Genomic DNA, 277820 nt, shown 5'->3' on the forward strand with positions numbered 1-277820 from the left:
AATTATAGAAAATAAAATGCCCCTCCCCACAACATATAAAGATATCCCTCAAGTACCAAGAAAAACAACTATAGAAAGCACGAAAACTAAAAAAGAACCTGGATTTTGGATGTAGAGAAGGAGGAAATAGAAGCCTCTACTTTGACACCAAAAATGGGAGCTCAAACGAACTTAGAATGTGATGAAACTAGACCATTGTCTCTGTCTTTGAGTTAGCTTTTCGAGGCTTCTTTTGGATCGAAAAAAGACCTCTGTATGCTCAAGTTATGGCCAAAAAAAATGTAGCTCCAAAAGACTATCTCATTGGAAAAATAGAGTCACTGCAAAAAAATTGATGGTCATTCGACTGTCAATAGCTTATCACTGAAAAAAGAATCTGACTGCCAGATGTCAAGATGATGTCAATCTGAGTAGTGGTGGCCGGGTGGTAGGTGGTTCTGCTCCGCGATGGTGGCAACTGAACAGGGCAATGCCACTAGTGTCATGGGCATTGTATGAGGGCTGAGGCTGCTAGGGCAGTAAAGGTTGTGGTTGGAGAGGTCGCAAAGAGCTGTGGGTGGAAAAATTGTGGCGCTTGTGAAGAATTCATAAAATTTACACTTTTTTGGAATTTTTTTTTTTTGTTAAAAACATATATACATTTTTACAAAATTTTCACAAAAAATGTATAAATACAAAACTTTTTTTTTTTATGAAAAAATTTGCCTTGAAAAAATGCACTTCCTCCTGATTGAAGAAAAAAATCACAAAAAAACTAGGGTTTGTGTCTCCGAATCACAACTTCAAAAATATTTCAAACCAAGAAGCAACAAGGAGGCTCTGATACCATGTAGAAGTTGATGAAAGCCAACTTCACAGTGCGCCAAGATCACCTACATGCAAGTAGCTTGCTAAGGAGAACCTGAAGAAGAAGGAACATGAGCTTGGAGCAATTCAACAAAGCAAGAAAAGATATTTCACTATAAGAAAATGAAATTGTTATTTGAATGATGTGAATTTACAATGAGAGAGACTGAATATAAAGGCCTCAAGGAAGCTTGAAGAACAAGCTGGAAAGTGCTAGAAGATAAGGTTGACAACTAAGCATACATCCACAAAAGGTGGAATATCCTCGATCAAGGTGAGAGGATAAGTATGACTAGATAGGAACAAACTCCTGTGTCATCACCAACTCATCAACAACTCCTAGATGCAACTAATAAATAAATGCATTAACCTAAGTAAACTTAAGTAAAATAATAAATAATTATTTACTCTAACACTCTTATGATTAGACCACCTTGACTAGAATGTAACCAATAATACATTAATTCTTAGTAACATGAAACATTAAGTAATCACAATAATATCTTTGAAAAATATATAAAAATATATTCATTATATATTTAATATGTTAATAGCATCAAACATTTTAAATTCTTCAATCTAGTTACTAGTAATAATATTTTTTTATCCAATTCTATATATATTTATAAATAATAACATTTAGTCCAAAATATTCCTAATATGATATGACATTATATATTCCTACCACATTATGTTCAATAATAATCAAAATGTTGAGGGGTGTCATCCTTTTAGGTCAGGGGCCACATGTAATGGGGTGACATTGGCCTAAACATCTTAGCCACATATATATCACATACTAATTGTGGTGAGAAAGTGTCAAAGGAAAATAAACAAAGACTAAGGATTAAAAAGAGGAACTGATTATGATGATGGGAAAACCATAAAAACCAATGATTAGAAAGGGATCAAAAGCGCTTTGAAAACAAGAGATGCAATGCGTCAAAGTTATGCCTATATCTAGAAAGGGAGGAAAATAAAGATATATAGATGGAAATGGAAAGAAAGAGCAAGAGGAGATATGGTGAGAGAGTTTAAATGATTATTGATATTATTTGATATTGATTGGCATTAGATCTATATATAAATAATATGCATTTGAGATATATAAAATGACTTCTAAGTTGACAAAATCTATTTCTCAATGTCATCAAATGATATGAATGATGATTTTATGATATGATGTAAATGAGTTAATGAAAAAAAAAAATCTATTTTTAAGAGCAATAAGCATTGATTATCTCAAAATTTTATCCATTTTGAACCTTAAAAACAAGAGTCAAGAATCACAATGAATAGAAAATTAATGATTCTTTATTATTAAAAATCTAGTTTATAATCTTATGAAATTTTTAAAAAATTCAAAAATCACATGTATGAAAATAATAATGCCAATTAATTATAGTTGTAAGTGAGATCCCTAAGTTTTGAGGAAATTGATTTAGTTTATTTATAGCATATGTGATTATGACTAGTGCTAGACACACAAATGAGCAGACTTGTGATGTCTATATCAATGTGAAAAAAATCAAGTGTTGTGGGATATTTTTCTACTGCAATGATGAATCTTAAGAGTGGATGGGATGATATGGTTGATGAAAAGATTGGCATAAAAAAAAAAAAAACCTAAAATTTTTAAGATCTATAAATAGTAGATTTATTCAATTACCAAATTTGTTAAAGATTTAATATGTTTTGATGCCTCTATTGAGTTATAGCTTTTTCAGTTTTAATCAATTGTCTACATTGTAATGGGTGCAAGCCATTGATAATATACATACTATTAAATCAGTTGAGCATTAAATAGATTATCATATGTTTTGATGCCTATATGGAGTTATAGCTTTTTCAATTTTGATCAATTGTCTGCATTGTAATGGGTGCAAGCCGTTGATAATATACATACTATAAAATCATTTGAGCCATAAATAGATGATCATTCTTGACCATGATTCTATTGTGCATGTGATTTTCTCAGCTCGCCTTATGCAAGCATACAATAAGCTCAAGTAAAATGGGGAATCTTTTGAGATTGTTTTCCTGTCTAGTGACAGAGATTAGGAAGCTTTAAAATACTATTATGCAAGCATGCCATGATAAGCTATTTCATGAAGAGACAAAATAAATAAACATCCTTATGGGCATCTCTATTAGCAATAGTTGTCTGTTGATATTGGCATATACAACCATATGTGACGTAGATTTTGATAGCCAAGCAATTTTTGCTTCTCTATCATATGGAAGCCAAGAAACATTGAGATTCATACTTATCCAAGCCTTTGATGACACCTAGATTCTAGTTATTATGTGTGGCATCCTATAGGATATCATTACGTGGCGGGTAATATGCACTTGGATTTGTCTCATCCCTCTAGGACATAGATCTGAGCACTCATGACAACTAGAAAGGAGAAACTTGGCATTTTGGATTCAATTGCATGATTTGAAGTGGAAATTAAGAGAAGAGATTAGGACATAGAGTTATTTGACATTGATTAAATTTTTTTTTTTTAAAGAATTGAAGAATTTGTAGTTAGTTATGAATGGTGGTGCTAGGTTTAGCTCTATAAAATATGTAATAATTTATAGGCCTTTAGCATTTGGAGAAAGATAAATAAGGGACACATTTTTTCCATCAAATTATTGGAGGTCAATATTGGAGACAAATGCAAATTTCTAGTTTTTTTCTTGCTTGAGGTATTAGAATTAGAGAAAAATTTAATCTTTTTTTTTTACAATTCTATTTGCTATTGATTAGTGGAATATTCTTTTTAAAGGTAATTTTATGCTATTGTAGTCTCTTATGATTTTTTCTTATGTTTTTCCTTTCTCTATATGCATCGCTACTACTAGACAATAGTCATGTTGTTATGCAATTTTCATTAATATCACTTGTTTAAAGCTCCACATAGTAGAGATCTAAGATGGTAAATGTTTTTCGTTTGGCAATTTTTTTAGCACATACAATGCCTCATACAATACCAATTTCTTACAATTCTCATGCATGTAGGATAGGCACAAATTTAGAGTATCGTTGTGGAATAAATTTTTCACTACTATGACATGCTTCCTATTTTTAAAGTAAAACTAATAACTAAAATTACATAAGAACAAGTAGATGTATCTTGGGCAGAGAAAATAATAAAAAGATGACAAAATATAAGATGGTAGGGGCATAATTTTGACAAAATTCTTTATTCTAAATTTTAGAATGGTTGGTAAATATTTATCTTCTATCAAGATATTTGGAACATATTTGATGATGGATATAATTTATATATACATACTTTAGAATGTTTGGGGATCCTTTCTTGATTATCACAAAAATTTATAGAAAACTTTTATAGAATTCTTATTATAGGTATAGACTAGAGAATGGTTGACAATTATTTCTAGTTTATCTAAAGATGTAGGGGATTTTTTTATGGAGATCTTTTTGCAAATGCGTATTGTACAATGAAATTTTTTGTGAATATCTTTTAACATATATAAACTATTGAATTCCTAAGAAATTTAAAAACTTTTGCATATTATAGACTAAGAATGGCTTGACGAATTTGTTCCTTGAAATTGATGTTCCATTTTTATGGCTAGGTGTCAAACTTTTCTAGCATTGCACAAAATAGAGGATAACTTTACATCATCAATAATGAAATGCTACACTCTCTTATTTCTCTAGTAAAAGCCCTAGGCAAATATTTTTTTGATTTCTCATTTGAGGAAGAGAACACATATAAAAATGAAGAAGCTGGGAACACTATTGGCTATGGATAAATGCTAGAATACTTCCTAGATGTTAAATTATAATGAACAGATTATTACTATAACATTATCTTGCCTCCTAAAAGGAAAACAAATGGTCTAATTGGCCCAAACAACCTTATGAGATGACGTATACTCTTTGTTTCTCTCTCCAATCATCATTTTTTGTTGTTGTTATATCTTATGTGTAGGATATTTTGATGGGTTCTTGTTGTTTTGGTTAATTTGTAGGGAGGTTACAGATGAATATTCTAGAGAGATTAGTAAACTATGGGAAGTGTTGATGCAAGCGTTGAGTGGGATTGGGACTGGAGGATCAAATTTAATAAACAGGGTAGTGGCTGGAGATGAGAAAGAAATCCACCTTTGACTGAATTATAATTATTATCCACCATGCCTAAAGCAGTACTCAAGCCCCACTACTTAAATTGGGGATTCCATAATTTTTGCTTCATTTTGCTTTGTCATGGTGTGCCTCCTACTTTGTTTAGCTTTTTATTTCTAGAATCACCAAAAGCTTCCATGCTTCTAGAATGATTCTGATATATTATAAATCAAACTATTTTGTCCTACATTATATAAAATTTACAAATTTATTTGTAATAAAAAATATTTTTCTTTCTTACTATTTTCACTCTTAAACAATGGAAGTAAAGATAAATAGATTTTTAAAATTTTAAAAAATGCATTAATGTATAAACATAAGATATATATGTGTGCATTAAAAAAAACCTTTGAACATTATTGGTTGAACTAATTATTTAAAGGCATCTAACCGATGCATGTAGAAATTAAGAAAATATGCATAACCAATAAAGGATAAAAAAGACTTTAAAAAAGAGAGGATACAGAAGTTTACAAGGAATATGGGATTAGAACTAAAACCCCAATATTTCGAAAAGAAGATTCTACCCGAGTGAACAAAGGAGTATGGGGGATATAATATATCAAAACTAATAAAAGTAAGGGAATGTAATAATAGAAACCAATGATTAAGAAGCGGTCTCAAATACCTAACAAGTGCCACATAATGGCTTACTACTTGCCTTAAATAGTTTTTAAAAAAAAATCGGTAAGAGGCCGAAGCAAAGATTCATTATTATTATGTGATGTTATCAATTATTATTAATATTAAGCTTGGGTAGAGCTGAACCCAAGACCTCTCAGATAAGAGGCTCGCAATTTACCATTGTGTTGTACGCTCTTGCCTAACCTTGCCTTAAATAATTTTAATTTTAGTTTTATATGTAAATTTAATTATAACTTAATTATATATTTAATAAAGTATCATATGTATTATTTTTTAATTGTTACAATATTTTATAATACATTTTGTAAAATTATATTGATAAATAAATTATATTAAAAACTAAATTGATTTATGATTATTTATACAATATTATAATAATCTTAATTTTATTTTAATGTGTAAAGTTATAGATATAATATTTTTAAAATTTAAGTAAATAATCAAAATTTTAATGTAAATCACATAAACATTGAAAAAGCAAATTAATTATTATAATCTATTAATAATTTAACATATAACTTTATTTCTATATGGTTAATTTTCTTAATTATCATAAATGTTGTTCTATCCGTAAAAATTGGCAAAATTTTTGGGGAGACGGTGGTTCCTCAAAATCCGTGTAAGACCCCAATTATTTTTAAAATTTAAATTTAAGAAATATATATATATATATATATATTGAAGCCTAGATTAATTATTGTTATTTATTTTTATTAATTATTTTTATGTGTCAAGGGACTTCGAACCCAAGACCTCCCACATGAGAGGCTCACAAGTTACCATTGTGTTGTAGGCTCTTGCCTATAAATTTAAGAAATATTCATCTATCATATACAAAATATTAATCGTATTTTAGAATTAAAAAATAATTTTATTTGATTGGTAGAAATGGGTACTATTAATCACTAGTTATGAAATAGTGATTACAATAGTACTATGCCTATGGCAAGTACAAATAAGTGGAGAATACATTGGGGATATAGACTCAATAAGATGGATATGAGTATTACCATTATAAGGGTAAAAATAATGATCGGTAAATGATGATAGACAAGTCAATACCTATCGTCAAGAAATATATGTGGATCTTAGATGTTCTTGATAGTTAGGCTACTATCAACTTGTTAAAGCCATGAGGTACAAAGAGATAAATTATTCTAAGGGGAATTATGATGTATAGAAAACATCTACACTAGCACTTGCATTCAAAGGAGGTACAAGGGGTACATCGATGAGTCTTTGAAAGCATAGTTAAAGTATTATATAATAGAAGTCAATCTATAAAAATGTAGGTCTACTAACATTTATCATTGTAGAAACTAGTTTCCTACACAGTAGCATCAAATAATGCCCCTATTTTTTGTAGGTCCTTAAAAACACAACATTTAAATGCATGGGAAAACAATAAAAATTGTTGTATTTGTAACTATAAATCTTTAAGCTATTTACTCTAAACCTCTAGAAAGTAATTTTCTATAATTCATAAGTGATAATAGTTGACACGAATTGAAAAAAAAGGAACAATTTAAAGTGTAGTACTTAAAAAATTAGATATAAAAGTAATTCACATACCTCAACTTACTGTAAAAGCAATGTAGGCGACCTTCTTTCCCTTTAATAAAGATTAAAAAGTAATCCAATAAAAAAACTGCATAATTATCAAAATGAATGCATAACTAATGTGTAATCTAACTTCTTGTCTCAACCCAACTCTATTTGCTTAGTAAAATTTTGCTTCATTCCTATTTATAATATTTTCTTGCTTTATTGACATATTTTATGTTGGGCCATAGAGGCCATACATAATACTTATGTACATATCAAAACAATCATTTGGATTGACATATTTTATCTCTAAAGACAAAGGCATTAACATCTTGATCCTACTTTTCTAACTTCAAAATAAGCTAGTTTTTAAAAGATAAATGTCACTTGGTCCATATTTTCCTAGAGGATTTAGTAAAAGGTTGGGAACTTGTCATCTCTTAAATGGAGTGCAATGTTAGATCATAGTTACAAAATAAAAATTTGATATATTTGATAATGAATTTTTTTTTTCCATTGTTTTGTTAAATAGATGAAATAATTATGCCACAGTTAATATGTATCTATTTTTCTAACACCCTTTATCTACATTTATTATTTAAAATAGCTTTTTGTGATTTCAATAGACCATTTTTGCATTTGAAATATTGACTTATCAATACTATTAGAATTGTATAAAAATGATATCTTTCAATAATTTTATATGCAATTTTATTTTCTAACATTTATAACTTTTCTTAAGAGCTAGATATCGTTTGTATTCTAAGAGGCAACATATTGCATACAAGAGTTTAGGAAAAAAATGTATGATTGAAATCCTTGACCAATTTATAGTAGCATTGGTATTTCTTCAACACCTTTACTCTTTCACCCTCTCGATTTCCTTAAAGTGTGACAATATTGCTACTAAGGACAATTCATATTTGTGAGAATTTGATAGAATGTTTCACTTGTGCTATTATAAATCTCTCCAATTTCAAACTGAAAAGAATAATTCACATTTGTTGCCTTTAATGCAAATTAAAGTCTCCATGAAAAACAACTTCAATGCTTCAACAAAGGCCTTACTTTCGTCAACTAATATGCGTATAAGTTACTCTAAATCACACTTATTTTGAATGAACATTGTCAATACATTCATATCATAATACATTGCAAGAGATTCTTACAATCATATGTAGACTCTCTGTTAAAAAGTTAATACAATTTATGGACAACAAAAGATGCCCCCATCAATATGGTATACCATTGATGTTTTAGGTTTATGTGTATACTATGAATTACTTTCAAGTTTATCCATTATCAATACATACCATTAACAATCCATGTGTATCCAGAGATTAAGAAAAAGGAAGAAATGTTTTTAATGTGCTTTTTGAATCTCATCTTCAAAAATATTATTTGTATATGTTTTTCTCAATATGTAAATTTAATAAAAGATTTTTTCTTAGTCGAGATGATAAATTTTTACTTTGTATCCTTTCTTGATAAATTTCCATCAATCACATTATATTTTATTTCATCCAAGTTTCCTTATACTATTCAACTCTTCTCCCATCCTACTTGCAAGTGCCCATTTTCTATAGATGAATCTCCTCCAATATTGAAGACTCATCTTAAATTTATTCATGATAACATGCTTCTAATTATTTTGCTTATAAATATTGTTTTATAGATGTTTCTTTGATCTTCTCCAACTTATCCTACAAATGTGTAGACTCTCTTAATATACAATCAAGTTTAAAGAAAACCTTAGTCAATTTCTTTTATTTAAAGAAATATTCTACTTTAGGCCATAGATTAGATGTTGATAGTGTCAAATAATCAATAAGTTATTCATTATCAGCTATTGACACCTCATTCTCTTTGAGCATGTTTTACAAGCTACCCTCTTCTCTTCATTCAACTTTGACAAAATGATATCTACAAATACAACCAACACCAAAAATAAAACAAAAAATTAATATATTACGCATGATTATATACTATAAATGTATGCATTATTGCACTGCGAATACAACTTTAAATTTCCCATCATTTTGTTTCCCAAATCACATAAAAAGATTTGTGTATGTATATTAAAATATTTTTAATAGATTAGAATGAAGTTAAGAAGATATTAGATAATATACACCTTTGTTATATATCGTAGTTCCTGAGGGGTGGACTTAGCAATTGGTTGCTTCTCCTTTACCAAAAGGAGTTAATAAATTCCAATAAAAATATAGAGCCTTTTAGCTACTAGTATTTTTAGTCCTTGTCGCCCTACATGGGGACTAATGTTTTCACCAAACTTTAGCAGTATTTCACGTCTTAGTTTTCAGGTAAACTTGAAATTAATCCCACACAAATATACATCATTAACAATTTTTTGTTGAAAATTACTTTGCCTCCCAAATTAATAACATTGTCTCTGGTGGGGAGAAATATGTTTAACTAATGAACCCATCTCATATAATTTGCATTGTTAAATTCATTGTTTCCATTTTATCCCTAAATAACTAGTATCTTCAACAACTCAACTGTGCTAAACATGGTGATTGACAGGTTCTAGATGATACACAAAAGATGCTCTTACAAAGAAGGTTCACAATCAAGGTCAACGACACATACAAAATTAAAATCCATTGGCTCTGATACCCCCAATAAGCCAAAAATTTAATAAAATTCCAATTCAAACATTGTGGGAGAAAATAAACAACCTAATGTCAATAAATTTCCATTTTCAAAGATCTTAAAACATACAATCCCAACTAGACATCAAATACAACAAAAAATATGGGGAAAACATAGATACATCCCACTACATGAGTACAAACCATAAACATCTCATAAAGTGGAGCAAAATTATTAATAATGAGAGACCCTACCACAAGAGTTGACAGAACCCAAAACAAGGAGATAGAAACCAATATGGTACCCGAGTGAATAAAAATCTCAAAAAATCGTAGCTATCCTGCCACAATTCCAATGAGCTGCTACCCACAAAAATTGGAAGCCTAGATAATTCCCAATGAGCAAAAGAGTGGATTTCTCCAAAGAGGATGGAGAAAATTCCTAAAACCCCAAATAGAGAAATAAGTAAAAATGAAATACACTTTGAAATTATAAAGCCCTTTTTGAAAATGATGATTTCCCAAGATAAAATAAAATAAATAAAATTAATCACTTGAACCTAGAGCTTACAAGATTGATTAATTAAATTCCCAAAATTGAATAATTCCTAAGGCACACTTTTCCATTGATAAATAATTATCACTAAATAAATCAATCAACATTTAATTAAACATTTTTTATAACAACTATGAGACAATGAATGCACAAACACGCTTATAGATCTAATACAATATGCATATGAAATTCAGATTTACCAACACATACTAGGGGGATAAATATAATAATCACACAGACATCATCCATGCATAATTTTCTCAATTACAAAAGGCTGACGAAACTATCTCCCATCTCATTGCCAAGGATATAAACACACTCAAATCCTACAACTTAGGCAAGATGTGTATGGTACATGTTCACTAAAACACCCAAACATCTATAGAAGCCTCATAAGGTCTAGCATCACAAATTAGTTACACAACTAGCCACAACTCAATGGTTCTCACAACAAGGTATATGACATAAACAACTTTCTGATGCAACCACATGTATTAGATCATCCCAAAGGTAAAAACCTCTCATGGGTCCAACATGATTATATAATACAAACACATTTAAAACCATTGAAGCATAAGTGAACTCAACTAGTCACGTAGGAGCAATAATAAAACATTGAGAGCTAAAATACAACATCACCCAATATCTCATTCATCTACACAAAATTACAAAAAATCGAAGCCATATCCATCAATATGTTATGTAGAAAGAAAATAGGAGAGACACCGCATGATATGTTACCAATGTTTCATTAAGAACAATAGTTTGATTTATGAAAACATGTTAAAATAGTATGTAAATATTGGATTATAGAAATGGCAATGCTATAATTTATAGACTTGAACTATTGTGATTGTTAATAGTTGACTAAAAACAACATAAACTATATGCTTCTTAATAATGCATACAATGAAAACATAAGTACGAGCAATAGTTTGATTTATGAAAACATGAACTAAATAGTATCCTAAGATACCAACTTGAATAAGCACCCTAATATTAGGAATGTGCAAACAATGCCTTAACTTTAAAATGTGCATAGGTTTTTTAGTCAAATTGAGAGAATTTGCAATCAAAATGACATTGTAAATTCCCTCTTGTAAAATCATAGGAATGTGGAAATGAATGCATTGATTTGTGGTTGTTCATTTTGAATTTGAAAATAGAAAGGGAAAGAATTAGTCATTTCATTCAACACTTGCTTTCCATTTATTTCTCATTTCTAAGATGACTTGGTCATTTTGTTTTAATTTTAATTTTTTTTCTTTATTTATTTGTTTATTAGTGAGCCTTACATGAACTACTCTATGTGCAAGTACTAGTAGCAATTGGAGTAAATGCATGAAGATGTGATAGGATGTGAGGAGAATGTGCATATACGAGCACATAATGTTTATAAATATTTTTATTATAACACATAAGGTACCAATAGTTGTAAGGATGCATGAGAGAATGCACATGTGAGAGCACAATTTTTTTATAATTTATTTATTTATTTTAACATATAATGCACTAATAGATGTGCATATCTGTGCCTAAATACAATATATCATGAGTTTTGGGCCACTTGTTTGTGGTGTTATTTTTAATCATTAAAGTAATTTTTTAATAAAAAATAAAGCATATTTGGTTACTTGTATTATTTAACTATGCGTAATATAGTGAACTAACTATTATTCGCGTATGAGCAATTATGTATTGAGTAATTTGTTTAGTAATTGTTGACTAATCAATTGGATTTTTTTGGGAGGTTACGAGTGCATGGAGTGTACAATTATTATAATGCGTCTGACCATTGATGCTCTTTTCCCATTATCACATTTTGTTCCTACTAAGCCATCTAACTTCTCCTAATACCTCACTTATTAAATACTTAATCACATTTTAAAAAATATTCCTTATTTTGGTGTAATAAGAGCTCAAGTCCCACTCAAATGTTGAATTTTAAATATATGATTTGAAAAAAAATCATTATTAATATATTTAAGAAGTTTTAGATTCTATCAAATTATAATAATTTTTTAAGGAGATGCAAGTTCAAACTTTAATTTATTTTAGGTTCTACCAAATTATTATTTAGTTAATAATATTTTTTAATTATTATAATATGAAAATAGATAAGCCATCACACAAGTTATCCTAATCCTCTATAATGTGACCTACATAGGTTGAGGATATTGAAGACACAAAACCTAACCAAACTAAAACAATACAATAAACTATAGAATTGAATCCTAAAACAATATCATAAAATAAAACAGTAAACCAAAATAAAACAATACAATAAACTATAGTCGAATCCTAAAATAATATTATATAACAAAACAGTAAACCAAAACAAAACAATACAATAAACTATATTATAAAACAAAATAGAAAACCAAAACAAAACAATACAATAAACCATAGAGTTGAAACCTACGGCAATATAATAGAACAATAAAACAAAACAGAAAGAGACAAAAAGAAACGGCAAAAATGAAAGTGCGTCAAAATTACACATGCTCACGTAAAAAGCAGAAACTCGGATCATTGTCACACCGTCCTGGTTGAGCTTTTGCAGTGGCCTCTGAACGGATAATTCTGGACAAGCCCTTTTGAGTTTCCTCTGCAGCGAAAATATTATGTGCGTTGGTGTTATAAGCGGGAATTGCAGATGCAGCAGACGAGGACTCGTGTGGGCAAATATGAATTGGGACGTACTCTTGGAGAGGGGGCGTTCAGCAAGGTCAGATTTGCCAGGAATATGGAGACCGGTCAAGGTGTTGCCATTAAGGTGCTCGATAAATACAAGGTGCTTCAGAACAAGATGATTGATCAGGTAGGTAGAATTTACAATTATTTGTTTGGGGGGGTTCTTCTCTTTTCTTGCCTTGGGACTGTTTGTTGCTAGATCGATGCATATTTCTTTGTTCAAAATTCATTTACCTGTGACTTGAACGAGGTTTTTTACTAATTACAATATTTTATAATGCGGGGTTCATTTTGTTCATGGAGTCTATGAGTTGGATGTAATGTTTCAAAATTATGCCATGTTAAATGCGGGATACAGCACGCCCAGTATACTGAATGCGGTATTGTTGTCACTTGTTAACACGTTGTTTCTTTTTCCGGTGGGTTGAGGTCATCCTGTTTGACCCGTGCATATTGGATGAATAATACAGAATCCAGATAACCTAGTGCTTTGAATCTTATGTTAAGATACTTATGAAAACATATTTGAAAACTTTTAAAACAATTATTGAAACACTTTGATCTCGAGGAGATGAATCTAAAAAAAATTATATAGTGAGAGTTCTATAAAGATCCTCATCCAAGCAGTTAAACAAAAAAGTTAAAAAGAAGCAAGTTTTCCAATGCCATCTTCAAAACCAGAATGAAAGCCTTCAATTTGTAAGATTCATTATAGACAGCTTACAGTCCCTTCAAAAAAACACTGATATCCCCCATGGCTCACCATGTCTTGAATTCTAGTTACAACACTTCTTGCACCACTTTCCCTACAACAATCAAACCACCCAAACCATTCTAAGATTGTTGGAGGACATGCAACACTTAGCTTTATACTTTTGGCGATGACAACACCACAGCCAAATATTTTTGAAAATCAAATGACATGGATGCCCTAGAATGAGTAGTACTTGCATGTCTATAGATCAATGAGCTCCACACAATAAAAAATACAAAATCTTGAAAATGGCGAATGGAATTCAAGTGTTGATTAGAATTTGGGCCCCTATGGATAGGGTTCCTAGATTTAATAGAATTGTTCCTATGGGGACATAAACCACGACAACCCAATAAAACATTAGAGCTCCCTCCGTAACATTTGAAAACCATCCCAAAGCAATCCTCTACTCTAGGCCCAAGAGCGGATATACTATCCCTCTTAGTCTCATGCAGCCTCTTGCACTCTCATATGAGGTGGTGTACCTAGTGAGGTACCTTATTGGTGCAAGAGCACCTAAGTAAGGCTAATTGTTCACCTAGGGTTCCTGGTTGAGTTTTGGCTTGTAGTGGCCTTAGCCAAGCCACTAGGATAATAAGGGGGCTTATGAGTCCTGGAGTGTGGTTTAGCCATTAGGAGGTCAAGTTGGGTCCTTAGGACCATGCAAGATCACTTATTTGTCTAAGTCTTGGAGTGTGGTTTAGCCATTAGGAGGTCAAGTTGGGTCCTTAGGACCATGCAAGATCACTTATTTGTCTAAGTTGCTAGCTAAAGTGCAAGTGTTGTCATTCTTGCTAATAGGAACATTTGTGCATCTGGAGGGCTAGATTGGACAAGGAAGAGATGGAATGGCAGTTTCATGTCCTAGATGACATATTCAAACATTTTTCAAAGTTTTAGGGGGCTTTGACCAAGCTTGGTCAATGTGGACAAAAAGTTGTCAAGTTGCATGACAACTTTGCAAAAATTGCAAAAGTTGTCATGACAACTTTAATTGCAAAAAGTGCAATTTCGAGTAAGAGGTAACCACCTCAAAGCGGTTGGAATATGGAGAATGAGTCCATATAAGGTCTCCTTCGACCTTGAACAAGGGTTGGATGGTGTTGTGAAGGAATTTTGTTGAATGGGCAATTATGTTTCAGGGTTAATTTTGTCACAGTACGGATTTTTGGCTTCTTGAGGGTATTTGATGGATTGAATTCTATACTGTACCTTGTTCATGAGTTGTTAGATGTGATTTACTAGTTCTGTGTGTGAGTAGATAGTTTGTGGGATCCATTTCATTCTCTTTTTGTAAATATTTTGGTTTTTGCTTAGTTGCTGTCCTGAACCAGGCAGTTTGGGAAAATGGAGTCTTAACTCACCTTTCCACTGTGGCAATGGTATGGTCTCTTGGAATGTGTGAGAAAACTCCTTGTACTATAAGCATACAAGAGCTTGGGCCCTGGAAAGCAAGTTTGGCCAAGTTATGGTGATGCACTAGGCAAGCCAAGAGAGCATGGTTAGGGATCACAGTGAGTGAAACAGCAGATGAGGGGATTGAATGCCATAGTTGCTTCAACCCAAGTGGATGGGGAGAAGGATATGAGAGTGGAGAAGGCCTGTGCAAAAGGAGACCTCCTGAAGACCTGTTTTAATGGGATTTTGAACAAACCCTTGTGTTTTCAGTCAGCAAATTAGCAAACCCTTGATTTTAGGCTTAAAATCAGCGTTCCACTGTACGGACAGGTTGGAGAAATGAGACCAAGTGAATCCTAAAGGTCTCCCAAAAGGGTATCTAAATATGAAGTTAGTTTTCCACCTCATGAAGCTTTTTCCTGAGTTAATCACCAAAAGGTGGGTTAGGAGGTCGAATTCCTTGTAGCCCTTTTAGGCCTAAATTAGAGCAGTTTCCTGGAATCGATATAGATTTCAATGGATTTTTGATGGGTGAGTATTGTAATGGTCTCAAAACCCTAGAGACAATCCTCTCCCTTCATGTTGGGTAGATTGTGGCCATATGCGGGGATTTGGTATAGGTGAGCCATTAGAGCACCTAAGGAGCATTGCTAGAATGAAGCTAGGTTCTACATTGGTGTGGACAAGTTGAAAAGGGAAAGGATTGGAGTTGTGATCCTTCCAAGTTAGGGGTTAGTACAAGAACCCTGTTAGGCTAGAGAAGAGGTCTAGAGAGAACCCGAGGAGATGTTAGGGTTGAGGAGCAAGATTTGTTCTTGTTACCAAAATTTTACACATGCTAAAAATTTTACTCCAAGTAACATGCAGAAGGAAAGCATATTTTTTCTATTCATTTATATTCCATCATTTTTGCAATCATAAATGAAATCATGAGCAAAAGAGATCCAATGTTCATTGTATAGATTATCAACTGATATGTACAATTTTCATTTTTACAAAGTATTAAATGAATTAATATGCTGAATAGAGAAAAGCTCACACAAGCCGTGAGTATAACTAGTTAAGTTTCTTTCATCAAGAAATACATGAACAGATATATATGATGAAAGAAAATAAAGAGTAGAGGTAACCAGTCATTGCCTGTTGCTTTGACTGGTTATGAATTCTATCCCTGCTGCACTCGTCTAGCTCCAAGCTCCATGATCTCTAGCCTCTGCAAAAAACATAAAAGCAATTGATGTTAGATCCCGAAGGATCTAAGCAATGACTACCTATCTCTACGACTACATATTCTATCTGTCAATGCATTTCGTCATGAAAGAAAATAAGCAGCGATATTGGCATTTAGTGCTGAAAGAAATAAAATCATTTGTGAGTGTCACGAGTCCATGCTCGAACCTCATAAGATATGCAACAGGTTAGAAAAGATGAACAAACTAACAAATCTGTATTATGAAGCTTTGGATTCCCGAAAGGTAGGAATTAAGACTCTATATGGTGCAACGACCCTGAAGGATTCTCCAAAACCCAAGCAATAAATCCATTTGGAAGCATCTGCAGTCTATCAAGTTATTTATGAACATGTGCAACAAGCAAATGGGAATCCAAGTTCCAAGTTTTAATTCAACAAAAGAAATATGAAGGGGGGAGTATCAATTAGGAAAATGCAGAAAATCTTTAAAAGGATGGACAGTTACAGCTTCAAATTAGAAGGCAAAAGTGCGGTAAATAACAAGGATACCGAGGAATGCTGTTTGCATCTTGTTTTCAGCAAAAATGACAAGTACCTCAAGTATAAGTTGTATTTACAGCAAGTCATTTATGTTTGTATTGAGCATTGAAAACATCTATTCAGAATTTTCCCTCCACAATGGAAATATGCAAATTGGCAATCAACAAGAAATACCTTATGTAACATGACAGCAGGATAACGGAAATCAAATAAAGTATCTCTCAAGCAATATCAATAATGATGCCTTATCTATGGATCTTCCTTCTGGTAAGGATGGAATTAGTAGACTAAAGTGGGCTACCCGGTTTGCTGTTCTGAGTATAATATTTACTGTCACAGTATATACAATCATTGGGCTTTTGGTGCTGCTCATTATAGAGATCAAACAAGTGATAAAATTCTTCAGAACAAATAGATGGAAGTTAGAGTCAGGCAAAGAGCTGCTGATGTCTGTGTCATATCATTTTCTGGGTCTTATTGTTATTAATCATTTTCTGCTCCTACTTAACAGAGACTGGTCTGTGGTTTGAGGTATCATCACTCATAATGAAGTGTGCTAGATCTGGGATGAATCAGTCACGAATCTTGGCCCAGTGAGAAGGATTCAAAATGATAAAGGCAAGTGGAGTTATGCATGTTATAACCCATATTAAAACAGCAAATTGAATTTTGATAAAAGCTTACAGCTGAAAAATGTGAGGAAAACACGACCCAGAAAGAACAAATAGCATGTTTTTGCTTAAAAGGAACCAGGCTGTTACAAATTTTGCCATCAAATAAACACACAGTTAAAAGTTGTTATTTTATACAAGTGACTCCATGAAACAAACACCCACAGTTTATACTGGAGAAGCCATAAAAATTCGAAGCTTCAATTCAACAATAATGGATGGCAGCCTGCAAGTTCTTTGTCACCAGTGTCAACAAAAATTTGGATTAAATGTAATAGCATCATTTACTGTATTAATGGGACCTGAATCAGAGCAAGTGACCTTCACTGGTAGCAGTGGGTGTAGCAATGGTTGAGCAAATCGCATCATGGAAGGTTGAAGAAACTGAATTTGAAGCAAGAAAATATGTGAATAGTGTTGAAACACAAAGGGAAAGCAAAGAATTTTAAAGCTATTCATTAACTTTAACAGCCTGGTAAGGTAAATCGTCTCATCAAGGAGATGCCAAATGAAGCCGTTTTTGCTAAAATAACAAAACCAGTAGAGGAAAGCCAGTCACGGCACCATGGAAGACCAACCAAAAAAAGTCGCAAAAAGTGCAGCCAATAGAGCCACGATAACTCCAGCAAGCAAGGAAAACCCACATGCTCTAGAATTTCACAATATGCAGTTGTAGGTATGGAAATCTCCCAATTCGAAGATCAAGTACCACAATAGAAAAAACTCCAGGCAGTCACGACACAAGCAAAAGCACAAGAAGGGGATGGAAAAAACGCAACAAAAACTCGTAGGTAACAGCAGCAGGCATACCTCCAGCATTCCTCCCAACGGCGAACTTGAAGACTCACATTCGTGGCGCAAGGGAAAACCAGTGAATTCATGGCGGCGTGCAGGAGGATTGAAACCCTCGACTTTTCCAGATGCTTCATCTGCAATGCAATGTGTAAATGTGAAAATGACAAAGATGATTAGGGTATTCAAATAAGTATTCTGCCCTTTTTCATTTTTAGAAACAAATTTGGAGTCTGCATATATCTCATGGGATTTTAATCCCTTTTCATATTTTGTATTAAGTGTGAGGGGGGGGTGGGCTTATGTTTTCCCTTAGGAGTTTTGTTATGATAATAGTGTTTTTTAATTTTTGCATAGCTTTTATTGTAAGAAATAATATTTAAATGATAATTTAATCATTTAATATTATTTTCTCATTCCAAATGCAAAATAACAATGACATTATTTTATTATTTTCTTTTGCATAAATATTCTATTGTAAAGGAAATATTTAAATGAGATAATTATAAATCATTTAAAGTATTTTCCTATTTTTTAAATGCAAAAGGAGGTGAGTCATCGAACTTCAGTGAGTCATCCTTTTCCCTTGTCATGGTATTAATTCAGAAAGTCAATTAGAAATGTCTAGAAGGATTACAGCTGAGGAGTTATTGCATTCTAGAGACTTTTGAGAGTTTGCTTGGAGATATAACTGCATTTATGAGGGGCAGTTGTTGGTATTATCAAACCATGACTTTTGGACAAATTGTACACCTTTTTGAAGTCTTTTCAGGGACTCAAGTTTGGCCTTTGGGGCTGAATCTGACCCAGCATTTATGGCTTTCAAAATGCAGTTGGGTGAAGGGGGCATAAGTATGAGTTTTCTAACTCATTTTGGGAGTTCTGATTTTATGCATAGAGTTTCTGTGACTATTTTTGAGACCTGGACTGTATTTGCAAAAGTCTGTAATTCATTTTGGAGATACAATACAAGTGATAGCAAGGGTGATTATGCTAATTTGGGTGGTCATTATTAAGCCTTCTTTCTTTCTGCAAATTCTGTGTGCATTTTCGAATGATTTGATAGGATAACTTGTGAATGTTTTCATTATTCCTTGTCCTTCTGTCTCATTCCAGCACCTTTGTGTAGAAAAGTAAGTTTTTTTGCAGGTTATAATATGTGTTTTTATGTGAAATTAATCAAAGTGAGGTATTAGTTTATCCTCCTTTTTGTAGTTTCAGTGCTGAAACCTTATTATAAATCATTTGTGCAAGCCTTTACAGGAAGTCGTGCTTTATGTGTATTTCTCAGAGCTATATAATCCTCTCCGTCAAGTGTATTCGGGTCTTCATAATCACTTTGGTGTATCACCTCCTTTTGTTAGTCTAAGCTTTAGGTTTTAGGTTTATTTTCTGCAATTTCTTCCCTTTTCCCTCAAGTTTTTCTTTAAGTTTTAGAGGCTATCACTGAAAGATTCAATAGGAGCCGGCCTAGAATCCGGAGGTTTCGTTTCATCATCCAGTCTCACATAGTGAAATGAATCCCATGTTAAGTAAGGGTTACTGAACATTTTCCAGTTTAGTAAAGGGTGCAAATCCTGAAACTTAACAGTTCTTACATCAGGGAGTGGTATTAGAGCCCCAAAAGATTTGGGATTGTGGATAGATGTCTCAGATTGCAGAAGAGTTAGTAAGGGAAATAAATATGGTGACTAATGCAGAGTTAGCCAAGGAGATGGGTGAGCAAAAGGAGAAAATAGAATCCTTGAAGAAGCCCTAGAAGAAATGAAGACTAAGCTAGAAGAAGTTGTTGAAGCAACCAAGAATAAAGATGAAGAAGAATCCTCCATTGAATGAAGAGCCATTCTTGAAGGCCATTAAAGCACTAAGAGGAAAAGCCCTAGAAGGAATCCCATTGTTTAATGGAAGGATGGACACATATACAGTGATGGAACGGATTGAGGGGATGGAGAACCATTTTGAATGTGAAGGTTTCATAGAGGCACAAAAGTTGAAGGTGCCAAATCAAGACTCAAGGGATCAGCGTTGACATGGTGGAAGCACTTGTAGGATGAAAGGGTCAACATGGGCAAGAAGCCTATAGCTAACTGGAATGCTATGGTGACTAGAGTGAAGGAAAACTATCTGCCAGAAGATTATGAGGTACAGTTACATAGAAAGAGGCAAGGTCTAAAGTAGAAGGACTTGGATGTGGCCTCTTATACAAGGGAATTTCAAAAACTATGCCTAAGGTCAAAGATTCAAGAAGAGGAATTTGTTAAGGTAGCAAGATACTTGAGTGGGTTTAAATGGAGCATCTAAGAGGAACTAAGCCTATGGACCCCTACAACTGTTCAGAAGTGTCATCAATTGGCACTTAAGGCAGAAGAGAAGAACAAGAAGAAGGGTGATTCAAACTTCAGAGGTAGAGGCAGAGGAAGAGGCCAAAGTGGGCATAGAGGTGGATACCAGGGCAGAGGCAATGACTAGAGGAATCAAGTTGAGTCTAAGCTAGTAGAGCAGGGTAATAAATCTACCCCAAGGGGAGGTTATTGAAGAGGAAGAGGCAATCAAGGAGGCTTAAATAGAGGAAGAGGTACAGGTAGGAGCAACTCATATTTTGCAAGCATGAAGTGGTACACCTATGGTCAATTGGGCCACCTTGCATATAGATGTCTTGATAAGCCTACTTCTTCGAGTGGAGACAAGAGGGTTGCCTACGCTCAAGAGGACTCCATGAGTTTTAAGGTATCTAAGGTAGATCATTTTGAGTCAGAGAGAGGAGAGAACTTAATGTTCAAGAGAGTGTTGATGAAACAACCAGCTAAGGATGAACCCACGCATAGGAGAGCCTTGTTTAGAATTAGGTGCAAGATTTTGGGCAAGGTGTGCAAGGTGATTGTAGATTTAGGCTCCACAGACAATATCATATCAAAGGAAAAAGTGGAGAAGCTCAAGTTAAAGAAGGTACCTCATGTTAACCCATACAAGGTTACATGGTTGAACAAAGGGCAAAGTGTGTTGGTGAATGAGCAAACTTTGGTTGAGTTTTCAATTGCAAGCTACAAGGACAAATTACTTTGTGACACATTCCCTATGGATGCATGCCATCTACTACTGGGTAGACCATGGCAATATGATAGAGGTGCTATCTATGATGGAAAAGAGAATTCTCTCTCTTTCAAGAAGGATGGAAGAACCTTCAAGATTTAGTCTTTGTTGGAGGAAGATGAATCACAATCTAAAACTCCTGGTGTGTTGTTGAGTAGTGGGAAGGAGTTCATCAAGGCTTTTAAACATGAAGATAGTGAAGGGTATGCCATTCTCCTCAAGCCTAAGGATGAAGAGAAACCTAAACAAGAGCCCTTACCCACTGAGATCCAAGAGATGCTTGAGAAATATAAGGACATAGCGAGTGATGGAACACCTGCAATTTTACCTCCAAGGAGAGTGATAAGTCATCAGATTGACTTTGTACCTGGTGCTTCATTGTCTAATAAGGCAACCTACAAGCTTACCCCAGATCCGAACAAAGAGGTAGCTAGGCAAGTGCAAGAACTCCTAGATTAGGGTCCGATAAAGAAGAGCATTAGTCCTTGTGCAGTACCAGTAGTTTTGGCATCCAAGAAAGGAGGAAAATGGAGGCTTTGTACAGACTCAAGGACCATCAATAGGATCACTATAAGGTATAGGTTTCCCATACCTAGAATTAAAGAATTGATGGATTGTCTTGGAGGAGCTCAATACTTTATAAAGTTAGAACCCAAAAGTGGTTACCATCAGATAAGGATAAAGGAAGGTGATGAGTGGAAGACAACGTCTAAAACCATAGATGGATTGTATGAGTGGCTTGTTATGCCATTTGGGCTCTCAAATGCTCCTAACACATTCATGAAGCTCATGAATGAAGTGTTGAAGGATTACACTGGAAGGTTTGTGGTGGTGTATCTTGATGATATACTCATCTTTAGTAAAACAAGAAAAGAACACCTAGAACATGTGGATATGGTATTAAGGAAGTTGCATGATAAGAAATTGGCAATCAATTTGGAAAAGTGTGATTTTATGAAGCAAGAGCTTGTATACCTAGGATTTGTTATATCCAAAGGGTCTTTTGAAGATCGACCAAAACAAGGTGGCAACTATCCTAAACTGGCCACCACCTACTACAACAACAAAGGTAAGAAGCTTCCATGATTTAGCTCAGTTTTATAGGAAATTCATTAGGAATTTCAGTGGTATTTGTACACCATTGTTGGATACCATTAATGGGGGAGTGAGAACTAAGTTTATGTGGACTCTTGAAGTAAGAAGCACATTTGAAAAGTTGAAAAAACAAGTAGCCACAAAAACTATCCTTAAACTACCGAGTTTTGAGAAATAGTTTACCCTAGAATGTGATGCAAGTGGGACAGTAGTAGGAGGTTTGTTGAGTCAAGAAGGTAGGCCATTAGCCTTCTTCAATGAGCAACTAAATGAAGCTAAGAAGTACTCTTCTTATGATTTGGAGTTATATGCTTTAGTTCAGCCTCTTAGGAAATGGAGGCATTACCTGCTACCCAAGGAATTTGTGGTGTTTACTGACAACCAAGCCCTTAGCCACATCAACACCCAAGAAAAGTTAAGCAATAGGCATTTGAAGTGGATGGAATATCTTCAAGCATTCACATTCACTATCAAGCATAAGAAAGGGCAGATGAATAAGGTTGCATATGCACTAAGTAGGAGGATGCTAACCATTCAAGAACTTCAACTCCATAGCATTGGTATAGAGAGTTTCAAGGATCTCTACATAGATAATGAAGACTTTGTAGGAGCCTACAAGGTATGCTCTGAGTTTCAAAATCATTTTCACAGCTCTTTTGCTGATTATACCTTGCAGAGTGGACTATTGTTTAAGGGGAACCAATTATGTGTTCCTAAGGGTTCTATGAGAGAGAACCTTATCCAAGAGAAGCATAATGGAAGCCTAAGTGGACATTTTGGCATCAACAAGATCTTAGAGTTGGTCCAAAGGTTCTACTGTTGGCCAAAGTTGTCAAGAGATGTGACAAGATATGTTGAACAGTGTGTGGTGTGCATGAAGGAAAAAGGAGGAGCTAGTAATGCAGGTTTGTACCAACCTTTACTAGTCCCTAATAAGCCATGGGAGTGTGTTAGCATGGACTTCATTGTGGGGTTACCCAAGACAAAACATGGTTGTGATAGTATCTATGTTGTGGTGGATAGATTCAACAAGATGGGCCATTTCATACCTTGTAAGATTACCCATGATGCTAGCCATACAGCATATTTGTTTTTTAAGGAGATTGTGAGGATCCATGGACTACCCCTAAGCATAGTGTCAGACAGGGATGTCAAATTTATGAGTCATTTTTGGAAACCTTGTGGAGTAGGTTGAGAACTAACCTATCTTTTGGATCAGCTTACCATCCTCAGATTGATGGTCAAACTGAGGTGGTTAACAGGACATTAGGTAGCTTGTTAGGGCGCCTAACTAAGGAATATGGGCAAATGTGGGATCTGATTATTCCTCAAGCAAAATATGCATATAATGACAGTGTAAACAGGACAACTGGTAGGAGCCCATTTGAGATTGTTTATGGGATGCATCCAAGGGGTGTGTGTGAACTTAGGGATCTTGGAGCTATGGAATATAGGAGTGGACAGGCTAAACACTTCACTCAAACCATGAAGGAGATCCAAGAACAGGCGAAGAAGAGTATACAAGAATCCACTCAAAAATTGAAGGCTTAAGTGGATGAGAAGAGGAAAGATGTTCAATTTGCAGTAGGGGACTATGTCATGGTACATTTGAATAAGTCTAGGTTATAGAAAGGAGTACCTACCAAACTACAAATGAAGAGAGTGGGACCCTGCAAGATTTTGGCTAAGTATGGAGCTAATGTCTATAAGGTGGCTCTGCCTAATGATCTGAACATCTCACTAGTCTTCAATGTTGCAGACCTAACCAAGTATAAAGGGCCTTTAACTAAAATAGATGTGAACATATAGGAGGTCAGCAAGGATGTAGCATCTTATGTTCTACCTCCTAAGACACAACTAGAGGTAGAGATAGTACTAGATTCAAGAGTCAAGAAGACCACTAGACACAACATGTACATGGAACACCTCATCAAGTGGAAGGACAAGCCAGAGTCAGAGGCAACATGCGTTGCAGCTACAAATTTCAAGAAGGTGGGAATAGCTGATGACATATTGTCCATAGGGGTGACATGATTTGCTCTTGTGGGGAGCATGGTGCAGGAGCACCTAGGTAAGGCTAATTGTTAACCTAGGGTTCCTAGTTGAATATTGGCTTGTAGTGGCCTTAGCCAAGCCACTAGGATAATAAGGGGGCTTATTACTCTTGGAGTGTGGTTTAGCCATTAGGAGGTCAAGTTGGGTCCTTAGGACCACGCAAGATCACTTATTTGTCCAAGTTGCTAGGTAAAGTGCAAGTGTTGTCATTCTTGCTACTAGGGACATTTGTGCATCTGGAGGGCTAGATTGGACAAGGAAGAGATGAAATGGTAGTTTCATGTCCTAGATGATATAGTCAAACATTTTTCAAAGTTTTAGGGGGCTTTGACCAAGCTTGTCCATGTGGACAAAAAGTTGTCAAGTTGCATGACAACTTTGCAAAAATTGCAAAAGTTGTCATGACAACTTTTATTGCAAAAAGTGCAATTTCGAGTAAGAGGTTGCATAACTACCTCAAAGTGGTTGGAATATGGAGAATGAGTCCATATAAGGCCTCCTTCAACCTTGAACAAGGGTTGAATGGCGTTGTGAAGGAATTTTGTTGAATGGGCAAGTATGTTTCAGGGTTAATTTTGTCACAGTACGGATTTTTGGCTTCTTGAGGGCATTTGATGGATTGAATTCCGTACTGTACCTTGTTTATGAGTTGTTAGATGTGATTTACTAGTACTGTGTGTGAGTAGATAGTTTGTGGGATCCATTTCATTCTGTTTTTGTAAATATTTTGGTTTTTAGTTAGTTGCTGTCTTGAACCAGGCAGATTGGGAAAATGGAGTCTTAACTCACCTTTCCACTGTGGCAAAGGTAGGGTCTCTTGGAATGTGTGAGAAGGCTCCTTGTACTATAAGCATACAAGAGCTTGGGCCCTGGAAAGCAAGTTTGGCCAAGTTATGGTGATGCCCTAGGCAAGCCAAGAGAGCATGCATAGGGATCATAGTGATTGAAACAGCAGATGAGGGGATTGAATGCCATAGTTGCTTCAATCCAAGTGGATGGGGAGAAGGATATGAGAGTGGAGAAGCTCTGTGCAAAGGGAGACCCCCTGGAGACCTGTTTTGATGAGATTTTGAACAAACCCTTGTTGTTTTCAGTCAGCAAATTAGCAAACCCTTGATTTTAGGCTTAAAATCAGTATTCTACCGTATGAACAAGTTGGAGAAATGAGACCAGGTGAATCCTAAAGGTCTCCCAAAAGGGTATCTAAATATGAAGTTAGTTTTCCACCTCATGAAGCTTTTTCCTGAGTTAATCGCCAAAAGGCGGGTTAGGAGGCCGAATTCCTTGTAGCCCTTTTAGGCCTAAATTAGAGCAGTTTCTTGGAATCGATATAGCTTTCAATGGATTTTTGATGGGTGAGTATTGTAATGGTCTCAAAACCCTAGGGACAATCCTCTTCCTTCATGTTGAGTAGGTTGTCGCCATATGTGGGGATTTGGTATAGGTGAGCCATTAGAGCACCTAAGGAGCATTGCTAGAATGAAGCTAGGTTCTACATTGGTGTGGACAAGTTGAAAAGGGAAAGGATTGGAGTTGTGATCCTTCCAAGTTAGGGGTTAGTACAAGAACCCTGTTAGGCTAGAGAAGAGGCCTAGAGAGAACCCGAGGAGAAGCTAGGGTTGAGGAGCAAGACTTGTTCTTACATCACTTATAGCCGTTCTCCCTCAACATGGCCCACACAATTATTCTCCTATGATTGAGATTTCCTTGAATCCATCCCAACAATTGCTTAATGTAGAGGTTAATGTAGGAATTGCGATAGGGTGCCCAAAGAAATCCTCGACCGTAGGCCGAAGGGTAGTTATGCCATCCCTCTTGGCCTCATGTGGCATTTCACCATCTCATATGAATTGGCATACCTAGTGAGGTATCCACAACCATTTTCCTTTCTTGTTTTCCCTTCCTCACCTTGCCATGATTGATTGTTTCTATTTGGAAACTCATTATTACAGTTTACTTATGTCTAACATATATAATGTTTTTAACTAAGAAAAAAATAGGTTTTGAAGGGACCCAAAACCCTATTTTTAAAGAGATTACATCTGATAAAGCATTAAAGACCCCCAAAGAAAAACAAACCAAAACATTGAAAGATGGACCAAAACAAAACCAACCTATGACCAAGAAACAACAAAAAGGCAGCAAGGGGCCAGTAGACCAACTAACACAATAGTAGCACAAGATAAAACATAGAGAATCCAACAACTTGTTCATAGACTTTAAGGTCCCAACGACCTCTTCTTCCAGTTGACTCATCTTCTAGGCCACATTCTTCAGCTCCAAAATGCCCTTCGGACTGAACTGAGCCCTCTTCTTTACACTGGCTCTAATTCTTCTTCTTGGGCCAGCAACTATACCGACACTATCCTCAAGATCCTTCTCAACATAAACAATGACTTTAGATTGAAGATAGTCCTCCAACTTAGCCACTAGGGTTTTCATTCTATTAGCCAAATTCTTCAGGACCTTATGAGAGTTATGCATTATCTTCTTTAGAGTAGAATTAGTCTTGTCAGCCCTCTGGTTGAGATCCTTTAGTGTCCCCTCATACATCAACTTAATCTTCTCATCAACTTCCATAAAATCTAGAAGCCTTTTCTTTTTCTCTAAACTCCGCGTAGCACCAATATTAAGAGGGGAGGGGGAGTTTAAGATTTTCTTTTGCAACTCCTCAACCTTAGTAGAAAGAGCCCAAAACTTCAAATTTATGCCCTTAATTTCATGGAAAACCGATTTGATGAGACAAAAAGGATAGAGAGCACCAACTTTCATACTCTGCAGGACCCCAATAGTCATTTCTTCTTCTTTATCCTCAAAGTCACTAGGCATAAGACAAACAAAGGAGGGTCTGAAATTCACATTCTGCCCACCTTTGGACTCTTTCGAAGCTATGTGAGAAATTTTGTACATCATGATCAAACCCACCCTCTTAGTGCTCCAATAGAGGAGCCTTACCTTTACTAACATCGCTAGAACTTGGCTTGGATGCAAAGTGACTCGAACCTTCCTTACGCTTTCTCTAAGCTTTGTCTTTTTCCAGAGGAGGGGAAGAAGGAGCTCTTTGAGCTCTGTCTTTTTCCACAGGAGGGAAGGAAAGAGCGACATCTTGGGAGCTAGTATCTTGGCCAACCTACAAACTCTCCTCTTCATCATCTTCACTCTCCATCCCTTTATCTTCCCATTCAGCCCTACGCTTGGTTAACCCGACCTTAGTCGGAGACACAAAAACCGGGAACCGTCTTTTTAGGAGAAGGAAGGTCCTTCTTAGAATCATTTATAGTCTCCATCCCATGCTCTTCTCAATCGGCCTTAGCCTTCGAAGAACCCTCTTTAGAGGACCAAGTATATTTTATCTTCTTAATAGGAGGATTGGAGTTCACCTCCTCCTCATCCGCAGAATCCACTCTAGCCCCTTCATGAGACTTCCCACTCTCGACAACATCCTTCTGCTGTTTGGTACCAGAATAGGGAATGGTCACTTGAATATATTCACAGATAAGGAGGCCCTTGTGCAAAACCTGCCTCTTAGGGTTACGCTTGTGAAACTTAACACAAAGTTAAGAGCTGGCATGAAGTAAAAAGGGAAAGAAATAAAAGCCTTATGACAAAAATACACATGAATCCTGGTGTATCTTCCATCTAAAGTAAAATACTTCATGATGGGCTTAAGCATTTCCCTTCATATTTTTTTAATTTGCTCAAGTTCATGAAAGAAGGTTTACCTTTCTCCAGAAACTCACTCTCCTGGTCTGTCTTGGGAAATCTGATAATCGCATTGTCGGAGGTCTTCCTGTCCTTGTAAAATTTCATCCCTTTTGTCGAAAGACCAGTAACCTGGCCACCAACTCCTTATCAATCTCAGTATCTCTGCTCGTCAAAGTCACATGCCATTGGTCCAATATATATAATGTTATGTGCCAAATATATTATCCTATTTGATATGTAATGAATCGTGCATTCGATCAGGCCATAAGCAAGGCATACATATTTAAACATATAAGCTAGCATCCAACGATAAACAAGAATGCCACTGCCTGCAAGTCAGTAACAAATTCTGATCTGATCTGATTGCTGCTACGAGATTGTTGATGCTTTTTGATGTCTTATCTTGATTGATTATTTGATTGTTGTTGAATGATTGATTGATTGAATGAATTTCTTTGATTTGATAATTTGAGGTCTTGGTGAGTTATGATTAAGTAATTATTGATTAGATGATTGCACAGTTACAATCTAATGAGTGCTAATTACATATAATGGTGGGTGATGATTGAACAATGTTTATTTGATAGAGTGATGCTTAATTGCTGAGTTGTATGTTTTCTTGATCCCAAGAAGTAGTGATGATTGATCTGGATTTGATGATTTTTTGCTTGATCTTGTTTGTTTGATTTCTTGAGGGATAAAAGATTGACAGATGAAGGATGATGATTAATAAATCCTCTTTCAATGTTTTGAATGCAATCTCCTTAATTGGTGGAAGGGTGACCACCTTTCATAAGATCGAGTCAACACTTTTCATTGTTGCCTTTGTGAAAATTATATTATTCTATAAATTGATCTCCCTGCAATGTTCTTGTCAAATGAAACCTTCTCCTCTTTATATCTTCCAATGTGGGGGAGGATCACACCTCTTCATCATTGCTGCCCTTTGCAATGGTTACGACCTTTATAATTATCACCCTTTGGAAGAGTCACAAGCCTTCACAATTGCCACCGTTAGCAAGAGTCACAACCTTTTATCTTTTCTGCCTTTTGGAAGAGTCACAATTCTTCATCATTTCTGCCATTTGAAAGAGTCACAACCTTTCATAATTGTCACTTTTTGAAAGAGTGACAACCCTTCATAACATTTTCCTTTAGGAGGAGTCACTTTATTTTCTTCTCATCCCCGTTTTCTCTTCCATTAATTCTCTTTTGATTCACACCTTCCCTTTTCTCTTCCTTTCCCTTTCACCACTTTGAAATGAAATTCTCTTCTCCCTTTTATATCTCATGTTTCAGGGAGTCGCAACTTTTCATTTCATACCTTTTGACAATTCATTGAACTTAACTAAATTTTAATAAGGCTTTATTTTAATTTTATTCTTTTATATTTTAAATTTATTATTATTTATTATGAAATCTTATTTCGAATAGAGGACATTACAAGTTCAGATGAGAAGCGCACATAATTTCATACCTAAAGGGATACAAACCTTTTCTCATTTAGTTGTCCCATTCCAATAGAAGAGAGTTGTGATCAAATCCTACTCTAAGGAGAGCCTTGAGATTGAGATGAGGAAGAACATTCCAGTAATTAGAAATTAAAAATCTGTCCAACTTAACTTGAATAAGGCTATTTCACAGTCTCATGTTAGACCGGTTGAAAGAGGTATCCTGCAGCTTCACATCCATGAGACCAGTAGTAGACAGGAATTCAACAAAACTCACCATACTATCAAAGTAATCATAAAGACTTTCAAGCTTTTCCAAAAGAAAAAGTGGTGTATTCAAGTCCCCTACAGTCATCCGGTTACAATCAAGCTAACCGTAAATCATATTGTTGCTGCTATCCCACAACAATTTTCTCACAAACTTAGAGTTAGGAGCATAGACATTGGTCAACCTTTTGTTATCATTAGAAATAAAATTAAGAAAGGACATTATCAAGCCGTTTCTGCAAAAACTCACCCGAATCCTGTAGAAGTGTAAGATTTCTTACCCAATCTGACCTTGAATTCCATCCATAATGAAAGATAAATTGTTATGTTTTAGACCTCATCTGCTAACGAACAGTTTGAGTTTGTATATTTCTGTTCATTGTTATATTTGCTCTGATGTATTGACACCTAAATAACAGAGAAATAATGACAGCGATAACATCTGAAGGTAGCTGTCTTATAGTTATGATGACAAATACAGTTGTGAATCCACTGCAAGAACCCCTGAATGTTCTTTACCAAAACTTCTCTATTCTCCTTATGCAATTCATCACACAATTGATATGAAGGTGTAGTTTGTAGTTTCAGTTTCAAGAGATTTGTTAGTTTGACTCACTTTGCTTGTTCAGAATCAAAGATAATAGAATATCATTGGTTCACCATACTCAACAGATATCAAAGAGCTGCACTGCTGCACAGGAAACATCAACTGAACAGAAATGTGCTTATCATCATAAATATTTCATTGAACAATGACAATGAAACCTCTTCAGACAATGCAAATGCCAATACAAACAGTCCTGACCTTTGTTGCAGAGTAACCAGATACCAGGATGTGAAATTTGCACCAGATTCCTTATCTGTATATAAATCACTGCCTTAGTATGTAACAGCAACTGTGATATTGGGGGCACTTTGATTTCCCTTCTTGTATTATTTTTGGGAATGTGATGAAGACTTGTGGCAGCAGGACCAGAATAGTTGCCAAGTATGAGGAGAGGGGTGCAATCAAGATTGGAGTCCTAACTCGGTGTTTATGAAAGGAAGATTATTCAGTGACCTCCATGTGAAGCGCAGACATTCCCGTGAATCCTCCTCTTGTGGTGAGAACTCAAGTCCAATGCAACCTATGCTGTAACTCTTGGTCACTGTCTTACCAAAAGTGGCTCTTCAGTGTAGTGTGTGCTTGCATGATAATTACCAAGGCCCAGCAACACATATAATTTAGTAAATGCGAGTGAATAATGAACCTGACGATGTCTGGTAAAATGAGTCTTTTACCTCATAGAACCTCTTCTGAAAGTTTTTACATCTTAAGGACATCTGTAGTGGCACTTGCCATGTGTACTTATATAGCATTGTGTGTGAATTTCACTTGGCTGATTTGATCAAGAAACAAGAAGTAGCACTAGAGGAGGCGGCACATAGAGTGTACCCAACTTGGGACATAAACTGTAGAATTCACCCAGGATTGTCTTGGCCAGGGCTTTGGTGTGAATAGGCACATACTTTGGTGACAGTAAGCACAATGTGAATAGTACATGCTGTATTTTTACACAGGTTTTGCACGTGCAAGAGAATGGACCCACCTTTAAAAAATTATTTAACAGATACAAATTTCACATAATCTATAAAATATTGAATATTATTGTGGATGTTCTTTCCCTGTTTTTCCTAATTATATTTACAACACTTTGTTGTACAGTTATTCTAATTAGCTTAATTTAGAAATTCCTAAAAAACAATGCAAGTATTAATCATATTGATTACTAATTTACTCATTAGGTATAATAGGAAAAAAGAACCATAAGACTAAGAGTATTCTATCCATTGAAAGTTTAAAAAAAGAAAAACCTTCAATATCATTTGAAAAGAAACTTACTAGCTTCTGTAAGAATGGTGCGAAAGTTTTAAGCCAAAGCCTTGAGCCTCCACATACAGATGATTGAAAGGTGAAGGAAGAATTCAAGCTAGCTATACAGAAAATGCATCACCAAGAAGAGGCCAGCAAGTTCAAAGCACAATGTCTTCTGTTTTCTATGACAAGGGACAACTCCTGGGAACCATTCGTAGAAGGGGCTTCAGATAAAATGATCTTATGTAGAGTCCTAGAATATCTTAGTACCTACTCCCAGAATATCAGATTATTAGACAAGTAAAAAATATACTGAGACTAGGTCAAGTGAGATTTTCAGGACTCATAAGATGCCCCTTCTAAACTTTTATCTCAAAAACATGATTGTTTGTTCTGCCAAAGACTGGTGTGTACGCAAAGTGGTACTCATGGTAACCTAATGGCACATGGTCTAAACTAACCCAAAACCCCAATATGACCTCTACAAATCTATCATGATTTAAAGATTCCTGTCATTGAAGAATTTTAATTTCAATAATGGGGTTCGTAAGGCTGAGGGATTAAACACAAAACTGTGTTTATTAGCTTCCCAGGTTCAATCTTGGCAAGTGCTGAAGTTCTCTGCAAAGAAATATCATTAGTCACTGTGACTAGGTGGGATTTAACTCCACATTATGAATAAAAGAATCTGAATAAACTCACTTTTGTGTATTCATCCCTATAGGTGTATGGTTATGTTGCAAGACACATCCGTCCCAAACCAAATGGGCCAAGGACGAATTCCCCTTAAGAGCACATAGAACGCTACCCAATGACTGAAGAAGTATCCAGGTTGTCCAAGCTATGCTTTGGATGTGCCCAAGTGTACCTAAGTATACCACATACCTGGGAATACAAACTTGGTACCCAACCTGAAACAACCGTATCAGTGGCAAAAACTGAAGAAGACAAAGTGACATTTCTAAACTGGAAAAATCCTTAAACGTGAGAAGAAATTCCAAAAAAGCACCTTTCAAATGCAAGACACATGCCCATATTTATCATTCTCAATTTCCAAATTGTCATTGCTCAGGGTTGCTATTTTTGTCATTCTGAAGGACTGTGAAGGTGTGTTTGGTAATTGGTATGGAATCAAATAGTGTGCACTATAGAGTTCTATCTTTCAAGGCTGTCATAGGATTCGTTTTCATATTTGAGTTGAACAAAGAAATAATTTGAAACAAGTTTGCCAACCAAATAAAATTCAAATCTGAATTTTGAATATTTTTAAAGATATATTATATTAATTTTGTAATATTAATATTTAAATAAGTTAAACAATGTTAAATAGTGTGCTCTATGAGGTTTGAAAATTTTATGCGACTTTCGGCAGGTTTCTACAAAATTGCGTGCTATTCAAGGGGTCCCCCTTGGGTGCTCCCCAGGTCATGAGTGTTTTTTTGAGGTATATGCTCCTAGAGAAGTTTCTGACATGACAAGTATTGTTCTGGGAAACTGGTATTAAACGTTGTTCCTGTAAAACTGGCTTTGGAAGTTGTTTCTGTGTTGGTGGGCCAATCTTCATGGGGTGATAAAGTGGCTGGATCTAGGTCTCCATGAGATATAGGGTGTGCTGTTCCCTCAATTATGCATTTTGAGGATGGTATAACAGTTAAGCTAGCCAACCCTTTGATGTATAAAGCCACATCAACTATGGATAACACTTTTGGTCTGTAAGATTTTAAGATATATATTAATTTAAGTGTCGTAAATATATTTAGAAAAAATGGGCAAAGAATATCTGCAATAATATTCAGTCTTTTATAGATTAAAGAAATTCATATTTCTTTGATATTTTTTGAGAGGGTTGGTTCATTTTTTTGCTGTTTGATTAGCATAGCAAGTTGAAGCACACATGCAAAACATGTGTGAAAATACGGCATATGTCTATTCACATTGTGCTTATTGGCACCAAAGCCCTGGCCAAGACAATCCTGGGTGAATTCTATAGTCTATGCCCTAAGTTGGGCACACTCTATGTGCCTCCTTCTCTAGTGCCCACTTCTTGTTTCTTGATGAAATCAACCAAATGAAAGTCACATACAGTACCCTACTCATCAAAGGTACATAGTTATAACATTTTGGTAGGTAGATATTGAAGCAACTTATTAAAAAAAATTCCTTCAATGACAAAACGTGTTTTATTACTCATTTTAATCAAATGATTTACTTATAATGTATGATAGTTAAATATCATTTCACTAAAAAATGGCTACTGCTTTTTCACTCTCAGGATTTACAAATGAGTTACAGCCTTTTTACTTATTTACTCCAATATGTCAATATTTTATAATTTATTTTTCCTCTTAAATGTTTTTACTCAGAATAATAATTTTCACTTCTTTTAGTTTTTATTTTTCCTTTTCTAGGTAAAAGGTTTGATAACACTCGTTGTCTTGATAAGGATTTCTGCAGTGATTTTTTTTCAATATTGAGTATTCTTGTTTGTTGAACTTTCCTCGGTAATATTATCCTGTAGAGTGCCTTGTATATCTGTCACAACATTCTACTTGATTGCCTGGTTCTCGTAGTAGGCTCGTTTGTGGAGTGGTGCCTTGCAGAATGACACATGCATTGCCAAAGGCCTTGGAAGCAACTCATTATGAAGGTTATTATATCAAAGAGGTGTCTTTGGATTGAGGGAAATTCAGATAGGCATGTTTCTAAGTCAAAGTCTAAGCACATGCTGCTGCTAGGGAAGTAAAAGACTTATTCTTGATCATGACAGTTGTCAGCAATTTTCACTGCCTTTCTGTTGCAAAAGACCTATCTCCTTCCATAGATATTGTGTATTCCTTACAGGTTAGAATTGCTTCAATCAAATCATTCAGCTTAAAAAACAAAATGTATGGCTGATAGGATACTTTGAATAATGTTAAAGCACTCGTTTGCCCTTTGCATACACTGTCCAGTTGGTAAATTCTTGTTGGGTCCACACTCCACAAGAATATTTGTTCTGATAGACACTGATGATCTCATCTTAAATTAAGATATGAAACAAGCCATTGGTAGGAAAGTGTGTGTGTTTGATTCAGCAAACATGAATTTTAGGTACATTTTCCATCAATGCTATTTTTTGAATTATATTTTTATACATATATTGATTTTTTTGGTTGGATATTTTGGACAGATAAAGCGAGAAATATCTACCATGCAGTTGATCAAGCATCCTAATGTTGTTCAGTTGCATGAGGTAAGCTTCATTTATGATTTCAATGGTCATCAATGCAATGGTGATCACTCCTAAGAATCACAGACATAGCAAAGAACATGGTTATCAATTATCCATATTATAACTGAGAATGTAGGGTAAATGTATTACAATTAGATGCATTGAAGATTTAGTAGCTGTTGGAAAGATTGAGAAGGGGAAAATTTAGTATTTCCTGACCACAGTTGTTATGTGCACTTCTTTTCATGAGGATGTTCTTTAACATATGTTTTTTCGAACCATAAAATAGAGGCAAATAAATATTTGGAACTTAAGTAGTAAAGTTATTGGAAATTGAATAAAACACTCCACTTTATTATTTTACCGAACTTTGCGATAACTGTGCATGAATATGTAGCGTGCACAATTATATTTAATTTTGTATAGATGGTGGACCAATTAATTTTTTGTTTAAATAAATCGGTTAACATCATTTTCTTGTTATATTTCACCAGTTATTTCTTTCCTAGGTCTAGCATTGATTTACAGAATAGACAACAGGTTTCAAATTATAATACTTTCATGGACTAGTTGGGATCTGACACTCCGCCACAACCTATGCATTCAACTTTACAGCCGAATGCTATAGGCTATATCTTATATTACTGTTTATAGGCTTGAACCGCAGTATGAATTAAATGGTGCAGTGTAATGTCCCCAATAGGATATCTTTGAAATATTGAGAAAATAGCTTTAGTCCATCATACAAAAATCTTCTATGTAAGGGAGGGTATGGATAATATCACCTTCTAATGTTATTTGGAATAATAGATGATGATGCCTCCAATATGATTCTTGATGGAATTTCTATGTATGACTTAATATAGAAAATTGTAATGGACAGGTTGGTGTTGTTTTCCAAATTAGACTTAATTATATATTTGTGCAATCATTTGAATGCCAGGTTAGATTGCCATCTAATTGCTCCTTATAATTTGAAGTATTCTACCTTGGAAAGAATATTCGGTGTTAATGTATATGCTTAGTTATGAGATGTCCGGGTAGGATCAATTCCAATGATAAGCTTCAATATTACTACATGGAGATTCAATCTTCTATGGTATCTTATGAAGTTTTAATTGGTCTAGTATTAGTGTCATAGTTTCTAATCAGAGATTCTCGGATAGTAATCTTAGTATGAAATATTCATGTGTGTCAATGCCTTTGGTAATCTACTATCTGTCCTTCCAAACACGAAATACTCCCCCTGATTCCCTTCTCTATGTATCACTGAATCTACAGGTATGGTTTCGTGTTCCTTGATAGTGATATGTATACTTTAATGTTGCTTCTTACTAGATATGAATGGTTATGATATGCTGGTGACCTCCTATTCTTGAATATGGATGGCGACTAGATGATTAAGGGTCACTGATGGTCAATGGAAGAATATTAGCTTGATCTTTCTGCAGACATGCTTCCGTATACTGTGAACATTTTCTGGTTCCTGTTGTGTGTGGTTTTGTTGAGACTTTCCCTTCTATTAATCCATTCTTATATCCTTGAGACTCTAGGTCGTGTGATTTTCCCGTAGCGTTATGCAGGACCTGAGTTTGAGAATCTCCAAACTTAGGTTGATGACTTCCTTTCCTCCACTAGCCGTCTTTTCTTTCTCTGTTCGCCGGAGTATGATTGAGATCTCCTTTTGTCTGATCCTGTTCGGTGCTTCCCCTAATGAATTTCTCCTTCAATATTTATAATTGTTAAATGTGAACGTTGTGGCCATTTGATGTAGGTCATTCCTTCATTCGAATGAAAATGTTTATTATATATTATAATATAATAACATATTGTAATATGTTTTTAATAGTTATTGATATTTATTTATTTAAGTCTTTATTGTATTATAATATAATAATATATTAAGTATTTATTTAGTGATAAAGAAAATTGTTCTATTTACTTAACAATTCATTTTAGTAATAAAAATATTCTTTATTTAGAGAATTACATATGTCTATTCTGGGGTTATTTTTATGTTTTATAATTGAAGATTATTTTAATTATTTTGATAATTGTAATGTTTATTACAATAATATTTATTTGTTATAATATTATAATGAAACTTATTTAATATATTATTAGGCAGATAAATGTTTAATATAATATAATATTAATAACAGATTATATTGTATTATTTATTAATTAAATATTATATTGATCATTGTGTCATTGTTCTAATTAATTTGACCTCTGAGATTGGGGATATCACATGCAGATCTTATGTCCACAGTTGTGACAAACATGGTGTATCTGAATTTTATTTTGTCAAGTCGTCATTGAAACTTGGTGGTATCTCTCACTTCCTCACAGAGTCTAATGCATGTGGATTCAGTCAATCAGTGATTAACTATTCGTTTGTATTCTATGCTAAGGCGTTCAAATTAAATCGCAATTTATTATATGTTGAACACCGGCCTTGAATTGATGCACAAAGCTGCAGTACTTGTCCTTGACTCATGTTCATTGTAGCAGGTATAATTTGATTGCTTGCCCTAGACAACATACCCATACTCCAATAACTTGGGAATATTACCTGTGCATGAACCCTCATTTGGTACCCTGATTTGTTTTGCTTAAGAAACTACTATTGGTTCGATCATCAAGATTCTCCTGTCTGGCTGCCAGACTTAGAGGTCTACAGGGAGGATGCTTGCAAGCAGTAATAATCATAGTTGTGAGTGTTTTGTTTGATGATCTCGAAACTGGTTATCCCTGAATAGGATTCTTAGAGTATTTAACAGATACCTTAAGATTAAGACCCTTATCAATTTAATTTGCACTTATTCCTAGCATAGTGAGCAAATATCTGCAATAGAAAATGCCTGAAAACTCTTAAAATTGCCCATGTCTGCAAACTTTTCAATTTGCATCCTTTTTTTAATTTGACCTTGAATAACAACATAGGTTTGACACAAACATTTACAGATTGTGTATTGTATCTAGACTAAAAGTAGTTAGTTTCTTTCTAAAAATCAGCCTGGGATAATCTCCAATTAGCCTGCAATATTTTCTCATAAATGGCATTTACAGCTAGTTACAGTCAAGGACCAACTTGTAGTAATTAGGTACAAAATCTAATCTGCATCAAGTCCCTATGTTAAAAGGTTTTCTGTATGTTATCTACATATCAGGCTCCAAGAGGTAAATTAACTCAGCACACAATTTTGCAAAAGAGGCGCCTGCAGTATATCTTCAAGTGGATTTTCAATTTAGTATACAATTGGCTTCATAATTTATGAAAATTGGCTAGCATGTAATCTAATAGAAAACATGTAATGTCCTTTTCGAGTAACTTAAGTAAAATCTTTTCTTCCCAATCCTGATGGTAGCTTTTCTTCCCAATCCTCTTCTTCGACTGTGCAGGTTTTATAAATCACTCTGACTAAGATCTTATTTGTAACTTCTACTTGTCCATTGGCTCTCGGATAGTACGGGCTCGACAAGGAATGGTATATCTTGAACTTTGTAGTCGGTAGTTGGATGACGTGGTTGACAAAGTGTCTCCAATGGTCGCTTGTCAATTGTAGCAGAATTCCATACCTCGTGATAATTTGCTCGCAAATAAATTTCGCCATGCATACGACAGAGTTGTTTGGTAAGGCCTGCTCTTCTACCCACTTGGTAAGGTACTTTGTTGCTACCACGATGTACTTGCATCTTTTAGTTTTACTTACCTTGAGGGGTTCGACAAAGTCCAACCCCCATCTTTCAAATAACTCTTTTGCGTGTGAAGGATTCAGAGGCATGAAGTCCCTCTTCAGTGGTTTTCCATCTCTCTAACATGTATCGCACGCAACGACCCACTCCCTAGCGTCATTGTGCACAATTGGCCACTATAAACTTGCCATAATTATCTTCCGCGCAGTTGTATCTGGTCCCATGTGTCCTCCTGCTGGTCCTTCATGTGCTTCCTTCAACATCTTTGGAATTTCCTCTTCTAGAATACACTTGTCTTAAAATCTGGTTGGGTCCCCTTTTGTATAGTATCCCGTTGATTAATTGAAACGTCCGACTCCTTAGCACCAATTTCCTTCTCTCATTCGGTAGCATCTCCCTAGCAAATTGTCCTGTCGAAGGATATTCCTCGATACACGTGTACTAGGATGGTAGTACGAGAGTTTGAAATAGATGTGTGTTAGGAAAATCGTTGTTGACCCCTTCCGGTGGCTCTCCTGATTTTATCCTTGATTAGTGATCCGTGCTTACATGTCTCCTCCCTGACCGTACCACAATCTAGAATTTAAACTCCTGCAACAGTAATAACCATTTGCTTATCCTTCCTTGAATGATTGGTTTGTTTATGAGATACAGTAGTGCTTGATGGTCTACATAAAATACAAATGGCATCACCAATAGATAATGTCTAAATTTTTGTACTTGATACACCATTCCGAGTGCCTCTTGCTCCATTGTACTGTAATTTTTCTCTGCTTTAGATAATAGTCTACTCGCAAAGTATACTGTCTGATCCAGTCCGTGATCACTTGTCTGTGCCAATGTTGCTCCAATTGCATAGTTCGATGCATCAATATGAACATGAAACTCCTTATTCCAGTTCGGATAACCTAGGATAGGTGCCGTAGCTAGTCTTGTTTTCAGTCCTTCGAAGGCTTCATTCTGCTCTACCTCCTTTTTGTACGGTTCTTTGCAAGTTAGTTTGTCTAGTGGGTCCGAACGACATCCTATCGTAGGCATATATTCCATCTTCAACAATGAATGTTGTTTTAAGCCTATTTTCTTCGACGATGGATATCTGGTTGTATCCAAAGAATCCATCCATAAATGACTAGATTTTGTGCCCTGCAACTTCTTTTAGAATGCGATTGGTGAATAGTATCGGGAATGGATCTTTAATCGTTACTGCATTTAGGCATCAAATGTCCACGCATATTCTTATTTGAGTGGTGTCCTTCTTCAGAGATATCACAATTGGTGATACCCACTCACTCGTCTGCAACCTAAAAATAATTCCTGCTTCTAGCATTCGGTCAATCTCATCAGTGCCCAATGTAGCATAATTTTTGTTCATACGGTAGGGCTGCTTCCGTACAAGTTTTGCACCTTCTATTAGTGGTATTCGGTGGACACATAACTCCAGTAGCACCCCTTTCAAGTCCTTATACGTCCACGCAAATACATCCTTATATTTCCATGAATATTTTGAATGTTGCGGATTTCATAACTGGATTCCAATCATCTACAAATATATTTTTTCGGATTGGCTTCATCTCCTAAGTTCATTGTTTTTACTGTAGGCTCTTCATACTTAATTCGTTTGTCTTTACTAAAATTATGCATAGGCGTTTCATCGATCTGTGCTTCTCCCTCCTTCACTTCTCTATACTTCTTCGGAAATTCGCTCTCTTCTTTTCCATCTTCGACCCCTAACATGTTATAGCTTGGAAAGAGCTCGTAGTCCTCCATCTACCAATGTAGTAGGCCGTTCACCGAGTCCAAGTCATCATCGTTACACCCTCCCTCGAATCTCAATATCCCTTCTTCATCAGGTTCCATTATTTTCTTCCCCTCATCTTCCCCTCCGCCTTCGCCTTTAGAATCCAATGACGTTGCCTCCTTACCTACCATCTGTGTGTGTAAGTCGATTACAAATCTCTGGCCTTCGCCTTCCATGGGCAGGGTATTTCATTTCCAATCATGTTTCACCTTCGCCTGTACCAGGCAGCCTCTTCCGAGGATGGCGTCATACCCTTTTCTTTTTAACAGAATGACCACGAAATCCAATAAGAATGGTTGTGTTTCGATGGTTATAGGTTGCGCCATCAGGGTCCCTAAAGGCTTGGCAGTGAGTAGTTGAAATGTAGGTGGCCACAATGTAGGTTGCCCCAACTTTTTCCATATATCCTCCAGTAGTATGTTTACTTTTGACCCTTCCTCTACAATTGTGTCCGTGAGTACGGTTCCTAGGATACCCATCTCTACCACTGCAGGATTTTTTTCCGCAGTGAGTGCTAGTAGCATTGGGTCTGTTGCAGTCGTTTCGCTACCATCCTTTCCTAGCTCTTCTGTTGCTTTTAGGAGTGGTGTCATGTTCAGTATCGCCGTTCGTAATTGAGGCATTGTAAGAAGGTCATTTAGTTTCATTAGAACTTCCATTTGCATTACCTGCCTTATAATATTTAGTTTTGCTAGGTTCCTCTTTGAGGTGCCGATAGTGTCTTTGGTTTGTGATTTTTCGGCTTCCATTTGTTTTTCCAATTTTGTTCGTGCTTGCTACAATCTCTTCTTTTCTTCCTTTGCATCTGTGTACATTGCCTTCTTTGCTTGCTTGCAAGTAATGACTATTGTCTCCTCATGAAATGTTTCGATGCTTAACAAGTTCACCTCTTTCTTAGGGCATTGCGAATCCTCGTGGTCTCCCGAACCACACCATCTGCACAACAACTGTGGTGTTTCCTTCGTGGTACAACCTCAGGTGAAGTGCCCCTAGAGGTTGCTTGGATGACATTGTATCATCGACCGTCCACTCGAGTCGTACTGTATTCGACTTCAGCCTCCATTGTTATTATTATTATTATTGCCCTTTCTGTGTCGATTATTGTTATGGTACCCTCCTGAGGTTGCGCCATTGTTCGTGTTCGTTCTTGCTCCTACAGTAGATACTTCCCATGTCAGTAACATTTGTTGATGTCCCTTTCTCTTCATATTGAACGGGCATTCCTTTGTGGAATGTCCTACAATTTGGCAGATATTGCAAAATTGTTTCTTCGGACAGAAGCCCTTTGTGTTACCCTCCTCTTTACAATCTGTACACCATAATTCCCCCTTCATCGAGTTAGGATTCTTTTTTAGATTTTTGAACTCCATCATCCATAACATAGCCTTCTGCAATGCTCGAACTTTCTTACTTGATTCTTTGTCGCTTCTGTTGCTTTCGGAAGATGAATCGGTTGAGTTTGACGATTTGTGTTTCTTTTTTTGGCTCGTTTTCTGCTCACTCTCCAGATCCATCACCCGATTATTACGCATCTATGTACAATGTTATAGGTACAATTTTCATCTTTTTCTTCAGTGCTGGCCATAGCCCTTCAACAAACCATTTTTTCTTTAATCTGTATGCCAGTTGGCTTTCCATTTTCCCCACTAGCTCCTTTAGCCTTCTTGCATACACACAGATTGTTTTGTTTTTCCCCTATTTCACACTGTATATTTCTACTATTATTTCATTATCATCCCTTAGTAGTTGGAACTTTGCTATGAATTCCTTCTCGACTTTTGTCCATGTAATTAATTTCTGCGGATTGGCATCTGAAAACCAATCAATCAGTACACCCCGTAGAGTTGCTGGAAACTGTCAGACCTAGTCATCCTAGTTCGTTACACTGTTCGCCGTCCAGATTGTTTCGCATGTTTTACAGTGTATGATTGGATCAACTGTCCCATCGCCATTAGACTTCGGCAATTTTTCCTTCAATCCTACCATTGCTACGTTTTTTTGAGTCAGTGGTACTTGCTGTGTATCTGCGTTATTCTGGGCACCCGCGTTGTTTTTCACAACTGCGTTGCTTCAGACAACTGCCCTACTTTGGACAACTGTGTTACTCGGTGTGAAAGGATCTTCCTCAAGTGAAGTTGTTCGATTCTCTACCTATAATCGTTCGTCAGGTGTATCGGGAACGAAGAGTTCACTCCATGCTTGTGCTCCTTGAGCACTTCGAGCCATGCGAGTTACTTCCCTTCTTTTTGGATTCCCTACCCTCGACGTATACAAGTTAAGGAACTCCTCCCTTGTCTCTTCCAACAAATTCAATCGCTATTGAGTTTCTTCAAGCAATTCCTCGAAAGTCCTCGTTTTACTAGTTGAATGCACTCCCTCTGTCTGTGCTCCTCGACCCCCTCGGTGTTCGTCGATAAGCTACTGAACTTTTGTCTGCGCTCCACTTGTTGTGCTAAAATCAATACTTCTCGTGCTGTGTGTATCTCATCCTTATCTTTTATCTTATTCCTATCTTTATTAAGCAGATTCAACATTAATCTTCATAACATCTCCTTTATACCAGGTTTGACTGGCAACGACACCAAATGTTTATCATACAGGGTAAAAAGATACTTATCGCATTCAGTAGATTAAGATGTAACATAGAACATATACTTTATTCATATACGCAATATGCACTCCAAGTACTATGCTTACAATAATAATGATTATGATGTCTTAATAGTCCCTACAGACAATTTACATATACTTTCCTGAAGGGGTGACTCAATCGTCATGCGCCCCTTCGGATACAATTCTACCTGTTGGCTACAATATAGAACTTACCGACAACACCTATAAACTTACAAAATTGAATCATAGCTTTAACAACAATTTATATGGATTTATATCCAATCTCTACAACATTGATAAACTTCACTAAATTACATCAATAGCACCAAATAACATAGACTGTGATGCCTTTTGAATTGATGAATGCTCCTTATTTCGAGGGAAAAACGGATTTTTTTTGTGGTTGTAAAGAATTTCTTTTATATATTGATGGTATTCTTATTTTAAGAATTTGCCTTAGGGCAAAATTCACCCAAGAATAAAGAACTCAAACACAAGCACAACTGTAGACCAGAAACGAGTATGATCAGAATAACAATGTATTCAATTCAATATGCATGAAAGTACACTAGGAGTGCCTGTATATAAAGGCCTCTGAGATGCGTGTAGAATGTCTAAAAATCAGCATCATGATAAGTCATACAACTAGGCACATGTCCACCAGATATGGGTTATCCTCCATTAAGCACGAAAGTAAGTGCGATGATGAAAGGATAAGCCTACAAGGGTGTAACACGCACGTTTATGTTGTAGACAATATGTGCTAAAAAGATAGTGCGAATTACTGTGTTGTCTACATGACAACTCAGTGAATGATACAAAATCTAGTGTTGTAGACACCATGTGCTGAATTAGAGTTGCGTACTTCTGTGTTGTCAACATGACAACTCATAAAGGTGCGCAAACTCTTAAGTGTCTCACAAAATAAATAATAAAATAATGCAATATAATAAAATAATGCATTAACCTAAGTAAACTTAAGTAAAATGTAAATAGTAAATACGTATTTACACCAACACCCCCCTTAAGTGCAACTTAGGGGAATGCCCTTAAGCTTACGATACCATGTAAGAATTTGGTATAGCTCTGATACCATGTAAGAATTTGGTATATCTCTGATACCATGTAAGAATTTGCCTTAGGGCAAGTTTCAACCAAGATCGTAGAACTCAAACACAAGCACAACTGTAGAGCAGAAAGGAGTATAATCAATATATCAGAGTATGTCCTCATACATTGCACTGTATTGTATATGATGAGTGTACACACTAGGAGAGCTTGTATATAAAGGCCTCTCAGGAAGCATCTAGAATGTCTCTAGAAAGAACTAGGAGATAAGATAAGCATGACAACTAAGCAAACGTTTTATCCATCATTCTAGATGATATGATAAGAATGACGAGGTGTATCTCAAGTGGAGATATTGTAGACACCATGTGCTTAATTAGTGTGCTAACTCCTGTGTTGTAGACACCATGTGCATAAAAGAGGTGCGAACTTCTGTGTTGTCAACATGACAACTCACAAGAGTGCGCATACTTCTAGGTGACTAATAAATAAATATTAAAATAATGCATTAACCTAAGTAAACATAAGTAAGTGTAAATAGTGAAAAATTATTTACACCAACACCCCCCCTTAAATGCAACTTAGGGGAATGCACTTAAGTTCCCAAGAACTAGGATGAAATGCATAATGGGTCCCGGCTACTAGGCCATGTTAGGTACCCATGTATAATGAAATGTAATCTCTCATAAATCGGAGAAAGAGGGAAAACCTCATGGGAAAAACCCTCCCCCAAAAAGAGAAATGAAAAAACAAGATGCATGGATGGATGGAGTAATCAAGACCCCCCCATTACGACATACATCAAGTATATACAGGAGAGAAATGGGAGAAGGACAAAACCCCCTAAGAGGAAAAAGTGGCCCCCATAAAGGAGAAGAAGAGACAAGGTAGTCCCCCCCGCCTCCCCTAGATGTAAGGTGCCGACTAGTGAGAAATGTTCCAATGTAGAAGTTGATCCATGACCGTTGAATGATTTTCCTCCCCTTTGGAAGAAAAAATGACAGGGGTATAGATGAGATGCTTCTCCTATGCGTGGAAAGAATCTCAATGATGTAAGGTATCTCTAAAACTTGTTCAAGTGTCCTTGTGTCGATACTAATGGTGGCTCCTTCCAAAATTGCTGAGAAGAAGTGCAGATCTAGCAAGGAGTGATGTAGAACCTGTTTCAAGAAACCAACAATCTCCTCAAATGATAGAGAGACCTCCTGCAACTGCTGTACATAAGGATCCACAATCACATCAACCTGTAAAGATTGATTATGTAGAGAATGGACATGAGGGTTAGAGTGGGCCCACGCAACAACTATAGAAGGATCGTCCTCAACAAAGAGAAGCAGTAGATCATCAAAGAAGTCTCCCAAATCTGCTATGTGTGACTCCACGAACAAACTTGAAATGTCTGCCAAGAAGTCATCACCTGAGGCTGGAACTGGAAGACAAAGTGTACCCTGCTGTGCTGAAGTACATGAATTTGTCACTGTGGCAATAGATGAAGAATTCACCTCAAAGAGAAGACGAATATCATTGAGGATGTCTCCCACATCTTCAATGTGAGACTCCACGAACAAACCTGCAATGTCTGGAAGGAAGTTGTCGCATGAAGGTAAAGTAGGAACACATGAAGGTTCCTGCTGCACTGAATTTGAAGCATCTGTGGCTGGAACATGATTAGTAGGAGCAACAGGAGCATTTGAAGGTGTGATCTCATCTGGAGAGGATGCAACTGCAACCGGAGGTAAAAGATCTTTTAGGAATGGAGGAATGTGTGGATCTCCATACGTCTCCCAAAGATGGATCCAAATATCATATAAATCTTTAGACTTCAAGTCATCAAGTGAATCCATGACCTCCATATTCATATAGAGAAAGAGTGCACGACAAAGGATGGAACATGTGTCCTCATCGTATAAAAGCCCTCTTGCATATGGTAGTGCATTGTGCTGATTGAGATATTTGATAGCCAATTGACTCCATTCCTGATAGTTGTCTGGTGTCAAGATGATTAAATCCTCCTCTTCCATGATGGACTAATCAATGTAACCCCCAAAGATGCAAGAAAAATGAAAGAACCCCCCCCCCCCCCCCCCCCCATGTATGATTTGGACACCCTATAGCAACTTGCCAATTTAGGGCCTATTTTTGAAAGTAGTATTTCTGTCTACAGAATTTATAATCTGATTACAGATCTAGAAAGTAGACCAAAAAAATGCACTTTAAAAAAAAACGGAACCTGATTTGGAGTCCAGATGAGCTCGTACTAAGCATTTTTAAGTGGCAAAAATTGGGATTTGTGAATTGCAGAAAAATTCAGGAGCAGAGATCTCAAACCACCTGCACCAATGTGTAGATCACAAAATTCTACCCCAAAACAAAAAAATTGTTCACAAAAAGGAGTCCGTATGAGGGAGATATCGTTGTTTGAAAATTGCTGCTGCTGTTATTTGTTTTGAATCGCTACCGTCACGCCTCCAAAAATCAAATGGCTTTAGATTTTGCCTCAGATGTTCGATTTGGATGAAACAAAATCCAATTTGGGGGTTTTTTGACCTTCTAAATGTGATGCAAATATCTGATTTGCCCTAACAATCACCAATCTTCACCTGCAAAAAATCTCTCCTATGGCCCAATGGCCAAATTTTTTTCAAAAAATAATGTAGATCCGAAAAAAATAGCAAAGATGCAGATGAAAAAAATGTAGATCTGAAAATTAAATGTACAGATCTGAAATGATCATACCAATTTTGCAAATCAGTCCTTCGGGTACCAGTTTGCAAAAAAAATTGCTTCAATTTTGACTATGCCTAGGGTAGGCGAAATTATAGTCAAATTTCGCCTAATCGACGTGCCAGACGCAATGGCGAGGTCCGCTTTGGCTCTAGACGCTTCCAATGTTTGCGGATTCTCCGGATTCGGGTCGACGTGCTGAAGCAAGAATGGTCTCGAATGGCTATGTGAAGAGAGATTCTCCAAGAGCTTTGATACCATGTAAGAATTTGCCTTAGGACAAAATTCACCCAAGAACAAAGAACTCAAACACAAGCACAATTGTAGACCAGAAAGGAGTATGATCAGAATAACAATGTATTCGATTCAATCTGCATGAAAGTACACTAGGAGTGCCTGTATATAAAGGCCTCTGAGATGCATCTAGAATGTCTAAGAATCAACATCATGATAAGTCATACAACCAGGCACATGTCCACTAGATATGGGTTATCCTCCATTAAGCACGAAAGTAAGTGTGATGATGAGAGGATAAGCCTACAAGGGTGTAACATGCAAATTTATGTTGTAGACAACAGGTGCTAAAAAGGGAGTGCGAATTACTGTGTTGTCTACATGACAACTTATTGAATGATGCAAACTCCAGTGTTGTAGACACCATGTGCTAAATTAGAGTTGTGTACTTTTGTGTTGTCAACATGACAACTCATAAAGGTGAGCAAACTCCTAAGTGTGTCACAAAATAAATAATAAAATAATGCATTAACCTAAGTAAACTTAAGTAAAGTGTAAATAGTGAATATGTATTTACACCAACACTTATTTTTAGTAAAAAATTTGATGAGCACAAATCTCATCTTGAAACATTTTATAGGTTAGCATTAAATTCAGGGATTGTACTGTCCCTATCTAAAATTCAATGGCGTCATTGTAAGTTCTTAACTTCTTAGGTATCATTGTCAATGCTGGTAAACTTGAGGTTCAGCCTCATATGAAAGATAAAATCCTTGAATTCCAGCCTTATAATACTACGGAGCTACAAGGATTCTTACAAATGTTTTGTAAATAATTTCTATCTAGGTGCAGGTTTTGTACAATAACTTCTCATTAAAAGGAAACCACAATGGGGACCAATCCATGATGAAGCAACAAAGAAATTTCTTTAAACAAATGTAGGATCTCCCAGTAATTGAGGATTTATATATTGATGCTTCACATTATGCATGAGGTGAACACCTTTGTTTCATCGAGAATGGGAAGGAATTGTTGAGTAACGGATCGCTTTTTACAAATGTACTAACACTGCCATTGTTATTGGTGTGTTCCAACTGCAAATTTGAAGACTCATAAATATGAGAGGAGACATGTCTCATGAAGAGACATGTCTCTATGGTTAATCATCATTAGTTAATATATTATAAATAACCATATGTATAATATATATAAATATATATAATATAAAAAACTTAATATATAATATACATACAAATATTTGTCTAAATGATCATTTACCATCAACAATGTATCTCATGATTGAATCAATCTGGCTGAAGCTACAAATTTAACGCTCCCTCTTAGCTAGGGAGGATTGTTATAGAACATATTATGCTCTCGAATATATGAAGAGATATCATCTCAGTATGATATTCCTAGAATAACATATTTAAAGATATCAACATATATCTATGCTCTACGGAGTTTTCGGGATAGGGACTTTTTAGGGGACGGGAACATGTTTTCGGTATGGGGACAGGTCAAAGCCAAAATTTAGGGGACGAGAGCTCAGGGGACGAAAATTAAAAACATAGGGGATTTTTTTATATAGAGAGACAAAATTCAAGTATGCATATCATAACAATGATAAACCATTCACTATAGACATTTTAGAAGTTCAATACATGGAAAATTATTAAATGACAAATATTAAGTACTTCCATTATAACAATATCACATACATATATAAAAAAAAACAAAATGCCTAAAGGCTCCAAGTATTATGCATGAAATCAAAATGGAATAAACAGAAGTCCAACTAAAATAGGAATTAGTAAATACTAAATGCAATTTTTCCTCACTGCTGTTGCTGTTGCTCTATGTTTTTCTTCTTCCTCTTAGCAAGTACGTCATATCTTAAAATGAGTAGAAGAGTTAGTGTTTTAATGGACAAATATGGTTTGCATATTTTTATTATATCTTTAAGACAACTACGGGCCCGCACAAAAAATACAAATTTAGTGTTTTGCCTTTACCCAACTAGTTGGAAAAAAGGGGACGACAAGCAGCTGTGGGGACGGCTAGTGGACAACAAAGCCGTCCATGGTACTGCTGGCCATCCCCAAGTTTTTTGCCCAAAAAAATTGCCGTTTCGGGGACATTTTTGAATTTGGCAAAAAGGGGACTACAAAAATCCATCTTCGTGTCCTAGGGATGGATACGAGCCCAAAATCATAGGGGACGCATCCTCGTGGAACAATGACATATATCCATCAACTTAGATGTTGTCTTTCAATATAATCCGAAGTATGTTTCAATAAGAAATATCAGTCATATGACACTCACCATACTTATATTCTTTTGGTATGTGTGCATTGGCATCAAATCATTGATGCCTACCAAAATAATATGTAATATCCTAGTATGATATGAGTAATCTAATTTTCGACACTCCGGGACAACAACTTAATGAAGTCGATCAAATAATTAGTAATCAACATCTCATGAACTCTATCATGACAAGTATCATGATCTCTGACACTCCGGGACAGCAACTTAATGTAATCTAATCGTGAGACATTCGTTATCATGACTACTGGCACTCTGGGACAACAACTTAATGTAGTCTGTCATGATAACAGGTCCAACTATTGATAATATCGCCACCTTTCAATAGCTACCCTCCAAATATTTATATCAATGAAAGATCATCACCTTTCATGACATAATCCACATATGTGAAATAGTAACCACGATGAACCAACTTAGAGGATGAAACAAAGGTTTTCACCTCAACTTCTCTCTCACAAAGGAGAATGCATTACAAAGAAATCCACTTAGAACTTCTCCCTTAGAGAGAAGATATTATTTACAATGGATTGCACCTCAAAATTCTCCCTCTGAACAATGATCCTTGGGAAGTTAGGTCCTATAGTTACTCCCTTAGAGGCTATCTTCACCCAAGAATGCTTGTTGGACTCCCTTTGAATTTGATATCGATCTTCCGACTTTTTGTTGATAAGTCATTATATCTCCATGATGTACATAGGGGTAGGTCCGTCACAATCATGCAGTCATACACGTGTATTTTAGACTTTGTCTAAGTATCAACCTTTTGAGCTCCTTGTATAAGGTTGTCTCTGATGAAGTATTGAACTCCCTCTTGATATGAAAGGATACTCATAATCTCAATCATCAAAGGTATTTGCTTCGTGAGTTTCACTTTATCTAGCCAGATCATCAGATGACTAATGAATTCTAGATCATAACTTCTTTAGAGCTGCTGCCATAAGATTGAGTTTGCACTATATTTGGTAAAGTACCAACCATCTTTTCTTGCAAGAACATCCTGAGATACAAAGGAAAAGATCAAGGCAAATAACTCTTATAATATGTGTAGAATTACAAATAATAAGCAAGCAAATATAATACTCAAAGATAATGAATATTTATTTGCACATTAACGTTCTTTATACAAGTTGCTCCAATGAAGGTCCATATGCATCAAATAAGAAAATGCCTCCAATGGGGAATGAAACATTGGTTAAGATAATTCTTCACCCCACACAATGTAAAATTCCCACTCCTATTAGATCTCTTCAAATATGGTAACCCTTTTTTTTTTTTAAATAATATATCTTAGAACCTTATTCTATTTGCACTTTGAGAGGAACACAATTGGAACAACCCAATTTTTTCCATGTAAATCCCTATGTTAGCTTCTACTTTTAGGGTCTCCAAGAGTTCACAAGGTTAATATTTTGATTTAAAAACCTTTATCCTCCTACAATTACATTTGTTGTGGAAAATATGTTATAATTCACACTCCACATGAAATGAAGCTCCTTAGGGCACTTCTTGATTATTGATTCGTAGCATTTTATTAATTTGTGATGTCTTCATATTGGAGACTCACAATCTCAATCCTTGGTAGAGTAGGAAACACCCAACTTCAATGATTTTATAATTTACAGTGTAACAAGCACTCAACTTTAACATAAATAGGAACAATTATTGTAATCTCAATCACTCTAGACTTTGTCTTAATTACCACTTGATATTGGATCTTAGGAATCCGAAGTGGGTGTTACTGATAATCATGGGAAAGTAATAATAGTTTTCATATAGTTCACTCGTATATCCAATAGTTTTCATATGATTAACATCCGATCTCAATACTGCGTTCTCTTACAAGTAGTCATCTTGACAATCCAATATCAACTCTAATTCATTTTCAAGTAATATCAAGGCCCTTGTTGCTGCCTGTTTCACTGATTGCTTTTATTGTGACAGAGATTTCAAGCCATCAGTCTATTTAATTTATGTATGGATTAAGAAAAATTTCATTCCTCCTCCGCTATAGTGTATCCATTGGCATAAAGTATTTGGCCATCGTTTATCTTTAGATTATGTGTTGAAAGTATTTATCCATTTCTTAAATTATAAATTATTATCCACATCTTCATTTTGGCATATCTTGGTAGCCTTTGCCACCAATGACTTTACACTGAAATGTATACCATATTATATTTCTTGTTGTCTACATTTTATGAAGGTTCTTTATGGCTCTTTGAGTTGCCACCAACCAAATTATTGAAGATTTGCATCTAGTACCATATATCTGTGCAACTTGGCGTCTTTCTAGAATCTTTGTTGTTATTCTTATGCAACATGTTTGAAAAATCTCTTCCTTATCAATCATTATCGTTGTTCATTATATATCTTAACCATGCTACATCTGGGATTTTCCATATGGATCAAATTGTTGAGCTTGCCACTCATACGAAATATAATACATGTGCTACCCATTGATGTTGGTGGTGTATGGGTTGTTGCATCCATTGATTTACAACTGCTATTACTCCCTTACAAACTAATTACTACACCATACAATTTTGACCTCTAGACCTTCTAAATGGTCGTCACTTACTATCATGTACAATATTTGACTGTCTAAGCCATATGGTTCATTGATGGCTAATTACTCTCATGATCACATTCGTATGGCACTATCGTCTGCAAATCTCATGTATATGAAACCTTTGATGTCTATCCTTATAGTGATTGTGCTTCCTCACATAGCTCTCAATGAACTTGTGCGTGATATCTATAATTGTCAGAGTCGTCCTTTTCTGTCTAGCATATGATTTCTCTTTCCAGTGGTAGATGATACCAATCTCGTACAAATACAACCTTTAGAGTGGAAGCTTCCTCCTCGTCTCCTTCATTTCATCTTTGCTGCTTGCATTTGTTTGGAAATTCTTGTTTGAATGTAAGGAAGAAATTAAAGACGCTTACTTCATAACTATTGATTCGATGTTAAATTACAACTCTTTGATTTGTTTGAACCAAATATCAAAGGGCGGGTAGTTATGGTAGTGATGTTTTACTCTATCACTTAAATCAAACTTTCCTTGTATTCCAATTCTTCCACGATGTCTTCTTCTTGCCGAATATCTTTTTAGACCAATTTACTTCATGGGGAAGGTTCAGTACAATATTCTTGGTTTATCACAGTGTAATGTCGCCTTGGCCCTTGTTGATGTGTGTTCTATGACCCACCAAACAGTAGAACAAAATACTGAAATATCTTATCCTCTCTTGAATAAAATCTTGTGTATGCTAAGATTGCTAGAAGATCATACGATGACTTCAAGGTTCCTTTAATGCCAGGTCTTGACTATGGATAAGATTGGTGTTAATGTAATTTGTTGATGATCACAAGGGGCCTTACGTGTTTATTCAGATTCATTTCAAGCCATACTGGATGTGGGAGCTATCTTAAGGTTTTGCAATGAATTACTTTTTTAGTTTTCACAAAATATGCAAAATTTAAATAGGATAGGGTTCAAGAATTCTATTCTAATCCTAAGGGTAGCAATGATAATAAATAGTACTCTAGTGGACAAATTCCTCAAATTACTGAGCTCCGCTTTGCTAAGTTATACTACAACTATGCGTGAACTGGTGCAATCTTCAAGGGTTATGCTAAAGATTTTCATACCACCGCATACGCCATCATAAAGAACAATGTACACGAATGATAGAAGTTAAGCATATGCATGGAAGGGGTTCAGGCTCACTTTGCACGACGAGTTAGAATCACTAAAATGTCAAAAGTATGAACCAAAGGAATTCATCAATACACCATCATATTCTTCATTGTAATTACCACACATTAACTAGGCTAAACTTAATCTAATTGAAGGAATTTAAGAGAACAAGCAAGCACTAAGACACATCAAGTATTCACCAAGTTTCAATGAAAACTTTATTATCTTAGTAGCTCATAGCAACAATCTCATAAAAATCCCCCTCTTACAAATGAGAAATGAGGCCTTTATATAGCTCCTTGATTACAACAGGTGGCCCAGATGATCACAATAACCGATAGCCAAGATCGTGCCACATCAACCCTAATTAGGGTTAGGGCAAAGAAAAGGAATCTACATTAATGCAACAAGGAATCCACTATTGCAGTGGGTAATAAATGCCCACTATGCATGCTAGTTTAGGAAGGTAGTGGGGTGTAATAAATGACCACTGAGAACACCCACTATGCATTAAATGCATTATCCTTGATTCCCCCACCTGAAGGTGCGAAATCGATCCAACACTATTTCCAATTCCTCTGTACTGATGCTTGGTGTAGATTCTTGCTTGAATTTTAGAACTGCAATTGCTCTTTCTGCTTTTCCCAAGCTTTCATCCCAATCTGGTAGTAATTCCTTAGTAGTGTGCATTGTATTCGAGAAGATGGAGAAGTTTTCAAAATCATCTCTTTCATAGACATATAGTTGAAAGAATTCCTCTAACTTGACTTTAAGATTATCAGTTGTCATTTCTTCTTCCACCAATCTCTGCGATAACAAGGATGCAACTGCGTTGGATATTCCTTGCTTGATGTTGTCAACAATCTTCTTCCATCGAGTGGATTTCTTGGTGAAGCTCTCAAACATTTCCTTAGCTATGATCACTGCACTGTACCATCGAATAAAATCATAGACATCCCCCTCGCTGATAACTTGACCATCGATCAATTCTTGCTTTGGGGTCTCCATCAGATTTTCAATGTCGGCAATCACGTCATCTTGGTAAATATGCTCATCCACCCATGATTCCTCCATGCATTGGATATTGGAGAGTGCAGCTAATTCCCTACTATGTACTTGCACTAATTCTTCTGCATGTTTGAAGGCTTCCTCCTGAATTCTTTTGACCCAAACCTTTGCACCTTGAGCAATCTGCTTGATTCCGTCAATGTCACCTACCACTTCAATGGATACACCTGTTGGAGGGACAAATGATGGACCTTCTTCTCTTATTGGATGAGGCAAGTCATTGATGTACTAACATAAGGCCCTAATTTCTCTTTTTTGTTTTTCATACCCTTCTTCCACTTTCTTTAGCCTATCTTTCAAAGCGTGTGTAGAGTCATCAAATTCTTCTAATATTTGCTCTCGGGAGGCCCGACCAAGATTTATTTCCGTAACATGGTATTCATCTAGAGCAATTTGATTTTTGCCTCTATCGACCGTGGGAGTTGCAATCTACAAGATTCTAGACCTTGATTCTCCTTTGATGAATTTAGTATATCTTCTTGCTTTCCCTTGCTCTTCCAATCGGTTTGCTCGGTCCAAAATTTCTTGTAATTCAATTGTCGGATCAACCTCCTTTTGTTGACTCAATTGAATTCGTTGCCTCAACCATTCCGGAATGTGTATACTTTGGTCCCCTGGAATTACCAATTGCTCTTTCTTTTGGACTGCTCGAATGTTGATCTCCTCTTCAGCTCTTGGACTATCCACTATTACTTTAGGAACTGTGGCTTCAACATTTGGAAGATGTATTGCTATTGCTGGAGCCTCTTCCTCTAGTGGACCATCTCCATCATTAATCATTTCTCGCTCTAAGATTGTAGTGAGACTTTTCTCTGTAGTGATATCTTGATCTCTCCCTCTTTCTTGCATGGATTTTTCATAGGCATTTATACTTAGTCTATCATGAATTGGCCAATCCAAATTTTCTTCTCACTCAAATCTCCTTATGCTTGTCCCTACATCTTGCCTTTCAAATGCTTCTCTCTTGAACACTTGGAGTGCGACTTGGAGAAGAGGGAGCATTTCCATGTTTCTGCTTCTTATTTTGAAGTTCTTGGCTGACTTCCTCAATCCTAGGATGCTTCTCTCGAGATACCTCTTTCCCTTTCTTGGTTCCTACATCCTCAGATAAAGTTCCTCTTTCTTCAACAATCCCTTCAGATATTTGTCTTGATCTTTTATTCATAAGTGGTTTGTGACCAAGCAACCTATATGCGAATCCCTTAGCTGGTGCAACTAATTTTTCAAGCTTACACTCAATCCTTGTAAAATCCAATACTGGCTTTGAAAGAGCTTCCAAATCTTTAACCTCTTTCCTCTTCCAATCATATGGTTGAGCTATCATTTCTGGATTAAATCCCTTTCGTATCACGTTTGGATCCTCCTCCATTTGATCAGGAACCTTGAATATGTTGCATGTTTTGATAATGTTCAACGGTAATCTTGAATGCATCTTCTTTCTAATCTCATTTTCATCTACCACATATGCCCAAAAGTCTTCTAGGTGAACTTTGTGTTGGTACTTTGATCCTCCTATTGATGAGATCTTGTTGTAAGGATCAAAATCATTCCCTTTCAGATAAAGCGGAAGATGGAAGTGTTACTAAAATTTTGCACACTTTTAAAATTTTAGTATATGAAGGCAAAAATGCATAAGTGTTATTCATTGTGTGCCAAGAGAATAAATGTCCTTGTATTCTTTATTTTCAAAAATACAATTGATTATTACGTAGAGTGAAATGAATATGAAAGTGCTGGAAATGAAAAAATCTCACACAAGCCGTGAGTCTAACTGTTGCTTTTTATACATACTAAAAATAAGAAAAAGATAACACAGGAAGGTAGAGTTAGAGGTAACCAGGCATTGCCTTTTTCACCGTTTGACTGGTTATGTGATCTTTGTTGCCGCTCCTGATCCAGCTCTCTATCGGATAGCTCCATGATGTTCGTTCTTCTGCATGGGAAAAATGGGGTTAGATCTTAAAAGATCTAAGCAATGACTGATTATTACCAACTATATACTTGCACATGTCATATTTTTCTTATTTTGAATACACACAAAAAACAGCAGAAATGCTTTCATGCAGAAGCGGAAAAATATAGTGTTAAAGGGACATATTAACTCTGGTATGAAACCTTTCATTATAATCAAGATTAAATGTAGATCACAAAAAGAGTAGTTTTATGAGTGAGAGATGTTTGGATAGAGAAACACACAGAGGGGTTCTGGTTTTCCTTTCAAAACCCTCATTTTTCCTTCATGGCAGCGAGAGCTCCTCTTTTCGCATTTTGCAAAGTATAAAATGAAAAGCATTTCATGTGGTTTAGGGTATTCATAAGATACCTTTAGAACCTTCTATTTCCCATCAATTTTTTTTTTTTGTGGGGATATTTTCATTCTTTTCCAAGTCTTCTATTTCATGCGTGGGCCTTCTTGCATTTTGTGATAACTTTGCTAGGCTTTTGTAAAAAACAACCCAAGTGCCTTCCCTAGTTTCCTTTTAAAAATAAAATAAAAATTTTATTTTTATTTTAAATTAATAATATTTATTATAAACCTTATAAATTATATCTCAATAAATATCAACTGTATTAGTAATGTTAAGTGATTTAACGTATCAGTCAATAACATTATTAACACAATTAATACTTATTAAAATATAAATTATAAATGTTATAATAAATATTATTAAATTAAATATTAAACAAATTATGATTTATTTATCTAATTGATAATGATAAATATTGACTAGATAACTAAATCACAAAGTATTTAATGATAAGAATAAGATATTTATTTTATTTTTAAAAATAATTAGGAGGATCTTGGGATATTTTTGCAAAGTTTTAACATGAGTCATGTGTTGATGAGACTTGGAGGCCAGGGAGTTATTGCATTTTGGGGACTTCTGGGAGTTTGCTTGGAGATATAACTGCATTAATGAGGGGCAGTTATGATGATATTATCAGACCATGCCTTTTGGGGCTATTTTGTACACCTTTTAAGTCTTTTCAACGACTCAGGTTTGGCCTCAAGGGCTGAATCCGACCCAGCATTTATGGCTTTCAAAATGCAGTTGGATGGGGGGTGCATAAGTATGAGTTGAAGGCTCATTTTGTAGGAGGTTCTTCTTCTTCTTTGCCTTGCTGTTTTGTAAGTTTTTTCAGACTTCTTGATAGGAGCAGAGATATTTTTGTAACCCATTATTTAGAGAAATATACAGATTTGCAGCACTTTGGGACAGGGATTTCAGCTGTGCCTTCTCTTTTTCTATGTTTGTGTGTCATATCGATGCCTTTTACAGGATTGTTTCAAGTCTTTTGCAGGTTGAAAGTTGTGTTATTGAGTAGTTTTGAATTGTGAGTAATTTATTCTCCTTTTAAAGATTGTTATTTTAGCCTTCTTATCAGTTATTGATGCAAGGATTCTGATTATTGAGTTGTGCAAAGGAGCTTCCTTGTTACTGTTTTACTATGTGTTGGTTATATGTTAGATCTTGAAGATACTTTTTCTTGGTGCATCACCCTTAGGACTTAGATTTTTATTTTCTGTTATCCTTCTACCCTTTTCCTCCATAAAAAATGATCAGTTTCAGGCAGTATAGAGTGATTTACTAGATAGGAAAACGGCCTAGAATCCAGATATTCACTCCAGCCACAGTTTACCCACAACCTTGGAATGTTTCCGTGTTACTCCAAAGGGTTAAATTTTTTGCAAACTTAACAGGGTGCAATTTTGGTAGATAACAGGAAGAAGTGGAGCTCATTTGATGATCTCTCTGTAGCCTTTTAGTGTAATGTCCCCATCCTTTTAGCCTCTTAGTGGAGTTCTTAGCCTTTACATTCTGTGAAGGCTAAGTGGAGAAATAAGGAGAAATTAATTAAATTAATTTCTTATAAAGTCATTAAATAAATTGAAATTAAAAGGTGACTTTCAATTTAATTAATTTAATTAAAAGTGACTAAAGTTAATTAAATAAATTAAAAGAATCTTTTAGAAGGAAGAATTAAATATTATTTTATTTCTTTTAGAAGGAGGTTCATCTCTTGGAGGAAAAGAATAAATAGGGAGGGCAGCCTCATTGTTGATCATCGAATGTGTTGACATCTACTCTTCTGAATAACCTGTGGAGCCAAGGGTTCTGCAATTGCCACATTGATCATTGGGAATGAACACTCCCATTGATTTGCATAATTGAGGTGGTGAAATATTTTCCGAAGGGTTGCGACCATTGGAGAAGATAAATAAGTCTTTTCATTGTGCCAAATTTTTGGTCTAGGACTAGATTTGTGGAGTAAGGAATAAGTTGGATATTGCTACATTAACTATGCTACAGTACACTGCTACAGTACTGCTGCTACAGTGATTTGCTACTGTAATTTGCTATAGTTATTTGTTGCAAGAAAATTCATAATTTTGGAGTAATTCCTGGTTTTTATCTACTACATTTTGCATTGTTTGAGAGTAGATATTTAGGGCATTGGTAGGGTTTGTAAAATCTGTTGTAATCTGATTTATATCAAAGTTTGTTGCTCTAATCTCTTATTGATGTAGATGCATATTTTCCTATTTATAATCAGTGATACAAAAAAAACTGCATCTTCATTGTTAGATGTTTGGTGTGTTCTTTGCAAGCATATTTATTAAAATTTGGCATTTAGAAAGCAATTAGGATTTAGATATGCAATATATCTCTTGCTTGCAAAGTGTTTGACGAAATGTCAAACAAGTGAATTAGAGAAGACTTTGTGTTTGACGAAGTTATAACCTGTTGGGGTTATTACATTGATATTAGAGCTAAATCCTGCCATCCCGAGGGTTTAGCAATCACATGCAGCCATTTGGGTTTGGCTCTCACAGATTTTACACTAGCAGGTTAGCTTTGTTTGACAGGGAACAAAATTTTGACAGGCAACCAGACATTATGGGTGATAGGCAAGAGCGTTGCCCACCAAGAGACAATAGGAATGAGGATCAAGAAATAAGGGAATTTTTCAGAGCAATGGTTATAGGACAAGAGCAAATGGCTCAGGCTTTGCAGGCACTCACTACCATGGTTGAGCACATGAACCCACAAGACAGACGAAATCAGGAACAAGGGGATAACAAGAGTGTAGTGGAATCATTTAGAGCTCATAGAACTCTTTCTAGAACAACAAATAGGCTCACACGCCCTACCTTTGTTAGAGAGGAACCAGTATAGGAGCTAGCCGAGGAAGCTAAGGATGAGACATTTGCAGATATCCTTATGGCTGCTAATGATGAATGAGAATTATTGACACTGCATGTACAAGAGAGAATGACTTTTGAGAGGTTTGTGAACCAAAGAAGAGAACACTACCGTGTAGTCAGATAGAATAGTAGACCTCATGGCGAGGATAATGAATTAAAGCGTGCTACAGGGAAGCTTTCCTTGACTACATTTGATGGGAGTAGCAAAATGACAGCGTAAGCTTGGATTCACAAGCTTGATACCTTCTTAGCACTAAGACCTATGACAGAAGTGGAGGAAAAAAAATATGCCACAATACATTTAGAGGGAGCTGCACATGATTGGTGGTACTATGGGATGGTTACCTTTCAGCATAACCAAGTGACTTCATATCAAGACTTTGTGGACAGGTTGGTGGAGAGGTTTGATAAGAAAGATCCAAAAGTTGTCTACTTCAGGGAGTTGGCATAGTTGAGACAGACAGGTGGATTGGATTATTTTTGATGCAAGAGCATCCTGGGTGCAAGGGCAATCTTGCATCACCCAGAAATATTTTATTTTTAGTCTTTTCTATTTTAATAAGGACTAGTAGATAGGGTGGTTACTATTTATGAGAACTTACTATTTTGAGTAAGTTTTTCATATGAGTTCGAAATGTTCTCATTTTCTATAGGAAGGTCCATTTTAGAGTTGTAAGCCTACCATAAAAATCTCATTGCTCAAGCATTAGTACCAGAGAAGTTATTGTGGATTTTCGGTGGAAATATTTGTAGATAAATCTTTAGGCTCACCATTGGAGGCCTTAGAGTGCACGGATGTCGTCCGAAAACTCGACTGAAGGGTGCTAGTGTTGTTTCAATGTTTGTAGATTAGGAGCTGGCGTTTCCGAAAAGTGGTTATAATAGTCAATTGGAGCAATGGTTCATGAGTTATGGCCTTCGGAAGTTGGGCTACCTAGAATTTCTAAAATAATTGTCAAAGATGTACTTGGCCTACTCTATATGTTCCATTAGGGTCTGTTGGCCCTAGGTATTAAGTTTGAGCATCTAGAACCTTCTCAGGTGGCATAAAATTGCCTATTTAAGAAAGACCCGAATATTGTCTAGGACAACTCTGGGTGATAGTTCGCAGCTCTTCTTGCAAATTACTGTACTGAAGGCACCCATGTGGGTTAACATATTGTACTTATGAATTTTGTAATTCCGCATTTGCGGTGCAAATAAGAAGTCCATATTTTGTTCTCACATTTTCTGTTGTTTCTATGTTTTTGTTACGAGTTTATAGTATGAAGGGGAGCTCCCTGCATCAAGTGGTATCAGAGCTATAGTTCTTGAGTGTGTGGACAGATCGCCAACTGTGAGGCAGTTCACACCAAGACCATGGTTTGGGATGAGCGTGTAGACAGATTGCCGATTGTGAGGCAGTTTGCACTAGGGTTTCAGCGGAAGTGCGAAAATGCGCCCACGAATAGAGTGTGGCGGAAGAGCTGTAGGTGTTACGCCTGAGGGTTTCCAAGCCCTCCAAAAACAAATGCAAGCATTGGAAGAACAAATGCGTAGAGGAATGAATCTTCTCATAAGAGATGAAAACGAGGATGAGGATGAAGTAGAAGAAAATGACGAAGTAGAGACAGTTCTAAATCCAGAGGAAGAGAGGCTTTTTAGGGCCATCTCCAAGATTGGAAAAAGACCTAAGTTTGAAGTTCCCACATTTTTGGGAAATCTTAACCCTGAGGAGCTGATCGATTGGATCAATGAACTAGAGGAGTACTTTGAGTATGAAGATATTGATGATCCTGATAGGGTCAAGTTTGTGAAGGCAAAAGTAAAGGGACATGCGAAGATCTGGTGGTAGGAGGTTCAGTTGGAGCGAAATAAAAAGGGAAAGGACAAAATCACCATATGGGATCGGATGAAAGATAAACTGAAGTGACAATTCATTCCTATGGATTATGAGCTTGATCTGTTGAAGAAAATGCAAGGGTTGAAGCAAGCGGAAAATTTGTTCAAGAGTATACCAAAGAGTTCTACCGAGTTCTCATTAGAACCGACCATGCAGAAGTTCATAAGGAGAAAGTTACCTGTTATCTTAATGGGTTAAGGCCAAGCATTCAAGAGGAGCTAAACACAAAAATAATTTCTATTGAGTTAGAAATAATTTTTGGTTTGAATGGGCAGTATTGAGGAGGCATACCAGTTTGCCCTAAGAGTTGAGGAGAAATTGATCAAGAAGTTTGACAATAAGAACAGTGGAAGAGGTCGTGGTGGAAGATCTGGTGGATGATCTTGTGGTGGTTGTAATGATGATCAAAAGAACAAGGATGAGGCTGGAAGTAACAGTCAAAACCATAGGGGAAACAATTTCAATAGTTTCCATGATCAGAGCAATAGAGATCAGAGAGAAAGAGGTAGAGGACAAGGATCTGGAAAAGGAGGCTTTCGTGGAAAATATTTTCACTGTAGAGAAGGAGGGCATAGAGCATTTGAATGTACCCAGCGCCAAGGAAGGATAGATTGAAGAACAAAAGGTCAGGCAAGAGTTGCACATGTTGATGAAGATGCCAGATCCTCACATTTTGAAGATGCTGAAAGAGGAGAATTCCTAGTTAACCGAAGAGTCTTGTTGAGTGGTGAGAATGAACCAGAGCAAAGAAGGAGCTTGTTTCGCACAAGGTGCAGATGTGAAGATAAGTGTTGTGATGTGATCATTGATGGTGGAAGTACTGACAATCTGGTGTCGGAAACAATGGTCACCAAGTTGAAGCTGAAAAGGCAGAGACACCCGTGTCCATACCGTATTGTTTGGGTGTAGGATGACCATAAGGTTATGGTCAATGAGCAGTGCTCAGTGAAGTTCAAGATTGGAAGCTACCAGGATGAGGTACTATGCGATATCATACCTATGGACATATGTCATATTTTGTTGGGTAGGCCATGGCAGTTTGACAAGCATGCTGTACATGATGGGCGAGCAAATACCTACACTCTAACTAAGGATGGAGTGAAATATAAGTTGAAGCCGTTGAAGGATAAAGAAGAAAAGGTATGTAGTGCTGCCAAAATATGTTTTGTTAATGGAAAAGAGTTTCTTAAACGTATGAAGCATGAGCAGATGTGTTTTGCTATAATTCCTAAAGATAGTAAAGAAGAAGTAGAGGAGGTACTTGCAGAAGTTGCAAATATGTTGAGAGCGTTCTCTGATATAGTATCAGATAATGTACCTAAAGGATTTCCCCCAATGAGGAAGATCAGTCACTAGATAGATTTGGTTCCAGGAGCCAGTTTGCCAAACAAGGCAGCACACAGAATGACACCAATAGAAAGTGAAGAGTTGAACAGGCAAGTTCATGAGTTGTTGCAGAAGGGGTTGATTCGAGAGAGTCTGAATCCATGTGCTATACCAACAGTATTAGCACCAAAGAAGAATGAAGAATGGAGGATGTGCACAGATTTTCATGCTATCAACAACATCACAATGAAGTACAGATTTCCATTACCAAGGATGGATGATATTATGGACTGTTTGAGTGGAGCTAAGTATTTCACAAAGATAGATCTAAAGATTAGGTATTATCAGATTCGTATCAGAGAAGGTGATGAGTGGAAGACTACTTTCAAGACAAGGGTAGGACTATATGAGTGGTTAGTCATGCCTTTTGGGCTGACCAATGCACCAAGCACTTTTATGAGGCTCATGAATGAGGTATTGAAGGAGTTTTTGGGTAAGTTTGTCACTGTTTACCCAGATGATATATTGATTTTTAGTAAGACATTAGAAGAGCATTTGATTCATATTCACAAGGTGTTTGATAAGTTGAGGGAAGAAAAGTTGTTGATAAACTTGAAGAAGTGCAGTTTTGTAAAGAAGAGTTGGTGTATTTGGGATTTGTAGTCTCAGGAGAAGGTCTGAAAATGGACCTAGAGAAAGTGAAAGCTATCCTTGAATGGCCTACTCCAAGGAGTGCGACAGAGGTAAGATCTTTTCATGGACTGGCTACATTTCATAGAAAGTTTATAAGAAGTTTTAGCAGTATTTTGTGGACCCTTGATTGAAACAATGAGGGGATAAGAAAGAGTTTATGTGGATTGTAGGAGCAGATAAGAGTTTTAATATGTTGAAACAGAAAGTTATTGAGTAACCTGTTTTAGCACTTCTTGATTTTAACAAGGTGTTTCAAGTAGACTGTGATGTTAGTGGTACCGCAATAGGAGCTGTTTTAAACCAGGAAGGTAGATCTGTTGCTTATTTCAGTGAGAAGTTAAATGATGCAAAAATAAAATATTTTGTTTATGATCATGAATTTTATGCTATAGTTCAAGCATTGAAGAAGTGGAGACACTATCTTCTTTCTAAGGAGTTTGTTTTGTATACTGATCATCAAGCTTTGCAATATTTGAATAGTCAAGGAAAATTGAACTGAAGGCATTTAAAGTGGGTTGAGTTTTTGTAGAGTTATACATTTGTTTTGAAACACAGGAGTGGGAAGTTTAACAAAGGTGCAGATGCTCTTAGTAGAAGACAACTTTTGTTGACAGAAATGCAGATAGAGGTGGTTGGGTTCAAGGAACTCAGCACATTGTATCCAGATGACCCTGATTTTGGTGAAGCGTGGAAGGCTTGTACAAAACTTGTTACAGTTGATAGGACAAAGTGGGTGGATTTCATGATCTAGGATAATATGTTGTTCAAAGGAAGCTAGTTGTGCATTCCCAGAAGTTCAATGAGAGAGAATCTTATCAAAGAGAAGCATAGTGGAGGATTGGCTAGACAATTTGGCAGAGAGAAAACCATAGCTTTGGTTGCTGAAAATTATTACTGGCCACAGTTATAGCAAGATGTGATGAAATTTGTACAAAGTTGCAGAGTATGTCAGATGGCAAAAGGAGTGAAGCAAAATATAGGGTTTTATCAACCATTACCTGTATCAGAGAAGCCATGGGAGGATATTAGCATGGATTTTGTTCTTAGATTACTGAGGACATAGCGTAGGCATGATTCTATTTTTGTGGTGGTTGACAAGTTTTCAAAGATGGCACATTTTATTCCTCGCAAGAAAACTAGTGATGTTGGTGGTGAGATTACATGGTCTCCCAAAGAGTATAGTTTCAAATCGAGATACCAAATTTGTTGGGTATTTCTGGCATATATTGTGTAAGAAGTTGAAGACAGATTTGAAGTTCAGTTCATCACATCATCCACAGACTGATGGACAGACAGAAGCTGTGAATAGCAGTTTGAAAAATTTGCTAAGATGCTTGGTTGGAGATAAACCAAAGGGATGAGATATGATTTTACCACAGGCAGAATTTGCATACAATAATTCTATCAATAGGAGTACTGGTAAATCACCATTCTAGATTGTATATGGGAGTAGTCCTAGAAATGCTTCTGAACTGAGGCAGTTGGATAAAGGAGAGATAAGTAGTGCTGAAGTAGATGATTTTGCTGAACATTTGAAGAACATCCATGAGGAGGTGAGGAAGCACATCACAAAGATGAATACATAATATAAGGCTAAGGCAGATGTGAAAAGGAGATATAAGGAATTTCAGATTGGAGATGAAGTCATGGTTCATTTGAGAAAGGAGCGTTTTCTAGTGGGTACATATAATAAGTTGAAGATGAAGAAGTTTGGACCGTATAAGATAGTGAAGAGGCATGATTCTAGAAATGCGTATGAAGTGGAGTTACTTGCTGAATTGAATATTTCATTAGTTTTTAATATTTCAAATTTGATAGAGTATTATGAAGGAGGTAATGGAGATGAAGTTACAGAAGTGTAGTAGAGCATTCCAGTAGCTAGTTCGGCTACAAAGGAGATTGAGGAGATACTGGATAGTCGTGTTGGAAAAAGTACCAGAAATAGAACTTACGAGGAATATCTGGTCAAATGGAAAGGGAGACCAGTTGAGGATTCATCATATCTAGCAAAGAAGGTTAACCGTCTTGGGTTTCCTTTGAACACATGAGATGTGATGGGGTCACTTCTCAAATTACTCCGGGTGTCTGATGTAGGAGCATCCTGGGTGCAAGGGCAATCTTGCATCACCCAAAAATATTTTATTTTCATTCTTTTCTATTTTAATAGGGGCTAGTAGACATGGTGGTTACTATTTATGGGAACTTACTATTTTTAGTAAGTTTGTCATACGAGCTCGGAATGTTCTCATTTTCTATAGGAAGGTTCATTTTAGAGCTGTAAGCCTATCATAAAAATCTCATTGCTCAAGCATTAATATCAGGGAAGTTATTGCGGATTTTCGGTGGAAAAATTTGCAGAAAAATCTTCAGACTCACCATTGGAGGCCTTAGAGTGCCCGGATGAGGTCCAAAAACTCGATTGAAAAGCACTAGCGCCTGTTCGAACTTGTAGATGAGGAGCTGGTGTTTTCAAAAAGTGACTATAATAGTCAATCGGAGCAACGGTTTGTGAGTTATGGCCTTCAGAAGTTGGGCTACCCAAAATTTCTAAAATAATTGTCAAAGATGTATTTGGCCGACTCTGTATGTTCTATTAGGGTTTGTCGGCCATAGGTATTAAGTTTGAGCATCTAGAACCTTCCTTGGTGGCATAAAACTGCCTATTTAAGAAAGGCCCGAACATTGTCTAGGACAACTCTGGGTGATAGTTCGCAGCTTGTCTTGCAAATTATTGTACTAAAGGCACCCATGTGGGTTAGCATATTGTACTTATGAATTTTGTAATTCCGCATGTGTGGTGCAAATAAGAAGTCCATATTTTGTTCTCACATTTTCTGTTGTTTCTATGTTTCTGTTATGAGTTTATGGTATTAAGGGGAGCTCCCTGCATCAATTTCATTAGTGGTTTTCAGAGGTTATCCGTTATGGTGCAAGATATATCAGATAGGAGATTGGTTGTTTTATTCACTGAGGGATTATCCGAACCACTGAAGGGTTGGGTAAAATCCTTTGATCCATTCAATTTGTAAGAAGCGATTAAGAAGGCTCGAAGTATGGAACAACCAGCTCCAGTAAATAAATTTTAGTCAAATGGTGCATCATCTAGCAAAGACAAACCATTCTTCAAGAAACTTGAGAGGAATGAAACGAATGCTGAAAATAAAGATAAATCATTTGCTGCTTTGGATAGAGAGACATTGAATGATTTAACGAAGAAAAAACTCTGTTTTTATTGTAAAGAACCATATGATTGAACCATGACTGTCCTTTGAGGCCAAAGGGGAAAGCAAACAGGGTTATGTGGGCTTATTATGAGGATTCTGATTCTAAAAATTTAGACCAACAATCTGAAAATGAGAAATCAATTGAAGAAAACCAATGCACAGATGATATAGGGGATGAGAAGAACGAGGGTAGACTTAAGAAGGCCCGTCTCACTAGTGTACAACAAGAGGGATCATTCAGGATGAGGGGGGTATTGGCTGGTCAACGAGTTATTACTTTGCTTGATACAGGTGCTACTCATAGTTTTATTGATTCCAAATTGATTGAGAGGCGTAGGATACAGACAGAGTAGTTTGAGGGTCTGGGAGTGAGGGTAGCTGATGGCTACAACCTCAAATGTGACAGGAAGATTATAGGTCTGTCCTTAAAGATCAACAACTTTGATTTCAAAGCAGATTTTTATGTTGTTAACATGGGTGATACAGAGTTAGTTCTTGGCATGACTTGGTTACATGATATAGAGGAGTTCACTCTCAATTTGAGAGATATGGAGACAAGGTTTCAGTCAGAAGGAAAGACCCATATACTTAAGGCCATTCGTGACAGTGGGTTTAGGATGATATCTTGCCAATGCATGAAGAGCTTGTTGAGACATGACCAGGTTGAGTGGGCAGCTTGTTGCACTTTAATGCCATCACAGGGGTATCAAAAATCAGAATATCACCCAGACATACAGGAATTGAGAATTAAGCACTACGAGGTTTTAAGTGAAATGCCGCCAAGTAGACCTCCAGATAGAGGTATTGAGCATATTATTGAGTTAGAGGAGGGTGCTAAACCCATCATGATCACACCCTACAGGCATCCAAAGAGATTGAAGGATGAGATTGAGAAAACCATCAAGGAACTACTTGCTATAGGGCACATTAGACCAAGTAAGTCTAATTTCGCTTCTTCCGTGGTTTTGGTGAAGAAGAAGGATGGTACTCTTAGGATGTGCATAGAGTACAGGGTCCTGAACAGGAAGACTATTAAAAATAGGTATCCCATCCCACGAATTGATGAACTATTAGGTGAGCTACATGGAGCATGTTGCTTCTCCAAAATTGATTTGAGATCAGGTTATCATTAGATTTGAGTCGAAGAGCAGGATATAAAGAAGACGACATTCAGGTGTCATTGTGGCCATTTTGAGTTTGTAGTTATGCCATTTGGGATAACTAATGCTCCAACTATTTTTTAGTCCACAATGAACAGGGTTTTTCAGCATTAGTTGAGGAAATTCGTATTAGTCTTTTTTGATGACATCCTGGTGTATAGTAGGACATGGGATGAGCATGTGCGACACTTAGAAACTGTGTCGAGCATTTTGGGCAAGGAGTCTTTGTATGCAAAAGAATCAAAGGGTGATTTGAGATTATCAGAGTTATTATATCTAGGTCACATTATCAGTCCTCAAAGAGTGCGCATGGATCCTGAAAAAATTCGTGCTATTATTGAGTGGCCTACTCCAGTGAACTTGACACAGTTGAGAGGATTTTTGGGGTTGTGTGGATTCTACAGGAGGTTTGTTAGTGGATATTCCAAGCATGCAGCACCCTTGACGGACTTGATCAGAAAGGGGGCTTTCTTATGGACTCTTGAGGCACAGGAGTGTTTTGATAAATTCAAGGAGTTGATGACTTCTTGTCCAGTGCTATCATTACCAAATTTTAGCAAACTTTTTGAGTTGCACTGTGATGCATCTGGTGAAGGTGTTGAAGTGGTGCTTATGCAGGACAAACACCTGATTGTTTATGAGAGTAGGAAGCTTAGGGGGCCTGAAAGGAGCTTCAACATTTATGATAAGGAAATGTTGGCCATAATGCATGCTTTGGCCAAATTTAGGTAGTATTTAGTAGGTAGCAAATTCAGCATAAAACTGACCACAATAACTTGGAACATTTCTTGGGGCAGCAAGATCTTAACGACAGGCAACAGAAATGGGTAAGTAAATTATAGGTATATGATTTTGATATCACCTATTTCAAGGGGACACATAATGTAGTAGCAGATGCCTTGGCACGAAGACCTCACTTGAGCTTGATGACTGATATATCAGAGGATTGGAGACATTTGATCCTTGCAAAGTATGCAAAGGATACATGGGCATCGGGATTCATAGATGGATCGATCTAGAATAGTGATTTACAAAGGGCACATTTATTTGTTGCTAGGGTTAGAGGTGAAGAGAATGGTGTTGAGAATGAGAATACCTCTGACCCTTGTGAATGAGATCATCATTTACAAAGGGCACATTTATTTGGTGCTAGGGTTAGAGGTGAAGAGGATGGTGTTGAGAGTTTATCATGACTCAACTATGGCAGGACATCTAGGTTTATACAAAACCTACCGGCAAATTCATGAACGTTTTTCTTGGAAAGGGCTCAAAGATGAGGTGTTGCAATGTGTTAGAGAGTGTCCTACTTGCCATTAGAATAAAGAGAAGCACTCTTACCCAGCTGACTTACTTAAGCCACTTTCGATTCCTGACAGGAAGTGGGAGTGTTTATCCATGAACTTTATCACAGGACTACCGAGAGCCCAGGGTAGAGACTGTATATATGTTGTTGTTGATTGGCTTACAAAGTTTGTCCACTTCTTCCCAATCAACACTACATACACTACTACACAGGTGATAGATTTATTCTTTAGAGAGGTATTTAGATTGCATGGTTTACCTCAGAGCATTGTCAACGACAGGGACAACAGGTTTATGAGTCACTTTTGGCAGAAGTTGTTCAAATTGTAGGGGATAGAGCTCACTCTGAGTACTAGCTACCACCCCTTGATAGATGGTCAGACAGAGAGTAAACAAATGGGTGGAGGCAGTGTTATGGGACTTGGACTCGCCTTTGACTCGGAAAGTCAAAATTCGACTCGGACTCGGACTCGGCAACTGGACTTGGCAAGGATTCGGTAAATTGAAAACTCATGAAATTCAAAGATTTTTAAGGATTTTAAGATTGTTTCATGCATCTTTTAGTCAATTAACATCAAATACACAATAATTGAGATAAATAGAAGCTACTTAATACACATACACAATTTTGCATAGATCACATAAGTATAAAAGCGAATTTCTGAAGGAAGAAAACTGAATAACACAATATAAAGTTATAAACTATAAAGTAATAAACATAGTGTCACTCTAGTGTCAAAGACTCAAATGTCTACAATATTCATGGATTACAAAATCCATGGTATCAAATTCAAATGTTCAAAACATATATCAAAATAACAACTAGAGCCATCCTCTATGTCCTCCTACGAGTGCACCTAAGATAAGTCATGGAAGACTCTAAAGCCATCCTCTCTCCCTGTGTCTGAGGCTGAGCCTGAACCTCATCCTCATCATCATTATCCTCCTCACGCACATAATCCTTGTCATCAGCCTGGGATCCATCACTCCTAACCTCAAAGTCCTCTACTCTGTCTCCTCGTGCTCTAGCCTCCTCAACTGCCATCGCTACTGCCTCAGCATTCCAATCCACCTGATCTACCCACTCCACATCTTCATCACTGAAGATAGGATCATCCACCTCTGTGTTCCACTTTGCATGAGGATCAAAATTTTCCAATACAATTGGTGTTGTATTGGTGCCAAGGATCTGTCTATGGCGAAGGCGAAGGTTGTAGTGAACAAAGATAAGATCATTTAATTTTTTCACTGCCAACCTATTGCACTTCTTTGAGTGTATGTGCTAAAAAAGACTCCAATTACGTTCGCATCCTGATGCACTAGATGGTTGGCTCAAGATGCGAATCGCAATCCTCTATAAATTTCGCACCTTTGTGCCAAACATCTCCCACCATGCATCTGAAACAAGAAATTTTTGAATTATATCAATAACTTTGAATTTATCAAATTAAGATGGTAATAGAATTACTATTAGAAATTAGGATGTAGAATCAAAGATTTTTAGTGTTTACTAGGCATCAATGCTGTCCTATTTTTCTTGCACAACTCTCGTGCAAATAAGTCCCCTTGAGCTTTCTTAAATAGCTCAATCTCATGGACTATATTTGTGCTAACTGCTGAATCAGGTGACATTCTTTCTACAACATCGCAGAGGCCGCTCCACACCTCATCATCAGCCTTGAAATGTGGGCTGAATTGTTATGCTGGATTAAGGAAGTAGGCCGCTGCATGTATAGGCATGTGAAGTAGATTGTGCCAACCTCTATCAATGACATTCCATATAGGCCCATACCTATCTCGATTCTTTGCAAAAAAAGAGCGAATGGCCTCCTTCACCCTATCCATGCCCTCATAAATGTAGCCCATTGAGGGCTTTTCTCCATTAGCAGTTTGTAGGAGAACAATAAGCGGCTTTACAAACTGCAATCATTATGAAAGTTGGAAAAGAAATAATCAGCTTTAAGTTTTTTCTTTAAAAAATGAACAATAATTTATAACATAATTTCATAAACAAAATAAAGTTGAAATGAGGACAAAAAGGAAAATTACCGTCACAATATCAGCAACCGGTGTTCAAAAAGAAGGCTTGTCAAAAACATGATCAGCTGCAGCAATCCCTGCAGTGCTCTTTGCATATGATGATGCAAGCCACTCCTCACTAACAAACATGCGTCTTAAACCTCCCTTAGAATCAAGCAAGGATTTCAATGTGAGGAAGTTGGTTGCAAATCTAGTGACCCCTGGATAAGACAACTCCTTTTGCTCATTGTGTTTCCTCATGAGGTTGATGACCCCTGTATGATTATATATGAATTTGCATACACCCGTTCCTTGCTCTATAATTGTTTTGATCCAAGGGAGTTTACCAAGATCCTCTAACATGAGGTTAATGCAGTGAGCAGCACAAGGGGTCCAAAATAAGTGAGGGTGTCTCTCGATAAGAAGCTTTCCTGCAACAACATAATTTGCTGCATTATCAGTTACTATTTGCACCACATTCTCCTCACCCACATCTTTTATCACTTCATCCATTATCCCACAAAAATATTGAGCATTCTTTGTTTTTCCTGAGGCATCAATTGATTTCAAAAAAACCGTGGCACCTGAAGAAAAAGAAACAAATTAGTATAATGATTAATGATGAATGATAATTTATAAATTCATAATTTATAAACTTAATCACTTAAGTACAAGTTCTACTTCTAAATTTTTAATGTCTAAGACTCTAAGTACAATTACAGTTTACCTGATGAGGAGACAAGAAAGTTGAGGAGTGTTCTATTCCTTCTATCAGTCCAACCATCAGTCATGATGGTGCAACCCTTTTTCTTCCACACCTCATGCTGCTCCGTGATTTCAACTTGTACATCAGCCACCCTTTGGTTCAAAATAGGGCCTCCTAGCTCTTCAACACTAGGGGCTTTGAACCCCGGACCACAAACAACAACATCATCGATTCCAATTTGCTAATAAGGGGACCTAAAACAAATAGAATAAAATTTAAAGTTAAACAAATTAGTATATTATAAATAAATTTGAAAACAAAATACAAATTAAAATAAACATATTATTGAAATTTGAAACTTTGAAAGCAAGAGAAGACTTAAATTTAAATTTACATAAATAAGTACCTTGCTGCATTGAATGAAATGTTGTTGTAGATGAAGAAGTCGCCAAGTGCCAATTTTGCATAATCATGTTTATCCTTGTTCCAACCCATGCCCTCAAGCGATGGCTGTGTATCTGGAGCCATGTGTGAAGCAAACATGGAATCAAGTGTCGATCTTTGCTTAAGAATGCGAGGCCCAATGGTCACACTCATAGAAGCAGTGATATTCGTAGGTGGAGTAGGGGATAATGGAGAGCGAAAACTAGAAGACCCCTGTTGGGCTCCGGCTAGTTGTGCCATTTCTTCATGTTGCTTCTTTTTCAATTTTTTTTTCTCCATTATTTCCTCTAAAAGAGTTTGCATGTCTTGCATAACATCTTGGGGTACATCTTTGCATTTTTTAGCATCACGTCTAGGTATATTTGCTAGGTGATACTTCAATCTATTTATTCCTCCCCCATTATATACTACACTACAATGCCAACATGTAACGACTCTCTTTTTGTGCCCCGGGATGGCATGCTTTCAAGCCCTATCCCTTGCTACTGCACTTGGGTCTGCATTAGGGTTAAATAGAGGCTTAGTTCCACTTCCCTCACCTTCAAGTTGAGACATTATGTCAAATTTCAATAGGTTACTGTTCGTTGCTAGCCTACTACAATATGAATGTAAACAAAATGAGAAGTAAAAAATAAGTAAACTAGTAGTAGAGAGTAGAGAGTCCAAACAAATTTAAACAAAATGAGAAGTAAAAATACTAAAAAATATGAATGTAAAAGTTTAAAACATAGTACAAAACAACACAAAGAAATGTAACAGCAACTTGTAGCTTACCTCTTCGAATTTGCACAAACAATGGAAATGCAAGTTTGTAGAAACCTCCTTCTCCCTTAAGCTCCTCTCAATGCTTTAATGCAAGCTAGAAAGATGCACAAACCATTAGCAATTAATATGGGAGAGCAAACCGGTTTGCTAATTTCTCTCTCAAAACCCCAATATTCTTCTTTAACTCTTTCCTCTCTCTTGTGAGCACAAGCAAATGGTGGAATGACCTTTTTAGGTCAATAACATGTTATAAAAACCGAAAAAGTCAAATTAAACAAAGCATTTTTATTTTTTTTGCCCTTTTCTCACTTACCCGCCGGCGAGAGTCCATTCCTCGGGATTCAGTGAGTCTGGCGAGTCCATGGACTTGGTGAGTCCGAGTGGACTCTGCCAGGACTTAGTCGAGTCCGAGTCCAGAGGCAGATTGCCTCGAAAACATGGACTCTGCCTCGGACTCGCAAAGTCCTGGTGTGATTCGACAAGTTCCGTAACGCTGGGTGGAGGGATACCTCAAGAATTACATAGCAGGGCAACAAAAGGCTTGGGTTAAGTGGATATATCTATGTGAGTATTGTTATAATTCCACTTATCACATGTCTATCTAGATGTCACCATTATGGCATTATATGGATATGAGGCACCCAATTTCATGGATTTATTGCTATCAGATAGTAGAGTACCTTGTGCTGGAGACATATTACAGGAGAGCCATGACATTGTAAAGGCTTTTAAGGATAATATCACCAAAGCACATAATCAATAGAAGCAGTATGCTAATCATAAGAGGATTGAGCGAACTTTCGAAGTAGGTGATATGGTATATTTGATGCTGCAGCATTATCGTCAGTCCACTCTCAAGAAGAGTGGTGCCGAAAAACTTAAGCCACGTTATTATGGGCCTTTTAGGGTGATTAGGAGAGTTAGAGAGGTGACTTACGAGTTGGATTTGCCAACAGAGAGCAGAGTCCATAATGTTTTTCATGTGTCATGTCTCAAAAGGGCGTTAGGACACCAGATTGTTCCTTCTATAGTGCTTCCACCCTTGGGTGATGAGGGAAAATTGGTTTTAGTACCAAAGGCTATCATTGAGTTCAGGGAGAGGAATTTGAGGAGACGTACTATCAGGGAGTACATGGTGAAGGGGAAGGACCTGCTAGTAGAGGATGCCACTTGGGAAAGTGAAAATATTTTGCAGCATCTAGAATTGAGATTGCTTGGGGACAAGCAATTTCAAGAGGGGCAGACTGTAATGTCCCCATCCTTTTAGCCTCTTAGTGGAGTTCTTAGCTTTTACATTCTCAGAAGGCTAAGTGGAGAAATAAAGAGAAATTGATTAAATTAATTTTTTATAAAGTCATTAAATAGATTAAAATTAAAAGGTGACTTTATATTTAATTAATTTAATTGAAAGTGACTAAAGTTAAATAAATTAAAAGAATCTTCTAGAAGGAGGAATTAAATGTTATTTTGTTTCTTCTAGAAGGAGGTCCATCTATTGGAGGAAAAGAATAAATAGGGAGGGTAGTCTCATTGTTGATCATCAAATGTGTTGACATCTACTCTTTCGGATAACTTGTGGAGCCAAGGGTTTCTGTAGTTGCTACATTGATCATTGGGAATGAACACTCCCATTGATTTGCATAACTGAGGTGGCGAAATATCTTCCGAAGGGTTGCGACTATTAGAGAAGACAAATCTGTCTTTTTATTGTGCCAAATTTGTGGCTTAGGGCCATATTTGTGGAGTAAGGAATAAGTTGGATATTGTTACAGAAACTTTGCTATAGTATCGCTGCTACATTTTTGTTGCTTCAGTACCACTGCTATAGTAACTTTGCTACAGTACTGCTGCTATAGTGTCGTCGCTACAGTGATTTGCTATAGGAAAATTCATATTTTTGGAGTAATTCTAGGTTTTTATCTACTACATTTTTCATTGTTTGAGAGTAGATATTTAGGGCATTGGTAGGGTTTGTAAAATCTGTTGTAATCTGATTTATATTAGTGTTTGATATCAGAGTTTGTTGCCCTAATGTCTTATTGATGTAGATGCATATTTTCCTATTTGTAATCATAATTTAGATATGCAATATATCACTTGCTTGCAAAGTGTTTGGCGAAATGTCAAACAAGTGAATTAGAGAAGACTTTGTGTTTGACGAAGTTATAATTTGTTGGGGTTATTACATTTAATCATGGGCATACCTTAGTTTTTCCTTCTCCTATGTAAATTGGGAACTGTAATCCCAACTTTTTCTTCCCTCTTTGAATCTTGTCATAGGCTGTAAGTTGTCGAGTAAGCTCTAAGAAGACCATCTTGTCCGTTGGGTACCTGGGAAATTTGTATGGCTCCATGGAGAATCCCTGAACTCGGATGTGTGAGAAGGTGGGAAACTGAATGAACTAGGTGCCATAATCTTCGACCAACTTCATCGCGCTCATTGACAATCTCATATGTAGCCTCTTTTGTAGTGTTCTTACTATGCGCATGACAAATGTATTATTAACTCTCATGTAATCATCCTTTGAATATAAATGCAACTGTGGGTAACATTAATGAACTTTGAGGTGTTGGGTTCCGCTTCCAATCAGTCCTTTGCATCTAGTCCATTATAATTCATTCTTCATGCTAGCATGTATATGACATACGAGCTCATTTAAAATTTCCTTGTATGCTCTAGATTCATCAACTGGTCATTTAGATTGTCACTTATGAGCCCAACCCAATCTATTCTGTCGCCTTCCTCCATCACCTGCTCAACAAAATACCACATCCAAGATTCAAATCTATAAGAATGAGGCATGCCAAATATGCGACTCAACATCATGATCATGTCGCTATATTACCTTTGCAAGTTGAGCCATACTATTTCCTTAGGAATTTTGGAATGATGCACTCTATTCTTTTTCAATCATCTTTTATTGATTATTTCTTCACAGAAATGGACTCCATAGGTGTAGATTCTGAGTGCTTGCTCCTGTGTTTTTGTGACCATCCTTGGGTGAGAAGGAATCCCAAATGTCTCAGAAATGGTTGCCGGAGAAAAGTCTGCTAGAATATTTCATTTAGAATCCTTGATGGTTCTATCCCTAGGACTGTAGTGTTTGGTACATTCCACAATTAACTCTGGATGCCGAAAAGGAGAGAAACCAGCCGCAACAACAATTCCACTTCTCACAATTCTTGTGGCTAGGTGTGTTGGATGATGGTCATTGTATCCAAGCATTTTCCAGTTAAAATCTTTCAAATCAAGGCCATCGAGGCTTGTATCTCCGATTTCTGCCCACTTTGACATAATTTTGAATTCAGGATAGAATCCTCTCATTTCATTCTTTATCAATTGTTCGTGCATTTCTCTTGTTCCCTTGGGTTCTGCCATTCTTCTTTCCTACAACATAGAAAATGTCCACATGTAAGACTATGTAGAGAAAGCATAAAAAGCAAATACAACTTGTCCAAAAGATAAAGATTTGGGATTTTTGCCAAAATTTACACATTCCTCTCGGGATTCACTTTTCAATATTTCGACAAGAAACATGCATTTTTCCACAACTCACTAAAAATGTTCCTTTCTAATAAAATTCAAAATCCTTTGTCGCGAATTCCTAGAAAATTCCTCAATGATTTTAGAAATTTTCCCAAAAATCTTCTTTTTGAACTCTTTAAATTTCACCCCTATTCTTAATTTGCTCTTCAAATTTCTCTGTGAGAAGGAATGAATGAAAGGGTTTCTTATATAAATCATCCTTCAAAAAAGATGCCTTTAAAGCTCTAGGCTAAAATTAGGTAGTTGCTTTACTTAGCCACCAAGATTTCCATCTTTTCTGCCACTTGTCGCTTTTTTCTTTTTGTTTCAAGAAGTTGCCATTATTGATGCTTTTAGTTTCAGGATGAAGCTAGGTCTTCATTATCTCATTTTGATTTTTTTTTGAATTTTTTATTAATTAAATATCAATTAAAATCAATATTTAATTAATTTTGATAATTTAATGAAAAAAATCAAATTTCTATTTACCGTATAGGGTAAAAGGATAATTAACACATGTAGTATAGCACGATATAACGTAGAACAGGTACTTTATTCATATACGCAATATGCTTATTACAATAACTCCAAGGATGATGATTACAATGATGATGATTACAATGGATGATTCAAAGTCCATTCCAAATAGTGTACATATACTTTTCAGAAGGGGTGACTAAATCGTCACGCACCCGTTCGGATACTATTCTACCCATTGACTACACTATAGATTTTACCAACATCATCCATCCTAAAAAGAAAAGTCATCTCCGGACAACAATTACAAAATATCCGAGACAGATTAACAAAACGGAATACATTAATTGACTAACTATAACAAGATAGAGCTGTTTCCGTCACATCACATTGACATTCCTCCCATGCTTGCACCAAACTGGTCTCCAAAACAGGTTGCATCTGTAGCCTCTGCGAACACAATACTGTCTCCTTAGCCAAGCTAACCTTGATAGTCACCCGTGCTGCCTTCTCTGTTTCCAACGCCTGGGTACATTGAGCCAAGTGTCGCTCTGTTGCCTCCAATTGGATGATCAGCTCCTCCCGAGCTCTCTATGCGTTCACCAAGACAACCTCACATTCAACACCTATTCCAAGTGCCTCAAAACATAGCACCCCTCTCGAAAGGCTTGTTTCAGTGCTCTCTCCACCTCTGGCATACAAACACTCCATGCTTGCAGCAGCTCCATGTCTCATCAACTAGTCAAACTTCCGACGACTGATAACTAAATTGATTGGGGGTCTAGGGGGCATCGCCCCCACGGGATCATGGGGCAGAGCCCCAAGCGCGCTCCTTATCGCCTCTGCCGCCAAGACCAAATTAGCACCCTCAAACCCACAAAAAACTCCATGGGACACACTTTTTTTGTGATTTTCTTCCAATCCCATATTCTTTTTGCCAATGGCTTATGTTTTACTATCCTTTTATGTCTTTCCCTTCCCTTCGGTATCATACGTTACTCATTCTGAACTATTTTGATTTGGCATCATTTATTTTTAAATTTAGAACCTCTTGCTTCTTGAAGAGTACAGCTCCTTCCTCTTGAATGTTCTAGTACAGCCTTCGAAGGGTAACTTTATTACTGTACCTTTCTATCCTTCTCTGATCCCTTTTATTATATCACCACTTAACTTGTATGGCAGAGTATGTCACTATCCTTGCTAGGCTGTACGGTCCCCCAACGTTTCCCTTTTGTGCTTCTTAAACCTGTACGTCCGTATGGCCCATATGCCTATGTTTCCTTTGTCCATACAACCTCGTCGCTAGTTTAATTATCTTCATTGTACCGTACGGTTGAGTCATTGTTTTGCTTTGTATAGGGCTGTATGGTCAAGTCGCTTTCCCAATGTCCGTACGGTCTCCTTCATGGCTATATGGTCAAGGTTCTCTTTCATCCAATGTTCGTACGGGTTCTTTCGATATGTGGTCGTATGGTGTTTTCCTCTATTTCCTGCTATCGTATGGTCTTTGCAACTAGTTGCAGTGAATGCTCCCTCCTAGTACTTCTGTACAGGCCATATGGTATGGTTCTAATGGTCTTTGCTTGATATTCAATGCTCTTTGATCCGTATGGCTGTACGGGAAAACTTCCTCTTCTTCTAGTTGTTCCTCTGTATGCCGTATAGTACTTTCTCCTTCTAGCTGTTGTTCTTTTATATCCGTACGACCCTATACTTAACCTTTTTGCGGTATAGAAGGCTGTACGGTATTATTGCAATGTTCTTCCTTTCCTGTCAATTTCGTACAATGCTATTCTTGAGTCAATCCTTTTGGTGGTATGCTACTAAAAGACTCCCAAAGACCGTACGGTGCCTTCTGCCATATTCTTACTTATGCCTACTATGAAATTTTTTAATTCTTTATTATTATTTACACTTATTTTACAAATACACATCAATATTTATTAATTTTTAGATTGTCTCTTAGTTGCTCGTTCACAGAGGTGCGTTATTTCTTTCATGATAGACTATTAGCGTTGACCCATTCACTGCATCGGCTACTTCCTTCCCGTTGAGGGTCCATGATTTTATTGCTCTGTTATTGCCCACTTCACGGATTTTATATGGTCCGACCCACTTTATTTTAAATTTGCCAGGTCTGATCTTGTTGCGCCCATTATACTTCAACTCTAGCTGTCCTGATTGAAATTTGTTCGAGTGCTTGTCGTGCCATGCCTTATGCCTATTCTGTGTAACCTTCGTGGCCCATACCATGAATTCCGTCAGCTGCCACTACTTGCCATCAATAACTGTATTCTTGATTCTAGAACCTTCACTCTGTACAACTGCATTTTTTATTGAGCCCTTTGTCTTTGTTTCCTGTGCAGACCGTACGATGTGTTTTCCTTGCTGTCGACACCTTTCTACTAAATCCGTGGTGCGACGTAACATTTTCTTTCTGCGCGGTCTGTTCATTGTGTATCATATGGTGGAATCTTTCCTTTTGTTGGGTTTGTACGGTATGTTCTTCCCTTCAACTTCAGCGGTAACCGCCTTTCCTTGTTTTGCTTCTCTGTATTCCTTCAGACATTCATTTTCCTCTCCTTTCTCACCTTTGTCAACCCTTCACATATTACAGCTCAGAAAGAGCTCGTAATCCTCCATCTGCCAATGTAGCAGTCTATTCACCGAATCTAGGTCGTCATCAGTTGACCCTCCTCCTAATCTCAACACCCCTTCTTCATCTGGTTCCATTCTCTTTTTTCCTTTGTCATCATTCTTGCCTTCACCTTCTGAGTTTGACGACGCTGCCTCTTCCCCTACCATTTGTGTATGCAAGTCAATTATGAATCTCTTGCCTCCACGCTCCATGGATAGGGTGTTCCGTTTCCAATCATCTTTTACCTTGGCTTGCACCAACCACCCTTGTCCAAGGATGGCATCGTACCCTCCTCTTCAGCAGGATGACCACAAAATCTAGTAAAAATGGTTGCGTCCTGATTGTGACTGGCTGTGCCATCAAAGTTCCCAACGGTTTTATCCCATGCTGATCTACTGTGAGTAATTGGAAAGTAGGTGGCCACAACATGGGTTGTCCTAGCTTTTTCCAAATATCTTCTGGTAGCACGTGCATGCCTGATCCTCCATCTCCAATTGTATCAGTTGATGCAGTGCCCAGAATGCCCATCTCAACTATTGCTAGATGCCTTCCTGTCGTAAGTGCCAGTAGCATCGCGTCTGCTACCGTTGTTCCATTACTATCCCTTCCTATTTCCTTCGTCACTCTCGGGGGCGGTGTCATATTCATAATAGCTGTTCACAACTGTGGCATCATGAGAAGGAGGTCATTTAATTTAATAGGAACTTCTATTTGCATTATCTGCCTTATCATGTTTTGTTCCGCTAAGTTCCTTTTTGAAGTTTCGGCAGTGTCTTTTACTTTTGATTGCCCTGTTTTCATCTACCTTTCCAGCTCTGTTCGTGGTTTTTGTAACCTCTCCTTCTCTTCTTCTACATCAGGGTATTTTGCCTTCTTCGCCTGCTCACATGTGATCACCAGTACCTTTTCATCACATGTTTCAATGCTTAATAGGTTTGCCCCTTGCTGTGGGCATTTTGTATCTTCGTGGTCCCCTGAACCACACCATCCACATAGTAGCTGCGGCGTCTCCTTTGTAGTACAGTCTCTAGCGAAGTGACCCTAGAGATTGCACCCGCGGCACTGTATCATCGGCCGTCCACTTGTGTCGTACTGTATTCGACTTCGGCCTCCATTGTTATTGTTGTTGTTATTACCACCCCTCCCATGTCTATTATTGTTTCGATATCCTCCCGAGGTTGCATCGTTGTTTGTGTTATTTCTGGTGGACACTTCTTACGTTAGTAACACCAGCTGGTGTCCTTTTGATTTCATGTTAAACAAACACTTCTTTAGGGAATGTCCCGCAACCTGGCAGATGTCACAAAACTGTTTCTTTGGGCATGAGCCCTTTGTATGGCTGTCTTCTTTATAGTCTGTGCACCACAGTTCTCCCTTCACTATGTTTGGATTCTTTTTCAAATTCTTAAACTCTTTCATTATTTTGAGCATATCTTTCTGTAATGCTCAAACCTTCTTGTTTGATTCTTCGTCACTATTGCTACTTTCGAATGATGAATTGTCTGAATCCGACGATTTATGCTTCTTTGTTTTACTTGTCTTTTGTTCGCTTTCCAGATCCATCGCACGATTATACGCTTCGGTGTATGATGCGGGTGGTACAATCTTCATCTCTTTTTTCAGAGCCGGCCGTAGCCCCTCCACAAACCATTGTTTCTTCAATCCGTCCGCCAGTTGACTTTCCATCTTTCCAACCAGCTCTTTTAGCCATCTAGCATAGGCCCAGATTGTTTCATTCTTTCCTTACTTGGTGCTATATATCTCCGCTACTATTTCATTATCGTCCCGTAGCTATTGGAACTCTGCTATGAACTCTTTTCTAGCATTCGCCCATGTAGTCAGTTTCTGAGGGTCGGCGTCCAAAAACCAATCAATTGCCACACCTCGTAGGGTTGCTAGGAATTGTCTAACCCAATCGTCCTCGTCTGTCACGCCATTTGCTGCCCATATGGTTTCGCATGTCTTGCAATGTCTGATTGAATTTGTTGTACCATCACCATTAAACTTTGGTAATTTTTCTTTGGAACTTGCCATCGCTACTTTCTTTTGATTCTAAGGTACCTACTGAGCACCCGTGCTGTTCTGCACAACACCTGCGCTGCTTCGAACAACCGTCCTACTTTTGATAACCGCGTTACTTGGTGAGAAAAGATCTTCCTCAAGCAAAGTTGTTCAATTCTCTTCCTATATCCTTTCATCGGGTGTATCGGGAACGAAGAGTTCACTCTACGCTCGTGCTCCCTTGGCACTTCGAGCCATGTGAGTTGCTTCCCTTCTGTTCGGCTGCTCTACCCTCGGCATATACAGGTTAATGAACTCCTCCCTTGTTTCTTCCACCAAATTCAATCACTGTCGAGTCTCCTCTAGCAATTCCTCGATACTGCTTGGCCTACTAGGTGAGTGCACTCCCTCCGTCTGTGCCTCTTCACCCCCTTGTTGTCCGTCGACATTCTGCTGAAGCTTCTATTTGCGCTTTGCCGATTGTGCTAAAATTAAAACTTCTTGTGTTGTACGTATTTCATCCTTGTCTTTTACCTTGTTCCTATCCTTGTTAAGCAAATTCGGCATTAATCTTCAGAACATTCCTTCATTCCAGGTTCGTCTGGCAATGGCGCCAAATGTTTACCGTACAAGGTAAAAGGATAATTAACACATGTATAACACGATATAACGTAGAATAGATACTTTATTCATATACACAATATGCTTATTACAATAACTCCAATGATGATGATTACAATGATGATTCAAAGTCCATTCCGGATGGTATACATATACTTTCTTGAAGGGGTGAGTCAACCGTCACGCGCCCGTTCAGATACTATTCTAGCCGTCGGCTACACTATAGATTTTACTGACAACAATTTCTTTCCAACTTTTCTCCAATATTTATTTTTTGGATTATTATTTAAAACAACCAAATTAAATATCAATAAAATTAATATTTATTTTTCCATGTAAATCCAAAAAAAATCTCTTTCAAAGAAATCATTTTTTACTTTTTTTAATCCAACTTTTCCATTTATGAAGAATTTTCCATTCTTTTGCTTTTTTTATTTTGATTGATTTTGTTTTCAAATTTGGGATTTTTCTCGAATGTCTCAAATATTTCAGCTTTTCATGATTTTTCACACTTTTGGGATTTTTCGTGAGATTTTGGATTTTCATCCTCGCGAATTTTTTGAATTTAAAAACTTTTCCCAAACCTTTATCATTTGGATTCCAAACTTCGTTATTTTTCTTCCCTTTGGAATTTTTAGGACGTCTTGGATTTTCACGATTTGCAAATTTCATGATTTTTTCACACTTTTTCTCAAATTTTTGAACTTTTCGGAAACTTGGGTGATTTTTTGAATTTTAAAATTTTTTCTTTCACCCGACAAGTAAAAAATGATTGGATTAATTATCATGAAAAATCCATGAAGTGCCTTGGTATGTGTGCAAGGGGAAAAAAATTTCTTCGAAAGAGTTTCCTTGATTCCTATGATTTGGACAAAATCCTTCATAACAAGAAAAATGAGCTCCAGAAAATGCGGAGAGCGCAAGTTGAAGTGTGCCGAGGATTTTATCCACGACAAGAAAATTCCTCCACTACTTCAAAACTATGCTCCAAGAACTTGGGAGAGCGGGGTTTCAAGGCAGCCATGGACAAAAATAGTTTTGAATATCCTTGCCATGCATTGAATTGCGCTCTGCCTTTATCGGGAATTGATGCTGTTTAATGCACGAACACTGCATGCGGGTGCGGGAGGCTCCACGGAGGACTGTTTACAAAAGAAAAGGGGGTCCTAGGGATGGGCGATTGGTGACTCTTCGTCACTAACAGCCCTTTACTATAATGCTCCTCTTTAATAGTGTGATACATGGAAAACCCATCAACTCCCATTGCTTGACGTATAGATCCATCTGCTCATTCCAGGAATATCTTCCACATTACTGGCTATTACACAATTTTTGAGATAAAGCATATTAGTTATCATTTTAATGTCGATGATCTGTGGTCTACAACACCAAAACTTCTTTCATTAGGCAAGTATATATATTCCTAACTATTCTTGTCTTTGTTAGCTCACTACGACCCCTCTCAATTTCATGTTTTGAATTTCTCTCTAGTTCATCCCAATGTATCTTTGGCAATATCCTTTTTGAATCTCCCATTACTCTTTCCTAGAGCGATGCTCTTTCATTTGTATAGTGTTGTTTTTATAAATTATTCCCATTCCTTATCATTTGGCTTCCTTAATATATCGTCAGTTTGTTTTTGAAATAAATAATATTCCCTTCTGTAATTTCGAAATGGTTAGTAACAATTTCTAGAAATCAGCTTTGACCGCAGAGTATATAACAAGGGTATAGTTACGCTTGATAAACATGCGGCTACAAGTCCTCCCTTCTCCTTTTGATGTTTCCCTTTTTCCAACGTATTCATGTCTTTAATTACTTCCTCCTTATTCTCTTTCTTAAATCCATCCTCATAGTTTTCAGCTCTTCATCGTTTGGATCAAATGCAATGTGTTTCATTCATGTGAATATCTTTAAACTCCAAAGTGTCATGTAACCTCTTCTTTCCTTCCTATCTAGTTTTCAATTACTGTTCACTGTTGTCACACCATACAACTCTGCCACATAATTGACCGCTTGGAGAATTGATGTGCACAAGTTTTTAAATATGGGATATGACCGTCGAGCGCCTTACCACCTTCGTTTGACCACTTTTGTTGTGTTCTGATTCAGGGTTATAACCTTTTTGGTTGGATGGTGAGGTAGCATAGCATATGCCCTTTATACTACACAATTTGATGACCTTGCGAAGAAAGTCGTGCAAATGATTAATGATTTCTTTTTATCTCGTTCCTTTCTTGGGTAGATATAAAATATATAACTGCTCAACAGTATAGTCTTACCGAACAAAAAAACAATACAGAGTTTAAGGCATACAATGCATATTTATTTGGCAGCCGGTTTGTGACTTTCTGATTTCTAAATTTATTTAAATATTTGAAGCAACTTAACTTCGTACCAGAAAATATTTAATTAATATATCCTTCCCTGCACAAACCAATAATTTTAAATAGAGATAATACCATAGTGCAACATCACCAATCTGTGACCATCATCACTTTCTTTGTGGCCTTGTGAGATTGGTCACACATATCTGAGGTTTGTGATAGCCGTCTTTATGTAGATGATCAATATGATTTCATTGACTTTATAGCATGGGTGCTGGTGGCCAAAGCATGCATCACGCATTTGTAGGTACTTTCCCTTGTATGCTTAGTGTTATTTTTAATCCTTTCAGATTGATCCACATATACTTCCTCCAGAGGTATAATATCTACATTTGTGTTTTTCCCAATTCAATAATCTAATATTTGATATCCTTTCATACATTTCCAGTCTGGCTCTGATACCATGTTGAGTAATAGGGATCACATTCTAAAAATGTACTAACACTGCCATTGTTATTGGTGTGTACCAAATGCAGATTCAAAGACTTATAAATATGAGAGGAGACATGTCTCATGAAGAGACATGTCTCTATGGTTAATCATCATTAGTGAATATATTATAAATAACCACATGTATATAATATAATATATTATATATTTAAGAATATTTATTTAAATGATGTTTTACCATCAACAATGTATCTTATGATCGAATCAATCCGATTGAAGCTACAAACTTAATAGGATTCATTATGCTAGTGTTATTTTCCCAGTGGAATTTTGAAAAATGCATTTCTTCTAATAAAGAAATCTATGGTATCTCAAAAAATGTAAAGAAAATCTTCTTTAAAATTAATGCACTAAAAGAAGTTTATTGTCAGAGAAGACTGCACCAAGTTCTTGACATTCAAAGTATAGGATCATGGTCGAAAGGACGGATGAGGAAATTATGTCAGATGACAGGAATTTGTGAACCGGTTTAATTATGAAGCACAACATATTTCAAGAAAACAAAATGTTGTTTCTGGCTATCTAAGTAGAGAAGTTTGCAGTGTCTTCATGCCAAATCTTGTTAATCCTCCACTTAATCAAGGATTTTTGATTAATATGTACTATCCTCGTCATAAAATAAATGTACTCATTTAATCTTTGTAACGGGCCGATTGATTTATTTTATCTCAGACCCATTTTATTTAGTTTTCGTAGTTTGTGTCGCCGTCGACTAACTTTGTACACCCTTGGAAAGCTTTTTCCGATGGGTATTTAAGCACGGCTTCTAGTCAGTTCGTAGGCATGCTTTGGATTATATTTCTCTATACTACGAATTTTTGTTGGAGTTCGGCATTGTTCGCCATTTCAGAAGTGAAAGACCTTCCCTATTTGGCTTGCACTGTTTCAGTGGAAATCAACCTCACCCTATTCCATCGGTGTTCATTTGGTCTGTATCCGGAAAATTGGAGTGCCCTCATTATTTGCATATACTTATCAATCTGTGAATGTTCATCTAAACTGGTACGGGCATGGTATGGTGTTTACATTATTTGCCATGAATAATAATAGTTGATGTTTTATGGTGTTCGGCTTCCTTTCCCCTCCACCTACAAATCACACTGCTACAGAACTCAACTGTTGTCTCTCACCTCCTAACGTACGGCCCAGTGCAATTCCCTCCATCTTACATTTGCCTTCCAACCCGTACGGATACACCCCATTCAACGTACGGTTTCATATTTTATTTCCATCACACAGTACATACCCCATTGCCGTACTTCCTTGCAAGACCACCGTACTGCACATTCCGTACGGCATACTTCCTGCACATTCTTCATTTCGTACAACATACCACCATACGACATCAGTACTCCAAAGGCATCGTATGGCTCCTTGCACCGTACTGCATCTTTAGCTAACCATATGGCCACACATCATAACTATATGGCTTGTTTCCAATACTGTACGACCCTGTCCTGCAACCGTTTGGGCAAATCTGTTTAGTGTCCTCTCTGCCAATTGCTCCCTCTACTGTACGACTATCACAAAGAGTTTCTGGCTAACATACGGCCATCCTGTAGAGTCATATTCAGACACAAATCTGATAAAACTCGCCATTGTTAGCCAGGGACACTACAGTGGTATCAAAGACTTCAATCTTACCAGCTTGTGGACAGTGAATGAGAGTTTATATTTGGAAGAGAAGAGGGACACATTCCGTTGATCGAATGAGAACCAACCGGCACCGAACTTGTGGCACTTTTGAGGGAACTTGCCTGGAATCAGGCACAGATCACGAATAAGCAGCGACTCATGGAGGAAACCCTCAAGAAGTTGGCGGAGAACAAAATATTTGGTGAACAAAATGGGCACAACGCGGACTCAGTATTGGGTAAACCACACCCTCAGCCAGCACGCTGTCGACCTTCCATGCCGATTTCCCCACCATGAATGGAAGCACACCATGAGGAGAGACTAGCAACTTTCAAAGAGATAAGAGAGGACTGGAAAATTGCAAACCTTGAAGAGGATATTTCCTACAAAGATTACATAGATCTGAGGATGAGATACTCGGGAGGCGGAAACAGAGGAGGATATTTTAACGATGATCTCAGGAGAAAATTGAGTAAGGTGAATCTGTCTCCATTTGACAGATTGGGCTCCATTTCAGCTCAGGTGTGGGTGATGAAAGCTGATACCTACTTCCAGCTGAATCCTTGCCTGAAGAAGAAGCTATCAAATTCGTCCCGTTGCACTTGGAGGGTGTTGCACACGAATGGTGGCACCACGACACCATCACATTAGGGCATGATCAAATAAAGACCTATGCGGAATTCACAGAGAGATTAATAGAACAATTTGATGGAAAAGACCACGAGCTCAATTTAAAAAATTTGGCGCAACTGAGGCAAACTGGATCGGTAGATCAGTGCATTGTAGAATTTCAGAGACTTTCCGTGTTGGTCATGGACATCTTCGAAAAGAGGCAGGTCGTGCTCTTTATGGACGGGCTAGCAGAACCATTGAAGGGTTGGGTGAAGGGATTCAATCCATCAACCTTGTCAAAAGCAATTAGTAAGGCATGAAGCATGCATCGTCGTCGGCATCATCCTTATCCTCTCGGAATCATTCACATTCAAAACCTCCGTCGCTTCCGAGGGACAAACCTCCGCCCAAGAAGCCGTCATTGGATGAGGCATCCCGACAAGAACTTTGAAGGAAGAAGTTGTGTTTCAATTGCAAGGGGCCTTGGGAGCTTGGCCATCGATGCCTCGGGAAGGGGAAGATCCATTACATCGAGGTAATGTTTGATGAAGAGGACGAACAGGAACAAGAGGAAATACCAGTGGAAGATATCCAACCTAGCGGTGACACCAACATGGCCAACTTAAACTGTACAAAGAGGATTGCCGCCTTGGTACAGCGCAGAGGATCCATTGCTTTGGCTGGCAGTCCGAGGTGCACAGTTTTCTGTGTACGGGGTACCCTTCAGGGACAAAGGGTCACGGTGATGTTGGATAGTGGAGCTACGTTGAACTTCATAAACTCATCCTTGGTAAAGCGCAGGAGTCTCCCTACGGATACAATCTAAAAAGGGCAGGGCCTGCCAATATAGCCTATAAAATGGTAGGGGGCCCACCAATATAGCCCTTAGTTGAGCATCACGATGGTGAATCACACGGTTACGGAAGACTTTTTCATAGTGGATCTTGCCGACATGGAAGTCATTCTTGGCATACAGTGGATGGAGACGCTTGATGATTACACTCAGTTTCAAGCGAATGGACTTCACTTTTGTGGTCGACGGAAAGAAAGTTGTCCTTCGAGGGATGGCAAATGAAGGTTTGAAGGAAGTTTCCGCGCATTGGATGGAGGCAGTCTTGCGACACAATGATGTTGAGTGTGGTGCGCATTGTTTAATCTTGGCGGAACCTATGAAGGGGCACCGAACACCTACACAAGATGATGAGCTTCAAGATATTTTAAGTAGGAATGAAAAAGTTTTCATGGATATTCCACCTGGCATACCACCACATCAGGGTTTTGAACACACAATAGAGTTGGAATTAGGGGCAAAACTAGTCATAACCACTCCGTACCGCCACCTCAAGAAATTTAAGGATGAGATCAAATGAACGATTCAGGAGTTGCTTGAGAAGGGATGGATCCGTCCCAGTTCTAGCCCGTTCGTGTCATCCGTGGTGTTGGTCAAGAAGGATGGAACGTTGCGCATGTGTGTGGACTATTGCGCTTTGAACAAAAGGACAATAAAGAACAGGTACCCCATCTAGAGGATAGATGAGCTACTGGATGAACTACATGGCACGGTCTATTTTTCAAAAATAGATCTCCGTTCCGAATATCATCAAATCCGAATGAGGGAAGAAGATGTGGAGAAAACAGCCTTCTGTTGCCACTACGGACACTATGAGTTCTTGGTGATGCCGTTCGATCTGACCAACGCACCTGCCACATTTCAGTCATGCATGAACTGCATCTTCAACAGACAGTTGCATAAGTATCTATTGGTATTCTTTGATGATCTTATTTATAGTAGGACATGGGAGGAGCATTTGAAGCATCTGAATGAAGTCCTAAGTATCATGGAGGAACAGTCCCTGTTCGCCAAATAGTCCAAATGTGAGTTTGGTATGATAGAGATATTGTACTTGGGGCATGTCGTTAGTCAATACGGGGTTCAAGTGCATCAAGAGAAGATTCAGGCTATCCTCGACTGGCCTCCCCCAAAATCACTCACGAATCTGCGAGGGTTCTTTGGATTATGCAATTACTACAGAAGATTTGTCAAAGGTTTTTCTCAGCTCAGCGCGCCTTTAACGGATCTGATGAAGAAAGGGGCTTTTCAGTGGAACGAAGAAGCACAACTCACATTTGATAAACTAAAAGAGGCCATGAGCACTTGCCTGGTTCTGGCACTGCCTGACTTCACCCAACCGTTCATTTGGTACGGATACACCCCATCGCCTATGATAGTAGGAAGCTTACACCAGCAGAACGCCTGTATTCTATTTATGATAAGGAAATGTTGGCCATTGTACATGCACTGACCAAGTTTCGGCAGTATTTGGTTGGTGCCAAGTTTGTTGTCCGTACGGATCACAACAGTCTGAGTTATTTCCTAGAGCAGCGGGACTTGAATGAACGGCAACAAAAATGGGTAAGCAAAGTTCAGTCTTTTGATTTTGACATTGAATATGTAAAAGGGAAAAACAATGTTGTTACAGATGCCTTGTCCCGAAAACCCACCATCTGCTTGCTCGAATAGATCTCAGCTGACTGGAAGGCACAATTGTTGGTAGAATATTCCAAGAATACATTTGCTTGTAAGATGATGGATGGTCACATCCACGATGATCAGTACAGGGTGGTGAATGATATTATCTATTATAAAGATCGGATCTACCTAGTGCCAGAATCCAAACCGAAGCAAAAGATCCTGAAGGAAGTGTGCGACTCCCCTCTGGCTGGACATCTCGGCTTCCTTAAAACCTACAGAAGTATTCAGGAGAGATTTTCATGGAAGGGACTGAAAGGGGACGTGTTGCAGCATGTGAGAGAATGTATTGTTTGCCAACAGAACAAATCCGAACACACTCTTCTTGCCGGATTGTTACAGCCTCTACCGATTCCCGAACATAAGTGGGAAAGTATATCAATGGACTTCATAACAAGTCTTCCTAGGGTGAACGGAAAGGACTGCATCTTCGTGGTGGTTGATAGATTGACAAAGTATGCTCACTTCTTCGCCATCCCCTCGTACCTTCAGGCTGCACAGGTCGCTGAACTGTTTTTCAGAGAAGTCTTTCGCCTATACGGGTTACCTCGAAACATCATCAGCGATCGGGATGGTCGATTCGTCAGTATCTTTTGGACAGAGCTGTTTTGGATGGTAGGGAGAGAATTATCACCGAGCACGAGTTACCACCCGCAGACAGATGGCCAAACTGAAATTGTGAACAAATGGCTCAAAGGCTACCTAGGGAACTACGTCTTAGCTCAACAACGCACGTAGGTAAAATGGATCCATCTCGGGGAGTATTGCTACAACACCACGTATCACATGTCGATCGAGATGACGTTGTTCAAAGCTCTGTACAAGCACGAACCACTCTCCTTCATCGACATAGTTCTAGGTGACAGTCGTGCTCCAAGGGCGAAGGATTGGCTTCAGGAAGGATAGGACATTCTGAGGAGCTTGAAAGAAAACTTGCAGCAGGCACAAAATCGACAGAAGGTGTACGCGGACAGACACCGGATAGAGAGGAGCTTTGAAGTGGGGGATCTGGTCTATCTCTGGCTTCAGCCATACCGATAGTCTTCATTGAAGGGAATAGGAAAGGAAAAACTGAAGCCGCATTTTTATGGTCCCTACCGTGTGATCCGTTGCATTGGTGAGGTAGTGTACAAATTGGAACTTTCGGAGGGTAGCTGCATTCACAATGTCTTCCATGTTTCCTGTCTGAAGAAGGCTATAGGGAAAAACGTCACAGTCACTACCGACCTTTCGCCACTCAATGAGGAAGGAAAGCTCATTCTAGAACCAGCTGAGATTCTCGAAGTGCATGAAAAGGTCCTGCAAAACTGCACCGTGAGGGAGTACTTGGTACATTGGCAACATCTACCACTGGACGACGCAACATGGGAAGGCGAACACATCCTCTAGCACCCGGCACTGCACTTGCTTGAGGACAAGCAAATTTTGGGATGGGAGGGCTGTAATGTCCCCGTCATAAAATAAATGTACTCATTTAATCTTTGTAACGGGCCGATTGATTTATTTTATCTCGGATCCAGTTTATTTAGTTTTCGTAGTTTGTGTCACTGTCGGCTAACTTTGTACACCGTCGGAAAGCTTTTCCCGATGGGTATTTAAGCGCGGCTTGTAGTCAATTCGTAGGCATGCTTTGGATTATATTTCTCTGTACTGCGGATTCTTGTTGGAGTTCGGCATTGTTCGCCATTTCGGAAGTGAAAGACCTTCCCTATTTGGCTTGCACAGTTTCGGTGGGAATCAACCTCACCCTATTCCGTTGGTGTTCATTTGGTTTGTATCCGACAAATTGGAGTGCCCTCATTATTTGCATATACTTATCAATCTGTGAATGTTCATCCAAACTGGTACGGGCATGGTATGGTTTTACATTATTTGCCATGAATAATAATAGTTGATGTTTTATGGTGTTCAACTTCCTTTCCCCTCCACCTGCAAATCACACTGCTACAGAACTCAATTGTTGTGTCTCACCCCATTCAACATACGGTTTCATATTTTATTTTCATCACACAGTACAGACCCCAGTGCCGTACTTCCCTGCAAGACCACCGTACTGCACATTCCATACGGCATACTTCCTGCACATTCTTCATTCCGTACGGCATACCACCGTACAACATCAGTACTCCAAATACACCGTACGGTACCCTGCACCATATTGCAGCTTCAGCTAATTGTACGGCCAAACATCATAACCGTATGGCCTATTTCCAATACCATACGGCCCTGTCCCACAACCGTACGGGCGGATCTGTTTAGTGTCCTCTCTGCCAATTGCTCCCTCTACCGTATGGCTATCACAGAGAGTTTCCAGCTAATGTACGGCCATCCTGTAGAGTCATATTCAGACACAAATCTAATAAAACTCACGATTGTTAGCCGGGGACACTACATAATAAAGAATTTGATATCTGTTTTCTAACACAAAGTCCAAATGCCCAGTGGATCATCCTTCTTAAGGCAACAAAAAAAAAAAAATCAAGATAGTGCACTTTATACAGCAGATACATTATCACATCTAGGATGTATCTCTGATCCTATCATAACCAGTGAAACTTTTGGAGAATTCTCAATCTTGAGAATTGTAACAGGCCATCAATACTTGTTGCTGTTAGATTTGATTAGAAGACCCTTTTTCACATGGTTAGCTGTTCTGTTCTGTTGACATAACATTTATTAGATTTCTTCACTTATGTTGGACCAGAAGTGAATCTTGACCATACACTTGGTAAAGAAATTGTCACTAAAATCATTGTAAGGACAAGGCTAAGCGGAAGTCTTTCTTTTCCCCACAATTGTGATATGACAATAATCTCCAAGGTTGGAATATACGATACAAGTTGTAGATCCTTGCCAAGTCAAAACCATTAACTTGGGAGCAAATATTCGATCATGGAGCATCAACACCACCAGTATCATCTCCAACATTGAGCTTGTCAGCTAGCAATGATGAATACCATGTCTACAGTGATCAAAATTAACTTTATGAAAAGGAAATACTTGTACAAAGGACAAGTAATGTCAGTGATTTATGATCAATAAACGTTCTTTTAGATAACCTGTTTACCCAATATTCTAAGTTAGATTACCTTTCTATTTGTCTCATAAGTCTTTGTGGAAGCATTGTGGTCATTAAGCATCTAGAGTCCTCAAGTGTAGAGTCTTGTAGCGTGTTGAAGTCTAACAATATATGCCATAGAGAGTATGCTTTATCTCTTGTGAGATATCAGAAGTTAGATTGACATATATGTGTATTGATTATGTAAGTTATTTTTTGAAGATTAATAGTAAAAAGTTTTAGCCATTTGACCACCAACCTCTGCTGCTGTTTTTTGTCACTAGATTGTTGTTATATCATTGTGGTATTTTCTAGTTGTGGTATCAAAGGCCACACACGATCTGTTCATTATCTAGCAAATACATCCATTATTAGTCAGGAGCCTTGAGAAAGTCATTTAAGGTGTAAGAGTTCATCTCTGCAGAGTTTCTTTCGAAGTGTTGTCACATTCCAAATTTAGTAAAACTACTATATGCGTCTTTAAATCTATTTGACTTCTCACCTTTATACGAAAATGGCTGAGTTCCAGTGACTTCCTACCCAAGATGGCATTGAACATGTAAATGAGGCAAGCACGGAAGGACTATTTAAAATTCCTCTTGTAAAACCAACAGCTGGAGCTTTGATTTGAAGAAGATATACAAATTATTTATAACTTCAGAAAATACAATAGAGCACTAAGTAATTATCTATAGGCCTGCTTTGTTAGAAGAAGAGTCTATGTATAAAAAGAGTGCTTTAAATCCAAACCCTTCAAAGAATTTTATATCTAGGTCTACTTTGAAACATTTTGTTGTACCTATAATGAAAATTGTGGATTCTATGACCCTCAACAATTTTTTCAAAGTAAAATGTTGTCTATCTTTCCAACAGAATAAATAGAATATATGAGACAACATGAAGACGCGAACTTTGTCCATTTTGGTGCTATCCAAGTGACTATTGGGTCATTAGTTTTTGAAATATTAGACCTTTGTCTTAGCAATCTATGACCAAAGACAAGTAAATTATAATCATGCCTATCAACTATCCAGTCTATCTAGGTTGACAATTTTTTTGCATGTTTTACCTATTACCCTAATCTTGATGTTTGTGCCTGAGATAACTCCAGTACAAAAGTGAAATATGGGTTGTTAAACTGTTGGAGAATTTTTAATTCCTTATATGGACTAAACATGTTTGGTAAATTGAAATATGCTTTTGTCCAACTTCAAATCATCTATAGCATGATAAATACAAATAATCATTCTATTTTAGAAAACTTGCTCTATGCTAGGACATTAATTGGAGGTGTTCAATTACAAAGAGTGCATATCAACTTTATTGATATTCCAACAGGATGGAAGCTCGATTGGATGTAGCGTGTAGCTCCAAGACTTTTAGAGGCTACTAAACTAGTTAATAATGTATCAGAAAACCACATAAGTATATATTGCCAAGATCTCATTCTATCAAGAGAAATAATTATTGTTGCCAGCCTAGGACTTGGTTCGGACTTGGTCAGGCCCAAATTGGGCTCGGAGTTAGTGTCAGCGGCCAAACTTGGCAAGGACTCAAAAAATTAAAAACCCCATGTAATTCAAAGATTTTTAAGGGTTTTAATTTTTTTTCATGCATCATTTAGCCAATTAACATCAAATACAGAATAATTGAGATAAATAGAAGCTACTTTGCATACATATACAACTTTTCATACATATGTAAGTATAAATGCAAATTTTTGAAAGAAATTACATAAAGTTAAACTGAATAACATAATAGAAGCCTCTAGAGCCATCCTCCATCGTCTCTCCCTATGTCTGAGGTTGAACCTCAATGACATGATCATCATAATCATCCTGCTCATCCGCATCTCATAATCCTCATCATCTGAGTAGGATCCATCACTCTCGGCCTCCAGGTCCTACACTCAGTCTCCTTGTGTTTTAGCCTCCTCCATTGCCATCACCACTACCTCTGCCTCTCCATCCACCTGATCAACCCACTCCAAGTCTTCATCACTGAAGACTGGATCATCAACCTATATGTTCCACTCTGCATGTACATGTGTTGGTGCCCAAAATCTGTTTGTGGCGGAAGCGAAGGTTGTAGTTAACAAAAACAAGATTATTCAACTTTTTTGTTAACAATCTATTGCGCTTCTTTGAGTGTATATGCTCGAATATACTCCAATTTCGTTTGCATCCCAAAGCACTAGATGGCTGGTTCAAAATATGAACTGCAATCCTTTGTAGATTTGGCACCTTACTGCCAAACATCTCCCACCATACATCTGAAACAAGAAAATTTTAAACTATTTTTATAAATTTGACTTTATCAATCTAGATTCTAGATTCTAGATTCTCAAGTGGTAATAAAATAGAATTTAGAATTCCAAACCATATATTTTTACTAGGCATAAGTTCTGTCCAGTTTTTCTTGCATAAGTCTCATGAAAATAGGTCTCCTAATGCTTTCTTATACATCTTTATCTCACGGACTATAACTGTTCCAATAGTTGCATCAGGTGACATTCTTTCTATAACATCGTAGAGGCCACTTAACACCTCTTCGTTCGCCTTAAAAATTGGGCTGAATTGGTATGTTGGATTAAGAAAGTGCGCAGCCGCATGTATAGGCCTATGAAGTAGATTGTGCCATCGCTTATCAATGACATCCCATATGGGACCATATTTTTCGTGATTCCTTGCATAAAAATCTCGAATGGCCTTTTTTGCACTATCCATGCCCCCATAAATGTAACCCATTGAGGGCTTCTCTCCATCAACAATCCGTAGGATAACAATAAGAAGCTCTATATACTGCAATCATTGTGAAAAAGAAAACATTAAGCTTTAAGTTTTCCATTTAAAAATGAACAATGTGAATGTCAGTGAACATAAACAAGTGTTTAAACCTTTAACAAAAACAGTGAAATGAAATGAAAATGAGCGCAAAGAGGAAAATTACCTCCACAATCTCCTTGGCGGGTTTCCAAAAGCCACTCTCATAAAAAACCTGATCAACCACCTCAACTGCTGCATTGAGCTTTGCATATGATGAATTTGTCCATTCCTCACATAAAAACATACCTTTCAAATTGACATTTGCATTAAGAAAAGATTTTAACGTGAGAAATTTATTGCGAATCTAGTGACTGCTGGACGAGACAACTCTTTATTCTTTGTGTGTCGCCTCATAAAGTTGAGGACCCAAGCATGATTATATATGAACTTGCAAATATTCCTTGCTTGCTCTACACATTTTTTTTATTCAAACACTTTTACCTATATCCTCCAACATGACGTCAAGGCAATGGGTAGCACAAGGGGTCCAAAACAAGCGGCTTTCCTCTCCATAATAAGTTTACCAACAACAACATAATTTGCTGCGTAATTTGTTACAATTTGCACCACATTCTCCTCACCCACCTCCTTCAACACTTCCTCCATTACCTCACGAAGATACTCAACATTTTTGGTCTTTCTTGTAAGGACCATCCGATCCTTAAAATAAAATATGAAACATTTAGAAAGATAATCCTATCTTATTAGTACAATTTACTAGTTTTTTTATTTTTTACTTATACTAGATTTGCTTAGGAGATTTTCATCCTCATATTGTCCATATAGGACTTAGTATTAATTAGCCAATCCAGGCTCTTCTGTCATGGGTCAACTAGTCGGTCTATTGGGCTAATGTTCTATCTCACTGAGATAGATACTTAAGCATTTTAAGTGGCCATCTTTGGTCACACCTCTACTCATACAGGGTAGGCTAATAAGTAAGTGACCGTGATTCCGTACCTCCATCCATTCGGGATGGGAACCCGATGAACAAGGGGTCCAAAACAAGCGGCTTTCCTCTCCATAATAAGTTTACCAACAACAACATAATTTGCTGCGTAATTTGTCACAATTTGCACCACATTCTCCTCACCCACCTCCTTCAACACTTCCTCCATTACCTCACAAAGATACTCAACATTTTTGGTCTTTCTTGTAAGGACCATCCGATCCTTAAAATAAAATATGAAACATTTAGAAAGATAATCCTATCTTATTAGTACAATTTACTAGTTTTTTTATTTTTTACTTATACTAGATTTGCTTAGGAGATTTTCATCCTCATATTGTCCATATAGGACTTAGTATTAATTAGCCAATCCAGGCTCTTCTGTCATGGGTCAACTAGTCGGTCTATTGGGCTAATGTTCTATCTCACTGAGATAGGTACTTAAGCATTTTAAGTGGCCATCTTTGGTCACACCTCTACTCATACAGGGTAGGCTAATAAGTAAGTGACCGTGATTCCGTACCTCCATCCATTCGGGATGGGAACCCGATGAACACATAAGCGGCCTTCTCGGGTCATACCTCTACCTCTATGGGGTAGGTTAACAATAACAAGTAAGTGACCTAGAATCCATACCTCGATCTTATCGAAATGGGTTATTATAGAGGACAGAAATAAACATTGCTCTGATCAGAGTCTTTCACCCTTCGGGACCAATCCGGGTCCGGGTGGCTTGCAAGAAGTTACACAGTCTGCCCAAAACTGAGCCAAGGTTCTTCACAAGGTTTATCATTACCAATAGGTCCACACCTTTCCTTGGATTTTGGGCCTTTAGCCAGGTGTAAGACCACCGAGAAATTTCCAAGTCCTATACCCCTTCTCGGGTTTCGGGCATTCGGCCAGGTATAGGTACCTCCTGAGGATCTTTAATTATTGTTACCAAGTTTTATTTATTTATTTAAACTTTGGAACAAATTATAATTTAACGAGGGGTAAGTAACCACAACAGCTATGTCCAAAGTATTTGTGCTCAGGAGGTATTCTTCACCTTCTAGGCTACCTACATACCCGTATCCACGGGATCAAGCTATCAATGGAATGCGCACTTGCTACTGATATGTAGTTCTGTTTGTACTAAGTTTGATGTAACTACTGTGGTTCTTCACCGTCATACACCTACTAAGGCGAATCAGGCGGCAATCCTAAACATCCACTATATTATGCACAAAACTAGCTTTTAGAGTTTTAGTTTGCCCATGTATAATGTTCACCTATGCGTATGTACCTTCGTCTCTCACTTGGTTATTTGTTGTATGTCTTCCTAATTAGGGTAGCTAGTTAGCTGCCACACATACTACGTCCCCTTAGGTTGTGGGTGAGCTAGTATGATTATGATAGAAGGGGGTCACTACTGTATATGAGTACATAATCCAGTAAACTTATTCTTTTGAGGCCAATGCAATTTAAAACAACATATATCTAGTATAAAAACTACCCAACAGCTATAATATATAATGCTGAAGATAACGTACTATGCCTATGCTGCAAATAGGTTCTAAGTTTTTGCACAAAAGGATAATGTTTATCTATTTAGTATTACATTTATTTAATAGCTAAACTTTTTTTTTTACCGGGCCACTGGACCACACAGAAAACCCAAGAAAATACCATAATTGCAATTTAAAAAAAATTAAATTACCTCTAAAGAAAACACATTAAATATTTATGAGAATTTTAAGCAATTTATCTCTAAAGAAAACACATTAAATATTTATGAGAATTTTAAGTAATTTATATCTAAAGAAAACACATTAAATATTTAAAATAAAACTTGATAAATAAATCACAAGGAATTACATTTTAAATAAAATTTGATAATAAGGTCACATCATACTTTAACAAATTATTTATTGGAATTGCAACAAATGAGTAGTATAGGGGTCGGGACATTTCTTGAAGCATTAATTGATTTTAAAAGTACTGTGGAACCTTAGAAAAAATAAAGAAATTTAGTACGATCACAATGATCAATCAATTTACTACTAAATTACTAAATTCTAACTTTCTAAGTACAATATTGAATTCCCTGATGAGGAGACAAGAAAATTCAGCGGTGTTCTATTTCTTCTATTAGTCGAACCATCGGTCATGACGGTGCAACCCTTTGCGACCCATACTTCACGCTGCTCTTCAATTTCAACTTTTACATCAGCAACATGATGGGCCAAAATAAACCTTTTAGCTCCCATCATCAGGGGCTTTGAACCTCAGACCAAAAACAATAACAACATCTATGACAATTTGCCAATAAGGAGACCCAAGAGTTAAAACAAATTAAATAAACAATATAAGTATACTTATTATGCAAGCAAGGGAAGACATACAAATGAAAAATTAAAATTATAAGTACCTTGCTGCATTAAATGGGAGGTTGTTGTAGAAGAATAAATCTCCAAGTACCAACTTTACTTGCTCATGGTTCTTCTTATTCTAAGCCATGCTCTCAAGTGATGGTTATCCACTTGGAGTTGTGCATGGAACAAAGATTGAATCCCTAGGCCCAATGCTCACAGTTTGAGATGCAATAGTAGAAGAAGCTGGAAGTGGAGGGTGACCATGTCCATGATAATTTGAAGAGCCCTCTACACTTCTAATTCTAGTTAATTATCCCATTTCTTCTTGGTGCTTTTTTCTAAAACTCTTTCTTCTCTACAAATTCCTCTAAGAGAGCTTGCATATCACGCATAACATCTTGACGTACCTCCTTGCATTTTTTGATATCACGCTTTGGTATATGCGCAAGGTGATATTTCAATCTATTAATGCCTCCCTCATTATATGTTATCATAGAATGCCAACATGTTACAACTCCTTTCTTATGCCTAGGAATAACATGTTTCCAAGCTCTATCCCTTGCTATTGCACTAGGGTCAGCAGCAAAGTATGTTTTTGGCCTAGTTCCACTACCTTTAGGTTGAGACGTGATGTTGTTGTTGCTGCAATATACCATAAAAAAAAATTAAATATTTAGAATATAGAAAATCCAATTTACAAACACTAGGGCTGCTTACTTTTCGAGTTTTTCATCACTATAAAATGGAACAAATCTAGAGTCCAAACACATGCAAATAAAAAAAGATTCATGAATGTAAAAAAAATTGCAAAATAACAAAAAAAAATGTAGCTTACCTCTTCAAATTTGGTCTAGAAATGGAAATGTAACCCAAATTTGAAGAAGCCTCCTCAAAATGCTATTTTTAACTCGTCTCAATGCTTATATGCAAGCTACAAAATGACACAAACAATCAACAATCGATAGATGAGAGCCAACCGATTTGCTAATTTATCTCCCAAAAACCCAATACTCTTCCCTCAACTCTCATTTCTCTATTCTTTGTGTTTACAAGTGATAGAATGACCTTTTTGGATCTTGCTTATCCTTTACATAACAAAAAAAAAAAAAAAAACATTAAATAACTTTTTTTTGGTTGTTTTTCGATTCCAACTATTGACCGAGTTAGGCTAACGGAACTCTGTGAGTGAGCCCTAGGACTCGGTCGAGTTCAAGGCAAGAGGCCATTTGCCTCATTTTGCCTGGCTCGCTTCTGGACTTGCCGAGTTTGGCAAGGACTTGCCAAGTCTTGTAATGCTGGAAATTATAATGTTGGATGGGGTTAGTGTGCGCCCTTTGTACATAGTGTGTCATTGGAGTCATGCCCTTTGCATTTCTTTGGGTTCTTTCAGAGTCGGCTCCCACCGGTATGACATTGAGATGGACTACTAGATTGACAGAGAAGACTGGATCTGCCACCTTCGTACTTTGTTGAAGGTAGAAATAGAGACACACTTCATCTTCTGTTGCCACATGTAGGAGACCAGGGGGAGGTTTTCATCGCTTGTTCAAGGAGTATGTAAATCCTTTCTTCATTTTGAAGATACATTGATCAACAATGTCTTGCACTTTATCTACATGAGGCCATGCGGTTTCGAGATCATACTTTGTAACTTTGGATCAACTTATCACTTCCTTTTTGACTTTGGTATTCCGAACCTGGGTCGTAAAGCGACCACTAGGCCATTGTACTTCTGGTCACACAACTATAATAAAAATAACACCCATAACCAAGGCTTCATAATGGGATCACCTAAGAACCCATGAAAACGGGCGAAGGTGGGCCAATTGAGGAGAAGATGCCACATAATTAAATTCATGCCTTCACAAGGCTCATACTAATCAACATAAACAAATTTATGCCTTCACAAGGCTTATTCTAATCCCAATTTCTTTCATACACATCTCTCTTCTTATCACCCCCAAAATGTCTCAAAACATCAATGGCAAGCATGGGCCCATGCTCCATGCTTCTTTTCCTTCGTGTCCATGAGAAGAGACTTTGAACTACAATGACGACACCAACCCCTTCACCAATGACCACTTCTTCCCTCCCAAGGGTGAGTAATGCCTTTCACACCCAAGAACAAAACACCCTCAAAGTACAAGAAAACAAAATGAATCAACAATCTCCATACCTATCCTTTAACAAGAGAATGCATACAATACATGTTCATGATTCAACAACATACTAATCTACAACAAAATGAAAGAGTTCTTGGCAAGACCCACCAACCTTGCTCAAAGTAATGGAAATGAAAAGTTGAGAAGAGCCCCTTTCCTCTAGCTTCCAATCTCCAAAAATCTTAATGTCTCTAAAAGAGAGTGGGTGAACACGCACTAAGTTGTCTAAAGCCCTCTAAAAAGACCTCTGAACACCCACTAAGTTGTCCAAAGCCCTCTAAAATGACCTCCAAATTCCTACCCACCCACTAGCAATAAATGTGAGTTGACTACTAGTCCTTGGCTTTCCTTCTCCTCTCCTCTCATAAATTCAAGCTTGTGCACATGTGTGGGCAAGGGTAAGGTCATGTGACTTCTCCATTTTCGCAACTTTTGAAAAGTGTCTTATTTAGAAGGTCACTAAAGTTATCTAAGCTTTCTAGTGGTGAAAAATAGGTCCTTAACTCATATTACTACCATATGGGTACTTAAATTCCACTAAAATGACCTCCAAGGACCACTTTTTAGCTCTCAAAAGTGCAACTAAAGTTTGAACTCGAAATTCTACTTGAAGGGACTTTACATGATAGCTCTTAGCAAGTGAGATTAACTTAGGCACTCAATTAGGTTTAGTTTTAGGTTAAGGGTCTCTTGCCAAACTCTAATTGACATGTCATTTTTACATGGACATTAAAAGTGTAAAGTGACACCATAAAAGCACATTACTCATTACAAGTGACATGTCACTAATTACACAATGAATTTAATCTAATGCACTCAATTTACGTTTACAAATTAAAACACATAGCAATGAGGTTCGAATCTCTTCAATAGATTCAACCTTGACTTTACTGTTTGCACATAGGTTTCACTCGTGGTTCTTCGATTTAGTACCATGGTTAATTCCTTAAACACTCAATTTGAATATCAATAGCTCAAGAAAATCATATATATATATATATCAATTTAGCTTGCATAATTAAATTCAACTTTAAATAGTCTTAATTTCATTTAAATAAGCTTTTCATTTCTAAACAATGATCATATATAAGATACTTGTAGAATTGAAACACCATGATATATCCATCAATTCAATTCTTAAACTTTTAACCATGATTCATCTAGTCATGCTAGATCTAACCTCGATTCAATTTATATTACTAAAATGAACTTTCTAAATGTATACATATATAGTGTCACCAAAGCATCATGAGTAAAACCTAATAAGGTAATCATCAAAGAATCCAACTGATACCCTTTACCATTTAAACCTAAAATCTTAGAACCCTTAATTCATTTTCATCTCTATTAGCATATAAGTTTGTTAATTTCATAATACTCGTGGTATACAAACGTACCCTAGGTCAACATATAATATTATGATTAAATCACATTTCCGCACAATTGGTAAACTTATCTCAACCTAGAACTATAATCTTTTGTAACATAATACTCTTATAATATTAAGGCACAATAATTCACTATTTCATTTATCAATTAAGAATCACATAGTTCATCTGTCTTTAAAGTCTATAAGCATCACATTATATTTCTGTCTAAAACTTTAAATAACACCTAAGCAATAACAATCTTATCTCAAATTATAATTAACATATTAATCTCATTAGTTCAATCTACAACATCACAATAATTGCCTAAATAGATCTCATCTACACATATACAATAGCTTTTAACATTATCAAAAGATCACCTGAGTGGATAAATATTAACATATGGATATGGGGACCCTAGCCCTATCCTAATACTCTACTTCCATGAACTATAGAATATACATATACAAATACAGTGGATACAAAGGTGCCTTGACCCTATAACATCTAATTCATGTTTCCACATAGTTGGTCAAACTCAACACAATGCAGTATTTTCACATTTAATCACACAATATTCTCCTATAGTTTTTTTTTTTTTTTTGGATCAGTAAGAGGCCAAAGCTAAGGTTAATTAGTATTATTTGTTGTCTTTAGATTTGAACCCAAGACCTCCCAATTAAGAGGCTCACAATCTACCATTGTGTTGTAGGCTCTTGCCTCAATATTCTCCTATATTTACTTGCACAATAGTTTACCCTAACTTCTAATATTAGGTTATCTTATGAACACTTCACAGTGTGATGATAATTTATCTTCGAGTTTCTAACAATCCTTAGGAGACTATGTATTAAACCATAATACCATAATAACTGTTCGTTTCATCCTCTTATCCCGTTCTTCTATCCATTATATTCTCCTATAAAGAGAATTACTAGAGAAATTCATATTTACATAAGTGCATGCAAGGAGGGGTCTTACAACCTTGATTTCTTTCATTCACTCCTCTGCCTTATTTCCCATTTACATGCATAGAGTGTAACAACCACTTTTCCCAGGTCTTAACTAACAACTAACATATCAAAGAAATATAGTTATTACTTAATATTCATAGGAAGACAATTATATCAGTTATGTTCATGTGAATGAGATTAATAGTTACAATCACTTAAACAAAAATCTCATAACTAACAATTGAAGATACCATCAATGAATTTACCAAAGAATTTAAAATCTACATACCGTAGAATTCAAAACCAAAAACTATTTAGGGATGCTTTTGCAAAACCCAGGTTAGTCCATAAAATACCTCTTAAGGAACAAATAGCTATACTACTTTATCGTATTGACAAATATCAATGTATCATCTAGGGCATCAAATACCACTGTATCTTTTAGGGTGTCAATACCACTGTATCATTTAAGGCATCAAATACCACTGTATCATTTAGGCATCAAATACTTTTGTATCATCTAGGGAATTAAATACCACTGTATCAATTAGGGCGTCAACTACCATTGTATCATTTAGGGCATCAATACCACTATATCATACTTTTTCCTTCTATTACTAACTATGGCAATAACATTTAGTTAGAAGGTGCGCTCATATTCATTATTCAAATAAATAAAGACAGAAATAACAATCCATCAGATAAACCTATCTCTTGTATATAGTTATATTTCATGTTCAGTTGGAAAATCAACCGATCTAATTGGTTACTAATTAAATTGACGAGAAAAGTTGCTTTCAATAAAGGAAAATAACTGAAATGATGATATAAATCAATCCATCTTATCTTCTTACTTGAATAAACATCATAAAAGTAAATTACCTGTTACCTGAGTTGACGGTTCGAATGCGGGTTCGACATTCGCTCAATTTTTTTTAGGTTGGGTTCGGGTTTGTTTTGGGTTCGTTCGTACAAGATTTCTTTTAAAAATATATAAATATATGTGTGTGTAAAAGCATGCTGCAACAAATAAGTTCATGCACCACTATGCTAATATTAAAGCAACTTAACAAATACCCTACCATATATATTAACGATTTAGCTCAAGAGACAACAAAATTTCAAAATACACCACCATATCAATAATTCAATTCAAAAACTCAGGCTATCTGTGAGTTTAATGGTCTAGTAGAGGTATAATGCTTTTGAGGAAAATGCTCAAGAGTGCATTTGAACGTTGGTGGTGACAACAACACTATATTTTAAAAATCACACCATGCCTTTAATGGCATTTGTGTAAACTATAATTTATATTTTATTTATAATTTTTAGGTTGATTTTATTTTAAATATGTTTAACTTATAATATTTTAAATATGTCTAAATATTATTATTTTTAACTAAAAACATAATAAATATTAGCAAAAGTAAAAATAGTAGTAGAATTCAATCCCGAATTTCTTTGTAAAGTTTATTAATAGAGAAATTTATTAAACATAATCTATGTAAACAAAACTAAAAATAGTAGTTGAACTTATATTTTATATCAAAAATTGCAAGCAGTATTTGTATTGCCGTGTATGGTAGCGTAGCTTCCAGGCAGATAAAAACAATGACAACTCTTTTTCTTTGAATTTATTTGGGTTTCATTAAACTTTACTAATCTCTCCCAAGCTTTGCATAGATTTATTGTGACCAGTCAAAGTGGGCTTCAATACTTCGATTGTGCAGTAGTTGTGTGAGCTTGCGTTTTTCTGTAGATGCCCACCATTTTTCTGTGGATGAGCCCATGTTTTGTTGTAGATGGCCGTTGTTTTAACTTGGGATGCCGTGTAAGACAAAAGAAAAACAATATTAAAAAAATAAAATAAAAAACAAAACCAACTTTCATCCAAAGTTCAAAAAAATTCGTTCCAACTTGACGTGTAAATTTAAAAGTCAGCCAAAATTTGCCTCCCATTTGACCAAGGTTCTGCTTGGCGTTTTTCAATGAACTTTCCAGGTAAATACAAAATTTGATACGAATTCGAATCGAATTCACATGTCTAGTGAATCGACTTCTGAATTCCATGCTCGACCAACGAATATGGTAACTTAGCCTGTTACTAATAAATGTTTGAATGCTTAACTTGTCTTTGTCTGATGTGTGTCCTGACATCTTGTCGAGGGAAATATTGTCGGGGGCTTAACCACCCAACCACGGATCTTAAACTTATCCCCAAACTTTCTTAGGGAAAATAATAGGCTAGGCTATGGCTCTATGGGGCATCCCTGCAAGGGTGGGAGGAGACGGGGCCCCTTATAATAGTAGGGTGCTGAGATCCATACCTAGCAGCTTTCATGGGCAACTGATCTAGATTACCCACTTTTTGTATAGGAGCCTAGGGGAATAAGAGACAAACATGGAACACCTTGTCAGCCACTGAGCATCCTAGTACTTAACCCCACCACTTGACAACAGAGTATATGAATGGGATATGCATGAGCTATTTAATGATTCTTTTAAAATGTAATAAATTCATTAAATCACTTTTGATTCTAATTTCATGTTCTTGCAGCTTTTCTCTCACCTATTCACCTCTTTCTTGGCTATCCAGCCGGGTGAGTCCTAGGTGTTAAATCTCAGAGTAATTCAACTCCTTTGCTGAACTTCAGGTGGTGAAAAAGAATAATATAATTTCATTACTGTCATAATACAATTCCTATGACCCTTAAACTTCTTCTCAAGAATTTACAAGAATGTAGATTAAATATGAAGTCCGACTAGAACAAGAAGCGTCTTGGCATAATAAAAATACATTTGATTTAGAATTAATCAAGGAGAAATGGACTCATCGAATATGCTATTCAAAAACATAGTCAAACAATAAGACATCGATTAATTCTTACATCTGCAATTTTGAGTGTATACATAAAGCAATATGAAATGGGAGAGCTGATTACATAACCTGATCACTAAGGTATGAAACTCGGCTTGATTTCCGTACAATTGACTCTTCTGAATTACGTATCCAAATGTAGAGCTTTGATAAGGTAAAAGGCTATGACTCAGAATAGTTCTTAATCCATACGCTGCAAAATAAAAAGATGAATACAAGAGGGGGCAGAGGTAATTGTACAGAAACTCAGATAAAACAATGACTACGACTTGTCCTCCAACATTTGCAGCAATAAAGATGAGAGAATAATAAGAGAACAGCCGTATAAACGCAGAACTCTTGACTTGTATATATAAAAGAAGACACTCGAAGGAAAATATAAAGCCTTCCAAGAAGCCATGACTCTTGAGCAGTTATATAAAGAAGAAGAATCGTCTTCTTGAGTCTCTGATAAAAATGCCAAGTTTACATTCTCGTCTCTTATAAGGAAGTAAATAAATATGGAGGAGAACTTGAAGGTTACTTACTCAAAAGGATAATTTATAAAGTTATTTAAATAAATAAATAAATAAATAAATAAATAAATAAATAAATATATATATATATATATATATATATATATATATATATATATATATATATATATATATATTTGCACATATTTATTATTATGATGGCATCATATTTAATATTTATCCAAGGTTGTACCTACTAAGGTATGCATATCTAAATACGATTGCCACTTGGAAGATTATTTATCTCCATATCTTCTGGTGTACACATATTTAGATATACATATTTTAATAGATATAGGCCTGTATAAATTAATACTATGGTGTCACCTTATTTTTATATCTATGCCAACATACATATACATGTAATATATTGAAGTGATGAGAATGTCAATCATAAACCATTGAAGGTATGTACTTTGATTAAGTTAAAATGTTAAAATGTCTTAAAGATTATCCAATAGCTCATGCGTGTCCACTAATTGTATCTTGTCATACAAGTCGCTAGGTCTTTAACCATGGTGATTCAAGATTCATGCTCATTTGCCTAGTGATGGTGATGCCCTTGTGCTCAATTCTTTTCTGACAATGCTTCCACCCCTTTGACATGCTCCTTACAAGGAAATTCTCCACAGTTAAATCATATTACCATATCAAGTTATTATTCATAAATGATCGTAACGGCTGACCGCCTTTTCAATTCCCATCAATTCATGATAAATAACTAGCTATCTACAATAGCTTTAAAATATCGTCATAGCGGTTAACTAGCATGTCATCTTCATATAAAATTATAACAATTAAGCATCTTACCATTTCACGTGATTATAACAAATTCCAACTGTCAAATGACTTCACAAGAAACCTCAACGACTATATGAACATTTAATTTGGGTCAAAAATTGGGATGTAACATACCATTTCCCTTGTGTTTCATTGTCCTCGATGAACTTGAAATTGTAATGAACGTTATAAAGGAGCATTTAAAAATTGGGCCAAAATTGGGATGTAACGTACCATTGCCCTTTGTGTTTTGTCATCCTCGATGATCTTTGCAATTTTAGGCACTAAAAAATATATTCCAAATACAAAACGTATACATAGCATCATGATATCATTTCTTTTCAAATTTGAATCAAAATCTACGTCATGACCAAAAGTCAAGGTCTATTATTCCTTTACTTGAATTATTCCAGAAAGATGCTTGCATGATATCATAAAATTAAACACACACTCACCCGAGTTTACTTTACTGTACTTGCGGTCATATTAGCATCACTTGAGTTGATCATGTTTTAGGATATTCTCTTTCATATTCCTGTCTCACTCATCGAGACACTCACCATATCGTTAGTTCAACTCTCATATTGATATCTTCATATAAGAGAATTTTCAGTGTTAAATAACTGAGAGCAAGGTAAGTATTCAAAATTTATAATTCCTCAACTAACATGTTCTAGATCATAACTTGATCACATAAATTAAATCTCTCATACATACCATTTGGCATATGGTACTCATTAATGAGTAGATCATCCTTGTAAACTTACACCTGAAAAAAGGTTAATAGATCCATGTTTTTCCATTTATGTAACCTCAGCCTTCAGGCCCATCTGATCAAATAACATTTTATCAGAATAATCATCTCATGATAGAAATATACTTCATCTCTAAAACAATATAAAACAACTTAGTATATCTTGTTATCTCATTACCATAACATTACCATATACATCAATATCACGTGTATTATATGCATGTAATAGGGTGTCAAAAGTTAGAAACATGTTTAACATGGTACCACACTATATGTATCCCAATCTCTTAGCACTTGGATTACTTGCCCACATGCAATTCCTGAGACGGGGTGCAACTTGATGCTTGTATGTTTTCTCTACCATATTCCGATTGTGGCGAAGACTCTGAGTCCACAAATCTCTTACATTTCCATGAAACTCTACCTTTCATGCTGAAATTTCTTAGCTCAACCCATCTTTGGGTCTTGGATTGATCATAAGCATCTGAAACAAATTTACATAGGGTTCTTATTGAGTAGCTCATTTGAGCATGCTCATTAGTTGCCTGTAAATATTTGTAAGTTTATTTGTGTGACCTAGGCTTTCATGCCCATCTTGTCAGTGTAAAGTTTCAAGGAAAAAAATCTTAAGCCAAACAAAAGTTACATCTATAAATAAACATTGATAGTTTTAGTTATGCAAATGTGCTTACACCATACTGGAGCACAGAATGGCCTTCTTATCATTTAATCAACATCAGAAAGGATTATCATTATTAAATTAAAAGAGTTCTCAAAATCATGGTTCACAATTTTAGTTTTCTTTTAGTTTGAGTTTAAAATAGATAACAAAATATTACTACCATTTCTCATGAACAGGAATATATTTGCAAAAAGTATAATGCTGGAAACATGCAACTGAAAAGAAATATCTAGCCATCATCAGGGTTTAGATAACACCACATCAGGGTTATACTAATTGGTTTGTATTGTGCAAGCCTCGACATTTGGACCTAGTTTAATCTTTTCATTCTCTATTGAGAATGGCCCTCCCTACTAGGATAAGACACATTTTCCATTTTGGTCCTGCCATCCTAGTATATTGGTGTTTAGAATGTTCGCTCAGTAATAGGCGAGCATGCCTGATTAATTGGCACCATCGACATCTTGTAATCAAATTAGGCAAATATGCCTCTAAATGACCTTGGCCGAGGATTTAGATGGGCAAATGAACAGCCCGATCACCACTACTTAACTTGCCAATCATGTCATTTTCCTTAGTTCTGATTCATTTTTATGATTTTGCAGTTTATACATCTGTCCATCATCATCATCTTAGCCCTTCCCGACTATTCTAGATGATTCTCCAATGTGTTTTTCTTTCTATTTATCAACTTGATTGTAAAATGTCTAGATACGTAAAACAAATCTTTTTCAACATTACATTCTTAATTTCTCTAAAACAGTGTTGGGTCCAAGGTTCAGTGTCGAACTTAGTGCTCTGATACCATATGTAACAACCACTTTTCTCGGGTCTTAACTAACAACTAACATGTCCAAGAAATACAATTATTACTTCATATTCATAGGAAGACATATCGGTTATGTTCATGTGAATGAGATTAATGGTTACAATCACTTAAACGGAAATCTCATAACTAACAATTGAAGATTCCATTAATGAATTTACCAAAGAACTTAAAATCTATATACTGTAGAATTCAAAACCAAAAACCGTCTAGGGATGCTTCTGCAAAACCCAGGTTAGTCCATAAAATACCTCTTAAGGAGCAAATAGCTATACTACTTTATCGTAATGACAAATACCAATGTATCATCTAGGGCATCAAATACCACTGTATCTTTTAGGGCATCAATATCACTGTATCATTGAGGGCATCAAATACTATTGAATCATTTAGGGTATCAAATACCACTGTATCATTTAGGCATCAAATACTTATGTATCATTTAGGGCATCAAATATCGTTGTATCATTTAGGGCATCAATACCACTATATCATTCTTTTTCCTTCTATTACTAACTATGGCAATAATATTTAGTTAGAGGGTGCACTCATATTCATTATTCAAATAAATGAAGACAGAAATAGCAATCCATTAGATAGACCTATCTCTTGCATATAGTTATATTTCATGTTCAGTTGGAAGATCAACCGATCTAAGTGGTTACCAATTATATTGACGAGAAAAGTTGCTTTCAATAAAGGAAAATAACTGAAACGAAGATATAAATCAATCCATCTTATCTTTTTACTTGAATAAACATCATAAAGGTAAGTTACTTGTTACCAATAAATTTTTGAATGCTTAACTTGTCTTTGTTTGATGCACGTCCTAACATTTTGTGGAGAGGGAAACATTGTAAGGGCCTTAACAACCCATCCACAGATCTTAAACTTATCCCCACACTTTCTCTAACTAGAAAAACCCTCCCTACCCGGAATAGATATGGAACACCTTGTCAGCCACTGAGCATCTTGGTACTTAATCCCATCACTCAACTTGACAACAGAGTATATGAATTGGACATGCACAAGCTATTTAATGATTTTTTTAAAATGTAATAAATTCATTGAATCACTTTTGATTTTGATTTCATGTTCTTGCAGTTTTTCTCTCACCTTTTCACCTCTTTCTTGGCTACCTAGTTGGGTGAGTCCTAGGTGTTAAATCTCAGAATAATTCAACTCTTCTGCTGAACTTCAGGTGGTGAAAACGAATAATATAATTTCATTACTGTCATAATACAATTCCTATGACCCATAAACTTCTTCTCAAGAATTTACAAGAATGTAGATTAAATATGAAGTCCGACTGTATCAAGAAGCATCTTGGCATAATAAAAATACATTTGATTCAGACTTAATCAAGTAGAAATGGACTCATCGAATATGCTATTCGAAAACATAGTCAAACAAAAGACATCGACTAATTCTTACATCTGCAATTTTGAGTGTGTACATAAAGCAATATGAAATGGGAGAGCTGATCACATAACCTGATCACTAAGGTATGAAACTTGGCTTGATTTTTGTTCAGTTGGCTCTTTAGAATTACGTATCCAAATGCAGAGCTTTGATTAGGTAAAAGGTTATGACTCGGAATAGTTCTTAATCCATACGCAGCAAAATAAAAAGATGAATAAAAGAGGGAGCAGAGGTAATAGTGGAGAAACTCAGATAAAACATTGACTACGGTTTGTCTTCCAACATTCGCAGCAATAAAGACAAAAGAATAATAAGAGAACAGCTGTATAAATGCAGAACTTCCGATTTGTATACATAAAAGAAGACATTCGAAGGAAAATATAAAGGCTTCCATGAAGTTGTGACTCTTGAGAATTTATAAAAAGAAGAATCGTCTTCTTGAGTCAGCGATTAAAATGCCAAGTGTACATTGTCGTCTCTTATAAGGAAGTAAATAAATATGGAAGAGAACTCGAAGGTTACTTATTCAAAAGCATAATTTATAAAGTTACATACATACATACATACATATACACATATATATGTATGTATGTATGTATGTATTATTATGATGGCATCATATTTAATATTTATCCAAGGTTGTACCTACTAAGGTATGCATATCTAAATACTTGTGTCACCTAGAAGATTATTTATCTCCATATCTTCTTCAGGTGTATGCATATTTAGATATAAGTATTTTAATAGATATAAGCTTGTATAAATTAATACTAAGGTGTCACCTTATTTTTATATCTATGCGAACGTACATATACATGTATTATATTGAATTGATGAGAATGTCAATCATAAACCATTAAAGATATGTACTTTGATTAAGTTAGAATGTTCAAATGTTTTAAAGATTATCCAATAGCTCATGCATGTCCAGTGATTGTATTTTGTTATACAAGTCGCTAGGTCTTTAACCATGGTGATTCAAGATTCATACCCATATGCCCAGTGATGGTGATGCCCCTGTGCCTAATTCTTTTCTAACAATACTTCCACCCTTTTGACGTGCTCCCTACAAGGAAATTCTTCATAGTTAAATCATATTACCATAACAAGCTGTTATTCATAAATGATAGTAACGGCTAATTGTCTTTTCAATCCCACGAATTCATGAAAAATAACCAACTATTCGTAATAGTTTTAGAATATCATCATAACCGTTAACTAGCATGTCATCTTCATATGAAATTATAACGATTAGCCATCTTACCATTTCACATGATTATAACAAATTCCAACTGTCAACTGACTTCACGAGAAACCTCAACGGCTATATGAAAATTTAAATTGGGTCAAAAATTGGGATGTAACATAGAGGCAATGCCAACTCTTGTGATCACACTCCTTTTTCTGCCATATTTTTTGCTTTAAGTTCCAGCTGGGATTGAGAAGATCCCTCAAACAGTTCTGGAAGCAAAATTTGCAGCAGACAGCCTATGTTCAGCTGAAGGGATAGAAGATGCCAATTTTTACACAAAGTCATCTCAAAACAGCCATAATTAACATAAATGCAGTCAGTGAAGAACACACATATATAGAGGAAAGCATGGTGTCTGTGCCAACTCCTCTCCTAGGTGGGATGCAAACTCCACCTGTCTTTACTTCAGCATCACGACACTTGTCTCACAAACAGTTCTCCACTAGCATCATTCATTATACACGTCTACAAACTAGTCTACCACATATTGGCATGATCAATGCAGACCCAGAATACATGCCAATCCTTATGTGGAGAGACACCAGCAATCATAAGTGGAACTCCCGGCTTTGCACAATTATAACAAATATCCATGCCTCACAAAGTGAATGCCCATAAGGAACTTAATACACACCACCATTTGTAAGGTTCTGATCCTCAAGAAGATAAGGTGATAATTATGGCCTAGGAAGATCAAACATGAAAGCAAGGGACACTTATGTTCATAAGAGAGAGGTAGCAGCCTTGAAAGACACACCATACCCATATACCACCCAAGCAAAAACCTTCTCTAGCTTCAATTCAAGGAGGCTTAAAATTCAAATGATGAATTGATTTGTCCCAGGAATTTGGGAAATGGCTGAAGATAGCTGTATAGGGTCATGATCAACACCAAAGTTTGCGAAATAATGAGGAATTTTGCCTGCAGTGCTGGAAGTTAAATTTTTGATTTTTTTGTGAATCCTATGCTTCATTTACATTATGGTAAAGTCATCAATTAGGCTGTTCTCTTTTTAGAGTGCATTGATCGCTATCGTCAAATCACCTTTTAGTGTTTCACACATAGGTTTGAATATTTGATACATTTGGAGGAGCTGCAGCCACCAACCTTGCAACTAAAGCTTTGTAGCCTGTTCCATTACTAGCATTGATTGCTAAGACTAAAGACCTCAAAGCTCCCTTTTGTATCTCTAAGAACAAAACCACTTCCAGCAATACCTGGGTGACCCTTTAAAGCACCATTAAAATTCAATTTTACAAAGTTTTCAGGTGAGGGGACTCACTTCTTTCTCTTATTTATGGATTGGATTGTTCACCATCTTCTACCAAATTTGTCTTTTCTAGACCAGAGCTTTCCCTTGTTTTAGTCCTATGTTTCACACACAACTTTGGTTTCGTGAATCCTTTAGTACTTTACCTCTCTATTTGGTATCTGAGATTCCTTTTCTTTATTAGAACATAGTAGAAATAAGCTATTTGTGGCTTCTGACAGCAGTACAACACTCACAATCAAGCTGTAATATACCCTCTCCCAAGAGAATTTCATGTATATATCATTATGTTGAGCTATAAATTAATATTAAATAATAATATAATTCATTTATTAATATTCACCATTAGATAAGTTTAAAGTAGAAATTTAAACTTATCTAGTAATCAATACTAATAAAATATAATTATAATTATAATAATAAAATTTATTGATATGATAAATAATATAACATTTTGTTTTCTAAGAAAAATGATGGATCACGAAAAGACATGACTATTTAGAGAAACATATGAAATAGTATATATAGCAAAGTCATACAAAAGGAACAAAATATAGAATAGAACGCAATTTAGAATCAAATCAGAAGTTCAGATGAATACATTGAGCAGAGATTCATATCAAGTAATATCCATATTGATTAATACATACCAGGAAATATATTCTAAACAAATCAAGAGCAAGACTCAGGCCAATCAAGACATCAATACAGATATATACAATCATATATAAGAGCGAAGTAGATTAATTTATTCCAGATGGACATATATATACAACGATTAAATATATTTACTTAGTGCAGAGGATAAAGGGACAGGAGTCGAGCAACATATGCAGTCATTCAGTTACTTCAGAAATGTGTAGATCATATACAGGACAACGATTAAGATTGAAGAACACAAGTGAATTCCAGAGTGTGTACAGTCAATGGGCAAATGATCAAGATGGAAATACTCAGGGATAGCGAATGCTAGTAGTCTCACAAGAAACATAACCGATTTTCGCAGTATAATAGATCAGTCAGGAAGATGTTAAAAGCAATAAAGTGAACTAATTATATAGAGAGAATATGTAGTAAAGTTTGGCAATGAATCTTATAGAGGTACAAAGTTGACGAGGCTATAAAGATCGTCTTTGAATATATATTATTTATTGAAACTGAAATAAATAAGTATAAAGAGAGAATGAGGATAGAAGATGAAAGATTATTGGGCCATGTGGAAAATCCAAAGGTATTACGTGTAGTAGATAATTTGAATAAAACAAAAGACAACATAGGTGGTAAAGCAGAAAACAATGGAAAGAACATAGTTGGAGATACTTAGTTGAAGTCAGATAACAAACGAGAAGTAGATAAGATAAATAATACTAGGACAACAACCAATATTCATGTTGTATAAAAATACATTATCCTGAAGTAGACACCAACATATATAATCAACAATATTTATAAGAAGTGTGAACATGGAGGAAACAATCACAACGAATAAAGGCCACCATAGGACTAATCATCATGTAGGACTCTCCATTAGTATGTAAAAATTAGTTCCAGAATTAAGAAGATAGTATAAAATATAAGTGAGACTAAGAGAAGAGTAAGATTGCAGAGAATCAAATGCAAACTCACAGAAAACATAGAGGTCTAATATATCTATGTTCATATCGAATATTTATGAGATAGCAGAATATAAACTACAATGAGATAAGAACTATATAGTTCTTATAGAGACCAAGTTAATCTTGGTAGGGGGCATCCAACTATGGATGTCAAGTTTCTCATAAGGAGAACTCAGAGACTAGAGGGCATTCTTAATGGAATGTTGGGATTTCAAATGGGAACCCAGAGAGAGATTTTTAGAGAATCTCTTTGTGACAATATATATTGTAGTGGTCAAACATATGCATATGTCAGAGATAGAGACTTGTTAGAGGCTTGGTAGAGGTGGGATCTCTACCAAGTAGTGTTATGAGAGATCGCAAAGAGGCCTAAGGGAGAAGCTCTTTCTATGACAATTACCTAATCGGGACGTAGTTCTCAATAGAGGGTTAGGTGATTAGAGAAAGGATCTCTCCCGAAGGATTAGGATGGGTAGCTTGGGCAGTATTTAGATTAGTATTTACTTAAATCCAATATTGCTAATATTTTTTACATACAATTTTTTTATATTGTACTGACAAATGGTTGCAGGTTACAACATTCGAATCTAATCGGAAAGTGGGGACATTACACTAGCTCACAGTAAAGGATGATTATTACCTTTCTGTTCATTAGCTTCATCAAGTTAGTTAATAGTGAAAGTAGAGACACCAATACTATAAAATTGATAACATACATGTAATGGATAACCCATGATAATACAAATTATTAGTGCATTGTAAGCTTACTAATGAACCATCCAGGTCTCGTGGAGTAATTTTCTTCTCATGTTGTGAATCTTGTGACGCCTATATGATATTCAAGGTTTAAAAAAATGTGATGCTTCAGTGCCATTTAATAAAGAAATCATAATGTCTTCTAGTCCATCAGAGTTCATGGAAAGACCCATTGAAAAAGTAATGCTTAGTCTGAGAATCATGTCTACAGAATATACAAACTTTTGTACTGTTGGCAACTATTTTCACATCTCATTATAATGAATAATGTTGTGGTTCATTGATATTGTGGTTGTCAGGTCATGGCTAGTAAGACAAAGATCTACATTGTGTTAGATTTCGTAACTGGAGGAGAGCTCTTTGATAAAATTGTAAGAATGATGTAAATTTTCTTTTTTTGTATTGCGATTTTGATGCCATCTATGCTTATTTCTTGCTTTACATTTTATTTTTTATAATGGGATCTGGTACGATTTTTTTTTTTTTTTTTTCCGAGTTGTCAGAATGACCTTGGAAAATTGAAAGAGGGTGAAGCAAGGAGGTATTTCCAGCAACTTATTAATGCTGTGGACTACTGTCATAGTAGAGGGGTCTATCACAGAGACTTGAAGGTATTGTCAATCTTTTTGTGATTTATTACCTGTTATTTTCGATTAATAACTCTAACTGATAGGGCCCTCTCTCGGTTGATATTGTTGGGTTGAAAAATTTACATGGTCTAAATAGGTAGTTATTCAATGGAAAAGTTGGATTTTATTCTTTGTATATTTTGCAGCCAGAAAATTTGCTCCTAGATACGTTTGGGAATCTTAAGGTTTCTGATTTTGGATTGAGTGCACTTTCAAGAGATGTAAAGGTAAGCTTGTTATAAATAGAATTAACAAAAAAAAATTCTTTGTAGATTTCATGCATATGAATTTCATAGTATTGTTATGTTTTTTTAAGCCATATATAATACAAAAAAATTGTTGATTAAGGACAATATGACATTTATTAGGTTGAAGTAGACAAACTATTAAGTGATTAATCGTTGTCATTTTAATCCATTTGATCTCAAACAGCTTCTTGCTATTGAAAGAAAGCTCAGTTCCATACAGTGATAATAGATTTCACCATTGGATTTATGCCCTTCTGTACTTAAAACTATTTCCACTTCAAGATTGAGCTGCCTAGGAAATGTGTCTATCCCCATGTGTCCTTTGCATTTGCTACAATCTTTAATTCAAATTTCACTAAAGTTGCCATCTCATTTATTTTATTTCACATAAAGAATTAACAAAATTCTTTGGTTCTATTCCTTTTCATATTTTATAGCATCAAAGCAAGACTGATTGTATCATCATAACATAAGATGCTCCACTATGCTTGGTTGTTTCTCACATTTGGCTAGGATTACATTTCACACAATTTTACACGATGATGATGTTTTCCACTTTTTATAGAAACTCTTCCAATTAAGTTCTCAAAGAGCTTCCTATAGTGGTGGTGTTACAAGGATCTCATATTTCATTTTAATTTTAATTTTTTCAATAGAGGATTCCAAGATTATTTTGTTTAGCCATTCTATTGCTTCAGTGTTGTTTTAAACTTTTATGTTATGCCAAAAATGCCACTAACAGATCTTCATACACAATTATTTTTTCCCAAACAACCATTAAGCTCTTAAATAAGTTGTTAGATGACTTAAAATGTTAGAACTAAATTTTTTATATGCGCAACTGTTCCAAAAGGAATGAGGTATTTGGTATTATGCTATTTTTGGCCTATACAATTCTTGGCTTATCCCTAATTTTTTGATTTGATTTGATTTGATTTGCATGAATTCCAATATTCATTTGATTTTTATCTTGACTTCTAAATATATGGCACATTTTGATGATCTAATGGTGTAATTCATAGAGCGATGGCTTACTTCACACCACATGCGGAACACCAAACTATGTTGCTCCTGAGGTATAGCTTCAATTATTTAAATGTACTGTGGGAGTTCCATATGATTTTTATAAATTTTTTTCATATTGCATTTATATCATAATAAACTATGCCAATTCAAGTCTGCAGGTCATTAGTGGCAAGGGTTATGATGGCAGAACTGCAGATTTGTGGTCATGTGGTGTTATCCTATTTGTTTTATTGGCTGGTTATTTGCCTTTTGACGAGTCAAATATTATTGCCTTGTACAGAAAAGTAAGCAATGAAAGACTGCAAGTTATTATGGTGTTAAGCATTTTCATTGTTCTACAAATATGTCACTCATCAATATACTAGAGTAACGTGAATGATTTGCAGATTAACAAAGCAGAATTTCACATTCCTAAAAAGCTATCTCCAGGGGCAAAACGTCTAATATCAAGAATTTTGGACCCAAATCCTAATACTGTGAGTTGCATCTTTATTATGTTTTTTGATCTTTAATAATGTTTTTCATCTCATTCATACAAGGAGTTCAAAAATTTTGTATTGTTATCAATGTTCCGTTTTGGAATTCATTTTTTGTTTTTGCAACGTACTTTACCTACATCACTTTCTATAGCAAGTAATGTGGGACATCCATACTATTACGATAATAGATAAGCTCCTATTATTAGTTAATGGTTATCTATTTGTAATCTATTGTAAATATTAGAATGCTTCTAATATTAGTTAGTCTGTAGTTATCTGTTAGCTTTCTTTAGCTTTGTTTTAGTTAGAATAAAATGTTTCGATTCTTTACGATCGTTTCTTAAGGAAACATTGTCTTATTCTTTTGTATATATTGACCTTTTGGTCTCTGTTAATAGTAAAGCATGTATTTTACCAATTTCTTCGTAATATGGTATCAAAACCAGTTCTTTGAATTTTTTTGAAATTTTTTATAATTTCTTGTTCGAAATTATTGGAGCAATATTTTTCAAAATTATTTTCTGTGATATCTGCTTCTTACAACCATTTTTCTGCAACTACCGTCTATTTTTTTAGCACCTTTCTGCCATTTTTTGTGGTTTTTTTTTTCAGCAGGGCTGTTTTTGTTCAGAGCCATAATTTTCTATATCGGATCAAATTTTGTTTATAGATTATTGGTGGGTTTTTTGAGATCTCAACTAAGTTGTCATCTGTTTTTTTGGGTGCCTCAATTATTCGTGCCTCAATTTTCAAGCCAGCAAATCCAGAAATCAACAACATATTCTTTTTGGGTTTTTCGAGCTGTCTTTTGGGTACCCCTTCAATTTTTCTAGGTCTTCCATTTTTTTGCCTCAAAATACATGCCTTCATAGATTTTCACACTTTTTAATTGAAAAACGTGCTATGGCACCTCTGACTAATATTTTTCTCGAGAGCAATTCAAAATTCAATAGTCAGAATAATGACACTTGGAAGTAGTGGATAATAGCAATTTTTGAATATCAGAATACTGATCAGATTGCTCTGAGTGTTACACAACGTTCGATTGTCCCTAGTATTGATCAGGATACATGGGATTTGAATAATCAGGAGGTAGTGATGCTTCTCAAATTATCCATAGCTGATGATCAACTCTCTCAGATTCCATCCGATAAGACAATTGTTGAGAAATGGGCACATCTCAAGAATCTTCAGGAGACTTTTGACAAAAGCAGAGCTTTCTTTTTGAAGAACACTCTGTTTTCTATTATCAGGGATGAGCGAACATCGCTCTAGGCTCATTTGAATAGGATTCAGGAAATCCGTGATCAGTTGCTTGTCATTGGTCACAAGATGGAGGAAGAGGACACTGTGGTCATCACTCTTAGGAGTTTACCCAAGTCCTATGAGCATTTTATCGAGACTCTCAACATCACTTCTTCTAGTGTTGATTTGGAATTCATAGATCTCTGCGCACTTTTGCTTCAACAAGATCGATGGAAACAACAGTTTAGTAGCAGTTCCAGCTCCACCTCCATAGAGCAAGCCTTTGCTGCTAAATCCTTTCAGAAGGATAAAGGCAAGTCTCAACAGTCTTCTCGGCAGAAGTCTTCTGCTCTCGCTTCAGAAAGCTCCTGGAAGAACATTCAATGCAACTATTGCCACAAGTTCCTTCACACAAAGGTTGAATGTTGGAAACGCTTAGTTGCCCAATTTAAGTAATCAGGTTCACAGCCCAAAGCGAACAGTGCAGAGCACACTGAGTAGACAAAATTTGCCTTTTACACCTTCATGGCTAAAAGACCAACAAATCATGTAAAGTCGTCTGCCTGGTACACTGATTTAGATACCTGTTGTCATTTCACCCACTGTAGAGGTTGGTTCACTGACTACCAACCTTATTCAGATTCTATTATTTTTGGTGGCAGAGAAGAGTACATTGTTGTCTACAATGACAACATTCAGGTTCAGTCTGCTGGGAGGAATCTCATTTTCCTCGATGTCTACTATGTTCCAGGGATCGAACTAAATCTACTCTTAGTCAGTTAGTTGCTGTGACATTCTCCACAGTTGGATGTTACCTTCAGTTCACATCAGTATACCATCATTGATAGGGCGACTCAATGTATTGTTGCAGTGGGTCTTGAGGATCATGGTCTTTTCCAACTTATTAATTTTGGTGATTCTCGGGACTTAGCTATGGCTGCTCGGCGGTCTTCTATTAGCACACCTCAACATCAGTGGTATGGGCACTTAAATGTACGTTATCTCTCTCAGCTTGCTTGAGAAGAGCTTGTCCTTGGTCTTCGGTTTGCCAGAGATTCAGACTTAGTAGCTTGGAGTTTGTGATGTATGCTAGGCTGGGAAGCAACATCACACCTTTCACTAGTAGCGATTATTGGCGAGCTTCTTAGGTACTTCAACTTGTTCATGCTGACGTTTGTGGCCCTATGGCCACTCCTGTTTTTGGGTCCAGGAATTTTCTGTTGTTCGTTGATGATTTCAGTAAAAAATGTGGGTATATTTTCTTAAAAAGAAACCGGGTGCATTTCCAGTATTTTAAAAGTTTAAACCTTTAGTTAAAAAAGAGCCTGGGAAACCTATTAGTACTCTTAGATCAGACAATGGGGGGGAATTTTGTTCTAATGCATTCTCTAGCTTCTTGAATACTCATGGCATCAAACGCCAGTTAACCACACCCCACACACCACAACAGAATAGTGTAGTTTGTTACATTGCAATTTTTGACCTAATTTAAAATATAGCCGTTGTGGTTCACATGAAGTCAATTGATAGTTAAATTTGTTATAATCCTGCGAAATGGTAAGATGATTGGTCGTTATAATTTCATGTGAAGATAACATGCTAGTTGATTATTTATCATGAATTCATGGAATTGAATAGGGGGTTAGCTATTGTGATTATTTATGATTAAGTAACTTGTTATGGTAATATGATTTAGCTGCGGAGAATTTCCTTGTAGGAAGCACTTCAAAGGGGTGGAAGCATTGTCAGAAAAGAATTGGGCACAGGAGCATCACCATCACTGGGCAAATGGCTATGAATTGTGAATCACTATGGTTGAGGACCAAACCACTTGAACACCAGGATATAATAGATGGAATTGCATGAGCTATTAAATAAACAATTTAAAACATAAAATAAATAAATTAAAATATAATACGTACCGTAAAGGTTTTGATTGATCTTTCTCAATATTATTTTAATATATACCTATGTATGTACACATATAGATAAATATAAAGTGACACCTTAACATTGTTTTTTTTATAATATAATGATGCCACCTCACAAATATATCTACATGTACGTAGATAAATATAAACTATAATAATTTTGATTTTAAACCTTCAAATCTTCTTCCAACCTTTTTTCTTTCTTTTTCTTGTTTGAAACCAATTTAACACTTGGCACATTTATTTGGTGTCCGAGAGCCAATACATTTCCTTTATGTTACAGCTTCTTGGAAGTCGAGGAGTCATGTCACTCTTCTTATATTTTGAAGTCGAAGGAGATGGAAAAGCAACACTCTATTCTTATTTCCTACAACACTCGACTATCTTGTTCATGTATACAACTTCTGTGATCATTTCCGCCTTCTTCCACTTTATCGATTACCTCCTTGTTAGTGCTGATATCCCTGCTATTACCAGTCTATACCATTACATTATTCTTTCCCACAATTTCTTATCCACTCAGTTATTTTGCTGGAAATCGTAAGCACTCTTATGTTGAGACTGCGATAGGTATTTTGCAAGCAAAGGAGAGGCAGGTAGCTAAGCATCCAACAAGGCAACAATTACGAATTAATCCAGGTTATGTGGAATACCCAAAATCCAATATTTCAGATACGGTTTTTTTTGATCAACGGTGTAATAACATCGAATTACATGGTAGTAAGCTACAATATTTATCATGATTATGTCTTGTTTGATATTATAGGATTGATCCTCTTTAAATTAGAATTGTTCATGGCAAGTAAAAGCCAAATAACCATGATATGAATCCATGAATCATTATGCCCTTGGAATTAACACAAAATTTTCTGCAAATCTTTAAGAATACCTTTTTCAAAACGTAGATTGTGATAAGCTGGAATATATATATATATATATATATATATATATATATATATATATATATATATATATATATATATATATATTCATGAATTAGTTGAGAATCAACAGACATAGCCAATTGCTCTGGGATCTAAGCACCTAGGATTCACCAGCTGTATAGCCATGGAAAAGGTGAAGAGGTGAGATGGAGTTTGCAATGACATAGAAATAAAAGTCAGAGATAATACATTAAATCTGGTATAATATCATTTAATAGCTCATGCATGATCATGTTTATTGTCAAGTCGAGTGGTGTGATTAGATACCAGGATGCTTAGTGGATGATAAGATGTTCCATGTCTATTTTGGGTAGGGAGGGCCTTTCTCGTTAGAGATTGTGTAGGGATAAGTTATGGTCGGAGGTTGGGTGGTTAAGCGCCTGACAATGTTTCCCTTCTCCACAAGATGTCGGACATGCATCGGATAAAGATAAGCTATGCATTCAAATGTTTGTCGAAGATAGGTATTTTTACTTTTATGATATATATTCAAATAGAAGGTAAGATTAATTGAGTTGTATCATCATTATAGTTATTTCTTTAAATGAAAGCAACTCTTATCGTCAATATAATTGGCAACCAGTTAGATCAATTGATCTTCTAATTGAACGTGGAATATATTTAGTTGCAAGAGATAGATCTATCTGATGGATTGTTATTTCAGTCTTTCATTTATATGAATAATGAATATGAGCATATCTTCTAATCTTATGTTATTGCCACAGTTAGCAATGGGAAGAAAAGAAATGATACAGCGGTATTTGATGCCCTATGTGATACAGTGATATTTGATGTCCTAAGTGATACAGTGGTATCTAATGCCCTAAATGATATAGTGGTATCTGATGCCCTAAATGATCCAATGGTAATTGATGTCCTAATTGATATAGTGGTATATGATGCCCTAAATGATCCAATGGTAATTGATGTTCTAATTGATAGTGTGGTATGTGATGCCCTAAATGATATAGTGGTATTTGATGGTAATCATCAGTTGATCCTAAGTGATATTTGTGGACTAATCGGGGTGATTGCAAAAGCATCTTTACATTGATTTTCGGTTCGAATTCCATGGTATGTAGATTTTAATTTCTATAGTAAATTCATTGATGGTGTTTTCAGATGTTAGTTATGAGTTTTCCGTTAAGTAATTGTAACTGTTAATCTCATCCACATGAACATAACTGATATAACTGTTTTCCTATGAAAATGAAGTAATAACTGTATTTCTTTGATATGTTAGTTGTTAATTAAGACTCAAGAAAAATGTGATGTTACATAGTTGAATGTCAGAACTGAACAATCACTGAGATGGCTCGATCCATGCTTGAACACAGGCATGTCCCAAAGAAGTTTTGGGCACAAGCAGTTAACACTGTAGTCTATCTTTTGAATTGATCCACCAAAGTGGTGGTCAAAGGTAAAACTCTGGAAGAGGCTTGGTTAGGTCGCAAGCCTAGAATTAGTCACCTGAAGGTTTTTGGCTCCCTTGCTTTTGTTTGGATCCCTGATGCGTCTTGCACCAAGTTGGATGCCAAGAGTCAGAAACTCATGCTTGTTGGATACAATAGTCTTCACAAAGCCTACCACTTGATTGACATTGAGACATCTTGTCTCTTGTAAAGTCGTGATGTAGTCTTCGATGAGCAATGAGGACCATTCATGCCTGTTTCTCCTGTTCTTGATCCAACAGACCAGCCTATGAAGGCTCATGATTTGGGAGTTAGACTTTCATTAGGTCCACCTGATGGGAGGGCTCTACTAGCTTCTGCAACTCTAATTATACTAGTGATCCCTGTACATACACCTCCAACTTCTCCTGCAGGATCACCCAGTTTTGTGAATGCTTCACTTGAGTTTCATCCAGATTCTTTTGATGAGGAACCTGATCATAGAGCATCTCTTGATACTAATGTTGGTCATTCTTCTCTCCGACCTACGTGGTGGGCTAAGCCACTGTTGATCTTTATGATAATGAGCTCATTGATGGGAGAACTACTCGGAAAAAGAGCAAACCTACAGAGTCTATTAACTTTGCTCTCATGGGCAACCTTCACAATGTGTTGAACCTCAAACATATTCCGAGGCTAAAGGAATTCCAAAGTGGGAACATGGCATGACATCTGAACACTAGAGCATGTTGAAGGATAACACCTGGGTCCTTTCTGATCTTCCACCAGGGAAGAAAGCCATTGGTTGTGTTGGTTCCAAAGTAACAAGAATCGGAATCGGATCAAAATCGGCAAGGCCGAATCAAATCATTAATCGGCCATGAATCGGAATCGAATCGGCCATGAATCGAAAAATTTAAAAAACCCTTGAAATTTAGTGAGTAACTTACTTCATAAACCCTTTATCGCTGATTCGATTCACCGATTCACAAAAAATCGTTTGGCTTGAATCGAATCGCCGAATCGCGTGAATCGCATGAATCGTTGTGATTCTTGGAACTATGGACTTGGTTCCCAAAACCGCAAACTGGAAATCCAAGAGTCCGTCACTTCTCTGATAGGATTCCGCAATCAGTTATGTTCAACGAACGAGAATCACCTTGATTCCCTTGCACTACAAGCTTCACTACACCTAGGCAGGTAGACCTTCTCCTCAAACCCTGACTGCTTGGTTTAAGACTTTTCTATAGCGAATTTAATCTTTGGTGAATTCTCTGGCTAGCAAGGTCTTTGAACTCGACTAATGTAGAGTTTGTGTGATGGTTTGAAATGAATTGTATAAGGTTAATAATGGATTTGAGGTCTGTAAGGATGTTATAGATTTTATGACTTCAAATATAAATCCAATACTTCAATGATAAAATACCAGTTCTTTAGCTTATTCGAGCAATAGAGTCAACTACAATGAATATTATAACATACAATTTTATAATGTTCTATGCACATAAACTAGAAACAATCAAGACGCGAAGGATCAAGTATATATATACAAAATTCTAAACTAGTCTAGATTGCGCTTTAACTCCTAAAGTTGGGGAGATAGTATGGACACAGATTTGGAAACAATTAAATATTTCACAATATCTGCGATGATCGAGATAAAAATGCCATAGATGACCACGTCCACTTCTCTGACATAATTTGTTTACATAATAAAAAAATGATTATAAAGGATCAATCAACTGAAGTTTAAATCTTCATGCCTTTAGAAAAAATAAACAAAGGGCCTTTTAGTTATCATTAAAATATAAAATTAGAATTTAATATTACAAAGCCATATTTAAAATTCCTTATCCCTCCATACAAATGAATATAAAATATTTCTTCTTGTCTAATATCAAATATGTCTTGTTACTTTACATTTCTCTCATTACTTATATCTTAAAAATTAAAGAAGTGTGACTTTTCAAACTCAAAAGTCACTTCCTTATAAAAATAAATTACACCCCTTTTTATGATAATTGATCGGGTTTTAATTTTATTATTATTATTTTTTGCTTAACCATCGATTATTTCCTTGCATCATCATGGGTTTCAGCAACGCTATTAACAAACTTTCCTCTTGCCTTTTATTTACCTCCATAAAACTCCAATGACCAATCGATGATTTATCCTAGTTTTCGAAAGCTTTTGTCTTTTGTTGCTTCAATCTGCAGAACATGATCCCATATTCAACTGGTTCCGTCCATTGTGGTCCCATCTGCCTGATCACATTAGTGCTCCTGAACAATGGTCATCATCATTTTTATTGGCAACCCAATATTGTGGATCCTCCACCATTCAAGCAACTTGCAGGACAAACCATGACCTCCACAAAATGATATTCATATTTTCCCGCTTTTATTTTCTGAACAATATTCTGTAAATTTTGTAATCCATAAAAACGTGCAAAGTTTAATACACTTTCTACACCATATTCACGTGATGATGTTTTTTACTCCACGCTTTCGATAATTTGCTTGATGATGATATGCATACTCTAGAGCCAGTGATATGATCGCAGGCTCTGTCCAATTATTAATCGTGTCCAATGAGTATAAGTGCTGCTGTATATGTCTTCGCTTGTCAAACTCTGATGGGGACACAACCCAAGAACAGAATGGACACAATAGAAAAGGGAAATTATATTAACTGAGAAAATAAGCTAGTACAAATAGTACAGAGAAAATAAACTTCAGAACATGCCCTAAGGGCTTACAATAGCATAAATCTGAAGAATATTTCTCCTTTTAGCACCTCCTCTCAAACTCCACTCCGAACTGCTTACAATGCCAGAAATCTCCTTAAATAGTCCCCGGAGGGTTAAGGACTAGGAGTACATTTTAGAAAGTGCTAGTAGGTATCCACCGACGAAATAGAAGGTTCCGGAAGTTGCGTTAGAAGTCGGTGCAAATCTAGAAGAATCCAAAAATGGTAACCGAACTTCCGGGAGGTATAACTTTTGAACCGTAGCTCCGATTGACGAACCGTTTACATTTTTGGAAAGCTCTCGAAGCGCTCTATAGCCCTATGAACGAGCTTTGCTCGTCCCCCATTTTTCGACCCTTTTCGAGGTCATTTAATGCCCCAAACCTGACTTCGAAGCATTCTTAGGAGGTCTCCAAAACCCGAAAAGCTGCAATAACTTTCAAACCGTGGGGCCTATTGACCTGATTCTTTTTCTGGAATGCTCTAAATCATGATTACATTCATCTGGCCGATTCACACCTTCTAGTTTACCGAAATGATGGCCCAAATACATGCTCCTATTTTTTCGGAATTTTCAAACGCACTGATAGTTGAACTATGAGAGTTGGAACCTTTATTTGAGCCAAATGGGTATCCAAAAATGTAAAGACATGAAACAGAAACTAAGTCTAAGTACATTTTTTTTTTTGGGTGACACAAGATTGCCCTTATACCTCTGGATGCTCCTGCATCAGACACCCAGGGTAGATTGAATTTATGAATGGTAGAGGAAATCCCAAATGGGAAACCTCAGCTGCTGAAATCCAAGTTGAGTCCTCGATCGACCGTCCTTTCCATTTGACCAAATACTCTTCATACTGCCTGTTTCTGGTACTCCTACCCACACGATGATCTAGAATGTCTTCTATCTCCTCCTTCTTAGAAGCAGGAATTGGACATGGCTCTAAAACCAGCTCCTCATCTGCACCATCATCATGATCCTCTGTTAAATCTGCAATGTTGAAAATGGGAGAAATGTGAATATCATCTGGCAGCTCCAACTCATATGCATTTGCTGAGTCATGTTTCTTCAAAACTTTGCAGGGGCCAAATTTCTTCATTTTCAGCTTGTTGTAAGTACCAACTGGAAATCTTTCTTTTCGTAAGTGCACCATGACTAGATCCCCTACTTGGAATTCCTTATGTCTTCTCCTTTGATCAGCCCTAGCTTTATACTCTTGATTCATCTTGATAATGTGTGCTTGAACCTCCTCATGTAGACGCTTGATGTGTTCAGCAAATTCTTCAGCTTCAGCACTTGTCCTCTCCCCTTGTTCTATCTTCCTCAATTCTGGTGCAGTCCTTGGGCTATTCCCATATACAATTTGAAATGGTGATTTTCCAGTACTCCTATTTACAGAGTTATTATAAGAAAACTCTGCCTGTGGTAGAATCAAATCCCATCCCTTGGGCTTATCTCCAACTAAACATCTCAGCAAATTGCCCAGACTTCTATTTACCACTTCTGTTTGGCCATCAGTCTGTGGGTGATGCGTGGAACTGAATTTCAAGTCTGTCCTCAACTTCTTCCACAATGTCCTCCAGAAATACCCCACAAATTTAGTATCTCTGTCAGAAACTATACTCTTTGGAAGACCATTTAGTCTTACCACCTCTTTGGAAAACAAGTCTGCAATATGGACAGCATCATGAGTTTTGTGGCATGGAATGAAATGTGCCATTTTGGAGAACCTATCAACCACCACGAATACTGAGTCATTACCCCTTTGTGTCCTTGGCAATCGAACAGGCAATGGCTGATATAGGCCAGTATTTTGACTAAACCCCTTGGCAACTTGACAAACCTGGCAACTTTGTACAAACTTCTTCACATCCTGTGTAATTTGAGGCCAAAAATAATGTTCTCTAAGAATGGCAATGGTCTTATCCCGACCAAAATGTCCTGCCATCCCTCCACTGTGTTTCTTCTTAATCAAATTTTCCCTCATGGAACTCCTTGGAATGCACAATTGACTACCTTTGAACAACATGCCATCCTGAATCAAATAGTCTAACCACTTGGTTCTATCTACAGCAATAGGTTCTTTACAAGCTTTCCATGCTTCAGCAAAATCAGGATCCTCGGGGTACAAATTCTTGAGTTCATCAAACCCAACTACTTCAACTTGCATTGTTGTAAGCAACAACTGTCTCCTACTTAGTGCATCTGCAACCCTGTTAGATTTTCCACTTCTATGCTTCAACACAAATGTATAACTCTGCAAGAATTCTACCCACTTCATATGCCTCTGATTCAATTTACCTTGGCTATTTAGGTACTGTAATGCCTGATGATCAGTATACAAAACAAATTCCTTTGGCAATAAATAATGCCTCCATTTCTTTAAGGCCTGAACTATTGCATAGAACTCTTGATCATAAACAGAATACTTCTTGTTTGCATCATTCAATTTTTCACTAAAATATGCAATAGGCTTACCTTCTTGGCTTAATACAGCCCCAATAGCGCTACCACTAGCATCACAATCCACCTGGAATATTTTTCTAAAATCTGGAAGTGCCAACACAGGCTGTTCAGTCACCTTCTTCTTCAGCAATTCAAAACTTCTCGCAGCTGCTGCAGTTCATTTGAACTCTTTTCTATCCCCTCTTATTGTATCAGTTAGGGGTGCACATATGCCACTGAAATTCTTAATAAACTTCTTGTAAAAACTAACCAGACCATGAAATGATCTTACCTCAGTAGCAGACCTTGGAGTAGGCCATTCCAAGATGGCTTTTACTTTCTCTGGATCCATTTTGAAACCTCCAGGTGATATAACAAATCCCAAATAGACTAACTCCCTTTTTGCAAAGACACACTTCTTTAGATTAATTAACAGTTTCTCTTCCCTTAGCCTTTCAAGGACACTACGAATATGCAGTAAATGTTCTTCCAAAGTCTTGCTGAAAATTAAAATATCATCCAAATAGACAATAACAAATTTTCCCAAGAACTTCTTAAGTACCTCATTCATGAGCTGCATGAAGGTGCTTGGGGCGTTCGTCAATCCAAAGTGCATGACTAACCACTCATAAAGACCTTCCTTGGTCTTGAAGGCTGTTTTCCACTCATCTCCTTCTCGAATCCGTATCTAATGATAGCCACTCTTCAGATCTATCTTTGTGAAGTACTGAGCTCCACTCAAGCAGTCCATAAGATCATCCATCCTTGGTAAAGGAAACCGGTACTTGATGGTTATCCTATTTATAGCTCGAGAATCTGTACACATCCTCCACTCTCCATCCTTCTTTGGTGCAAGTACTGCAGGTACTGCACATGGACTCAGGCTCTCTCGAATCAAGCCCTTCCTCAACAACTCCTGAACCTGTCTATTTAGCTCCTCTGTTTCGGTAGGAGTCATCCTGTGAGCAGCCTTGTTAGGCAAACTAGCTCCTGGAATCAGATCTATCTGATGACTGATTTGCCTTACTGGTGGCAATCCATCTGGAACATTATCAGAGATAATATCTCCAAATTCCCCTAGTAAATCTGAAACTTCAAATGGTATTTCACTACTACCTTCTTTATCTTTCCTAGGAATCAAAGCATAGCACATATGCTGATGTTTCATGCCATCTAAAAACTTCCTTCCATCAACAAGACAAATCCTAGCACTGCTACATACCTTTTCACCTTCCTTTTTCATGGGCTTCAATTTGTGGCAAACTCCATCCTTTGTCAGAGAGTATGTGTTTGCATGTCCATCATGTATTGCATGTCTATCAAACTGCCATGGTCTACCCAACAATAGATGGCAAACATCCATCGAAATAACATCACAGAGAACTTCATCATGGTAACTCCCAATTTTGAATTTTACTTAACATTGTTCGCTTACCAGGACCTTATGATCATCTTTTACCCAAGAAATCCGATAGGGTTGGGGATGTTTCTCCCTCTTGAGCTTTAGCTTAGAGACCATCTCTTCTGATACCAGGTTATCAGTGCTACCACCATCAATGATCACGTCACAACATTTATCCTCACACTTGCATCTGGTACGAAACAAACTCCTTCGTTGTCCTGGTTCATTCTCACCACTTAGTAGGACTCTTTCATTTACCAAGGTCTCTCCTCCTTTTGCATCCTCTGAATGTGATGATTGTCCATCCTCATCCACATGAGCAACCCTAGCTTGGCCCTCAGCTCTCCTATTTGTCCTTCCTTGTCGTTGAAGGCATTCAAAGGCACGATGACCTTCTTCATTGCAATGGAAACAGGTACCACGGAAGCCTCCTCTTCCTTGCCCACGTCCTCTACCTCTTCCTCTTTGATTTCCAAAGTCTTGATCATGGGAGCGGTTGAAACCCTCATTCCTCTGGTTTCTGCTAGTACCCACATCTTCATTTTTCTTTTGTGTTTCATTGCGGCCTTCAGATGATCTACTGCTTCCCCTTCCTCCTTGACCGCGCCCTCTTTGTCTTCCTTCAAACCTTTTATTCAGCTTCTCTTCAACTCGTAGGGCAAACTGGTATGCCTCTTCAACGCTGGTCATTCTTACCAGACTTAATTCCTCTTGGATGCTAGGTCGCAACCCACTGATATAACGAGCAACCTTCTCCTTATTTGCTTCTGCATGCCCCGCTCTAATCAAGAGTCAGTAAAACTCCTCTGTATATTCTTGGACTGATCTTCCTGCTTGCTTTAACCCATGCATCTTCTTAAACAGATCAAGCTCGTAGTCCACAGGAATGAACTGCTTCTTCAATTTGTCCACCATGCGATCCCATCTTGTGATCTTCTCCTTTCCTCTTCTAAGTCTTTCCAGTTGAACCTCTTGCCACCAGATTTTGGCATGGCCTTTGCAAACTTAACCCTATCTGGGTCCCTTATATCCTCATACTCAAAGTATTCTTCCAGTTCATTGATCCAATCGATCAACTCATCTGGTTTCAGATTTCCTGAAAATATACCCACTTCAATTGTAGGTCTTTTCCCAAACTTAGTAATGGCCCTAAAAAGCCTTTCCTCTACAGGATTCAGAACTTCCCCGTCAACTTCCTCTTCTGGTCCCATTACTTCCTCTTCATTGTCATCCTTACTATTGTCACCTGCGGCAACATTTGCTCCTCTACGAAGCTACTCTTGCAATGCTTGTACTTGCCTCTGGAGGTTTCTAACCTCCTCAGGATTAATAGCTCTGGCCCTTCCGCCATGCTCTCTTCGTGGAGGCATCTTCTAACTCGAACCCACAACCACACAGTCCTGGTGCAAACTGCCTCACAGTCAACGCTCTGTCTACACACTCATGAAAACCCGCTCTGATACCACTTGATGGGGACACAACCCAAGAACAGAATGGACACAACAGAAAAGGGAAATTATATTAACTGAGAAAATAAGCTAGTACAAATAGTACAGAGAAAATAAACTTCAGAACATGCCCTAAGGGCTTACAATAGCATAAATCTGGAGAATATTTCTCCTTTTAGCACCTCCTCTCAAACTCCACTTCGAACTGCCTTTTACAATGCCAGAAATCTCCTTAAATAGACCCCGGAGGGTTAAGGACTAGGAGTACATTCTAGAAAGTGCTAGTAGGCATCCACCGACGAAATAGAAGGTTCCGGAAGCTGCGTTAGAAGTCGGTGCAAATCTAGAAGAATCCAGAAACGGTAACCGAACTTCTGAGAAGCATAACTTTTGAACCGTAGCTTCGATTGACGAACCGTTTACATTTTCGGAAAGCTCTCGAAGCGCTCTACAGCTCTATGGACGAGCTTTGCTCGTCCCCCATTTTTCGACCCTTTTCGAAGTCATTTAATGCCCCAAACCTGACTTTGAAGCATTCTTAGGAGGTCTCCAAAACCCGAAAAACTGCAATAACTTTCAAACCGTGGGGCCTATTGACCTGATTCTTTTTCTGGAATGCTCTAAATCATGATTACATTCATCTGGCCGATTCACACATTCTAGTTTACCGAAATGATGGCCCAAATACATGCTCCTATTTTTTCGGAATTTTCAAACGCACTGATAGTTGAACTATGAGAGTTGGAACCTTTATTTGAGCCAAATGGGTATCCAAAAATGTAAAGACATGAAACAGAAACTAAGTCTAAGTACATTTTTTGTTTGGGTGACACAGGATTGCCCTTATACCTCTGGATGCTCCTGCATCAAACTCCAATGCAGGGATGATGGTGTAGGGAGCAGAAAGCCGACACAAAGTAGGATGATGAGATCCTAACCAAATCATCTGTAAAGATGATACTTTTATATCACACATATGTTACAATGCCACACTCAAATACTTTATAATCTTGCTCGCATGTGATTATTATTGCAACTCAGGTCAATGAGACTGATCCTTTGATACTGATACGAATAACTTGTATGAATAGAACCACAAACAATTGGTAAAATTGAGCCAAGAATGACTACGATCAATTTATGGACTGAATCAAATATAATTTCAGACTATATTAGAAATCGCTGATTAGGTGGAAAACTGTTTCTGAACTAGGTTTACATTTTTCTGTCTGAACCACTGAAGTAACTGGATCATTATTCTCTCTTCTTTCAGAAAATGAGTTGTTTTTTATCATATTTCTACTGACATTTAATTGCAAGGAGTCAGAGCATTTCCTCATTTCATAACTGGATCTGATTTCCTATTTATCATTTTCCTTCATAAGAGAATTTCCAACATAATCCATCTTATCTTTTTCACTTATGCGTGTTTCATAATTTGGTTTTTATTATGGATGTTGCTTTTCAGTGGACTCAATCTACTTCTTGCTTCACTATAAGCAATCCTTTACCTTGCCTGGTTTGCAACATTGGTTGAAGGCTGAAAGTTGAAATTATTCTTCGTAGCATAACTGCTAGCTGACCAATAAAAGAAGTTTATGTTCTTCCAAGCATGGTTGCTGGGCTGTGACATTTGATCATTCTTTAAGTAAGCATTGGCATTGGTCCAGAACTTGGTCTTGCTGCTATCCATTCTTGTATGCTGCATGTTGTTGCGTCAAGTTGATATCCAACTATGGTTATGATATACCCCTGTATCTGAAACTTTTGTGTCGAACCTGTAGATGGTCATTGCTCATATGTTTGTTTGCTACTGATTTATATATTCTTGCTGCCATTGATGTCTGAAACTGTGAATCCTCCCATATGTCTTTTAATATCCCTTCATAATCAATGCTTCTTAGTTTCATTTTCTTTTGACTGAATATGATATGTTGCAGTAAATCTTGGTTAATGTATATACTCTGTTCATTACCAATTGGATATGCAATTTGACTGCACATCTCAGACTCCATTGTCTTGTAATTTCAATAAGCTCATCAGGAAATTCTTTTCATTGTAATCTCCAGTGAGTCAAGTCTCATATCAGGATACTTCTTTCCATACTCAACACTTTCTATATTCTCCTGATCATGGCTTTTTCTTATATTGTTTGAATATAAGTAGTGGGTAAGATCTGAAGATTCTTCATTTGCCATGGTATTGGACTCTAAATTTCATCAAAATTTAGAGTTCCATCAGGCTGCAAATGGGTTTACAAAATCAAATACAAATCTGATGGTACTTTGGATAAGTACAAAGCTTGTTTAGTTGCAAAGGGCTTTTCTCGGCATTAGGGTGTTGATTATGAGGAGACCTTTGCCCCTATTGCAAAGATGAGCACAATTAGATTAGTCCTAGCTATAGCAGCACAGTTTGGCTAGAAGGTCCATCAGATGGACGCAAGAGTGCTTTCTTAAATGGTGATCTCCACAGAGAGGTCTACATGACGTAACCTCCTGGTTTCAAGGTTGCCAGTAAAGAACATCAGTTTTTGGCAAAAAACCATAGTTACACAAGATAAGGACTACGAGTCCTTCCTTGGTACAAAGTAGTCAAAAACAAAAGGATATAACTGTGGACGATTCAAAGTCTTAGATCTATGCTGAGGCCTGCTGGAGGAGTGTTGCTGCTTGAAAAGATTGGTACAATGCCTGATTGATCTAGAAGGAGTAGTGCTGAAAGGCCTTTTAACACCTTGTGGCAAGGGGGAGTAAAAGGTGGTAATGAGTTGGTTTGAAGTGTGGATTTGAGATGTAGTTAACTGAAGAGTATGCTGACGAAGTTGGGTGGCCTCTCGAAGATAAAGTGCAAGACACCTTTGATCATCATAGCTGAAGAACTCAGAAAGAGAGAAACAATCCTTGAAAAGACAATAAAACCTCCCTTTGATCTCATAGTAAATAGGGCAATGAAATAAGAAATGGGTCTTAAACTCAACTTTTGCCAAAGTATAGAATCTACAAATCCGATCCTCTCTAACCATATGGTGATCAGTCTAGATCCAAAGACGATGAGAACCAACTCTAAAGGAGCCCAAAGAGAAACAAAGAGAATGACCAATAGAGATAAGTAGGCCGCACAATAATACTATTTTGAATCTCAAGAATATGCTTTGCATAAAATGCCATCTTAGTACGTAATTCCCCAGGAGGATTACTCCAAGTAGTGATAATGTATTTTTTGTAAATATCCTGTCTAACATAGTCGTTCAACTCTTGATGAGAGGGGAGGAGATGAGTAGGAGCGTCCAACGAGAACTGGTAAGGAGGGAGACGATCAATGTCAATCCCAATTGAACCCAACAGAGAGGTGGCAACGGCATACCGACAACGAGATCTAGTGAAAGTGTCGGATCTCCTAATTTGAACGGAAGAATAATATGCAAGATGAGAGTATCTATGACAGTCAACATCAGAGTCCATGAAACCTCGAAGCTGATGAAGAAACCAAATCAAGTCAAAAATGGTCAAAAGTCTAAAGGGATGAGCTCCAAACTCAGCTAAAATAATACTGTGCGGGGTGAGTTTGTGACATCTAATGATGCGCTGTAAAAACAATGTTTGAACACGCTCAATAGAAGCCTAATTAGAAGCAAGAAGAGAAGGCTCCCAAACAACCGAGCCATAAAGAATAGTTAGTTTGACCGATGAGTCTAAGAGGGACAACTTGGACGAAATATCCTGAAAATAATGCCTGAAACACTCTCTCAATCATGGCGAGAGACCCCATACCCTTACAAATCCTGGAATGAATAGCTGGTCTCAAACTGAAGCGAGGTCCCAAAAACTTAACTCCAAGATAAATGTACGAAGAAGTAATCTCAACCTCCTGTCCCTGGAAAAAGAAGTGAAGATGAGAGGTCTTTAGGCACTTAAAAATCATCACTTGAGTCTTAGCCAGATTAACTACAAGTTGATGCTGATCACAGAAAGAGGGCAGACCATCTAGGAGTCTCTATAAACTGTCCGGAGAAGAGGCCAAGAGAACAACATCATCGGCAAAAAGGATAATGGATATCAACACCTAATGCAAATAACAACTGTCACTGGGATGAGAGGAGCTGACAAGAAAATCCTCAAGCTCGTCAATATACAATCCGAACAAATTAGTAGAAAGAGGGCAACCCTGCTTCACACCAATAGTGCTATGAATCGGATCTGAGAAACCCTCCAGAGTCCTGAGCCTACAAGTCACCTTCTCATACAGTCTCATAATAACAGTTAAAATTATATTTGAAATCCCAATCTTACGAAGTCTTTGAAATAAGGCTATCCTAGGAACAAAATCAAAAGCCTTACGAAAATTCACAAAACAACAGTAAACTTTCTTAGAGCGATGCCTAGCCCCCTCAATAATAGCCCGTAGAGTGAAGATATGATCCATAGTCTGATAGTTAGTACGAAAACCAGCCTGTCCTTTAGCTCTGCAACCTCTCTTGTCCAGCTCACTAGATAACATGGTGTTTGGAGCAGTAGCATAAAGTTTGGCAAAGGTATGCTCGATCATGATAGTCCTATAGTTACTTGGGTCTGAAGCAGGTCTAGACTTATGGATAGGATAAATAACATGCCTCAACCATGTCTTAGGAAAACCAATGCAAACAACTCTATTAAAAAGTTTAGGAAGATATGAACCAAGAACCGAAGCACCAAGTTTGAAAATTTTTGCCTGGAAACCATCCTCATCTGTAGCTCTACTATATCTCATGGATCTGATGGGCTCAAGGATACAAGAAGAAGTGAACAGATGATAGTGAGGAGGCAGAATGGAATGAAGGGAAGGCTGACCCAGAATGTCATACAATGAAATGGTATGGGAAGTCAAAGAGCAGTAGTCAAGGATGGAGGATGGGGAGAATGCCGAGGGAAAAGGGTGCACCAAAAACTTTGGGGATTCTAGATAAGCATGGAGCAAAGGGATCTGCACTGAGAAGAAGCAAAAGAGCACTTCTTCTGGTGAAGGAAACGAAGATAAGAAACACACAGGTGGGTGAAGTCAAGGGAGTGAGTCTCAAAGGTAGAACAAACAGATTGATGAAAAGCTTTACAATCATCATCAAACCATTTATTCATAGGACAGGTATTTTGGCTCTTAGCTCTGAGAGGAGGGGGCGGTTAGGAATAGATAAAAGAGCGGACTTGCGCATGGCAGAAGCAAGTAAGTCAAACATGAGCGAGACCTCCCGTGAGTCGGTAAAACTAGCAGGTGTCAAGTTTCTCCTAAGATGATAGGAAAAAAGTTCACCATCACCTTTGGAAAAATGAAATCTAGGAGTGTAGACATTGGTCGATTGGATGAGGGAGGATTGCAGGGAAGGTGCAAGACGGGAAGTAGAGCGGATATCAATGCCAAGGAGAGCATGGTCAAGAAAGGGGAGGTGAGAAATGGTAAAATGATAAATGGAGGAAATGAAAGAAGCAGTGATGACATAGTCCACAACACTCGCACCACCACAGTGAGGTCAATAGGTAAAGAGATGGGAGCTCGGGTAAAAGGATAACCCATTTAGAAGCAATAAACCAGAAGACTCACATAGCTGAAGGAGGTGACGAGTATAGCAAGAAAGAGGACCAGAAGCATCATCTGAAGTACGCTGGAGTCCCATGCTGATCAGATCTAACTCAAAAGTACAGATTGAATCCGAGCCACAGTCATGTATAGGAGGCTGGAGGTCCCTAGTGCGTGCATTGAAGTCTCCAAGGATAATGATATCACCCATGGCAGTAAACTGTGAGATGCTCTCCTGAAGGTTACCAAAATGATCACCACTCTTAGAATCATTAATAGCATAAGGAGAAAGAGGTTGGTGGAAAATAGCAAACCACGAGAAAGATGTCCCTCTGTCGGTGATTATGACGTCCAATACAGACCCACATGAATCTGGCAAAGGCATCAAAGTGAACAACTGAAGTCAACCTGAAAATGTCATCTCTAATCAAACAAGCAACACCACCTGACCTACGAACCCCACCAGAAGTACGAACCTCATCTCTGCAAACTGACAGCCACTGGTAGCTTGGATATCTCGGAAGAGGGTGCATGGGGCTCTCGTGAGTCTCAGTAATGGCCAAAATATCAGCAGACCCCATCGCGTCGTGAAAGAGACCAGGTAATGACCATAAAGATCCATTACCATTCCAACAATTGACAAGAAGAGAAGGGAATTTTCTCTTGTCAGACTGATGCCGAAACTGTCATGCAGTTTCAAAAATAAAAGACATAATTTCAACCAAGAAATTATAATTATTTTCAATTTTTTTTAAAGTATTGGCTCTGTTTGCTTGATATTTAGAGATCTTGAGAGGTCAATATACACAAAAGAATAAAATGATGTTTCCTTAGGAAACGATCGTAAAGAATAGAAACATTCTATTCTAGCTAAAAGAAAGCTAAAGAAAGTTAACAGATAACTATAGACTAACTCATATTAGAAACATTCTAATATTTACAATAGATTACAAATAGATAACCATTAACTAATAATAGAAGCTTATCTATTATCGTAGTAGTGTTTCAAAGATTAGAGCTAAGCTAGCTTTTTATGCTTTTGAATAAAGAATATTTAGGTTCTAGTTTGTAATTCTCCATTTATACAATTGTATCAAAACGAGCAAAGAACCTCCCTTGCGTCAGTAATCTCTCTTTGAGTGCATGCATTTAATATTATTTTATGATACTGTTTAGAACTAAATATGAAATAAAAATGAAGATGAAACCTAAGATAAAAATTTCATTCACATCTACATAACAACTCAGTTTAAGCAAGGAAACCATAAAATGCAAACAAAACAAATCATCAATTTTTCGTTCACATGCGGTTCCGAATACACCAAATGCAGTTTGTGTTTAGAGGATTTGATGTTTGTGAAGGATGGGATTTAGTTGTTCAAAGTGGTAGCATAATGTATTTTAGATGAAGGGTCCCCTCAAATGACTTATGGAGGGCCAAATTTCTAGGTTTTTGATCTAGTGGATTGAAAGTCAAGATTAGTTGAGAGGAGTAATGGGTAGAATTAAGTTGGTTATTTTGATATGAGATGGCAAGTGAAAAGAAGGGATATTGAAATAAATTTTAGTGATTTTTATATGTAAAGGCTTTGTTGGTGATGAGTTAGAACCATTTAGGGATTTAAGGAGGGCAAGTGGGATTTAAATAAATAAACAGGGAGTTTATTCATTATATCATGGGAAATAAGAGCGGATAATTCATAAATAATGACATTCTAAAAAAAGTTTTAGGAAAATGGGAAAAATAATTAGAATAAATTGTTTTAATATTTTGATTAACGGAAAAATGGATATGTAGTAGGGAAATCTAGTTTATGGTTGTTTTTAAGTGCTTACAGTTGCAATAAAATCTAAGAAGCCTAGTTTGCCCCCCTCAGCCCTTGAACCTGGTCTAGTTCGAACTGATCCATGGTCTGATGATGATTCGCCTTTGGATAATTGCTTATAGATGCAATAAAATCTAGGATATTTGGTTTAGTCGCCCAAGTTCTCCTTAGACTTGGTCCCCTCTATACTTGTTTGGTTTGAACTAGTTTGTGGTCAAACAATGGTTCGCTTGCGGGTCAGAATAGTGCTCAAACCAAAGGCGACCAATTCGATCCAAGCGGATTGGAGTTTGGGCTTGAGCAGACCTAGGTGAACTTGGCTAGACCATCGACAAACTTTGGTGGGCCCACTTGGAAAAGTAATGCCCAACCAATCAATTCTTGCAAATTTAATGATTTTTTACATCCAAAATCTTAAAAAGTGAATTCTTAAGGACTTGTGTTGGCTTTATTGTCTCATTTGGTGTGCAAATAAGTTTTTTTCTCTTGAAGTGGAGTAAATAAATAGTTGAGCAAGAGTTTGGTTTTGCATGAAGGATTTGGAAGATTGACTTGTGAATCTTCATCAAGTGTTTGTGCCTCATTCCTACACCTTTGCAAGCTTCTAATAAGTGGAAGAGGTAAGGGCTTGACCCAAAGGCAATAAGTTCGATCCAAGCGAATGGGAGTTTGGACCCAAGTGGACCTAGGTCAACTTGGCTAGACCATCGACGAACCCTAGTGGGTCCACTTGGAAAAGTAATGCCCAGTCAGTCAACTCTTGCAAATTAATAATTTTTTCACATCCACAACCCTAAAAAGTGAATCCTTCAGGACTTGTGTTGGCTTTATTGTCTCATTTGGTGTGCAAATAGATTATTTTCTCTTGAGGTAGAGCAAATAGGTGGTTGAGCAAGAGTTGGTTTTGCATGAAGGAGTTGGAAGATTGTTTTTTGAATCTTCATCAAGTGTTTGTGCCTCATTCCTACACCTTTTCAAGCTTACAATAAGTGGAAGAGGTAAGTTATTTTTTTCATTTAAGTTCTTAATTTTTTTCATTTCTCTTTCATTGCCCATTAATTTTTTTTCTATTCTTTGGTTTTTATTTTGAATATGTATAAAATATCTTTCCAAGAACTACAATGGCATTACTTGTTCCTCTGCAGGAAATAATGAAAAACAAAGAAAGATCCAAATTTTGACTCTCACGGCAATAATGAAAAACAAAGAAAGATCCAAATTTTGATTCTCCTTTGTGGAAGTAGGTTGATATTATAAGACCCCTTCTATGAGGTGGTGCATTCCATTGGAAATGTCAGGGTTGTGATAAAGAAAGAAATAGTTCATATAATTGGTGGTAGTACATTTGTGTGGATTTCTTGGAAGAAGAGTCCGAAAATGCTCTAGGAAAAAGAGAACCTATACCAAATGAAACCATACTAAAATATCTCACGCAGCATGAAGAAGCAGAAGAGAGAGAAGTGCACAGACAAAATATAAATCGAAGGGAATGTAGCCCCCATCTACAAATATTGTCATAGAAGACCACCCCTTTATATTACTTCAATTGAGCGTGAAAGTGAAACTCAAGCATTCATTACACACAAAAAGAAAGGGACCATTGGAAACTTCATTTCAAAATGAGAGTCAATACATTGCTGACATTTGTCAACGACATTGTCAATAAAGCTCCAAGAGGGTATAACGGCCCCGATTATGAGAATATACACCAGCTTGTTCGAAAGAGAGGTCAAGGGGGTTGAGGATGCATTGAAGCTCGTAAGATTTGTGGATTGAGATAGGGGTATTGATTCGATTAATGCCATAACATTGCCTTCTAAAGGGGCAATGTTTTTTAAATCCGTGGATTGTGAGGTGCAAGTAAAAGATGGGCAATTCATTCCTAATATTCTCATCTCTCTCATTGAGACAATTTGACCTAGAAACATGTCATTGTCATAATAGACAACGCAATGAATTGTAGATCTGCTGGTTTGTCGGTTGAAGAGCAATATCAATATATCTTTTGGACACCTTGTGTGGTCCATTTACTCAATCTTAAGCTACAAAAGACTGGAAACAAAATTGGGTGGATCAAAGAGGTGTATTCAAACGCTGAGGATGTTACATGTTTGTTACAAATCACCACATGACTTAAGGAATTTTCATATTATTCTCAAGTTTGGAGCATTGAAGGTATAAGCAAACTTGATTTGAAGTATTAATTTAATAAAAATAAATAAATTAGTTTTTTACATTTTCTGATTTTCATAATTTGATTGTGTAGTGTGTATTCTTTTTTAAAGTTTGTCTCTATATAATTGCATTTTCTCCCCTCTAATTTCTATTACATTTTGCTAAGACCCATTTTGCATCAAACTTAATTGTCTTGAGAGGACTTGTGAACATGAAAGTGGGACTTTGCAATATGCTAATCAACACTAATTGATCTATACGAAGGCAAAGCAACAAGAGTACCATTCCATAGACTCTTTCTTGATGATGATATGCGAGATTTGATTACAAATGAATTCATAGAGTTTGCGAATAAAAGAGGTCTAATTAATGATTCCATGGCCAACAATTCCAGTCACTGGAGCCCCTTGCAATCAAAATTATATTACAAGTTTTATTTAATTTTTCTTAATTTACTTCGTCTTCATGGGTTGCTAGTAATATTGTAACTTCAACAATTTTATTTTAATTGTTTGCTTTGACTTGTCTCATATGTTGCTAGTTCATGTCCAGTAGAAAGAAATTGGAGCACATATTATGTCATCCACTCAGTAAGGCGGAATAGGTTGCAATCAAAATGAGTAGAGAACTTAGAATATGTGCATTCAACTTGCATCTCCTTTCACACAAGCATAATGAATACAAAGAAGGGGTGATGAAGATGTGAGATTTAAATGCAAAGCTTACGGATTTGGATGCTTCCACATTTTAGTTTGCAATTAATGAACTGGAAGAATTTGGCAACGATAATGTTATTGGTGCAGCTGATCCCATTGACCTTGGCACTATGGTGTACCAACGAACTGATTCTTTGAACCCAAACCTGAACTAGCAAATTAAGAATAAAATTATAAATATACACCCTAAAGGACTAGTCTTCCAATATGTACAAGAAGAGACATCATGTCAGCTCTTGCACCTATGTTAAAGACTTGACATTTATTTAAAAATCTCAAAGGTGGTATAAATTGTACTAAAACATTTATACTCCTCTGTAAATTCAAAGTTTAATACAAGTTTGGATGTAGAAGTCATATTTCAGCACAGGAAATCAATTTTGGGTCATTCAAGAGACTCTAGTTTATTCACAAGATGATGCTTTGATGTTTCATACCCTTCAAAATATTTGAAGAAGAAAATTATTCTCTTTAAATAATCTTGTAGACAAGAACTTGCTTTTGACAAATCACAAACCTCATTGACCTAGGCCTCAATTTTACCATATCTACAAATGGGATACGAGTTTGTCTTCATGTAGGTCTTTTAAGGTAGGAAATAGAACATTCTTTAGGTCAAAATTGAGAACCAAAAGTTAAGATTACCAAATTTCATATGCACATAAGTTATTTACCAAGACTTGGAAAAGTTATACAATAATGGAACGAAAAGCCTTAGGAATGGTTTTTTTGGTACAACTTAGGCAATGGCCAATGCTTCCTTTATTTATGTGGGCAGTTAAAAATTGTTAAATTTATGGTAGTATACCAAAATGGTTTCAACAAAATGCTAATCATTTCCGTAACGGAGAGGTTGGGAAATAAATACGTAATAGCAGATTACATTTTATGTAGTAAATTAGGAAAACTACACTTAGGGATGTACGTTGAAGTATTTAGATGCTTGCTTATTCCATTTTATTGAGCCAATAAGGTGACATGAACATATTGGCAGAGACAATAAGAGAAGGGCACTAGCATATGACACCTCAACAATAGAGAATTAGGGCTGAATCTCGTGTAACTTCCACCATCCACGCTCTTGACTAATGAATCACCATCTTCAAGGTTTCCAAATTGTTAATTGGTTCTCCTTCAAGGGTGAGAGGTTGTGTGAATGTCTGATCCTTTTGCTGAATAGGACCAAATACTTGCTTGAGATATCTCCACAATTGTCGTCTTTCTTCTTTATACTTCTTTCCAACCTCTTTACTCTCTCTTTACTCCAAAATTTGAATAGCTTTGTTAGCATCCTCAACTTTTTGTTTCTTTGTTGTAGTCCTTGTATCATGCTCAATATTATCCTAATGTTGAGAGAGGATGTTATCTCTTGTTTCATTCTCCTCATTGAATGACAATTTGAACTTCATGAGTTTCCGAATCATCACTCGTAACTTTTGCTAATTTCCTTGCTAGTTGACTTTCCTTCTCTATCCCAAAACTTTTGTGATGTTTTTAATATCCTCAACTAGGTCTTGATTGACAATCTCTTTCCTTCATAACATCTCTCTCAACCAAGTAGGTGTTATACGCTCCCCTAACTGCATATTTGGTTTTTTATCTTGTCTAGTATGGGTACATCTTAATTTGTCCTTTTATTTGGAGGTGGAATTTTGCTTACCTTAGGTGAATCTTTAACGTTAATCATTTCATCCTCAATTATCTTTGTGAAGGAGAACTTCCCTCTAAGTTGCTTTAACTTAGAGGAGAGTATACTGAGCTTTGACTAATATTGGGTTTTGATTTGGTAATAACTTCTTAACCTACCTCCTCACCCTTCATTGGAACAGTTTCGCTTATTTAGGAGTAGCACTTTCTTTTGATGGAGGATCTTGGCTAGTGGTTCTTCAGTCCTCACTTTTTTGTCCTTTGAATCTTTGCTTTGTGAGGGCTTACCAACATTAATTCTCTACTTGCTGCCTTCACCTTTTTGCTTTTCACTTATCTCTTGAGGTTTTTGTTACTTAATTTTAACACATGTTAAAATTCAGTCCTGAAAATTTTATTTGCTGAAAGCACTTTTCATTTGATATTTGAAAAAATATAAATGTCCTTGTATCATTCAATTCTTGAATATACAATTGATATTTAATAAAAGAATGAAATGCTCAAAGTAAAATATCTCACACAAGCCGTGAGTTTAACTACTGTTTTTATACATATTGACAATAAAAGAAAGGTATGACATATGAGAGAAGAGTTAGGGGTAACCAATCATTGCCTTTTGAGCCTTTGACTGGTTAAGTGTCCTTTGTTGCTGCTTCTGGTCCGGTCCTTGATCTGGTAGCTCCTGGTTATCGCTTTCCTGCATAAGAAAGAAGTGGAGTTAGATCTTTATGATCTAAGCAATGACTGGTTATCTATAGCTACGTACTCACACATGTCATATTTCTCTTATTCTGAATACATACAAAAAACAGTAACAATACTCAAGTGCTCCAATGCAAGTCACCGAAAGGTAGTTTATGAGTGTCACGAGCCCGTGCTCGAACCTCATGAAATGCCATTTCAAGAAGGAAATGAGTTGCTGGAAGAACAGAGCACCAAGGCAAAAAGCAAGGAAATGCTGATGACAATCAGCAATAACAAGAGAGATCTAGCTCAGTAAATTCCAATACTGAGGGAATACAGGAAAATGCATTTGAAGTTGTTTCAGACTTTTCTTCCCATGATTTTACAGAGCAAATTGACATATACAGATTGGAAATATAAGTAAAGATATAGAAATTATTAGTCCAGAATTCTTTTACCATAATAGCATGAGAAGAACTGTAGAACAACATATGCAAATTAAGAGCAAGAAACCAGCAGAGAAGATGCTGCTTTGATAATGCTGTAGTTGCCACCTCTAGGTCAAGATTTTGTATCTCTTGTTCAAGATCATAATCTTAAGCAGCAACTTTTAGATCAGGGATTTGTGGTGCAAAGTTAAAAAGTGAATGAATGCAGATTAGAGATAGAATGAGTAGCTTCATATGCTGATCAGTATCCATATTGACACAGATTCTTGCATATAACAATAACTCTATCTCTGTGCACTTTGCATATATTGGTTGTAACTTTAATGGTTGCTCTTGTTGTATTGATGCTACACTGCTGCAATTTTATTGTATTTATGTTACACTACTGCAATTTTGCATTTGTAGCCTTGCCGAGTCTTTTGGAATAGAACCTATGCAAGAATTTAAAAGCTGCTTCAACTTGAAAAAGCACAAGAAGTAAAAACAGCAAACCTATATCTTGGCGGCTTACAATACAAGATATCATATCACTCATGAGAAGAATATCAAAGCAGTGAATCCAATACAATCTGCTAATTATTAAGCAACATTTAGAACAAGATATTTCTTGAAATCCACAAAGAAACGTCCATGACATCAAAGAAAATGGATATATATTTGTTAATAAACAACCAAAATCAGAGAAATGTTCATTATTTGATCTAAAAGATGATGCAAAGGTTCCAGCAAAACCCCAGTTTTAAGTTTTCAGCAAGATTCAATGGTGGCTTTAAAAAACCCCAAAAGATCTTATTTGGGTTTCTTATAATATGCAATTTCCAGATTTCGACCTACAGGAGAAACCTGTCAAAATCATGCTTCCAGCTTTAGTGAGCAAAATGGCGACCCAATCAGCAGAAGAAAGAAAATAAATGCCCATAAATTCTTTTTGCTTCTACAACAATACTGGTGTGTGCAATCAAAAAATCATGCTTCCAAACTTAGTGTGAAAAAATGGCGGCACAAGCATCAATATATTCAACGTGTTTCCAGTCATGGCGGAACAAGGCAAATATATGGTCAAACATTGCAGCTACAAAAGACAAATATTTTTCTTCATTCAAGAAAAACGTGTCTTTCAAATCAGAACAAAATGTTACCTTCCATGGCGGCTTGAAATGATCAAACAACAAAGAAAAAAATGCAGAATATATAACCTTCAGCAATGGCGACTAAAGAAGAGAAGTTGTTTCTTCATTCAAGAAACTCAAAACCTTGCAAATCCAAATGTTACCTGCAAATAACATGCTTTCTCATGACGGCTGCATGCAACAAAACGTGCCCAACAGGAGGAAAAAGAAAAACGCAGACATCAAGCCGACTGTCAAACCCTAGCTGACTCCTTCCATTTTCTCTAATGCCATATGAAAATGCAAATGAGCAACTTTAGGGTTGCGAATACAATATATTTCCCTTTCTTCCATTTCATAAATTCTGAAGTCCGTGGGCACTCACATGGGTTTTATTTCCCATTTTTTCCAATGTCTTGTATATGGCGGGTTATAAGTGTTTTTAAACACTTACTTCCTTTTAGCAAATCGTATGTAAAATAAAATATATAATAGTGTTCTTATAAACTATTTTATATTTTTATTAAATTTACAAACCTTTACAACATGTGTTCCTTATATTATTCATTGTTTTATTGTGTCTAACCTAACACTTAGGATAAGTGTGATGTGTTTAAAGGAGGAGGAGGAGAAATATTAGCTGAAGACTTAGTACTTCAAATCTTTTGAATCATGAGGAGGGATTATAGGGATTTCAATTTGGGTCGAATTTAGACTTTGACCAAGCATTTTGGAGGTCTTTATGGCCAGTTAGAGCATTTTTGGAGAATTTTGACATGATTCATGAGTTTCATTATGACTTAGTGCAGTTGTTAGGTAGTGAGTCATCTTTTTGATAAGATTTCACTCCCTTTTTGTAGCCTTGTTTCCTGATTTCGACCCCCAAGGGATTTGTATTTAGTATTCTGGAAACTGTCATACCAAGAGATGGATGGATGCAGTTCTGAAAGGAGAGAAGACTATTGTGACATTCCATTGTCCTTTGAATGCTCATTTTTTCTGAGTTGTATCTCTGAAGTTGATGTTCTTTGACCTTTGAAGGCATAATATAGTTAGCTGGATCTACTTTGGGACTCATTTTTTGTGTGCAAGGTTGGTGATTGATGTTTATTTTTTGTGTTTTTCTCAAAGAACCTTTAAATTTATGTCTCATTTTTGCATCTATCTGTGTTAGTAAAATCATTATGCATAGGTCATAAGTTGTGTAGTTTAATGAAATAATATTTGACAATGGTTTATATCTTTTGATATTATTCATTAAAGCCTTCTTCTGAAACACTTTTATGCAGAGATTTTCATCAAAGTTGTATCTCATAGTTGATTGTGTGTCACATCATTGTGTTATTAAAACGCCAAATCCTTCATCATTGTTTTGGTGCATCACCTTTTTAGTTTAAACAATCCTCTTTTCTGTACTTCCTACCCCTTTTCCTCAAAAGTTCATAGTATAGGTAGAGCATCACATAGCATCAAACAGGAACTGGCCTAGAATCTGGAGGTTCAGTCACCTACATAGTTTTCCCACAAACTCGTGATTGTTTCCCATGTTCACCAGAATTTTAAAGTATTTAGGTGCTTAGTTTTAGGGTGCAAATTTTGGTGCTAACAGTTTTTTAGATGATTCCTCCTCGATTTCTATTCCTCTCATTTTCTCATATGTGAGTGGAATTCCTCTCTTTACCAGACTTGCCATTTTTCTATCCCACCATTCATGAGTAAAAAGTGTAACAAGGAGCATCATTGCTTCTAAATTGATCTACTTTGCATCTAACCAGTCAATGGATTCCAACTCATGTTCTTTTGTTTTTCGAAATTTCTTCTAATGATCTTATCATCTTCATCTAATTGACCAGGCACTTGAATGTGTCTCCATCTATACTTTTTAATTGTATCCATAGTCAACTTTGAGATCCTTCTCTCCTTGATTTCCGAATTATTAGTTGCATTTGCCCAATAGTCTTGTAAATGTGGAATTTGTAGGAACCTATTCCCATATGCTCTCTTGATTTTCTTTATTGGATCAAAAGTTCGTCTTGCTTCATAGAACCCTAATGGATAAAATTCCAATTCCTTTTTGCCGCTTCATCTGTTGAAAGAGATGGACAAGTCTCATGTCCAAGACTGAATGGAAATCCATCCTCTTGCTTATGTTCATGCTTTTGAATCTTATCTTAAGTGACCAATTGCCCAACCACTTCCCTTATCACGAATTTGTAAGAAGGATACCTTTAAAGCTTCTTGGGACAGCAATTACTCTCAAATATTAAAATATATGTAAACTTGGAAAATTGTATGTACTAGGAACTAGGCTTCTTGATAATTTTGTTTATCTTCTTTAGACAACCTCTTATGTGGGGTCTCCTATAATGTTTTCACAATACGCGTAGCAAATTTATTAATTGAAGATCTTGAAGTGTTTATTGTTAATTTGTTATGAAGATGTTGGTGTGGATAACCCTCATGTACAAGGAACTGTCCCACTCTAGCCCCAAATTGTCCAAGGCTATTCAATCCAGGATACCCAAATACCATGGCCAATATGTAAACCAAATAAGAATTCATAGAAAAGGCCTTTGTGCTCTTTATCATTTCCATTTGAAGATCAATATTATTGCTAATGATGCTCACTCAAACATAACCTCTCTGGTACACATCTTTCTGATGAACTAAAACATCCAAGGATTGAAAATAGCTCCCTATGGCTCTCCCATTACCCTACTCAACATGATGAGGAGGTCTTCATAATCCTCTTTTAAGTACAACTTGTTTAACTTAAATATCTTTGATAGCTTAGAATGATAGCTCCTTGGTTTAAATAGCCATTCCTCATTGATCTTAATTGTAGAAGTGTCCAGTTGATCATTATAGCATTTGAGAGCTTGCTCTTTTGTCATGTAAACACCCAACTTATAGGAAGGTTTGTTGAATGTATCTTGGATTGCTTGTTAAGTGAGCAATGCCATTATTTGCTTGTCTTGTCCATAATGAATTGACCTAGTTTGTAGATTGTAGTGCATGGTGCATTCAAGTACTAACTTTGTGCATTGCATTGTTGGAGAAAAAGCATCAGCTTGGACTATCCTTTTTTTGCCATTGCCTTGTCATCTTCAAAGGATTACCCTTGAACATTCGACCCCTAACTTGCAACATATTGACTGGCCCAAGGTTGGTATCTCCAATCTTCTTATTCTTCGAGGTGAAGCTAGTGTCACGTGTCATTTCCTTTGCATCATTCTTCTTTTGGATCTGCCTCACCTTCTTCTAGTTTCCAGTTTTAGCTCTTGCCATCCTTGGATCTACATTCAACATCTCCCATTAGACTTTGAATTTCAATATTTTAATTAGGAATTAAAATTTTACAATCAATACATAGACTTGCACAAAAAATTTGACCAAATTAACATCTTTTAGGCTAAATTCAATTTTCTTTAAAGAAAAAATGATTTTACCATTTCAATCTTTCAGTGATTTTCATCAGCAAAGCATATAAAAGGTGTTACTTGCTAGCTGATGTATTAAATTTGTGCGTTTAGTTCTTGATTTCTTGATTTCAATGTGGATTATACTTGAATCTTCAACTTCTAGGATCTCATTTTTTCTTGTTTGTACCCAGATTTGTTCTCTTCAACACACTTCACTTTCAATTGCCCACAAAATAAATGAATTTTGCCTTCCAAGATCCTCTTAAAATCACCCTTCTAGCCATGAAAATTGCTGCCCTTTGTTGAAATTCAGATTGCTTGTGGTGAAAATGAAATGATATGGTAAGAATGAAATCAACATCCCTCCTTATTAACCATGAATGTTACATCCCAAATTTTGACCTAATTTAAATCTATTTATAGCCGTTGAATTGAATGGATTTTCTTTCATAATCATTTGAAAAGAGTGGTTAAATATATCCGTTGTATTCATTATGTTAGCTGTTTAATGATGATGGTTGTTATCCATTGTTTGTTATGTGATGATTAGCAATTGCTTGATTTTGGAATTATGGTTAATAATTAAATTCCTTACCTACATTAAATATTATTACAGATTTATCATGGAACTTGTTATTACCGTAGAAAATGTTGCACGAGTGATTGTAGGAGAAGATGAAGGGGAGAAGCATTGCTAAACAAGATCAACGGAACGGGATACTAGTTTAGTCCAATTATTGGGTTGACAGGTATGACTTTTAATTGTCTTGGTAAGGACCTAGCGACTTGAACATCAAGATACAATCAATGGACACGCATGAGCTATTAAGTAAACATTTAAAATATTAGTTATTTTTAATTAATTAAACATAATGCGTACCTCAAATGGCTTTTGATTGACTTTTTCACCACATCACTATAATGTATATTTATATACGTGCACATAGATATAGAAATAAATGTGACATCATAATGTTATTTTTTTATACAAGATTTTATCAATATGTACATTTAATTACATGTACAAGAAGACAAAATAATCTTCCAAATAAAGCATGTATTTAGATATACTTAATATTAGATACGACCTTGTATAAAATAAATAATATGATGCCACCTCATAAGTACATCTACGTGCAAGTAGATAAATATATTATAATTATCCTTGATTTATAACCTTCAAATCTTTTTCCATATTTATTCAAATTCTTGCTAGAAACCAAAATGCACATTTGGCATATTGGTGTTCAAGAAGCCAAGACCTTTCTTTTTAAGTTATGGCTTCTTGGAAGCCAAAAGGTTTTTCAAATACTTCTTTATATTATGAAACCGTAAGAGACCATGGGCATTATTACACACGATATATCTCTATATTATTCCACCCAATATCCCTCTGCATATTTCCTTGCTGCGATTTGTCCATTTCATCGAATACTTTTGCTGAAGACGTGATTGGTAATCACACCGAGATCTGCGTTGAAGTTATTTCCGTGAAGGAACTGATTATTTGCGTCCAACGAAGGCTCCAATACTTCTGAACTTACAAGTTATGCAGTTGACTTACCATATCCAATCGATTTAGATATATTTTTTTATTAGATACCACTGCAGTGTATTTATAGCAGTAAGTTACAAATTCTTGAAATTCTGTACCGCTGTATCATTTAGGGCATCAATTACCATTGGATCATTTAGGGCATCAAATACCACTGTATCATTTAGGGCTTTAGATACCACTGTATCATTCCTTTCCTTCCGATTTGCTAAACTGTGGCATTAACATAAGATTAGAAGATATGCTCATAATCATTATTCTTATATATGAAAAACTGAAATAACAATCTTATAGATATATTCCATATTCAGTTAGAAGATCAACCGATCTAATTGGCTGCCAATTATATTGACGATAAGAATTGCTTTCATTTAAAGAAATAACTATAATGATGATACAACTCAATTAATCTTACCTTCTACTTGAACATACATCATAAAAGTAAAAATACCTATTTTCGACAATTGTTTGAATTGCTCAACTTATCTTTATCTGATGTGCGATTGACATTTTCTGGAAAGGGGAAACATTGTTAGGGGCTTAACCATCCAACCTCGGACCATAGCTTATCCTCACACAATCTCTAACAAGAAAAGCCCTCCCTACTCGGAATAGATAGGGAATATCTTGTCATCCACTGAGCATCCTAATATCTAATCACACCACTCAACTTGACAGCAGGAGAATACAGTAAACATGACCATACATGAGCTATTAAATGATTCCTTCTAAAAATAATAAACATTGTTATATCACATCTAATTCTGTTTTCTTGTTATTGTAGATCCCTTTCTCTCACCTCTTCACCCTTTTGCTTGGCTATATAGCCGAGTGACTCCCAGGTGTTTGAATCTCAGAACAACCAGTTCTTTTGGTTGATTCTCAACTATTTCATAATTAATATAAGTTTCAGCTTATCACAATCTGTGATTTGATGAAAGTGTTCTTTAAGACTTGCAGAAAAATATCATTTGAATTTTAATCTCCAATGGCATAATAAATCATGATTTCATAACATGGTTACTTGGCATTTATTTGTCATAAACAACTCTAATTTAAGGAAGGTCTAACCTATGATATCAAGCAAGATATTTTGCATCATGATTTAAGCTGTAGCTTACTGCTATGCAATTTGGATTTGATGTAACAAATGAATTAAGGAAATCATATTGCAATGCTTGGTTTTAGGTTAATCACATAACCTAATATACTCTGAAAGAAGAATGGAGTCTTGCTGAAAGTTCAACAACCCGTTTTGAATGCCTGTTTCCGGTATGAATGTTGCTCACGTTTTTTGCAGATCTTCAGAATAACCAGAAATCATTGTTGAAAAAACAATGCAAGATTACTAATTGATAGAGCTATCGGGTGCCAGAATAGACGTGGTTGGTACTATGGAGAAGTTGGGTGCATGAAAATATGGAAGCTGGGTGCCAGGAAAGAATATAAAAATCAGACGCTAAACCAATCTGTCTCACTCATACAGGAGATATCTTGAACGCAGTTCTCAATGTAATTATAGTTCACGATTTCCAATTGATCATTAGTATAACAAGAAATCGTGGAAGGGGATTACTACCATCGTTACTATATAATATATTGCAAGGATATTGGTTGCTAGGAAATCGTGGTCGGGTGAATGAAAGAAGTCAGATACTTGGAAAATAATATCTCCCTGCCTCTTTCTCGACTCATAATATAAACAAGGTTTAAAGAAGACTCTTTGGCTTCCGTAACTTAAAGAATATCTGTCAAATAAGAATGCCAAGTGTTTAATCGGTTACAAACAAGGAAAAGAATAAAAGATGGAGAAAGAGTTGGAAGGTTATAATTGGAATATTATTATAATTTATATTTATAGATGTACATGTAAATATATTAGTGAGATGACATCGTTTTATTATAAGAAAATAATATAATGGTGCCACTTCATTTTTATGTCTATATGTACGTACATATATATATATTATAATAATATAATGAAAGATTATTTTAAATCCTTTTAAGTACATTTTATAATTCAATTAAATTATTTTATGTTTTAAATTATTTATTTAATAGCTCCTGTGGTTTCATCGATCGTATCTTGATATTCAAGTCGCTAGGTCCTCAACCGATTTGCCTAATGATGGTGATGCATGCCAAATTCTTTTTTGACAATGCTTCCACCCCTTCGACGTGCTTCCTATGAGGAAATTCTCTACAGTTAAATCATATTATCATAACAAGTTATAAATTATCATAACGGGTAACCGTGTTCTCAATTCTATGAATTCGTAATAAATAATCAACTAGCATGTTATCTTCACATGAAATTCTAATGACTAACCATCTTACTATTTTGCAAGATTATAACAAATTTAACTGTCAACTGACTTCATGTGAACCTCAATATGTATATTTTAAATTAGGTCAAAAATTGGGATGTAACATACCATTCCCCTTGTGTTTCATCATCCTCGATGAACTTGAAATTGTAACGAACATTATAAAGGAGCATTAAAAATTGGAATATAACGTACCATTTCCCTTTGTGTTTCATTGTCCTCGATGATCTCTGCAATTTTAGACACTAAAAGAATATTACAAATACAAGATGTATTTATAGTATCATGATATCATTTCTTTTCAAAATTGGATCAAAATCTAAATCATGATCAAAACTTTAAGGTCTATTTTTACTTCAATACTTCCAGAGAGATGCTTGCATGATATTATAAAATTAAACACACACACACCTGAGTTCACTTTACCTTACTTGTGGTCACCTCAACATCACTCGAGTTGATCACGTTGTAGGATATTCTATTTCATATTCCTGTCATACTCATGTAGACACTCACCATATTATTAGTTTGATTCCATATTGCTATCTTCAGTTAAGAGAATTTTCAGGGTTCAATAACTAAGAGTAAGATAAGTATTCAAAATTGGAATTCTTCAACTAGCAAGTTCTAGACCATAATTTAAGTCACTTATACATACCATTTGGCATATGACACTTATTAATGAGTAGATCATCCTTGCAAACTTACTGGTCGCTTGAAAAAGGTTGATAGATCCATGTTTTCCATTTATGTAACCTCGACCTTCATGCCCATCTTATCATAGTAACATTTCATTAGAATAATCATCTCGTGATAGAATATACACTTGATCTCCAAAACAATATACAACAGCTCAGTACATAAAGTCAACATCGCATGTGTATTATACATGTATAGCAGTGTGTCAAAAAACATGATATAATATGCAAGATCATCACACATCTAATCAAGATCATAAGCATCTGAAACAAATTCTCATGAGCAGCTCATCATTCACATGTAAATATTTGGAAGTTTATCTTTTCCATTTGTGTGACCTAGGCTTTATACCCATCTTGTCAGTGTAATTGTTTCATGGAAAAACTTAAGCCAAACAAAAGTTTAAATGATTGATAGTTTCAATTATGCAAATGTGTTTATTCCATACTGGAGCACAAAATGTCCTTGTCATTTAATCAACATCAGAAAGGATTATCATTCGAAATCATGGTTCACAATTTTGTTTTCTTTCTCCTTCAGTTCAAGTTCAAAATAAATAACAAAATATTACTACCATTTCATATGAATATGAATATAATTACATAAAGTAAATGTTGGGAACATTAAACTGAAAAGAAATATTTAGCCATCTCCAAGGTTTTAAATAACATCTCATCAAGGTTATAGGAGCTGGTTTGTATTGCGCAAGCCTCGGCATTTGGACCCATTTTAATCTTCTCATTCTCTATTGAGAATAGCCCTCCCACCTGGGATATGGCACACGTACCATTTTGGTCCTGCCACCTGAGCATACTGGTGTTTAGAATGTCCGCGTAGTTAATAGGTGGGTCTTTCCTTATTTACTGGCACCACCGACAATCTTGTGATCAAAACATGGCAAACACGCCTTTAAATTACCTTGGCCAAGGATTTAAATGGGTGGATAAACAGCTCGATCACCACCACTTGACTTGCCAATTATGTCATTCCTTAGTTCTGTTTCATCTTTATGATTTTGCAATTTATACATTTGTCCATTTCATATCATCTCAGCCCTTTCTGGCTATTCTGGATGATTTCGCGATGAGATTTTTCCAGCTTGATCGTAATATCCAGTTATGTAAAATAAATCTTTTTCAACATTACATTCTCAGTTTCTCAAAAAAAAAAGTGTTGGGTCCAAGGTTTTAACGTTGAACCCAGCGCTTTGATACCATGTGTAACATCCGCTTTTCCTGGGTCTTAAATTAACAACTAACATATCCAAGAATTATAGTTATTACTTCATTTTCATAGGAAGAAAATCAAATCAGGTACACTCATGTGAATGAGATTAACGGTTAAAATCAATTAAACAAAATTTCTTAACTAAGAATTGAAAACACCATCAATGAATTTACTATGAAAATTAAAATCTACATACCATGGAATTCGAGACCGAAATCAATCTAGGGATGCTTCTGCAACCACCTAGGTTAGTCCACAAATACCACTATAACAATATCAAATGACGACTACCATTCAATACTACTATATCAAAAATCAAATGACGATTACCAGTAAATACCACTATATCAATTAGGGCATCAATTTGCATTGGATCATTTAGGGTATCAGATACCATTGTATCATTTAGGGATTCAGATACCATTGTATCGTTTGGGGCATCAATTACCATTGGATCATTTAGGGCATTAGATACCATTGTATTATTTAGGGCTTCAGATACCACTGTATCATTCCTTTCCTTTCAATTTGCTAAATTGTGGCATTAACATAAGATTAGAAGATATGCTCATAATTATTATTCTTATATATGAAAAATTGAAATAATAATTCTATAGATATATTCCATATTCAATTAAAAGATCAACCAATCTAACTGGTTGCTAGTTATATTGACGATAAGAATTGCTTTCATTTAAAGAAATAACTATAACGATGATACAACTCAATTAATCTTACCTTCTACTTGAGCATACATCATAAAACCAAAAATACATGTTTCTAACAATTGTTTGAATTGCTCAACTTATCTTTATCTGATGCGCGACTGATGTCTTGTGGAAAGGGGAAACATTGTTAGGGGCTTAACCGCCCAACCTTGGACCATAACTTATCCCCACACAATCTCTAACAAGAAAGGTCCTCCCTACCCAGAATAGATAAGGAACATCTTGTCATCCACTGAGCATCCTGGTATCTAATTACACCACTCGACTTGACAGCAGGAGAATACAATAAAAATGACCATGCATGAGCTATTAAATGATTCTTTCTAAAAATATAAACATTGTTATATCACATCTGATTCTGTTTTCTTGTTATTGCAGATCCCTTTCTCTCACCTCTTCACCCTTTTCCTTGGCTATACAGCCAGGTGAGTCCCAGGTGTTTGAATCTCAGAACAACCAATTCTTTCTGTTGATTCTCAACTGTTTCATAATTAATATAAGTTCTAGCTTATCACAATCTGTGATTTGGTGAAAGTGTTCTTTAAGACTTGCAGAAAAATATCATTTGAATTTTAATCTCCAATGGCATGATAAATCATGATTTCATAACATGGTTACTTGGCATTTATTTGTCATAAACAACTCTAATTTAAGGAAGGTCTAACCTATGATATCAAGCAAGATATTTTGCATCATGGTTTAAGCTGTAGCTTACTACTATGCAATTTGGATTTGATGTAACAAACGAATTAAGGAAATCATATTGCAATTTTTGGTTTTAGGTTAATCACATAACTTGATATATTTTGAAAGAAGAATGGAGTCTTGCTGAAAGTTCAGCAACTTGCGTTGAACGCCTGTTTCTATTATGAATGTTGCGAACATTTTTTGCAGATCTTCAGAATAACCAAAAATTGTGGTTGGAAAAACAATGCAAGATTACTAATTGACAGAGCTATCAGGTGCCAAGATAGACGTGGTTGGTAATATGGAGAAGTTGGGTGCATGAAAATATGGAAGTTGGGTGCCAGGATAGAATATAAAAATCAGACACTAAACCAATCCGTCTCACTCATACTTGAACGCAGTTCTCAATGTAATTATAGTTCACGATTTCCAGCTGATCATTAGTATAACATGAAATCGTGGAAGGGGATTACTGCCATTGTTACTATGTAATATACTGCAGGGATATTAGTTGCTAGGAAACCGTGGTCGGGTGAATGAAAGAAGTTGGATACTTGGAAAATAATATCTCCCTGCCTCTTTCTCGACTCATGATATAAAAAGGTTTAAACAAGACTCTTTGGCTTTCGTAACTTAAAGAATATTTTTGGAATAAGAATGCCAAGTGTTTAATCGGTTACAAACAAGGAAAAGAATAAAAGATGGAAAAAGAGTTGGAAGGTTATAATTTGAATATTATTATAATTTATATTTATATATGTACATGTAAATATATTAGTAAGGTGACATCATTTTATTATAAGAAAATAATATAATGGTGCCACTTCATTTTAATATCTATATTTACGTACATATATATATATATATATATTATAATAATATGGTGAAAGATTATTTTAAATCGTTTGAGGTACGTTTTATAATTCAGTTAAATTATTTTATGTTTTAAATTATTTATTTAATTGCTCATGCGGTTCCATCGATTGTATCTTGATGTTGAAGTCGCTAGATCCTCAACCCATTTGCCCAATGATGGTGATGCTCTTGTGCCTAATTCTTTTCTGACAATGCTTCCACCTCTTCGACTTGCTTCGAACAAGGAAATTCTCCGCATTTAAATGATATTATCATGACAAGATATAAATAATCATAATGGCTAACTGCCTTTTCAATTCCATCAATTCGTGATAAATAATCAACTAGTATGTTATCTTCACATGAAATTATAACGACTAACCATCTTACCATTTTGCAGGATAATAACAAATTTAACTGTCAGCTGAGTTCATGTGAAACTCAACCGCTATATTTTAAATTAGGTCAAAAATTAGGATGTAATATTACAGTTATTTCAGTTTGGTTTTGTTATCTCAGTTAATTGTCAGTAGTTAAAATCATTTAATGTCTCATGAAAAGGAATTCAAGATATTTTATTTCAATAGTTGAGGAAAATTCTTTCTTGATCACCTTTATTTTGGTATGAAAACATTCGTTTGTTAAAATGAAAACACTTGTCTATGACTCTTAAGCTTCACTTGCACCCATCAATCAACCTTTGGTACACTTCGACACTTGGCACCCTCTGACACCCTCTGACACTTGGCACCCTGTGACAACCTTTGTCACTTAGCACCCACTAACACCCTTCGACACACTCAACACTCACTCTTCAACACTCGGCACACTGCACATTGCACATTGCACACTGCACAGTGCACACTGCTCATCACACACCACACACAAAACGCCACATGATTATTGCACTCCGCAAGTCACATGTCGCACACTACATGCCCACACCACACTTCTGCACACAAGCCGCCTTTGACACCCTACACCTTTGAAACCGAGACTTTCGCACTCTTAATTGATATGATTCACCTAAATGTTTCACAGATGCTAAATATATTATTGTTGATGAATAAAGTTTTAACACAAAGCACACCTCAATAACCAAAATGAATGTCTAAGAACAGATAATTTGTAATTTCAGATTATATATCTTAGGTCACATCAAATTAGTCTTCAAGTGAAGACTTAATGTTTCTCTTCTTCAGTTAGTTTACAACTTTCAAAAGCTATTGGGTGTTTCTTTTGCATCAGTACAACTCCCATAAATTTTGAGCACAATGTAAAATATTAGAATGATATTATAGATGGCAAACTAGGGTGAGCAATGTCTCCTGCCAATTTAAGATATCAACAACTCCAAATCTCTGCCTTAGCATATGAGGAGATGAGTCTTTGATGTGAAAGCAAAATACGGAAACTCCTTTGAATTCCACCATGATCGGTTTGGAATGATGGAAACAAAATGTGAATTTTGCCCTTTGAATGAAGAGCAAAATTCATGGTGCTCACTTTTGATTCAAATGGCAAAATTCACATGTTGTTTCCATCATTCGAAACTTGCCATATCAATATGCCATGGCGGAAACCAAATGGGATTTGGTATTTTTCTTTCACATCAAATACTCATCTCCTTATATGCTAAGGCAAAGGTTTGGACTTGTTGATATTTTGAATCTTGACCTTTCTTTATAATCTCTGAATCTCTGATTATTATCTCGACCTAGAGGCGAGTGCTGATTCTACAACAAGAGAAAATTGTTAGCAGACTTACAGTGTTTGATATTATTGAAAGATTCTCTTCAATGGGTACAATGATGTAATAGAGCTAGGAAGTGGGGTTATGAATAATCAGAATTTTACTCCATTTAATTGTATGATTACTGAAGAATTATTGTGCAATACAAATATTATCACATCAACGTGTTGAATAAGCTTACTAATAGAAAGTGATGCATATTTATAGCTGCTTCTATTTTCTATTTGATTTTTAACGAAATGGGTGTAAACCAAAGAACTTATTGAGAACTAGCAGTATGCACAACTCTTTTTGTATATGGTTACCTCCTAATATTAATAGAAGTTTGACACATATTACTAGTGACAAGGGTCTCATTTTATAAATGAGATAATTGAGAAAGGATGCACATGTTGAGATTATGTAGAATGGATCTTGTGCCTACCACCCAGGAGAAGATGAACAAATAGGAGCTGCAAATGAAGTTTAGGTCCAAGTATTTTAGAGATTATATATGAGAAGGTTTGGAAGATAAATTGCTATTTGTTAACCCAAATATTAGCCTAGAAACTAGTTCATGGATACAACGAAACTTATATGGAGAATTCAACAAATGAGAAACAATACAATAGAATTAGTCTTCAATGGTAGCAATGTGAATGCTTAAAGATTAAAATAATTTGTTTATACAAGCTAGGGGAGCTAGTATAAATAGATTATGTGAGAAAGAGGTGACAAATGCAACCAATAGGGAGTGTACATCTAAAGCATCCAAGGGTAACAAAGTGTAACTCCACAGCAGATGGAGAAAACTCATTCCACTCACATTAATACCCATTTTATTAAATTAATCAAGTGTAACTAAAAGCTCCCTCAAATAGAGAAAAAAATTCTCAGAGTAGAGAGAATAGAATGACTAAGTAGCCTCTTGAATATGAAGCCTTCTGTAGCCCCAACAAAGCTCATAGGTGAAAACACTTTCAATAAAGGGTTTGGTGAAAATATTTGCAACTTGGACTTGCAGTATCAACATAGATAAATGGCTTTCTATGGTCCAGCTCTCAAGATAAAAGAGAATAGCCACCCCAAATAGAGAGATAAAATAAGATAAGATAAGATAATAATATTAATGTCCTACAAAAGACCACCAAAGGTCTATGGGACTGGAATATTACAACAAGATAACTGACAACAACAAGAGCACCAAATGGTGTCCGAGAAATCCAAGCAACAAAAGCAAGAAGAAAGACATAGAGAGCAGAAACAAGGAGGACTAGGAGTCCTTTCTAGGCAAAAAGAAGTCAGTCACAAAAGGAGACGATTGTAGATGGATAGAACCTTTGGTCTGCTTCTGTGATCTTGTGGAAGATTGTTTTCGAGGTCTGACAGATTTGGAATGACCACAAGATCTGGTAGAGCAAGACGACCTCTTTACACCACGTAAAGGGAATAAGGGTGTGAAGAAGCAATAATGCGCTGAGTAGATGAATGCCGGTGAGGAAGTAGTGACTGTAAAGTACTATCACGGAGCAAGGTGGTCTCCTGAAGATAGAGTGCAAGACATCTCTGATCATAGTAACTAAAGAAATCTGAAAGAGAAGAACAATCCCGAAACAAGCAGTAAAATCTCCCTCTGATCTCATAATAGATAGAGCAATGGAAAATAAAGTGAATCTCTGTCTTGACCTCCTGTAAAGTACACAACTTACAAATCCGCTCTCCATTGTCAATATGATGGTTGGTCTGAGCCCGAAGATGGTGAGAACCAACTCTGAAGGACCCTAGGGAGATACGCAGGTTATGTGACCACTGCCGAGATAAGTAAGTAGGACAAACAATAATCCCATCACAGATTTCCAAAAAGTGCTCTACATAAATGGTAATCCTCGGATGCAGCGCGCTAGGTAGGTTAGTCCAGGCAGTGATGATATATTGTTTGTAAATATCTAGTCTGACATGCTCATTCAACTCCTACCGAGAGGGGAGGAAGTGATCAGAGGCATTCAATGAGAATTGGTAAGGGGGGAGGTGGTCAATATCAATCCCAATCGACCTCAGCAGAGAAGAAGTCTACACATACCATCAACAAGCTCGAGAACACATATCAAAACTCGTAGTAGCAGAAGAAGAACAATATGCCAAGTAGGAATATTGTTCCCATCCATCAACCGAATCAACAAAACCACGTGGACGATGAAGAAACCAAACCAGATCAAATATGGCTGCAAGACGGAAGGGATGAGCGTTGAACTCAGCAAGAATGATACTATGAGGAGTGAACCTGTGACATCTAATGATGCACCGTAAGAACAAAGTTTGAACCCTTTCAATCGATGCCCAATTAGAGCCAAGAAGAGATGGACCCCAAACTACAGAGCCATAAAGAACTGTTGGCCGAACAAGAGAGTCCAAGAGGGATAACTTGGACGAGGTATCTTGAAAGTGGTGTCTAAAACACTGTTTCTCAAGCATGGCGAGAGAACCCATACTCTTATTAACTTGGATTGAATCGCCGGTCTCATACTGAAGCAAGGCCCAAAAAACTTAACACCTAGATACATGTAAGAGGAAGTGATCTCAATCTTGTAGCCCTGAAAAAAGAAGTGAAGATGAGAAGTCTTTAAGCAGTTAAAGATCATAACCCTTGTCTTACCCAAGTTAACCACAAGTTGTCGCTGATCATGAAAGGAAGCCAAACCATCAAGTAGCCTTTGTAAACTCTTTGGAGAGGAACCAAGAAGAACCACATCATCCGCAAAAAGAAGAATGGAGATCAAAACTTGGTGTAAGTAACAACCATCACCCGAGAGTGATGACTTCGAAAGGAAGTCCTCAAGCTCATCAATATATAAACCGAACAAAGTAGGGGAGAGAGGACAACCCTGCTTGACCCTGATAGTGCTATGAAATGGATCAGAGAAACCCTCAGGGGTCCTGAATCTACCCACCACAGTCTCATAAAGTCTCATAATAGTAGTAAGTAGCATCTCCAAAATCCCAATCACCCAAAGCCTCTCAAAAAGAGCCATCCTAGGAACATAATCAAAAGCCTTGCGAAAGTCCACAACGCAACAGTAAACCTTTGCCAATTTGTGCCTAGCCTCCTCAATAATAGCCCGTAAAATGAAAATATGGTCCATAGTTTGATAGTCAGTCTAGAAACAAGCTTGCCCTCTAGCCCTACAACCTTTCTTGTCAAGCTCACTAGATAACATAGCATTGACAACTGTCACATATAGTTTGGCAAACATGTGCCCAATCATAATAAAACTGTAGTTCCTAGGATCAAAGATAGGACCGGTCTTGTGGATAGGGTAATTCAGATTCTTGGACCAAGAAGTCGGGAATTCGGTACAAATCACTCTATTGAATAGTATAGAGAGATAGGGGACTAGAACCGAGGGACCAAACTTGAAGAGTTCAACTTGCAACCCCTCCTCGTCTGTAGCTTTGCTACATCTCATGGATCTGATAGCCTCATAGATGTATGAGGGGGTGAATAAGTGGCCGTAATGAGATGGAATGTGGTGAATAGAAGGCTGCCCTGGGATATCGTAAAGAGCTGTGATGTGAGTAGCAAGGGAGTGAAAGTCAAGGGTGGAGGGTGGAGGGGAACGACAAGGAAAAAGGGTGTGCCAAAAAAGCTGGGGGGTTGTGGATCAACGTGGAGCAAAGAGATTTGCACTGGAAAGTGGTAAAGGATCGTTTCTTATAGCAAAGAAAACAAAGATAAGACGAGCAATGAAAGGCTTTGCAGTCTATATCAAACCAGTGGTTCATAGGGCATGTATTACAATGTTTACTGTGGAGGGGAATTTAAGGGCAGTGAGGTATGGAAAGGATGGCAGACTTCCAAATAGCTGTCTCAATCAAGTGAAACATGGAGGAGGCCTCACAAGAGTTAGTAAAACACGCAAGATTAAGGAGTTCCAAAAGATGAGAGGAAAAGAGCTGACAATCACCATCGAGGAAACGAAAGCAAATGGGGGAACGAACGATAGAAGAGAGATGAGGTGACTGAAGAGGAGGCTAAGCAAGAGAAGATATGCGAGTACGAATACTAAGAAGAGCATGGTCCACAAGAGGAAGGTGCAAGATGGTGAAGTTGTGGAGGAAGGGATGAAGGAGGGAGAGGTGAGGGCATAATCAACAATGCTAGTACCACCACAATGAGGCCAACAAGTGAAGATCTCCAATCTAGGAAAGTAGGAAGACCGTTTAAGATCACAAATACAGAGGACTCACAAAGTTGCAGAAGATGGTGACCATAATAGGAAATCGGTCCAAAAGCATCATCAAAAGTACGTTGAAGCCCCAAAGTAGTTGGATCAATCTCAGTAGAGCAGATGGAATCAGAGCTACGGTCATAGAGTGGAGTTTGGAGTTGCCTGGTCCTCGCATTGAAATCACCGAGAATAATGATGTCTCCTAAAGCAGCCAATTGAGAAATACTCTCGCTAAGGTCAATAAAAGGGTCCTCGTCCTCAGTACCATGTATAGCATAATGGGATGAAGCTGGTGGGAAATAACAAACAACAATAAAGAACTCTTTCTAACAGTGATTCTTAAGATCAATGTGGACCCACAAAAATTTGACAAATAGATTGGAGTGGACAATAGAAGCATGGCTGAAAATATCATCTCTAACCAAGCATGCCACACCACTAGATCCACGGACCCCACTAGATGCACAAACTTCCTCTCTACAAATAGATAACTGCTGATAACCTATAAACCTCAGAAGAGGATGCGCAGGACTCTCGTGAGTCTCGGTAATAACAAGTGTATCTGCGGACCCCACAACATCACGCATAAGACCGGGTAATGACCATAAAGAGCCATTACCATTCCAACAGTTAACAAGGGAGCAAGTGGGGGTCTCCCTCTTGTCCGACTGCTGGTGGGACCGTCATTTGGTCTTAGTGACCTGCCTCTCTTCCCATCCATCAGGGGGGAATCTTGAATAACTGCTTTGAGATTTCTAATAACTACCCATTTACCTGCTCGTCTAGCCTCTTCCACAACTCCACGAGCCTGTTTTAGTTTTGGAACCTAAGCCTTCATGAGATCTTCATTTAGGAAGATCTTAGAAGGAAGAGAGAACAACTTCCTCTTAGCTCTAAGAGCATGGAGCCTGTCTGTAAGTGTGAGAAATCAGACAAACAGGCCATCGCCATGACCAACCCAACACTTATCCAATGTGATATCAGAGAGACCAAGCTGGTCACAAAGGAAAGAGCATCCAACAGAGACCCAGGACTTAACTTTTTGTTTGGTTTCAGAGATAAGAGAAGAGTGCTTCGCTGCTATAACAATTTGTTCCTCTTTGATGGTATCAAGCCCCTCAAGTTGCGCGATAATGGACTGAATATTGGATTGCAAACTTGTAGTCTTGGAGGTGAAAGTATCAGAAAAGCCTTGAAGCAGAGACGAGTTGGAGCTTGTGGTATTCTTGAGCTCTGAAATAGTATTGGTCAACGTGATGATTTTCTGTTTTAATTGCAAGTTATCCACCCCTAGCTTGGAAATCCTATCACAAAGCCACTGATAGGTCAGAGTGTGCTGACCTTGTGATGAGCAATCCTCGATATTAGACATGTTTGGAACCCAACAAGACAAGAGCTCACTCACCAAGTGTAAGTGTACAGATAGAAACCCGTCAACACAATCCAATATCTAGGAATAAATGGAAGTAATTGCAACAAAGATCCCAGCACGAAGAATCAAACTCGATAGGAAGCACAGAGACCACTAGTAATAAGAAGGAGCGTTGTTGGAAGGAGGAGGTCAATTGCAAACACAACACAAAAATAAACATGACAAAACAATCACCAGTAATCGCAACTGCAACAACAACGACCAATCACGACGTAGCAATCACAGTAGTAAAGAGTAGGAGCAATCCACTCTATTTAAAGTCACATCAGTAATCAGCGCAGGAAATCCTTGGATCCAGAAAGAGGTAAGGTAAGACACATAACACAACACTTGCACAAAAGAAAACCACAACCCGAAATCTATAACCCGCAACCTCTAACCCGTAATGAATAGAACAAACCCATTGACAACTAACAACTTGAATGAGGATGGAAACTCGCAACCCGCAACTAGGAGAATGCAAACTTGAAAACCAGCATGCCGAAACAAATACTTGGATCACGATGAACGAAAGCCATGGAAGACTGCGGGAGAGTTGGTGAGCAACTGTGGAGGGGAGGAAGTTGTGTTGGGAGAGATAATCGTGGGAGTATGCCCAGATGTCTAATGTAATGTCCCCACTAATAAGGTTAGTTAAGGACAAGTAATACCTGCAAGAATAAATGTCAGAATCAGAATAATAATAAAACTAACTATATTGTTCTACCCTCTAAGTTAATCCCAATCTTAAGGACACCTCCAGATAGGGCTTCATAGCCCATAGCTACTTTACCGTCATCCCGAGAGCACACTCCTTAAGATTCTTCTTGGATGGGCATCCTCTATCCAAAGCCAATGACATATGCAAATGTTTGACAACATCGGAATATTTTGGCAACACGAAGAATTCTCAGCCATAGTGATCAATTCAAGGTGTTAATACCTTGCTACCCCCATGCTTTGAGTCTTATAATTCTCCTAATAGATTAATGTATTATTATAGACAAATTTACCTATAGAAATTATGAGAAGTATAGACTATTAAATTCAATTCTAATGATTGATATCTAGGAATGTTGCTATTTCTACACATTTTTGAGAATCCTTTAATTTGGCTTCCTAACCTTCTGGGAGGATCCCCTGTGTTCATGAGGAACGACCTTTGATTATTTGACCTTATTCCCTGAAACTACCTTTCAAGTTGGGCTTCATAATCCTCTCGGAAGACCCTCCAGGTTCCTCAATTAGTTAGCCATTATCCTTCAAAGTCCTACAAGACTATCTTAACGCATGTATTACATTTCTCTTCAATAGGTTCATTAATATAAATAAAGTCATAAAAATAATTAAATAAATATAATCCATAAACATACCTTTCTCACCTTCTTCTTTTCTTAGTCCATGTGGCTCTATCCTTAGTCGGCCCTTCAATGAATTATTCCTTCTAGATTATCTCAATTCTATATTTACTTTCCAAAATTCTTCATTTTCTAATTATAAGGAAATGAAAAAATATATTTTTTCATTTTTTCTTTTCCAAGAGTCACAACCTTTCATAATACAAATTCTTTGAAAAGTCACAACACTTCATAATTATAATCCTTTCGAAAAGTCACAACACTTCATAACTAAAATCCTTTGAAAAAATCCCAATACTTTATAATCAAAATATCTTTTGAAGAGTCATAACTATTCACAATCATGACCCTTTCAAAGGTTCACATTCTTTCAATACCATTGATACCTTTTTAAAAAGTCACTTCTTTATTTTCTTCATATTTCTTTCTTCTTCCATTTTTCCTTTTTGAACTCCTCTCTTCTCTTCCTTTTTTTCCTCCTCTCTAAAATAAACTCTTCTCCCTTTTAGATCTTAATTTTTAGGAGTCATGTCTATTTGTTAAACATCTCTTAACTTTTCATTATATTTCGTTAATTTATATTATTCTATTTTATATTATTTATTTACTTACTTATTTGTGTTTATTTTATTTATTATCAAGTTCTATTTAGAAAGTTAACATACTTTCTACAATATTGTCTCTTATATTTAATTTTATTTCTATTTTTACTCATTGAAATTTTATTTTATTCTTTATTATTTAAAATGAAACACTAAATATTATTTTATTAATAATATAGATTCAATAATTATTATTTCTTTGTTTTATATTTTAGTATTAGTTTTTATATAAATTTATTATTTATTTAGTAATATTATATTATCTAATTATTATTAAAATTTTATCTTAAAATCAGGATATGACAATCTGCCCTTCCTCAAATTGCTTGTCCTTAAGCAATTATATAATTTATTTTGTTGAGTTGAAATATATATTTCTTTTAGTCCAAATTATTAGGTTGCTATCATGGATATGTTTGGATCCTTTTTAATATTTATTAACATTCCCCATTAGTGTTTCAATTAAATACTTTTTCTAGATCCTTTATAACACTACAGGATGGCAAGATCATGCTTTGATACCACAGTAATGTCCCCACTAATAAGGTTAGTTAAGGACAAGTAATACTTGCAAGAATAAACGTTAGAATCACAATAATAATAAAACTAACTATATTATTCTACCCTCTAGTTTAATCCCAATCTTAAGGACGTCTCTAGATCGAGCTTCATAGCTCATAGCTACTTCACCGTCATCTTAGGAGCATACCCGTTAAGATTCTTCTTGGATGGGCATCCTCTATCCAAGACCAACGACATATGCATATGTTTGACAACATCCGAATATTCTGGCAACACGGAGAATTCTCGGCCATGGTGGTCGGTTCAAGGTGTTAATACCTTGCTACCCCCATGCTTTGAGTCTTATAATTCTCCTAATAGATTAATGTATTATTACAGACAAATTTACCTATAGAAATTATGAGAAGTATAGGTTATTAAATTCAATTCTGATGATTGATATCTAGGAATGTTACTATTTCTACACATCTTTGAGGATCCATTAATTTGGCTTCCTAACCCTCTGGGAGGATCCCCTGTGTTCATGGGGAACGACCTTTGATTATTTGGCCTTCTTCCTTGAAACTACCTTTCAAGTCGGGCTTCATAATCCTTTAGGAAGACCTCTAGGTTCCTCAGAACAATCCTCAATTAGTTAGCCATTATCCTTCAAAGACCTACAAGACTATCTTAACACATGTACTACATTTCTCTTCAATAGGTTCATTAATATAAATAAAGTCATAAAAATAATTAAATAAATATAATCCATAAACATACCTTTCTTACCTGCTTCTTTTCTTGTTCCATGTGGCTCTAGCCTTAGTCAGCCCTTCAATGAATTATTCCTTCTAGATTATCTCAACTCTATATTTACTTTCCAAAATTCTTCATTTTCTAATTATAAGGAAAGGAGAAAATATATTTTTTCATTTTTTCTTTTCCAAGAGTCACAACTTTTCATAATACAAATATTTTGAAAAGTCACAACACTTCATAGTTATAATCTTTTTGAAAAGTCACAACACTTCATAATTAAAATCCTTTGAAAAAGTCCCAATAATTTATAATCAAAATATCTTTTGAAGAGTCACAACTATTCATAATTATGACCCTTTCAAAGGTTCACATTCTTGCAATATCATTGATACCTTTTTAGAAAGTCACTTCCTTATTTTCTTCATATTACTTTCCTCTTCCATTTTTCCTTTTTTAACCTTTCCCCACTTCTCTTCCTTTTTTTTCTCCTCTCTAAAATAAACTCTTCTCCCTTTTATATCTTAATTTTTAGGAGTCATGTCTATTTGTTAAACATCTCTTAACTTTTAATTAGATTTAGTTAATTTATATTATTCTATGTTATATTATTTATTTACTTACTTATTTGTGTTTATTTTATTTGTTATTAAGTTCTATTTAGAAAGTTAACATACTTTCTACAATATTATCTCTTTCAGTTAATTTTATTTCTATCTTTACTCCTTGAAATTTTATTTAATTTTTTATTATTTAAAATATCACTCTAAATATTATTTTGTTAATAATATAGATTAAATAATTATTATTTCCTTGTTTTATATTTTAGTATTAGTTTTTATATAACTTTATTATTTATTTAGTAATATTATATTATCTAATTATTATTAAAATTCTATCTTAAAATGAGGATGTGACAGTCCGCCCTTCCCCAAATTGCTTGTCCTCAACCAATTAGATAATTTCTTTTGTTGAGTTGAAATATATATTTCTTTTAGTCCAAATTATTAGGTTGCTATCATAGATATGTTTGGATCTTTTCTAATATTTATTAACTTTCTACATTAGTCTTTCATATAAATTCTTTCTCTAGATCCTCTTTAACACTATAGGGTGGTAAGATCATGCTCTGATACCACTTTAATGTCCCCACTAATAAGGTTAGTTAAGGACAAGTAATACTTGCAAGAATAAACGTTAGAATCACAATAATAATAAAATTAACTATATTATTCTAAGTTAATCCCAATCTTAAGGACGTCTCCAAATCGGGCTTCATAGCTCATAGCTACTTTGTCATCATCCTGGGAGCACACTCCTTCAGATTCTTCTTGGACGGGCATTCTCTATCCAAGGCCAACGACATATGCATATGTTTGACAACATCAAAATATTCTAGCAACATGGAGAATTCTCGACCATGGTGGTCGGTTCAAGGTGTTAATACCTTGCTACCCTCATGCTTCGAGTCTTATAATTCTCCTAATAGATTAATGTATTATTACATACAAATTTACCTATATAAATTATGACAAGTATAGACTATTAAATCCAATTCTAATGATTGATATCTAGGAATGTTACTATTTCTACATATCTTTGAGGATCCCTTAATTTGGCTTCCTAACCCTCTGAGAGGATCCCCTGTGTTCATGAGGAACGACTTTTGATTATTTGACCTTCTTCCCTGAAATTACCTTTCAAGTTGGGCTTCATAATTCTCTGGGAAGACCCTCTAGGTTCCTTAAAATGATCCTCAATTAGTTAGCCATTATCCTTTAAAGACCTACAAGATTATCTTAACATGTGTACTACATTTCTTTTCAAAAGATTTATTAATATAAATAAAGTCATAAAAATAATTAAATAAATATAATCCATAAACATACCTTTCTTACCTTCTTTTCTTGGTCCATGTGGCTCTATCTTTAGTCGGCCCTTCAATGAATTATTCCTTCTAGATTATCTCAACTCTATATTTACTTTCCAAAATTCTTCATTTTCTAATTATAAGGAAAGGAGAAAATATATTTTTTCATTTATTCTTTTCCAAGAGTCACAATCTTTTATAATACAAATCCTTTGAAAAGTCACAACACTTCATAGTTACAATCCTTTCGAAAAGTCACAACACTTCATAACTAAAATTCTTTGAAAAAGTCTCAATACTTTATAATCAAAATATTTTTTGAAGAGTCACAACTATTCATAATTATGACCCTTTCAAAAGTTCACATCCTTTCAATTTCATTGATACTTTTTTAGAAAGTCACTTCCTTATTTTTTTCATATTACTTTCCTCTTCCATTTTTCCTTTTTGAACTCCTTCCCTCTTCTCTTCCTTTTTTTTTTCTCCTTTCTAAAATAAACTCCTTTCCTTTTTGTATCTTAATTTTTAGGAGTCATGTCTATTGTTAAACATCTCTTAACTTTTCATTAAATTTAGTTAATTTATATTATTCTATGTTATATTATTTTTTTACTTACTTATTTGTGTTTATTTTATTAGTCCTGCCTATTTATAGGCGGAGACTATTGTTTTCGCATAAACTTTTTACTATTTCTTTGCATGAGAAATTGTGTCATCGAAAAAATTAAAACTGATTTCCAATGTTAGTGTAGACTCCAGTGAATTACTTTATTATTTCCGATTTTGTTTGAATATTTCTTGTTTTTTTGATTAGCCACGGGTATTTTTCCCAGTGGTTTTTTCATTTTTTCCACTTTACAAATTCTAAAAAAAAATGAATGACAACTATGAGCATATTATTTAATAGTTGTGTTCCATCGTATTTTATGCACGAGCATACGTGGCAGATTTTGATTGGGTGGGAGTTGTGTGTTGTGGGTCCCGCTGGCGGTAGTGGACAGCAGGGCTGTTTTCGAGTTTTCCAACCAGCAGCTCGTCTAACTCACGTAATGTGTGGATTGGAGTTGGGAATATTTTATGTAATTTAATCTTTTTTAAAGTCCGGAGTTTTATTAATTGGGATTATTTTTTAAATGAATGATTTGAGTTTTGTAGACGAATGTAAGGATTGAAATGTGGCATCTCTTTCTTAATTCGTGGTTGGCAATGAGGCAAGAATTTCTCCACAAAGTGCCTCCTTATGGAATACGAATCAAAATAGTAAGAAAGTACTAAAGTCAACAATAATATGAGAGTTATCCAAATTAAATAGAAATAATAATAATAATTTTTATTGGAATGATGAATATATTAATAAAAAAAAAAAAAAAAAAAAGTAGATAGTTTATTATTAATTTAGTTATTTAATTAGAGTCATTGCACCTTTATATGATATCAAAAAAATGGTTATTATATTTTTCACGGGTTTTAATATAAAGTTGTAACTCTCATTTTGTGTTGAGTTTTGGGAAGGTTAGATTAGTTTGATGGGTTTTTGTTGATGTCAATGTGGTTCATTTTTGTCTATAAGTGGAACTTTTTCTTTTGTTGTAGATATATTTAAATTATTTATTATTATTAAATTTAACTAAGTATTATTGACGAAATAGTCAATAAGACCTAAGATTTTCAAAATTCATGTAGTTGATTGACACAAGCTTTAGACAAAACTATGTAGAAGATTTTGAATCTTGTTTTAAGTGACTCTCTAGGACCTTTATCAGATATTCACACTCTAGAAGGAACCAAGTGGCCTCTCCTTGAATTGTAACACGCAATTACCTTCCTCCTGCTTGACTATTATTATATTAGGGCAAAGGAACGTGTTTGACACAAATCATTTCCTACACGCAAAAGAAAAATCTTCCAAGAGAAAACCCAAAACACAGTTTGAGAATAAGAAGGAAGACATAATAAGAAGGAAGACATTATGTTGTTTTCTCTAGTGTCATTAAAACTCTATCCTTGAATTGATGTATTTGTAGTGAAAAACAACAACATAACCGATTTTCTTGCCTTATCAAGCAGAACAAAATGCCCACGGAATATAATTTTTTTATTTTGTAGAATGCTTTAGCAACTTAATTTTATTATTATTTTTTAGATTTCTTTTAATTGACTTTGAAAATATCATTCATTACGAAATGTATTTGAAATTGAAATACAATAAATTTAATAAATATAAATTATTCTAAATAAAATATATTTAGTAAGTACAAAACCAAATAAAATATATTTAGTAAATACAAAACCAATAAAATATTTTTATTTTCTTCTTATAATAATATAGACTAAAAGCATAAGTAATATATTCTAGTGTTATAAGGGGCTATTTCAATGGGGATTCTAAGCGACTCGAGAAGCCTATCATTTTGGTTTGCTTCCATTCAAACATTGTCAATCAAAATATTTCTAATTTGGCCCATTGTGATCAACATGCAGAGCTACAAATACTACAATAATACGATGCCATCTTAGAAGTTGTGACATGTTTCTTATGAATCTTGACATGGATCTAATACCTAGCATTTGCAAAAGGCAGGACTAATAAAACTGTTTCAAAATCTCCATTGATTATCTCGTTAAGGATGCTTAATCTTCAAACAACATTGATCCTTTGACTCATGAAATATATTTCTTAAAGAATTTATATTTAAAGATATATATCATTTATGATTATTTATATGTAAATAATATATTAAGTTATGATCATTACATGAATTAAAAATAATGATAAAATATTGTCTTACAAGCATGTCAAACTATATATTTGATTTATAGGAAATTTATATTATCATTTTTCTTATTATTAGATATTTTTTTAAAGATTCTTATACAAGCTAATTTAAATTTATTTTTAAATCAAAAGCTTTTAATATTATATATTTAAAATTTTATTTGTAAATTTATATTTTACTTATTATTAGATTTTAAAAAAAAAAATCTTATGCAAGCTAAATTTCATGTGTTACTGATGATTTTCCAAATGTTTTTATTAGCCTCAATTTCTATTTTTTTCCTTTCATCATAGTATTATGCTACACTTGCCTATAACTATATTTTACATTGACATTTTCTTGAACTCTATTCTAAAAGACTAATGTTTTAATTATTTTAACTGTGTAGGTTTCCCTTTGCAACTTTTCCAAATCAACACAATGTCAATGATGAATTTGTAACCCCATTTTCTTTTCTTCAAACAAGTACTATAATGCACACAAGGCGGGACTATAGCTCTACAAAGCTCTTGTTTATTATTAAGTTCTATTTAGAAAGTTAACATACTTTCTACAATATTATCTTTTGTATTTAATTTTATTTCTATCTTTACTCATTGAAATTTTATTTTATTTTCTATTATTTAAAATATCACACTAAATATTATTTTATTAATAATATAGATTAAATAATTATTATTTCCTTGTTTTATATTTTAGTATTAGTTTTTATATAACTTTATTATTTATTTAGTAATATTATATTATCTAATTATTATTAAAATTCTATCTTAAAATCAGGATATGACATCTAAGTAGAGAATATGAGAAGAATTCTTAGAGTAGAGAGAGAATGGAAGGACTAAGTAGCCCCTTGAATATGAAGTCTCCCATACCCCCATCGAAGCTTATAGATAAAAATGATTTCTATAAAGAGTTTGGTGAAAATATTTGCACTTTCCTTGGAGGTGGGGCACCGACGTGGATAAATGGCTGTCCATGTACATGCTTTTGAATTTAGAGCACCATGTGTTTGGTTTGTTGATGATAGACTAGGTTGCATGAAATCTTTATAGTACTTTCCCTGGCACAAGATATGATTGATGATTCTTTGAATTCAACTTGGGACTTGTGAGAATATGTTTAAGTCAAATAGCTACCATTGCTTTCAATGATATGTAAATTTTATGCAATTGTTTCATTTAGTTAAATGAATCAATTCAATTATTTATTTATTCCGAAATAAAATTCTGAGCTTTAGTATTAAGTCTACCATATTAATATTGCTGGTAATATGAATGAATTTGAAAAAACATATTAAATTGAAAAGAAAAGGTGTAAGTGAGTTCAAAGAGAAATTGACTGCAAGCAAAAAGAATGACAATTGTAGTTATGGTTATCATATGGAAGAAGAATGGATGTGTAGTTATGCTGTACATATGGAAAAAGAATGGATGAGAAGTCGGCTGATGGAGAGGAAAGTGAACTAGCAAAATGTCTCCCTTGTGTGCATAAAAAAGAGAAGGAAGTTGTGGGAAAAGGGCCTGCTGGATTTGGTTAGAAGAGGATGAAAAATAGTCTCTGGGAAAATTTTTGGCTGGATCACTGTGTACTCAATTTGGAAGCATTAGGGGACTATAAGAGAGAGTGTTGAATTTATGACTAAGCTCTGCTCAGGCTATTTGAGGAGACCTGGCATCTGTGCACCTTAAATTGATGTACTTTAGGACATTTGCATCCTTTTTTGTTATTGTAACTTTATTCAAGACCCCCTATATGGGAGGAATGTATACCACCACTTAGGTGTTGTCATTTTTAATATATGCTCTTCTTGATTGTTGCCTCCTTTGGAAGATTAATTCTACGCCTATAGATATCACTGTTGTGTCTATAAGAGAATGAACCTTGTACACATTTTTAGAGTTGATTAAGAGTTTTCTGTCTGCCATTTCTTTGTTAGAGTATTGAAGTTTCCTAAACCTTGATACTCGTTAGTTTGTTGGAATCGCTTGGAGTCCTTTAACTTAAATGCTTTCCTTGTTATCATTGTTATGCTTGTAAGAAGAAATGATCTCAGAATGTTTTCCACGCTCAGACCATTTAGGTAAAAACTGACCATTTTTGTTTCTTTTCCCTTATTATTATTTTGGTTGATTTACATGACTATGTATTGGTTTTAAGACAAATTTGATATGTTGTCCTAGGTATTGGTCTTGAGGCAAGTCCATTACCTTGTTAGGTATCAAACACGAGGCAAGTTGAATTCAGTGTCTTTGGTGATTGGCTTGAGGCATGTCTGATTCCCTATTATGTATTTGGTTTGAGGCAGGTTCTTGTTTTAGGTACCAAACTAGGGCAACTGTAATACCTAGTTGTATGTATCGGGTCTGGGAAAAGTTTAAAACTGAGTCCTGTGTATTGAGTTGGAAGAAAGTTTGATACCTAGCTTTATATCAATTTTTCAGTACTTAGTTTAAAAATTGAAGGAGAGATTCGATATATACTAATTGATGATAGCGGAAAAAATAAGTAGAAATTGTTATGAGAAGATTAGCAATTTCAATACTCAGAATTCCCATCTGAACTGTCTCCAAAGAATTCTATCATGTGCATGCACTTCTTTTTGACAGGATGACAAGTTAGTCAATTAATACACAAAATAAAGGATGAATTGCAAATGATGCCAAGCTGGTTTAATCAGCAGTGATCAACTAACAAAGGTCATGGAATGAAATGATTGAACATATGTTGTGGTCAGTAATGTGAAAATTTAGTTATACTATTGGCATTGTCAAATAACTCTTAAAATAAAATTGAGAATGGCAATTGAAGTGAATATATCCATTTCAATGATGTTATTGCTAGAGAAAGGGGAAGTATTCTAAAAGAAGATTTGTTCAAGTTGATGCAGAACAAGTCTCGCTCAATGTTGATTAACACTATTCATGAAGAACGAATCTGGATGGAAAATAACTTGTCTACATTCAAGCATGTGGATGTATCATATTGTGCAATTAATGGGTGCATATTTTTAATACATGCATATAACCCATTGTCACTGGAATTGCAAATTCTGCTTGAGTGCTGTAATGATCTAATAACAATAATAAATAGTATAAGAGCAACATTTATCATTTATTTCTGATGTAACATTTCTCCGTTTCAATATTTTGACAACTTGACCAATGATTATTTGAAGAGGAAATGAACTATACTAGTGCAAGCAAAAAAGGAGCAAAATTGCAGTCTTCCAAGCTGGGAAATAATGATTTATAGAGGAAATGAACCATGCTAGTTCAGGCCAAGAGGGGCAAAATAAATTTCTTGCAATCCAAATATTTTTTTCAGAATATTTCATTCCTTAGTGGTATTCTTATTGGCTGCATTGGTTAGTGTACATTCCGATATTGGAATGGTGCCAGTAGTTTAGCAAGGTGAAGACACTTTATATCCTATGATTTGACAACATGAGCTAGAGAAGAATAAAGTTGTACAAGATAAAATAATTTGCAAAGTAATATTTTTTGATTTTCGCATTTTGTATTGGCACCGTAGATTGAAGAATCTGAGTACTCTACATAACTCTGCAAATTTCCGAGTCCCTGAGCTGGTCCAGTAGAGTTGACCTGACTCTTGTGCAGAGTTTTGACAAGTCTACAAGAGTACTCTATCAAGGCTTGATACAAGAATCTTTGAGTCTCAGGCATAAACTCTGGAGTCCTGAGCTAAGGCTCTTCTACCTAGAGCTTGAACATGGCACCCATGCTTTTTAAAATGAAATTTCAATATTTTTTGCTCTTATTTTCCCATTGCACCCAATGAAGCTTCAGCATTATCAAGCAGATGATTTGAGAAGATAAATTTAAGGATTCATAGTTGATCAAATCTGTTGAAATTGTCATCAGATTTGTATAATTCAAGTTTAGTTCACTGAATCGTTAGACAGATTGATGCAAGGGTACTATCTATATATTTATGGTACTTGAACTTGAAAATGACTATTTGTATTTAATATACTAAATATGCCAACTTTGTTGCAAGTGGGAGTTTGAATTATAATAAATTAAGGACGGAAGGCATAGCATGTACGGGGGCCATCTAATGCTCCTGTTCAGTATAATGATAATCTCCTTTAGATGACCGAGAGCAATATTGCACCTTACCCAATCCACATGCCAATATCAATCTATTCGTCCAACTCAACAATTTATCAGTAACTGTGATTGGTCCAGCGTATAATTGATTTTCATCCACAATCAAGGAAGGCATGGGGGTTTACCGATTTTCTTTATTCACTTTTGTTTTTCTCTGTTCAATAGTGGTTCAATACTCATTGATAGCTTCATATATATACAAGAGTCTTTAATTGTTACCTGCTTCGGAATCGGTCACACCCAAATTGGGCTCAGACTTGGTCTCAGTGGCCGGACTTGGCAAATTAAAAAATCATGAAATTCAAAGTCTTTAAAGGATTTTAAGTTTTTTTCATGCATCATTTAGCCAATTAACATCAAATACATAATGATTGAGATAAATAAAAGCTACTTTGTACACATACAAATTTTCATAGATCACATAAGTATAAATGCGAATTGTTGAAAGAAATTACATAAAGTTAAATTGAATAACATAATAGAAATATGAAGTATAGTGTAACTGTCAAATGTCTACAATATCCATGGAATATGCAATCCATGGAATCAAAAGTTCAAAATATATATAAAAAAAAAAGGCTCATAGTAGCCTATGTCTTCCTACTAGTACGCCGAAGATAGGTCATGGAAGCCTTAAGAGCCATCCTCTCTCCCTGTGTATGAGGTTGAACCTCAGTGACATGATCATCCTCGACATCCTCATACTCATCCTCATCCTCATAATCCTCATCATTAGAATCGGATCCATCACTCTTGGCCTTAGGGTCCTGCACTGGGTCTCCTCGTGCACTAGCCTTCTCCACTGCCATCGCCATTGCCCCTGGCTCTCGATTCACTTGATCAACCCACTCCAAGTCTACATCACTAAAGATAGAATCATCAACCTCTATGTTCCACTCTACTTGTATATTTGCCTTCTCTAATACAATGGTAGATGTGTGAGTGCCCAAAATCTATTTGTGGCATAGCGAAGGTTGTAGTGAACAAAAACAAGATCATTTAAATTTTTTGCTGTCAATTTGTTGCATCTCTTCGAATGTATATGCTTGAACATACTCCAATTGTGTTCACATACCGAAGCACTAGATGGTTGGGTCAAAATAGAAACTACAATCCTCTGTAGATTTGACACCTTACTGCCAAACATCTCTCACCATACATCTGAAATGAGAAAATTTTAAATCAGTTCTATAAATTTGACTTTATCAATCTAGATTCTAAAGCGGTAATAAAATAGAATATAGAATTTGAAATCATATATTTTTACTCGGCACTAGTTTTGTCTGGTTTCTCTTGCATAAGTCTCGTGAAAATAGGTCTCCTAATGCTTTGTTATATATCTATATCTCATGGACTATAACTATTCCAACAGTTGCATGAGGTGACATTCTCTCTATAACATCATAGAGGCCACTCAACACCTCTTCATTAGCTTTAAAATTTGGGCTGAATTGGTATGCTGGATTAAGAGAGTGGGCAGCTGCATGTATATGCCTATGAAGTAGATTGTGTCATCACCTATCAATGACATCCCATATGGGACCATATTTTTTGTGATTCCCTGCATAAAAAGCTTGAATGGCCTCTTTGGCACTATCTATGCCCTCATAAATGTAACACATTGAGGGCTTCTCTCCATCAACAATCCGTAGGATAACAATAAGAGGCTCTATGAAATGCAATCATTGTGAAAAACAAAACATTAAGCTTTACCTTTTCCGTTGAACAATGTGAATGTCAATGAACATAAACAAGTGTTTAAAACTTTAACAAAAATAGTGAAATGAAATGGAAATGAGCACAAAAAGAAAAATTACCTCCACAATCTCCTTGGCGTGTTTTCAAAAGCCACTTTCATCAAAAATCCCGATAAACAACCTCCACTGCTGCATTGAGCTTTGCATATGACGAATTTGTCCACTCTTCACATACATACCTTTCAAACCAGTATTTGCATTAAGAAAAGATTTCAACGTGAGAGAATTTGTTGCAAATCTAGTGACCACTGGACAAGACAACTCTTTATTCTTTGTGTGTTGCCTCATAAGGTTGAGGACACAAGCATGATTATATATGAACTTGCAAATATTCCTTGCTCTACACCTTTTTTTATCCAAGGAATTTTAACTAGATCTTCCAACATGAGGTCAAGGCAATGGGTAGCACAAGGGGTCTAATACAAGTGGCAGTGCCTCTCCATAAGAAGTTTACCAACAACAACATAATTTGCTGCATTATCTGTGACAATTTGCACCACATTCTCCTCACCGACCTCCTTCAACACTCCTTCCATTACCTCACAAAGATACTCAACATTTTTGGTTCTCCTCAAGGCATTAATTGATTTCAAAAACACTATGGAACCTAAGAAAAAAAATAAAAATTTAGTACAATCACAATCATCAATAAATTTACTACTAAATTACTAAATTCTAACTTTCTAGGGTGACATCATATGATTGGGTGGTTTGCAACTTTGTACGATTACAATGCATCATATTCATGCGGCATTGCTAGCTTGCGATGTTGCATGAAGTCTGCTGTTGTGTCCTTTTTTTTTTTTTTTTTTGAATATTTGGTCTTGTATGCCTTTAACCTATGTTTTTGTTTCTGTGTGCCGTTGCCTGCAAATCATGTGTGGTTTTGCATATTTCTTTTGCTAGTTTGAGTTGGCTATTCAGCTCTGACGTTGGCTTGCATATGTGACGAGGGCTAGTGGAAGGTAATGATGTGGCCGCGGCAAGTGAGCCGCCGGGTGAACTTGTGTGTGGTAATGATGAAAGTTTGAGGGATGAAAATATTTCAAACAATGATAAATTAGAGATCTTTGGTAATGATGGAAAGGATGGTTTTAGTGAAGGTATCATGGGAAGTGGTGGCTCTGAGAATAAGTGTGAAAAGCCTTCGTATAAGGCAGTCCTTACAAATATTTCAGTGCCAATTTTCCCTAAGACAGCTTGTTTCGAGAGAAAATTTGAATGGATTACAGTTTCAGAGTGTTCAAATGGAATTGGGAGGACCACAACCCATGGAGATAGATGGGATGACGAAGATGGGGGAGGAGCCGTTCATGAACATGAAGATGGTAGGAGCCCTTCTGATGGTTTGAAAACCCTAACCTTGTTTCCCAATGAAGATATGGTTAAAATTGTTAAGAGCAGAGCAGAGTAGGTTAAGAAATATTGCCATATTCTTTGTTTGTTCAGATGCTAATGCTTTGCCTTCGCATAAATTTCTTGATGATTGGTTAAATGTTGTGTGGGATTTTTTTTTGGGTTAACTTTTGTAGAATGATTCAAAAAGGGCTCTTCGTAATTTTTTTAAAATCCCATAATATGCAGGAAAGAATATTAAAAAAGGGTTTTGGGAATGTTGGTCATTCTTTATTTAGAGTATATCGATGGTCATCCAATAGTAATTTTGATGAAGTTATTAAAAAATCCACGCCAAATTGGGTGGAAATTAAGAATCTCCAAGCTGAATTTTGGCCATTTGCTTCTCATATTTTGAAACCCCTTGGGTCGGTTTTGCAGATTGAAGAATCTAGGGTTACTCTTCCGCATTTAAATGTGCATGTTCTTGTGGCCGTGGACCCAGATGTGATTTTTCTTGATATTATCTCCTTAAATTTAGAAGAAGATAAATTCTCTTGGGAAGTTTCTCTGTTAGGCAATTTGTATGCATGTTTTCATTGTAAACTTAATGGTCATATTAAGAAAAACTGCCCGACTCGTAATATGCATTTTGACAAAGCTAAGGTGAATGTTGATAATGCCAAAGAAACAATCCCGAAGAAGGTTAATGTTGTTGAAGTATCGGACAAGGATGGTTTACCATCTACTCCAAAGGAAAATTTGGATAATCGTATGCCTAACTAGTCCATGCCGTCAAAAGGTTCTTCTGAAGTTGACTCTTTGGAATGTGGTGGATTTATCACTTTAGATAATCCTTTATATGATAAAGAATTTGAGGTAATTCGGGCTGTACAAGCCGGTCATATTCTTGGTGAAGTTCATCCCATGGACCCTGCTGTTTTAACCTCGACGGTGGCTGAGGCTAGTATTAGTGAGATCCCTACTAGATTGAATGCTCAGCAGTTTGCTATTTGATCCATTAAAGAGAAGGGGGGGGGGGGGGGGGGGGGGGGCAATTCACTGAGGTTGTTAAAAGTAAAAGGAAAACATATGAGAAAAGGTCGATTTCAGTAGCTCTGGTGGTAAGAATGCCACCCCGAATTGTTTCAATAGGCTTTATAAGGCTCCAAAGACTCCCTCTATTCAACCACCTTCATGATGTTAGCTGGAATGTTAAGAGGTCTGGAAATGACTGATAGGAAATATATTGTTAGGAAGTGGTGTAATAAGTTAAAAGATAAGGATATTGTATGTCTACAAGAAATTAAAGTTGTCGGTTTTCAAGCATCTTGTATTAATAAACTTTTATGGGATAAAGCTGTTGGGTTTCATTCTGAGCATGAGAAAGGCAAAGGTGGAGTGGCCATGTTAATTGGGCCCAATTAGGCTGAATCCATCCTGCAACATGGATGCTCAAGATGTCAAAGGGCACTTTGGGTGGCATTTAAATATGAGGAGGATATAATTGGGGTATGTAACATTTATGCCCCAAATGATTATAGGGATAGAGTTGTGTTATGGGATTGGTGTTCTTCTAACCTGCTGAAAGCATCTTGGATATTTGTAGGAGATTTTAACATGGTGGAAGCTAGATGTGATAAACAAGGATTTCTGAAACATCAATGGAAAGGCAATGAGCAATATTTTTGGTGTAAATTTAGTAGATGTTTTAATTTGATTGATCCATTGGAGAATAATAGGGAGAACTTTAATGACATATGGTTCACTTGGTGGAATAATCAAGGGGGGCAGAATAGAGTATATTGTAGATTGGATAGGATTTATTGTGATTCTTCTTTTTTTCCTTCCAGACTAAAGAGAGTCATTCTCCTATTACTGTGCTTCCTGCTGCAATGTTAGATCATTCTCCTATTTCTGCAAGGATGCTAATAAATAAGGTTGATAATCTTAATAGAATGAGTAACAAAGGCAAATGTTTTAAGTTAAATACATCTTTGCTGAAAGGGCTTGATAATTAAGAGGCTATTAAAATGGTGACCTTTTTATCCAAATTATGTAATCAGTCTGTAAGACCAGTTAAACAATGGTGCCATCTAGTGGAATCTTGGAAATTTTTTTATCAAATTATTGGGAAAAAAATAGCCAAAGATAAAAATGAAGAAGAGAATGATCTTCAATTGAAACTTAATGAAGCTGAATTTGCTCTTCAAAATTGTCGAGATGACCTAGTGCTGCTGAAGAATTTGGCTTTCATCAAGCATCAAATAGGATTTCTTTATAGATATAAGATCCAAGGGCAAAGGATTCGGGCAAGAATGAATTGGCTTAGAGATGGTGATATAGGGTCCAAATATTTTTTGAACATTATTAGGGCTAAACATAAGGCAGAAAAGATTGAGAATATTCAAATTGAGGGTGGTAAAACTAATGATCCAAAGTTTATTAGGGAAACATTTTACAGTTTTTATTCTGAATTGTTCTCTTTGGAATTTGATCAAGATCAACATAAGCAATTGGGAGAATGTTTGAAGATGATCCCTAAGAAGGTCTCTAATAGTGCAGGTGATGAGTAGGAAAATCTCTTTAGAAGAGATTCAAGAGGCTATCAAAGCTATGGCTAATGACAAATCTCCAGGAATGGATTGACTGCCTATTGAGTTCTATAAGGATAATCTAGATTGGATTGGGGAAGAGCTTCTATTATTCTATAATGATGCTTTGATAATGGTTCTCTAGGCAGTAATGTGAATAGAGGAATCATAAAATTGCTTCCTAAAGTTGGTGATAGATCCTTAGTCAAGAATTGGAGATCCATCACCCTGCTTAATTTGTCTTATAAAATTATTAATAAGTTGCTGGCAAGGAGGATTGCAGATATTACTAAGAACATTGTTTCAGTCACCCAAACTGGTTTTATAAAAGGAAGATATATATTAGAGAATCTTATCACCAACTAGGAAGCTATGAATTGGGCTAAGGCTAGAAGTCAGGATGTGGCTATGATCCCCCTTGATTTTGAGAAGGCTTATGACAAGGTAGAGTGGCCTTTTGTTACTGGAATGTTGAAAGCTTTTGGCTTTCCCTATTATTTTTGCAAATGGATTGAAATTCTGTTTAAAGATTCATCCACAGTTATAGAGATAAATGGAGAATTTTCAAAACCTATTATTCTTCAGAGATCTATTAGGCAAGGATGTCCTATTGCACCCTCCTTATTTGTGATAGCTGTTGATGCTTTGTATTACATTCTAAGGGATGCTTCTTTAGGGCATCCTGTTAAGGGCATCACCCTCCCTAATGCAGATGAATTGATCAATGCTCAATTTGCAAATGACACTGCTCTTTTTTTGGAGCTTTTTGAAGATAATTTTTCTATGGCTCTTAACAGACTTGATTTTTTTTGCTCTGTTTCTGGAGTCAAAGTGGCTCCCCATAAGTCATATGTTATGGGATGGAAGGATGTGCCTCCTAACTAGTTGTCAAAGATGGGTTGGAATTGGACTGGACCTAAAACACTTTACTAGGTATTTGGGTATTCCTTTCTCCCTGGATCCTTCATTTGTTGACATGTGGGAGTGGTTGTTTAGCAAGATTAATAGAAAGCATATTAGATGGTAGACTTACTCTCTTTCATTGGCTGGGAGAGTTCAGGTTGTATAGAAGGTCCTTTCTTCTTATCATATCTTTTTTGCTTCGGCTTGGTTGTTTACTAAAGCTCAGTTTGGTATGCTTGAAAAAATTCTCAGAGACTTCCTATGGTCAAATGGCTTGGGGTCCAAGAAGAGACATTGTGTTAAGTGGGAATGGTGCTGTCTACCCAAATAGTTGGGGGATTGGGAATTAAAGATATTAGAAATCAAGGTATTGCTCTTGCAGCCAAGTGGATCTTCAAAGCATTTTGGGGAAATGAACCTTGGAATGTTCTTGTGAGAAACAAAGTTGAAAGGTTTGTTATTAAAAAAGGCAAGCATTGGGCCACTATTCCATTTTGGGATCTTATTATGAGAGACTTTAAGATGAAGGTGTTTGGATCTAAAGTATTCACCTCCCTGTGGTCTACATGGTCACAAGTGAGGGAGCTTATGTCTTGTAGGAATGCCACTGGAGGCCCTCCTAATTACATTGTTACTGACATATCAGTATGGTGGGGACTGTATTTGAATGATAAGCCTCTTGCTCTTACTCAAAGTTGTTCAGCTAAAAAATAGAATGAGAAAGGTATTTCTCTGATCAGTGACTTAATGGTTAATAACAAGATTGGGTCATGGGATGAGATCTCCAAGAGGTTTGACATCCCCAATTCTCAAAGGAAGACATATAATCTTCAGGCCAAAGTTTTATGCAAGGAGCAAGGTGGAAATTTCATGGATAGCAATACTTTTATCAGAAATGTAAAATGGAATGATGGCACTAGTATTGACAACACCTCTATTAAATAGATTTATGATATGTTTAAAGCTGATCAATCTGTGTTACAATGTATAGTTAATTGTTGGGGTCTTGACTGTCCTTTCTCAAACTGGCAATTTTTCTTTGATTATTTTTGGAAGGGTCCATGTGAGCCTAAGGTTATTCATTTTAGATGGTTGTTGTTAATTAAGAAGCTTGTTGTTGGGTCTGTTTTGTCATCCATTAATGTTGAGTCTGTGACCTGCAATTTGTGTAATAGACCCAAGAGCTTTGAACATATTTTCTTTTAGTGTATTTATGCATCTAAAGTCTGGGCCATTTTCTTTGGTTATCCTATTGATTGGAAAAACAACATGGTTTTTCTTGGTGTGAAATTTTGGCTGGTTATGTGAGATCTTTTGACTTATCTCTTAACAGATTTTGTTTTGCTCTTACTGGTGAAGTACTATGGTTTCTTTGGAAGGAAAGGAACAAGGAGATATTTCAAAATGTGAGAAGGTCCCCTACTGAGTTTAACCTTAAACTCATACATTTTTACATCATGTCAAAGGTTTCCTTTTGCTTGGAGATTACAAAGTCCAGATTCATGAAGTTGATGCATGTGGGATGCTGCTGATTTACAAAGATGAAGTTAAAGCTGCACAGTACATTGAGAGATACCAAAGTTTCCTTAAACAAAAATTGAGGAGCTTAGCAATCTTCTAGAGAAATTTCATCTGGATGTTGATATGGAGATAAGTACATGTGTTGGATCCACTTCAGCACATATTAATGATACTGATCAGCCAGAACATGAATATCAAAAATTATAGTTATCTAGTGCATGTATTGTCTATTGAGTAATTTTGCTATATCATATACGGTTCTGGATGTTCATATTAGAAACATTATATACAGTCCTATAGTTGGCTTAACTCGTCCCTCCAATTTTGTATAGTATTGAGGGTTGGTTGTTTTTCAAATTGACAAGTTTTCTTGGATGTTGTTTAAACTTTTTCAATATAAAAAAAATTCTAACTTTCTAAGTACAATATTGAATTACCCGATGAGGAGACAAGAAAATTCAGTAGTGTTCTATTTCTTCTATCAGTCCAACGACCGGTCATGATGGTGCAACCCTTTGCAATCCATACTTTATGCTGCTCCTCAATTTCAACTTTTACATCAGCAACACTATGGGCCAAAGGAAGACCTTTTAGCTCCTCATCATTAGGGGCTTTGAACCTCAGACTAGAAACAGTAATAACATCTTTGACAATTTGCCAATAAGGAGACCTAAGAGTTAAAACAAATTAAATAAACAATATATGTATACTTATTATGCAAGCAAGGGAAGACATACAGATGAAAAATTAAAATTATAGGTACCTTGCTACATTAAATGGAAGGTTGTTGTGGAAGAAGAAATCTCCAAGTGCAAACTTTGCTTGCTCATGCTTCTCCTTATTCCAAGCCATGCTCTCAAGTGATGGTTATGCAACTGGAGTTGTGCATGGAACAAAGATTGAATCAAGTGAGGATCTTTGCTTATGCACCCGAGGCCCAATGCTTGCAGTCTGAGATGCAGTAATAGAAGGTGGAACTGGAGGGTGACCATGTCCATGATAATTTGAAGAGCCCTCTACACTTCTAATTCCAGCTAATTGTGCCATCTCTTCTTGTTGCTTTTTTTTTAATTCTTTATTCTCTATAGATTCCTTTAAGAGAGCTTGCATATCACACACAACATCTTGAGGTACCTCCTTGCATTTTTTGAAATCACGCTTTGGTATGTGTGCAAGGTGATATTTCAATCTATTAATGCCTCCCCCATAATATGTTATCATAGAATGCCAACATGTCACAACTCCTTTCTTATGCCTAGGAATAGTATGTTTCCAAGCCCTATCCCTTGCTACTGCACTAGGGTCAGCATCAAGGTATGTTTTTGGCCTAGTTCCACTATCCTCAGGTTGATATATGATGTTGTTGCTGTTGCAATATACCATAAAAAAAAAGCAATTAGAATATAGAAAATCCAATTTACAAACAATAGGGCTGCTTATTTTTCGAGTTTTTAATCACCATAAAATGGAATAAATCTAGAGTCCAAACACATGTAAATAATAAAAGATTCATGAATGTAAAACAATTTGCAAAATAACATGATTTTCTTTTATCTTACCTCTTCAAATTTGGTCTAGAAATGAAAATGTAACCAAAATTTGAAGAAGCCTCTTCCAAATGCTTCTTTTAACTCCTCTCAATGCTTATATGCAAGCTACAAAGTGGCACAAACAATCAACAACTGATAGATGAGAGCCAACCGATTTGCCTACTTATCTCCCAATACCCCAATACTCTTGCCTCAACTCTTCTTTCTCTATTCTTTGTGTTTGCAAGTGATAGAATGACCTTTTAGGTCTAACTTATGCTTTTAGAATGTTTACATACCAAACAAGACAAAAAAAAATCATTAAAAACAAGTTTTTTTGTCCTTTTCGGACGCTGACTGCCAACCGAGTCAGGGTGACGGGGCTCGGCGAGTCAGCTCTGACTCGGTCAGGACTTATACAAGTTTGAGGCAAGAAGCTATAGGCTTTGTTTTACCCGGCTTGCCTTGGGATTCATCGAGTTTGGCAAGGACTCACCGAGTTTCGTAATGCTGGTGTTTGGAGACCTGACCTGAATGGGCATGTCTGCTACATGGGAAACACATCCATTCAGTGACGTGTCTCCCTCAATTGAGGATGCGTCTAGAGTCGTTGTTTTAATAAAACCTTTATCGTAGTCAACCACCGGCTATCATATCGTTACAAAATTAGATTCCTTTGATTGATATTTATGATTGTTAATGATTTTGAGGTTAAAATAATCACGTGTTTAAATGATAAAGTGTAATATATATATATATATATATATATATATATATATATGTCAAATCATATAATTTCAAATATATAATGTTTCATTTGTGTTCACACTTTATGTTTATCTGACTGAACTATAACATTAACACTCCCTCTTAGTTGGGAAGGATAAACACAAAATAGATATTACTTTAGTGGTAATATTTGAAATGTTAATTTTGTGAATATTGTTGATCAAAAGATATCCACCATTTAGATATCGTCTCATGATATCAAGATTAATGGCCTCCTAAATGTCAAGTCACACGACATTCACCAAGTACTCTTTGAGTAATGGCCTCTTGAATGTCAATTTGCAAGATATTCACCAAATACTATGAGTAATGGCCTCTTGAACATCGTCGCATGATATTCACCAAGTACTCTGATAATGGCCTCTTGAACATCAATTTGCATAACATTCACCAAGCACTCAAAATGTTCATAAAATATGTGCACATGCATTCTGAATAATGCTTACCAATGAACATTCACGGTTTGTATAAGGAACTTAAACCACCATGCAAGATGTTATCTATCATGATATGCTTAGACATCATAAGATATGCATCATAATAGAAATTAAGTTATCGTAAGAGCATCACCTTTCAATAATTTCTGCAAATACAAGTGATAATCATTTGGAAGTTGTCACTTCCTCAGGTTGTACACATGGCCCATATGAAATAACATTTATTAATAAATAATTCAATAGTACAATAATCAAATATTTTGAGACTCTTCTCAGTAATTACAACATACTAAGTTTACCTTGGAAGTGCTCCACCTTCATTTTGCAAGAGGCTTGGTGCAAATGGTAAAGAATCATGAACTCCCTCTTAATCCAAAATTTCACAAAATTTTGAAATATGTTGAAGTTCTTTAGAATGCAACTTTCTCTGAATCCAAGTTTGAATTACTGAGTTCAGCAAAGGAAGCTAGATGTTTGAGTCTGTTTGGACATCTTGCTGCAGTGTGACCATAGTTGTTGCATCTAAAACATTGCATTTCAGAATAATCTTTTTGTTTCTTGAATGGTTGTTTACCATTTTTGCCCCTTTTCCTTTTCAAATTAGTGGTGAGAATCTGAATGTCTTCATTTGTGGATTTCATGTGGATTTCTCTAGATATCAGACTACACTCTTCTTGAATGCAATCAGCTTTTAGTCGATCGAATTTGGGGAGCTTGGAGTGAGCAAATATTGCTTGTCTAAAGTTTTCCCATGAAATGTGGAGTCCATTTAATGTTACCATAGTTAACTCTTTACTATCATAGATGTGACCTATTGTTAAGAGTTGGTTTCTTACTTCTGTTATCCTCATAAAGTATGAGGTGATGGTCTCTCCTTTATTCATATTTATATTAGCAAGTTGATTCTTTAGAGTAAGAAACTCACTAGTGCTGTTAATTTCAAACATGTCTTCTAGAGCATTTAATATGTAGTCTTTTTCCCACTGACTTTTTCCTTGTCTTCCTTAGGTTTAGGGGAATTCACTATAGTTATTAGGTCATGCTTTTTCAAAATTAGCATCAGTCATAATTTCCAAGCTTAGAAATCTGAAGTGCCTTCAAGTCTGTCTTCAAGTCTCATGTCGTTTACCATCTTGAAATAGTGTAATGATTTTTTAACAATAATTAAAAAAAATAAGATTTGATCTTTTCTTCATACCTGCTTTGATACCATGTTGAAATTGTGATCAGATTTGTATAATTCAAGTTTAGTTCACTGAATTATTAGATAGATTGCTGAGGGGTTCAATCTATAAATTTATGGTACATGAACTGAAAATGACTTTGTATTTAATATATTAAATATGCCAACTTTGTTGTAGAGTGGCAATTTGAATTATAATAAATTAAGGACAGAGGGCATGGTATGTACAGGGGCCATCTAATGCTCCTGTTTGGTATAATCTTATTCAGATGACAGAGCAATATTGCACCGTACCCTATCCACATGCCAATATCAATCTATTTGTCCAACTCAACAATTTATCAGTAACTGTGATTGGTCCAATGTATAATTGCTTTTCATCCACGATCAAGGAAGGCACGGAGGTATACTTGATTTGCTCTATTCACTTTTGTTTTCCTCTGTTCAATAGTGGTTCAATACTCATTGATGGCTTCATATATATACAAGAGTCTTTAACGTATTTGGAGACTTGTCCCTAATGGGTGTGTCTCCTACGTGGGTGGCACATCCATTTGGTGACGTGTCTCCCTCCTTTGAGGATGCAACTCTAGTCATTGTTTTAATAAAACCTTAGTCGCAGTCAACTACTTGCTATCACGTCGTTACAAATTAGATTTGTTTGATCGATTTTTATGATGGTCAATGATTTTGACATGAAACAAATTATATGTATAATGGATGTAGTGTAATCTATATATATATATTTCTATAAATGTCAAATCATATAATTTCAAATATAAAATATTTCATTTATATTCACACTTTTTGTTCATCCAACTAAACTATAATGTTAACAAAATCATCAAACAAAAGAAGCAAAGTTGGATACAATGAAGGAAAACAAAGGCACTTTTGAAGAAATGATCTATCCTCCTTTTGATATTGACTTACCATCTAGTTGAAGGCTTGAAGCATTAACTTACACTAAGAGGGGAAATATGGAGTTTTACATTGTATTTGGTTGTTATTTTCATTTTGACACATCATCATATGTAAACTAGCTATAATGCTTTTATACATTTATTATTTATAATTTTTTTGCAATATATTCTTCGACTTTGAAATTATGAAATTCCAAATTTAAAGAGTATTAGAATTTAGGATCATATGATGTGTAATGTTTGTTTTTTTGTTCTCTAAATGCATTGATATCTTTTTTTCCTCTCTAATTATGAGGTTTTTTTCTTCCGAGTTTGTGCTATATACTGAGTCTGAGTTGAAATTTCTAGCTGCCAAGTCGAGTCCTTGTTTTTGAACTATGGTTAGGATGAGACTTTCTTTTAGTATTGGTAGATTATTAGTTTTCATCTTTTGGTAAAGGGATACACAAGTGTCCCTTTTAGAGATGGAGTTAGAGGTGGTTAGGAACACCTCCCTCATAAGGATACTTCCCAGTGCGTGAGGGATAGAACCTTATATTTCTCAAGGAGAGATTTGGCATCTTATACCCATTCTTGAAAGTGACATTTTTTATCCCTACTCTTCTTCCCATACCTTTAGAAACCTTTGGATATGTTCCTCACCCCTAAACAATTGTATCTTCATTTGCAGCCAAGTTACCGGTTCGCATTCGGTTCCAAGTTTGAAGTTTGAGAACCGGTTCGCAAGGTTGTCAAAATTTTGGAAAGGGGTTTGGGTTTGTCAGTACAAAACATGTAAAAATTATTAAAAAAACATGTATATATGCATATTTATGAAGCATGAGTTAAAATTAGAATGTAGCATAGTAGCATAAGCACATTTAAATAACAAAAACACCATAAACTTGTAATCATAGTGATCTTACCATCATATTGTCATAGTGTGCATACCATTATATAGTTCAACATTAAAGATTTAAAACATTAAAAATAAATCGTAGCATCAAGTTCAAGTATCATTGTTTCACATTCATTGTTCAACTAATGGAATAAAGATCTATTAATATTTGAAGTTCTTCAATCTTTATCTTCTTCTTCACATTCATCTTCTTCTACTTCTTGATTTTCTTGTTCTCTGTCATTAGTTAACTCAGCAATAGAGCTAAGGCCAATGGGATCAGCAGCAGCAACAATGCTGTTGGCATCAAATTCTTCAAAAAATGACAATGAGAGGCCACAACATATGACAATGAGAGGCCACCAAACACATTTCATAACAACCTTTTAGGGTTGTGGATGCCAACAACTTGATAAATTTTGCAAAAAAGACACTTTATTGCCATTTGCGGGGCTCATAAAGCATGTGGTTTGAACTTGGTTCAATTTATTTGGCCTGGTTTACCCGGATTCGAACTTGGTTCGAACCAGATCGAACCAGCAGGCAGAAATTGGGACCCTGCCCGAACTGGACCCGAACTTCGAACCAGTTCGAACTTTTGCAGGTCCGGGGGGTCTAGGGACGAACCATGGTAAGTTAGATTTGGAGATAAACATTAAGGATTTCATTTAGTTTCTTATTTCTTGTTTATGCATTTATTTTAGTTTTAAAATTATATTTAACCAGAACTAAAAGTCAATAATGTGAAATTGAAGTCAACCAAAATGGAGAGATTTTTAACAGTCATTAACAATAGCTTTTTACATTCCTACAATTCTTTGTTGACTTTACAATGAACAGCATTTACAATGTTGTTAGCCCTTCTAACCATCAACCTATATACATCAAATTACTGAAAAACAATGATATTTCATAATCATCTACTGTAATGTCCCCTTCTTGGGAAGATTTTAAATTTTGCCCTAGAATCACAAGTGCAATAAAAAATAAAGAACATGATATTGTTAGAATCATATTATTACCAACAAAACATCTTTATCGAGACAGATCTGGTTAAGATACTGCAACCATGTTAGATGATACTTAAATTATAATCCATAAGATCAATCATTTCAATTAGTAATCACACATATGACCACAAATGCATATAATCTAAGTTACCAGATTCTCTCCAGCAACCCTCAATATCTGGTTCAATTCTGTACAAAGTCTGGTCCTTGTCAAATTCTCTACAAATTCTCTTACAGAGCTACGAATCTGCTGCAAATTCTGTCAGAAGAACCCAGGCAGAATTTGCAGCGAATTTTGAAGAATTTTCTGTCTACACCTAGGCTGAATTTGGCCTTGGAACATTTTTCTCAACCCTATTGTGACCACTAAAAAGACCAAAAAAGATGTTTATATGTCATTTATGCATTTGTGTATGAAAATGAAAGCTTGCTTATAAAGGAAATCCAAATTGACAATAGATGACATCTAAATTGATGATTACAGTGGAATGTCTTTAAAAAGATATGATAGGTTTGAACCCAGGGCTTCAGATCTGTATCTCACCTTTTGATAGCCTAGTTAGAAATGCTCTAATCAATACAAAATAAAAATTCAGATAACTGCACTTATCTTTTGACAATTCCTTTCATTCTCAAACTGTCCCCATGATATGGAAATATGCTCCATGCATGTGACCAAGCACGTGCATCAAGTAGTATTAGTGCTAAATGATGCAGTTAATGCCCTATTGAACTGAAACATAGATTTGGTGGTGTATTTTGCTATGTTCCTTTACTATTAGCAGATTCAAGTATGGATTTATTTTTTGTTCAATACATATACATATTTTAAAAAAACATATGTTTTTGTACGGATGAACCCAAAATGAATTTGAACCCAAGCCCAAAAAAATTTATATTAATTTCGAACCCGAATCTCGAACCCTCATCCGTACCGGAATCCGAACCGATAACTTAGCATATAATCATCATAATTCATTTGATATGTCATTCCACATCTATATTCATTACAATAGGTTATGAATGAGGGAGCGTGATAGCTTGGCTTAAAGAAATCCTCACACTAAGCCCAAGAGTGAACACTCATCCTCTTGGGTGCAAGTGATAGGTACATTGGACATCCAACAACATCGGGTGGTGTAGTTAGTGGGATGCTTGTATGTGCCCTTCCAATTCATGTTTCATTATTTGTCTTCTTATAACTGTGAGCATGTCGGGTTCAATTAAAGGCTTTCCTTTTAAAATTGAATCCATTCTATGGAATCCCTCAGAGAATTATATAAGGTGTCAAAAGCATGTCTTTTCCAATCTGGTCGAAGATCATAGAATGAGCACCCAGTTATTTTGTTTCTTGGCTCCATCCAGTGGTTGGCTTACTAGATGGGAGACCTTTTGTTGCTGCACCCTTCTCTTGTATACTCCTTTCCAGTCATGCCCAAGAGGGCATGGAATTAACACCGAGTCATTTAGCCTCTTGGCCCCACCTAGGGATTGGTATACTTGATGGGGGACTTACTGCTGCTACCCACTTGTGTTTTACATTGGAAGGTCAATATCTTTATTGCATTACTGGATAATGTTTTCTCTTTGTATAAGGGTCAAGTATTCTTGATAAGACTGCTTGATGATTCGATCTAATTAATTCTGCTATAACCTTGTTCTTAGATCTGCTAGAAGTCTTCACAAGGTCTTCCTTGATTAACTTATTTTTTCTCCCACTAGTCTCTCTATGTTCCCATTATACATATTACAATCTTTATTTATATCTTCATGAAGGGGGACGGCTTCCTCAAGTGACATATCCAATCACAAATAGCTTTACCCTTTGTATTATTGCATCTTTTCATTCAAAACATGGGCACTCAAGGAGGATCAGCTCCTTTAAATAAACCCAAATTTATTTATTTAAAATTTCCAGAGTAGATTGGCCAGCAAAATGTAAGTTATGGTCGGCCAGCAAATAAAATGTTTTACTTCTTCATGGTCTGCCAACAACATGTTTTGTAGGGATATAATAGTCCACCCTTCCAAAAATCACTTGTCCTCGAGCAATAGCTGAGTGATCATAGATTTTAATTCGTCATCCACCTTTTCCTGCACCACTCGTACACTATCATAAGTTGTAGATTTAAACCAAGGCACATATGTTTTCTCCTTTATTTGAATGAGAGTTATCTTAACCAATGATTGGAAGATTGCAAGGTTTGTAGTTTTAAAACCAGTTTTCTCTCATCAATTGTAATTGTAAGAAAGTATTTTGGTCGGTCCCATGGATATTTCTTCAAGACAAAGCAAGGGGGAACTTCACATATCTCGAGAAGAGGATTAAAAGCACGGCACACATTTGTGCAATGTTCTATGAAGATGTTTCCCTACTTTGTTCATTAGGCAGGCAGAAACGATGCTTCGATGCCAATTGTAATGTCACCTTTTTGAGAGTATCCTGTATCTTGCCCTATAGTCACAAGTGCAATGAAAAATAGAGAATGTAATATAGTTAAAATCTAAGTTACCCTGGTTTGTCCTTTTGCCCTCCAGAACAGGCTAGGGTTCGAACCAGTACCTAGTTTTGGTCTGGCTCTTCAGAAATTCGACCTGGGTTCAATTTTTGCCCTCCCAATTGGAACTGGTCCAAAACCAAATGGAATCCAGGCGAACTGCTCATGCACAGATCAAATTTGCAGCGAACTGCATAGAACTGATCCCTGCGGGTGGGGGAAAAGTGGATTTGTTTGGCATATTTTATAATATTTTGAGTCACCTGTTAGACATATAGTGATCAAAACACGAATTCAATCACCAGTTTATCAGAGGCCTTCAGTGGTTACAGGATTCAGAATAATCATTTCAAAAATTCAAACAATAGGAAAATCTAATATTCATAATGTTGTAGCAGTTTAGTCTGAACATTCATTGTTTTTGCCAGTTGGAAGTGCCCAAGTCAAAGCTTTGGTTGTTTCAATAAGTTGGGAACAGATTTATTCCTTCCAAAGTTCTCTTTTGCCTACTTTTGCAATAAGTTGGGAACAGATTTATTCCTTCCAAAGTTCTCTTTTCAGTTTTCTCTACTTTTGCAAAGTATTAATGAGCCAAAATAATCACCTTCTTGAAATACATGCATTGTAAAAATGTGTGTCTATTTTATTTTACGTTGTGTAAACTGTAAAGGCTCATTGCAACTCATTTTCCTACCTCATTCTGAAACCTAGAAAATAAAATGATTAGATACAAGGCCACACATAAAATATTGTTGACAACCAATCAATTTCAGTTGCATATATTATTGTTGCTGCTTGTAATTCAAATGACACAAGCAAATAAATAGAAGACACTTGTCAGTTCAAGCTCCAAATCAGTACAATGTTGTTGCTATATGATTGTTCAACTCACAAGTAGTTTCTTCAAATAAGTGAAACAAAATATAGTAACATGTACTATCTAACTACTGGAAATCAGAACAGTTTAAAGTCTATGCTTATGGTGTTTTTGTTGTTTAAATGATAAAATCATATGATTTTATGATACTATGTGACATTCTAATTTTAACTTATGCTTCTAGGCTTAGATATCTATCTATCTATCTATATATATATATATATATATATATATATATATATATATATATATATATATATATATATATTTATATGTTTTTGTATGAACAAACCCATACCCCTATCCAAAATTTTGATGAACTTGTGAGCCGGTTCTCGAACTTCAAACATGGAACCAAACTCGAACCGGTAACTTAGGTTAAAATCATATCATTACCATTACCAATAAATATATTTATCAAGATAAATCTGGTTGAAAAATCTTGCAACCATGCTAGATAATACTTAAATGTAGGGTTAGTAATCATACATGAGTATGAATACATATAATCATCATAATTTTTTGGACAGGTCATGTCACATCTATATTCATTACAAAGGTCTTGAATGAGGGAGCATGATAGGCTGGCCTGAAGCAATCCTTACAGTAAGCCCAAGAGGTGACACTCACCTTCTTGGCCCCAAGTTGTAGGCACATTGGATATCCAACATGGGGTGGTCTACTTTGTGGGATGCTTGAATATGCCCTTCCTATTTATGTTCCTTATTCATCCTTCTATGACTATGAGTATGTGGGGTTCAATTAAAGGCTTTCCCTGACAACCAACTCACACTATGGAATCCCTCTGAGAAGCACTAGGAGTTTGTCCTTTCCAATAAAGCCCAAGAGCACGGAATGAATACCTAGTCATTTGACCTCTTGGTCCCACCTAGGGGTTGATATACTTGATGGAGGACTTAGTGCTGCTGCCTACTTATAATGTATTTTCTCCTTTCCAATCAAGCCCAAGAGCATGTAATGAGTAATGAAACACCAAGTCATTCACCTTATGGCCCCACCTAGGGGTTAGTGTACTTAATGTGGGACTTAGTGCTGCTGCCTCCTTGTGTTTTCCTTTGGAAGTCTGATCTCTTCTTGAATTGCCAGTTGATGTTTTCTTTTTGTGTAAAGATTGACGTCTCTTAATAAGATTGCTTGATGGTTTGATTGAACTATGTGCTGGTGATGATTTCTTTGATGCAACCCTTTGGATCTGCTATAAATCCGTCTTAAAGGTCTGTCCCAAATCATCTTGAAGCTCTGTTTTTTCTTTGCCTTATAACTGCTCTTAGTTCTGCTTATATATCTGGTTATAAGTCTGCTATAAACCTGTTCTTAGATTTGCAAGGAGTCTTCACAAAGCCTGCCTTGATTAACTTCATTAACTTCCAAGGAATCTTTCAATGTGCCCCTAATGCATATCACAAACCTTATTTATATTTTCATTAAGGAGGGCGACTTCCTCAAGTGAGATATCCAGTCACAAAGAGCGCCACCCTTTGGATTATATGAATGTTTTTCATTCAAAGAATGGGTGCTCAAGGAGGGAATGCAAATTTATATATTATGAATGCCTAGGTAGGTTAGCCAGAGAAATGTGTGGGTTGGCCAGCAAAGAAAATGTTTCCTCTTTCATGATCGTCCAACAACATGATTTAGAGGGGTACGACTCCTACATTTTTATGAACACAGCCACCTTACCATGCTTTGAGATAAAAATTAAAATAAGCATGTATAGACACCGAGACTTCCCAACCTTACCTTCAAAGAGTTCTTGTTTGTTATGGAGAAGTTTGATCGTAGATAGTAGAACTGTGTTAGTCTAAATGTGTGGTATAATGCAGTGGAGATGGAAGGTGTCTTATACCCTGTTGAAGCCATGGTATTCAGTTTTTAATAAGATGAGGTTTGATTGAGCTTATGGTTATTGCATCTTGTGTGGAGTACATTAGCACGCGTGAGATTGCTGGGGCTCATTTGACAACAAAAACAGTAGCTAGATATTTTGAAAGGTGATATAGATTACCAATACTTGTGAGTGTTGTCTTTTCCATCACAAGCCATAGGAGTGATCTTGCAGCACTGGGCAGACATTATTTCACTATTCCTACACAGGGAATGTCTGGTCAACTAATGATGACTTCCACGAGTATTTGGACCTACGAGTCTTTTGTCTGTTTGGAGTGTCCTTGTGGAAGTGACGTGGTAGTGATCTCATCACATTAAAGTCTTAGTTTGGTGTTCAGTCAGTTGATATTCTAGTTTTTAAAGACAGAATGTGGAGGCCACTTTGATTGTAGGAAACAACTGGTCTAATCTAGTTTGTGACATGGTTAGGAATATGTTGATGCTAAGATGCCTATTGGTGATGTGAATATGTGAAAAGTATATGTAGATTTTGTAAACTGGATGTTTGGAATTGACCAAATCAATAAGGGAGGAGAAAAATGTATCTTATATGGAATTTATTTATTAACATATTAATACAATTGTTAACTCTTCTGTCGCTACATTTTTTCTCAAAGGGGATTCCTTGGCTAAATCTCATGTCATTTGTTTTATGGATTGTGTGTGAATTTCACGTTCTTCTGTAATGTTTTTCTCAGTGAAATGAGACAGTCTAAATCTGTAGTTTGATTATATAATCTAAAGTTCTATGGCAGTCAAGCTAGTGGTATTTCGCACACAACCAACATGCCTAATTTGGATGAAGGCCATTGGCTTTTGGCCAGCAGGATATTACGATGAAATGGGCAACCCTATAGAAGTGGAAGACCTTGATTTGTGGTATAAGGATGCATGCCCTCTATTTCACCAGGCATTTTCAGACACCTTGAATTGAACTGTAGGTTCAACCGAAAGTCTTTTCATTGAGGCATTGTCACTGTCTGACTCCAGCTCAGGCAAGTATGTTGGCTAAACCCCCCTAGAATGCCATCTTGTGCATTATATGCAGTCCATGGGTGTATCCAGCTAATCCTTTTGAGCAGTTCTTGTTCCTCTCAGCTGAGCTAAAATTTGTAGTGAAGTGTCAGCGTTTCTTTGCTCAGTCCAACTTCATATTAGAATCTCATTCCACTTTCACTTTGCATAGTCACGTCTTATTTTAGCTGCATTTATGATTCCTTGGGGAATCACAAGCTCTGTCACCAACATCTGCTTGAGAATCCAATTATAGGCCTCCCAAGAACCAACCAGAACTCCCAATTTTGTCTAAAATATTTTCCTCATTGGAGGTCCTATCATGATTTACCACCCTCCCACTGCCTTTGCATCACAATCTCACTGCTGGGCATTTCTGCAAGCAAGACTTGCAGCTACAGCCTTGTGCTAGAAAAGGGGTTTACTGGCTACTGTAAAGGTCACTGTAATACACACACACACACACACACTACATATTCATATTTAGGAATGAATTTTTATGGATTTTGTACTTGTTTTGATATCATCATTCATGCTACTCACTGTAACCTCTTTATGATATTTTGATATTATGTTGGAATTTTGCTATGTTTAAGTATTTGGTATTATAATTTACTAGCTTAAATACTATTATACATAATTTCATAAATAGCATTTCAAGTACTATTTGTATAGTATATTAAAGCAACCCCCCAACCCCCCTGCTGTCATTCCCCAATTAAAGCCCTTTTTTCCCTGTCTCAGAAACCGGTCCTGATGTCCCCCAGTGCTCATGTTACACTGTATTTAGATTCATTGGTCAGACACTGCTCCACCCCAAAGAGTCTTTGAGAAAATGTTCTGGCATTCCTGGCATTCAATCTCTCAATCCTTGTCAAGAATATGCTAATATAATGGAGTTTATAAAGAAAAAGTGCAAGCCGATTGATTTGTTGAAGGTATAGTCAAGGAAGGATTTGTCATGCTGAAAAATTATTAACCTGTCATCTTCATTAATGCTAATGGACCTTCCTTGTGCCCTGCTGGCCTTCTCCCATTTGCTTTTATCAAATTTCTTTACAAGCATGCCTCATCATCTAGTTCACCATTAATTAATGATACTTGTTTGTGCTTTTTTAATGCAGTTGATTTCGTCTGTTATTTCTCTTAATTCAGGCATTGCTTCCCTATTAAATTGTAAATTGTCTTGGGCATCAGATAAACATTTATTTGTAATGGTCCTATTCAATCTGTTCCTAGATGCCTGATCAACCCACCCAAGTATCTAGTTTATGTTCATTATATGTTCTTTCATATTTTTAACAATGTACTCATTTGAAATACTTTTTGCTCTCTGACAGCGTATAACAATGGCTGAGATTTTAAATGATGCCTGGTTTGTGAAAGGTTACAAGCCACCCAAGTTCCCAAAAGAGGATGTGACAACAGATGACATTCATGATATTTTTAATGATTCAGAAGTAAGACCCGATAGTTCTATATTCTTGTCTTGAAAAAGTGATGATATTATTAGGCAAAGCTTGAAGGCAAAACTAACTTCCATGTTTGGATTCTGAAAAAACAGGAATATCACATTGTTGAGAAGAAAGAAACACAAATTGTATTGAGGAATGCATTTGAGCTCATCACAATGTCACAAGGTCTTGATCTTGGTATTTTGTTTGAGAAGCCCATGGTATGTCCTAGGCAATGTTTTTGGAATTTTATTAAAATGTGGATAATTGTGTTTTTCTTAAATTTGGCATATTCATGTTTTCTTGTAAAGGCCATCTCTTACAAAAACATTACCTGGGGGCTGCTTGCCAAAAATCTCTGCAGGCTTCTGGCTGTGTTGTGTTTGATATCTTTTTGGTTAAGGAGTTTCCTTTGTCCATTATCATTAATGTGGAAAAGTAAACAAGACATTTTTGGTTAATGTTTATTCTAGAGAAAAATTTAAATTGAATTTTCCTAACATCCATAGTTTCAAATTGCACTTCCTTTCAGAAGTGTAAATAATCCAAGCTTTAGAACCACATCTTTGATTGCTCTTCTAGATTTGACAAATGTACAATTTTCTCAAATTAAACAGCCCATGAAAACATCAAATGTTCAAACATTTCAACTATAATTGTTATGCTTTAAACTATTGGATATCTCTAAAAGTTGCACCCTGACTAAGTTAAAAAACTCGGCCACTTTGAGAAAAATGGGATCTTTCCGGATTTGTGGATTAGCCAAGTGGAAAGAACCTCCGGAGAAGGCTAGTTTCGTAAAGTGTCACCTTAAACTGGACTTTACTTCTTCAAAGGGAAAGGGTTAGGAGGAAGCATAAAAATGAAACCTATCATCTAAGGTGATGTACCAAATTGTATCTTTGAGCCTTGATAGATAAACAACATCTTTACCATACAAGGTAAAAGGATACTTATCGCATGTACTACAGTAAGATATAACACAGAATAGATACTTTATTCATATACGAAATGCACTCCAAGTATAATGCTCACAATGATAATGATTATGATGATGGTGTCTCAATAGTCCCTATGGACGATGTACATATACTTTCCTGAAGGGGTGACTCAACTGTCATGCACCCTTACGAATACAAATCTACCCATCATCTACAATATAGAATTTACCGACATCATCCCTCCCAAAAAGTAAAGTCGTCTTTGGACAACAATTACAAAATGTCCGAGACAGATTAACAAAATGGAATACATTAACTGCGACTAACTATAACAGGATAGATCTTTTTCCGTCACATCACATTCACATTCCTTCTGTGCTTGCACCAAGCTGGTTTCTGAAAACACGTTGCATTTGGAGCCTCTGCTAACACAATACTATCTCCCTACCCAATTTGACCTTGATAGCCACTCGTGCCGCCTTCTCTGCTTTCAACTCCTGGCTACGCTGAGCCAAGTGTCACTCTACTGCCTCCAACTAGATGATTAGCTCCTCCCGAGCTATCTATGCATCCACCAAGATAGCCTCACATCCAACACCTTTTTCAAGTGCCCCAAAGTGTAGCACCCCTGTCGAAAGGCTTGCTCTAGTGCCCTGTCCACCTCTGGCATACAAACACTCCATGCTTGCAATAGCTCCAGGTCTCATCAACTAGTCACACTTCTCAAGACTGATAACTGAATTGACCAGAGGTCTAGGGGGCAACGCCCTTGTGGGGTCTTGGGGCAGAGCCCCAGGCACGCTCTTTGTCACGGTACAAGGTGGGGTCGAGGGGCAACGCTTCCGCTGCCAAAACCAAATTAACACCCTCAAACCCACACAGAAGTCCATGAAACACACCATTTTTGTTATTTTCTTCCAATCCCATACTCTTTATGCCAATTGCTTATGTTTTCTTCACTACCTGTTTATGTCTTTCCCTTCAGTACCATACATTATTATTCATTATGAACTATTTTGATTTGTCATTTTTTTTTGTAGAACCTCCTATCACCCTTCTTCTGTGTTCGTACGGTGGTTGTCCCTTGTATCAATTTATGCCATATGGCCGTGCAATGATGTTTTATAACTTCTCTGTGTTTATCGTACAGTGTACGACAATCTCCTTCCCTTCAAGTGAGTTCATACGGTGATCTTCTACTAGCTGATGGCCCTATGGTATTTTAAGTTTGCTCGCCCTTGGGCCGTATGGTATCTATGCGTGACCACCCTTCTGACCATACAGTATTCTATGCTTACTTTCCTTCAGACTGTACGACATCTATACTCTCCTATAGACAGTCTTCCTTGACCGTGTGATATTTTTCTGCCTCTAGCTCGTCCATACAAGCCATATGGTGTAAATCTTGTCATGTCCTTGCTTTTGCCAACCCTCGTACAATATGGTAACTCACCGTACGGTGCTCTTGCCTTATTCTCTTTTATCTTGAATGTCCTTGCCGGCTGTACGACACTTATCTCTCCTCTTTAACTGGCCGTACAATATGTCTCCCTAAGAAAGAAGCCCATACTATGCACAGTTATAATGACTTTATCCTCTATCTTGTTTTTGGTGGCCATACAACGCCCTTCTGACTCTTACTTCTAACGGATGGCCATACAGTATCTGATTTCTCCCTTTTATCAACGCATCTATTCCTAGGTTGTACGGTGTCCTGTATCTTACTCTTTTGTATTGTACGGTGTATTCCTTATAACCCGTACAATGCCCTTCTCACTAATTAAGATCGTACGGTGTCATCTTGTTCCGAATTAGTGGCTGTACTGTGGTTTTATAGCCTTCAACTTATTATGTTGTCATCTCTTATATAATTTCCTCTTTTATATTTACTTATTTGTCTATGGTCGCATTATGAAAATTTTTTATGTGCTTTACTTATACATTATTTACACTTATTTACATATATAGATTATTTATTATTATTTTTATACTCTTTTTGTGTTGTTCGTCCGTGGAGTCACGTTATTTCTTTCATGGTAGACTTTTAGTTTTGAACTTTTCACTCATTCACTGCATGGGGCACTTCCTTCCCATCGAGCGTCCTTAATTTTATTGCTCCATTATCGCCAACTTTGCAGATCTTGTATGGCCCTACCCATTTCACTTTGAATTTCCCTGGTCTAATCTCACTGCACCCATTATACTCCAACACTAGTTGGTCTAGTTGACATTTGTTCAATTTTTAAATGCTTGTCATGCCATGCCTTACACCTATTTTGTGTAACTTCCGTGGCCCATTGTGCCTACAGTTGTCGCTCATCAAGTTTATTTAAATTATGCAATCTCTCCCTTGGACTTTCCATATCTCCAAACTTGTTTTTGATTGCGATCCTTAAACTTGGTACCATGAATTCCGTTAGTTGCCACTCCTTGCCATCAATAACTGTATTCTTGATTCTAGAATCTTAACTCCGTATTGTTGAAGTTTTTATTAAGCCCTTTCTCTTTGTTTCTTGTGCAGATCATACGATGTGTTTTTCTTGCTGCCAACACCTTTCTACTAAATCCGTGGTGTGTTGTAACCTTTTTTTTCCACGCAGTCCGTTCACCATGTACTGTACGGTGGAATCTTTCCTTTTGCTAGGTTCGTATGATATGTTCTTTCTTATACGGTATGTTCTTTCCTTCAACTTTAGCTGTAACCACCTTTCCTTCTTTCACTTCTTTGTATTCCTTTGGACATTCATTTTCCTCTCCTTTATTACCTTTGTCGACCCTTAACATATTATAGCTCAGAAAGAGCTTGTAGTCCTTCATTTGCCAATGGAGTAGGCCGTTTACTGAGTCTAGGTCATCAACATTAGACCCTCCTTCCAATCTCAATATTCCCTCGTCATTAGGTTCCATTCTTTTCTTCCCCTCGTCGTCCCCTCCACCTTTGCCTTTGGAATACGATGACGTTGCATCCTCACCTACCATCTGTGTGTGTAAGTCGATTACAAATCTTTGTCCATGGATAGCGTATTCCGTTTCCAATCATGTTTCACCTTTCCCTGTACTAGCCAGCCCCGTCTGAGAATGACATTGTAGGCTTTTCTTTATAATAGTATGACCACAAAATCCAATAAGAATGGTTGCTTCTTGATGGTTATAGGTTGCGCCATCAGAGTCCCTAAGGGTTTGATTTCATGTTGATCAATAGTGAGTAGTTGAAATGTAGGTGGCCACAACATAGGTTGTTCCAACTTCCTCCATACATCTTCTGGTAATACATTCACTCCTGACCCTCCATCAATGATTGTGTTTGTGAGTATGGTTCTTAGGATACCCATCACTACTACTACTGGATGTCTTCTTGTAGTGAGTGCTAGTAGCATTGAGTCTGTTGCAGTCATTCCGCTACCCTCCTTTCCTGTCTCTTTCGTTGCTTTCGGGAGTGGTGTCATGTTCAGTATCACCGTTCGTAACTGAGGTATTGTAAGGTCATTCAGTTTCATAGGAACTTCCATTTGCATTACCTGCGTTATAATATTTTGTTTTGCCAGGTTCCTCTTCGAGGTGTCAACAATGTCTTTCATTTGTGATTTCTCGACTTCCATTTGTTTTTCCAATTTCTCTTGTGCTTGTTGAAACCTTTTCTTTTCCTCTTTTGCATCTGGATACGCTGCCTTCTTTGCTTGCTCACGAGTGATGGCTAATGTCTCTTCATTACATGTTTTGATGTTGAACAAGTTCACCCCTTGCTTAGGGCATTTTCAAATCCTCGTGGTCTCCTGAACCACACCATCTGCATAACAGCTATGGCATTTCCTTCATGATATAGTCTCTGGCGAAATGTCCCCACAGGTTGCACGCACAACATTGTATCATCAGCCATCCACTCGAGTCGTACTGTATCTAACTTCGGCCTCCATTATTGTTATTATTATTATTGTTACTGCCTCGTCCGCGGTAGTTATTGTTACAGTATCCTTCTGAGGTTGCATCATTGTTCGTGTTCATCCTTGCTCCTGAGGTGGATACTTATTGTGTCAGTAACACTTGCTGATGTCCCTTCATCTTCATATTGAATGGGCATTCCTTAGTGGATTGTCCCGCAATTTGGCAGATATCGCAAAATTGTTTCTTTGGGTAGGAGCCCTTTGTGTGGCCCTCCTTACATTCCATACACCACAATTCCCCTTTCACTGAGTCAGGATTCTTTTTCAGATTTTTGAACTCCATCATCTGTAACATGTCCTTCTGCAGCGCATGAACCTTCTTACTTGATTCTTCGTTGTTGTTGCTACTTTTGGAAGATGAATCATTTGAGTCCGATGATTTGTGTTTCTCCTTTTTGCTTGTTTTCTACTCACTCTCCAAATCCATTGCCCGATTATACACATCTATGTATGACGCTGGAGGTACAATTTTCATCTTTTTCTTTAGTGCCGATCGTAGCCCTTCAACAAACCATCTTTTTTTTAATCCGTCCATTGGTTGGCTTTCCATTTTCCCCATTGGGTCCTTTAGCCTTCTTGCATACACACGGATTGTTTCGTTCTTCCCCTATTTCATACTATATATTTGTACTACTATTTCATTATCATCCCTTAGTAGTTAGAACTCTGCTATGAATTCCTTCTCGACCTCTGTCAATGTAGTTAATTTCTGCGGATTGACATCTGAAAACCGATCAATTGCTGCACCCCGTAGAGTTGCTGAAAATTGTCGGACCGAGTCATCCTGGTCCATTACACCATTTGCCATCCATATTATTTCGCATGTCTTATAGTGTCTGATTGGATCAGTTGTCCCATCACCATTGAACTTCAACAATTTTTCCTTTGATCTTGCCATTGCTACTTTCTTCTGATTCGGTGGTACTTGCTGTGTACTCGCGTTATTTTGAGCACCTGCGTTGTTATGCACAACCACGCTGCTTCAGACAACCGCCCTACTTTGGATAACCACATTATGTGGTGTGAAAGGATCTTCCTCAAGCGAGGGTGTTCAATTCTCTACCTGTATCCATTCATCGGGTGTATTGGGAACGAAGAGTTCACCCCATGTTTGTGCTCCTTCAACACTTCGAGTCGTGCGAGTTACTTCCCTTTCGTTCGGATTCTCTACCCTTGACTTATACAAGTTAAGGAACTCGTCCCTTGTCTTTTCCACCAAATTCAATTGTTGTTGAGTTTCTTCTAGCGATTCCTCGGCACTCCTTGGTCTACTAGGTGAATGCACTCCCTCCGTCTATGCTCCTTCACCCCCTCGGTGTCCAACGGTAAGCTATTGAAGCTTCTGTCTGCGCTCTGCGTGTTGTGCTAAAATTGATACTTCCTGTGCTGTGCATATCTCATCCTTATCTTTTATCTTGTTCCTATCTTTATTAAGCAGATTCAACATTAATCTTCATAACACTTCATTTGTTCTAGGTTCGATTGGCAACAACACCATATGTTTACTGTACAGGGTAAAAGGATACTTATCGCATGTAGTACAGTAAGATATAATGCATAACAGATACTTTATTCATATACACAATGCATTCCAAATAAAATGCTTACAATGATAATGATTATGATGATGGTGTCTCAATAGTCTTTATGGACAATGTATATTTACTTTCTCGAAGGGGTGACTCAACCATCATGCGCCCTTTCGGATACAATTTTACCCGTTGGCTACAATATAGAATTTACCAACAACACAACACATGATAGTGCCAGTTATATAAAAACTCTAACACACAATCCAATAACAGAATTCTTGCATGAACAATTAATAAGGCGGCTAAGCAAGCTCAACCCTTGAGAGGAGGAAGATCCTATCTCACAAGTTAAGACTAATTCTTATGACCATCACAACTCACAACATGGAAAGAATTATGTATCTTCTTGCATAAAGGCACTGACATACAATACAAAACCAAGGACAAAGAAAACATCACAAGAACTTATATTAACAACAAGGACACACAATATCAGGAAAACTAAGATGGCACAAACTTTGTATTAGTACCCAAAAGTGTTACAAATCTGTATATCTCTCAAAATGAGTTACAAGAAGTAAGTTAGAAATGAGGAAAATGATTGAAAATAGTCACTAAGTCCTTCACAATAAATTGCAATAGTCATGGTGATGCTCCTTGGTTAGCGCTATGTTTTATTCCCACCAAGGTAACTTGTTTTGAATCTAAACATTATCAAGATGATTTGTTGCAGATTTTAGATTCACATAGTATCATTTTTATTGATACACCCCCAAGAGTACCTCCGGATAGAGGTTTTGAACATACAATTGAATTGGAAGGAGCAAAACTAGTTATCACTACTTTATATAGACATCCTAAGGCATTCAAAGATGAGATAGAAAAGGCTATTAAGGAGTTGCTAGATATGGGACATATTAGACCCACTTCGAGTCCCTTTACTTCATTGGTAGTGCTGGTCGAAAAGAAAGATGGGACCCTACACAAGTGTATAGATTACCATGCCCTCAATAAAAAGACCATAAAAAATAGGTCTTTGATTCCCCGAATCAATGAATTGTTAGATGAATTACATGGTGTTGTGTATTTCTCTAGAATTGATTTGAGGTCAGGGCTTTTTGATGTTCCTTTCCCAACAATGACCAAGAGTATCTTTCCTGTGTGTTGAAAGGCACCTTCAGAATCAACTTTTGCTACACTTGGAGGCAATTACCAATGTCCGTACGGTGGCAACCAGACAAGACCGTACAGTTGTGAATGTAATCCATATGGTGTAGCAAGGTAGGGGATGGGTTGGAGACTGTATGGTGGTTACTAGGAGGCCGTATAGTATGGGGAGGGAGCAACCGTTCGGTATGGGGAGATGACAAAGCCATACAGTGGTGAAGGGAAGATGTCGTGCAATGATGGAGATGTATGGTAAGGTCTAAGAGGCCGAAAGTGGTGCAGGTCAAGGGTGGGAGCAGAAACAATGCTAGAGATAGACCAAATACCCTCTTGCCAATACACAGAACAAACTCAAATAATAATGTAGTCCGAACACATATATTTCAAAAATTATATGACTTGTAAACAACAATGATGCTTCGATTTGCCAGATTCGAGCCAAGAAATACAAACAAAGATGAAATAGGGTGAGGGCTGATTTCCACCGAAACTGCAAGAGCCAAGTAGGGAAGATCTTTCAATTCTAAAATGATGTACAACAAAGAATTGCAACAGGAATTTGCAATACAAAAAAAAATCCAAATCGCATACCAACGACTACCTACATGTCGTGCTTAAATACCCTTCAGAGGAACTTTCCGAGTGTTTACAAATATAGCCGACCACCAAACCTACGGAAACAATAAAATAAAAAAGGGTTTGAGATATACTAAATCAATTGGCCCATTAACAAGGGTTTGATTAATTAAGTATTTTATGATGGGAACATTACAGGTTTCATCAGATTAAGTTAAGGGAACATAATATTCATAAACCTGCTTTCTATTGTCATTATGGTCACTATGAATTTTTAGTCATGCCTTTTGGACTGAAAAATGCTCCAGCAACATTTCAGTCTTGTGTGAATCATATTTTTAATAAATAACTAAGAATTTTTTTTGTTAGTTTTCTTTGATGATATACTGATTTATTGCAAGACTTGGGAGGATCACTAGAGACATATTTATGAGATTTTGGGTATAATGGAATCACAATCTCTTTATGCAAAAGCCTCTTAATGCAAACTTGGTATGACATAAATTTTATACTTGGATCACATGATCAATGCCAAAGGTATGCAGGTACATGAGGAGAAGATTAGAGCCATTTTGGATTGTCCACCTCTATGAAATCTTTTAGATCTAAGAGGTTTCTTTGGCTTATGCAGTTATTACAAGAGATTTGTTAGAGAGTTCTCACAGCTTTGAGCACCACTGACGGATCTCACCAAAAAGGGAGCATTCAGGTGGACTGAAGAAGCACAACAGGTATTTGATAAACTCAAAGAGGTAATGAGTTCTTGTCTAGTACTGGAACTCCTAGATTTCAATCAGCCTTTTGTTTTAGAATGTGATGCTTCTAGTGAAGGAATAAGAGTTATTTTAATGCAGAATAAACATCCTATAGCTTATAGTGCTGAAAGATTGCATTCAATATATGATAAGGAAATGTTGACAATTATGCATGCATTGGCTAAATTTCGTCAGTATTTAGTGGGTGGTAAATTTGTGGTTAGAACTGATCACGACAGTTTGAAATATTTTTTGGGTAAGAAAGATTTGAATGGCAAATAGTAGAAGTGTATAAGTAAGATCCAAGCTTATGATTTTGAAATTGAATATGTTAAAGGTAAGAACAATGTGATTGCTGATGCATTATCCATGAAGCCTAAAATAAATGCTATATGAGGAGTAACAATTAATTGGAAATCTCTTTTATTTGTGGAATATTCTAAGAAAGCATTTGCGTGTGATTTAGTGGATGGGAAAGTTTAGGATGATAGATACAAGATTGTGAATGAAGTTAGTTACTACGAAGAATTTTAAAAGTACCTGGCGCTAAATTAAAATTGAGAATTATGTAGGCAATTCATGATCTACCTTTGGCAGGACATCTAGGTTATTTCAAAACTTACAGGGAAATCCGTGAACGATTTGCATGGAAAGGGCTCAAGAATGATGTGTTACTCTATGTGAAGGAATGCATTACATGTCTGCAAAAATAAAGCTGAGCATTCATACCCAACAGGATTACTCCAGCCATTACCCATTCTAGAATAAAAGTGGTAGAGTATATCCATGGATTTTATTACTTGATTATCTCGACCACAAAGTAAATACTGTATTTTTCTTGTGGTTGATCGACTAACAAAATTTGCACATTTCTTTGCTATCACTAAAGAATTCACAACAATTCAGATCGCCGAACTTTTTTTCAAGGAGGTTTCTTGCTTACATGGTTTATCAAAGAATATAATCAGTGATAGAGTTAGTAGATTCTCGAGCATCTTTTGGGAGGAATTGTTTAAGTTAACTAGTACAAAGTTGAACTACAACAACAATTACCATTGGCAAACAGATGGAAAAACAAAAATAGTAAATAAATGGATTGAAGGTTATCTTTGCAATTATGTGGCTGGGTATCAAAAGGTTTAGATCCGGTGATTATAATTAGGGGAATATTGTTGCAACACGACGCATCATATGTCTATCGGTATGACTCCATTCAAGGCTTTGTATGGATATGATGCTTTATCTATTTTTTATTTTTCTTTTAATAATAGTAATGTGCCCAAAGCTCAGAACTGGCTTTAAGAAAGCTAGGATATTTTAAAAGCACTCAGGGAAAACTTACATTCTGCACGTAATCAACAAAAAATTTAGGTGAATAGGAAACATATAGAATGCAGTTTTGATGAAGGTGAGTTGGTGTATCTCCGACTACAACCATATCAATAGTCTTCACTCAAACGTAGTGGAGCTGAAAAATTGGAACCCCGTTTGTATGGGCCTTATTAGATTGTCAGAAAAATTGGTGCAATTTCTTATGTATTGGATTTACCAGAGGCAGTCGTATACATAACGTTTTTCATGTCTCTTGCCTTAAGAAGGCTTTAGGTAAACAGGGGACAATCTCAGAAGAATTACCACCTTTGGATTCAGAAGGAAAATAGGAAACCATACCTGAAAAGGTTTTGGATGTATGTGAAAGGCAATTGTGTAATTGGTCCATCAAGGAATATTTGATACAATGGAAGAATTCACTTATGGATGATGCTACATGGGAAGGTGAACAGATGCTACAACATCCAAATTTACAGTTACTTGTGGGCAAGCAACAAGAGGGAGGGGAGATTTGTAATGTACCTCCAAGACTATATGAATGAAGATAAATTAAAGCATATATAATATATTAATTACTTTATATTAGTTTCACTCTTCATATTTTTGAACTAATATAAACTAATTAATAAGGGAAACAAACATTAGTTAAAATAATCAACTTAAAGATAGTTTCAATCATTCCTGGGAATGCTACCCAATTACTCCATAATAAATGTGTCATTTGAATTAGCAAAGAGGTGGCAATAGAAGACAATTGCGAACTGCAGGAAGATTTATGATATAATTCCTTTGATCAGAACTATTCTGACCCTAGTGGAATCGGTAGTGAGCATTGGTGATTTATTTCATGGCAACGAAGGTTACACAGTATTCATGTGGTGTATGACGGTAGATCAAATAAAGACAAAATTTTGTCAGGAACAAAGAGATTGGAAAGATTAGCAAATGAATATTATTAATTGTTCAAAGATTGGGAAGAGATACTCAGGCTGAATAGTTATCATGTAGTTTGTTGAGATTATGTGTGTTGCACACATTGCATAATATTGTTATTGTATTATTTTATTTTATTATGTAATGTTGCACCTAGGAGCACCTAGATGGACATGCAACATGTAATGATTCCCATGTGATATACTTGATGAGTTGTAATGTAACATTGTGATAATATTTGATATAAATATTTTAATATTTGGGGAAAAGAATTAAATGTGGGGTCAATGGGTTAGGTACCACATTGTTTTAGCACATGGTTTATGTAATATCACTTGGTGGTTTTGTGAGACTTGCTACTATATAAGCAGTCACAAGGGTAGTTGTTGATGTGAAAAGACAAAAAAATGGTGAAAATGCAAGAGTTGAGCGGGACAAGGCTTGACAGGTTAGCCAAGGGAGCATTTGTGAAGGTTGGAAATGGCATGAGATGCGTGGATTTATGCTTGTTCACATGGATTGCTTGGTTGTGGTTATAGCTTTGAAGGCTTCTATGGTTGTGTTGCAATGATATTTTGCTGATTAATACATGGTGATGGATGCTTTTGGAAGTTGGGTTTCCCCTTCAATGAGGCTATTTCAGTGTATATCTTGTGTCACATTTTTTGTGGGTATGTTGTCTGTTCTTTTGCATGGGGATTTCAATTACATATTTTATTTCAGATATATTATGGGTTATGTGTAAACGGTTATATTTTTATTGCAAGTTTCCTTAGAAGTGGTATCAGAGCTATGCTTTTATTGTTGTAATTTTTTATATTGAATCTATGAGAGTGCATGAGAGAATAAAATAAATGACAAGATATATGGGTTTCGTAGGTTGTTTATTGTAGATTTGAGGGTTTTGGATTTTCTGTTACGATGGGATGTTTGCATATTTTTTAGGTATGTGAAATTTGGTCAAAAGGGTTTTTTGGATATTTTATTTAAATGAGGGTTTTAGGGAGATCTTGCAGAAATGACCTTTAGGACAAAAACAGACTTCACCATTGGATTTGGGTAGATGTTTGCATAAATTTTGATATATAATATGCCCTAGTTTGGCCATGTTGATAGAAAAATGCAAAGGCTTTTAGTTTCAGCCTATGATGGTCGTCAAAATTATTTTTATTGGAATTTTTGTCACAAAAAATAAATCACAAAGAAAATAGTAAAAAGACTGACTTAGTAAAATAACCATAACTTTCTCTCATGATATCGGATTTTTGACTTCTTATAGTTGTTGGAAAGCTAATAGAGTACTACAAGTTGGTGGAGGTTTTATTTTGTGATTTTGACATTTTGTCAGGTTTTAAGAGTTCGAAAGTTAGATGTTTATTTTGAGCATAGATTTGGGCCTAACTTGGGCATATGGAGTCGGATTTTGGACTTTGAGTAGTCAATAGAAAGCTTCTCTACACATTGGTTCAGATTTGGTGCAAGTTTGACATGATTTATTTGGTGATAGATTGATAACATTGTGAGTTTATGACATTGTATGTTTTGGAGATTTGAGTTTGATGTCATTGTACACTCAACTTATATTTCAGATTGGTCTTATGATAATGAGTATTAGAGTTTGATTTGGATATGTATGATGACTTGTTGGGTCTACAAATTGTGCAGTGTTGTAAGCAGTCTATACTTACAGGTTGCATTTATGGCTTGGTTATGGGTTGTCTTTGCCCATTGATCTTTCATTATTGATGTATATTCAAATTGGTGGCTTCGATTTGATTTGTCTATGCCCTTACTCACATGATTTGCTGATTTGTCTTCATGTAGAAGGGATGAGATGTTACCAGATACTATCATAATGAAGAATTATGGTTGACCATTTTATGTTGATAGGGTGGACACTTTGAGAGTTAGTTTCTCATTTCATGGATGTGATCATGGTGCCATGGATTTTGGCATGATATGATTGGATATACAAGTACATCCATGATGTTCATTTGTTGGGATTCTTGATTTAGTTATGATGCTATGTCGTGTTGGTTGAGAATCATGGTTATTTAGTTTCTTTTGAGGAGCTCATGATGTGCACTTTGAGTTCTTTGATAGTTTGATGCCTTGGTTGATTCTCATAGTAAGAGGATAGCTTTTCATCGTTATGTCATAGATAGCTTGGATATATAGTTTAGTGGGAGCTTGTGATAGTGATAAGGTGACAATGTTGGATTAGTTCCTAGTTGGTTTGTATCTGCTTGGTTTGGAGATCATGGTTTCATTTGGTATTGACACTTTGGTTGTGTGTGTGTAGACTTGGAGGATTTTCATGTAGGAGATGGATTTTATGATTTCATGAGTAACTCTGTACAACAATTGAGTAAGAGTTATTGGCATATATATATATAGTGCTTGCACATGTTGGAGGTTTCTCTTAGATCCTGTTGCTGCAGAAGTGTCTTTGATATTTGTATGGTGCACTTGTTATCTTCATGGTTGTGTGGAGATGGTTCTTCATGGTGTGTGGAGATGATTGCATCTTGATGACTCATGGGGTTCTTGGTAAAAGTGTGGTTTATGCTTTCATTAAACATGTTATCCTTGGTGTGGGGATAATTTCATTATTATGTCAATGTATATTCTCGATACACTTTTAGAGTTTTGACATGTTATGGTATGTTCATATGGAGCATGTTCTCTCTTTTGGTTGAGAATCATGGTTATTTAGTTTCTTTTGAGGAGCTCATGATGTGCACTTTGAGTTCTTTGATAGTTTGATGCCTTGGTTGATTCTCATAGTAAGAGGATAGCTTTTCATCGTTATGTCATAGATAGCTTGGATATATAGTTTAGTGGGAGCTTGTGATAGTGATAAGGTGACAATGTTGGATTAGTTCCTAGTTGGTTTGTATCTGCTTGGTTTGGAGATCATGGTTTCATTTGGTATTGACACTTTGGTTGTGTGTGTGTAGACTTGGAGGATTTTCATGTAGGAGATGGATTTTATGATTTCATGAGTAACTCTATACAACAATTGAGTAAGAGTTTTGACATGTTATGGTATGTTCATATGGAGCATGTTCTCTCTTTTGGTTGAGATGGTTAGATAATGTTGTCATGTTTATGTTTTTGAGGCCATGGTTGAAATTTTGACATTGATTTTGGTTTAGTTTTTTGGTATTGAGTACATTGGTCATTTGTTGGATACTTCATGATATGGCTATGTTGCATTTGGAGTTGACATGGATTGACTGGTTACAGGTGCTCATGGATACTTAGAGATGGTGGTGAAACTGATTTCTCTTGTGATTAGAGAAGTATTTGTTGGGACAGTTGTTTGGTTTCAAGGGAAATCCTATAGGCATTCACCTGATATGGACTTGCGAGTAGATTGTTCTTAGATGAGTCTTGGTTGGAGACTTGGATATCTTGATGAATGTGCTCATTCTCCACTCTTGGTCTACTTGGCGGTTTGCTACTTGAGAGGTATAACCCATTGTTTCTTAAGTGCATTATGTTTATGCTTGTCTTTCATGGATATGGATCTTGAGCTATAGTACATGAGTTAGTTCTGGAGGGCTCATTTGAGAGATGATTTAGCATTGGTTATCTCCTTGTGCATATGTTATTATGTTGGTTGAGTCTGGGAGATGGTTTTATATTGGGTATATTTTTTGGATTATGAATGGTTATTCTTTGGTTTAGGAATGATTTATGAGTTTGATCTTTTTGTGAGAGGCTTACATCATGATTAGTTATGTGGTATGGTTTGGGTGTTGTTGTGGCTTCTTTTTGGGGTTTTACGAAGAAGATTTTATTTGACACAACATCTAAAGATGTATGTAGGACATGATACAGGTTATGATTTGTATGGTTTCTCTTTGGTCTTGGTTATCTTCCTGGATGTTCGTTTCACTTACATTGGATTTAAGGTTGGTTGGAGATTGTGATCATTGGTTTGTGTTTATGTATGTCATGTGAGAGATGACATAGTTATTCCTTTGCCTCTTTCCTTTGTTAATTGTGGAGAAATTGGGAGTCTTGGAGACTTTCTATGAGAGTTTTTGCAGATTATTGGTTTATGTGTTGTGGATGTCCTTGATACTACATGGATTTACTTCTTTGAGATGTTGTGAGTGAATTGGTTATAAATTTGACATTATCTTTTGCAGTGGGAGCTTCTTGGTATATATGTGGCAGGTATTCTTGAGGCGTGTGATTGTAAATTACAGATTGGATATGTCGATGATGTGAGATTCATTTGGTATATCTTTGGAGGTATGGATAGTTGGATGGGTTGGTACTTGTTGTGGGTGCTATTTTAGCTATGGAGTTTTGATAGCTAGAGTTACGTATGATTAGCTTTGGATCAGGTGTTTGTGCTTGACATTTTAGTTGATACAGGATTTTATGATCTTCTAATGCAACGGCAACAGGTTGGGTGGCTTCTATGCATGTTTGGTGGCAGTGACATAAAAGGTGGCGTCATTCATGTTTGAGACGCTGAATTCTTTGATTTTGTTGCGGGTATCAGGATGGAACACTTAGTGTACTTTGATCCATGATGGTGGATGTGATAGGAGGGATTGTTTCCTTGATCATTTATGTGGTTGCGGATTGACCCTATGCAATGTATACAAGTGGGATATTGTTGAGATTATATGTGTTGCACACATTGAATAATATTGTTATATTGTATTATTTTATTTTATTAAGTAATATTGCACCTAGGAGCACCTAGATGGACATGCAACATGTAAAGATTCCCATGGGATATACTTGATGAGTTGTATTGTAACACTGTGATAATATTTGATGTAATTATTTAATTTTGAGAAAAATAATTAAATGTCCAATATTAAATGTGGGGTCAATGGGTTAAGTAGCACATAGTTTTAGCCATAGTTAAGGGACTCAAACTCGCCTTTGACTCAGAAAGTCAAAATCCGACTTGGACTTAGACTCGGCGACTGGACTCGACAATGACTCGAAAAATTGAAAACTCCACGAAATTCAAAGATTTGGTTTTTAGCACTATGGATGGTGACTGGAGGTTTGGTGCACATTATGCACGTAGGAGGCATACTTCACCGCCTAGAGATGGTGAGCTAGATATTCGGTTCGGTTCTATTGGCAATAGTGGTGCTGATAGTCCAGTGGGTTCAACTGGTATGGGATATGGGGACATTGGCACAGGTTTTGAGATTGATCAAGGCTAGAGAGACACTTCGAGACTTGGCAGTGGGACAACACCAGTTGGTAGGTTTGCTGTAGCAACTTTCTAACACTCTGCAACGGATAGCACTCCGCTGGAGATGGAAAAGGGAGAGGGGTCGAGATGTTTTGTTGGTTCCCATAGATCTTGAGTTGATAATAGACCTCGAGACAGTGATAGATACAAAGATGGAGACCAGGTTTGAGTTGAGGATTGAGGTACGTTAGCTGACAGAGTTGATAGATAGACTGACACATCATAGGCCGCATAAGCCCAAGTTTTTTAGACCCAAGGTAGATGCGGTGAGTGTTGAGCTTGAGGCTACTCCTTTTGCCGATAACGTGGTGGCACACTTTGCGGAGTGGGATGCTTTATTGTAGGCAATAAAAAAGCATTTGAATTCTGATAGGTTCTTGACACTGAAGCGTTAGCATTCTAGAGTGAGGCCGACACCAGAGAGACAGAAGCGTCAACGGACTGATGTAAGGGAGGTGGCCAATAAGATGACCCTAGAGCACTTTGATGGTAGTGGTAGAGTCACAACTCAAGCTTTGATCCATAAGCTTGACACCTATTTGGCTTCGTCCTATGTTTGAGGAGGACGCCATTAGGTTTGGAGTATAACATCTAGATGAAGCTGCCCATGATTGGTGGTACAATGGGTTAGTTTCCTTATGACATGATCAAATCACTTCCTATTAGGAGTTTGTGGATCATTTGATCAAGAGATTTGATAGGAAGGATCCTGAGGTGTACTTCTATGAGTTGGCTTAATTGAGGCAGTCTGGTGATTTAGAGGGATATACTAGTCAGTTCTAGAGGCTCTCAGTTATGGTTTATGATATATCAGAGCTCAGGCTTGTGATGCTATTTATGGAGGGATTACTTGAGCTAGTTCATGGATGGGTAAAGCCTTTGGACCCATCTATGTTGGAGGCGATGAGGAAATCGTGAGACTGAGTTAAAGAAAGTTGTTGGGGAAATGGAGAAGCTCAAGCTCGAGCCAGAGGAGTTGTTGAAGTGCTCGGGTTAGTTGTGTTGTGTTTTGTCCTTTTTTGTCTTGGTTGGTTTTGGGGTGTTGGTTGTCATACCTGTTTTTTGTCTGTTACTGTTTTGTTTCTAGGTTTTAAGGTTTCTATCTGATGTACTCAGTTGTAGAGGGTTTCATTTTAAGGTTTCTATTTGATGTACTAAGCAGTAAAGGGTTTTAAGGTCCCTTCAAGACCTGTTTTCCACTTAATCAACAACTTTTGATCTATCGATTAAGCACATTAAACATCGATAAGTAGGAGATTTTCCACAACAAGTCAAATTGTGATATTGCTATTGGGATTTAAATGTGTTGTTTTTGAGTCAAATTCATTGACCCATGTATCATGAGTAGTGATTCACATATGAATCCATCTCTCATGAGAATAAATGGAACACTTAGCACTCATTAGGTCTAGGTGATCCTCACAGAGGTGAATCATCGAGACTTCTAGGGAGTTCACCCATCCTAATACCACTCCATCTCGAACACGGTCATTTATGGAGTTTGCTTTGTGGTTAAACCCACTCTACTTGAGACCCCATTTGCAAAACCTTCACCGAGTGTTGTGCTTTATGAACCATTCATTAGAAACCCTTTAATCTCATCAATTGATAAGTAGGAGATTTTCCAAAGCAAGTCAAATTGTGATATTGCTATCAGGATTTAATTGTGTAGTTTTTGAGTCAAACTCATTGACCTGTGTATCATGAGTAGTGATTCACGCATGAATCACTACTCTGTAATTAAGCACACTCGAGTTGGAGTAGTACTGGGATAGATGACCTCCCGGGAAGTCTCGAAGTGTTGTGCCTTATGAACCATTCATTAGAAACCCTTTAAGATCATCAATTGATAAGTAGGAGACTTTCCAAAGCAAGTCAAATTGTGATATTGCTATCAGGATTTAATTGTGTAGTTTTTGAGTCAAAGTCATTGACCCGTGCATCATGAGTAGCGATTCACTACTCCGTAATGAAGCAGACGTGAGCTGGAGTAGTACTAGGATGGATGACCACCCAAGAAGTCTCGATGCTTCACCTCTGTTAGCATCACCTAGATCCAATGAGTGCTAGATGTTCCATTTATTCTCATGAGAGATGGATTCATGTGCGAATCACTGCTCATGATACATGGGTCAATGAGTTTGACTCAAGAACTACACGGTTAAATCCTGATAGCAATATCAGTAACTTGTTGTGGAAAACCTCCTACTTATCAATTGATGAGCTTAAGGGGCTTTCTAATGAATGGTTCATAAGGCACAATACTTGGTGAAGGTTTTGCAAATGGGGTTGCAAGCAAAGTGGGTTTAACCATGGAGGAAACTTCGTAGTTAAGCGCACCCGAGATGGAGTAGTACTGGAATGGGTGACCTCTCGGGAAGTCCTGGTGCTTCACCTAGATTCAATGAGTGCTAAGTGTTCCTTTTATTCTAATGAGAGATGGATTCATGTGTGAATTAGTACCCATGATACATGGTTTCATGAGTTTGACTCAAAAACTACACAGTTAAATCCTGATAGCAATATCACAATTTGACTTATAGAAAACCTCCTACATATCAAATGATGAGGTTAAGGGGCTTTCTAATGAATGATTCATAAGGCACAACACTTGGTGAAAGTTTTGCAAATGGGGTCTCAGGCAGAGTGGGTTTAACTACGGAGGAAACTCTGTTGTTAAGCACGTCTGAAATGGAGTAGCACTGGGATGGGTGATCCCCCGGGAAGTCCCGATGCCTCACTTCTATGAGCATCACCTAGATCCAATGAGTGCTAACTGTTCCATTTATTCTCATGAGAGATGGATTTGTATGTGAATCACTACTTATGATACATGGGTCAATGAGTTTGACTCAAAAACTACATAGTTAAATCCTAATAGCAATATCACAATTTGATTTGCTGTGGAAAATCTCCCCCTTATTGATGTTTAATGTACTTAATCAATAGATCAAAAGTTTTTGATTAAGTGGAAAATTGGTTTTGAAGGGGCCCTAAAACCCTTTACAACTTAGGACATCAAATAGAAACCTTAAAATGAAATCCGCTACAACTGAGTACATCAAATAGAAACCTTAAAACCCAGAAACAAAACAGTAACAAACAAAAAACTGGTATGACAACCAACACCGTGAAACCAACCAAGACAAAAAAGGATAGAACACAACACAGCTAACCCGAGCACTTCAACAACTCCTTTGCCTCGAGCTCAAGCTTCTCCATTTCCCCAACAACTTTCTTCAACTCTTTGCCTGCATTAGAGGGGGTGGAGTCTTTCTTCTTAGTGTTTTCTCTAGTTCTTCTACTAGGCCCAGCTTAAGAATCTGTGCGGGAGTCTGTCATCGGCGACTTGAAGGATAGCTCTATCCATATTTGTGCTCTCCAACTTGTTCAAAAGGATCTTAATACGATCATTGGAGGCCTTAAGTATCTTATATCTATGATTAGCAATGCTTTTAAGGGTAGAGTCAACGTTGTTAACCATACCTTCTAGCACGAGCACCTTGTCCTCCAAGGCTTTAAGATTCACAAAATGCTTCTCTATCCCAATCACATCTGCATTGTCTTCTTCATTCAAATTTACCTGGCGCACCATCTCGCTAGTAATGGCAGTTGCTTCTTGAATTTCAACTTTGCTCTCCAAAGCCTTGAGCTTGAGATGGACATCCTTAAATTCATGAAAAGGCCATTCAATAACTATATAGAAATCCAACGCTTTGTTGGTAGCAGCTAAAAGAACATCAAGCCCGCACTCCCTATTGGCATCATTGAGAATGAGCATAGAGGGGTCTATCAGCTGGTCCAAAATGACATCGTCTGTCTCCTTAGCATTGACAACCTAGTTTATCTTTTGCCTTAGGACCTTAATCTTTAGGTTCTCCATATCCTAAGGCTTCCAATTCCCAAGGGCCTTGGGATGGGTAGTATTATCATTAGGGTTCTCATTGTGAATTTAATTACTATTACCAACATCTAGAACATTATGGAGTGGGGACAAAGCTTCCCTTACCAAATTCTCATGACCTTTAGTAGAGTAGTGAGGAAGGGAATGCTTCTTCTTTTTGGTCTTTTCCCTAACTCATCCCTATCCGTCTCCATCTCAACATCATGTTCATTGTAGTCCTCAATGGATGAGGCATCCCCTTTTATAACCTTCCTCTTCTTCTTTGCAAACTTTGGTGGGTTTTTTTAGGGGCTTTCCCTTTACTTTTATTCCTAGTACTCTTCCCCTCATCATCTTCAGTTTTCGAGCCCCCGTTGATATCAGTATTCTAGTAATTTTCATCATCAAAAGATTCTCTTATTGTTCCTAAATGGTTTAGGAGCACAAAATGATAGATGCAAATTGTGGAAAATCGGTTGTCCAAAGTAACATAGTACGTTATAGCCCTCAACACAATCCTTCAAATTTTCTTAATTGAGCTTAGGGAGTAGTAAGTCCTACCCATTTTAACCGACACTTATTTCTTCTCATCGCCCTTAGGGAAAATATTAACATGTGCTGAAAATTTGCTGTCCCTAAAGAACTTTTTCGCCATAGCTAGGATGCCCGTGACTTGAGAAATCAACTCTTCATTAACTATAACTTTCTAACCTTGAAACACCAATGAGCCTTCATCCCAAATTTTGTGGAAGAATTTGGCTACCATAGGGTTGCCACCATGAAGCCTTTCCATAAATGGTGTGAGACTCCCCTCCTTCAGAATATCCCAGACCCTCTTACGTTTTTTCACTTCTCACAAGAAATAGGTTCTCTGTGGTGTCTTTGTCCTCCCTTGTTTGAAAAACAACAGCTCCAAATCTTCAAACCTCTCTCAAACACATACCGAAAAGCACCAATACCATAGAGCACCTAGAAGAGAAGTCTAATAAAAGAAGTTATGATGGATATTGTTTATAATTTTACTAGAAGAGAGGTTTAATTATTTGTGTGGGTATAATTGACTCATTCCCCTCTCAGTTATTCGGTATGTCCAACATGTAGTACTTCTACAAGTCATTTCCTTCTGCTGCCTGATAATTTATGGATTGAGACTTTGATGCTTCTAGCTAGGACTTGAAAATTGTGACGTCTCATAAGTAAGACAATTTTCTGTTGATTGAAGATGGGTCCTCGGAGAATGTGGAGAAGCGTTGGCTATCGGCTGGGCTAGGGTTTTTCCCCTAGCCTGTTCTTGGTGTTTGATCTTTACTATTTTTTCTGTTCTGTTTGGATTGCTAGCTATTGGACATAATTTGCGTCGGTGTTTTTGGAAATCTTTTGCAGTCAATTTTGGATTGGGGTTTTATTGTTTGCATGGTAGGGCCTGGGATTTCTTCTCCGTTGGTGAGAACAGATGATTCTTCTCCAACTATGCATGCAATGCGATCTGAATCGTTTTATTCAGGGGAGAGCTCCAAGCTGAAAAAAGTTAATGGTTGTTTTCCGCGTAGCCATGATCGCCCTGTTCTGGTTGTTCCTCCAACGGCTGTAATGGAGGACATTGATTATTGGACCAAGCATGCTTTGATATGCAAATTTCTTGGAATCCGGATTTCCCTATCCGCTCTTGAGGCATGGATCCGCTGCTCATGGCAGGTGGAAGGCGATATGGAGATTATGTTGGCAGGGAATAGTTATTTTTTTGTTGTATTCTCTTGCATGTCTGATCGTGATCGTGTTTTTGAAGGAGGCCCTTATTTCTACAACCATGTGGGGTTATTTGTCAAACCTTGGCATCTCCCTTCAATAGTGCCAGTTTGGGTTCGCTTGCCTCGTCTTCCCTTGGAATTTTGGTGTGAAGACATCCTTCGACAAATTGCTGCTTTGTTGGGGAAGCCGGTTGCGATCGCACATCAATCCCTCGATAAAAAGGTTATTTCTTATGCTAGAATTTGTGTTGAAATTAATTTGAATAACCCATTACCAGATTCTTTGGAAATTTGTCTGGGGGATTCTTCTTGGGTGCAGTAGTTAGATTATGAATCCCTCCCTTTTCGTTGCTGGATTTGTCATGAGTATGGTCACTTACAGCGTCAGTGCCCCCGTAACTCGAGTTTCAAAGGAGTGGATGGTTCTATAGCTGGCAATGCTGGTGGTTTGGCAGATACTACAGGGAAAGGACAATCTCAAATGGCTAATACTACCAAGGGGATGAATCCGCAAGATGCTAAAGGTAAGGGTAAGGCTCAAATGCAGGATAAGGATGGATTTACCCCTGTTCGCCCTCGAGCTAAGGGACGTGGTCAAAAGAGGCCTTTGAAAGAAAGATTATCTGATTCAGGTTTTAACCGCTTTGAGGTGCTGGATAGAATGGTTCTAGAGGAGGGTATTCCTCCTCCTATCTCTTCTGATCCAGTTTGCCCAGATGAGAGATCTGTTCCTAATGATGCTTGTGGGGCATCCCAAGTTGTAGTATATCAGAACTGTGAGGTCCCTGTAGCTCCTGTGACAGAGGCTCTGGTGACTCCTGCAGTGTTGGAGGATAATGATGTTGTTTTGGCTGACTTGGTTAAGGATGTGCTACCATCAGGTAAGGGCAAGGGATCTCCTCTCCCCTTGGGGTTGTTGCCTCGACCCTTTAAGCGGGCTTCTTCTACTCCCCCTCTAAGGAGTGGGCACAAAACAGACCAAGAGAAGATTAAACTCACAGGAGATATATTGATTGAGTCTGGTTCAGTGAAACCTTTGGATTCTCATTTTCCCAATTTTACCCAATGATGATTATTCTCTCTTGGAATGTAAGGGGGTTGAATAGCATCCCTAGACAAAAGGCTATTCATAACTTGGTGATTGATCATAGTCCTGATGTTTTTTTGTACCTAAGAGACTAAGCTCTCTGTGGAGTCTGTGGTCCAACATGCCTCTAGTATTTGGTCTTGTGGCCAATGCCAGTGTGTTGGGGCAACAGGCAGTGCTGGTGGTTTAGCTATATTTTGGGATCCTCAAAAAATTTCTCCTCTTGGCTGGATGTCTTCTCGCTCAGCTCTCTCTATGGTAGCTTCTGCTCTAGACTCAAGAGAGGTAATCATGGTTACTAATGTGTATGCACCTGTTGATGTTGTGGGAAAGGAGGAACTTTGGGAACATATTCAATATGTTAGAAATTGTCATCCTTATCATCCTTGGGTGTTAGCAGGGGACTTCAATTCAGTTTTAAGTCTGGAGGAGAAGCATGGTGGTTTGGCTAGATTGGGGCCTTCTTCTGCTCTTCTTCGGCAACACATATCTCTTTTGCATCTCTCTGATGTTAAGCCTTCTAATGGTCTCTATACCTGGAATAATCGCAGGACTGGTGTTGCTGCTATCTCAGAACGTCTAGATAGATTTCTTGTTTCTTGCTTCTGGGTTAGTGGCACCCTTACTATCTCTTTAGAAATCCTTGATTGGAGGGGTTCAGATCATTGGCCAATCAAATTTTCCGCTATAGGGGCTTATGTTCCGAAGCATCCTCCTTTTAAGTTCCAGTTGATGTGGCTTCGTGACTCCTCTCTTCATGATTTTGTTTTTTATTGGTGGAATGATGGTGCTCCTGCATATGGTACTGCAATGTTCTCATTTTCTAAAAGGCTTCAATATGTTAAAAGGCAGCTCAAGATATGGAATAGGGAATGCTTTGGGAACCTTCACTTTATGAAGAGGCTTGCTCAAGAAGATCTTGATGTCATCACAAGGGAGAATAGAGATCGAGGTTTCTCAGAGGATCTTGGCAAGGCTGAATCCCTTGCTTCTAGAGCTCTAGAAGAATGGGAACTTCGAGAGGAAATTTTTTGGAAGCAAAAGGCTAGAGTTGATTGGCTCCAGGAAGGTGATCGAAACACTGCCTTTTTCCATAAAACAGTGCAATCTCGCCGGAATCAGAGCACTATCTCTTCTTTGGTTAATTCTCAAGGTATCCAACTGAATTCCTTGCCAGCTTTGTTCCAGGAGGCTATTTGGTACTTCTCTACCCTCTTCTCTGAGGACTCTCCTCCTGCTGATAATGAAGAAAATATTATTTTGTCCTGTATTCCTTCCCTTATCACTCAGGAAATGAATGATTATCTCATGCGTCCTATCTCTTTGGAAGAGCTGGAGGAGGTGGTCTTTGGCATGCCTAAGGGGAAGGCTCCTGGCCCTGATGGCTTTCCAGTTGAATTCTTTCAGGAATTTTGGGACATCATTAATCATGATTTGTTGGAGGTGGTTAAAGAATCCTATGCTAGCAAGCAGATGCTTCAAGCTTTGAACTCTACATTCTTGACTCTTATTCCTAAGAGAGAGGGTGCTAATCAATTGGAGTTATTTAGACCAATTGCCTTATGTAATGTGGTTTACAAAGTTATTACTAAGTTGATTGCTAAGAGACTGAAAAGGTGGCTTCCCATTATTATCTCAGAAGAACAAGGTGGTTTTGTTGCTGGCAGACAAATTTTGGATGGGGTGGTTATTGCTACTGAGGCTATTCACTCTATGGCTACTTCAAGGGAGAGAGCCATGTTTGTTAAGATGGATATGGCTAAGGCCTATGATAGAGTTAAATGGAGCTTCCTAAGGAGTATTCTTATTTCTTTTGGATTTAGCTCTGACTGGGTGAGTTGGATTATAAGTTGTGTTACTTTTGCCTCTTTTTCTGTTCTTATTAATGGTCAACCTTCTCAACTATTTGGTGCTTCTAGAGGCCTCCGCCAGGGTGACCCTCTCTCCCCATATCTATTCATCATCATGGCTGAAGGCTTGGGCAGATTCATTAAGCATCAGGTGTCCCAGAATTCTATTCAAGGCTGGCGGTGGGGTAATGGCTTACCTTCTCTTTCCCATCTTCAATTTGTTGATGATTCTGCTCTTGCCAAACTTGCTAGGATCAAGGAAGCTGAAGCCTTTCGACATGCTTTGGACGTTTATTTGGCAGCTTCAGGCCAGAAAGTTAATGAGCACAAATCTTCCATTTACTTTTTTAACACTCCTGATTCTATTCAACACAGGATTGTTGGTATCCTACGGTTTTAGATAGGATCACTTCCTTTGACTTATCTTGGCATTCTTATTGCTGTTTCCAGGCAGCCACGTCTCTTCTGGCAAATTTGATTACCAAGCTTCAGGATAAGGTAAATCATTGGACTCATAGATGGCTTTCTACTGCTGCCCGGGTTACTCTTCTTCAAGCTGTTATCCAAGCTCTTCCTACTTATAGAAGCATGGTTCACGCTGCACCTATTTACTTTCTCAAGGAGTTTGATGCTCTTTCTCGACAATTCCTTTGGAGTGGTAATTTGCGTAGTACTAAATGGAGTTTGGTTAATTGGGCAACTGTTTGTAGGCCTAAAAAAGAGGGTGGTCTTGGTCTTCGATCTGCTCTATTGAGTAGTCAAGCTTTGGCTGCTGAACTTTATTGGCGATGGTGCTCTGGACAACATCAACTTTGGGCTCGTATTATCACTTATAAATATTTTCATGGTGCTGATCCTTGCTCTGTTTCTGCACTTGCTCTTGAAGGTCATGGCTCACTGGTTTGGCATACTTTGAAGATAGGTGCGATGTTGGTGAAGAGGGGTCTGTTCTGGATATGTAAAGGAGGTTCTCAGGCTTTGTTTTGGTCTGATGCTTGGGATGGATTCCCTTCCATTTTATCCATATACCCTCATCTTCAACCTCTTTGTGACTCTTTTCTTGCCGCTGGATGGGATAAAGTGGCTCATTACAAGACTCCTTATCAATTGGGACCTGTTGTTGGTTACAGATGGAAGCATTCTTCTGATTGGCCTCCTGGAGCTACAAACATGGATCGTCAGGAGCTTTCTCAAATTCTGGCCTCTAGAGAGTGTTCTTCTTTGCTTGGTCCAGATGTTTTGGCTTGGGGTGGTACCTTGTTTGGTAAATATCATGTCTCTGCTGGGTATCAGGAGATAACTAGACAATTATTTGGGGATGCTGAGGTCCCTTGGTGGAAGCAAGTTTGGAATAAAGTTTCTTAGTCCAAGTGCAATTTTTTCATGTGGCTAGTGGCTCACAACCATTGTCTTACCTGGGATAATCTTTGTAAACGTGGATTTCAGGGCCCCTCTTATTGTGTTTTGTGTGGTAATGGAGAGGAGTCTGTCTCTCATCTGTTCTTCCATTGCTCCTATTCTACTTAGATATGGCACCTTTGGTGGAGCGCTTGGGGTTGCTCTTGTCGGCATGCTTCCTCTTTGCTTGAGTTCTGGGCCCACTTGGGTAGTGCTCCCTCCAAGTCTTCTTCTCTCCATGCTGCTTGGATTGCTGGCCCATCTTTCATGCTTTGGCATATCTGGTTGGAGAGGAATCGTCGCATATTCCAAGATGTTCGGCTTGGTGTTTTGCATCTTTGGTGGAAAATATCACATTCTCTTCAGGAAACTATTCTTGTGAAGCGTGAGCTTGATGGGGGTATGGATCCGGTTGATCTTGCTATCTGTAATTGCCTCAATTTTCATCTTCAGGATGGGGCTGCAGCTCATAGGTTTCCTTCTATGTCCAGGCAGTTTCACCATCAGAGGAAGGTCGGGTTAACCGGGATGGGCACTGGACTCCTCCTCCCTGTGGAGTTCTGAAAATTAACACTGATGGTTCTTTCCGTGGGAATCCTGGTCCGGTTGGTATTGGCGGAGTGGCTTGTTGTAGTTCTGGGGATGTTAAATTTTTCTTCTCAGTTCATAAGGGTGATTATACTAACAATCTCATGGAAGCTCAGGCTATTTTATATGCTGTGGAACAGTGTTGCTTGCGGGGATGGAGTAAGATTATCTGTGAGTCTGATTCCCAGGTGGTGGTGAACATGCTTTCTTCGCAAGAGCTTGAGGATGTTAGTTGGCAGCTGGCCACTGTTGTTAAGCAGATTCTTTTCTTCTCTTCCTCTTTACAGTTCATTAGGTTCACGTATATTCCTCGTGAATGGAATAGAACTGCTGATTGTTTAGCCAAATGGGCTTCTAGTCATGATCCGGGTTGGAATATTAGGGATAGGAGGCAACTGTCCTTTGAGATGGTGCAAGAATTTGATGATCTTGTTGCTCAGGATCGAGCTCCTTGTTGAGCTCTCCTTGTTATATTCCTTTCTGTCTTAATAAATTTTTACCCCTCTTTTTGAAATGGAAATTTTTTTCTGTTGATTGATTAAAGTTTAATTTTATTTATTTACTCTTTCTTATGGAGGGGTCATGACATGAAGATAAAGGATGTCTACATCCAAATATTTCATCGCTCCATTGAAAACTTAAAAGTTCTTAATGGGTGAATATTATGCAATGCCAAAGCTTATATTGGAGTGCTTTTATCCCACTTATACTTTTGTAGGCTCCAAAATTATTCATTCATTCAGTCATATAGACTTTTTGGTTTGAAGCAAATTAATGATAAAACCATACACTAACAAATACACACCATATTTTAATGTCGGTGCACCAAGTTTTATGTATTTGCATACATACAGAGTTTGGTGAAAGCTTATAGTCAAATGACATGGAAGGGGTTATGTTTGTACATAGAAATATTCAATTTAGGACCTTTACATTTGAATAAAGGGCCTACAAGACTCCCCTATGCCAAACACATTGATTTCTTTTGCGCATAAGAAATGGCCACAAATTTAAAAGATTGGCTACAAGTGCTCAAGTGACTCTTGACTTATTCCATTGCCCTCTAATTCATAGCATTCGACGCATACCAATCATGAAGTTCAGATTCTACCGAATTTCAATTAAAAAATAAAAATAAAACAAAATTTGCCAAAAGTTCATACGGAAAAATCGGCCAATTTTCCATTAAATTAAATATTTAGATACTAATATTTTTTAGGATTTCCTAACCATTTTTTATTTATAGAATGTGTTTTGAAACCCTGTGGTTTTACGTGAAGGAGAAATATGAAGGCTAATGCGGCCTTTATATGGCTGTTTCAAATTTGGCGTGAAGGCTAATGAGAGAAATATGCATCCAAGCAATTGACACGAAAGGCACCTCTGCGTTTTGGAAGGCAGATTGAAGACAATTCTCTCCAAGTGCGTTGCCAACCACTTATTTGCAGTGGTTTTTGATTTGTTTATGTTTTGGTTTTTTATGTTTTTCTAATTCAATAGGTTTCATAACTTTATCGTTTATTAATATTTATTATAAAAATCATAAACAATATTATCAAATTATATTAAAATTTATCTATAATTTTTTCTTTGATAAGCAAGAGGCCAAAGCCATTGATTAAAATAGTAAAAAATACAACCCAACTTTAGAGGCACTGAGAGGATGGAGTTGGGTAGAAGTCCTTCAGTTTTGTTTATCATTTGAAAGATACAAAGGAGAGACACAATATGTGAATCAGAATTTTATTGCCGCATTCTATTGCCCATTCAAATTCCCTTCATCCAGTTCAGTCCTAAAATAACACAGCCAAACCACGAAACAACTCCTAGTCTACTTTGTTAATTTGTTAGTTCGAAATATTATAAAACCACAAATCTAGAATTTGTCATTTTTAAAACGATTTAGCTTTAAAGGAGATAAGAGGACTAAGAACTATCATTAACGAAACAAAGAAGAGGCACACAAAAAAACAGATGAACATAAGAAGTATTTGTTTATAAAAAAGTGAATACAAAGTACATAGCCTAGATGACAAGTAAATCGATAGGCATAAAAGAAGGGGATGGAGGTTCTTCCTCCTCTGAGATCCCTTCATCCTCTGCTGCTAAGGTATCCAAACATCATTACCAAAATAAATTGCCTTTTTAACAAGATTTCACTTGTATTAATGTTAGAATCTGAAAAGATTAATAACCCAGAAAACTAGTGCAAAGAGTAAATATCTAAACTATGAATGCAAATGATACAAAATCAAAATAGCATCATAGAGTTAGTCTCCAAGAGAGTAATGCAAATGCTAGAAGCAAAATAGCATTAAGAGGATGCAAAAAATAAGAGATATATAAATACAAGCCAGGTAGCATGCTTATATAGGCTAGGAAGAGGGAGGAGGTGGCAACACCAACCAATGAGGGGCAACCATCTATCGGGCTAAAGATAGCAAAGTATCTTCCCAAGATAGTTAATGGATGCTCACATGTAGGAAGGTGACACCTCACAACCATTCACCTAATAAGACATGCTTTATTAACCTAAGCGAGATTATTAAAAGTGTAGGAAAAACCTAGCAAAATAGGAAAAATAAAAAAACTACACTAACACCCCCCCATAAGCGAAGCTTAGGGGGATGTAGAAATGGGTCCTGGCAAGTCAAGCCTGATGAGGTACCCATGTATATAAAATTCCCCCAAAAGAGAGAGAAAAGAGACTCCCCAAAGAAAATTAGGACTCCAAGTGAGAGGAAGAGACCCCCCCAAAAGATGTAGCATCCTGCACCTCCAGCAAAGCTTGCAAATTTTGTCCCGTAGATCCACTTACATCGAACAAGTTTTCTTCCCTTAGGAAAAGGGACAAGATCCCAAGTGTGGTTCCTCATCAAGGAACTATACTCTTCCTGCATAGCTGTATCCCACTCAGAAATACCATAAGCCTCATGAAAGGACTGTGGATTTGAGGTAGTAGCAATGAAGATATGTAGAGCATCCTGGAATTGTGAATGAGTCTGCTTGGTGTCTGATGGATCCCCAACCCAATCACCTGCAAACTGCAAGGTCTGTCTAGCCCAAAGTGGACCAGAAGATGGAGAATCTAGAGGAGAATCATCAACCTGTAAATGATGACTAGGAGAGGAAGGAGGTGAGTCCTCTGAATCACTCTCTGCATCAAAAGTGGAGGTAGAAGACTGCTCAAGTGAATCTGACCCATCAAAAGATCTATCATGTATTCCAAGTGACTCCAATGTCAAAGTAGAAGGCAACCCTGTGACCATGCTCTGCTGGTTAAGCTGATGCAAGTAGTGGAAGTTAAGATGGCCAAACCGCTCATGCCATAATCCGCTCACATCATTAAAGTGAGCGAGTGAAACAGTCAAAGGAGGATTAGGAACAAAGTGACCAAACATATAGAGTTGTGACTAATGATCTGCTCTCCCAACTGCAACTGTAGAATCATTGTGCAACTCACATATCTCCACTGAACTAGGAGTGAACTCAATCCGCTTGCCTAAACGTGTGTGAGTGATCTGGTGTATCGATTGGAGATTAGTTGATAATGAGGGTACATAAGGAACATCATGGAATGTACCATCAACAGACCCTCTCCCACACACCTCAACAAGAGTGTTATCACCCATCAAAATAGAAGGCATAGTACACGGCTCCAAGGATGCAAGTTCTTCCTTAGATGAAGCCATTTGGTGTGAAGCACTCGAATCAAGAACCCAAGTGGATGGTGAGGAAGCAACTGCAAAAAGGGCCTTGCCCTTTCCTTTCCCCTTGCTGTTTTCTTTTTCCTTGTTAGACCCTTCATTAGAACTTTGTTTGATAGACTCAGGAACACTGATATTATTCTTCTCAAGAATGTATGTCAAGTGATCAAGTTGTTTCTGCAAACATTTATGTTCATCATGACCAGTTCTTTTACAATAAGCACATTTGACCTTTTCTTTCTTAGGCTTATCGCCCTTGGAAGATGGTGTATCAATAGTTGCTTTTGAAGAAACCGGCATCTGATCCTTCTTCTCCTCACTATTCTTTTGTTTCTTGTCCTTACTATTGTTGCTACTACTTTGTCCTTGTTGTTCTTTTGTGCCTTGGTTGGCAGTCAAGGCATGTGACTTAGAGGACTTAAGAATGCCCATCTGGATTAGCTTGTCCTGTTCTCGAGTGAGATTGATAGCAAAATCATCTAAAGATGGCATGGTGAATTGAGTACCAAGTGCACCCTTAGTAGCATAGAAGGTAGAGACAAACACAGAATATTCTGAACTTAGCTTAGAGAGAATACTAAGAATCAGTTGTTCATCTTTCTTTTCAATTCCACATTGTTTTAACTGCAGCCTTAGTGATTTCAATTTGGTGAAGAAATCTTGGATTGTGTTGAAATTGCCTGGACTCAAACTAATTAATTCATTTTCCAACATATGACCCCTCATTGAATCTTGTGTGCCAAATAGTGTTTCTAACTTTGTCCATACTTCATTTGGTGTATCCAAAGACTCAATGTGAAATAGCAAGTCAGGAGAAACAGACAAACACAATGTTCCAAATGCCTCATCACATTTGTTAAACCACTTAGGCTTATCTTCATCTTTAGCAGGTTCAGTTTCAAGTCCCATAGTTATCCTATTTAATCCAGCTTTCCTTAAGTGAATTATCATGCGTGATTTCCACTCAAAGTAATTGTATGGAGTTAGGATGGGCATATTTGTTTGATCCATGATGAAGGAATGCAAAGAAATGCTAAAAAGAAGAGAACCCAGCCACGACAATGCCCCCCCCTTTTTACTCAATCAAAGAACCTCCCCCAAAGAAATATGATTTGGCACTTTATTTTAGTGCATTTACAACTACCACTAGAAAGAGATACTTAGTGGTCTTAATTTCAATGCATTACAAACCCTCATGAAGAGCATATGCTGAAAGTGAAACTTGGGCACAATAATCAAGAAAACAAATAGAACCACTGTGATCTACTCGAAAAATCATGCACTTTCAAAAAAAGAATCGCCTCGATACGAGGTCGTATGAGAAAGTTATGATCCTCCGAAGTTTTCGAAACGGGAACTGTGCACAATCACGGCTGTGAATCTGCAATTTCTGAAGAATTCATGAATGAAAATAAAAAAACAACTCCACTAGTGGATAGAGCACAAAAAAATAGCCAAGATCATAACAAGAATCATCAAAATCGGAGTCCGTATGAGCAAGAATGAGACATTTGAAAACTGCGTTCAAATCTGCGACTGCCAACGGAGAGGGGTATTGCTGTAGCTTTGCATGCTCGATTCTGCAAAATATATAGCTTGCATGCAAAATCTAAAAGATACCCAGATGGTTTTTCGGGGCTGTGAACAAAACCCAGAAAGCGTTTTTCTTTTTGATGTACAGAAGATGTTGCTGTAGTGTAAATCAAACGCCTTTAACAGTAAAAAACGGCTCCAAAAATCAAAAAACGACCCCAGCAACCAGAATATGACATGCAAATGCTGGATCAACTTCCTAAGTCCATCAATGGCATGCTGGAACCTGCAAAACTGATTGAAAACTCCAAATATGCAAGTTGGTTGTCAGATTTGAGATTGAAACCCCAGAGAAAAATCGTTTTTGTCAAAACTTTTCTGATTCTCAGGATCATCTAAAGATGCAAGAGAAGAGCATACTTCGTTTTTCAAAAAACTACAATAAAGTTTATTTGCCCCCCCCGAATCTCTCAAATAAGGAAACTAAAATCTACTCTTGCACATAGAAAAGCTCTGATACCATGTTAGAATCTGAAAAGATTAATAACCCAGAAAACTAGTGCAAAGAGTAAATATCTAAACTATGAATGCAAATGATACAAAATCAAAATAGCATCATAGAGTTAGTCTCCAAGAGAGTAATGCAAATGCTAGAAGCAAAATAGCATTAAGAGGATGCAAAAAATAAGAGATATATAAATACAAGCCAGGTAGTATGCTTATATAGGCTAGGAAGAGGGAGGAGGTGGCAACACCAACCAATGAGGAGCAACCATCTATCGGGCTAAAGATAGCAAAGTATCTTCCCAAGATAGTTAATGGATGCTCACATGTAGGAAGGTGACACCTCACAACCATTCACCTAATAAGACATGCTTTATTAACCTAAGCGAGATTATTAAAAGTGTAGGAAAAACCTAGCAAAATAGGAAAAATAAAAAAACTACACTAACAATTAATACCATATCTATCAGCATATTTATCCCTTTATAATAATGTCCTATCTTCATTAATATATAAAGATTATCTACCTTAGCTTATTGCAAAATCGATTCCTTGATTAGCTTACTCATCTACCCTCTTGTTCCCATCACAATATCTTTGGTTGATTAAAATTTTGTTAAAATAATTACAAAGTATCAAGGCTTTGGATAATTGGGCATCTAATCTCCAGTTAGTGAGGGATCCTTTCCTAAGGGCATTGATTATTATGGATCAATTACCTTCTATTTCTAGTTTCTTAATTTCCAAATTCCAATTCCTTACATAGATCCAAACCCAATTATTGGTAGCTTCCCCCCTTGCTTTGGATATACATATGATCTCTATCCCTTCATCATTATGAATGCTACATCCTGTACCACCCTTACTAGGATTCCCCCTAGATGCTCCATCGAAATTGAGCTTATACTATCCTCTCTTAAAGGCCTTACAAACACATTCTTGCCTATTTATTGTACTTTGAAGGTCCCCGTTCCCCAAGAAGGGGGAGATTTTTAATCCAATCCACCTTCCACGCATTTTCTCATCCCATTGAGACATGTTTTCCCCTTTGGGGATCGTGGACATCAATTGATTGTTTGTTAATTCAATGATTGAGGCTTCAATTTTATTGACAAGATGATCAACCTCCATCTGCTTGTCTTGAAATATGCATCTATTTCTCTCCTTCCATAATTCCCAAAGAACCATTGAAGGAGAGGAGACTCAAAGGTTCTTGTAAATGCTATCAGGTTTCAGCAAGGACCAAGCTGAAAGAAAACTTATGATGGAGTTGGGGAAGGCCGAACTCCACCCTAACTTAGAACACAACCACCGCCAACAGTGGTTTGAGAAAGGACAATTAAGAAAAAGGTGATCTGCTGATTCCTCTTCTGATTCACGAAGGGGGCATCTGCTAGGACCCTGGTAGCCCATTCTCCTAAACCTATCTGTTGTCAGGGCTCTATTGGGGAGAACAATCTAGGTGAACACTCCTGCCTTGAGAAGGCAGAATTTATCCCAGCAGAGATTAGTAGGAAGAGAACTCTTAGCGAAACCTAGAGAGGATGCTATAAGCTTATAACCCATCCTAGAACTATAAACACCACTCTTGCACCCATCCCAAATAATGGAATCTTTACTTGCCCGAAATGAAATTTTCCTAGAGGATAGCAAATTCTTCAGAAAGTCCTTTATCTATAAAATTTTAATAATATTAGTTCAAAAATATTATATTTGATTAGTTCCGATTACTAGATAAAAAAGGGCATATTAAAATAAAATTATATTATAATTTTATTAAATTTAAATTTAAAAACAATGAGCATATATAACATATGTTTATAAAAATGTTATTTACAAATTGCAATTTAATCTTTAGTTTTTAGTAATAATGTCTATATAATTTTATAATGGTTTCAAATCAATTTTATCAATGTTAATTATTTTGATAATTTATTGGATATATTACTTATATTTAAAAATAAGTAAAATTGTATAAGGCGAATTTAATTCGAATTTTTTTCCAAATTTTTACCCTTGCCGAATTTCATCCGAATTTTATAGTTGCTGAACTCGAATTCGAATTCGAACCTTGTGACTTAGATTACCCTTGAGAAATGCTTCCTTGTGGAGGCTCCCTCTAAGCTGTAATACCATACCATGAAAGTAAATTTGTTCAGAGACAAAATTTAGCCAATTTGATTTCCTTTCCTCACCAACTTCTTATCAATAAAACCATGTGTGCACATGTATCAACTAAGGCTACTCGCTGCTCCTGTATAACACCTCTCACTTTGAAGGTAATAGTCCCTTGTGCACCATAGAAATGACCGCTTCCTCATGTTGTTCTTCCCTTTTAGACACTTTTAATAATTCTTCTTCCCCTTTCTTGTCCAAGTCGGATTGCTGGTCTGATATTTCTGATGTTGTTTTCTCTGCTGAATAGTATTCTGTTGTTGTGCATCCCCTTTTATTGCACATTTATGTCCAGGGGTCCAAGTCTCTTTGTAGGTGAAGCATAAATCTTGCTTCCTTAGGTCATTAAGTGTCTCACTATCAAGTCCAGCAACTGATTTCTTTGGCAGATCAGATTTTTTTGCAAAATGTTTTTGTCTCTGTGCTCGTGCGTAGCTGTAAACCCGTTTTACTGAAAATTACTCTTTTAATTTGATGGCTCCATATCTCTTGCTTTCTTAATGGCTTCTTGTAAATTTGATGGTTTGAATTCCTTTACCCATCCCTTTAATGGTTCAAACTTCAGTTAGCCTATCTATGAAAAGGATAACTAAACTCCTTTGAGAAACATCCATCACCACACAATCAACATCTTCAATTACACATCAATCTAAGATCACACATCTGTTTTTTTTCTCTTCTTCGAATGAACAAACACAGTTCCAAAAGATTTCATCACATTCTTCAATGTATAACTGATCATAAAAATTTATCTGCTTCTATGTGATTGCCACACGATCAACTATCCTACCAACTTGAAAGATCTACCGGAAATGGCATACATGTTACCGGTTAATTATCAAACTTAATGTTCAACTTGTTATTCTTTTTTCTTCCTAAATTCTATTCAATCAATCCAAAACATACCTTCCTATAGAAACATAGTAACCTTCATAAATCCCGAGTGTCATCTCATGAAACAACACAAATTTGATAAACCCTGATAAATGCTGAAAGTCTGCCACATATGCATAGACCCTTCCCCATTATTTTAGCTGTGTTAGCTCTTTTGAATGCAGTTCCAGGTCTCTCTTATCAAATCTTTCAATCGGTTTCAGTGAATTCTGCACAGGATGTAACCTGATCATGTCCCATAGTGATCATGCCATGATGCCACCACTCATGGGCAACACCATCTAGATATATAGAAGCACATTTAATGGACTCCTCTTCTGGCATAGGATTAAGATTGAAGTAAGTATATAATTTTTGCACCCATGCTCTAGCTGTAGTTTTACTTGAACCATCACAATAAGGGAGTGAAGGTTTTCTCACCTTCCTGTGTAATTCATTCTTCCCGTTTCAGGTAAAAGTCATGAATTCCATCCTAAGATCTATGTACTCACACAGAGATAAGTCACACTGACAATCAGGTCCTCCATCATACCAACTCTGTCTCAATTCATCATGTTAGTCTAGCTAACTAGGTTCATTGGCCAAAAGGAGGTGGTTCTCTTGGCAGAAAGACTGGTATAAGAGGTCTTGCTACTGTGGCCCTCTGATATTGGTTTGCTGCTCCTTGTTGATTTCGCCCATTGTTACTGCCATTGTTCTGCCCCATTTGAGCTATCACATTAATTAATTGATCCATGCATTGGTTTGTTTGTGCTTGGCTTCTAACCAAGGCCTATAGAAGTAATATTGTTCAGTTATTTTCTGGTCCTCTATTTTTCCCTTCACATCTTCCAGCCATGTTTAAAATTTTTTTTCCAATTTTTCTGATTGAATTATTGAGCACTGCTCCTCAGTATTTGATGACCAGTCCCCACAAATCATCTTTTAAAAAAAAAATATATCCTGATATCTTCTCTCCCTATTGATATTTGTACAACAATCATTACTCACTGGATGGTAGGACTAATTGCGCTTTGATACCACTGTAATTGGCACCTCTGATTTGTTTCTTGATTTTAATGCTTTTACACAAACCACATGCAAAAACTAAGTAGGAAGGATTCTTAATGTTAGCTTCAGAGACATGCAATTAATGTGAAGTGCTTGGCAAGAAACACTAAGGTGGGGGTAATCCACTCCACCAAAATAGAACTATGAATATGAAACTTAAGAAAACTAAATGCAGATTTGTAGGAAAACGGTGAGCACAATCTTCTAAGTGGGAAAAATTTACTCCACTCAAGAAATTACATAATGATAGGAAATATCAGGAAATGAAGTAATGATGGGAAACACTTCACTGTTTCCCACACAATATCCAAAAACCTATCACTGAAATCATAATTTAATAATCAAAATCAAACTAGGAAAAATGCCCTTCAAAGATAAATATAATGCTTGATAAGTCACCCATGTTTAGTCTTCATTTATTAGAAATAACGTCAACAGCCTCTAATGTCTTGAGATGATGCTAAGGGCCTCTCTACTCACAACATTCAGACCTTTTAAGTTGCCAGCGGTTTCCTGAATCTGTAACTGTAGGTCAGATCCCTGAAGATGGTGTTTGAACACTCCTAAAACACACCCAATCAAATCAAAGCCAACAATAAACAAAAGGCCAACACACTACACTGAAAATCTGCAAACCTACTTCAAAACACTGAAATTTTTTATCTCTGCACTTACTACACAGCCCACATCTTCAAATTCTGAACTACTATCATCGATCAGCTTGAGTGGGTCTTTCACCACTGAAACTAATGTCCAAGCTGAGAGCTTTCATCCTCAAACCAGCAGATCTTCTCCAGAATCATTCCAGCAGCACTTCGTTCTGTTGCCAATACCAAGATGAGAAATGAGAGCCAAAGGTGTCCTTCTAAAGAATGAAAGAGAAGATCAGGGAAGCATAAATTTCAAAATCCCTTTCCCTCGAAAGCTCATGACCCCTTTTAGGTTTTCTATTAAATTTATTTTAATCTCTTGTATCTCCCCATTCTAGTCATCCCTTCTCCTTGCCCTTATCAAATGCTTACTTGAAAATATTTGTTTTTTCCCCTTCTGCATCCATTTTTCCAAGGTATACATTAGCCTTAAGAAAATAAATGGCCCCCTTTTAAAAACAACGTTGTCTATCTAGGACATACTACATAGCCAAAATCTTCAAATTCTGAACTACTATCATCAATCAGCATGAGTGGATCTTTCACCACTGAAATTAATGTCCGAGCTGAGGCTTTTCATTCTCAAATCAGCAGATTTTCCCTAGAATCACTCCAGCAGCACTTTGTTCTGTTGCCAATACCAAGATGAGAACTGAGAGCTAAAGCTGTCCTTTTAAAGACTGAAAGAGAAGATTGGGGCAACATGAATATCAAAATCCCTTCCCCTCCAAAGCTCACGATCTCTTTTAGGTTTTCTTTTAAATTTTTTTTAATTTCTTATATCTCCCCATTCTTGGCATCCCTTCTCCTTGCCCTTATAAAATGCTTACCTTTTAAAAAACATTTGTTTTTTTCCCCTGTGCATCCATTTTTCCAAGGTATACATTAGCCTTAAGAAAATACATGGCCCCCTTTTAAAAACAACATTGTCTATCTAGGACTTACTACACTTGCCAAAATCTTCAATTTCTGAAGTACTATCATCAATCAGCTTGAGTGGATCTTTCACCACCGCAACTAATGTCTGAGCTGAGAGTTTTCATCCTCGAATCAGCAGATCTTCACTAGAATCACTCCAGCAGCACATTGCCAATATCAAAATGAGAAATGAGAACTGAAGTTGTCCTTTAATGAATGAAAGAGAAGATTAGGCAACATGAATTTGAAATTCCCTTTCCCTCCAAAGCTCACCACCCCTTTTTTCTTTTAAAATTTATTTTTAACTTTTATATCTCCTCATTCTAGTCATCCTTTCTCCTTGCCCTTATAAAATGCTTACTTTTCAATACATATTTTCTTTTTTCCCTTGTGCATGCATTTTTCCAAGGTATACATTAGCCTCAAGAAAATACATGGCCCCCTTTTAAAAGCAATGCTGTCTATCTAGGACATGAGATCCTTTTCCGAACGGCTTAAAAAGAAACATTAGAAAAGATTGAAAAACCCATTAATCAGTTCTTCAAAACTTTCGTACTCACCAAATATATTAATAGAAGCTTCGCACTGCTGAATACCAGAGGCCAACTGACTAACTATAAATAAGGCTAACTGACTTACTATAAATGGTAAATACCCAAAATAACTCTGGAAACCTCTACTGGAAGCTATAGAAACCCCTGCACTTACTCAGCTAGGACATACAGTCCCTTAACCCACACCACTTAGCCTATCAGGACTCAGAAATAGACTAATGGACTATCTCTCTGATCAAGGGCAAAGAGGGGACATTACTTCTAATACTTCCATTGTGATTGAGACAAGGAGTTTTGTAGAGGTAGTTCAATATTGGAGAAAGTTATTAATTATAAATTATAGGGCTTAGTTGCTTCACCGTTAAAGGACCATCTATAATAGTGCCGAATAGTCATAACTTAAAATTAGTGTATAATTTCAATTATATATTTGATCACATCAAAATCCAAGGGAGAGGTGTGCAAAGAGCTAGGGTTTTGTAATGATTTTTTATGTTTTTTTACCATTTTCAGGGATTTTTTTTTTCATATAATTTTAATATACTTCGAATGTAAAAAGGTCATTGAAAATTGGGTAAGCGATTTTACAGGGAAAAATCCGCTAGCTCTAGGATTCAGGATTGATTGGGAATAACTGGGATTTTTTTGCAGATTATCGCTTCTATGCTTGTAAACATTACCAGGCCCTAGGTTGGTGTCCAAACCATGAAAATGTATCAACATCTTGTATTCGAAGATAGTACAAGAAGTGTTTTTCGAACACATGAAAATTTTCCTCACTTTAGAATGTCAAAGTCTTAACATATATCGACAGCTTATTTATTTCCCCTGCTAATATTCTTGTAATAATTTGTTTCTATTAGGGCATTCTTAAGCAGGAGAAAAGGTTCATCTCCAAAGAGTCCCCAAATAATATATTATCCAAAATTGAGGAAGCTGTGATACCCCTTGGTTTCAATGTACAGAAGCAGAATCACAAGGTGAGAAATTAGAAACACTCTTGACAATAGCACATTGGGATTTTCTTAAAGGATATATAAATATGATTTTATGTATCAAAATCCAAATAAGATGGGTCCGTGGTTGTTCTTCTGGTTCTTCTAACATTGTCTGCATGCTCTCAGATGAAGCTGCATTGTGTGAAAGCTGGAAGAAAGGGCAACCTGGCAATAGTTACGGAGGTAACATACAACCCTTGTATCTGGAATGTGCCAAAGTCAACCAAACATTGAAACATTTTCTTTGTATGCATATTTGAAGAGTGATTTTGACTTGTACGCTAGGAATATAATTTTATCTAGGTCTTGAAATTGGTTCCTTATCACATGAAGCACCAATTTTGCTCCATAATCTCTCAAAATGTGAGCTGCTCTTTACTCAGGTTGTTGAAATAGCCTCTTCTCTCATAATGGTCAACTTCCAAAAGGCTGCAGGTGATACTCTGGAATTTCAAGAGGTAAAAATGGGTTTTCAGTCATGAACTAAAAGTTAGACATTTTTTCTGTCCATTGATTAACAGTATTTGTGGTATTGTTGGTTGGATTTTGTAGTGTATTGGAAGTATCCAATGTTTCATCTTGACAGCCTTTGAGTTTGATTAGATGGCAATGGCTTTTGATGCAGTTTTACAAGAACCTAACTCCTGGATTACAGGATGTTGTATGGAGCTCTCAATCAAACATTGAAGACAACAATTCAGCTTAATTGCCAACTTTGCACAAGTCTTTTTAAGGGACTTATAGTATTGCTTTAGAAATTCGAATTCACCACATGTGAATATTATTTTATTAAATTATTCCAATTTTCTCTTTTGCTGGTTGTAACAGAAAAGGCAGATGTCACATGTATGCTATTAATTTGTTTCTTCTTTGTGGTCTCAATGTATGTTGTAAATATTTTTGTTCTCAATGTAGTAAAAAGGCAGGAGTTTCAGTTCCTTCGAGCTGTCGGCAAAGTCTTTAGATAATATCAGTATGCTTTACACAATGTATGTTGTTGAGCTTGTCATTGTAAATGTAAACATACAAAAATGAATAGTGTCATGCTGCTTGGATCCATCAACCTCTGGCACCTGTAATGTCCCAAATCAGATATTTCACTGATAATAACAGATTTGAACATAAGCAATGAACTTCCCCAAGCAGCATCAATAAAACTAGCTAATCAACACATAAGTTTGCCCAAATTAAACCAAAAACACAATGTGATTTTATGCTGACAATTTTTATTTTAAAGCAGAGTGGACCAATATGAAATTCATCACCACAGCTATAACCATAAAAACATAATTTGAAAGTAACAAAACTTTTAACTCAGGCGCACTCTGCAAGCCGAAGCATTGTAAACACTATGCTATTCTGCATAAAAGGCAGATTATTTAACTCTATAAAGAGGATCAGGAACAGCAAAAGAACAAGAAATCCTGCACCAATACATGACACAACATTAAATTGACACAAACATGGAAATCCAACTACATATGATTATACCTAGAACTTGCAACAAATGAACACAGTTTGAATAACTAAATGTCCTGTAAATATATGATGCTTTGATGCAATTTCTAAATGAGAATGCTCTCTTAAACCAAAGGGTTTTCACCCGCCAAATCCTGTTACTCATGGTTTACGTGCATAAGCAACAAACCCCTGAGAGTTTCCTTTGACAAGACATTTCAAGACAAAGTCATCTAAAATATACATTGACATGAAATGATTTCCCAAATGAAAATATTACAATTTTATATGCTGCACCCCAAACTTGGACATCCAAAACCGAATGCCTCATTTTGGGGTAAAAACAAATTAAATAACTCTTTAAGACCATCAATAAACGCTTAGGCCTCAAATTTAAAATTACAAGTTACAAAACAAGGTTGGCCCTAAAGTTCTTGCAATAGACAAATCATCTTACTTAAAGGGAATTGTCTATCGAAGAAATTTAATTAATAAAAAATGGAATATGACAAGAACAAGACAACTAACTAAGATGAATTGTCTATTGAAGAAATTTAATTAATAAAAAATGGAATATGACAAGAACAAGACAACTATTATGCCAAAAGTCTCGGTTCACAAAACAATTACTGTGTGAAAAGTTCTAGTAGGGACATTGTAATGCATAAAGAGCATTTGCAAAACAAGTTGACTTGTTTCCCATCTACAAATGTAGTCGACATTGAATGATCCCATGGCGAATTAGATACTGAAATTCACATCTCCTAAACTGGTGGAGGAAATTTCAAGCCAAAACTAAGGTGCCCACTATACTATAATTTGAGAAATAAGGGTTGGGGATCCAATTTTGAACTTGGTAAGATTTCAATTTACTTTTAGCAGATTATTTTTATCTCCAAGAGGAAGCTGGAGTGGGTGGGGTTCGTAAAATATTTAAATGGGCATTGAATTTCTAATAATGAGCAAGGTTAAAATTTCAAGATTTTAATTTTATTTAGCAAATTGATGATCACATGGTTTTGGTTCAATAACGAATGTTGAAAAATCTAGTTGAGTTCTATGATAAAAATCATCTCCTAAGCTAGTGGATGAAATTTCTAGTCCCACCTACGGATGCACACTAGAATTTGAGAATTGAAGAGTGGGGGATCCAATTTTTAATTTGGTACAATTTCAATTTATCTTTTAGTAGAATATTTTCATCTCTTGAGACCTTTTATACCATAAATATAGATCTTGAAGCCCTTTCCATGAGATCATATCTAGTAATGATTTAAAGCACCCAGTGGTGTAAGGGGAAATCTAGCATCATTAAATGATTTTTCATTTTCTTTTGTTTTATACGTTTCTTTGGTTGTCTTTGAGCCCATGATAACACTTAGGTGTAGAACAATCAAATGTCTAAAAAGGCCAAAAAATATCATCTAATATTTTTCTTAAGTTAATTTATACAAAAACATATGGACATGAAAAGTTACAAGGAGTGGGATTGAAAAACAAAGTGAATGGTGAAAGAATCATCTCAATATCCTATTAAAAGAAAATGTTTCAAGAAATCTTTTATAAAATTTTCAACTCAAATTTAGAGCTTTTAGAAGTGTTGTAATTGATTGACAAATGGTGAAATTATTCTTAGATATTTATTTCACATGTAGATCATTTCATGAGTTATCCAATAATATTTTAAAGATTAATCAAGTGTTTGCCTCAAAACTCGTCTATTGAAATTTTCATTATCATAAGCTTACTTTCAAATGAAAAAATCTTTGTAGGTGGGAAAACAAATGGCTAGACCTCTTTGGGCTTCCAAAAAGGGGGAGTTACACTTTTCAGGACATTCTAAGATAACTGTTGGAGCAAAACAAAGAGGTGTACGAATGTTATGGAAGATAGTTCAATTAGTTTAGATTGCAGCTTTGAATTATAGAGTTTTCTTAGAGATTTTTTTTTTTTTTTAGTAGCTTGAGTCTATGTGGCTTTAGCACTGTAATTTTGAATATGTGATTCGATTATTTTGTGGAAGTTAGAAAGTTGGTTGTATATTTCTCTTGCATTTTCTTAGTTAATTTTTGTTGTTGGTGCAGAGTGAATGTTGGGTGGAGTAGAGCATTAAGTTGTTGGAAACTTATAATTGGAACAATTGTTGTTTTGTCATTAATGTCAAATCTATAGATTAGAAATATTACTATCTAATCTAAATGTCATATCTATTTGATTGATGAAGAGGATTTGAGGGTTACTTATAACTATAACACTTAGAGGAAAGGTTGAAGTTATGAAAATGAAGTTACAATGAATATTTGATTAGATAGACTTTGATAAAGCAAAGTAATTGTTTGTGTTAAGAAAGCTAAGCCAAGCTGAACAAAAGGGTAAATTACTAAGGAGTGTTGAGTAAAGCTAGTGTCAATCGAGCCAGAGTTAGTGCCGAGAAAATCTAGTGTTGACCAAGCATTAGCATCGATCGAGCAAGTTGATGCCAAGCCAGAAAGCTTAAACAATGATCAAGTATTTCAATGTTGATCGATTGTCAGAATTTAGTGATTAGGTAAAGACCTAACAAAAGGATTCTAGAGAAGTTTTTAGAGGATGATCAAGAAGTTGTAGAGATACATTTATGATGGATGTAGAAAATGGTAAAGCACAAATTGCCTTTTTAAAGGGATATTAAACTGAACTTTTGGTGTCGTGTCTAGTCAAACCTAGCTGAGCCTAGGCAGTGTGTATGAGCGAGTTCATATATAGAGCAAGGTTGATCAGAAGCACACAAGAGTGTGAATGCAAAGCTAAAGGAGAAAGCTTACAGATGTGATGTTGCTATTGATAATTGATTTTGAGCAGAAAAGGCATAAGTGTTGATGAGAAGAGTAGACTGATTACTTGAAGGGTGTCCAAATAGATCAAGATTAGAGATGACAATAAAAGGCTTATTAGTGAACCATCATAAGGATTGAATAGAGATCCGAACCAACAAAAGTGAGTTGTAATTATATAAATCAAAACCTATTGTTTTCTTTCTTATCATTGTAAATAGTTTGTATTGAAATCCTTTTAACAGAGGTTGACTTAACAGTCATTGGAAGACTTAACAGTCTATGTAAATCCTTTAACTAGGTGACATTCTAAATGTAATGATCAAAGTCCTCTTACAAGACCACTCCTAATAGGGTTATTAAATCCTCTAAGTAAGTCACATTTAACAGTGTGTTTTGTAAACCTTTATCAAGGTTGGCTCCTAACATAGTTACTTCGAAAGAGTGAAAAAGAGTGACATGTTGTTGGTGGTTTTTCCCAAATTGGGTTTCCATGTAAAATTTTAGTGTGAAACTGTGATGAATGTCTTATGAATGTTTTACATGTGATGATATTTTTCATTATGCAATGCCAGTTAAGTTTATGACAATTTTATAATACAACCCATGCATTAACAATTTAAGCAGGATTAGTTGAACATTGATGTGTTTAATGTTTAATAGTTCAAGTGGTACATATAGACCTTGACTAATTGATTCACCCCCCCTCTCAGTTATTCTAAACATTTCTAAGAATTGGTATCAGAGCTAGTTGCTTATAGAGAAAAGTTTGAAGGTATTTAAAGCTAAAGACCATGATTAATGGGAGAGATGTACCCAAGCTGAAGAAAAATTTCTTGCATGGTAGACCTTGATGAAGCTACACATATCCAGTATTAGTGATGTTGCTATCAATTTTCTAAGCAATGCATATGTAGAGGTAACAACCACTCCTCTGACTGTTGAAGAATTGAGACATAAGTTAGATCACAACCAAGCAATGTTGGAGATTGCCTTAGCCCTAAGCTATGCCGAGTTTGGTGACCTAAAAGACTACAATAATGCAAAGAAGATGTGGGACATACTGAAGACCATATGTGGAGGTGATGACAATGTACTAAGAGCCAAAGCAGAAAGTTTGAGAGGTAAATTTGATGATATGAGAACGATGGAAGGTGAGAACATAATACAATATTGCACAAGAGTTAAAGAGGTTGTTAATACTATTCGAGGAGCTAATGGACAATTGAAGATGAGACAGTGATAAGCAGGGTATTGAGGACTCTCCTCCTTATCTATGTCATTAGAGTCTCTGCAATTCAAGAATTAAGATACACACCTAGTAACAATTTGACCTTAGAAGGTGTAGATGGAAGACTTGCCACTTTTGAGATGTCTAATTTTAATAACTATACACCTGATATTGGTCCATACAATGGTGGATGTGTGAAATTTGGTAATGATATCCCATGTGTCATAAAAGGTAAAGACACTATTAAATTGATTGACAAGATAACATGTGAAAATGTCTACTGGGTTGAAGGACTTAACCGCAATTTGTTGAGTGTTTAACAACTAAATAAATCAGGTTACAAAGTTGAATTTCACAACAAGAAGGCCAAGATACATGATGGTGATGGTAAGCTAATTGGAACTGGCAAGCAGACAAGAGGTAACTTATTCTATTTAGACCTATCAGAAGAGACATGTATGTCTGCACAACAAGATGTTTGGTTATGGCACAAAAAATTATGTCATGTGAATTTTGACAATTTGGTCAAATCAGTAAGATGAAGAAAGTAAGAGGATTTAATAAACTAAATAAGCCTGCCAATGCTATCTATAAACAATGTTAATTAGGAAAGATGACTAAGTCTAGTTTTAAGAGTAAAACATATATTGCCAAAGGTATTTTGGAATTGGTTCATACTGACCTATGTGGACCCATTGGTGTTAAAAGTTACTGGGGAGATCAATATTTCATTCTATTTGTGGATGAGTACTCTAGAATGATGATTGTAATGTTTCTTAAAGTTAAATCTGATGCCTTTCAGTTATTCAAATGGTATTTAGCTAAAGTTCAAAAAGAAATAGGGAAGAGTCTAAAGTGTTTGAGATTGACAGAGGTGGTGAATTTATTTTAAACGAGTTCAACACATTCTGCAATGACAAAGGAATCAAAAGACATATGTCAACACCCAGGGCCCCTCCTCAGAATGGGATAGCTAAAAGAAGGAACATATCACTTATGGACCGTGCTAAAACACTAATGATGGAGAAAGGCGTATCACAAAAATATTGGAGAGAAGCGCTTAAAACTACTGTCTATACCTTGAATAGAGTTCAAATCAAGAAAGGTACAAATGCTACACCTAGTGAACTATGGTATGGTTATGCTCCCAATGTTAGATATTTCAAAATATTTGGAAGTAGATGTTATATATTGAAAGATAATAGAGATGGAAAACTTGATGCAAAAAAGTGATGGAGGCATATTCCTAGGTTATTCCACAAAAAACAAAGCTTATAAGTGTTTAAATTCTCACACTAACAAAGTTGTGGAAAGTGCAAATGTGAGAATTGATGAATTTGCAGAAAAAAATGATGCTTTATGTAATGAAGAACTTGAGGACTATAGTACAATCATCTATGTGGATGATGATGCTCCTAGCACTCAAAATGAACAGACAAATCAAGCTACAAGTTCCCATCAGACAAGAAATGAGGGAGTGGAAATACAAATTGCCAAGTAGCAGAGAGTAGGTGTTGAGCAACATATTGTAGATGCCGAGTCACAGAAAAGCAATGTTGACCATTAGATAGTGAATGCCAAGCATTCAAAACCTAAACCAGAATCAGAACAAAGAAGAGGAAATGAACCTAATATTATTTTTTCAGATGAACCTAAAGAAGAGTCAAGAAAAAAGCTACCTATATTAGCAAAATATGTGAGAAGACGTCATAAACCTAATCAAATAATTGGAGACACTAAATCAAGTGCTATGACAAGGAGAAAACTCAAAGGTGATAGATGCTTATTATGTGAGTTCGGGCCTAAATGAATAAAAGATGCTTTAGATAATGAAGATTGGATACATGCTATGAACAAAGAAATTGACTTGATTGAGAAGAACAATACTTGGACCTTAGTGTCAAGACCTAAAGAAAAAAAAGTGATTGGGAAAAAGTGGGTTTTCAGGAACAAGCTCGATCAATGCAAATGGTGAAGTAGCAAGAAACAAAGCAAGACTGGTATGCAAGGGTTATGCACAAGGAGTCAACTATGGAGAAACTTTTTCTCCTATGGCCAAACTTGAAGGATTCAGAACTTTGCTTGCATACTCAGCTTACAAGAACTTAAAGGTATATCAGATGGATGTCAAATTTGCATTTCTAAGGGTATACTTGAGGAAGAAGTACACATTGAACAACCTTAAGGATTTGTAGATCCAAGCAAGAGGAACATGGTATGTAAATGGAACAAAGCTCTTTATGGAGAATCTCAACTGCATTGAGATCAGAGTATAAGAAGTTCGAATAGGTGTCCTTAGCTTTGACACACTCCTCTAATTGTCTCTCAATAATAGTTATCTTCAAAGAATGGACTCTTTGAATTCTTATAATCTCTTCAAAATTTGTTCTTTCCAAAGTTGTAGTTTCTTGATATCACTACAAATACTAGTCACTTGTCCTTCAAAGTAAGCACCTAGAGCATGGTATGAAAAGTCACATAACTATTTTGTGAAAATTGGTTTTGAGAGAACAAATGATAACAACAATCTATACTTAAAAAATGGAAAGAATAATGAAATACTGTTATCTGAGATATTTGTTAATGGTATGATATTTGGAGGAAGAGAAGTGTTATGTAAATCATTTGCTAATGAAATGAAAAAGGAACTTAAAATGTCTATGTTTGGTGAGATCAAATTCTTTGTTGGTTTACAAGTTTTCCAAATGAAGTTTTCTATTTTCATTTCACAAACCAAATACATCAAGAAATATTGAAGACTTTTGGTATGGAAGATTCAAGACCAATGAGTACACCTATGTCTACAGGACATAAGCTATCTAAGACTGATGATTCTACTAGTGTAAACTAGACTCTATGTAGATCCATGATAGGAAAATTGTAACATGCTTTTCACAATAGACCAATTATTGCAGTAGTAGTTGGGATTTTTTTCTAAATTCTCATCAAATCCTAAAGAGAATCACATGCTTAATGTAAAAAGGATAATGAGATATTTAAAGGATACAAAAGATTATGGATTATACTACAAGAGAAGTGATAGATTTGAATTGAAGGTTTTCACTAACTTGGATTGGGCAAGAAATATTGATGATAGGAAAAACACTAGTGGAGGTGCATTCTTTCTAGAAAGGAGATTGGTTTCATGGACAAGCAAGAATCATAATTGTATTTCTCAATCAACACCTGAAGCCGAGGATGTAGCAGCTACAATGAACTATTCAAATATAATGTGGATTAAGTAATTGTTGAAAGGCATGAAACAAGAGATTACAGATCCAATAGTTATCTATTGTGATAACACAAGTGCTATTAACATTTCAAAGAATCTAGTGATGCACACTAAGACAAATCATATTGCTATCAAGTATCACTACTTGATAGAACTAGTTCAAGACAAAGAAGTGAAGTTAGAATATGTGAATACAGAGAAACAAATTGCTAACATATTCACAAAACTATTACCCAAAGATGGTCATGAATATCTTAGAGGTAAATTAGGGGTCATTCCCCTAACTGAGGCTACTTAAAAAGTCAAAGTTCATTGCATCACATGTGCTACACATCATATTTTACGCAGTGGTGTAATACAACTCTACTCTGGGATATAGCTAAGGTAGAATACTTCAGTAGAGCATACAAAGGTTTGTCATAGTCAGATGACAAATATCAATCAAACATGCTAAATATACATAATTCATATGTATGAAGAATTTGAAGATGAGACAACTACACATCTTTGACATTTTTGTCAAAGAGGGAGAGATTACTAAAAGGAAAAAAGACTAAGAAGTCTCAAGATTACAATGAACAGAAAGATAAAGAACAAAAAGATAAACCTTAGAGGGAGAAAATCATGAAAGATAACAAACTGATAGAGGGAATTTGATAGTTTGAATGGATGAGAATCAGAATCAAACTAAGGATAGTGATCACTCATGGAAGTGAATCTTTTGGATTGTATGGTAACTAAGTTATTATTAGTAGTTTGGATATTTGAGATGTTGCCATCAATTCTAAAGAGGGAGATTGTTGGAAAATTACAATTGGAAAAATTGTTGGTTTGTCATTGATGTCAAATCTATGGATGAGACATATTGCTACCTAATCTAAATGTCATCATTTGATTGATCAAGAGGATTTGAGAGTTGTTCATAACTATAACACCTAGAGGAAAGGTTGAAGTTATGAAAAAGAAGCTACAATGAATATTTGATTAGATAGACTTTGATAAAGCAAAGTACTTGTTTATGTCAAGAAAGCTAAGCCAAGCTAAGCAAAAAAGTAAATTACTAAGGAGTGCCAAGTAATGCTAGTGTCAACTGAGCCATAGTTAGTGTTGAGAAAATCTAGCGTTGATTGAGTATTAGCATCGATCGAGCAAGTTAGTTGATGCCAAGCTAGAAAGCTTAAACAATGACTGAGTATCTCAATGTTGATCAAGTGTCAGGATTTAGTGATTGTCGAATGACAACAAAAGATCAAATTCATAAGAATCATAAGATCAAGATGACTTAGTTGATTTCTTGGGAGACGTAAAATGTGTTGAAGATTAGATTAATGAGTTGGATCATTATATTCAAGGTGGTGAGTAGGTAAAGACCTAATAGAAGAATTCTAGAGAACTTTCTAAAAGATGATCAAGAAGTTGTACAAATACATTGAATCAAGTTGAAGATGATTGTAAACCCTAAGATCTATGGTAGATGTAGAAAACAATAAAGCACAAATTTCCTATTTAAAGGGATACTGAACCAAATTTTAAGTGTTGTGTCCAGTCAACCTAGCTAAGCCTTGCCAATGTGTATGAGTGAGTTCATATATAGGACAAGGTTGATCAGAAGATCCAAGAGTGTGAATGTGAAGCTAAAGGAGAAAGCTTGCACATGTGATGCTATTATTGATAAGTGATTTTGAGTAGAAGGCTTAAGTGTTGATGAGAAGAGTAGACTGATTTCTTGAAGGGTGTCCAAGCATGTCAAGATTATAGATGACAATGAAAGGCTTATCAATGAACCAACATAAGGACTAAACAAAGATTTGAACCAACAAAAGTGAGTTGTAATCACATAGATCAAAACCTATTATTTTCTTTCTTATCATTGTAAACATTTTGTATTGAAATCCTTTTAATAGAGGTTGACCTAATAGTCATTGAAGACTTAACACTCTGTGTAAACAATTTAACCAAGTGGCATTCTAAATGGAATGATCAAAGTCCTCTTACAAGGCCACTCCTAACAGTGTGATTAAATCCTCTAACTAGATCACATTTAACATTGTATTTTGTAAACCTATAACATGGTTGACTCCTAATAGAACTCATTTAGAAAGAGTGAAAAAGAGTGACATGTTGCTAGTGGTTTTTCCCAAATTGGGTTTCCACAAAAATCCTAGTGTTAATTTGTGATGAATGTCTTATGAATGTTTACATGTGATGATGATTTTCATTATGCAATGCAAGTTAAGTTTATGACAATTTTATAGTATAGACTAAGCAACACCACGTTAAGAAGGATCAACTAAACATTGTTGTGTTTAATTTTCAATAGTTCAAGTGGTACATATAGACCTCGAGTAACTAATTCACCCTTCAGCCCCCCCTTCTTAGTTATTCTAAACATTTCTATCACAAGTGGTATCAAAGGAAGATTTTTTGAGTGTATATAAATAGCATTGAATAATTTACACTAGGACTCATGGTTGTAGGCCATAAAGAAAAGTGATCAAAATGTCTCCATGACAAAATCTTGATAATGGGAAAAGTGTTATGTCAAAAAGAGGGTTTTAGAGTTCTACAAAGACTAGTTTAAACACCACAAGAGGAGGTGCTAAAGGGTTTTAGGAAAGAAGAAGTTTCAAAAGTGAAGGTGAAGTTGAAGAAGCATAATTTGAATAATATAATGCAACAGATCTCAAACAAGTTAGATTGTTTAAAGTCATCTCCAAGATTGGAAAATGTTGAAGATTATCATTTTTACATATTTTGGGAATCTTAACTCAAAAGCATTGATTCATGGGTCAATGATATTGAATTTATTGAGTTTGAGTAGGAAGACCTTAAGAGGTTCAAATTTGTGAACACCAAGCTAAAATTTCATGGTCATATTTGTTGGAAGGGAGTTCAACTAGAAATAACTATAATGGGAGAATAAAAGATAATGTTTTTCAATGCTTAAAGTATGCTTCAAGGAGAAGGTGTTTCATTATAAACCGACTAAAGCTAAGTATTCAAGAGGAGCTAAGTGTAACACCTCGCTAAGGAACCTAGGGGTACAAGTCATATACCTACTAAAAGTGTAAGTAAATTTTTTAAACTGATAGGATATACATCGTTTCTAAAAGACAAGCATACACTTGGTTACAAAACTCAAATGTGATATCATTAACAAACCTAAGTCCCTACATGTTTCCTAACATTGCTCATAAAGAAACATCATCAAACATATTTACATTTGTAAAGATATACATGTAGTTGTAATATTTATTAGTCTATAATCATTTTATTGTTTATATCTTAATTATATGTAAGTTAATCAACTATCACTCTTTGAATTATCAACTCAAGCTATTACTTCAAAAACTAGTCATTGAATTCATAACTTTCACTACACTATACTTAATATTGGTTCTATTTTGACATTAAGGTAGATATAATTTTTATTAAGGTATACATTATCTTAATACCCTACATTCATTTTAAATGCATTAAGTAAATATAAACCATTCACTAATCAATACATTTCAGTTAGTGTCTCCATTCATCAAATCATAATTATCCATTGATTAAAAGTCTAGTTTCCACAAGCTATTTTTCATACTACATCCTTTGAACATTAATTTAAAAGATGATATTTTCTTTCCCTTCTATCATTTACTTAGTTACATCATAGCGCAACTATTCCTAGGTCTATTTTCCCTTTTTTGATCAACATAAAGATATATTGAAACAAATACCATTATTGAAATGACATCTTTTAAATGCTCTAAAATAGTACAACATGTTCACTTTTCCCTTTCCTTTCTCTTAGAGATACCATATCCCTTTTTATATTTCTATCAAATTGAATTACATTATTATAAAATATTTTTACGACTCCTTTTACAAGATTATATTTACATGAATACAAACACATTAACACATCTCAACATAAAATAAAATACTCAAATATAAAGTCTTCAAAGACCAATATGGAAGGGAACATGAAAAAGGATCATCCATCATACCATAAACAATACCTTAATAAGATTAACCACCTAACCATGTGGAACCAAAAGGCCCACTCCCTTGAGCTAGGAGATAGAAACCAAGCTCCACACAAGAGGTGACAACTAGGATGTTCCTAAGATAGTAGTACCCTTCCCAAAGTAAAGCACAAGGTTATAACAAAATAATAATACCAAAAAGACAACAAGAGGCAACAATACCAAGTGTTTAGGGCAATGACTAGGTGAGTGTCATTGTATACCCCTCAAATGTCAGGATCAACCTCCTGAACCATTATTGCCCTACTGCATTCATGCCTTCTATAGAATAACATATGATCCCAATAATCCAACAAAAAATATGCAACCTCTTAACCATATTTATCTCTATTAGTGTGTTAACCTAAACTCCTCAATTTCCACATTATTTATAATGTTTCTACTTGACTACCAAATTCACATGTAGAAGCCAACCTCAACAAGGCCCTTGTCTCCTACTTCATAGGATCCTCCAATGACCACTTTTGGGTCTTGGCACCTATGGTGAGCCACTCACCTATTGTACCTTGTTCACCCCACCCTTAGGAAAACATCATTAAAGCATATGAAAATAGATAATAATGACTGGACATTCTATGATATCATCAAAACACCAATTGATTGTATATATGAAACTTCTAGCTGTCTTTAGCTCACTACACAACTCTAAACCCTAATCTAGCCTTCAAAACTCATTAGAAGGAATCAAAATGTCCTATACATGATATCAAAACCATATTCAGTACACTTAAGGCTCAAATGAATGAAAAGTAAAATCTCAAAAGCCTCTAGTAAATTACAACCCTCTAACACTTGACAACTTTCAAAATTGATTTATTTATAATAATGGTTGAATGCCAAGAAAAACCATCAGTATACAATAACCTATTTCTTTCACGAAACACATAATTAAGAAAATCAATTTGGTGAGAATGAAGAAACATCTCTATATACTTTTCTTGCAATTTATATGAATATCTAATGTTGGGAATTAAAGTTATGGCTTATGTTCTAGAACATAAAATCCTAATTAGGTTTTAGATTTGATGTTCACTAAAATTGTTGTAACTTACACAAAACATAACAAAAATACACCAAACTAGTGGAAAATTAAAAATAAGATAGATCATCATCCATGATGTACAAGTTGGGTCTATACAATACTTGAAAAATCCATATCATTCATATGAACTTGACCAAAACATTGGAACCTAAAATGGATAGACAAAATGTACATGTTAGGGCATTAATTCTTGTCTAAGAAGAAAGTCTATGAGATACCTATTTGATATATTTGAATCTCCCTTTCAGAAAATAAACCAAATTGAATTCTATACTCAATTTAGACTATTCATATACCAAATCTCCAAAAATGGGTTGCTATAAACCCTTGGAAAATACATGACAATTTTCACAAAATAGAACTCAAAACTTTTCAACAAATCTAAGAATGGAAATTATAGATATCATTCATTATAAGAACATATAAACATATCCACATTTTATCAGATAAAAAATGTAATCAAAAAATTCAATCCATACCTCAAGTCCTATGAAAATTAAAATAGAAGAAGGAGACAAATCCAACTTGAGATGCATCATTCAAACCCTCGTCACTTTTAGAAATCTCCATGGAAGAAGAAGAAATAATTATGAAGAAACAAATACCTCTCTCAACCCTTGAAACTATTATATACAACTCCCTCCCCAAAACAAATACACTTATAAATCCTTAAAGAATTATGCCATAAAACCCTCCCTCACAACTCATAATTTTTCTGCCAAAAATCTCCATTAAAAGAACCAAGCCCTCCTCAAGGTTTTGTCCACTTCTTCCCTCCTCCCCCAAAAGCAGAAAGAGAATCCATATAAATAAATTTACCAAAGTTAACCAACCTCCAACTAACTCTTAATTAAAGAGCATAATTAAGTAACTCAATGTAATTTTAAACTCGCAACTATATAGTACATAAATATAACTAGAATGAAATTTTTTATAATCATCAAAGCACATATTTATAATATTTAATATGAAAGAAATAAATAATATGTAACCTATTCATATTATTAATAATTCGTAATTGATAATTTCATGCCTTACATGGAGTAATATTTAATTATTATTAATACTATATTATACCTTAGATTCAAATATGCACTATAATCAATATCTATAATCATGAAAATATAATCACATATAACATGTGCGTGTATTCGTTCATGTGCACCCATATATATATATATATATTTGACATATATCAAATGTTATAATCTATGTGATTAGCAAGTAATAGATCTGAACACTAATATCATTACGTATTTATGCTTACTAGAATATATATAATACTCAGATAGAGTAAAATCACATGCCTCAAAGTACATCTAATTGTCCAAAGATGCCATAACACTTAAACATAAAATACAAAGGAAATTTTGAGATCAAACAAGGTCATCCATACTCAACAAGGAAAGTCAAGACAAAATCTTAACAAAACATGAAACCCTAAAACATAACATAGAAAATATCATATGAGAATCATCCCAAGGAGGAGAAATAAATGAACCAATCAAACAAATAATACAAAAAAATGATAAAAGTGTAAAATCACCAAGTCCTAGAAAATCAACTGGTCCACCTAAATAGAAAGCCTATGCCAATATGAGTTACTAGTTGTGGGGACCTTGACACTATCTCCACAACAAAAAATTTCAAGGATTTTAAAGGTATGCTCAGACTTGTTTAGTTAGGTGGAGTAGATACCTAGTGCATGTAACCCTGCATTGTCGAGATGAGAAAACACACATGCACACACAAGTACATAGAAAAATAATAGCAGACAAGGAGGGGGAATACAACATCATGTAGATCTCTCTTGTAAGAGTGACTATAAATGCCTCCTCTCATATGAAAAACACAACAAGAATAATATATATAAGACATGATACGTTACCAGGGTTAGAACAAACTATAATAATCATTAATCAAATAGATGCACTAATCAAAAAAATTGATCATTATCAACATACTCATTGAATGATTAAGATGTTATTCCAAAATTTACAAAAAGGATATTATGTAGGTGATATTCATTTGATCAATAATAACTAATTCACAAGATTCCTCATCCAAATTGATTGTGAACAAGTAGGGCTTTACATTTTTTTGGTCAAAATTAGACTAGAATGTTTCAAGATTAATACTTTCCCAGAATGCTTATTTGGCACCTAATGGCTCAGACTACCAAAAAAATGAATCCCAAATTCCAATTCATCACCAAGGATTCTACCAATCTCTTCTAACTCAATCCAACCAAAATAAGTACCCAACCCCTCCTTTTATACTTGCATGAGTACAAGTTGACCTATTGCAAATAAAATCATCTAGAACCCAAATAAACATATTATGCCATAGTCGAATAATTAAATTCACATAGGATAAATAACCAAGGCCCTAAATAGGTCCTCACACATCCCGTGATTGATCCATATGATGATCAAATGCTATGCATATTAAATACACCAAGTTGGATGATCAAATGTTCAAGTACATTCAGTCAATGAACCAATCTACCTAGTGTCAGCAAGAACCACTGAGCATGCCAAGTATACATTGAGCATACTGATCAAGAATGCCCACCAAGATCCCACAAGCATCATCGAACACTAGCTCCACTAAGAATAATATCAACTGAGTAGCACAATAGTGAATGAGATCCTTTAGTCAACAATTTCCTTGGGCAAAACCACACCCAAGAACTACCGCAATAGTGAACAAGAATCACCTCCTTTCAAATGAGTTCTCCAAATCCAAGGTCAAAACCACTCAAACGTATATGTTTAAAAATAGCCTAGGATACTCTTATATTAGATACCCTAGGTGCAAAAAGATGTTCTTAATAATTGGAACAACATCTTCTGGGATTCAACACATAAACCCTGAACTTTTTCTTTACATAAATGTCTTCCAAGTCCTCAACTTGTACACTCTTTCCTTTATTCCACTTCTACAAATCCTTTCCTATAATAGATAGATCTTTAATGCACCTCTTCACATCCTTCCTTGGTGTTCCACATGTCTATTTTCCACACTAATCTCCACCCTTCTTAAATTCTTCAACTCAATTTGGCTACTAAAACTTAGGTTCCTCCTATTGAGTTCTACATTCTATAAAGGAATTAGGGAAAACTTCCTACCACCCTTTTCAAGAGTAAATATATTTTTGATACAATCATTCACTTCCATGCAATCGTACTCCCAAGGTCTACCAAGAAATATGTGACAACTTCTCATGTCCATAATATCACATGCCACTTGATTCACACATTGTCCAATCTAAAAATCAACAAGACATGTCTTACTCTCTTGAAACCAAGTTTATGAACCATCTCCTCAACAACTAGGTTATCAATACTACCACTTTCCATGATCAAACTCCATCAATTAACTCTAGAATTACATTGAATAATGAAAAATTTACTCCTTTGACAAGGTTCCAACATTTTTTTTACTAAAAAATACTCACCAAACTAGTAAGTTATGTTCCACCTCAAGCTCATTCACTGAGTCCTTGATTTCGTTTACCACAACAACTCTTTTATCATTGACCTTCCTGTCATCATTGGGATATTCAAAAGATCTATTTCCTTCTTCACTACATATATAGAAAGTACCTTTAAATACATCTCTACCTATTCTTCTCCTCTGTTCTACAGGCTTTCGTTCATCCTCAACAATCTATTTACCTTTCACCAAGTGATCTTGATTCTCCTTTCCTTGGGAATTATATTGATGTCTTTCTTAAACTTATCTTATACTTTGAAAGCATACTAATTAGCATCCTCAATCTTCAACATACCAATCTCATGTTGGATATTGAATCTCACACCATTAATATACCTAGCCATCTTTTCCTTAAAAATTTATCTATGTCTAGAATGAATTATTAATTTTAAAAAAATCCTCAGTATAAACCTTCACAAACATATCCTTCTACTTTAGGTTCTGAAACCTCTTAAATAATTCAAGTTTAAAATCAACAGGAATGAACTTAGCCTTCAATTTTGTCTCCATCAATCTCCACCTAGTGATTTTTTTTTACCTTCCTCTTCTCTATCTTTTTGTAATTATTTCCACCATAAAACATGTCCTTTCAACTTAGTTAGTGCCAACCTCACTTTGAGAGGATCTCCAATATCTTCTAGCTCAAAGTAGTCTTCCAATTCACCTATCCAATTGACCAAGTTCTCAGGATCCAAAGTACCTAAGAAATTAGAAACAACCATCTTATGCTTCAATTTTAACTGAGCTATAGATATTTCCAATTCACAAAATCTATTTTCCATAAATCTCTCCATTCAATCATCTCTATCTCCACCACTAGATCCAACAACCTAAAATTCTTTAGAGACGTCCTACTAACTGATGATCTAGTTTTCAGCCAACAAAAAAATTGTGATATTCTATAAAAACTAGGAAGAATTTGTGTTTAGATTGCTTAGGGTTTATGAAAGTGTGTTTTTCCTCACGATAAAAACCCTAGGGAAATATTCATGTCTTATGCTTTTTTAAAGTGTTTGTATTTTGTCATGCAATTATCAAATAGGGATATATGAAAATCTTGTTTATATGTTGATATCCCAAAGTATTTTGATGTTTTATCACTTCATTTTTCATCCCTCATAAGTCTTTTAAGTTGCGATATTGCAAAATTCTTTCAAGCGCAAAATCACTTATTTGTGATCACTAACCATTTTGAAGGATGTGAGGATGTAAAATGGTCAGCATGATTTTACAACTATTAGTGTTAACTATCAAGTTAAAGGTGCAAAGCAATAAAAGCTAAAGATCGCTTGATCATGACTTATTTTTGGCTTGAAGAATATTTAGTTGTGATAGTGCAAAGGGTTAACATGGGAGTTAAAGTTCAAGACCATAACATCGTCACATGCAGTTAAGGTTAACATAGGATTGAAGTGGAAAAGTAGAGAAAGTTCTTCATCACATCTTCATAGGGTTAAGAGGCAAGTTAATGACCAAAATTTTGAAGGAGTTGTCTTGTTATTAAAAGTGAATAAGGTTGAATATTCATCGCTCCATGAAAGCAGTTAGATAAGATCCTAAGTTGTAAAGTTGCATATAAATTAAATCTTGAAGTTTCTTCACTTTGCAAGGTATTGATAGACAATGTATTCTAATGTAGTGATGTAATGATGAGGGTAGTTTGATGGTCATTGCCATCTCATAATAGTTAATGAAAGGAAGTTGTAAGCAGTTGTGATAGAGAAATCAATAGTTGAAAGAAGTCTTTGTAGCCTTGCAAGTCAACATAGTCAATGAAGAGATAAATTTGCAAAGGTGTGAAGATGAACAAAGAAATTAAAATTTTAAGCTGTGAAGAGAGGTGAAACTTAGTCAAAATAGTGTTCTCGACATCACACAGTTAAGGCATGCTTTATGTCTAGTGGTTACAAAGAGGTGACAAGGTTAAATATCTTAGGCACCATAATGTCGCAAGTATAAGAAATGCTAAATTATAAATAGTGGCAAAAGTGCAAGGTAATGAGTTTGATGGTCATCACTAGATCACAACAATTAGTAAATTGAAGTGGTAAACAACTGCAAAGCAACAATAAAGCATATGATGAAGATATCACAATTTTGCAAGCCCATGTGGTCAATAAAGAAATGAAGTTGTGAAGCGACAATTAGAGGGAAGCACAATGTCATAGGCCAGACATAGGAGTTAAGAAAAGGGGTAGGGAAGTTGCAAAACAACTAAGGTAACCCATTTCACATGGTCACAACCAAGGATAAAGAAAGAAGGAAAAATTTAGTGAAGAAATGACAAAGAGAAATCACATAATCATAGGCAAACATCATAGTTTGGTTACAAGGATTTGATAGTGCAAAAAGGAGTTAATTGCATAATTGCTCAGGATTGAGGATGGTGTAGGGTTAAAGTTGCAAGGTTGTGAAAATATGACATATGGTGAGAATCTGCTGAGAGGGTAACAAGGTAACAAATTTAGCCTTTTAGATGGTGAAAAATGGCTGTCATTGGGTGATTAGCTAGAGATTTGACTAAGGTGGAAGAAATCACTAGTTTTAAGGCTCAAATTGTAGAGATGATATAGAGAAAAAAAGGATGAGCATTGATGCTTGATTTCCACAATAATAATGAGGATCTAATTTTTAAGTGGAATAAAATCAGATTTAGATGTTTTAAGATAAAATCAAATGTGCTAAACAAACAAGAGGGAGGAGCATTGATGCTCAAATTTGCATAGTAAGGTGGTAAGGTATGGGAAACCATCCTAAAAAGCATGATAGGCGATACAGTAGAGAATCTGAAGAAAATCTCTCATAAATGAATGCATTAAACTTTTGGAAGTAGTTGGAGAGACCAAGGCTCTGCCGGTGGGAAGTAGTTGAAGAATTACATAACTAAAGGTAGTAGAAGACACACAAAATTAAGTTGAAGACTCCTGTAGTAAGTGCCACCTGCCAACTTTGCAACTACTTCCCCAATTTTGTTCAAATGCAACAATTTTTTTGTAAAGTAACACATAGAAACATCTTTATATTTTTTTTCCAGTAAGATTTTGATATTTTTCCTCCTATCTCAAGCTTGTTGCAATTCTTTCTATAAAAGGATTTCTAGGATGTGAAGTGAGGGTCTGAAGTCTATACAATTTTAGTATTTTTTCTATTTGCAATCGGTCTAATTTTTGTGTTAATTGTATGATGTATTTAGTTTTTCCAATCTAGGAATATAGTGAAATCTTGAATGACAGGTTTTGTCATGTCTAGAGTTATATTCTAAGCTTCATACTAGTACTGTATTGTTTTTAGAGAAGATTAATACAAAGGAAAGTTCTGCATATTTGTGTCTCTAAGTTTTGTCTCCATTTTCATATATCTATAATTTTGGGATTGAAATGAACAAAGTTCTTTCACTTTAATGTAAATTGGATGGGTTGTATATCTTTTCATTGATTGCTTTTGATTTGAAGAGTTAAGTAAATTCTTTCATGAATTGATAGAGTTTCTTATTATATGAGAGAGATATCATAAGAATGAAATTCAAGGTTAACTGCTGATAAATTTAATTGCAAGTCAATTAAATAGGTCTGGGGTTACTAGTTTAACTCTATATAATAATGGATATGACATTGACCAATTAATTTAGATGCAAGTTGATATGATCATGTGGTTTCACTATATACATATTAATCAAAATCCATTTTCAATTTCTATTATGAAGAACTAAATTGTTGTTCACTACTTATTTGTAATAACTTTCCTTCTACTATAGTAGCTATTGTAAGTAAGGAGCTAATTGCAAATCCAAGAAGAACATTGACCATTTTTCTAGTATAGGGGATAGATCTAAAAGAAGAATATTATTGAGCAAATATTTGAAGAACAAAAGAATATTAGATAACTAGTCACATTTCCATCCCTAAGGCACACCCGCCTTGGTCTTGCAAAGCCTAAAGTGTAGAGAGTCCTTGTACTCTATTGAAGTTGGTCCAGATCTAAAATGAATTTAGTTGAATATAAGAATTAGCTAATCTTTAGACTGAGTTTTGTCTTTTGTATCTTGGTATTAGGTATTTTGGAACCTGTTAGTTATAAAAACCAACAAAATGGCAACTCTATTGGGGACTTGTGTAAATAATGTTGTAAAATATAAGCTACTACTTGTTGTCTAGTGTGGATTCTAATTAGTCCCCAAGTGGGAGATTGTTAGTTTGTGATGATTGATCACGGAAAAACTGTACATCATAAATTCTTTGAAATTTTTTTGGGCTACTATTTGCCAATTGGCTATTGTTTATATTTACCAATTTATGGCCAACATGTTGTAACTAATTTTAACCTTAAAGCATAAAAAATACTTGTATAAAAGGGCTTAGGGTTTAGGGATTGTTTGATAAGGTGTAATGCAAAAATTGGTTCTTATGATGATATTGAGCTATAAGGGATTACAGATTGTAATCACTAGATTGTAATAATATTGGACATGCTATTTGGTGGATGTAGCCCATGGATTGGGTGAACCACATTAAATCCTGGTGTCTTGTGCTCTCTTCTATGTGATCTATTATTTTCTGATATTGTTTATATTTGCATGAAAATTTTATTTCTATCCATGGTTAAATCTTAACACTACCATCTCTGGTGTTATTTATTAATTTTTAGTTTGAGGTAGTGACTTTTTTGCAAAGTAGAGTTGTATTCTCCAAAGTGTGTAGTGTTAAAAGTTTTCTGATTGTCCATCTATGTCAGATCTATTTTTGAAAGTCTTTTTTGTATGTTATTTTGCAGTCTCTAAAGCTATTTTAAAATGCTATCCCTTCATAGGGTGGCAACTTAGTCAAAAGGTTTTGTAGCTAGTGCTATACATTTCAAATAATTCTAAAATAAATGGAAGATAAGAGGAAAATTACGTGAGCTTTTACAAAGGCCAATCTAGAAGTGTCATTGCATACAAAATTACCTCTTGGGGTTAGGAAGAACCAAGCCAAAAAGAGGGTAGATTCTAATCCTACTTGGAAGCCTAGAGGAAGTGTGTCAGGCCATTCACAATACCAACATATATTAAACAAAGAATCATCTTCCTTAAATTATGAGTCAAAAACTACTACATTGTTGGGAGTAATAGTTACAACCCCATTACAAGAAGAGAGAATTTATCATGATAAGGATATGTTTCTTGTAGGGGATATTCCTTTTAGATCAGATGTGGTGAAGGAAATGAACCATAGGTAGGGATATAAAGGTAATCTAGATACTAGATTCAATCCTTGACAAGTTCCATTTGTGGAAAGAAACCTTATAGATCATGATGACCCAACACATTCAAAAGCTAATTCTACAAACCCAGAAGAATTATCCTTAGAGATTGAATTCCTTAGGAGAAGGGTTTTTGAAGAAGAAGCCAAACACATATGTTTGCAAAAGGAGAAGGAAGAAGTTACCATGAATAAACTCACTAAGAGAGATAACATGATTAGAAGAATGACTGCTTTGTAGGAGCATAATAAGAACTTACAAGAGAGATCTTCTAAGTTGCTCCTAAATTTTTTTGGGGACAATGATGAGTTGAGATCAAAAATTCAAGAATAGGAGCACCTTCTTAAAGAAAAGGAAGGACCTGTCATCTCTCAAATCCAAACATATAAACCTATTGAAGTTGACAACATATATTTAACTGTAAAACACCCTAATAAAGGAAAATAGAAGGTTGTAGGAATATAGATAAATGAGACCCAAGTTCTTCCTAGCAAATCTATAGGTCTTGTCATGTCTAAATTGGATTTAGACTTAAAAAAAGCAAGAAGAAAAGAGAAAAGTTAGCCAAAGAACTCAAGAAGATTGAAAATAAGGCCCAAGTAGCTGAGACTAGAAGGAAAATACAGTTTATCAAATCTAATTCTACCTTAACATCTTGGCCAAATCTATCCTCACAAGCTACACCCTCTAGTCCAACTTGTGGATTAGAAATGACTAGCCAAATTATATCCTAGTCAGCCCTTGCCACATCTTTTGCCACAATTAGTCAAATACCTATTACTTAATAAATCTAGTAGACTCAAATACCTTTACAAACCCAAGATGTTGGAGCAAGTACTTCAAATGTTGCTGGTTTTTAGAGAAGACCCATTTATATGGAGAATTATAAACAAATGTCATTTATAGGCATTCCCCGTTTCCTCCATCCTATTTCCAATGATCTGAGAGATAAAACTATCAAATTTTTAGGAAATAATGCCATTACTAGTGAAGAGCACCTTATGAAGTTCATTGACATGAAAAATGGCTATGAGGTAGAATACGAGGATGTAGTAATGAAGTTATTTGTTCAATCATTAACCAAGGATGCTAGGGATTGGTTTAGGAGGTTCCTTGATGAGAGTATCAACTCATGGAGTGATTTAGAAAATCTTTTCAAAGAGCACTATGGTGACGATACTAATGCTGGTTTTATGCTAAATAACTTCAATAATATAACAAAGAGCCCAAATGAGTCCACCTTTGACTAATTTAATGTGATATTTTAGAAAGGGGTGTATAAGTTGTTCCAAGTAATGAGGCTTGGTGAATATGTGTGTCTCACAACTTACTTCAATGAATTTAATAGTAAGATGGCTTATACTCTCAGAGATAAAGATCCTAGGATGTTGAGAGATGCTTATAAGATGGGTATACCAACATACAATGAAAATAAGCCCAATACTGGTAAGAAGCCTCCATTCAACAATAATTACAATAGGTAGAATAGAATGCAAAACTTTCCTTATACCACTCAATGGAAAGATGGAAAGCTTGTTGTTCCCCCTGCTAAGAATACTAGTGAAAAAGATACACTTGATCCTCTACACAAAACATCTATCAATATGGTTGATGACTCTAAATGGTGTATGATTTTTCAGCTACCTCCTACACTAGAGTATAGAGTAGTTGTATTATCCTTTGTTGTTGGTCAAGAAAAGAATGAAGAAGAACTTGGTTATGATGGTGTTGTTGAGGATGTTGGATGCACTATGGTTGGGTAATATTATAATGATGCTTATGAATGTGATCATAATGATAATGATGTTTAGGATAGAAGACATTTTAGTAGTATAGTCCATCACCAAATCTTCTCAGATGAAGATAAAGAAGAAGACACAACTTGTAATATGGTGTGATCAAAGAATGAAGTGACCTTGAGAGTGCCTACTAAAGAGAAAATTGAACAGATCAGTGCATATGTGGTTGCTCAAGTTTAGACTAGAGGTATGATATAGAGAACTAAAGGAAACAAGATGTTTGGTCTTTTTATCAAGAAGACTAATCCAAAGAAAGTAGATATCAGTGAGCCAAAGGATAAGAGCAATATCAAGGTTGAAATTGTAAATAAAAAATGGGAAGCCAAGAAAGAAGATGTTGCAAAAGGTTTTAAAAGTCAAACTAATGACAGTAAGAAAGAAAGGGATCATTAGTGGTCACTACTCTAAGTGAGAAACAAATACATCAGAAAAATCCAAGTTCATTAGATAAAAGGTATGTCAATTGATAATTCTATTACTCCTCATATTGATATGTTGTCATTATTTTTACAAATCACAATAAAAGTTCCTCTATTAGAGTTATTCAGAATCCCTGAGCATAAGAGTGAAGCCATATCATAGAGTTATTTAGAATCATGATTGTAATACTAATTAAATCCCTGATAAGCTTGAGAAGAAATTAGAAACTAAGGTTGTTGTGTCCCAAATTCCACCTATGTATTTAGAGGATTTGGTGAATCAATGTCTAGGAAGTGTAGATCATTTCTTCCTATGTATTATTGTTAAAGGAAAAAAATTGAAGAATTATATGATTGACTCTAGAGCATCTAATATAATAATGCCTTTTGAGGTAATGAAGGAATTAGGGCTGAAAATAGATACTCCTTAGGTTAGGTGTTGTGCTATGGAAAAAAGGGATGTTACTATCATAGAGACCATAAATGCAATGCCTTATAAATTAGTTTCTTATCCTGAAAAAAAAAAAACCATGAAAGTCCTAGTTGTAGATGTCCCACTTGAATATGGCATGTTACTATCTAGAAAATGGAGTGCAGCAATGGGTGGAAGTCTACAATGTGATTTGTCATATGTCACTTTTCAAATTGATGATAAGTTGGTGAAAGTGAATAGAGAGCTCAAGAGTATATACATGATTGAGCAAGAGATTTGGAGATGAGATAACATGCTTTGTAGATACTTATGTGAATATTTTTAGGGCTGAATTTTTGGTACTAAATAAAGATAGAATCAAGGAACCCATTACAAAGGAAGTTGAATTAAAATCAGAAAAGGGTGATCTCTAGATGATGTACTTTAATGGAGCTTGTTGCAAGGAGGGATTAGGGGTAGGTATTCTTTTGATTTCTCCTAATGGTTACACTTATAAATTCTCTTTTACTCTAAGTTTTCCATGTACAAATAATATAACAGAGTATGAGGCCCTATTGCTACGACTAAGATTAGCTCATACACATGGAATCAAATTCTTGTATGTCATTGGTGATACTAAAATTATTGTTTCTCAAGTAAGAGGACTATATGTTTGAAAGAATAAAAAAGATTGAAGTAATATAGGAATGTTGTAGGAGATATGATTGAATGTTTTGATGCTTTTGGGATATCCTGGAAAGAAAATAGTAACAATAAGATGGCAAACCTATTGGAAATTATTGCTAATAAGCTAGCTGATGTAACCCTTTCTGGTCTATCAAAAGTGAAAGTATAGAACAAACCTTCAATCCTTGACAATATCCAAAATTGGAAAGTCTTTGAAGAAGATAGAGATATAATAAGGTTTTTAAATTGTGAAGATAAATTTTGGGGGAAAGAGATTTATTGTGTAGCTCTTGTAGAAACCATAGATGGTAAGGAGACTATTTTTGGTGAGGAGGTTGTTTAGTTGAAAACAAATAAAATTCCCAAGGATCTGGTTGTGTTAGAAACTATTTTTAATAATAATGAAAAATTTAAGACAAGTGAAAAAGACCATGATGAAAAGTATTTAGAAGAGGTAAACCTTGGAACCACAAAAACACATAAGGTGTATATAGGGAGGAAATTAGCCATAAAATCAAGCAAAATTTGATTAAATTATTGAGAAAATATAGACATGTGTTTGAATGGTCTTATGATGACTTGAAGGCCTATAGAGAGGACCTCTTCCAACACAAAGTTTCATTAAAAAAAGGAGCCAAACCTTTTATTCAAAAATAGATGCCTATTAACCCAACCTTGGCACCAAAAATGCAAGAAGAATTAGTTAAGCTAAGAGATGCTGGAATTATTAAGCTAATTAGGCACTCTTCTTGGGTATCAAATCTAGTCTCTGTGAGGAATAAAAATGGTGATATCAGTCTCTGTATTGATTTTAGGAATTTAAACATGTCATCATTAAAGGATAATTATGGATTACCAAACATAGAGGCCATGTTGCAAAGAGTTACTAGATTGGAACTGATTTCCATGATGGATGGCTTCTCAGGCTATTGTTGGCAAAAAAGTTTGCACCCTTGCTTGAAATTTTTACCTAAAGGAAACCTCATGTAACATGGAAACAGTGTCAAAAGTGTGGGACTTTGCTATTAAAAATTGAGTCTTCAGAGATGGTTGAATTCCTTACTATTAGGGTGCATCTAACTATTTCTTGAGAGGAAAAGAGAGAAGGAATGCATAGAAACAAACTACCTATTCAAATCTAGAAGGGGGTGATACACTAAATAGTATTTTTCAATCTTATCCTTGCCCAAAGAATCATAATTCATAAATATAATCCTCAGATACACAAATTCTATCTTAGCTTTGACTCAACAATCATACATAGATCAGAAATCAATGAAATGGTATAAGGAAGGAATTCCACTCTATATCATTTAGAGATAAAATGGACACAACATATGATAAAAGAATGAAATAAATACATCAATATAAGGCAAGAAGATAATGCATGATATATTAGTGGAAGGAAGAGATACCACTAAGAATCATACTCATTCACAGGAAAAAGGGGAATTATAGTAGCAGAGCATAGAAGGCAACTACTATAGAATCAAAGAAAACAAAATTGACCCTTGGAAGGGTTACAAAACTTGCTTTTATAGTTCAAACATAACTGAGAAAACTTCTACCGTAAGCCAAAACTCAACTACTACCATTAAATTATCTGAGAACAATCATTGGTGATCCAAAGAAGATTTGGTTGAGTGCATTCCCATATGCAAAAAATCATATCTTCCATAACAACTTTGACTTCGAAGAGACATAAATGATGATCATAACTACATGGTTGAGTGATAGGATAAATTAGGGCAGCGATAGAATGCCCTTTGCATCAAACAGGCATGGAGATCACCAAAGGTTATTGTAGACAATCAAGGAATTAATTTGCTATTAAACAGATTCTTCATGCCATGTCTGCAACCATGTCAAATAAGTTGTGTCATCATTTGAATAATCAACCTTTCCACATGGCATAATAATCTTTCAGCATTCTACCATTTCATCTAGTTTCCATCCTATGCTGACCTATTGACTGCCTCAGATTGCAACTTTGGTACTGATTTCTTCTGTTAGTTGTTTGATCCTACAAAATTTGGAATTGCTTTATTTCATGTTTATCACTATATCACAACTTGTTTCCATTTTATTCACATAACTATTGTGACCCTATGATAGATGTTAACTTCATCGCACGTGTTACCTTTCACATGGTTGCAACCTCAAAGTTAACTACTTTTTGGACCCCTATAATCATGTGAAACCATGATTTAGCTATGATCACCCAGTCAGAACTGCCAACTAGCTTCTTACACTAACCATTGCTAATGAGAAAAATCATGAACTTGACCAGCATCACCAAGTTGTAACTTAAATATTGAATGCATTTTGAACACCCGCGACTTCACAAAGACTACCCTCTTGACTATCAACTCTTTGCTCACAACATTGTAGATTAACTCAATAACTTCGATGCTAACCCTGTGACTATAAGCACAAGCATTTCACAACTTCACTACCTTGAATTTGGTTTATCCTTAACCCTTCATGACAATGTGAACATGGATAGGTCACAATGTTGCTACTTAAACCTTGGATTAACCTTGACCCTCCATGATTATGTGATTGCATGTATTTTTCTACTTGAGTTAATCTTCACATGGTTACAACCTAATTTGGTTGAGCTTGAAGATGCCTATGATCATGTGACTAAGATTTAGTCACAACATCACAACTTGAAATTGGAAGCTAGGCTCTTGAGCTGTGAAACCATAGTGATATTGGACTTGACTTTTTTGCACATTCGCAGCCACTCCTCTGGTTAACCCTTAGCTTCCTATGACCATGTGAACAGGGAAAGATCACATCATCGTAGCTTGAATGCTTCCTTCAATATGAAAAAATTAAAGACTTAGGACTATAAAGGGAAAATTCAAAGTCTTATGTCATATCACTCTTGGATTACATGGAAAATATATTTGAATAGTCAATTTTGAACGTTGGTCATGAATGTCACCCTAAAAATAAAAAAATTGGAGCGGGGGAAGTAGCTAACAATTTTTGTGACTCAGAGGGGATGCTTTCCTACTAAGCATAGATTAGTGGCCTTAACAATCTATTGGGCTATATTTTCACAAAAAAAAGGATCTTGTATTCTGTCTCCTCACAACTCAGCTTCCTCTATAATTGTAAAAAATCAAAACTTATTATTTTCAGAGAAATAACTTGTGCTCATGCACTTATTGAAAATAGGAAACTACCTTGCTATATAAAAGAAACCTTAGCCTTCTCTAGAAGCAAGGATTAAGGTGAGTTCCATTGACTAGAATTGGCAAGATATCACCATCAAGCTTAGATAGCTGAAAAGCATTGGCTCTCTTACAATTGGTGATAACATATGGCCCACTCCACATAGCATCAATTTTGGAATGCCTACCTAGTTTAGTTCTATCTATGTCCCACTTGAGAACAAGGTCTCCCTCTCTAAAAACTCTAGCTATAGGCTTCCTATAAAAACTTCTTTTGACCTGTTGTTGGTGTGTCTCAAGTGTGTGCATAGCTTGCCATCTCTTTTCTTCTAATTCAATCAGTTATGCTAACCTGACTACCATAGCATCATTATCTACTAGCTCCAATTGATGAGCCAATTCAAGAGAGGGGAACTCAAGTGAAATAGGAAGTTTTGTTTCCCTTCTATATACCAGCATGAAGGGTGAATTCCCAATTTCTCTCTTGGGTGTAATTCTGTCAGCCCAAAGGGAAGTCTTCAACTTAGCATGCCAACACCTTTGGTTGTTTTCTATTATTCTCTTCATTATTTAGATGAGGTTCTTTTTGGAAGATTTGGATAGGAAATTTCCTTGGGGAAAATAATTTGAGGAAGTGCTCAAGTATATCACATATTCTAGAGCCCACGAGCATAAATGAGTCCCAACAAAAGATTTGGCATTATTTGATATGATAAGTGATGGCACACCAAATCTAGTCACAATTCCGTCAAGGAATTTGACTATTGAAGCTTCTATTGCATCTATCAAAGCTATTTCTTTTGTCCATCTAGTGAAGTAATCTATAGCTATCAAAATCCAATTGTGACCAGAACTTGAAGGTGGGTTTATTGGACCAATGAAATCCAAATCCCACTGAGTAAAGGGTTGGTCAACCTGAATATCCTAAAGAGGAAAGGAAAAAAATATTTATTTTCCTAAGAAGAATGCATACTTCTCACATTTCCTTACCCACTTATAAAAATCATTGAATAGGGTTGGACAATAATAACCAGCCCTCATTATTTTCATTGCAGTAATTTTGGTTGAGAAATGACCACCAATAGGTCTATCATGGAACTCTTTCAACAACCAATTGATCTGATTAGTTTGTGTACATCTTAATAGGAATCAATCAGAATCCTTTCTAAACAACATCCCAACCAGCAAGACATAAGGGATAGCTTGTAGTCTAAATTATCTTCTCTTAGCTCTATCTAGGCCTAGGAGATATCTCCCTTCTATTAATAAGGTATTCAAGTCATGCAACCAATCATTCTAATCTTCATTCTCTACTAGTTGCTCACCTTGTATTAAGAGGGTAACCTCATTAGGTTTCTCAAATGAGGAGAACATTTTCTCACATAGTCTCTTTCCTTTAACAAGCTTGGTGATCTTAATATCAATGTCATATTCCATGACTTTTTTGATCCATCTGGCTCTCTTTTCATTAATATCTTTTTTCAACAAGAAGTCCTTCACACTTGCATGTGGGACTAGGATTTTGACCTTGCTATGGGATAGAAGGTGTCTGAACTTCTAAGAGCCCTTACAACAACAAGAACTTTCTTCTCTACATATCTATATTTTCCCTCATAATCTTTAAGCCCTTCACTAAAGAAAGAAATGGGATATTCCAAATTCTCATCTTTCAACTATGTTAGAACAACTGATATACTTGATTCCCCCCCGAATTTGAGTAGAGGATGAAATCCCTATCAAAATTGGGGTTGACAGGAGTGGGAGTTGATGCAATTGATCTTTTGATCTCTTCAAAACTAGCTTTCCCTTCCTTGGTCCAAGTTAACATTATGTTCTTCTTCAATATGGCTATGAGAGGCTTCACCATGGAAGAAAGATCAAGGATGAACCTTCTTACAAAGTTGATCCTACCAAGAAATCTCTACAATCATTTTTTATGACTAGGAAGTGGAAGAGGGAGAATTACTTCTACTCTCTTGGGATCTATTGCTAGCTCATCTATTGATACAATGTGTCCTAAGAGATTTCCCTGATCAGTGGAAAACACACATTTTTTAGGGTTCAAAGATATAATATACTCTTTGCATCTAATGAATACCTGTCACAAATGATCAAAATGATATGTTGCATGCTTTTAGAAGAAATTTATGTCATCTAGATATGCTAGCACAAATTTCTCTAGCACCCCCTTGAAGGCCATCTCCATTACCTTTTGAAATGTAGCACCTATATTGGTTAGTCCAAATGGAATTTTACAATAAGCATAGGTACCCCATGTAATGGTAAAGGTTGTCTTCTATGAATCTGACTCTTGGACTAACACCTGATTATAGCTTCAAAAACCATCTAAGAAATAAAATCTTTTTGAACCATTGACCTTGGATAGAATTTCTTCCATAGAAGGAAGGGGATGGTGATCTTTAAGAGAAGCCTTATTAGGGTCTCTAAAATCTACACATAGTCTAATTTCTCCACTCTTCTTCCGAACAAGGACAAGATTAGCCACCCATGAGGAGTTATTGATAGGGAAAATAATGTTAGCCTCTATGAGCTTAGACAATTCTCTTCTCATTAATGGTTCAATCTTAGGGTTAACTAGCATTTAATTTTGTCTGACAAGATTTGCATAATGATCTAAACCTATAGTGTGTTGAAATAGGCTTGGGTCAAAACCCTTTGTCTTCATATGTCCACACAATAAAATCATTTAATTATTGGCATAAATTAATGAAAAATTCTTGTTCATTCTTAGTGCATACCTTTCCCAAGTTAAGAGTCTTTCCATCAATAATGGTGATAGTTGTATAGTCATCCTTCCTTGCAATCAAGTTTGAACCTTTTCTTCTTGCTTGATCATTAGACTTGAATATGCCCTCCAAAGTGACTAGACCTTTAGGAAATTTATTGGAGTTAAGATTCATGATTTGATCACCATATAGGCTCTGTAGCTTAGATTGATTCTTAATAAAAAACTCTGCTTCATTTTGCGAGAAATTGACAATTTGAAAATTAGAATTAAAATAGTTTGTGAAATTATCTAGGACATCGGGCCTCACAAAAACTCTGGTCTATTGTTCCTTTTCGTCAGCAACATGCTCTAGTATGTTGTAATGAGCACTAATTTTTGCAAGCCTATCATCATGTTTATTCTTATTTCTAGGGATATTCTAAATGTTGAATGCTTGAAAACCTACAAGTAAATGCCATACTCTATGCTTGTATGACTTGAGAAGATTGTTCTTTGCGACATTCTAATTTCCAATTTGATTTACAACCAACTCACTATCCCTAAATATCTTCAAGAGATTTATGCCTCTCCTTTGTGCAAGATAGAGACCTTAGATCAGGGCTCCATACTCTACCACATTATTAGTGCAACTAAATTTGAGTCTATAAGAAAAGTAATGTTTCTCCAAATTAGGTGAAACCAACATTACACCAACACCTGAGCCATTTTTTTCCCTTGAACCATCAAAGAATATACTCCACAATCCATTTGTATTTTCTTTTACCTTAACAAGATTGAGAATAGGGGTATTTTCCTCAAACACACAATAAGTTCCAAGATCTGTCTCCTTAGCCTCCTATACTAGATCAAATTGATAAGCAATAGCCCATTCATCCAAAAAGTAATTAGGAACTTCTACCAAGGAAGTAGCATATTCATGAGCTATACATTCCTCATCCTCATCCCTAATTGTACAATTCATGTTTATGGGGCTAGGAGTATAAGTCTCTATATGATTGAGCACTAAAGGCTCTACTCTTAGGGAGGAATTTTTTCGATATCTTTTTCTAAAAAATATGTAGGACTAGTCAAAGACAATATAAAAACCTATTTGTGTAGTAAAATCCCTAGAAAGGTAGATGGAAAAATGTGGCTCAACTTCATCTACTGATATGTCTTGTGTGATAGTACAACTAGGGCATTCATGTAATGCCATCTCCACATTTTTAAAGATTCCTATTGTTTTGATAGAGCTACCATCTAACTAGAACACATCCCTAATCATTGGCTCATATTTAATACCAAGGAGATCAGCAATACACTTGGGCATCATAGAACTACTAGCTCCTAAATCTATCATGCAATTATGGACTAGTTTATCTCCTATAATCAAAGAGACATAAAAAGGAGGAGGCTTGTTCTTCTTGCTTTTTTCTCCTTCATTTTCTAGCTGCATCAAACTTGTTGCACCATCCTCTCTAATTGACTGATTCTCCACCTTTGTGCTATTTAGTTCTTGTTGCAGTAATTCCAACTATGATGGCATGGTGGTAACAAAAACCCACATAGGAACACTAACATTATCCTTTTCATGTGATCTACAATGTTTATAGGAGTGCTAACTACCTTGACTAGAGCTTTGGGAGCTATAGGATTTAATGACTAACATTGAGTAGCTTGAGGTTCAATAGACTTTCCTTTGCTTATGTTTTGCTTCTATTAGGTAGCAATAACTGATTGTGCATTTGTAACTGGGGTAGAAGAGGCAACACCTAAAGTTGAAGTTGAAGCTTGATTTAGTGGAGGAGGTCTAACATCTTTAGTAACTCTTCTCTTACTTCTTGTATTGTGAGCTATGGCATCATAATTATCATGATTGGCATTACAATATTCCTTTGGCTAATGGTTCATAAAAGAACAATCACTTTGTTGTTGTAGATGAGAAGCATCAGTAGATTGATGAGTATGACATTGCTGCTCTATTGCTTGATCCTATGTGACCAATGCCTAAGATGATTCTACTCTTTGGCACACACAATAACCATATGAATAAATGAAAGAAGGACATAAGTCTTGCTCTTGAGAAAGGTTGTTTTGAGGAAATAATCCCTATTTGGAGTTGTGCTTGCATTTTATGGGGCATTACCCACACATCTATTTTGGTTGAATGGAATGTAACCTTGACCCTGGTTTGGTGGTCTATTTAATGTGGGGTTTTGGAAATGAGGTTGAGAAGGCCTACTGCTTTGAGCTTTTCATCTCTTGAGAGTCACCAACTCATTGCTATTTTTTTGTACCACTGAGAAGTTTTCCTCCACTTTCTTTTCCTGATCTTGTAACTTATTGTCTATATTCTGCATCATCATTTGCATCATGGTCTCAATCTTATATATTCCATTGGGAGATGTAGAAGCTATTAGAGCTATAGAAAGAGGTTTTCTTGTAGATGTGATAGGAATAGGGGCTACTATAGGCTGATGTTTAGGTATGATAGGAAAGAAAGGCATAGGAGGTCTTAGGGCTAACTTCCCTCCTTGAATCAGGATGTTTTCTAATCTTATATAAATTTCATATGAAATAGGTAAGGTATCTCCTCATGTGGTTTTCATTGTGGTAGTAATATCACTATTGAAATCTTTTAGGTAATGCAAGAAAGCATTACTAGGAGTAGGCTTCACTGTAGTAGGTATTCGATCACATATCTTTTAGAATATATAATTGAAATTTGTCATGTATTCATGGGGTTCCCTTTTTATTGTAGTTAGCTACTCTAAAATTGACACATGATCACTTTGATCCTCAAAGTGTTTACAAAACCCTTGTCCTAGTTCATCCTAGTTAGTAATAGAATAATGTGGTAACCCTCTATACCATTGTAAGGATTTTCCTTTTAGAGATGAAGCTAAAAACCTAATAGCAACATCATCTTCTATAATAACATGTATATTACAAATATTTGAAATATCTTGAATATGCTCTATAGGAGAAATTGAAGTTTCACTAGTAAAATTAGGTAGGATTTTAAGAGAAGATACTAGGATATCATGTCTTTGGGCTAGAATGGTAGGACTCCCACCATTAAAGGTGGAAAAAAAATGATTTCTAGGGAGATCCATGTGAAATAAAGATCTATTCAAATGGACAGATGGTACACTAGGTTGTGATCTATCAACAGGAGGAGTGGAAAGAGATCTTGTAAGTGTATGTGCTACTACTAATTTCCTAACTAGTGATAGAGAGATTCTAGTTCTCTTTCTTCTAGGATTTGAAAATGAAAGTTTTGTATATTGAAAAGTACCTCTAGAAGATTCCCTTGTTTGAGCTTGGGGCATGAACTACAACAATTTTGGTATGAAACCAAGGTATAGAAGTAGAGTCACCAAGTTCTTGATTGTGAGCCTCTTGAAGGTCTATAATATTGACAGAAACACTATTTCCTCAACATTTTTTTGAAGATCTTTTATTGAAACTAGAGAACTAGTAGACATAAGAAATGCTTCAATGTCTATCTCATTGGGTGTGCCAAAAATTGTTGACATGAAATTTTGCACCCTTGCTTGAAGTTTTTACCTAAAGGGAACCTTGTGTAACATGGAAACAATCTCAAAAGTGTGGGACTTTGCAATTAGATATTGATTCTTTGGAAGAGAGCAACTTCCTTAATATCAAGGCGTATCTAACTATTTCTTGAGAGGTAAAGGGAGAAGGGATGCATAGAAGGAAACTACCTATTCAAATCTAGAAGGGGGTGATACACCAAATATTATTGTTCAGTCTTATCCCTACCCAAGGAAGCATAGTTTATCAATATAATCCTTAGATACATATATTCTATCTTAGCTTTGACTCAACAATCATATAGAGATAAAAAATCAATGAAATGGTATAAGGAAGGAACTTCACTCTATATCATTTAGAGATATAATGGACACAACATATGATCAAAGAATAAAAGAAATACATCAACATAAGGAAGGAATATATTGTATGATATATTAATGGAAGAAAGAGATATTACTAAGAATCATACTCATTCATAGACAAAAGGGGAATTAGAGTAGCAAAGCATAGAAGGTAGCTACTATAGAATCAAAGAAAAAAAGTCCAACCCTTGGAAGGGTTACAAAACTTGCTTTTATAGTTCAAGAATAACTGAGAAAACTTTTTCCCTAAGCCAAAACTCAACTACTACCATTAAATTATTTGAGAACAATCACTAAAAATTCAAACAATATTTGGCTAAGTGTGTACCCATATGCAGAAAATCATATCTTTTAGAACAATTTTGACTTCAAAGAGACATAAATGATGATCATAACTACATGGTTGAGTGAAAGAATAACTCAGGATGGTGATAGAATTTTCTTTGCATCAAACAGGAATGAAGATCATCAAAAGGTTGTTGCAAACAATCAAGGAATTAGTTTACCATTAAAGAGATGCTTCATGTCATTTTTGCAACCATGCCAAATAAGTTGTGTCATCATTCAAATAATAAACCTCTCCACATGTCTTATTAATATTTCAACATTCTAATGTCTCATCTAGTTTCCACCCTATGTTGACCTGTTGACTGCCTCAGATCGCAACTTCACAACTAATTTATTTTGTTAGCTATTTGATCTTGCAAAATCATGAATTGCTTCATTTCATGTTTATCGTTGTGTCACAACTTGTTTCTATTTTATTTTCCTAACTATAGCGATCCTATGATCGATGTTAACTTCATTGCATGTGTTACATTTTGCATGGTCACAACCTCAAAGTTAACTATAGTATGGACCCCTATGACCACGTGAAACCATGATTTAGCCATGATTGCCTAGTCAGAACTGTCAACTAGCTTCCTGCACTAACCACTATGAATGAGCAAAACTGTGAACTTGACCATCATCGCCCAGTCACAACTTAAAGCTTGACTGCATCTTGAACACCCATGAATTTGTGAAGAATACCCTCTTGACTATCAACTCTTTACTCTCAACATCATAGCTTAACTCAATAACTTTGATGTTTACCCTGTGACCATGTACACAAGTATTTTGTAGTTTCACTGCCCTAACTCTAATTTATCCTTAACCCTCCATGATAGTGAAAACAAGGATAGGTTGCAACATTTTCACTTAAACCTTGGATTAGCCTTGACCCTCCATGATTATGCAATTGCATATATTTTTCTACTTGAGTTAATCTTCGCATGGTTGCAACCTAATCTAGTTGAGCTTGAAGATGCTTGTGATGGTGGGACTAAGAGTTAGTCACAACATTGCAACTTGAAACTGGAAGATAGTCCCTTGAGCTACAAAATTGTGCTGGCATTGGACTTGACTTTTTCAAGCATTCACAACCCCTCTCTCAATTAGGCCTTAATTTCCTGTGCCCATGCAAACAAGGAAATATCAGATCATCGTAGCTTGAATGCTTCCTTTGATATGCAAAACTTAAAGACTTAGGACTATAAAGGGAAAATTCAAAGTCTTATGTCATATACCTATTGGATTGCATGGAAAATATATTTGAATAGTCAATTTTGAATGTTGGTCATGACTACCACCCTAAAAATTCAAATTTTGGAGGGGGGAAATGGCTAACAATTGTAACCAAGTAGTTGTAAAAGAATCAAAATAGTACAAAAAAACACTTACAACACCTTGGGGAACTTATGTTTGTAGCAGAATTCCTTTTGGCCTAACCAATGTTGGTGCCATTTTTCAAAGATCCATGGATGTGGCCTTTGCTGATATTATTGATAAATTCTTAGTGGTATACTAGGATGACTTGACAACCTACTTAAAGGATGAGAATGATCATTTTCTATAGCTTGAAAAGGTATTCATTAGAGCTTTAAAATTTGGTATCACTTTGAATCCTAGGAAGTGTGCATTTGTTGTTACTAAGGGTAAGTTATTGGGGAATTTAGTGTAACGCCCCGCTCGGGAACCCAAGAGAAATAAACCTAATATGTTACAATGTTTACTGAACTTTTTTTTTTTTTGAAGTTTAAACAACATCAAGATAACATTAATGCGGAAGCAATAAGAACATACATATCAAATACACATAATCAATTATAGATATAGTTTCAATTCCTCAAGAGTTCCTTTACGTTGAGTCACATTTAATGATTTTA

The 277820-nt window shown here is 36.1% G+C and overlaps 1 protein-coding gene across 7 annotated transcripts; it reads left to right on the forward strand.

Moving 5' to 3' along the window:
• The first annotated feature begins 12896 nt into the window (after positions 1 to 12896).
• On the forward strand, positions 12897 to 240853 carry LOC149562951 (CBL-interacting protein kinase 32-like). Of its 7 annotated transcripts, none has more exons than XM_089826399.1 (15): positions 12897 to 13175; positions 35083 to 35145; positions 116693 to 116764; positions 116897 to 117004; positions 117169 to 117249; positions 118293 to 118346; positions 118455 to 118580; positions 118683 to 118772; positions 189670 to 189804; positions 199848 to 199967; positions 200072 to 200182; positions 239780 to 239896; positions 240041 to 240097; positions 240298 to 240372; positions 240467 to 240853. In XM_089826399.1, the coding sequence occupies exons 1-15, from the start codon at positions 13011 to 13013 to the stop codon at positions 240515 to 240517; spliced, it is 1425 nt and encodes a 474-aa protein (XP_089682525.1). In that variant the 5' UTR covers positions 12897 to 13010; the 3' UTR covers positions 240518 to 240853. The 7 variants fall into 7 exon arrangements, with proteins under 7 accessions (XP_089682525.1, XP_089682524.1, XP_089682526.1 ...); XM_089826398.1 differs by having other exon boundaries at positions 240540 to 240853; XM_089826400.1 differs by having other exon boundaries at positions 240570 to 240853.
• The last annotated feature ends 36967 nt before the right edge of the window (positions 240854 to 277820 follow it).

Source organism: Cupressus sempervirens, chromosome 4 (assembly GCF_028749045.1).
Source record: "Cupressus sempervirens isolate cs-2001-9-10 chromosome 4, ASM2874904v1, whole genome shotgun sequence".
In the NCBI taxonomy this organism is placed as follows: Eukaryota; Viridiplantae; Streptophyta; class Pinopsida; order Cupressales; family Cupressaceae; genus Cupressus; species Cupressus sempervirens.

What these genes read in the sequence shown, in the direction of transcription:
- LOC149562951 (XM_089826398.1), top strand. Translation starts at nt 13,011, where the DNA reads ATGCAGCAGACGAGGACTCGTGTGGGCAAATATGAATTGGGACGTACT. An exon ending in GAGAGCTCTTTGATAAAATT is followed by an intron (nt 116,765 to 116,896) that starts GTAAGAATGATG and finishes CCGAGTTGTCAG; the next exon opens with AATGACCTTGGAAAATTGAA. An exon ending in ATACTCTGGAATTTCAAGAG is followed by an intron (nt 240,373 to 240,539) that starts GTAAAAATGGGT and finishes CTTTTGATGCAG; the next exon opens with TTTTACAAGAACCTAACTCC.